Consider the following 206,708-nt stretch of genomic DNA (forward strand, 5'->3'; position numbering starts at 1 on the left):
GAGGTGGCTGGGAGGGTTTCCAGGCCCCCTGCCCTACCCTCAGAAAATGGGTGGTGGGGTGGACTTACCTGGCCCAGCCCTGCCTCCCTCAGTCAACCCAGCCCTTGGGTCCTCTGTGTCAGTGGTGTCCGGTCTTTTTTTTTTTTTTTTCTGGCTAAAATATTTTGCAAAGGACCAGGTAATTGGGAAGGGGAGGGGGCATTGCCCCCATCTCATCAGAGACAGGTGGTGTGAATCTTCAACAGCAATTAAAGAGGAAATGATTTTGTCTAGGGGGTGAGCTGGTGGTCTGTTCTTGAAGAACTGGGTCAGGGAATGGCCTTGGGCAAGGTGGGGAACTGGAGGTGGGAGAGGGCCACCCCTAGAGGGTGCTTCCTGCTGTGGCTGGTGGCAGGGTATCCTCAGTCTCTAAGGGCACCGAGGTGGTAGGTCAGACACTCCATCATGTACAAGAGTTCTGGGTTCATGTAGAAGAAGGAGACAGGCAGGTCAGAGCAACAGTGGGGATCCAGGGAGCAGAGAAGTGACTCCCAAGATGACCCCAGTTCTGGAAAGGAGTTTAGAGGAGAGGAAGGGAGTGGGGGCTGCTTGGAGAAGTGAGAGGATGGGGTAGTTTTGGTTAAGAGCAGGAATTTTGGAGTTAGATCTAATTTTGAAACTAGGCCCTCCACGTCGTAGCCAGGTTGCCTTGGTTAGGTTACCTGAGTGGTATGTGTTGGTTGGGCACCTGGTAAGGGTTCGAGGGCCAGCCCATGGGAGACTGTCCCAGGCTAGCCTGCTCACCTTGAGCAGCTGGTACTGGAAGTAGAGCTTATTACAGTAGGGTCCTTCTCTTGGCCAAGAGGGAAGAGGTACAAGATCTCCCAACTGGAGAGTCCCTGATGTCCATGAAATCCATGCCCAGTTGATGCAGACTTTTGCTCACTTCCACACCATCCACAGGACCAGGGAGGCCATAGCATCCTATGGCCAGTGCTGCCTCCAACAGCTGCAGCACTTGCTTAGCATGTAGCCAATTCTGCTGTTCGTTCTTCATGTGCAGCCAAAGTGTTTGCCCTGGGAAAGGGCTGGGTGGGGTGGTATTGGGCCAGCAGCCAACACAGGCTTGGCACAGCCACCCACGTGTTGTCATCACCTTGATGGACCAGTCAGTGGCCCATTGTCTTCCAGTAGAGTTGGTGCCGGCTCTCAGCCCCATGACGGACATTCAGCTGCAGGTGAGCCACCAAGCTAATTAGATGTGGTTACAGCAATGGGCCCAGGTCCCATCCACACGGAGGCCCTGGTTCTGCAGCTTCTTGGGCTGGGTGATCACCCGGCACAGTAGCCTAATCAAGGACAGCTGTAGTCAGCATGCTCGGTTGAAAAGATGGATTCAGAGGTGCAGTGCATCGAAAATGCAGATGCAGTTGTGTGATTTGGGAAGGCAAAGGGAGAGGAAGAGAGGCAAGTGGCAAAGAAGACTCAACTAGAAGACCTGGCCATTTTCCTTGCAGCTCAAAGACCCTGGATTCCCCCACTTCATCTCCTTTCCTTCTTGGCGGCAAAAGCTTACTCCCTCAGAAGCTCAGCAGTGAGAGAGAGTATGGGAAGGGGACAGGGACCCTGGAGAGAATGGAATTACTGCAGGCATCATAGGCCAGGGGTAAGTTTCTTTCATATCCAGCCAGTGAAAGGTAGGGTGTCAGCAAATCCCAACACTGAGTAACCCTCAGGATTCTTTCTTCATGGGCTGCGTCTTTGGTTTGGTTGGAGATGTAAAGGGTGGTAGTGGATGGGTGACAACATCATGCCCTCCAGGTGATGTCAGAATAGGACTCTAGAAGGGAACTCCCTGTGGGGCTGAAGGAGAGCTGATACCCATACCACCATCCCAACTTGCCTTGGGTGTCCTTACCTCGATTCTTACTACCATCTGCCCTCCCCATTCCCACCCCATCTGGTTGCCGTCTGGGGCACAGCTGGGGCAGACCAACCTCCTCCATGGGATTTTCACCAACAGCCAAAGGAAAGTAGAAGAATTTATTATCAGAAGTACAAAATGATTAAACCTAATGAGGATCCTAGAACTCTGTTTTCGGATAAAACTCCACCTGCATCAAATCAGTAACCCTCCTGCCCCTGCTTTTCCCTACCTCACATTCTGAAAGATTCTATTGTGACTTCTGATCAACTTTTGGGATTCCTTCTAAGGCTCTTGCCTCCATCCAGTCTCTTCTGCACTTACTGTGGATCAGAGACTGGGCTAAAAGCATGACACATACTCTCTCATTCAATCCTCAAAACCACCCTACAAGGCCGGTATAATTATCCATAATTTACCCTTGAGGAAACAGCACTTGAAAAGTGAGATATCTTGTTCAACGCTCCACTGATTGTAAGCGGGGTGAGGATTTGAACCCAGCATGCTGACTACAGCTGCCCTTGAGGCTGTGTCTCTGATTTTGCACAAGTGAAGCATCCTTCTCTTCAAGATACACAAATGGATCTGGGGAAGCAGGGTTTTATACATCTACCCATTACATTTCTAAGTAAAACAATTTAAGCGTAACATGCGCAATAAGCACACAGCAAGAAGAGGGTCAGTCTCATACAACCTCCTTCAACAATAACGAATCTCACTTTCCATTTTTGGAGACCTGGGAGTTCATGCCATCTAGCTATTGTCTTACCTTGTGAGTCAGTGGAGTCTTCAGCAGAAAGGCTGTACACCTCAGCGATGGAGAGAAAGGCGAGGTTGGGTGAATCCACATCTGCACTTGACAATGAGGAAGAGGTGGCGACATCTCCCCAGGCCCACCTACCCTTGGCATACTAGGAAACTAGCCGGTGTGGGCAGCAGCCCTTTCTCTGGGCATGGCCAAAGGCAGAGGTCTTTTCTGGGAGATGTGGAGTGGTGTGGCCAGGTGGGGATGGGCTGTGGCTGGCAAACAGGATCTGCAGCATGCAACGGGGAGAGTTCAGCAGAAGGGGAAGCCCCGTGGGGGGCTAACACTAGTGTGCATTTGGCTTTCGGGAAGTAAAGAGGGCGGGGGGCGGGGGGAAGAGAAGGAACAGAAATGGACAGATGGGAAAAGGAGGGAATGACAGGACCGTAGGTGTTTCAGTCCTTGCCAGGCCACTGGGCTGGCCTGCTTATCTGCCCTGGCCGCCTCTGTAGTCCAGGCCCCCACTGACACCACCTGGGAGGAGTGGAGCACGGAACAGGAAGAGACCATGTGCTCCGCCCTGAAGAGAGCACCAAGCCTCTTCCCTCCTTGAGCCCCCACCCCACCTATCCAGCCCAGCCCCCCACAAAAGAAAAAGAAGATTGATGGAGTAATGGTCCAGTTCTTTATTTAGAAACCTGATTGTTCAAGAACATGATGGGCGGGTCTGTACCCCACCCTTTTCACTGGATTGTATCAGAGGCGGTGGGCAACTTTTTCCCATATCTCAGCAACAGAGGAAGGTGCCTCAGCTGAGATTGTAGGGAACAGTGTGGAAAGGGAAAGGAGCAGGAAATCCCAAGCCAATCCAAGGGAAGGGGGTAGGTGACTCCCAACAGCAGCAGGGGCAGGGTCGGGCCTGACTCTTAGGCCTGCTACACAGCGCAGGCTTCATGCTCCTCCTGCTCTACTCTACTCAAAAGATCTCGGGGGGGCGGGGGGGGGGGGCGGGGACAGGGACCAACAAGTTAGGGGACATAGCAGGGAGGGGCTGTGGGGAGAAGCCTGGGAGAGCAACACTCACAGGCCTGGGGAGGTCTTCAGGGACGCTCTCAGCAGTAGCAGCAGCACTCACCCCATGGCCCCTCCACACCCTGGCTGGGGGCCCAGAAGTCCACAGCTCAGCTCTACCCTGCTGCTTTGCCTTCAGGGTCCCGGGGGTGGGAGATGGTGGGGAGGCAGTGGGGCCAGTTGAGGAAGACTCTGGGCTCCTTGGCGAACCGATGGTAGTAGTGGTCTCAGAAGTCGAACTCATCCAGGTCCCCGGTGCCCTCCCCGCCTCCAGAGCCCCACACCCTGCGGTAATTGCTCTCCAGCTCTTTCTGTCGCTGCCGTTCCTTCTGTGCCTCTTCGGCTCCCTGCACCTGGTAAGGGAGGGGAAACAGGGTGAGCTGCAGGATCCAGAACTAGCAGCACGGGGAAGGCAGGGATGGGGCACACACACTTCTCACAGGGCTCTTGCCCAGGGCCCCACGCCCAGGGGCCAGGACCACCAGCCTGTCTTACAGATGAGGAAACTGAAGCTCAGACAGTGGCAAGCCTGGGATGTGCCTGTGTCACTCAACCATGCTCTCCACACCACAGCGCACTAGGGGAGGGGGCAGGCTGGAGGTCCAGGACTTGGAGGTAGGATGCCTCTCACCAAGATATTGAAGAAAATCTCCTTAAGGTTTTTCGTGTCCTCATCAGTCAGCCAGCGTGAATCCTCCTCAGTCCCTTCAGCCCCTGGTCGGACAATTTTGATCTCAATTTTCCCTGGAAAGAAGCATGATGGGCAGTGAGAGGAGAGGAGTGGGGAGCTTCGGTGCAGGTCCTCTGCCCCCCCAGGGCCCCAGCCGCCAGGTTTCCAGTCCACCTTGACCCAGCCCCTCTGTTTCCAGCAGCAAACCCTTCCAACAGCTCTTAATCCAGCCCCGCCCCCAGGGCCCACCTTCGGCTGTGAGTCCCTCCCTCTCCAGCAGCTCTTTCACCAGCCCCTCGATTTGTTTCAGCTGTGGGTTTTCCCGTTTCATCTCGAGGACTGTCAGATCCTGATTGGGGCCTCCGTGACGGAGCTTGGTGACCCGGACCCGGACTCTGTGCTCAGGATCCTCCTCTTAGAGGGGGAGACACACAGGGAGACACAAAGCAGAGCCGTGACTCCAGGGTTAGGGGCTACTGTGGTCACTTCTCCCTAAGCCACCAATTGGTTTTGGCAGTTATTCCACCTCAAACATGTATATGAGCCAGGGCCCAGAATAAATCAGTCCCCCACCCCATTCCAGCCTGTAAGCTCCCCCCACCACTTGCAGCTCCCTTCTTCCATCCTGCTCCTCACCAATAGGAAAACTTTCCCTGCAGCATCCCTGCCAGTTCCTTCTCAAAATTTTGCTCCAGAAAACTTTTGTTTTCTGAAGCAAAAATCAGGCCACTATTTTTTTTTTCAGGCCACTTTTAAACAAAAAAAGTTTTGTTTAAAGAAGCAAGGCACGCTCTCTCTCTGGGGAGTTTGGCCATGCCTTTCCCTGCCTCATCTCCTTCCTCCCAGATGCATTTCTCCTGCCTTCCCCTTTCCTAAGCTCCAAGCATCCTTCTTTTGCTTCTGTAACTTGTTTCCTGAGCTCATGCAGCCCAGCTGGCTCATTTCTGCTACCTCTAAACTTCCTATTACACTTTCTTTTATAATTTCAACAACAAAAAAGCAGCAGCAGGTTGGAAAGCTGTGGGTTAGCACTCCCCATGTTGGTGCTCAAATTGTTTATAGAGAAAGTAGGATGGAAGGTTTGAAACTCAAACTGATCTCCACAGCCATAGAACCCCATGGAATGGACACAAGGGGGGTGCAAGAAGAAGGGATAACTTCAAGTCTGCCCAGGCAATTGGCTTACGAGCAGCTGGCTGCTTATTCACAGCCTGCCCGCTGGGGTCTCTCCTGGTGCAAAGTCCTGTTGAAAGGCTTCCTCCCGCACAGATGTGTGGCCTTCAGCACGCGGCGCACTGTCGCTCAGTTAAGATCTACTGATCACCCACCACGTGTCAGTGAAAGTGCTAAGCTCTGTGCATATGGAAGCCGGTCAGAGAGAAGACAGACATGCTCTAGATAGAAGCTGCTTTCCAAAGGGATGGAGGTGGTGGGAAGAAGGCGAGAATGAGAACAGCGTTTCAGAAGCAGGGAAGAGAGTGAGCACCCTCAGGAGGGAAAGAACGTGTCGCCTTCCTGCACACACCAGCTGAGGGATCAAGACAAGCGACTTGGCTTCCCGATGACAGCTCTCACCTGCTGGTCGGAGGGAGGGGGGAGGCTTTCTGGGGACGACCTTCCTTTTCCTGTGCTTCTTCAGCAGCTCTGGACTCTGCTTTCCCTCCAGCCTTCTGATGAGCTTGTTGAGAGTGGATGTGAGGGCCAGCATAGCCCGATCCCGCTCTGACTCCTTCTTCAGCCCATCCGGGTCCAGCTCCTTCTCTGTCTGAGTGCCCAGGGAGAGTGGAGAGTCAAAGGGCAGTCAAGGGCAGTGGTCCATGCTCCACAGGAGAGTCGTGTCTAAGACTCACCCCTCTCTCCGATCCCCCTTCCCCACTGTCCCCACTTTTAATGAAATAAACAGCGATCATTTCAGAGAGCCCGGCCCCAGGCCCCCAGCTGAGCTAGGTGCTAACCTTTGTTCTCTTTCAGCCTGCAGCCTGTCTTGCCCACAGGAGCAGACACTGCAGAAGCAAACGAGGAGGAGCTGTGCTCACCTCCTGGATAATGTTCTCCAACTCCCGCTCCATGCCAGCCTTCACCTCTGAGCGGAGCCGCTCTCGGTCCGAAGGGAGCAGTATCCCTTCCAGTTCCTTCTCAAATTCTCCGAGTAACTGCCTTTCATCATCATTTTCATCTTCATCCTCCTCGTCCTCCTCTTCTTCCACCTCATTCTGATGTTCTGTGTCACCCTTTTCCTTCGCCTCTGGTTCCCTTTGGGGGACTTCTGCAGCATCTTCTTCAGGCTGCTCTTGGCCTGCATTTGGCTTCCCCTGGGGATCGAAAGAAAAAGGTAGGTGGTTGGGTGGGGTTTCAGTAGAGACCCATGGTGGGGGACAGAGAGTGGCTGGGGTGTGGCAGGGGGACTGGAGAGGAGTAAAGGCAGGGACTGAGTCTCTGTGGCCCAGCTCGGGCTGAGGTCAGGGTGGTTCTCCGAAGGCTCCCGCCAGGGAGGCAGGTCCCACCCCTCCCGTTAGCAGGGCCCATACCTTTTTTGCTCCACCTTTCAGCTCCTCTATCAATCGAATCAAGTCCGCAGGACTCCGGATGACTTTGACCTGCACGTTGTTCTGAAAATCTGCGATGGAAAAATAGCAATGAACCCGTTGTGTTCTAAATTCTATTTTGACCTCGTAAGGAGAGAGTTGAGACCAAGGAAGGACGTGGTCCCGATCTCCAGGAGCTATCTGGTCAGAGAGACGGGGCCAACGTAGCCCTGGCCTAAGGTGGCCTCACTGGTGAGAGAGAGAAGGATGCTGACAAGTTGCTAAGGCCCCCGCTCTTTCGCGTACTGAGGCCCTTCTGGCAATCCCCCGGCTTTTAGGACTCCAGAAGACATTTTGGGGCCAAGTGCTCCTCTTCCCCGGACCCTGTTCTCCATTTAGTTTACTCAGTTTCAGACATTCTACTAGGAGCCACAGATTCGTTCCCATTCAATCTCACAACAGCCCGCTGAAGTGGGAGTGGTTACCCACTGAGGGGTGAGGAACCTGGGGTGAAGTAAAATCACCCAAGGTTACAAAGTCAGGAAGTAGTAGAACCACTGCGCCTGCTCCCTCCATAGAAGAGAACTATGGTCTACAAAGAGGACATTCCAGTAAAAAGGAATTCCCTGCTGGCCTGGCTGCCCAACTTCCCTCAGTGTTTACCTTCACCCTTACCCCATCCCTGCCCACCAGGAAATACATTCAAACCGTAAAAGAGACATGGAGGTTTCCTCACCACTGGGAGAGCCTGGAGCTGGATCTGCTGGCTCAATGTTTGGTTCCCGCTCCTGATGAGAAGAGTCAGAGTCAAATATGCAAACCTACTTAGACTCTTTTTAAAAAATATATATTTTTATTGATTTCAGAGAGGAAGGGAGAGGGAAAGAGAGATAGAAACATCAACGATGAGACAGAATCATTGGCTGGCTGCCTCTTGCACAACCCCACAATGGGGAGCGAGCCCACAACCTGGGCATATGCCCTGACTGGGAATTTAACCATGACCTCCTGGTTCATAGGTCGAGCCAACCACTGAGCCCCGCCAGCCGGGCTGTTTATGCTGGTAAGGCAATGGTTCTGGGTTATATCCTTGCATCCCTGGACAGATGCAGGTCATCGCATAATGACCTCAGCTTGAGAAGCCCTCCATCCCAAAGCCCAGGTTCAACCTCATCAGAGAAATGGCTAGGAGGCTGTCTCTCACCTCAGCCTGTGCCTCCTCCCCTCCTTGGACTTGGTCCTCTGGCTCATGAATCATCTTCCAAAAATCTGATTCCTTACTGTCATCCTTGGTTGGGCTTGCAGCTGGGATAGAGAGAACAGGGAGGAATCAGAAAGTAGGGGAGAAATGGAAGGGAACAAATAGGAGGACCAAGGGAGAAGGGTCCATAATACTTTTTCATCCCACACTGAAAAGTCAGTCCAGGGCAACAAGACTGGGGAGGGAAGAAACGGAGACAAATTTCATGGGACAGGTGAAGCAAGGTCCTACCCGCTTTCTTTGTGGGCACCACCCCAGGTTTGGCCTCACTCCACATTTGAGGGTCCAGGTCTTGAAGCTCCTCTATCATTTTCTCTCCATACTGCTTTGAGTCTCCTGAGAAACAGCATGTGGGCAGGACAGGGACACATTCCTCTGGGCTCTGTGTGCTTTACCTTCTGCTTATCCCTCCCCGTGTCTCTCCTTCCTTTCTTAGTCACTCACCAGCCTGCCTCTGAATGTAGGCCATGTACTCCTCCGGCTGCAGGGCAGGGTGACAGAGAATGGCTTGGGGAGCAGCACTGGGTGGGGGCCGGAGGAGAGGGTGGGGGCAGAGGCGAGGAGTCCGAATGGTCAGCACGTAGGAGCAGGACAAGGGCTCATCCACACGATCAATATAGTCCCCAGAAATACCAGCCCCCTCATCACAGAGGAACTGTCAGGACAGAGAAGGCAAATAAATAGGAATTACTACCAATAATCTCCTTTATTTCTTGGGAATTTGTATCCAGAATTGCTATAATATATTACCTCACATGTCCAATTTCCAACAAAAAATTATGGGATATGCAAAGAAAGAGACGTAGAGTTAAGGCAGATGTCTGAAAAGCATAAGGCTTGTCTGGAGAGAATGCCGCCAATCACTACCATCTACCATATGGAAAAGGCTTTGTGGCTCTGGCCTGTTTGGCTCAGTGGATAGAGCGTCCGACTGCAGACTGAAGGGTCCCGGGTTTGATGCTGGTCAGGGGCACATGCCTGGGTTGCAGGCTCAATCCCCAGTAGGGGGCATGCAGGAGGCAGCCGATCAATGATTCTCACTCATCACTGATATTCTGTCTCTCTCTCCCTCTCCCTCCCTCTGTGAAACCAATAGAAATATATTAAAAAATAAAAGTAAATAAAAAGTAATAAACAGCATTGGCTGGTGTGGCTCGGTTAGTGAATCATCCCATGGACCCTGAAGTTGCAGGCTCAATCCCCAGTAGGGGGCGTGCAGGAGGTAGCCGATCTATGTTTCTCTCTCCCTTCTTCTCTCTCTAAAAAATCAATAAAGCCCTAGCCGGTTTGGCTCAGTGGATAGAGCGTAAGCCTGTGGACTAAAGGGTCCCAGGTTTGATTCCAGCCAGGGGCACATGCCCGGGTTGTGGGCTTGATCCACTGGGGGATGTGCAGGAGGCAGCCAATCAATGATTCTCTCTCATCATTGATGTTTCTATCTCTCTAGCTCTCTCCCTTCCTCTCTGAAATCAATAAAAATGTATTAAAAAAAAATCAATGAAGTCCTGGCTGGGTAGCTCAGTTGGTTAGAGCATCATCCCAATACACCAAGGTTGTGGGTTTGATCTCTCAGCAGGGCACATACAAGAGTCAACCAATGAATGCATAAATAAATGGAACAACAAACCAATGTTTTTTCTCTCTCTCTCATCAATAAATAAAAAATCAATAAAAATATAAATATATAGTCATATATATATATATATATTTTTAAATATATTTTATTGATTTTTCACAGAGAAGAAGGGAGAGGGATAGAGAGTCAGAAACATCAATGAGAGAGAGAAACATCAATCAGCTGCCTCCTGCACGCCCCCCAGTGAGGATGTGCCCGCAACCAAGGTAAATGCCCTTGACCGGAATCGAACCTGGGACCCTTGAGTCCACAGGCCAATGCTCTATCCACTGAGCCAAACCGGTTCGGCTATATTTTTTTTTTAAAGTAAGAAACAGCAATGCTCCTCAAACTCTTCCAAAAAATAGAAGAGAAGGGAATACTTCCTGACTCATTCTATAAGTCCAATATAACCCTGATACCATATCCAGACAAAGATATCATAAGAAAAGGAAACCACAGTATAAAATCTTTTATGGATACAGACCTCCCACAAATCCTCAAGTAATACTAGTTAACTGAATTCATCAACATGTAAAAAGGATTACACACCATGACCAAGAAGGATTTATTCCAGGGGTAAAAGGTTGGTATAACATAAAAAAATCAATGTAATTAAAACTCCCTATCAATAGAATAAAGGACAAAAACCACATGTTCATCTCATTGGACATAGAAAAAGCATTTGACAAAATTCAATACCTCTTCATGACCAAAACAACAAACTAGAAATAGAAGGGGACTTCATTAACCTGATAAAAGGCATCTATTAAAAATCCACAGCTAACATTATACTTTATGGTGAAAACTGAATAGTTTCCCCCTAAGATCAGGAAGAAGACAAGGATGTCTGCTTGTGTCACTTGTATTCAAGGTTGTACTGAAGCTTCTGACCAGAGCAATTAGACAATAAAATGAAATGCAAGGCAACTAGGTTAGGAGAAAAAATGGCCTTTATTTACAGACTAGAGGCCCAGTGCATGGATTCGTGCACCAGTGGAGTCCCTCGGCTTGGCCTGCAGGGATCGGGCCGAAACCGGCTCTCCGACATCCCCCGAGGGGTCCTGGATTGCGAGAGGGTGGTTCTCAGGTGACGCACCCTGGAATCAGGCTCCCTCCTCTCTGGTTCCAGATACATTACCCGAGAACTGCACCTGCCAAGTCACTGCAGTTTGGCAGCTTCTGCATTGAGTGTCTGCCCCCTGGTGGTCAGTGCAGGTCATAGCTACTGGTTGGAGTGGCTGCCCCCTGGTGGTCATTGCTCATCATAGCTACCAGTTGGATGGTCGCTTAGGCTTTTATATATATAGACTAGTGGCCCGGTGCATGAAATTTGTGCGGGTGTGTGTGTGTGTGTGTGTGTGTGTGTGTGTATGTGTCCCTCAGCCCTGCCTGCACCCTCTCCAATCTGGGACCCTTCAGGGGATGTCCAATTGCTGGTTTAGGCCCAATCCCACAGGGCCTAAACCAGCAGTCGGACACTCCTCTCGCAATCCGGGACTGCTGGCTCCTAACCGCTCACCTGCCTGCCTGCCCGATTGCCCCTAACCACTCTGCCTGTCGGCCTGCTCGCCCCCAACTGCCCCCCCACCAGCCTTCTTTCCCCAACTGCCCCCCCCCCCAGCCTGCTCTCCCCCAACTGCCCTCCCCTGCCGGCCTCATGGCCCCCAACTGCCCTCCTCGGCCAGCCTGATGGCCCCCAACTGCCCTCCCTGACCCGGAAGGTCTCCCAGTCTAATTAGCATATTACCCTTTTATTAGTATAGATGACCTGATCTTGTATACATATAATCCAAAGAAATTCACTAAAAAAACTATTAGAACTGATAAACGAGTTCCATAAGGTTGCAGGATACAGGAATCAATTATACCGTATTTCTATATACCTGCAATGCACAATCCCAAAAAATAAAATTAAAAAAATAATTCCACTTGCATAGCATCAAAAGAATAAAATAATTGGGAATAAATGTAGCAAAATAAAGTATAAACTTATATTCTGAAAACTATAAAACATTGCTGAAAGAAATTAAAGACTTAAATAAATGGAAAGACATCCAAGTTGCCCTGACCGGTTTGGCTAAGTGGATAGAGCGTTGGCTTGCGGGCTGAAGGGTCCCGGGTTCGATTCCGGTCAAGGGCATGTACCTGGGTTGCGGGCACATTCCCGGTGGGGACTATGCAGGAGGCAGCTGATCGATGTTTCTGGCTCTCTATCCCTCTCCCTTCCTCTCTGTAAAAAGGTCAATAAAATCTATTTAAAAAAAAAAAAAAAAGACATCCAAGTTCATAAATTACAAGACTTAATATATATATTTTTAATATGAAGGTTCTTTTTAAAAAAATATATTTTATTGATTTTTTTACAGAGAGGAAGGGAGAGGGATAGAGAGCTAGAAACATCGATGAGAGAGAAACATCGATCAGCTGCCTCCTGCACACCCCCTAGTAGGGATGTGCCCTCAACCAAGGTACATGCCCTTGACCGGAATTGAATCTGGAACCTCAGTCCGTAGGCCAATGCTCTATCCACTGAGCCAGACCGGTTAGGGTACAAGACTTAATATTGTTAAGATGGCAATACTCCTACACTGGCAGGGTAGCTCAGTTGGTTATGGTGTCATCTAAATACACCAAGGTTTCAGGTTTGATCCCTGGTCAGGGCATATACAAGAATCAACCAATGAATGAATAAATAAGTGGAACAAATCAATGTTTCTCCCTAAAAATTTTTTTTAAAAGGATGACAATACTCCCCAAATTGATCTTTAGAGTCAATGCAATCTCCAGTTGCCTTGTTTGCAGAAATTAACAAACTGATCCTAAAACTCATATGAAAATTCAAGGGACTCTAATCTAAATAGTCAAAACAATCTTGAAAAAGAACAAAACTGGAAGATTCACACTTAACTTGCTATAAATCTACAATAATCAAGACAGTTTGGTGCTTAAATAAGTATAGATATATAGACCAATGAAATAGAATTGAGAGTCCAGAAATTAACCTTTACTTTTATCATCATTTTATTTGCAACAAGGTTATCAAGATAATTCAGTGGGAATAAGTCTTTTCAACAAATGATCAACAACTGTATATCTACATATAAAAGAATGAAGGTGGCCCTAGCTGGTTTGACTCAGTGGATAGAGTGTTGGCCTGCGGACTGAAGGGTCTCCAGTTCGATTCCAGTCAAGGGCACATGCCCATGTTGTGGGCTTGATCCCCAGTGGGGGTTGTGCAGGAGGCAATCAATGATTCTCTCTCACCATTGGTGTTTCTATCTCTTTCTCCCTCTCCCTTCCTCTCTGAAATCAATAAAAAATATATATATATTAAAAAGAAAAAAGCTTAAAAAAAAAAAGCATAAAGATGGACTCCTAACTCATACTATATGTATAAAAATTAACTCCAGCCCAGCTGGCATGGCTCAGTGATTGAGCACCGACCTATGAAGCAGGAGGTCATGGTTCAATTCCCGGTCAGGGCACATGCCCAGGTTGTGGGCTCAAACTCTAGTGTGGAGTGTGCAGGAGGCAACCAATCAATGATTCTCTCTCATCACTGATGTTTCTATCTCTCTCTCCCTCTCCCTTCTGCTCTGAAATCAATGAAAAATTTATTTTAAAAAAATCAAACTGTGACCTCCTGGCTCATAGGTTGATACTCAACCACTGAACCACACCAGTCGGGAAATAAAAGTATTTAGCCCTAGCCAGTTTGGCTCAGTGAATAGAGCATCAACCTTCGGACTGAAGGGTCCTGAGTTCGATTCCAGTCCAGGGCACATGCCCAGTAGGGGGCATGCAGGAAGTAGCTGATCAATGATTCTCTCTAATCATCGATGTTTCTGTCTCTCCCTCTCCCTTCTCTCTGAAATCAATAAAAAATATATTTTAAAGAAAAAGAGGACTAAAAAGTTCATCTGACACCAGTCAGACAGATACATCAAAGTTAAGAGTAACTGATGAAAACCCGAGGCACTGACAACAGGGTGTGCAGAAGATTCAAGGGCCAGACCTTGATGCTCAGCATTGGCTATGGGAGCAACAAGAAAACAAAGCAGCCCTCGCTGCTTTGGCTCAGAGGACAGAGCAACCTCGGCCTGCGGACTGAAGGGTCCCAGGTTTGATGCCGGTCCAGGGCACATGTCCTGGTTGTGGGCTCAATTCCCAGTAGGGGTTGTGCAGGAGGCAGCCAGTCAATGATTATTTCTCATCACTGATGTTTCTCTCTCTCCCTCTCTCCCTTCATCTCTGAAATCAATAGAAATATATATGTGTGTGTGTGTGTGTGTGTGTGTGTGCATATATATAAAAGAAAAGAAAGCACATGCTGCCCAGTGACTTTCATAAGTTCCTGGTCCACAGCATCAAGGAGCTTGAAGTGCTACAAACCTCACTGTGCTGAGATTGCTCACAGTGTCTCCTCAAAGATCCGCAAAGCTATTGTGGAAAGAGCAGCCCAGCTGGCCATCAGAGCACCAATCCCAATGCCAGGCTGTGCAGCGAAAAAAATGAATAGACAGATTGTGTGTGCACTGTTTTTGTGTTAATAAAACCATAAAATTCTGCAAAAAAAAAAAAGAAGAAGAAGAAGAAGAAGAGAGAAGTACAAATTGGCAATCACAAAATAGTCCTGGGGATGTAAAGTACAGCATAGGGAATACCATCAATAATATTGTAATAACTTTGTATGGTGTCAGGTGTGTACTAGACTTATATCAGAAGGATCACTTCGTAAGTTATAAACCACTACGCTGTTAAAAAAAAAAAAAGCGCCCCCATCTTAAAACAAAAAATAACAAAGTAGCACCCTCCCCAAATCCACAGCCCCTCTCACTAGCACTCACCTTTCCCTCTTCTTCATAGCCAGACTTCATCACTTTTCTCAACACCTCATCTTCACCACCCACTGTAACTGCTCTAACAGAGATCACAATGACCTCTGTCATTAAATCCAACCAAAGGACTGGTCGGGATAATAAAGAGTAGAGGAGTTAGAAGTTTTTATCTGGTTCTCATGCCTACCATCTGAATTTTTTATTTCTATGTGCATCCTTTGATTTTTATTGAAATAACTAGAGGCCCGGTGCACGAAATTCGTGCACGGGTGGGGTCCCTAGGCCTGGCCAGCGATCAGGGCCTATTGGGGCCATCTCGTCCAGTCCCGATTGGGGCTGGGTCAGCCACCAGCTGGGGCCTGCCAGCTGTCCACCAGTACCTGCTAGCTGCCGCTGCCAGCTGCCGGACAGGGCCTGCCAGACAGGGGGAGGGACTACAGGAGATTTGCCGGCTGGGGGAGGGACCTGGGGAGGTTGGCTGTGGGAGCACACTGACCACCAGGGGAAGCTCTTGTGTTGAGCATTTGCCCCCTGATGGTCAGTGCGCGTCATAGTGACTGGTCGACCACCTGTTCTGGTCATTCCAGTCATTTGGTGGTAATGGCCGCTTAGACTTTTATATATATAGATAACTCCCATGATCATGTACAGTTTTTAATTCTCCTTTTCCTTGAAGGTTCAGATGCAGCCAACAACATGGACCAGTCTCTAGTTGAGATATGTCCTTCCTGGGTTCCATGTCACGATAGTCTTCTCTCTGGCCCTTTCTCCTTGGCTAAGCTCCTTTCTGCCCTTGATTTCAACAACAGCTCCCTCAAAGTTCTGTCCCACTTTTCTCACTATATATTGTTTCTTTGGGGGGATTGTATTCATACTATGACTCCAATCATAACCAATACGTTAACGACTCTCAGTCCTCCGTGTTCAACTCAGATCCCTCTCCTGAGCCCCAGGCCCACAGATCCAACAGCTTCCTCAGACATCTCTAACCTGGGTACCTGCAGGCACTAAAATCATCCTGTTCAAAACCGAAATCATTTTCCTTCACCAAACCTACTCCTCTTCCCACTATAGCTGTCTCAGTAACTATCCTACTTGTTGCTAGGCAGTTTCAGGTGCTGAGGATACATCAGAAAATAAGATAGGCATTATCCCTGCCTTCCTGGAGCTTATTCTAGTGTGGGTAGATAGAGAGATTAAACTCAAACAAAGAAGATAATTTCATGCTTTGAAGAATATAAAACTCTATAGGTGTTTATCAGGATGGGAGTAAAGGGGTGCACACGTGTTTGCTCATGTGTGTGTTTGTGTGCCTACGTCAGGTCTCCCTGTGGAGGTGTCACAGGAATATATAATCTGAATGAGAGGATGGCCCCAGCCATTCAAAAATCTGTGGAAAAATAGTTCCATGTGATAGCAATAATGAGATCTGCTGGTTCAAAGGCCAGAAAAAGGGCCAGTGGGACAGAAACACAATGAGTATTTTTACCTCCAGGCCATACCTCATCCCTGAACTTCAGAATACCAGAGCCAACTACCAACTGGATATCACCACTAGGATGTCTAATAGGCAACCTGGCCTTCATATGCCCAACACCAACCTAGCTTCCTCCTCCAAACCTGTTCCTTCACACTTTTCTAAATGACAATTCCATTCTCCCAGCTGCTCAAGCTAAAAACCCTGGAGTCATACTTGACTCCACCCCACATCCAATCTATCAATAAAACTTATTGGCTCTACCTTCAAAATACATTCAGAATCCAACTGCTTTCAGCCACCTCCACTGCTACCACATTGATCTGAGGTGAAATATTTGGAACGTACCCTTTAAACAAGGCACAATCATCAAAGGTTTTCCAGTTTGGGCAGAGAAGTGACAGATGCCTATAGTGGTGTGCTGGGGGCAGCTCACACCAGCTCACAAGAGCCACTGGGAGATTTTCAGGAATGTTGCAAGATAGTTGACATCATAGTGATAGCATGAATTGAGCCATGGTGGGAATATTTATACTAAGGATATTGGCAAACATTATAAATCAGGGCTCCCCTCTTCACCCCTTTACCCTACACCCTGGTAACTGGCTGTTCAACATTTACTAGCACACAACTGCATGTGAAACTCTGTATTACAGAAAGATAATTCTTGTGTCATGTGGCTCTCCACAGATGTGTTTGTGAATTACACATTAGAATCACCTAAAAAACTTTTCCCACCATACATCTGCCTGCCTGCCTGAACTCACTAAGGACCACTAGATCAGCAACACTTATTTAGAGGCTATTGGTAGTTATGCGGGTGAGAGATGAAGGTACCAAGCACAGGAAAGAAGAGGAGAGTTGAGATAAATCTAGAATAGAATGAATGGGCTTTGGTATTTACTCTGAGAACTAAATTCCTTTTTTTCACATCACTCCTCAGTTTGTAATCACAGACTCATTCCTGTGATTTTTTAAAAATTGATTTCAGATAAAAGAAGGGAGAGAGAGAGTGAGATAAGAAATATCAATGATGAGAGAGAATCATTGCTCGGCTGCCTCCGGCATACCCCCTCCTGGGGATTGAGCATGTGCCCCCACCAGAGACCGGGAATCGAACCGTGACCCCCTGGTTCATGGATCAATGCTCAACCACTAAGCCACACGGGCAGGACTCTGAATCCTTTAACATCTGTCTTCCTTTCCAGACTATGCATTCCATGAGGTCAGGGGCTGCATGTTTGCCCACAATGTATCCCCAGAGCAGAGCCCAACGCCTACGCCAGCACGACCTCATGGAAGAGTCATTAAATGAAGAAAGGACAGAGAAGGAGAAAGGAGAGTCAATAACGACACTCAAGTTTCTAGCTTAGGTGACAGAAAGGAGAAACATGCACAAAAGAGCAAGTGTGTTTGGGGTCTTAGAGGGGAGGATTTGGGAAATGCTGACTAGAAGTGCTTCTGAATCTCCAGGCAGTGACATCCAGCTGATAGCTGGAAATATGAGTCTTAAACTTAGGCTTTAGGGCCTGGGAAGGACCCTCTGGACTATAAAATGCAACCTTGAATTCTTCATTGACAAGTCAATCTAGAATCTGAATTGTCACTGAGGAAGTATCAACTTCCTTCTTTCAAGACTCACCCGAACTTCAGCCTCCCGGGGCCGCCCGTTGAGGTCGCACTTGGACCCATTGCTATAGGTCTGGCTGTGGTAGCGTTTCAGGCGATGCTGCTTGGAGGCCTGGGGGTGACATCAGGCAGGAAAGAGAGGATGTGAGAAGGAGAGAAAGGAGGAAGAATGGCCACCAAGCTCTAAGAAACATGTCAGCCAATCCTGACCCTCCCGTTCTTGTCAGGGCTTTTAGTCTGCAGCCAGCAACCCTTTCTCTCCCAGTCCCACACTCCTGCCACCTTGGCTGTTTCATCATCCCAGTCGAAGGCTGATTGGTAGTAGCCCAGATAGAGGACTTCACCTTTGATCTCTGAATCTGCAAGAGAAAGAGAAACCACAGTGAATCACAGTTATTCCTTTCTAAAAGGACTAGCAGAGGAGGGGCCTGGGGAGGCAGGTCACCTTCCATGATGGGTTGCTGAGGGCTTAGGGAAAATGTAGGTGTGAGTCACCTTCCATGTGGTACTGTTGGATGTGGCGTCCATAACAGAATTCATACGTCCACCAGTCCTTGGTCTGACAATGAAAAACCAAAACAAAACACCAATCATGGAGATGGAGTGCAGATGTCTCTTCTTAGAACCAGAATCACTCCTGGCTCCAGGACACATAACCTCTCCACCACTTCTCATCTCCCTCTGCTTCCACACTCAATTCGCCAGATTCTCAGAGCGGAAGGAGGGCTGCTTTACTCTGTGACTCAAAGAGATACCTCTAGCCGAAACCGGTTTGGCTCAGTGGATAGAGCGTCGGCCTGTGGACTGAAAGGTCCCAGGTTCGATTCCGGTCAAGGGCATGTACCTGGGTTGCGGGCACATCCCCAGTAGGAGATGTGCAAGAGGCAGCTAATCGATGTTTCTCTCTCATCGATGTTTCTAACTCTCTATCTCTCTCCCTTCCTCTCTGTAAAAAATCAATAAAATATATTTAAAAAAAAAAAAAAAAAGAGATACCTCTAAAATCTGTCTTCACCCTGGCCGCTGTGGCTTCGTTGGTTGGGCATCGTTCAGTGCATAGAAAGGCTACCAGTTCGAGTCAGGCTCAGGGCACATTCCCAGTAGGGGGCATTCAGGAGACAGCCAATTGAAGTTTTCCTCTCACATCCCCAATATTTCTCTCTCTCTCTCTCTCTCTAAAAAGAAAAAAATCTTTTAAAAAGAGTCGATTTTCCCCTGTGAGCTTGCTACACCTCCCCTTTAAAAGGTTTTTAAAACCTTTTTTGCTATACATAAAGGTAAGAAATCATGGTATTCTTGAAGCATTCAGACCAGGGAAACATAAAATGTCAACTGAACTTCTACAGCACGTCTTTTGCTATTCTAGTCACTGGGGATACAGTTATGAACAAGATAAAGTCTCTGACCTTATGGACTTACATTCTAATGCTCGGACTCAAACCAAAAGTAAATAAACTGATGATTCAGTTAATAAGATGATTTCAGATCATGAAAAGTGGCATAAGGAAAATAAAATAGGACAGTGGGGCAGAGTGACAAGGAGAGCGAGTGACTTTACCAGGAAGGCTTCTCTGGGGGAGTGCTCCTCTTACCGGGCACTGACCCGCTTTAGGCACCTCAATCTTGGCTTAACCCTTATTCTGAGATCTACCCTAACCGAGCTCCTCTATATTCAGCATCAGTGGTGGCAAGGTTCTTTACTTCTTTCCTGTCTGTACAACAGGTCAACTCCTTCAAATTGCCTTCTTTAAAAAAATATTTTTATTGATTTCAGAGAGGAAGGGAGAGAGATAGAAACATCAATGATAAGAGAGAATCATTGGTTGGCTGCCTCCTGCACACCCCACACTGAGGATGGAGCCCACAACCCGGGCATGTGCCCTGACCGGGGAAAAGAACTGTGATCTCCTGGTTCATAGGTCGATGCTCAACCATTGAGCCACGCCAGCCGGGCTCCAATGGCCTTCTTAACTCTGACAGGTCCTCCCCATCCCACCTTACTCACTGACATTCTGGTTCTCAGGCAGACCGCTAGTTCCCAAGCCCTCCCTCCGTCCACCCCAGTGCCCGTTACCTTCAGCAGGCAAGGAGCATCTTTCATTGGGCTCAACAATTCAGGGATCCCAGGTCCCTGGTAAGCAGGTGTCTCCTCCTCCCTTTCACGCTGGAAGTGAATGGCTCCAGCTGGCAGGCGACATTCATAGCGCTGCTTGTACTTAGAGGAAACAATCACCACGTCCGAAGCTTGGCTCTAGGGTAGAAGTGGGGGACGGACAGTCGGGGGACAGGGCGGCAAAGAGAGGCTGGGGTCAGGAAGAACAATGAGAGCCCTCTTCGCATCCTGGGGACAAGCCCAGTCAACACTGCATGAGCCGCAAGCCTCCAGATGTGCTTGCGGCGCGAGGGGAGAGGGGACTCCCACTTCTCCAGGGGGCGGAGGGTGAGGTGTTTCGAAGAGGAACTGGGACCGAAGCTGACAGCGGGAAGCCCCGCCCTCCCAACCCCGGCTCCCAGGGAATGGGTCTCAGCCGTCGATTCTCAGGAAACATCGTAAACCTCTCACCTACTCCTCCCGATTCTCCTTAGGCTGCGCCGCGGACTCCACAGCAGCCTTTCTTCCTCTACTTTTCCCCCTGCCCCTTGCCCGGGACCCTCGGCGCTCTACGCCTCCTCACCTGGCCTCCCAACACGGGCAACGGCAGGATCTCGATCCCATAACGCATCTCACTCAGCTCCTCCAGGTTCAGGCTCCCGACACCGCCCGTCAGGCTTGCGGGGAACAGTAACCCCAAAAGCAGCAGCCCCAACAGCCTGGACAGCCGCGGTTCTGCCGCCATCTTTCGCTCCTCTTCTAATCCAGAACTCCTTCCGCCCTAAACCTGGCAGCGGCCTCACACGTCTATTAACACCCCAAAGTCTCATTGGCTAGATGTTCTGTCCCTCTCACGTTCCCTCGTCCCATTTGTAAGCGCGGCCCCAAAGCCCAAGGGGAGGTGGATCCCGACGACTAGCAAAACCACTCTCTACGCGTGATTGGTCCGAGACGTCAACCAATCATCGACGAGATCAGACTCCCTCCCACCCTCTCCCAGTGGCGGAGAGGCGTGGTCTCTGCCCCCGGTGCTGGTTAAAGTAGTTTTAGTCTGTCCTCGCACAGCTGTCGCTTGCATCTCTTAGTACTTTTTTAGTCGTTTCTTGAATTTTATCCGACCCTCGCCAAGAGGAGGATAGACGCCAATGGGTGGGTGCACGCAACGCCCCTGAAAGATAATCCTTTTTGCAAAACAAACTATTACATAAAAACATTTCTCTTTTCATATATACATACAACTTTAAGGCCAACTGGTAACTGTGTCAAAACCTATCTAGACGATTCTGGTCTGTATAATATGTTGTCCTCCAATAAAATTATAAAATTATAAACAGTGGGGGCTTCCGTTAAAGACGGAAGGTGTGTGTGTGTGTACGCGCACGCACCAGGCCATATAAAAACAAAGAGGGGGGAAGGAGACAGCAGCAGTAACATTTTTAGAAGCTAAAAAGGAAATGAAGGATGGTAACTGGTTTAGCAAAACTGAGAAATAGATTCCTAACCAAAGGTAAACAAGAGCATGATTATACCTTTGAAAAACTCTGAGGAATCTCACCAGCCCAGAAGAGAAATCCCAAAGATACTCTCATCAGGGTTCTCTTAATGAAATAGATGAAGGAATCTCACCATTAAGCCCTTGTCCTACATGCCCAGCCATCCTCACACAGTCTTTCCAAAAAGCTTTTTAATGTCCTTACTCTTAAATAGAAGCAGACAGCCACGGATCATTAGATATTTGAGGAAAGTCTTCTTATTTTGTTTTAATCTTTTGTTGTTGTTGTTAATCCTCACCCGAGGATATTTTTCCTTTTTTTTTTTTTATTGCCTAAAGTATTACAAAGAGTATTACATATGTCTCCTTTTTTTCCCCCCTTGACATTCCCCCGGCCTCCCCTACCCCCCAGTGTCTTGTGTCCATTGGTTATGCTTATATGCATGCATACACGTCCTTCGGTTGATCTCTTACCACCCCGCCCCCCTCCTTTTTTTTTTTTTTTTTTTTAAGAGAGAGTGGAGGAGAGAGGGGGAGACAGAGAAATACCAATTGCCTGCATGAGTCCCAACCATGCCGCTGACCAGAATCAAACTCGGGACCTTTTAGTCTACAGGCCAATGCTCTGTTCACAGAGCCAAGCTGGCTAGGGCAGGAAAGTCTTTAGTATAACTACTTGTGGACGAAAGGGGCCACATGCTGACCTGACAAGCTCAGGGGAGGCCTGCATGGCAGTCTTGCAAACTCAGAGACCTAAAGTAACCACAAAGGATGGTCTGAAATTAAACTTTAACTAAAAGCAGTTATGGTGGGCAGTTGCGTCCTAGGCCAGTATCTTCACTGACAAGGTCAACTTTACCTTAACTGAACCTAACTGTCTTTTTGCATCTATGATAACATACCCTTGAAATGTCTGGGTAACTTGTGACTTCCCTTTATCTGGAGCCTCTGGGGTACAACTAAATGTGCTGGGTCCCAGGACAGGTACCACAAATTCCTTCATCATCATGTTAATTGTTCCTGCACCCACCTAAGTGTGTGTCCATCATTTTACTTTTTATCCAATCCCAGGGGTTTCCCTGCTTTGCTTATCCCTCCTCCTTAATCTGTCACCAATGAATTTCATGTAACCCACCTATGTCCCTCGTTTGATTGCAATGTATAAATACAGATGTAACCCCACCATTCTCCGGAGCATTATCTCAATTCGTTGAGGTTCTGCTTCCCAACATATGTCGACAGTTTGGCTCAAATAAACTCACAAAAATTCTTTATAGGTTTCAATGGTTTTTTTTACGTTAACGTACTTTAGGAGAAAATTTAAAAAAAATTAGAGGATCTCTCCAGAAGGTCAAACATCTAAATAATGAGAGTTTCAGAAAGAGAAAAGAGACTAAGAGGGAAGAATAATTAAATAAATTATTTAAAAGTAGTCCCCTGAGCCCTAGATGATTTGGCTAAATGGACAGAGCTTCTGCCAGTGGACTAAAGGGTCCCGGGTTCAAGTCCCGTCAAGGGCACAGCCCTTGGTTGCAAGCTAAATCCCTGGCCCTGGTTGGGGCGAATGCAGGAGGCAACCAATGGATGTGTCTGTCTCACATCAATGTTTCTCTCTGTCTCTCCCCCTCCCTTCTATTTCCACTCTCTCTAAAAATCAATGGAAGCCCTAGCCGGTTTGGCTCAATGGAGAGAGCATTGGCCTGAGGACTGAAAAGTCCCAGGTTTCGATTCTGGTCAAGGGCACATGCCTGGGCTGGAGGCTTGATCCCCAGTAGGGGGCGTGCAGGAGGCAGCCAATCTGATTCTCTATCATCATTGATTTTTCTATCTTTATCTCCCTCTCCCTTCCTCTCTGAAATCAATAAAAATATATTTTTATTTTTTTAATTAAATCTTTATTGTTCAGGCTATTACGGTTGTTCCTCTTTTTCCCCCCATAGCTCCCCTCCACCCGGTTCCCACCCCACCCTCTGCCCTTACCCCTCCCCCCAATGTCCTCATCCATAAATGTACGATTTTTGTCCAGTCTCTTCCCTCACCCCCCACAACCTTCCTCCCCACCCCGAGAATAGTCAGTCCACTTCCTTTCTATGCCCCTGATTCTATTATAATCACCAGTTCATTCTGTTCATCAGGTTATTTATTGATGGCCTTGATTTTTAGATTCACTTGTTGATAGATGTGTATTTGTTGTTCATAATTTGTATCTTTACCTTTTTCTTCTTCTTCCTCTTCTTAAAGGATACCTTTCAGCATTTCATAGAATACTGGTTTGGTGGTGATGAACTCCTTTAGCTTTTTCTTATCTGTGAAGCTCTTTATCTGACCTTCAATTCTGAATGATAGCTTTGCTGGGTAAAGTAATCTTGGTTGTAGGTTCTTGGCATTCATCACTTTGAATATTTCTTGCTCCTCCCTTCTGGCCTGCATAGTTTCTGTTGAGAAATCAGCTGACAGTCCTATGGGTACTCCCTTGTAGGTAACTAGCTGTTTTTCTCTTGCTGCTTTTAAGATTCTCTCTTTGTCTTTTGCTCTTGGCATTTTAATGATGATGTGTCTTGGTGTGGTCCTCTTTGGATTCCTTTTGTTTGGGGTTCTCTGTGCTTCCTGGACTTGTAAGTGCTGGCAACTGAGGATGCTGCTGTCTTTTTCAGTCGGGAGGGAGTCTCAAGCTCCAGAATGCTCTGAACTCCAGTTCCAGGCGAGTCTCTAGTCCTAGTTCACCAGGTAGGGGAAGTTTTCTGTCATTATTTCTTCAAATAGGTTTTCAATATCTTGCTCTCTCTCTTCTTCTGGCACCCCCATAATTCGGATGTTGGTATGCTTGAAGTTGTCCCAGAGGCTCCTTATACTACCTTCATATTTTTGGATTCTTTTTTTTTTGTTTGTTTTTCCGGTTGGGTGTTTTTTGCTTCTTCGTATTTAAAATCTTTAACTTGATTCTTGCGATCCTCTAGTCTGCTGTTGGAACTCTGTATAATATTCTTTATTTCAGTCAGTGTATGCTTAATTTCTAGTTGGTCCTTTTTCATATCCTCGAGGGTCTCACTAGATTTCTTGAGGGTCTCACTAAATTTATTGGCGGTCTCACTAGACTTATTGAGGGTCTTACCAAATTTATAGGCGGTTTCTAGAAAATTCTTGAAAAACCTTATAAGTGTGGTTTTGAACTCTATATCCAGTAGTTTGCTTTCCTCCATTTCTGTCATTTGTGACCTGTTTCTTTGTCTCCGCATTTTGGCTGCTTCCCTGTGTTGATAGAGTGGCTTTCTGTGCTAGGTGTCCTGTAGGGCCCAGTGGCTCAGCCTCCCCAATTACCTGAGGTGGACACTCTTGGTGCACCCCCTTGTGGGCTTTGTGCACAGTCTTCTTGTAGTTATGCCTTGATTGTTGTAGGTATCACTGGGATGAATTGACCTTCAGGCCAATTGGCTTTGAGAATCAGCTGTGTCTACAGTGGGAGAACTTCTGTGCTGGAGAAACCCTTCTGGGGCAAGACTTGCTTCAGTGGGGCTTTGGTGCTCACTGAGTCTTCCCCCTGAGTGTGTCCCTTATGGATCTGAGGAGTTGTAATCTGGATGGTCCCACTCTGACCACTGGGTACACTGGCTCTTGGATCTCTAAGGAGGTGCTAATTTAGCCTCTTCCTGAGGCTACCCAGCAGGAGCTATGGAGAGATCTGAAGATTCCCATTCTTTGTTTGGGGTTTGGAGGTGCCCAGATGAGGCCCAGCTGTGAAGCAATACAAGCTGCTGTGGGGCCTTGGGTCTTCTTTTGGAAGTTCTGGATCTCTCTGACCCAGCTGCAGTTTGTTAGGTAATTTTCAGATTGCAAAGTGCCAGGCCTTTCATATGCAAAAGCCTCTGCACACAGCTTGGGTGGGGCGGGGTCTCAGGGGATCAACAGGGTGGAGCAAACAGCAATGCCTGATCCTTAGCCCTGCCCTAAGAGGCCCCGAGTCCTAGTGTCCCGGTAATCGCTGCAAGCACCTCTGAGAGAAAGCTGCCCTGGAGTTCCGACCCATGCCAGACAGTCCAGTTTCTCCCCGTATGAGTCTGGGTCCCCAGAGACTCGCCTGGAACTGGAGTTCAGAGCATTCTGGAGCTTGAGACTCCCTCCCGACTGAAAAAGACAGCAGCATCCTCAGTTGCCAGCCCTTTCACATGCGCCTCCGTACCTCTGCACTTTAGTTCCAAACCGCACCTCCTCTGAGTCTCAGTGTGCTTTTCTCTTTCCTTCTAGTTGTAGAATTTCCACTCAGCCAGCCTTCCTGTGGTTCTGGATGATGTCCGTTTTTCTTTTAGTTGTATTTTTAAGTAGTTGTGCGAGGCAGCAATTTCCTGTGTTTACCTATGCCACCATCTTGGTTTCTCCTAAAAATATATTTTTAGAAAATCAATGAACAAATATCCTAGGGTGAGGATGAACAAAAAATAAAATAAAATAAAATAAATAAAAGTATTCCCCTGAAATGAAGAACTGAGCCTCTTAATTAAAAGGGCATAGTAAGTATCCAGCAAAACAAATCACGGCCACACCAAGACACATCATTATAGACTAGTATCAGAATACTGGGCACAGAAACAATTCCAAAAGTTTCCAGAAAGAAAGAAAAAAGTCACACAATGGTCAAAAATTCATCAACACTGCAAGGTAGAAGACAATGAAGAAATTCCTTCAAAATTTAGAAATAATTTGGAAATTATTTCCAACCTAAAATTCCACACTTGGCCAAAATGGTTTAATTTTAAGTTCAGAATAAAGATAATTTCAGATATGGAAGGTCTTAAAATATTGATACTGCAGGCATTGTTTTTTAGAAAGATAGGATAGGTTTTATTACACTAAAACAAATCAGTAAGTCAGTAAACAGAAAGGTATTGCCCCGGCCAGTGTTGCCCTGAACAGTGGTTAGGGCGTTGGCCCTATGATGGAAGGGTCCCAGGTTCAATTCCCGACCCTGGTCTCACATTGATGTTTCTCTCTCTCTTTCTCTCTCTCTCCCCTCCCTTTCTCCCTTTTACTCCCTCTGAAAATCAATGGAAAAAATACCCTTGAGTGAGGATTAACAACAATGAGAGAGAGAGAGAGAGAGAGAGAGAGAGAGAGAGAGAGAGCCTGGCAGGCATGGCTCAGTGGTTGAGTGTTGACCTATGAACCAAGAGGTCACAGTTCAATTCCTGGTCGGGGAACATGCCTGGGTTGCAGGAGAGGACATGCATGAAGCAGAAGATGAATGATTCTCAGCATTGATGTTTCTATCTCTCTCTCTCTCCCTCTCCCTCTCCCTCTCCCTTCCTGTCTGAAATCAATGCTGTTTGTAAAAGAGAAAGAAAGGCATGGAATCCAAGAAACAGAAGATCCAGCACAAAAGAGAAACAAGGAATCCCAAGAGCAATGGTGAAAGGAGATTCCAAGTTGTAGGGCATGACTAGAGATCAAGATTAAAGCAGATCAGCCTGGTCAGTGTGGCTCAGTGGTTGAGCTTCTACCCGGATGTAGGAGGTCATGGGCTCGATCCCCAGTGGGGATCATACAGGAAGCAGCCAGTCGATGTTTCTCTATCATGGATGTGTTTATCTCTCTGTCCCTCTCCCTTCCTCTCTCTCTAAAAGTCAATAAAAACATATTTTTGGAGAGAGATTAAGAAAAAAATTACATACCAACGACATACTTCACAGGTCTAGAACGAACTCTCCAAAAATTCATCTGGAATAAAAAAAAGACCCCGAATAGCTGCAGCAATCCTGAGAAAGAACAAAGTAGGTGGGATCTCAATACCAGATATCAAGATGTATTACAAAGCCACTGTTCTCAAAACTGCCTGGTACTGGCACAAGAACAGACATATAGATCAATGGAATAGAATACAGAGCCCAGAAATCGGCCCGAACCAATATGCTCAATTAATATTTGACAAAGGAGGCAAGAACATACAATGGAGCCAAGATAGTCTCTTCAATAAATGGTGTTGGGAAAATTGGACAGATATATGCAAGAAAATGAAACTAGACCACCAACTTACACCATACACAAAAATAAACTCAAAATGGATAAAGGACTTAAATATACGACGGGAAACCATAAAAATTCTAGAAGAATTCAAAGGCAACAAAATCTCAGACATATGCCGAAGCAATTTCTTCACTGATACAGCTCCTAGGGCACTTGAAACTAAAGAGAAAATGAACAAATGGGACTACATCAAAATAAAAAGCTTCTGCACAGCAAAAGAAACCATCAACAAAACAACAAGAAAACCCACTGCGTGGGAAAACATATTTGCCAATGTCATATCTGATAAGGGCCTAATCTCCAACATTTATAGGGAACTCATACAACTTAATAAAAGGAAGATAAACAATCCAATAAAAAAAATGGGCAAAGGACCTACATAGACACCTATCAAAAGAGGACATTCAGAAAGCCAAAAGACATATGAAAACATGCTCAAAGTCACTAATCATCCGAGAGATGCAAATCAAAACAACAATGAGGTACCATCTCACACCTGTCAGAATGGCTGTCATCAACAAATCAACAAACGACAAGTGCTGGAGAGGATGTGGAGAAAAAGGAACACTCGTGCACTGCTGGTGGGAATGCAGACTGGTGCAGCCACTATGGAAGACAGTATGGAGTTTCCTCAAAAAACTAAAAATGGAACTCCCATTTGACCCTGTGATCCCACTTCTAGGAATATATCCCAAGAAACCAGAAATACCAATCAGAAAGGATAAATGCACCCATATGTTCATAGCAGCACAATTCACCATAGCTAAGATCTGGAAACAGCCTAAGTGCCCATCAGTAAATGAGTGTATTAGAAAACTGTGGTCCATCTACACAATGGAATACTATGCTGCTGTAAAAAAGAAGGAACTCTTACCATTTGCAACAGCATGGATGGAGCTGGAGAGCATTATGCTAAGTGAAATAAGCCAGTCAGTGAAGGAAAAATACCACATGATCTCACTCATTCATGGATAATAAAGGCCATTATAAACTTTTGAACAATAATAGATACAGAGGCAGAGCTGCCTCAAACAGATTGTCAAACTGCAGTGGGAAGGCCGGGGAGGGTTGGGGGGCAGGAGGGAGGGGGGTAAGAGATCAACCGAAGGACTTATATGCATGCATATAAGCATAACCAATGGACATAAGGCACTGGGGGGTAGGGGAGGCCAGGGGATTGTCAAGGGCGGGGGGGAAAAAAAGGACACATATGTAATACCCTTTGTAATACTTTAAGCAATAAAAAATAAAAATAAATAAAAAAAAGAAAAAGAAAAAAAAGAAAGAAAAAATTACAATAGTTCAGATGATTTGGGAGTTCTTTCTTTTTTTTTTATAGCAAAGGTGGAAGTTTATTGAGAAACAAGCACAGACTTTGACGTGGTAGGGGGAAAGAGTCCCACATCACAGACTCCCACGTGCGGAGGAGCAAAGAGTCCCCGGGAGTTATTTCTTCAAGAAATAAAATTGAGAGAATACCTAATGCATTTGAACTTATTGGGAAGAGATTTGTATCATCAGAGGAGAGTTTGGGGCTATATTAATGATAAGTATCTACAAAGCTAAGGGGCTGGAGGAGAAGACTAATTCCAATGAAAGGAAAAAGTTGTGCTGGAAAAACTTAAAAGGATGGTAAAACTAACAAGACGGGGAAGAATTAATAGGCCTAAATCTAAATGAAGTAAAAAACCTAGAGAGGTGTTTGAAACATCGCCATCCCATTTGTTTGGAGGCCCTTCAAAGACCTGCAGAATTGAGCTTTGTTGTGTTTTTGTTTGTTTGTTTTGCTTTCCAAAGAAAGGGATGGAAGGCCCACTCAAGACGGTGAGTATGAAAGAAATCCTCCCTGTAGTGAAGCTGCCCCAGCTTTCCATCCCAGGAAATGGCAAGGAAGCTTGGCTTGGTGCCAAATGGAACAGGGGAATTTGGGACCACAAGTAATTTTTAAAGAAATTTTCAGCCTGGCTGGCGTGGCTCAGTAGAGTGCGGACTTATGGATCAGGAGGTCATGGTTGGATTCCAGTCAGAGCATGTGCCTGGGTTGTAGGCTCAATCCCCAGTAGGGGGCGTTGCAGAAGGCAGCTAATTAATGATTCTCAGCATTGATGTTTCTATCTCTCTTGTCCTCTCCCTTCCTCTCTGAAATATATATATATATATATATATAGTAAATAAATTTGCAGTCCAATTTCACACCATTTGGTTGGTTAAAAAAATTCAAGCAGTAAATGTAGATTTAAATGGTTCCAAGGAAGAGACTATAATGTCCCAGGCACTTGGCAGAAGCAAACACAAATCCATTCTGGAAAAATGTCCCTTCATCCTAGGCACCAAAGAGTTCCTAAAAATCACTTTCCAGGAAAGTTAGTAGCTCATAGTAAAAATGATGGAACACACAAAAAGGTAAGATACTATGAATGAAAACCAGAAGAAACAATAGTAGAGACTGAACCTCAAAGACTTCAGATATTGTTAATTATCTGGCACATTTAAAATAATTATGCTTCCTATACTTAAATGAAACAGAAATTTGAAAATATATCAGAAAACTATAAAATATGACCTAACATTTAAAATAGAGGTTCTAAAAATGGAAAATACGAAGTTTTCAATTAAAAACAGAATGGATAACCCAGTCAGTTTGGCTCAGTGGATAGACCTGCAAACTGAATGTTGGGTTCTGGGGTACATATCTTGGTTGCAGGCTCCTCCCCTGTCCGGGCCCTGGTTGGGGCGAGTGCAGGAGGCAACCAGTTGATGTATTTCTCTCACATTTATATTTCTCTCTGTCTTTCCCTCTCTCTTCCACTGTCTCTAAAAATCAATGGAAAATGTCCTTGGGTGAGGATTAAACACACACACACACACACACACACACACACACACACACACACACACACACAAACCCTGAATGGATAAACTAAATAGTTTAAGAAGCAATTAGTCTTCATATTAGAATTCCAGTTAGTAAGTACAGAAGGAATTATATACTGTCATCATTCTACAATCCTAATGAAATAATTGATCTAGGCAATAGTCATCAATGACTTTCAAAAGCATTAGTTAAGAAGCTTATAGGTAAATCAAGCTGACACCATGTACATACAGTGATAAAACATCATGTAAAGATGAACAACGAGACATTATGTGTTTCTTGATGGGATACAATAGGCCATACAGAACATTATCTATGAAGGATTCTTGCCAAAATTACAAGACTTTATTTTATTTTATATGCTTTTATTGATGAGAGAGAGATAGGAAGAGAGAGAGAAAGAAACATCAATGAGAAATAGCAATCGACTGCCTCCTGCACTCCCCCTACTGGGGACTGAGCCTGCAAATGGGGCATGTACCCTAATGGGGAATCCAAAGGATGCTCAATCAACTGAGTGAGCCACACTGGCCAGGGCAAAATACAGGACTTTAAATATAACTACCAGTTTACAGGAAATATGAGAAACAGACAAACAGCATATCTTTAAAGCATCCAGAGTAGGGCTATATGGTGTGATTCTGATGTAATCAGGAATAAAATGGGCTTAAAGCCCCAGTTTCTTCAACAAACACATTACAAGAAAAAACGGGGATGAGAACTTTTAAAGATGAAAAGAAATCTAAGAAACACATCATCCAAATGCAATGTATAGGTCTTGTTTGGATCCTGACTTTTATAGTAAACCCAGAAATTCCACTTCTGGGTATATAGTTGAAGAAACCCAAAACCACTATTTAAAAAAGATCTATTCAGCCCTATATTCACTGCAGAATTATAGAAGGTAATAGACAAGATATGGAGGCAACCCACATGGCCATCAATAGACGAGGGGATAACAAAGTGGTGGAACGTATAGACAATGGAATATTACTTGTCATGAAGAGAATGAAGTCTTACTATTTGCTTACTAGGATGGACCTACCTAAATGGTATTATGCTAACTGAAGTAAGTCAGGCAGAGAAAGAGAAATACCATATGATTTCACTTAAATGTGGAATCTAAAGAACAAAATAAAGGAACAAACAAAATAGAGTCATAGATGCAGAAAACACACTGACAGTTGATAGAGGGAAGGGGTTTGGGGGGCTGGGTAAAATAAAGGTGAAGGGATCAAGAAATATGAATCCGGGAAAACCCAAGATGGCGGCATAGGTAAACACTGGAGTTAGCTGCCTCGAACAACCACTTCACAAATACAAGTAAAAGACGGAACGGACATCATCCAGAACCACGGGAAAGCTGGCTGAGGGGAAATTCTTCAACTAGAAGGAAAGAGAACAGCATATGAGACTCAGAGGAGGCGCAGTGCAGAAAATACAAAGGTGCGGAGGTACGCGCGGAGCGGGCTGGTAGCTGAGGGCGCGGTTGTCCGTTTCAATCCGGAGGGAGTCTCAGATTCTGAGCTCCAGTTCTGGGCGAGTCTCTAGGGACCCAGACTCAAACAGGAGAAGTGGGGCTGTCTGTCATCGGTCGGAACGCGAGGGCAGCTTTCTCTCCGAGGTTTGCAGCGGTTGCTGGGACTCTGAGAGGCAGAGCCTCTGGGAACAGGACTGAGAGCAGCCATAACTGCTCGCTCCACCCGCCCTGTTTGATCATCCCGTGCGACCCGCCCAGCCCAAGCCCTGCGCAGAGCCATTTGCCGGATAGCCTCAGGCAAACTCTAGATTAGCACCTCCCTAGAGGACAGAAGTTTTCCCACTGCAGACACAGCTGATTCTCACAGCCAGTTGGCCTGGAGGTCAAATCCCCCTAGTATTAACTACAACAATCAAGGCTTAACTACAACAAGACTGCGCACAAAGACCACTAGGGGGTGCACCAAGAAAGCATAAAAAATGCGGAGACAAAGAAACAGGACAAAACTGTCAATGGAGGATATTCAGTTCAGAACCACACTTTTAAGGTCTCTCAAGAACTGTCTAGAAGCTGCCGATAAAGTTACTGAGATCCTCAAGAAATCTAATGAGACCCTCGATGTTATGATAAAGAACCAACTAGAAATTAAGCATACACGGACTGAAATAATGAATATTATACAGACTCCCAACAGCAGACCAGAGGAGCGCAAGAATCAAGGCAAAGATTTGAAATGCGAAGAAGCAAAAAACACCCAACCAGAAAAGCAAAATGAAAAAGAATCTGAAAATACGAAGATAGTGTAAGGAGCCTCTGGGACAACTTCAAGCATACCAACATCAGAATTATAGGGGTGCCAGAAGATGAGAGAGAGCAAGATATTGAAAACCTATTTGAAGAAATAATGACAGAGAACTTCCCCTACCTGGTGAAAGAAATAGACTTACAAGTCCAGGAAGCGCAGAGAACCCCAAACAAAAGGAATCCAAAGAGGACCACACCAAGACACATCATCATTAAAATGCCAAGAGCAAAAGACAAAGAGAGAATCTTAAAAACAGCAAGAGAAAGAAACTCAGTTACCTACAAGGGAATACCCATAGGACTGTCAGCTGATTTCTCAACAGAAACTTTGCAGGCCAGAAGGGAGTGGCAAGAAATATTCAAAGTGATGAATGCCAAGAACCTACAACCAAGATTACTTTATTCAGCAAAGCTATCATTCAGAATTGAAGGTCAGATAAAGAGCTTCACAGATAAGGAAAAGCTAAAGGAGTTCATCACCACCAAACCAGTATTCTATGAAATGCTGAAAGGTATCCTTTAAGAAGAGGAAGAAGAAGAAAAAGGTAAAGATACAAATTATGAACAACAAACATGCATCTATCAACAAGTGAATCTAAGAATCAAGTGAATAAATAATCTGGTGATCATAATAGAATCAGGGACATAGAAAGGGAATGGACTGACTATTCTTGGGGGGGAAAGGGGTGTGGGAGATGCGGGAAGAGACTGGACAAAAATCGTGCACCTATGGATGAGGACAGTGGGTGGGGAGTGAGGGCGGAGGGTGTGGCGGGAACTGGGAGGAGGGGAGTTATGGGGAGAAAAAGAGGAACAAATGTAATAATCTGAACAATAAAGATTTAATTTAAAAAAAAAGAAAAGAAAAGAATCAAGTGAATAAATAATCTGATGAACAGAATGTACTGGTGATTATAATAGAATCAGGGACATAGAAAGGTAATGGACTCACTATTCTTGTTGGGGAAAGGGGTGTGGGAGATGCAGGAAGAGACTGGACAAAAATTGTGCACCTAGGGATGAGGACAGTGGGGGGGGTAAGGGCAGAGGGTGGGGTAGGAACTGGGTGGAGGGGATCTATGGGAGGGAAAAAAAAGAGGAACAAATATAATAATCTGAAAATAAAGATTTACTAAAATAAAAAAAAAGAAATATGAATCGGTAGTCACAAAATAGTTACAGGGATGTAAAGTGTAGCATATATGTGGAATATAGTCAATAATATAATAACTATGTATGGTGCCAGGTGGGTACTTGGGGCATCACTTTGTAATTTATATAATTATCTAACCATGCTATGCACCTGAAACTGATATAAAACTGCCATAAAATAATATTGAATGTCAACTGTAATTGAAAAATAAAATAAAAACTTTTTTGAGTCAATTAAAAAATTTGGATCCTGGCTGGATATTATATGAGATTGCTTTATTACCAAAGGGAAACTGGATTACTGTTATAAAGGGGACAGGGGGGACTAGGTCTAAATGTAGTCACTGGAGCTCTTACCACCATCTGATTTACTACATATTTGTTTATGGTCGCCATCAAACTGTAAGATCCGTGAGGGTAGAGGACTGTGTCAATCGAATTCATTGCTCTATCCCTGGCTGCTATAGTTTAGTAGTTGCTTAATAAATATTTGCTCAGTGAAGAAAAAGATATCATTGTTAATTTTGCTAATTGTAAAAGTGGTATTGTTATGTTACGTTATGTTAAAATTTCTAGATGTCAAGATAGTACAGTTTGCCCTGGTGGGTGTGGCTCAGTTGGTTGGGCCTTGTCCTGTGCACGGAAAGGTCGCCAATTCGATTCCAGTCAGGGCACATGCCTGGGTTTCAGGCTTGATCCCCTAGTAGGGGACATGCAGGAGGCAGTTGATCAATGTTTTGCTCTCACATAGAAGTTTTTCTCTCTCCTTCCCTCCCCTTTCATCTTTCTAAAAAAAAAAAAAAAAAAAAAAAAAAAATCAATTAAAAAACAACAACACCCAGCCTATCTTTAAAGCATCCAGAGTAAGGTTATATGGTATATGCATTGTCAGAACTCAATACACCTACAACATATAAGGCCTGTGCATTTCACTGCATGTCAATTTTACCACAATAAAAATAAAACTAAATTAAAAGCAGACATAGAAACAAGTTGCTTTCAAAGAATGAAGTGGAGAATAGGTAAAAATTCTACATGATCATTGACAATAAAAAATAACCCATGAAAGGGCGAGGAGTACGCCCTCCACCTTGCCCCAGGGTAAGGGCTATGCCCTTCATCTTAACTTGGCCATGTGCTCAGCAAGCTTCTTCCCGGAAGATAGTCAAGGGAAGTGCACGCCATCACTATGACCACATCCTGTGTACTCACGCCTGGCCAATCAGCAGGGCCCACAGTCCTTTCTCCTCCCCTTACCCCAAACCCCGATAAAACCTCTCTCCACACAGAGTTCTCTCTCTCTCGGCCACTGGAGCTTACCGTTGCATCGGTGAGTGTGGCAGGGGAGCCAAACCTAGGTTTGAAATGAATGACTCTTTGCTTTTGCATCGGACTCGCTGGCTCCCTGTGGGTTCTTGGGAATCATGAAATCTGGGCACAACATTTGGGGCCTCGTCCGGGATTCCCAAGACCATCGAGGGACCCCCGATCCGAAGAGTCTGACTGACCGCGGTATGTGTGTGTCGTTGTATGTTCTGTTCAGTGTGAGCTCCTTTCTGGAATCTGTAATTGCCTGAGGGGTCTAGGCGGACGCGCCGTGAACGACCACAGGCAGGGGAGAGTTGGAAGACGTTCCGCTCCCCAGGAGGGATGGATATGCCCCTCACCCCAGGAGGGATGGATATGCCCCTCACGAGGGATGGATATGCCCCTCGCGGATTTGAGACGAGGCAGGTCGCTCCTGCCGGTTTGGCGTAAGGCCAACGTCTAGTTGCTTCCATGGAGTTGGAAGCCTGTATTTTCGGGCCCTGTTTAGTGTTCTGTGTTTGTACTGGATGGATGTTATGGGATGGACTCAGACTGCTCCTTTGGGTATTGTGATTGATCATTTCAAGGAGATTGGGGGAGGCTGTAGAGCTCCCTCAGGAGTTGGGAAGTTGTTAGGAATTGAATGGATTGTTTAAAGTCTGGATGAATGTCTGGTGAAAGTGTGTGAGTGTGGAGGGAGGGGGACTGCCCTCCCCCCTCCTTTGTGTGGCGGTTGGGCGGCCGCCTGAGTGAAGGTCTGTGGAAACAGGTCACCCCCTCCCCAAGTAAATGCGTCTGGGACTTCTGTGCACGTGTTAGGAGAAAAGCTGGCTTAAAACTAATGTGCTCACCGTCCGTTTTTGGATAGGGTTTTGGGCTAGCGTATTTAATTTGTTACCTAAGATTTTAAAAAGTTCTGCAATATAATGTTGGCCATCTATCTTTTAGGGGTTTTGGTTTGCTCTTCCCTTGTTTATTGTGTGAATGAGGAAATCATCCTTTCTGTCAGAGAACAGTTTAGACCGCCACAATGTTGAGCTGCCTGACTTGGCAGCCGCCATGTTGGCCGCCTGGCATGCCGTGCCCCTGGGGGCCGCCATCTTGGAACAGCAGGCCCCTCCCTCTGACTTAGTCAATCACAAAAGGAATGTCTGCTCACTGAGGCAGGATGGGATTTCAGGGGTGGAGTTTTAAGGCGGAGTTTTACTAAGGAAATGCAGATGGGGCAGAAAGTGTGCCTGCCTCCCAGATTTATTTAATTCTAAATTAGCAATCACGGTCTTAATATAATTTTAGTGGTATGATAGACCAATGTTTTGAGCAGTTGGCTTTATAAGGGCCGACAATAGAGCTTGTATTTAAATGCATCCAGGATTTCTGTGCACATGTAAAGGAAAAGGCCAGTTTAAAAACGAGTGCGCATAGTTTTGAGCTGAACTTGACCTTTTGCTGTGTACAGAATAAAAACCCGAGACTGTTTTGGCCTTAATAGTTATGGGTTTGCTTCTTGAATTCCCCAGCAGGAAAATTGTGATGCCAGGATAGCAGTAATCCAATTTCTAAAGTAAAGTACAATTATTTCAGGTAGAAACTGTGGTTTAAAAGTTCTAGCTACCTGGAAAGCATGGCCTTGGTATGATAGGAGGAAAAAGAAATATTAAATAAATGGTAAACCAGTGAACTGGGACTTGTCACTGATGGTGGATTGTGAAAAGGGCTGGACGTGGCCTAACTTCTCCTTCCTTGGTACCCCTGAAACGTCTGAGGGTACTTCTGGCCTTGGTTTTTCAATGTGTTAAATCTGTCGATTTTGTTGTTTCGCCGAAATCCTCTTGAAGGACATTGAATGGTTCTTTCCTTCCTCTTTAACTTTTGGGGGATTGTGTGAATGGATTACTGATGTAGATTATCAAGAATCTCTAAGGTACTTGTCCTGTATCTGGAGGAATGGCTTCTAGATGGTATTCACCATCTCTGGGACTTCCGGAGGGAAGTCAAAGCTCGGACTGGCTAAGGGTTCGGATCTGGCCTATCTTTTAAAAAGGTAGAAAAGAAGCATTCCTAGGCAGTTTTCTACTGCCTCTGTTCAGGGACTTGTTCTGTATCTCGACACAACTGAAACTGATTTGTTGGTATTTTGTGGTATAAATGTGGCATGCACCTCGAAGTTCTTAATGGGGAATGTATCTAGTTATTGTGTCTATTTAGTCTTGATTTCCTTGTTCAATATGAGTACCGTTTCTATCTGGATGAGACATAGGTCAAAAGTCCTATCCTGGGATGTGGGAAAGGGAGGCCTCCACATCTGTTCCTGTCTGCTCACTGAAAGGGTGTAAGTTGGATGTTTATTTGATGTTTGTAGTCTACTTGGGTATAATTATTTGTTCATGTAAGTGTGGAAGTCTGTGGGAAAAAAAAGGCACATGCTTGCCCCAAGAGCGCTTGCTCTCTGTCAGAGGTGGAATCTGCCCACCTAACTAGTAAACATCTCTATCTGTTTGTTTGCTGGGAACTTTGATTTGCTATGTGATATTCGGTGCTGGGTTGGGATTTTGGAATTCTGGGGTAGATTTAAAAAGTATTTGTGGCTTTTCTAGTCTGATTGGGACATTTAAGGGTGGGGCTCACAGTTCCTCAGGGCAGAGATTTCATGGGCCCTTCCCCCTGCCTGTGCTGAATTAAATAATACAGGCCAGTGTCATTTGGCTTGCTGGTTAAAGGAAGACAATGGGCCTTAGAATCTGTAAAGGTGAGTGGGAATGAAGCTGGTCAAATGTACTGAAAGGGTTTGGTACCTGTTGCTGCTGTAACTGATAAACAGGGTTACCTAGAAGCCATCAGGACTTTGAAGTTCTCCAAGAGAGGAGGAATCTGTCTGACTCAGAGACTGGCGAGGACTGGGTGGCTTTTCTTTAACAATCTCTTTCCTTGAGAGGGCTCCAGAGGGCGCACGAGGACATTTGGCCGCGCCTCCGCGCCATCTATGAGACCAGCCCAACCCCAACTCCTCATCAGCACAGACCAGGAGATTGGGTCTACGTCAGAAGGCACCACCGGGAGACCCTAGGGCCACGTTGGAAGGGTCCCTACATTGTGGTGCTGACGACCCCCACCGCTCTCAAGGTAGACGGCCTCGCGACCTGGGTCCATCCGGAAAGACTTCATCACCAAATGGAGCATCGATCGAGATCAACGCAACCCGCTCAAGCTCAAGCTATGGCGTGCTCGACCTGCCTGATGCCGGTAACATGACTCACGATCACTCCTGTCACCAGGAGCCCCCACAATACTGTGTAATACATTTAGATAATGCCGGCATCTTCATGGACATGGCTCCAAAGAGACAAGGACAATTTATAGGATATTAACCTTTGATTCTTTTGCAGGTTTGAATGTATGTTGGCTGTCCTGGAAGGGAGCTGTGTGGGGTGACCCCCAAAAGTAAAGGGTGCCTAGCTGCCAAGAGGGCAGGGGCCCAACTGGACAGGGAAGGGTGCCCATCAGGTTTTGGTCTCTTTTGAGAGACAGCTAACAGTTGGCAGCCTGTAATACTGTCTTGCAGGCCTGAGTCACCATGCCATGTCAGGGGTAGTAAAGCTGGAAAAAGCCTGTTTAGAATAGAAGGTCTGAGGCATGGTTATGCATAGAAAGAAGGTTTTATGCCAACAGTTACTGTTTTGTTTTAAATCCATGAAAAGGAATTAGCAAGGAAAGTCAGAAAATCTTAGAGTAGATCAGTATGTTTTTCTCCTTATGTAATTCCTCCGAAATCTGGCAATGCTAAATAAGTACGTTTCTTTGCATAGATTCAGTAAGACTGGTTCCTAATAGTGGTTTTATTAACGGAAAACTTTGACTGGAGTATCATGTTTCAAAGAGCCCTATCTGAGCTCTAAAGACTTGAAGCCAGTAAAAATGCCACGAAGAAAGCCTGGTATCCTGCTTGGGAGCCCTGAAGATGGCTGGCGCTGGAGCGTCAGGCTGATGCCCTACCATCACTGGCGGTTGGTAAGAGTAGAAGGGGAGCAGTAAAGATGCCTGTGCATCCCTGCAGAACCCCACACACTCTGGGCCACAACAAGTAGGAGGGCTACTGAGATGGTCCTTAAAGCCTGGAGCATGGGCTCAGGTGGAGTTGCTACAGGTGAGGGATTCACCTAACTCAGCAGATACTGCAGGCAGGCTTGATGGCAGCTGGATGGCTTGGCTTCCTGGCCCTACAGGGCACATTAAGATTCAACCATGAAATTCCAGCAAAGGTAGTCAGTTACCATTCTTGTTGTGTGTATGCAAACATCAGGACAGTAGATAAATTAATCTTGATTTGGCTTTTTGATAGCCATGGAGGAATTTTAAGAAGAAAAATCCTGTTTCAATAGAAGTTGTTAAATCTAAAATGGTTTCTTTCCCTTCCACCGGGCCATTTGTTAAGCTTATAGGGATAGTTCAGTTGATAGTTCTGTGTGCCCAGTATGGGCCTCTAGCAATGGTGGAATAGAAATGCAGTCCGTCTCATGATTGAGCCGGAAGTTCCAAGACAAGGGGGGAATGAAAGGGCGAGGAGTACGCCCTCCACCTTGCCCCAGGGTAAGGGCTATGCCCTTCATCTTAACTTGGCCATGTGCTCAGCAAGCTTCTTCCCGGAAGATAGTCAAGGGAAGTGCACGCCATCACTATGACCACATCCTGTGTACTCACGCCTGGCCAATCAGCAGGGCCCACAGTCCTTTCTCCTCCCCTTACCCCAAACCCCGATAAAACCTCTCTCCACACAGAGTTCTCTCTCTCTCTCGGCCACTGGAGCTTACCGTTGCATCGGTGAGTGTGGCAGGGGAGCCAAACCTAGGTTTGAAATGAATGACTCTTTGCTTTTGCATCGGACTCGCTGGCTCCCTGTGGGTTCTTGGGAATCATGAAATCTGGGCACAGCACCCACACAATACTAAGTTAGTGTCTTCTAAAATGTAACTATTAAGACAGAATTAAGACACACCAAAACAATAATATATACATTGGGAGGCTGATGAATAAAGTTAAATTTTCTAGTTTTCTTGTATTGTTTGTAAGGAGAGTGTGCTGATTATCTAACTATGTTTGCAGACTGAGGGGGTCCATTGCCCTGAGCCCATCAAAGTCCAATAAGATACGAATAGGAGCTTGCAGCCAAGAAAATAAGGATTTATTAAAGAGATGGCAACACACCCAGAGTCACAGGTAGCTAGCTCATGCTCTAAGACTGGCTCTCCGATGGCTTCCAGGGGATGGATTACATAGGTGCCGGGGTCCAACCCCAGCAGGTCCAGGGGTCCCCAAAGGTGTGGATGGAGTCGGCGAAGAAGGAATGACACGGAGACGGAGTTCAGTTGATCAGCAGCCTAGCCAGGATCTCCAGCCAAGTTCTGGTCTGGATCTCCAGAGAGGTTCTGCTGTTTATTGTCTTGTTACATCCGCATTTATACCAGTTGATTTTAATCCTGTCAAGTTCTATTACAAAGGTTAGGGCGTTTCTTATCTCCATTCCAGGGAGTAAAGATTATGTAGCTTAAACATGATTGTTTGTAGTTAAAGTGATTAACTACCCGCCTGGCACTTAGTTAAGGAGTTTCATCCCCTCCCTAACTTCAGGGAAAAATTCCTACCTGGGGAAACAACCTTTCTAGGAGAGGCATCCCCTCCCTGACTTCAGGGAAAAATTCCTACCTGGGGAAACAACCTTTCTTGGAGAGGTGACCTTGGTTAAAACACACAGCGCTAAGGGGAGCAAACATATTAAGAACAGTATGCTATATACGCCAGGTCCCTTGAAACATATGCTGTGCAGATGTTTCTTTCCTGCAGCAACTGTGTCAAGCAGCAAGGATGGACCGGCTTCCGGCACATAGGGAAAAATATCATTAATCATGATGACTAATAAGGTTAGGGTGGTGGTCTCTACTGATTGGTTGGTGCCAGGATGCTAATTGATTATTACATTTGGTCCTGATGTCAGCCATGGAGTTGCTCTGTCCAACTTCACAAGGAATTGTTCTGTAGGAGTGTTCCGCTTTCCTGGGTCTGGAGCAAAATCACAACTGAGGCCAAAATATTATGTTTAGTTTGATTAAAAACTCTGTCTCAATAGTCAATGGACCCAGGACCTTGTTTCTAAGACCCCTGGATGCTAACCAGAATCTCATTGTCCCAAGGGCTCAATGATTAAGCAAGGGAGAAAGAGGTGGATGAGTCAGTGTGCTAGGTGAGGTTAGTATGAGTCAAAGGGAAAAAATAAAAGGCCAGATTTAAAAAAAAATAAGATTTCTCTGCAGTTACAACTATGTCTTTCAGTTTCAAATCCATGCTTCTTGTATACTGCTGTGATGCCGGGGCTGGCATTCTGAAAACTAAATTTCATTTTTTTCTATTAAATAGATTTTATTTTATTTTTTATGGTAGTTTTAGATCCACAGAAAAAAATTGAGCATAAAGTACAGAGTTCCCATACAACCCCTGTTCTCACACACGCACAGTCCCCCACTACCATCAATAACCCACACCAGAGTGGTGCCTTGATTACAATGACACGTTATTATCATCCAAAGTCCACAGTGTACACTAGGGTTCACTCTTGGTGTTGTGCATTCTATGAATCCTGATAAATCTATAATGACATGTATTTACTATTAATAGTATCACTGCCTTAAATATCTCTGTGATCTGAGCATCCCTCCTCCCCCCAACTCCAGGCAAACACTAATTTTAAAAATCATTTCCACAGTTTTGCCTTTTCCACAGTGTCATATAGTTGGAATCATGCAGTATGTAGCCTTTTTCAGATTGGCTTCTTTCATTTAGTAAAATGCATTTAAATTTCCACCATGTCTTTTTATGGCTTGCTATCTCATTCCTTTTTATGACTTGATAATATTGCCTGGATGTATCAGTTTACTTATCCATCCACCTACTGAAGGACATATTGGTTACTTCAGAGATGTTGGTAATTATGAATGAAGCGCCTATAAATACCCACATGCAGGTTTATCTGTGCAAAGAAATTTTTAGTTCACTTGAGTAAATACAAAAAAGTGCAATTGCTGGAGTGTATGGTAAGAGTATGTTTAGTTTTGTATTAATCTATCAAACTGTCTTCCAACATGAATGTACAATTTTGCTTTCCCACCAGCAGTGAATGAGAACTCCTGTTGTTCCACACTGGCGTTTGGTGTGGCCAGTGTTCTGGATTTTGTCCATTCTAATGGCTGCATAGCAGTATCTCATTGCTTTAATTTGCAATTCCTTAAGTATATATGATGTGCAGCATCTTTTCACATGCTTATTTTCCACCTATATATCTTCTTTGGTGAGGTGTCTGTTCAGGTCTTTTTCCAAATTTTAAATCAAGTTGTTTGTTTTCTTATTGTTGAAGTAAGGAATTATATATGTACTAGAGGCCTGGTGCAGAAAAATTTGTGCACTCGGGGGGGTTCCCTCAGCCCGACCTATGCCCTCTTGCAGTGTGGGACCCCTCGGAAGATGTCCACCTGCTGGCTTAGGCCCGCTCCCTGGGGGGTCGGGACCAAGCTGGCAGTCAGACATCCCTCTGGCAGCCCAACAGCCCTTGGGGGATGTCCACTTACCAGCAGGGAGCAGACCTAAGCTGCAGTCGGACATCCTTAGTGCTGCTGAGGAGGCGGGAGAGGCTCCCACCACCGCCGCTGTGCTGGCAGCCATCAGCCTGGCTTTTGGCTGAGCAGAGCTCCCCCTGTGGGAGCTCCCTGACCACCAGGGGACAGCTCCTGCATTGAGCATCTGCCCCCTGGTGGTCAGTGTGTGTCATAGTGACCAGTCATTCCCAGTCGTTCTGCTGTTAGGGTCAATTTGCATATTACCCTTTTATTATATAGGATAGAGGCCTGGTGCACGGGTGGGGGCCAGCTGGTTTGCCCTGAAGGGCGGGGGTCCCCACTGGGGTGCCTGGCCAGCCTGGGTGAAGGGCTGATGGCTGTTTGCAGGCTGGTCAAGCCCCCCTCCCAGTGGGGACCCTCACCCAATGGAGGTTTGGCCAGCCTGGGTGAGGGGCTGATGGCTGTTTTCAGGCTTGCCACAGCCCCTTTAGGGTGGGAGGTCCCCACTGGGGTGCCTGGCCAGTCTGGGTGAGGGGCTGAGGGCCGTTTTCAGGCTGGCCAAGCCCCCGGCAACAGAAGCTCCCAGCCTCTCCTTTTTTTCTTTTTATTCTGGAATGTATTTACGTTCTATAATTGAAACTTTGTAGCTTTGAGTGGAGCTCAGAGCTGGCCAGGGTGGGGCGGGAAGCTTGGCTTCCATCACCAGGTGCAACTGAAGCCTCCTGCTCGCTCCAGCTCCGTGGCCACAGCTGGCTGAAAGCAGGTATCTGGGGTTTATTTAGCTTCTATAATTGAAACTTTGTTGCCTTCAGTGGAGCTTAGAGCCAGTCGCAGCAGGCGGGAAGCTTGGCTTCCTCCATCACTGGGGCAACCAAGCCTCCTGCGAGCTCCAGCTCCATGGCTGCCGGCCGCCATCTTGGTTGGGTTAATTTGCATATAGTCACTCTGATTGGCTAGTGGGCATGGCTTAAAGCGCAGCAAAGGTACAGTCAATTTGCGTGTTTGTCTTTTATTAGTGTACTAGAGGCCTGTTGCATGAAGAGATTCGTGCAATAGGCCTTCCCTTCCCTTGGCTGCTGGCACCAGTTTTCCTCCTGCACCTGGGACCCAAGCCTTTGCTCTGGCTGGGCTCTGGCCAGAACTGCCCCGGAGCTGTCAGGCTTCGCTGCTTGGCAGGCCCTGGGGCCGTGACAACTCGCTGCTCTGCCTGGCGCCAGGGCTGTGTGGCCTCGCTGCTCTGCCGATCCCAGGGCCATGAGGCCTCCCTGGTCTTCCTGGTGCTGGGGCTGTGAGGCCTCACTGCTATGCCCACGGTGGGCCGTGAGGCCTCGCTGCTCAGCCTACCCCGGGGCCGTGACAATTCACTGCTCCGCCTGGCGCCAGGGTGTGAGGCCTCACTGCTCCAGCCCCAGGGGTCAGATTTCACTCCACTGCTTGGAACCTAGTATGCAAATTAACCACCAACAAAGATGGAGGTTAATTTGCATATCATGCCGATTAGCCAATGGGAGGCATAGCGAAGGTATGGTCAATTACCATGTTTGTCTATTATTAGGTAATATTGATTTTTCACAGAGAGGAAGGGAGAGGGATAGAGAGTTAGAAATATCGATGGGAGAGAAACATCAATCTGCTGCCTCCTGCACACCCCTACTGGGGATGTGCCCACAATCAAGGTATATGCCCTTGACCGGAATCGAACCTGGGAATCTTCAGTCTGCAGGCCCACGCTCTATCCACTGAGCCAAACCAGTTAGGGCTTTATATATTTTGAAAAACATTCTTTTATCAGATGGCTTTTGCAAATTTTTCTCTCAGTGTGTGGCTTATATGCTCATTCTCTTGACAGTGTCTTGCACATAACAGAGGTTTTTTGTTTTGTTTTGTTTTGTTTTAATATATTTTATTGATTTTTTACAGAGAGGAAGGGAGAGAGACAGAGAGCTAGAAACATCGATGAGAGAGACATCGATCAGCCGCCTCCTGCACATCTCCCACCGGGGATGTGCCCGCAACCCAGGTACATGCCCTTGACCAGAATTGAACCTGGGACCTTTCAGTCCGCAATCCGATGCTCTATCCTCTGAGCCAAACCGGTTTCGGCATAACAGAGGTTTTTAAAAATATATATATTTTTTTATTGATTCCAGAGAGGAAGGGAGAAGCAGAAATAGAAACACCAGTGATGGGAGAGAATCGTCAATCAGCTGTCCCCACCCCTCCACGACCCCCACTGGGAACCAAGCTCAAAACCCAGGCCCATATGCCCTAGCTGGTTTGGCTCAGTGGATAGAGCATTGGCCTGTGGACTGAAGGGTCCCGGGTTCGATTCCTGGCAAGGGCACATGCCAGTAGGGGGTGTGCAGGAGGCAGCTGATCAATGATTCTCTCTCATCATTGATGTTTCCTATCTCTCCCTCTCCTTTCCTCTCTGAAATCAATAAAAATATGTTTAAAGAAAAAAAACCCAGGCTCACGCCCAACAACGGAGCCACACTTGCCAGGCACAGAAGTTTTTAATTTTAATGAAATCCAGCTTATTCATTATTTCTTCCATGGCTGGTGTCTTTGGTGTATCTAGATAGGTATTACCATGCCCGAAGTGTCATCTTTCACCAATAGCACTACTTTATTTATTGACTGATTTATTGTTTAAAGTATTACATATGTCGCCCTGACTGGTTTGGCTCAGTGGATAGAGCGTCGGCCTGCGGACTGAAGGGTCCCAGGTTCGATTCAGGTCAAGGGCAATTAAAAAAAAAAGTACAATAGCCAAAACCGGTTTGGCTCAGTGGATGGAGCGTCGGCCTGCGGACTGAGGGGTCCCGGGTTCGATTCCGGTCGAGGGCATGTACCTGGGTTGCAGGCACATCCCCAGTGGGAGATGTGCAGGGGGCAGCTGATCGATGTTTCTCTCCCATCGATGTTTCTAACTCTCTATCTCTCTCCCTTCCTCTGTGTAAAAAAATCAATAAAATATATTTAAAAAAAAAAAAGTACAATAAAGTATTACATATGTCTCCTTTTCCCCCTATTGACCTCGCACCACCACTCCCACCCCCCAGGACAAGCCCCCACCACCCCAGTGTTGGTGTCCATTGGTTATGGTAATATGCATGCATACAAGTCCTTTGGTTGATCTGCACTATTGTTTTTAAATCCTCACCTGAGGATATGCCTTTCATTGATGAGAGGGGGGGGGGTAGGGGGAGGAAGAGGGAAAGGAGAGGGAGAGAGAGAGAGAGAGAGAAACATCGATGTGAAAGAGAAACATCGATTGGTTGCCTTGATCCCAGGCAAAGGATGGGACCTGCAACCTGGGTATGTGCCCTGAGCAGGAATCAAATATGCAATACTGGTACATTGGTAGAACCCTGTAACCAACCTAACTACCCGGCCAGGGCACGAGGCAGTTTTATTTATTTGCAGCAAGTAAAGGAGGCAGGGGATTAAAATCCAAAACTCTTGTCTCCCCAAAGGGAGGCTTAGCCATTGCTTACATACCCTATTTGGTCAATTACACATGGCTTTCTTATTTTGCAGTTGGCTACACTTATCAGGTTGAGTTTCTGTCAAGCTCATCCTGTTTACAGTTGGTCTTCAAAATACTGTACTGCATTTTAACATTTAGCAAGAATAACATTTAGTAATAACATTTAGGACTTCCAGACCTTGAGACTCTGGTCGTATCTTACAGTCGCAGTACTCACAATAGCCAAAAGGTGGAAACAGCCCACATGTCAATCAGTGGATGAATGGATAAACAAAATGTGGTATATGTACTAGTATGTAATGCACTATTCAGCCACAAAAAGAATGAAGCACTTATACATGCTAAACAAGGATGAATCTAGAAAACACTATACTAAGCGGTGGTGGGAAAAGATGTAAGTCATCTATCTTATGATTCATTTTGAAATACTCAGAATAGGTTAATCTATAGAGACAGGAAGTGCATTGTTGGGTGCCACGGCTGGGGGAAAGGAAGAATAATGAGTAACTGCTTAATGAGTACAAGGTTTCCTTTGGGGTGATGAGAATGTTTGGGGGAAAATGTTTTAGAACTTAGTAGGGGGTGGTATTTGCACAACATTGTGAATGTACTAAAAGCCACTGAATTTTACATTTTTAAAAGGCTAATTTTATATTATGTGATTTTCATCTTAATTAAAAATAAAAATGAGGAAGTTCTTTTCTTTTTTTTAAATATATTTTATTGATTTTTTTACAGAGAGGGATAGATAGTTAGAAACATCGATGAGAGAGAAACATCAATCAGCTGCCTCCTGCACACTCCCCACTGGGGACGTGCCCGCAACCAAGGTACATGCCCTTGACCGGAATGGAACCTGGGACCCTTGAGTCCGCAGGCTGATGCTCTATCCACTGAGCCAAACTGGCTAGGGCAAGGAAGTTCTTTATATAGTCATTTGGAAAGAGATCATAGATATATACTTGTGTATGCACTAAAATAATCTCTGCAAGATTACAAAAGAAGAAAAGAATGGTTACTTGTCGTATGTGGGACAGTGGGTTTTAAGAAGACTTTTCTCTGTATACCTTTTTAAAAGTTCTATATTTGATCTATATGTATGTAACACCTATTCAAAAAATGAAGTACAAAATTGTTCCAGTCTGAAAAAGAACCGTATAAATTTATAAAGAAAAAGAACAAAAACATAAAGTAAATAATGATGTTAATGAAATAGTAAATAGACAATAGAGAGGATAAACAAAACCAATAATGGTTCTTGAACTAATAAAATAGACAAACCTCTGGTAAGACAGACCAACAAAAAGATAAAAGTCATTATTTAGAATGAAGAAAGGGATATATTTACAAAAAAATAGTCAGTATTTAAAAATAAGAAAACACCACAAATAACTTTATGTTAATACATTTGAAAACTTAGACAACTGAATAATGGCCTATGAAATTATAATCTCTTGAAACTTCATGATGTAGTAAACCTAAAAGGTCATATAATCATTAAATAAATTAAATCAGTAGTAAGAGCCATCCTCACAATAGGCAATTTTACAGAATTCTATCAAATCTCTGAAGAACAGATTAATCTCTATCTTAGCACACTATGCAGAACACAGAAAAAGAGGTAAGCTCCTCAAGGCATTTTATGAAGTTAAATAATTTGATACCAAAACAAAAAAAGAATAATATAAAAAAATAAAAATTATGGACCAATGTCATGTATGAAAGTAACTGCAGCCCTGGACAGTTTTCTCCGTGGTTAGAGCATTGGCCCATGCACTAAAGGGTTGAGGGTTCGATTCCCAGTCAAGTGCAAGTACCTCAGTTGCAGGTTCCCCAGCCCTGGTAGGGACACGTGCAGGAGGCCACCAATCGATGTGTGTGTCTCTCTCTCCCTCTCCTTCCTCCCTTCCAGTTGCTCTAGAAATCAATGGGAAAAATATCCTCTGGTAAGGATTTTTTTAAAAAAAAAGAAATAAAATAACTGTAAAAATAAATGAACTAATATTTTGTATATGCACTAAAATAATCTCTGCAAGATACAAATAAGAAAGCAATGGTTATTTGTCATAGGTGGATAGGAATGGGCTCATGAGGGACAGTGGCCTGCCAACAACATAGTCTATTTTTAGTCTGTCACCTCTTGTACATACTCCCTCCAACCCCCAGCTGCCTCTCCTCTCCCAGCTCATATCCTCCTAGCTGCTTACTCAACTATAAAAATATTAGGATACTAAATATAGCAATGTATTAAAAAATACCTGTGGCCATGGATTATCACATAAATAAATATATTTTTTAAAAACTATATGAAATGATAAAAAAAAGAAACTTAGAAAATGAATTAATTTAATTCACCATATTTAAAAAATTAAACATTGGGGGAAGGAATAGAGAGTTATTTAATAATTGTAGAGTTTCGGTTTTGCAAAGTGAAAAAGTTCTGGAGATCCATTGCACAATGAAAATATACTTAACACTACTGAGCTAATACATGTAAAAATGGTTAAGGCAATTTAAGCGGTAAAACAATTTAATTTAACTTAAAATTTAAAAATAATTACACACCTGTGATCATCTCAGTAGGTACAAAGAAAACCTCCCCACTTCCTCTTCTGTTGCATCATTTCCGCTCCAAGCTGGAGGAAGTTCTTTTATCAGCGGTGGTTGGGCTGATCGCTACCTGGAGATAGCTCTGCGCCCCAGTTCTCATTGTGCTTGTACGAATGAATGCGGGCAAGAGAAAACAAATGCAACAGTGCAGCAAACGCAGGCGAGAGCTTTTTGTAGTGAAGAAATACACTCAGATAGAACCTGAGCGGGTCACCCCGCCGGCTGAAACCAAACCAAATGCCCAGGCATTTGGAAGTTCAGAGGATTTATACCCCTAGGCTGGAATACCCCTAGGCAAGGAGCCAGTCACCCCACCCCTCCCTCATGTCTCAAAAAAAAAAAAAAAAAAAAAAAAAATCTTCACATTGTAAAGCTCCAGGTTAGACCACTTCCTGGAGGGCTCCAAATCTTCCCTCCTGATGAAGGGGCTTGCCAACATCATTGTCTATTTTTAGTCTGTCACCCTCCCACACGCTCCCTCCAGGCCCCAGCAGCCTCTCCCAGCTCATCTCTGCCTTCCACCCACATACTGTTGTCACGTACCCCGCGAATCACACAAGGACGCCTCAAGAAGTCGAATTAAGGAATTTATTGCAAATCCGGGACCACGAGGGGGCATTTTGCTCTCCAAATCTCGCAGTCCCCTCCCCAGCCCCAACACCAGATTTAATAGGCAAAGATCACAAAGGTATTGATTACATCCCAGGGTTTGGAATGAGGAAACCGGTTTGCAAAAAACCAGTTTACAGAAGCAGAATTAAGCATGTTAGTTAAATTACAGTTTTGGGTCTCCGGATCACTGAGTTGACAGAAACACATTATCTAGAACCCTCAGGTCTTGGGACCACTGAGTTGACAGGAACACATTAACTATAGCCATTGAGGCAATTTAGGATAATTGTGCTGTCCTGGTCTCCAGGTACAGAGGAATGTGCTTTCTAAAACCAGTATGGCCACAACCAATGAGGTATTCACATTACCATCAATAAGGTATTCAATCGAATGGGATGATTTATATAATTCAGAAAATCAAGATAACATTTCTATTATTTTAACAAAGCAAATAAGTACAGAAGCCAAACAGCAGGGTTAGAGTTAAACTATCGTTTCTACCTGAGATGATTGCTACCATACTTCAACACTGCAATTGTGTAACGCCATGGGTGTGGTCATTTGGAAAACATCGGTTCACTGAGTTATGCAGATCTTCCAAATGTTCATACATCTCATTTCCCAACGTAAATGAAAGGGCGAGGACTACGCCCTCCACCTTGCCCCAGGATAAGGGCTACACCCTCCACCTTGCCCCAGGGTAAGGGCTATGCTCTCCATCTTAACTTGGCCATGTGCTCAGCAAGCTTCTTCCCAGAAGATAGTCAAGGGAAGTGCACGCCATCACTATGACCACATCCTGTGTAATGAGACACCGACTCGCGCCTGGCCAATCGGCAGGGCCCACAGTCCTTTCTCCTCCCCTTACCCCAAACCCCTATAAAAGCTCTCTCCACACAGAGTTTTCTCTCTCTCTCGGCCACTGGAGCTTACCGTTGCATCGGTGAGTGTGGCAGGGGAGCCAAACCTAGGTTTGAAATGAATGACTCTTTGCTTTTGCATCGGACTCGCTGGCTCCCTGTGGGTTCTTGGGAATCATGAAATCTGGGCACAACAGTAAACAAGTCGTATTCATTAACAGCACCACCAATCTAATCAGGAAAGTCTGTAATATCAGGAAACTGTCAAGCTCAGGTGGCAGGTACAGTTTTCCAAAATTCTAGTGTTGGCTTGAAAGCTCCCATTTTAACACTGGAAATAAATACTGTCCATGCGTTTTCCTTGAAGTAACAGACTAACTTTATTCATTTTTGTAAAAATGCCTAACAGCCCTGGCCTGTGTCACTCAGTTGGTGAGGCATCATCCCACGTACTGAAAGGTTGCCAGTTTGATTCCAAGTCAGGGCAAATGCCGACGTTGTGGGCTCCATCCCCAGTAGGCGGCGTGCAGGAGGCAGCAGATCAATGTTTCTCTCACATGGATGTTTCTCTCCCTCCCTCTTCTTTCCTCTCTCTCTAAAAATCAATAAAAATGTTTTTTTAAATGCCTACCAAATACCCAAATCTGAATTTCAAAAAATATGGTGCAGTGCATCATGCTTTGAGGTTAAAATGGTGTTCCATTAAAAAAATGTAAAAAAAAAAGGCTAGTCCAGCCGGCATGGCTCAGTGGTTGAGCTTTGACCTATGAACCAGGAGGTCATGGTTCGATTCCAGTCAGGACACATGCCTGGCTTGCAGGCTCAGTCCCCAGTGGGAGCGTGGAGGAGGCAGCTGATCAATGACTCTCTCATCATTAATGTTTCAATCTCTCTCTCTCTCCTTGCCTCTCTGAAATCAATTAAAAAAATAAAAAAAGACTAGCTCATGTTGCATCTAAATAATGCGTATGCCTTTCTTCCGATGGCCATGCTTTGGTATGCAGTGGAGTGCTTTGTTTGCCCTTCCCTTTTCGTCACACAGAATTTTAAAAATATATACAGTTTAGGGTTCAGAATGAACAAAATTAATAGTTTTTACTGTTTTATCAGGCACATTCTTACGTGAAACTGGTATTATTTATTGCAGTGTCAAGCAGGAAAGAAAACAACGCCTAATTCAGTTGGTGCCACCATCTTGATTCCTGCTAAGGGACCAGCTTTAAAGGAACAAGTAATGTTTTATTTCTTAAATCAAATGATAGGTACCCAAGGGTTCATTTTATAATTTTTATTTAAGCTATAGTTTGTGTGTGTGTGTTTCTTTACATATATTTCTTTAAAATAAAAATGAATATGGCAAAAGTACCAAGAAAATATCAGTAATATAATATTAGCACAAAAAAGTGAAAATGTCCAGTGAAAATGAACAGCAATCAAAACAGCTAACACTCCTTGTGCCAGGTTCTTTTGAAACAGGACCCAGTGGGTCCGAGGCTGCCTGTCACTACTTGAGCCAAATTAAGCAGAGACAGGGTTGAATCACATGAGTGTTTATTCCAATAATGCCGGCAGTATGGGGAGAGCAGTCGGACACCCTGGAAATTCTGCTCTGGTGCCCCTCACCAGCTGGCTGGTTATATACACATGAGGGAGAAGATAGCTATGTGCAGCTGCGAGCTACAGTGTAACAGGGAAAGGGGAGGGGAGGGTCCTGGTCCGGCCTTCAGGAGCTCAAAGTCCTGTAACAAGGTGGCTAATCTTCTATGATGTTACAAACAGCTCAGCCCGTTCCTGGGACCAGCGAATGGTCAGCATTCCTGAGGCAAACTCCCAGAGGGGGTCAGGGTCCAGGCACAGCAACCAAATCAAAGTGTGTCCTGTTCTTGGTCTGTTCTCAAAATGTATTTCTTTTCTGAGAGAAGGACCCATCGAGGCATCTTATCTTTTTACAGCCTTGTTTCATCCTCCAGTGTCCCAGGGTCTGTAAGAAAACTACTTATCTATAGTTAGGAAGGTGAATAAATATTAGACAGCTGTGGCATTATTCTTCTTACCTGCCCTTCACCACTGTCCCTTTTAGAAGAATTTTAGTTATGGTACTGCCACATGATGCAATACTAGGCAGTTTCAAAAATGATAATACAGTACTTGGAAGGAATTCAAATTGATATAACCTTTCAGGAGGACAATTGGCACTAACTATCCAAATTTAATTTGTCATAATTCTTTCATTTAAAAATTCAATTGCTAGGAATTTATCCTAGGAATATGGTGATAAGTGTAATTTATCAATATAGGATGATAAGATATATAAAGTCAGAGTAATGTGATATATTCTATCACTGAATTATTTGTTGTGATATGTTGGAAAGAGGAAAAAGGAGCAATTTGTATGTAAACATGTTACCTTAAACTTATAAAAATATATACAGTTAAGGATTGAGATTTAACAAGTCTGCTAGGCTACTACACTCAAAGCCAAGCCAAGCTAGTAACGATGGAGACAATAAGATGGAATAAACATTTTTAAGAGTCACTTAAAAGAGAGCCGGTTGGCCGTTAGGGAAGTGGGATCTGCACATCTTGGCCGCAGTTCTCAGAGATGCTCTTAAGTTGCTAAACTGATTGCTAAATTCAGCTCAAGGCCCAGCCATAAGCATCCTGGAGCCATTAACATCCGAGAACAACAGCTGCTGCCAGGAAGCATATTGTCACCCAATGGTCCGAGGTACCAATTTAACACCAACAGGCATCCCCAATTTGGGGTATGGTGAAGACTGTGAACAAAGTATTGCCTTGATGCATCAGTTGGGAGCAAACAGTGGCTAAAAGCCAGGAAAGATTTGTCCAAATCCTGGTAATAAGGTAGTAGAGGGCTTTTGTCAGCTCTCATTGTTCCTTAATTGGTTCATTATGGATTGTTTATTACCTCCTTGAATGAGAATAAATGTGTGTATGGGCAAGCAACAAGTGGTTCACAGTTTTTTTGGTTGCCTCTTCAGACTGACACTTTTGAACTGGCTCTTTTTTTCTAAATAGTTTTTTAAAAATATGTTTTTATTGATTTCAGGAAGAGGAAGGGAGAGGAAGAGAGAAATAGAAACATCAATGATGAGAGAGAATCATTGGTTGGCTACCTCCTGCACGCCCCCTACTGGGGATCAAGCCTGCAACCTGGGCACGTGCCCTGACTGGAATCAAATCTTGACCTCCTGATTCATGAGTCAATACTTAACCACTAAGCAACACCGGCTGGGCTGAACTGGTTTTTTGTTGTAACCAAAGCCAAAAATCGAAATTAAAGAACACTCTCAGGCATAATAATTGGCATTTGATTTAAATAGGACAAATGTACTCACAAAAGTTCACCAGGGATGTTTATCACAGCAATGTGTGTAAAGAAAACAAGGTACCAATCAATCAGGACTGTTTAAATAACTTATGATATATCCAGAAAATATCTCTCTATAAAAGCCTAAGCGACCATTATACCGTTCAACCAGTCGCTATGATGCACACTGACCACCAGGGGGCAGACGCTCAATGCACAGGCATGGAAACACGGAACAGACTGATGAACCTCAGAGGGGATGGGGGAGGGGGAACGGTGGGAAGAGATTAACCAAGGATCTTACATGCATACTAGAGGCCTGGTGCACGGGCTTGTGCACCTGTGGGGTCCCTTGGTCTGGCCTTCGGGGATCGGGCTGAGTCCGTGCACTGGGCCTCCGACATCCCCCGAGGGGTCCTGGATTATGAGAGGGTGCAGGCCAGGCTGAGGGACCCCACCGGTGCACAAGTCCATGCACCAGGCCTCTAGTAATAAATAGCATGAAGTCAAAATTTTAAAACGAGACATATTGTTATGTGGTTTTATAAATAGACCTTCAGGATATGTGTAATGTGGGGGGAAAAAGCAGTGTGTGGTTCAGTTAGTACAATATAATCCCTTTTCTGTTTAAAAAGCTTATAAGTAGACAAATTTTATAGGGTCACTTCCCATCAAAAAGATTGCATGAACTCAAGAGAAAATACCCTCTTCACTCTGAACAGAAAAAATAATAGATAATAGATGCCAAATATATATTAAAAAGACAACCATTGAGAAAACAAAATAAGCCTCTCCTTGAAATATGATGGCCAGGAGCTGAAACCGCAGGGGCAATTGTCATGTTGCATGCCAGGTGATGTAACTCTAACTGGGGTCTAGCCATTAAGAGCTGCTTGCCTGGCTAGCCAGCCCTCTAGGCTCCCATGCTGAACTGGACTACATATGCAGCTCGCTGGACAGGATCACCAAATCGCCCCTGGACCAGATCTCTGTATGTTCAGTGTAAACTGTTTCTGGACTGGGAGACAGTCACCAAACCACTCAGCATGGAAGGATGCAGAGGTTAGAAAGGGAAACCTACAACTCCAAAGTGGACTGGCATATTAACACCCATGACAACCTTTTCCTATTGTATCTGCTCTAGGCAGGGGCTGGAGTGCTAAAAACTGTATTTTCCCAAGTCCCTTACAGCTAGTGTTCCTTTGTCAATTAAATGCACGCCAGAGAAACCTGAATAGAGATAGGCCTTAAATTGAGAGGGGCGGGGGGATGGGAGTGGGGGGCGGAGGGGGACTCCCAGTGGAAGGTGTCAGTGAATTGTGGTAGCGGGGGCAGGGACTGCAGTTAACAGCTTCCTGTGCTTGTTGGTTGTTGCCTGATTGGCTGATACCAGCAGACTTGTGTAATTCTGGAGGCTGGGAGCTCTTCCTAAAAGTTCTACCTAAAGCAGTGTTCCCAGTTGAGTTTCTATTGGCATCTAGGGGAGTGACCGAACTCAAAGCGTTCACCACTTGGAGTGCTTTAATGAAAAATGAGACCCGGTTGTTGCAAGGTAGCTTTATTTACTTGCAGCAAGTGAAGGAGACAGGGGATTCACATCCAAAGCTCTGCCTCCCCAAAGGGAGGCTTAGCCATTGCTTATATATACTATGTGGTCAATTACATGTTGATTTCCTTCTTTGCAGTTGACTACACTCATCAAGTTGGGTTCCTGTCAAGCTTGTCCTGTATACCAGGGGTGGGGAGCTTCCAGGCCCCGAGGGCCATATAAGGCCCACGATATCATTTGGTCTGGCATTAGGGGTGAGTTAATTAAATGTTTGATCAAATATAGCAGGTTAAGTTTTAAATTGATAATTATTTATAGCCTGAAAATCCTATATAATAAAACCCTAATATGCAAATTGACCGAAAGGTGGAACTACTGGTTGCTATGATATGCACTGACCACCATGAGGCAGACACTCAACACAAGAGCTGCCCCCTGGTGGTCAGTGTGCTCCCACAGGGGGAGCGCCGATTAGCCAGAAGACGGGCTCATGGCTGGCGAGTGCAGTGGCGGTGGTGGGAGCCTCTCCTGCCTCTGCTGCAGCTCTAAGGACCCTTCAGGGGATGTCCGCTGAGAGGTCCCAGACTGTGAGAGGGCACAGGCTGGGCTGAGGGACTCTTCCCCCCTCCCCCCCCCCCCAGTGCACGAATGTCGTGCACCGGGCCTCTAGTGATATTATAAATATCCAAATGACCCGTGGGAGAAAAAAGGCTCCCCACCCCTGCTGTATACAGTTGGTCTGAAACATATTGTACTATATTGTTTTTTGCCATCATTAAGAAATTTACCTTTTTAAAAAATATTTTTTTTTTATTGATTTCAGAGAGGAAGGGAGAGGATAGAGAGATAGAAACATCATTGATGAGAGAGAGAATCATTGATCAACTGCCTCCTGCTCACCCACCACTGGGGATTGAGCCCCCAACCTGAGACATGTGCCCTGACCAGGAATCAAACTGTGATCTCCTGGTTCATAGGTCAACGCTCCACCTCTGAGCCAAGGTTCATTGGTTGGGCAAGAAATTTATTTCTTAAAAAAATCCAAATGCTGGCATTGCCCAGAAAAATTTAACAGGTTTACTTAGTTATCTATTATTTATTGATTTTTGAGAGAGAGGGAGAGAAACATCAATTTGTTGTTCCACTTATTTATGCATTCATTGGTTGATTCTTGTGTGTGCCCTGATCAGGGATCGAACCCTGGGGTACTGGGACAACGCTCTAACCAAATGATCTATCCAGCAAGTGCCAACAGGTTTATTTATAATTGTTATAAAGTTGAACTGCTGAAACTTGTTCACTGAAACATTTTTACTTGTATTAATGCTTTATGTCCCACATTTATATATATATATATATATATATATATATATATATATATATATATATATATTATTGATTTTTTACAGAGAGGAAGGGAGAAGGAGAGGGATAGAGAGTTAGAAACATTGATGAGAGAGAAACATCGATTCAGCTGCCTCCTGCACACCTCCTACTGGGGATGTGCCCACAACCAAGGTACATGCCCTTGACCGGAATCGAACCTGGGACCCTTCAGTCCGCAGGCTGACACTCTATCCACTAAGCCTAACCGGTTAGGGCTCCCACATTTATATTTTAAAAATTCATACACAAAAGGAAATGGAAACATTTCCAATACCCGATTTCTGTAAAAAAATATAATGTTCAGAACTACCAATAATAGAAAAGATCTTTTTTTTTTTTTTTTTTGAGAATGAGATAGTGCCTGGGGACTCAAGACTGTAATATCAACTCTTCCCTGGGTCTCCAGACAGCTGGCCTGCTCAGCAGATTTTGGACTTGTCAGCCAAAGTTTATTTTTCACAATTCTGGAGGCTGAAAGTCCAAGATCAAGGTTCCGGAAGATTTGGTATCTAGTGAGGGCCTGCTTCTTGGTTTGTTGATAGCTATCTTTTTATGGTCCATTCATGGTCGCAAAAGGATGAAGCAGCACTAACCGGTTTGGCTCAGTGGATAGAGCATCGGCCTGCAGACTGAAAGGTCCCAGGTTTGATTAGGTCAAGGGCATGTACCTTAGTAGTGGACACATCCCCAGTAGGAGTGTGCAGGAGGCAGCTGATCGATGTTTCTCTCTCATTGATGTTTCTAACTCTCTATCCCTCTCCCTTCCTCTCTGTAAAAAAATAAATAAAATATATATTTTTAATAAAAGGATGAAGCAAGCCCTAGAGGTGAAGTTATTGCAGAACTGCTGTGAATGAGCCATGGGAGAACTCACATCAACAATGATATGAAAGGGACTGTACTTCTGCTTCCTCCACCACGTGAAGTAATTCACAAGGCTGGACCAGATCCAAGATGTGGTGAAATAGGTCCCACTTGTTTTTTTTTTTAATCCTCACCCAAGTGTATGTTTTCATTAATTTTTAGAGAGAGAGGAAGGGAGAGAGAAAGAGAGAGAGAAACATTGATGTGAGAGAAACATCAGTTGCCAACTGGGGATCAAACCCATAACCTTTTGGTGTATGCTCCAACCAGCTGAGCCGCCAGCCAAGGCTAGGTTTCACTTCTTGATGGAAGGAACTGCAAGTAATATATAGCCATATTTAATCTATTAAAATGGAAAACATAAAAGAAACCTAAAAATATATTGTAACAAAAGTAATATGTATAAAACGTTTAATGCAGTATCTATATTTTCAACAAATACCTTTTGCTGTTTTTAGTATTATAATTGTTTTTTGAGGACACCTCAACAACAATTATTGATGAATTCATTGATTGTAATTGGGTTATATAATACACAGTTTGTATTCTTTCTTCTCTAGATAGTGGCTCTGATGGGTGTGTTTCAAATTCTGCTTCAAAGTTTAAAGTAATTTAATTTTGGGCTACCACTAGTTGCCCCCACCTCTATACTCCTTTTTATTTTCTCTAATAGCATATATCACCACCTAACAAAAAGATGTATTTCATTTATTTTACCTCACTGCTAGAATACAATCTTCAGGAGAGAAGTAACTTTATTTGCTTTCTTTCCTTCTGCAACTCCAGGAACTGGAAACTGATATGTAACAGGTGTTCAATATATATTTTTGGGTGACCAGATGCATCAATGAATGACTCCACCTGTGGCAAAACCCATACACATTAACAAAGAGTAGCACAAGCAATTGAGCATGAACCACATTGTTTTTCTTATATAGCTAAATTAGCAAGATTTGTTTAAAATCTTGCACCTTTTTAAATGTATATACTAGAGGCCCAGTGCAAGAATTCGTGCACCAGTGGGGTCCCTTGGCCTGGCCTATGGGATCGGGCTGAAACTGGCTCTCTGACATTCCCCAAGGGGTCCTGGATTGTGAGAGGGCGCAGGCCAGGCCGAGGGATCCCACCGGTGCACAACCGGGGCTAGGAGGGACGTGGGAGGTTGGCCAGCTGGAGAGGGACCATGGGAGGGCTCCAGGGCATGTCCGGACCATCTTTCTCAGTTCTGATTGGCCAGACCCCAGGAACAACCTCACCTACTGGTTGGGGCATCTTCCCCCCATGGTCAGTGCACATCATAGCGAGCGGTTGTGGCCTTAGCATATCATTAGCATACTACACTTTGATTGGTTGAACGGTCAACCAGATAACTGGACACTTAGCGTATTAGGCTTTTATGATATAGGATATTATATAGGATTTTTTTTTTTTTCTGAAACATGTTTCAAAGAGAGCTCCCCTACCACCACCACCAACCCCCACCTTGCAAAGAAAAAAATAATATCTACTGGGCAATTCATCATTTCTTTCTGTATATTTTAAACATTCTTGAAATAAGTTGAAATGAATTGTAATCTCAGATGTGTTTTTTAAAAATAGTAGATTTACTGGTAGCTCTTGGCTCAATGTCAAAGAACATACATAATGTTCAAGAACTCCACCAACCCTAATATACTCTCTGAAGTCCCCCTCTATAACTGTGGAAATGTTTGCATACTTGTTTAAAGAGTTAGATTTAGAATAACTTAATTGTTGAAAGCATCTATGAATTATGCTATCTCATTATAAAGGGCTATGTTCCTGTATTGCAGTTAATATGGAAAACAGAGTGCATTACTTTTCTTGAAATCCAAAGTGTGAACCTGTGGGGCTTCACAATGACATAATGAAGTTACTGGGCAGTAAGATTATATTTCTTAATTATTTTATTTTCAATGAAAAATACTAATGCAACTAAAATTCCTACGAAAGGAAATAAAATGCCTTTTGTAAATATGTCTCTCTTCTCCGCGTTCAGCACGGCAAGAGAGCGGTCCAGTTCCTGAGTAGGGGCGGTTGGGGATTGAGAAAATGAAAGAGACAGACACAGAGATGGAAGGAAAAAGCTGGGGCCGGGTGGGAACACTGTCTTCTTTTTTTAATTTTATTGTTTTATTGCTTAAAGTATTACAAAGAGTATTACATATGTCTCCTTTTTTTCCCGCCCTTGACAATCCCCTGGCCTCTCCTACCCCTCAGTGTCTTATGTCCATTGGTTATGCTTATATACATGCATACAAGTCCTTCGGTTGATCTCGTACCATCCCCCTCCAGCCCCGAAACCCTTCCCGGCCTTCCCTCTGTACTTTGATAGTTTGTTCGAGGCTGCTCTGCCTCTGTATCTATTTTTGTTCATAAGTTTATAATGGTCTTTATTATCCATAAATGAGTGAGATCATGTGGTATTTTTCCTTCATTGACTGGCTTATTTCACTTAGCATAATGCTCTCCAGTTCCATCCATGCTGTTGCAAATGGTAAGAATTCCTTCTTTTTTACAGCAGCATAGTATTCCATAGTGTAGATGGACCACAGTTTTCTAATCCACTCATCTACTGATGGGCACTTAGGCTGTTTCCAGATCTTAGCTGTGGTGAATTGTGCTGCTATGAAAATAGGGGTGCATATATCCTTTCTGATTGGTGTTTCTGTTTTCTTGGAATATATTCCTAGAAGTGGAATCAGGGGGTAATATGGGAGTCCCATTTTTAGTTTTTTGAGGAAACTCCATACTGTCTTCCACAGTGGCTGCACCAGTCTGCATTCCCACCAGCAGTACACGAGTGTTCCTTTTTCTCCACATCCTCTCCAGCACTTGTCATTTGTGGATTTGTTGATGATAGCCATTCTGACAGGTGTGAAATGGCACCTCATTGTTGTTTTGATTTGCATCTCTCGGATGATTAGTGACTTTGAGCATGTTTTCATATGTCTCTTGGCTTTCTGAATGTCCTCTTTTGAAAAGTGTCTATTTAGGTCCTTTGCCCATTTTTTTTTATTGGATTGTTTATCTTCCTTTTGTTAAGTTGTATGAGTTCCCTATAAATGTTGGAGATTAAACCCTTATCGGTGATAACATTGGCAAATATGTTTTCCCCTGCAGTGGGCTTTCTTGTTGTTTTATTGATGGTTTCTTTTGCTGTGCAGAAGCTTTTTATTTTGATGTAGTCCCATTTGTTTATTTTCTCTTTAGTTTCCAATGCCCTAGGAGCTCTATCAGTGAAGAAATTGCTTTGGCATATGTCTGAGATTTTGTTGCCTTTGGATTCTTCTAGTATTTTTATGTTTTCCCGTCGTACATTTAAGTCCTTTATCCATTTTGAGTTTATTTTTGTGTATGGTGTAAGTTGGTGGTCTAGTTTCATATTTTGCATGTATCTGTCCAATTTTCCCAACACCATTTATTGAAGAGACTATCTTGACTCCATTGTATGTTCTTGCCTCCTTTGTCAAATATTAATTGAGCATATTGGTTCGGGCTGATTTCTGGGCTCTGTATTCTATTCCATTGATCTATATGCCTGTTCTTGTGCCAGTACCAGGCAGTTTTGAGAACAGTGGCTTTGTAATACAGCTTGATATCTGGTATTGAGATCCCACCTACTTTGTTCTTTCTCAGGATCACTGCTGCTATTCGGGGTCTTTTTTTATTCCAGATGAATTTTTGGAGAGTTTGTTCTAGGTCTGTGAAATATGCCATTGGTATTTTAATGGGAAGTGCGTTGAATTTATAGATTGCTTTGGGTAGTATGGACATTTTAAGGATGTTGATTCTACCAATCCAAGAACATGGTATGTTCTTCCATCTGTTTATGTCTTCCTCTATCTCTTTTTTCAACATCCTGTAGTTTTCTGAGTAGAGGTCTTTTACCTCATTAGTTAAGTTTATTCCTAGGTAGCTTAATTTTTTTGGTGCGATGGTAAATGGGATTGTTTTTTTAGTCTCTCTTCCTGTAAGTTCACTATTGGTGTATAGAAATGCCATAGATTTCTTGGCGTTAATTTTGTATTCTGCTACACTGCCAAATTCATGTGTTAAGTCTAATAGTTTTTTTGTTGGAGTCTAGGGTTTTTTATGTATAATATCATGTCATCTGCAAATAAGGACAGTTTTACTTCTTTTCCAATTTGGATGCCTTTTATTTCTCCTTCTTGTCTAATTGCAATGGCTAATACTTCCAGTACTATGTCGAATGAATGGGAGTGGTGAGAGTGGGCATCCCTGTCTTGTTCCTGTTCTTAGGGGAAATGGTGTTAGTTTTTGTCCATTGAGTATGATGTTGGCTGTGGTTTTGTCATATATGGCTTTTATTATGTTGAGGTATGATCCTTCTATTCCCACCTTGCTGAGAGTTTTTATCAAAAATGGGTGTTGGATTTTGCTGGGGTCCCACCCCAGCAGGTCCAGGGGTCCCCAAAGGTGTGGACGGAGTCGGCAAAGAAGGAATGACACGGAGACAGCGTTCAGTTGGTCAGCAGCCTAGCCAGGATCTCTAGCCAGGATCTCCAGCCAAGTTCTGTTCAGGATCTCCAGCGAAGTTCTGGTTTGGATCTCCAGCCAGGTTCTGTGTCCATGTTCTCTTGCTAGGTTCTCCAGCTAGGTTCTCCAGGTTCTCCAGCCAGGTTCTGTCCAGGTTCTCCAGCCAGGTTCAGTCACCAGGTTCTAGTCAGGTTCTCTTGCCATGCTCTATCCAGATTCTGTAGCCAGGTTCTGTCTCTAGGATCTTCAGCCAGGTTCTCTCTCTAGGTTCTGTCTCTAGGTTCTGTGTCTAGGTTCTGTGTCTAGATTCTGTGTCTAGGCTCTGTCTAGGTTCTGTGTGTCCTGTTGTCTTGTTACATCTGTATTTATACCAGTTGATTCCAATCCTATCAATCTCTATTCCAAAGGTTAGGGCGTTTCTTATCTCCATTCCAGGGAGTAAAGATTATGTAGCTTAAACATGATTGTTCGTAGTTAAAGTGATTAATTACCTGCCTGGCACCTAGTTAAGGGGTTTTATTCCCTCCCTAACTTCAGGGGAAAATCCCTACCTGGGGAAACAACTTTTCTCAGAGAGGTGACCTTGGTTAAAACACATAGTGCCAAGAAGGTGAGCAAACATATTAAGAACAGTATGCCATATATGCCAGGTCCCTTGAAACAGCAAGGATGGACTGGGTCCCGGCAGGATTTTGTCAAATGCTTTTTCTGCATCAATTGATATGACTATGTGGTTTTTTTCTTTCAATATGTTATATGATGTATCACGTTTATTGATTTGCGGATATTGTACCATCCTTGCATCCCTGGGATAAATCCTACTTGGTCATGGTGTATGATCTTTCTGATGTACTGCTGGATCCGATTTGCTAAGATTTTGTTGAGGATTTTGGCATCTATGTTGATGAGGGATATTGGCCTGTAATTCTCTTTCATTCTGTTGTCTTTACCTGGTTTTGGTATTAGGGTGATGCTGGCTTCATAGAATGAGCTTGGAAGTGTTCCTTCCTCTTGAATTTTTTGTAGTAGCCTGTGGAGGATAGGTTTTAGTTCTTCCTTGAATGTTTGGTAAAACTCCCCTGTGAAGCCGTCTGGTCCTGGGCGTTTGTTTGCTGGAAGCTTTTTGATGACTGCTTCAATTTCTTCCATAGTTATTGGCCTATTGAGATTTTTAGATTCTTCCTGATTGAGTTTTGGAATGTTGTATTGTTCTAGGAATATGTCCATTTCCTCCAGGTTGTCTAGTTTGTTGGAGTAGAGTTGTCCATAGTATTTTTTAACAATCATTTGTTTTTCTGTGGGGTCTGTTGTTATTTCGCCTCTATCATTTCTGATTTTGTTTATTTGGGTCCTCTCTCTTTGCTTCTTGGTGAGCCTAGCTAGAGGTTCATCAATCTTGTTTATCCTTTCAAAGAACCAGCTCTTGGTTTCATTGATTTTATGTATTGTTTTTTTTGGTCTCTATGTCATTTCTGCTCTAATCTTTATTATCTCCTTCCTTCTGCTCACTCTGGGCTTTTCTTTTTGCTCTCTAATTCTTTGAGATGTAGAGTTAGATGATTTACTACCATTTTTTCTTGTTTTTTGAGATAGGCCTGTAGAGCTATAAACTTCCCTCTCAGGACTGCTTTCATTGTGTCCCATAGGTTTTGGATTGTTGTGTTTTCATTGTCATTAGTTTCCAGGATGTTTCGAATTTCTTCTTTGATCTCATTGGTAACCCAATCAATATTTAATAACATGCTATTCAGCTTCCAAGTGTTTGAGTATTTGGGGTTGTTTTTATTGTAGTTTATTTCTAATATTATGCCATTGTGGTCTGAGAAGATGCTTGGTATGATTTCAATCTTCTTGAATTTGGGGAGACTTTTTTGTGACCCAATATGTGGTCTATTTTTGAAAATGTCCCATGAGCACTTGAGAAGAACGTATATTCTGTGGCTTTGGGGTGAAAGGTTCTGAAGATGTCAATTAAGTCCATCTGATCTAGTGAGTCATTTAGGATTGCTGTTTCTTTGCCAATTTTTTGTCTAGAGGATTTATCCAGTGATGTCAGTGGTGTATTAAAGTCCCCTACTATGATTGTATTGTTGTCAATCTCCCCCTTGATATCTTCCAGGAGTTTTTTTATGTATTTGGGTGCTCCTGCATTGGGTGCATATATGTTTATTAGGGTTATATCCTCTTGTTGTATTGATCCCTTTAGTATTATGAAGTGGCCTTCCTTATCTCTTGTTATGGCCTTCACTTTGAGGTCTATTTTGTCTGATATAAGTATTGCTACCCCAGCTTTTTTTTCATTTCCATTTGCCTGAAAGATATTTCACTTTCAGTCTGAGTCCCTTCACTTTCAGTCTGAGTCCCTTATTCTGAGGTGGGTCTCTTGTAGACAGCAGATATATGGGTCATGTTTTTTTTTTATCTATTCAGCCACTTGATGTCTTTTGATTGGAGCATTTAGTCCATTTACGTTTAAAGTTATTGAAAGGTACTTGTTTGTAGCCATTTCTATTTTTTGTGCCTGTTTTCTTTCTAGGCTTTTTATTTCTTCTTTTTACACCAGTCCCTTTAGCATTTCTTGCATTGCTGGCTTGGTGGTGATAAACTCCCTTAGCCTTTTTTTGTCTGTGAAGCTTCTTATTTCCCCTTCAATTTTGAATGATAGCCTTGCTGGATAGAGTATTCTTGGATTCAGTCCTTTGCTTTGCATCACTTTGTAAATTTCCATCCATTCTTTTCTGGCCTGATGTGTTTCTGTTGAGAGAAATCATTTGATAATCTAATGGGAGATCCCTTGTATGTAACTTTCCGTCTCTCTCTTGCAGCCTTTAAGATTCTCTTTGTCCAGCCGAAACCGGTTTGGCTCAGCGGATAGAGCGTCGGCCTGCGGACTGAGGGGTCCCAGGTTCAATTCCGGTCAAGGGCATGTACCTGGGCTGCGGGCACATCCCCAGTGGGAGATGTGCAGAAGGCGGCTGATCGATGTTTCTTTCCCATCGGTGTTTCTAACTCCCTATCTCTCTCCCTTCCTCTCTGTAAAAAAAATCAATAAAATATATTTTTTAAAAAGATTCTCTTTGTCCTGAACATTTGCCATGGTAATTATGATGTGTCTTGGTGTGGGTCTTTTCGGGTTCACCTTGTTTGGGACTCTCTGTGCTTGTGTGACTTTTTTCTTCCCCACCTCAGGGAAGTTTTCTGATATTATTTCTTCAAATAGGTTTTCTAACCCTTGTTCCTCTTTCTGTTGTTCTGGCACCCCTATTATTCGTATGTTGTTTTGTTTCATGTTGTCCCATAGCTCCCTTAGGCTCTCCTCCTGTTTTTTAATTTTTTTCTCCAATTGCAGTTCAGTTTGGGTGTGTTTTGTTTCCCTGTCTTCTAATTCACTAATTTTGTCCTCCGCTTCTCCTAGTCTACTGTTGAAACTTTCAATGGTGTTTTTTATTGCAGCTATATCACTCTTCATTTCTTCTTGGTTCTTACATAAGTTATTGATTTTTTCATCCATTTCTTTTTGATTCTTACATAAGTTGTTGATTTTTTCCTCCATCTGGTTTATGCATTCTAGGACCCTTAAGCTGAATTCTTTTTCTGTCATGTTGCATGCCTCTGTTTCACTTAGCTGCTTTTCTGGCGAGTCCTCCTTTTCTTTCCTTTGGGGGTTTCTTTGTCTACCTATGTTTGATCTCACCGACATATCTAGATGCTGAGTCGTTCAGGGGCTGCTCCTTGGGTGGCAGTGGCTCCTCGGGCTGTGGTTGCTCCTCGGGCCTTTGTGGTAGCAGCTGCTCCTCAGTTGGCAGCAGCTCCTCTGGTGGGTGCTGTTCACAGCTTTGGTGGCTTCTCTGGCTGGTGGGTGGAGGCTTCACACACAGCTGTTGTTCCTCAGACAGAGGGTGTGCTGATCATGAGGCTGCTGTTCCTTGGATGGGGGCAGGCTACACATGCAGCTGCTACTCCTTGAACTGGGGCGGACTGCTCACATGGCTGCTGAGGAACACTGTCTTCTGATGGAGAGACAGGGACAGGGACCCAGAGCCAATACAGCAAAAAACCAGGAAGTTTTACTGAAAGTCAAGACAGAGGAGATTATGTGCATTCTTGGGTGGGCCCGAGTCGTATTCATTCCTGGTGCTTGGCTGGATTTAAATACAAAACCCACCCCCTGGCACCTGGGCTGAAGGTCAAGCTGACAACACTCCTGCCTCTGGCAAAGCATGTTTCCAGGATGTGGCTTTGCCAAAGCCACTGGATTCAGCTGACAATAATTAAAGAAATGCCCATGTGCCTTCCCAGGCCCTCTCTACAGACTTTTAGCACAGATTATATAATTTCATGCTAAATATATAATTTCATCATAAATATTGTATAAACACTCTTCCTTCTAACCTCTATTTTATGAAGTTAGCTGATATAAGTGAAGATAATTTATCTCAACACAAAAATTAAACTTTTTTCAAAAAAAGTAAAGAACACAAAAGCCCTGAGCAGTGTAGCTCAGTTAGTTGGAGCATCACCCAGTACAATGAAAAGTTGCAGGCTTGTTTCCATCAGGGCCCATACCAGGGATGTGTGTTTGATCCCTGGTCCCCATCAGGGCTCAAGAAGTAGGCAACTGATGGATATCTCTCTCACATCTATGTTCTCCTCTCTCTCTCTCTCTCTCTCTCTCTCTCTCTCTTCCTCTCTATCTAAAAATCAATAAACATGTCCTCAGATGAGGATTAAAAAACAAAAAGAAGAACAGAAAAAAAGAATGAAATGTTTTCCATCACAGTGAATTCCTAAGCACTTTCTTCATGTATGAGGAGTGCTAGCTAGGTGTCTTTTGGCATAATTGTTACAAGTTTGGTATGGATACCACAGAGGTTGGTGTCTTCAAAAACCAGACAGGCCTCACTTGCCTCCTTCAAGGTGCCAATAACTGCACTCTGAAAGCATAGATCTGATTTGAAGTCCTGAGCTACTTCTCGCACCAGACCCTGGAAGGGAATTTTGTGAGTCAGAAGTTCAGTGGACTCCTAATAATGTCTCATTTCACTGAGTTCCATTGTAGCAGGCCTGTAGCAATGAGGTTTCTTCACCCCTCCAGCAGAGGGAACACTCTTTTGCAAGCGGCTTTTGCAGCCAGTTGCTTCCTTGGTGCTTTACCACCGTCAATTTACAGGTAGTTTGCTTTGTATGAGTTGTGGTACAGAGACCTCCTTACTTACCCGCCCCCTTCTCCTTCTACTAGAGCTGTAGGTGGTGCTGGCATTAGAGAGCTAGATGGCAGCTTGGGCACACATCCTCATTGAGACGCCGGGTTTGGAGTTCCAAAAGGGAAGCAGTGGGGAGGGTATTGCAGGAGGAGGTGTGACAGGTGAACACCCAGCCTGCTGGGGTTCAGGTTGCAGCGGGGTATGCTATCTATATATATAAAAGCCTAATATGCAAAGTGTCCCCTCGGGAGTTCGACTAACTGGGAGTTTGATCACTCGCTTTGACGTGCGCTGACCACCAGGGGGCAGTGCGGAACATAGGAAGGCTCTGGTCAGTGGCCAGCAGCCATTAGGGACCCTACCCGTGCATGAATTTCGTGCACTGGGCCTCTAGTATTTTAATATTTAGCAAGGATAGCATATAGTAAGAATGGCCTAGACCAGGGGTGGGCAAACTTTTTGACTCGAGGGCCACAATGGGTTCTTAAACTGGACCAGAGGGCCGGAACAAAAGCATGGATGGAGTGTTTGTGTGAACTAATATAAATTCAAAGTAAACATCATTACATAAAAGGGTACGGTCTTTTTTTTCAATAGTTTTATTCATTTCAAACGGGCCGGATCTGGCCCACGGGCCGTAGTTTGCCCATGGCTGGCCTAGACCTTGAGACCCTTATCCTACCTAACAATTCCTCCCTTAGATTTTTTTAAAGGTTTTAAAAATTTTTATTATTGATTTTACAGAGAAGAAGGGAGGGGGGCGAGAGAGAAACATTGATGTGAGAAATATCGATCAGGTTGCCTACCACATGTGCCCCAACTGATGATCAAACCTGCAACCTGGGTATGTGCCCTAACCGGGAATTGAACCCCCCCACCTTTTGGTGTAAGGGTGACAACAATCCAAACAACTGAGTCAAACCAGCCAACCCCCAGCCCCCGCCCGCTGCTCCCCCTGCCAGATTTTTTTATTCCTCATTCTTGAGGGAATAGGGACAAGTCATACTTCTGTGACTGCTACCTGCTGAACATGACAGAGTACATCTTTGAGCTGGAGGAGTGAAATTCTCTGGCTGCCTGTTTTATGAATGTCCCCTAGGTTCTGGGATTCCTGAGAACAGAAGTGCATAAGGACAGCACCATTCAACAGGAGACATGTGCCAGAAGAGGTGAGGCAGAAGCAGGGGAAAATCAAGGAGATTGGGATCCTGCCACTCAGAAACTCTCACCCTGTTGGGTCAGAGTGGTAGCCTACCTCAGGACAAAGATGCCAACAAGGGAGAGAAGGGGGAAGGTGCTGTTGTATTTAAATCTTTTCCCATATGATCCAGGACACTTACTGAGCGGCCAGATGTACCTAGGACTTGGAAGGACAGGTAGGATCTGGGCAGGAAGTGGCCATGCCAAAAGGGTGAGCCTAGTGGGGGAAGCACAGTAATCCCAGGGGGAAAGGGATGCCAGATATGACAGTTCTATACAACAGCCGGTCGGTGACCCATGGTTCCTCAAGCACAGTGATGTTTGCCATGGGGCTAAGTAGAGTTTCACTTCCCTGGCAGGGAGAGCAGATGGGGAGGAAGTCCTGACATGGCCCTCTGCTCCTGCTCTCTTGGGACAAGGCACCACAGAAAAGCCACTCGTGGTGGCAGGGAGAACACACTTACTTGCAACCTCTTTGCCCCCAAACCCACTGCCCATTACGTACTGAGACAAGCCTTAAGATGAGCAGATCACCAGAGGTCTATGTAACCCACAGTTTCCACCCTTCACAGACTGTGGCTCCTCCACCATCTGTGCCCATTTTGGAAACAGGAACTCAAGACTGAAAGTGAAGACTGAAACAACTGCAGGCTCCGGTTATTCAAATCAGGATGAAACAGGAGGTCAAAGTAAGAATGTCAGCGATGCCACAGGGGCTGCTCACACAAGGCACCGCTTTGCCTCGCCTCTTCTCTTGGGTCGCTGATACCCACACTTAGCAGTGGTACCTCCTACTGCCCTTATACATCCTGGCGCCTCTCAGCCCTCTAACTTCCGGCTCCCCAGGACTTTGCCTAGAGAAGATGGGCTGAGAAGGCTTCCCCCATATCTCAAACAGGGGGGACTGAGAGAGACAAAGGACAGGCCGACCCTGACTGGTTTCACAGCTTGACTCACACGCCACAATTCAGACCCAGCCGCTAAAAGGAAGGTTCTGGGTGGGGTGGCCTCCCTGCACTCGTCTCCCTTCCAACTCAGCATTCTGTTCCTAAATGTCAATGGCTGCCTGTGGCTGTGACAGAGCGCTGGGCTGCTCCACCCTGCTGCTCCCACAGCTGGGGAAGCACCCAGGTCAGCCCATTCCACTGCCAGTCAGAAGACCCCCCCAAAACCAGAGGGCCTGTGCCCAGGCTGAGTGGGGGCCACTCCCCAAGGAGGGGACACAGCTTAGAAGCACCTCATCTTGCCTATGGATAAAGAGAGCAATCTTTCTCACTTTGACCTGCCCCACTCCCAGAGGAGAGGAGGGGAGCTAATGAGCTGCTACTCAGAAGTTGAGCTCCTTGATTAGGCTCTGACACAAGAAAATGCATGACTGCACCTGCTCAGAGTCAGTGATCTCAAAACCATCCTTGCAGATATATGCTCTTTATGAATGGACAGGGTACAAGTAAATCACTTTTTTAAAAATAACAAATGAGTCATACCTTTTAAAAAATTGATTTCAGACAGGAAGTGAGAGGGAGAGAGAGAGAAAAAACATCAATGATGAGAGAGAATCATTGATCGGTTGTTTCCTGCATGCCCCCTACTAGGGTTTGAGCCCGAAACCCAGGCATGTGCCCTGACCAGGAATCAAACCGTGACCTCCTGCTTCACAGGTTGATGCTCAACTGCTGAGCCACACCAGTCGAGCACTATATTTCTTAATTTATATGAGCACTTTAATTTCTTTAAGTCAAATAAACAGGGCTCTTTTTATCCAATTCTGAAGGATGTACCCCAAAGGCCTCCATTCAGGGATCAAATGTGAGTTTCCCATAGCCAGCACATTTACATATAAGACAAATAAGGCAAACACAAATGTCCACACAAAGAACAAAATCCACCTTCTGCAGGACAGACAGACAACCAGACCAGAGACTGTTACTCAAGGATGTCATGCATTCATTGCCCCACAGGTGTTCCTCAACCCTCCAGAGTTAGACCTAATTCAGGCCCTGAGTCTTGCCCAACCAACCAGAAACCAAACACACACCAGAACTGAAACTATCTTTCCAACAACCCTATACCCAAAACGGGAAAAGAAACACTCATTAAAGTGGCCACTGGGGCCAACGCGTCGAGTGAAACAGGTCCACTTGCTGTGGAGGCAGGCCAGACAGCGGAGTCTCCCACGGAACAGATCCTTGGTCCAGTGGAGACGCAGGTGAGGAGTGCTGCTGCAGTCTTCTTGACAAGCATCCCCACCAGCCAAGAAGGAGTTCTTTTAAGAGAGGGCCATCCAAAAAGAAAGAAAGAAAAAAAAAGAGTCCCATCTGAGTTACCAAACTTGTGACCAAACTCAAGAGCTTTGCTGCTTGGGGTGCTCTATTCAAAAAACAAGAACCAGCCGTAACAGGTTTGGCTCAGTGGATAGAGCGTCAGCCTGCGTACTGAAAGGTCCCAGGTTTGATTCCGGTCAAGGGCATGTACCTTGGTTGCGGGCACATTCCCAGTGGGGGGTGTGCAGGAGGCAGCTGATCAATGTTTCTAACTCTCTATCCCTTTCCCTTCCTCTCTGTAAAAAAATCAATAAAGTATATTTAAAAACAAACAAACAAAAAACAAGAACTAGTTGTTGCAAGGTAGTTCTTATTTACTTGCAGCAAGTAAAAAAGACAGGATGCATAGCCAAAGCTCTGCCTCTGGGAAGGGAGGCTTAGCCATTGCTTATATACACTATTTGTCCAATTTCATGTAGATTTCATTTCTGCAGTTCCCTACACTTATCAGAGTGGTTCCTGTGAAACTTATACTGTTGCAGTTGGTCTGAAAAATATTTTGCAACATTTTAACATTTAGCAAGAATAGTATTTCGTAAGGATGGCCCAGACAAACGATTTTCAACAATTCCGCAAATTTTTTTTTAAACATGCAATACTTGAGGCACTGACCTCTTTTCCTTTAGATTGTCAAATGTTTAAAATGACAACTGCCAACACAATGACAGCCGTCTGGTGTAAATGCATCAAAATTATACCTACTTTTTGTCAGCAAAAAATATACTTTTTGGTGTGCTGTAGAATTTTAGTAATTAGTTTATGTGTGACATGAGATTTTTTTTTTTTAAAAGGTTGAAAATGCCCAGCCTGCGTGGCTCAGTGGTTGAGCATTAACCTTTGAACTAGGAGGTCAAGGTTGGATTCCTTGGCTGGATCCCTAGTGGAGGGGGGGTCGGGTGTGCAGGAGGCAGCCAATCAGTGTTTCTCTTTCATCATTGATATTTTTATCTCTTTCCCTCTCCCTTCCTCTCTGAAATCAATAAAACAATATTTTTTAAAATGGTTGAAAATTGCTGGCCCAGACCCTTGAGACCCTTGTCCTGTTTAACAGAAGGGCAAGTCTTTCTTACATAGGTCTGTTCTATTCATTGTAGGACATTTAGCCCATCAATTGTCAGTAGCTTTGTCAGTCATTGTGACCAGTGCTATGGAAGGTACTATCACCCATGCAAAAACCAACGCCCCAGCCACACTGGAAGCTACCTAAGACCCAGCAATCACCCCCTAGCGTGGTTTCTGTCATCTACAATGAACCCTAACCAAGAAACACACACACACACACACACACACACACACACACACACACACACACACGACTCTCACAAAAGACAAACTAGCGAAGGAAGATGTCAAAGCTCAGGATGAAAATTAACACCAATCAACGATGAGAAAGAGGCTCCTAACGAATAGGGCAGAGAATAGGGTTTGGTGCCGACGTCGAGATGCCCCCAACCGTTCAGAGGTAGGTTGGGGTGGGGGGTGTAGGGAGAAGGACCTCTGGGCGCCGGCTTCGGGCCCCCGCAATGTGCTCGGCTCCCACCAGAAGGCGCCCGCATTCCCCGCGCGTCGCCGAAGCCTGCGCCGCAACGAGCCTGAAGCGGAGCCGCGCGGCGCCCTGATCTGAAGCGCCGGGCGGCGGCCCGAGCCCTCCCGAGCCAGGGAGACAGGGGAGCCCTGGCTTTGTTCCCTGGCGCTGGTATCTCCACTCCGTGTGGCGGTTTCTCAAGGCCGTCCGCCACCCTGGCAGGAAACGCCCAGAACCACCCCGGCACCGTAATCTACAAAGCCCAGGGAGTCGGAGGCGGGAGGGCTCTGGCGCGCGGGGGAGGCAGGAGGATCCTCCACGCGCTCAGGCTCACGCCCGGCTCTCCCATCTGGCCGCCGCCAGCCTCATGAGGACCCCGCGGCCGGGGCTGAGAGCCTGGCGCCGCCCGGAGCGAAATCTTGCCGCGGCCTGAGAGCGTTAGACAGGTTAGTGCCCTGGCCGGGTGCGGGCCGAGCTGAAGGTGGGAGGAGGCGCACGCGCGCGTCCACTCGGTGCCCCCGAGGCCACTCGCCAGGTCACCTCCGCCGGGGGCACCCCGTAGCGCGGGCGTGATTCTGCATTTTTCATGACAGGCAAGGTGTGGAGCCGCTCTTTGTAGCACACCCGGGGCCAGGTGACCGAAGAGTGGGGGGATGCGCGGGCTCGGGGTGGGGGTGGGGGAGCCGACGAGCTTGGGGGCCTCCGCTGCCCTAAGAAAGCGGGTCTCTTCTGCTTATGCGCGGCCGCGTGGAAACCTCCGCATCCAAAGGTCCCTCGCATCAGGATGCTGGGCCTCGGGTGTTAGAGGAGACGGAGATGCGGGAGAGGCGAGAAGAAGGCTGGGGGACACAAGGCCGGGGGAGTGAGGGGAGTGGGTAGGGAGTGACGATTCGCCGTACAAATCCTAGCGCGCAAAATGTGGACAGCGCCCCGGGAAGCAGGGCGGGGGTATCAGGGTCTGTCCACGCCTTTCCGCCCCACCTTCCTCACCCCCCATCCCCCACCCCCTACTGCCCACCCAGGATGCGGCTGGGCCGCAGGGCCCTCTGTGTGCTTGCTCTGCTGCTCGTCGGCGCCTCGCTGGGGCTCCTGTACGCTAGGACCCGGGATACCTCGGACCTGCGGATACCTCTTTCGCTGTGGGCGCCCCTGCAGGGTCCCCCCAGGCCAGAGCTGCCAGACCTCGCCCCTGAGCCCCGCTATGCCCACATCCCCGTCAGGATCAAGGAGCAAGTGGTGGGGTGAGTGCCAGGAGTGGTGGCCACAGTGCGTCACTCACTTTGGAGGGGGGGGGGGGCGCGCTTTTGTTTCCTCCACCGCTGAGCTCTCATGCCTGGGTTTCCCCAGCTGGTTGGCTGGTCGTGGGGGTGAGGTGGGAGGTGGAGGGGGCTATTGAGTCTTGGCCTGGGGGGAAATCTGCCCTTCCTGAACCCTGTCACAGTGGTGGGGAAGGGTGGGTGTGCAGTCAGGGGGTGGCCCTGAAACTCTTTATGATGTCCACATAAAGGACTCCCCGATGGGGTCCTGAGCGATGGGGTCCTGAGCGGTGGGTGGAAAACTCTGCCATCTTAGCAGTTTGGCGCTGTTCGGCACCTCTGTGAAATCCTGATTTAGGAGTAGTTCATCCTATTTAGGGTCCCCCCCGCCCCCCCAGGGACTATTTGGAGAGCAGTGTTTAGGGGGACAGATATTGGCTGGGCAGGGTTGAAGGGCGCTGTGAAAATGTTTTGCGGTGTGAATGGAGCTGTATGGCTGGGCTCTGATGACCCTCCCCCCTGCTCCAGGCTGCTGTCTGGTAACAACTGCAGTTGTGAGTCCAGCACTGGGAGCCTTCACCTCCCCTTCCAGAGGCAGGTCCAAGCCACTGACTTCACCAAGGCCTTTGACCCTGAGGAGCTGAAGGCTGCCTCTGCCTCCAGGGAACAGGAGTTCCAGGCCTTCCTTTCAAGGTACCAGCATGAAAGGAAAGCATGACTATGCTGGTAGAGAGCAGTAGGCGGCCTGGGGGTGGGTGGGACAGGAGGAAAAGCCCCTCTCCTCCTGACTCTCCCTCTGTCCTCCCCCTCCTCCACGGACAGGAGCCAGTCTGCTGCTGACCAACTGCTCATTGCCCCTGCCAACTGCCCCCTACAATACCCCGTGCAGGGTGTGGAGGTACAGCCCCTCAGGAGCATCTTGGTGCCAGGTGGGGAGAAAGGTCCTAGGGGATGACCTAGGCCACCGTGGGAGTGGCAGGGCCTGAGCCTGGGTGGGGAAGGATGAGGGAAGATTGGAATGCGGGGCGGGCGCAGGTCTTCTGATGAAAGAGGGACTTGAGGTCGGTAGGGGGTTCATGAGGTGGGAGGTGGGACAGAAGGGACTCTTGGTGGTCAGGAATTGCAGAAGACTATAACTAGAGAAGTCTGGAGAAAAGAATCTATGGTAAAGCAGGCCATAGAAGGGCTACTGCTTTGATGTGAAGGAGTTAAACAATTACTCTAGGCTACTTCGGCCATTGTGCCCCGCTGCCTCAACAAGAGGAAGGGGTAAGAGTTCTGTGTTGTGAAAAAGGGAAGAGATAGTGAGCAAAGCTGTCTGTGATTCTCATCTCCCCCCTTCCTCCCAGGGCTGAGCCTGCAGGCTGCTTCTGGTCAGGAGGTATACCAGGTGAGAAGAAACAGGAGCGTGGGGAGGCCAAATGGGCAGGGCCCTAGCTGGTTTGGCTCAGTGGATAGAGCGTCAGTCTGCAGACTGAAGGGTCCCGGGTTCGATTCCGGTCAAGAGCACATGCTTGGTTTGCGGGCTCTATCCCCAGTAGGGGGCGTGCAGGAGGTAGCCAATCAATGATTCTCATCATTGATGTTTCTATCTTTCTCTCCCTCTCCCTTCCTCTCTGAAATCAATAAAAAAAATACATATTTTTTTAAAAGGATGCTGGGAGGGAAACAGGGCTGCCAAAGGAGGGATGGAGGAATCAGGGCGGCAAGAGGTAGGTCTGGGGGCTAACGCTGCGCTGTCCAATACTTGCTCCCAGGTGAACCTGACTGCCTCCTTGGGCACATGGGACGTGGCAGGGGAAGTGACTGGAGTGACTCTCACAGGGGAGGGGCAGCCAAACCTCACCCTCACCAGCTCAGGACTGGACCAACTCAATCGGCAGCTGCAACTGGTCACTTACAGCAGCCGAAGCTACCAGGCAAACACAGCAGACACAGGTGCGAGGCGCTGGGTGGAGGTAGGGGCAGTCTGGGTGAACAGAGAGAACCCAGAAAGGCTGGGTCAGGCAAATGGCAGAGGGTGTGGGAGATACTCGGGCAATGGCCAGAGCTGCCCAGCCACACAATGGGCATTTCAGCTAGGCCAGCAAGGCCAGGGAGGGAGAGAAGAGGCCTTTGTTCATCTGGGGCCAGAGCAGGCCAGAGGGAAATCTGAGCTTTGGGTGTGTCCCCTCCTCAGGCCAACCATGGGGGCCCCAGGAAGTGACCTGCCCCAGGAGCCAGAAGACTCCAGCTCTATTCCCAGCCCACCACTTACTACAGGGCAAAGGGCTTTATCTCCCAAAGCTCCCACTTCAAGCAAAAGGCACCTACCAGCCAAGGCTCGCTACACCAAACCTGCTCCCATTGAGGACCTCTGCCCTTGCCGTTCCCTCTGCCTAGAATGCTCTTCCCCCAGATGTGTGCATGGCTGGCTCCTTCTTGTCATCTGGATCTCAGCTCAAATGTCTCCTCTTCACTATCACATTACTTGCCTTATTTTCTATTCAATATTTACCAGTATCTGAACTTTTCTTATTTACTTAACCTGAAACCAGGCTAACTAGGTTTCTCTCCCAGCTTGGTTGCTTAAATCGTTGTCTAAATGTGGCAGATTATTTAATTTCTCTGTGCCTTCTTTTTCTGTAGTAGGAATCTACTTCCTATCGTGAGGATTAAATGAGTCCATATTTAAATTACCACTTAAGGTCATTTACAAAGTGCCTGGCCCATAGTAAATGCTCAGCGAAGGTTAGCTTTAAATTAAATGTTTTCTCATCTTTCTCCCATCCATTAGAATGTAAGTCCCATGGGGGTAGGAACATTGCGTTCTTGTCCACCAGGGCTGAGAAAGGTGATACACAGAATAAGCACTTAAATATTTATTTACTAAAAATAGAATGCTGTTCCACATTTCGTGCCCTTTCTTCCCAGTCCGGTTCTCCACCGAGGGACATGAAGTGGCCTTCACCATTCACATAAGACATCTCCCCAACCCTCGGCTGTACCCACCTGGGTCTCCACCACAGGGAGGTGAGGCTTGTGCATGCAGGGACATGGGTGCAGCCCCGGTGGGGAACGAGTTGGGAGAGGGCTGCCTGGGAGAAGATGGATGTCTTTTTGCTCCTCACTATCCACTCTCCTTGTCTGCACCTAACTCTGCCCCTCACTCCCAGCCCAGTACAACATTAGCGCGCTGGTCACCATTGCCACCAAGACCTTCCTTCGCTATAATCGGCTGCGGGCACTCATCGCCAGCATCCGCCGCTTCTACCCGACGGTCACAGTGATCATCGCCGACGACAGCGACAAGCCGGAGATCATTAGCGGCCCCCACGTCGAGCACTATCTCATGCCTTTTGGCAAGGTGCGCAGCGGGCCGGACGGAACCCTGCGCCCCGGGGCACCGGGAGGGGGCGCGCGCGCTCAGTCTCCAGAGTAGTGAGTGGTTCCCGGGATTATTGGCCTCAAAACCACTGGGATGGATGTCTGTTAACCCCGAGGCTTCCTGGACTGGAAGCTCTGTGAACGCAGAAATCGTGTCATCTGTGTCTATCTTATTGGCGCTGCATTCGTGGAATGGTGCTCAGCCCCTAGTGGGTGCGTGATAAATAGTTGAACGAATGAACTTAGGAATTAAATGCATTCCAAGACTGCCGCCCCCAACACTGACTCAGGACCTCTGATAATGGGAAACTATTTTTTTTACCTAGCTCCCCGCCATTCACAAGAACTCGAAGTTTGGAGAGGGGTGCAGGCTGTTTAGAGTGATCAAGAGTGAAAAGGAAAGGTGGCCAAGGGGTCTGTCCTAACCACGGCCTCGCCAACCACACATACCCTTCCCAGGGCTGGTTCGCAGGCCGGAACCTGGCCGTGTCGCAAGTGACCACCAAGTACGTACTGTGGGTGGACGACGATTTTATCTTCACGGCTCGGACGCAGCTGGAGAGGCTTGTGGACGTGCTGGAACGGACGCCGTTGGACCTGGTAGGGGAGGGGCCGCAGGATGTGGGGTGGAGACAGAGGGCTTCCAGGGGCTTAAGACCACGGGGAGAGCAGCCAGCCTTTGGGACAAGAGAGGATGAAGAAGCGGAGCCTGGGCTATATCTAGGTCCCGACGGGGTAGAATCGAAAAGGACGGGGCAGGGGAACCGCGGGGGACGAGAGGCGGGGTGGGGTGACGGGGAGGAGGCGGAGGGAGCACAGACCTACCCTTTCCAGTCCTCGCCCCTCCTGGAGCCATCCTCCCATTCACCGCAGGTCGGGGGCGCTGTGCGCGAGATCTCGGGCTTCGCCACCACCTACCGGCAGCTGTTGAGCGTGGAGCCGGGCGCGCCAGGCCGCGGGAACTGCCTCCGGCAAAAGCGTGGCTTTCACCACGAGCTCATCGGCTTCCCGGGCTGCGTGGTCACCGACGGCGTGGTCAACTTCTTCCTGGCACGCACCGACAAAGTGCGAGAGGTCGGCTTCGACCCGCGTCTCAACCGTGTGGCGCACCTGGGTGAGTGGCGCCCTCTTCTGGCAGGGTCTCCCCTTGCGAGGCGAGGTTCCTTGCGGCAAGGCGCCAAGGGCACCCCCGCGGAGCCCGTGGCTGCCATCCAGCCCCCCTAGAGCAGTTCTTCGAAGTTTTACCAGGAGAAAGAGCTTCTACCTCCTGGCCTGCACACCACATTAACCTTCGCACCCAACGCGGCTGCTGGGTCCACCTTGAACTTCCCTACCACTGTCACTGCCACCTCTACCCGACTCCCTGGCCCTGAGAAATGGAGTGTGTGCATGCGCACCCTCCATACCCCAAATCCCACTTCTCTCTGAGGGCTGGCCTTCTGCACTCTCAAGACGCTTCATTGTGTACTCCCCCCCACCCCCACCTCCAGAATTCTTCCTGGATGGACTTGGTTCCCTTCGGGTGGGCTCCTGCTCAGACGTCGTTGTGGATCACGCATCCAAATTGAAGCTGCCTTGGACATCAAGGGATCCTGGGACAGAGACTTACGCCCGGTACCGTTACCCAGGATCACTGGACGGAAGTCACATGGCCAGACACCGCCTGCTCTTCTTCAAACACCAACTGCAGTGCATGACTGCGGAGTGATGGCCACTCAGGGCCTTTCAACGGACAGGCTGGGCCTGCCTTCTTGTCCCTACCAGAAATTTCTAGCAAACCCCACTCACTACCCAGTGACCACTCCACTGACTGTCCCCAATCCCCTTCAGAACCTGATCCCAAATAGGGGCTAGTCCTGGTGACACTCCTCCTTTCTGTGAGTGCCCAGGGGTGTGGTGGAGCCATAACTCGTCCCACAGCCAGTGCCAAGTCCTCCCTCCACCCCTCTCATGGAGGTGGGAAGTCACTGTCCAAGTGCCAAAGAGCCCAAAGGACTCTAAGAACCTAAAGTGGAAACACTCATCTCCTGGTGACTGAGTGGGTGGGGAAGGCCCCAACATGTATCCCCAGGACTGCGCCGCCTCCCCCATCTCTGGATCCAGGACTGTGCACCGGCTGCAGCCGCACCCCCACCCCCATGGAGAGACCTGGTGACTGGAGCTGGGGTGAGGGCCAGTGAACACACAGGTGAAAGCATTTTTAGTTGTGTCTCTGCAATGCTGTGGGCATGGAGGAAGGGGCCCCAGGGGCCGCTGTGCAGACACCCAGACTCGCTTCATGAATCCCAGAGGCTCTCGGCTTTATTTTATTAGTTACATCAAGTCAGGGGGCTCGAGGGCCACGGCCCTCACACACACATTGCTGGGCCTTCCATACTCCACGTGACCCGGTCAGACCCAGACTGTGCAAGTCTTCGGACCAGTGAGCTCCTGAAAAAGGGAGGGCACGGGTCAGGAATAGGTTAGGTGCCCCGCCCTTCCTCATCCAGGACTTGGCAGTCTGAGGGGCACACCAACCCCTCTGGGACCTTAAGTTACTCAGTTCTTCACCCATAGCTGAGCCCATTCTCTCTGGCTTAGTCTTTTTTTAATTCTCAACCCAAAATACGTTTATTGATTAGAGAAAGAGAGAGAGAGGAGGGGAAAGAGATAGAGAGACACTGATGTGAGAGAGAAACATCCATCAGATGCCTCCTCTATGCGCCCTGACTAGGGACTGGACCCACAACATAGGTATGTGCTCTGAACAGAAATCAAACCCGAAAATTTATTATTATTATTATCAGTGTTATTATTGTTGTTATTATTGATATATAGGAAGACGTTCCAACCAACTGAGCCATTCGGCCAGGGTTCCCTGGCTTAGTCTTGATAAATTAACTAATCATTTCATCCCCATCCCTTCCTTCATCTTCCTCCTCAGCGCCCTTCTTAACTCCCTCTGCCTGGATCTTCAGCCACTGACTCGCACCTCCCTGGCTACAGCCCAGCACCTCCTGGCTTCCACCCCTGTGGCTAGTGTCCCCTCACCAGTCTCTCCAGGGCATGAGCAGCTGCATCCTGGACACTCACAAACAGCTGCTCTGGGGTCACTCTGTCCAGGAGTCCTGCCTGGGTCAGTGTCCTGAGCACTGAGGCTGTGTGGAGAGGGGGCCAGGCTCTCAGGTTCTAAGTCCACGCTGTGTCCCCTTCTCTCCCCCAAGTGTCCGGCCATCCCCCCGTCTCCAGTTCCCTCCATGCTCCACACCTCTCACCATTACACTGAGCCAGGAGAAGGTGGATCCCAGCATCTTGGCATCTGCTGGCCAGCTGCAGAGGTGGGGCAGGGGGTTACACCCTACATCAGAGGGTGTGCCTGGGAGGATAAGGGGAGTTTCTCCTCAACCTCCCTCGCCCTCACCTGTACCACTTCTCTGGCCCCAGCAGCATCTGCGAAGGCGACACCACTGCAGTCTAGGACCACCACTCTGACAGGCTCAGCAACTAGGATGGGAGAAGGCAGGGTCCCCAGAGGCTCCCAGGGATTATTCCCAAACCTTCCTCCTGTCATCCCATCTCACCGGCATCAGGTGGGCCATCTACCTTTGGAGTCTCCTGTGATAGAAAAGAGCGGTCACCACTTGTGAGGCACAAGCATGACCGTGCACACCTTGAGCACAAGGATCCCCCTCAGAAACTCACGTGCCTCCCACTCACAGAGAAGCCACACTCCCTTTGACCAAGCCCCTCACCTTGCCTCTGCCAAGCCCCAGGTGCCACTCTAAGTTATGGCGAAACTGCCCACGGGTTCCAAAGTAGAGAGGTGTTGGGTAGCTCAGGATGCAGAGCCCTGGGACCTGGAGGAGCTAAGGGGTCAGAGGGTCAGAGGGTCAGAGGGTCAGAGGGTCAGAGAAACATCCGGGTCTAATCACCCCTTCCCTCTTTGGCTGTAGCCCACCCACCTTGTGGCTCTCTTGGAGTGGCCTGTAGAGCTCCGTCCCCTCAGCTAGTCCAAGTGCCACACACTGCACCCTAGGCAGGAAACGGGTCAGATTCCCAGCCTGGCCTGGCTGAAAAGTCACCCCAAGCACTCTGTTCTCTCCCCTCCCTTCATCTTGACACCCCTCATTTCTACTCCCACCTCTGGGTACGGCAGACCACAGTCATCATGGAGAAGACCACACCTACGGCCAGGCCCAGGTCCACGCTCAGGGTCACCACAGACACCCATGTGACCATCCACACGGCCTGCAGGACAGAGATGGAAGGGAAATGCCAGGCCATCGCTGCTAAGGAAAAGGGTCCAGGGGCAGTGGCTGCCAGGGCAAGTGATGGGGAGGGATGGCTCAAGAGAAGGCAGGAAGAAAGACAGAAGGGAGGGATAGGACTGACCCAACGATGGATACACACCAAACATACTGACCCCAGACCTTGCACCACCTGGGGAGTTAAAAATATTCAGGTCTGAAGGGGTTCAAACCCCACCCCTCACCTTGTCTCGGAGGACAGGGATTAGGAGGTATGCATGTTGGGGGGGGGGGGGTTTACAGAATTTAGGACTAGGACAATTAGCTTTGATTCAGGGCAGAGGCTGGGGGTGCTGGGAAAGCGGGAGAGGGCAATGCTGCTGTTTCTCACAAAGTCCATGCGGCTGATGCGCCATAGTTGTGGAAGTTCCTGCATCTGGAAGAACATCTGGCGCATGCTGGAGATGTTGATGCAGGCCAGGACAGCCTTGGAGCAGAGGAAAGGAACTAACCACCCCAATACTCTGGGATATAGCCACCCGCCCAGGTCCCCCCACACACTGCCTCTGCTCCTTACCTTAGGCAGGTAGTAGAAGAAGGGTCCCAGCCACAGCAGCACTGACAGGACAACCATGCAGGAGAAGAGGCCTGCCAGCTGCAGGGAAGGGTCAATGGAAGCAAAAAAGGAAGGGAACCTCACCCACCCTCATGTGAGAGGTGGTCTCCTCATCTTCCTCCAAAGTCTCTGTCCTCCCAAGTCCCTTTCCACACAGATATTCCTCACTCTTCAAGAGCTTTTTTTTTTTTTTTTAAATATATTTTATTGATCTTCCACAGAGAGGAAGGGAGAGAGACAGAGAGCTAGAAACATCGATGAGAGAGGAACATCGATCAGCTGCCTCCTGCACATCTCCCACTGGGGATGTGCCCGCAACCCAGGTACATGCCCTTGACCAGAATCGAACCTGGGACCCCTCAGTCCGCAGGCCGACGCTCCATCCACTGAGCCAAACCGGTTTCGGCAAGAGCTTCTTGATATTCTGCCATTCACACCTACCCTTCCCTTTCCGCCCAATTAAATGCCTCATTCGCTAGTCTCCCTTAGATGTAGTTCAACCTCTCTATTTTTGTAACCCACCTCCATCTTAAAAGCCACTGTGGGATTACCCTAAAAGCAGGCTAACCACATGCTTAGGGCACCAACGGAGTAGCAGAAACCAAAAATATAAAAATATTAGGGGAGACTTTGATATGTGATATTTCTTTTTAACTGAAAATGTCCTTATGGGAAAAAAATTAGAATTTTGTCTCAAATTTATTTTACAGTTTAGTTATGTTTTTACTTTGAACTACATATGGGGCACCATAAGCTTGTTAAGTGCTTACAGTAAAGGTCTTAATGGAACTTAGTGTCTTCTTTCTCTCCGACCTAGATAATCCCATCCCCTCCTTCACCCTCCCTCACAGAGTCCCAGCCTCCTTTCTACAGCTGCCACCTGTTTCTCCACCACCTGGACCGGACGTCCCCCTTCCCCACCCCACCCTTTCTCCTCACTCAAGGGCACACTCTTACCTGGGTGTTTCCACCAGCATCCACTAGTAGGCTGGTGGTGGCCAATGTGGCCGAGTTGGGAAAGCAAGAGAACAGCGAGGAGATGAGGTTGGAGGCACCATGAGCCAAGAGTTCCTGGGGTGAAGAGTGAGATGAAGAGAGAGACAAAGGCATGGGGAGGTAACATTAGGGGGCTGTCTCCTGAATGAGGCTGGAGTCCTCAGTGGGAGTCACACCTGGTTGGAGTCAATCGCGTAGCTATACTTGTCTGCATAGATGGAGGCCAGGGAGGCGGACACCGCAAAAGCAACCAGCGCGATGGGCAGTGAGTCACCCAGAATCCTAGGCAGCTCAGCCAGGTTGGGGAGGAGCGGCTCGGGAAATCTGGAGAGAGAGGGATCCAAGGTAAGGATGGGCTGGGTATAACAAGGAGTATAGGGAAGACAGAGACAAAAAGGGTGGAGCAGGACAAAAGGGGATGTTGTGGGTGAGAGGAGAAAGCTGGTGTTCCTTCATTCTCTCTTACCCTCCAGGCAGCAGCCCCACTATCTGGACGTTGTATCTCGTGTCCAGGGAAGAGGTGAAGCAGAGCACAGAGGCCAGGAGCACCTGGGGAAGAGCATATATTAGGGCATGGGAGGAAATGGGTGTCCCGTCCCCCCCCCCCCCCCCCGTCCCCCCACCGCAGAGGCTACAAGGGCTCAACAGGAGAAAGGATCAAAATGCAGGATTAGGTGGTTGCCGGAGCCTAGCAACTGGGGGAGCTTGGATGTGTTTGAGATGGCTGCCCGACAACTAATTTCGAGTGAAGGAGAGTGGGGATGAAAAGAGGAACGATACCTATCAGGGGCTATGCGGAGAGAGGTGGGTGGTAGGAAAAGGCGGGCGGGGCGGGGGGGAGGCGCCTATGAGAGAGGCAGGTGGGTATTAGGAGGCAAAACCGAGCCATTCTAAGTAGGGAAGTTTGGCTCTGTCTGCGGATACGTAGGGTATCTTTGGAGACGTTGAACATTTATTTACTTGGAAAGAGAAACGTAGGTAGGTTGGGAAGGGAAAGGGAGTTACAGGGAAGGACCCGGCCAGGAGAGAGATGGGAGTGGAGGCGCTCTGCCGAGCGACGCCGCACGGGAGCGCTGTTCGGAGGAAGAAGGCGCAGGAAGAGTTGCAGCGGGAACTCCGCGAGAGGAGAGGGGACGTGCGGTGGGGGATTCCGGAGGGTCAGCGTGTTCTGGGAAGCAGCCTAGCAAAGGGCTTGTGTAAGCAGGACCTCCCGGCTGCGGCCCCCCTGCGTTCCGCTAGGGGGCGGCAGCGGCCAGCTCCTAAGGATGGGCAGGGTTTGTGAGGCGCAGGGGGCCGGTACCCAAGAGCCATCCTCACCATGACGATCTCCCCTGGGATCGGGGTGGGGAGCCTGTCTCGGAATCTCACGTTCAGTTCCTTGACCGGCACGAGCAGCGCCAGGCTGAGTGCGGAGATGGTCAGTTCGGCCGGACTGCTCTGGGGCAGTGCGGTCAGCACAGCGGCCAGCGTCTGCGGACGGGCGGGGAGCAGAGGGCCCCGAGCTAGGGGCGACTGTCCCCGGCGGACCCACCAGACCCAGGCAAGGCTCTCCCGGCTCCCATCTGGGCTCCCGCCTCCACGGCGACCCTCATTCAGCTTCTGGGTCTAACCTTTCCTCCGCCCCGCCTCGTTACACACATCTCTCCATCCACTCGTCCTTCCTGCCTTCCTTTTCCGGTGGCCCTCCGCCGGGACCGCTGGAACCTCTTTCCTGTTGCCCACCCACCCCCGCCCACCTTGAAGAGAGCGAAGCAGCCGATCTGGCGCGGGAGGCGCAACCCCAAAAGGCTCGGCAGTTGGGACACAAGCACATGCAGCGCGGCCCCGCTGGTCAGCGCTTTAACCACGGGCTCGGACAGGAAGGTGGACAGGACGCCGAGCTGCAGCGCGAACATCCCCAGCTGTGGGAGGAAGATGCCCAGTCACAGCGGGAACGCAGCGCGCCCGTTTCCTGGCGCACCTGCCCCACCCTTTCCCCTGGCTCGGTTTCCCCAGGCCCTCAGCGTGGGCCCCCGCCCCCCCAGGGTCTTCCCTCACCATCAACGCCCCGCTCCCAAAGGCCAAGGCCGCAGCTGCCCCAACCCGCTGAGCGTCCAACTGCTCCTTCTCGATTGCGCTCAGGTTCCCCCCGAGCGGCTCGGGCACTAGCCGCTCCACGGCGGAGCCGGTCATGAGGCTGAGCACGGCGAACGTTCCTAGGGCCGGAGGACACCCGCAGAAATGACCAGTTGTGCCGCGGGGGGCGCTGCGCCAGCCCAGGCGCTGCGTTTTCGGCCCGGGCGGCGGGGGGTGGGACCTCGCTCCCTCCGAGCAGCGCTCGGGTGAAGACCGCGAGGCCAAGCCGGTGCAGAAGCCGGGAACCAGGGAGGTTAGGAGAGGGCAACAACCGCAAAAGCCGTCCCGACTGCACCGCCACCCCCTCCTGCAATCGCCGGGGACTGTGTGCCCCTTGCGGTGACTGCACATCTCTTCTGCCCTCTTCCGAACCCCAGAGAAGTTAACCCAATTTCACGAGGACGAAAAAGTCTGAGTAAACTCCCACCCCGTTGCACCCCCAACAAGCATTGCCTAGGTCAGAGGTCATGGCAGGGGAACGGTGGTGAGTTGGGGGATGAGAGGTAGGGAGCTTACAAGAACCGAAGCCTCAAACCCCTGTCCATTTTCACCCCGCAGAGGTCACCGGGTCACTCACCTGTGGACAGGTGTCTTCCAGTACCCAACAAGGTGTAGATGAGGATGGGAAAGAAAGACGTGTAGAGGCCAAACACAGGGGGCACGGAGGTCAAGAGGGCAAAAGCCATGCCTGGGGGGGAGGGGGTGGAAGGAAAGACCTTCGATGGGGCGGAGGGATGGAGGGCGCCCAGCTTCAGGATGCTGCCCCCTCTCCCCTCTTAGAGGCTGGCAAGGGGACGCTAAGCCTTGCCACAAGAGGGAGCTGAGGGGTTAACGGGCCTGGGGGGAAGTCGCTGGGTGGACAAGGTCACAGATCCAGAACCCCGGCGGAGACCTGGGGGGCAGGCCTTGTGCTCCTCTCTTCTCTCCAGTTCCCTGAGCCGGAACGGGTCTAAGACTTCTCGAAGGATTGCGCAGATGAGGGCAGCTGGGGGTGGGGCTCTGATGGAGCTCCACAGTCCTTACCCAGAACTTGTCTCCGAACCCCCAACCCCACGAACCCACCACCTCGCTCCCGAGTTGTTCCCACCCCCTGGGTCTCCCCGGCCCTCTGACAGGTTGGTGTTGGGGCCGCTCACCCTGGGGCACGTGCACGATGCCCACGGTCACTCCAGCCACCGCATCCCCGAGCAGCCAGGCCCTCCAGCGGTACTGAGGCAGCCAGCGCAGCGGGGGCAGCCGCGCCAGCAGCAGGCGCCACGCCCCCGGCCCGGAACAGGCGCAGGCCCGCCGCCTCCACAGTCGGCACAGCCCGGACCAGCGGGACTCGGCGAGTAGATCCTGCGCCTGCTCCGCGCCCCCGAAGAGCTGCTGGAACCGCGCCTGGGTGAGAGGTTCCCTGAGCTTGGCGCCCAGTGGGAACTTAAGGTCGGAGGCCTCTCCTGGGCTTGAGCAGGTCCTGGCGCCCAGTAGCCCACTCATTTTGCCCTTGGCCACCTCCAGCTCCGCCCAGTCTTAAATACCCCTCCACCGGCTAGCCTGGGTCCCGCCTCCCTGAAGCAGGGCCCAATCCGGCCCTGGGGGCGCCCTTCTACCAGCCCAAGAGCTGCAGCTTGGGGAGGGGGCGTCTCTCTGTTAGGCGTTTTCTCAGGTGTCCTTGGCCCAGTCGCAAGCCCTGGAGTCTGCTATGGGAGAGGGCTGTGCAAAGGTTTAGGGACCTGGGAGAGAAGCCAAACAACTAACCCCCACTATCTACCACATCTAAGCCTTTGCACTCTCCACCTCTTCACTGAGTTCCCTTGGAATCGATACTTTGGGCCAAGACAGAAGCTGGCTCCCCTAGGTTCATTCCTAGAGCCGCTGCACTCCCCGCCAGAGCAAGAAAGTGCAGCGGTTCCGACCCCAGCTTCTCCTTTCCCCAGACCCAAAGCCTCTTGGGCTCAGGTGGTCCCCAAGAAAGTGTAAGGAGGTCTCCTGGCCTCTTCAGTTCCACAAACAACTGAGATGGGAAGCAGATATATGTGTTAGACGGGATGACAGAGAACCACCACTCCACATCTTTGACAGGACAGCCTGAGCCTAAATCCCCAGTTCAGGACCCCAGGAAGAATACTGAACTGATAGGAAATCTTTTTAAAAATATATATATTTTATTGATTTTTTACAGAGAGGAAGGGAGAGGGATAAAGAGCTAGAAACATGAATGAGAGAGAAGCATCGACCAGCTGCCTCCCGCACCCCCCCCACTGGGGATGTGCCTGCAACCAAGGTACATGCCCTTGACTGGAATCGAACCCGGGACCCTTCAGTCCCCAGGCTGATGCTCTATCCAGTGAGCCAAACTGGCTAGGGCCTGATAGGAAATTTTTATTTTATTTCTTAGAAGCCAAAAAACCTGAAACACCATATATTACATACAAGTGCAAGTCACAAAGTAGGCACTCAAACGCACATTTGTGGTTATATTAGGCACAAAAGTCCCCCACCCACCCACCCACCTCATGTACCCCACTGATCCCTAACAAGATACAGAGGTTCTGAGCTCTAGAATCCTATCTGCCCCATCCCCTCCTCCACTCACAAGAATCCTTAGCACCCCTCCCCATCACCCTCTGGTCCCCAGTCCCTGACCCCAAAGTCCTAGGGGTGGGGAACAGTGAGGGTGGGTCTCCCTTCTTCAATTCCTTCTATTGTTCCCCTGAAGTCTTATCTGGGCTGTACGTCCTGTCTCCCCCTTGAGGCCCCTCCCCCCATTGTCAGCCAGAGGGACCTCAGCCCCACAGGGAGGCTCCAGCTCCTCCTCACCACCCCCACCCTAGCAGTCCATTGTCTGCTGAGGAAGCCCAAGTACACGTGACCAGGCCCAGGGGACAAAGGGACAGTGGCACACCAATGACCAAGGACCCAGGACAGGGAATCTGGACATGGATCTCTGCACGTTTAGCTTTCTCTGTCCCCGGAGCTGTTCCAGAAGTTGGGAGGGGTGAAGACCCCTTTGGCCTCTACAATCTTGGGTCTATGGCTTGAAGAGAAATCCATTCCTGTTCAGTGTGGATATGCCTTATGACTTCCCAGACAGCAAAAATAAGAAGACCCAGAGACTGAAGGGGCCGTGGTCTCCAGCATCCTCTCCACCTTCCCATTCTACCTCAGCTGAACATGGAGGCCTCAGAAGGAAAGGTACATTGGCATTTGGTACTTTAGCGTCTGGCTTTTGGGGGAGTAGTGGGAAATCAGATTACATTGGGCTTTCCATTGGGGTCTAGATCAGAGGCCAAATGAGAGAGAAAGAAGGGCTGGGTAAAGTGGAGGATTCATCAAGGATCTAGAGTTTCCAGTGGCCCCAAGGCCTGGACTGAGAGATAGCAACGTCCTTTATCTTACAGCCTGTGCCCTTCTCCTTTCACCAGACCCCTGCTCAAACTGATTTGAGAGGTGAGCTGATCTCTTCCATACCACTTCACCCCACTTGCCCTTACCAAAGCCTCCCCTTCCCTCTGCCAAGACAGTAGCCTCCATGATATAACAAAACCTTTATTCTCAGAAAACAGAAAAAACAAAATCAAAACCAATATTTTCTATTTGGCCCTTGCCCTAGCCCTCCCACCCACCCACATATCCTTCTTTTGTGGGGGACCTGTGATGCATGCATAGGGGTGGGAGCTGAAGGAACCTGTGTTCCCAGGACAGAAAGAAGTCTTTTTGAGTTTAGGTACCCTCCTCCAAGCTGACACCACTCCCGGCCTTGCCCACCTCCAGACACACCCAGAGGGAGGAATTCTGGAGCAGTGCCAGAAGGATTGCCCTGAAGTTCCTTGGGGAAGAGAGTAGCTGAGTCAGCACCACCCCTATGGTCTTTACCAGTTACAGCTCATCTTCATCCAACTTGGCAAGTCTGGCCTGGCAGGGAGGGGTGTTTGAAATTGGTGGAGCTGAAGGAGAGTCACGAGGAATCTGGGGGATGTCACTGAGGGCCTGAAGAAAGACTCAAATTGGAGGATCAAAAAAGTTCAGGAATCCACCCTGACTCCTCTTTTTTCAGTGTAAGCCCCTAGTGAAGCCACCTTTTGCCAGACATCTTAGATTACCTGAGACCATCAATTAAAGTGGAGGGAGGAGGGTAAAAGATGGGAAATAGAAAGGAGTAGACAGAAGGAAGGTGGTGGAAGAGGAATGATATTGGGGAGAAGGATTTGGGGATCCTGGAACAAGAGAGGCCCTCCCCATTCTACCCCTATTGCCAGGAAACATCATTCTTCATACCTGTGTGTCCAGGGGCAGGGGGCCTCTGGCCACCTCCCCTTTGGGTAACAGCAGCAGGGAAGGAAGAGAGCCATTGATGGGCCTGTGTGTGCTGACCTGGGCCCGGTCTCCAGGCCGCATTTTCCCAGGGCTTCCCACTCCAAGCCCTCCTGGCCGCCCCAGGCTGTTGGTCTGGCTCTCCCGTCTCTGGTATTCAATGGGTGATTGCAATGCTGGGGCAAAGAGAAGAACAGAAGGAAGGTTACAGCAGAGACAGGTCCTCTCCCTCAGCATTCTGCTCAGGCTATCCTCCCATTTTGCTCTCCCTCCAAAGGTGTCATCCATGTAAATTGACCTTTAGAGGATTCTGAGTTACCAATTTTTTTATTTTTTATTTTTTATTTTTTTAAAATATTTTATTGATTTTTTGCAGAGAGGAAGGGAGAGGGATAGAGAGTTAGAAACATTGATGAGAGAGAAACATCAATTCAGCTGCCTCCTGCACACCCCCTACTGGGGATGTGCCTGGAGCCAAGGTACATGCCCTTGACCAGAATCGAACCTGGGACCCTTCAGTCCACAGGCCGAAGCTCTATCCACTGAGCAAAACCGGTTAGGGCACCAATTTTTTTAAATATACTAGAGGCCCGGTGTACAAAATTTGTGCAGGTGGGGGGGAAGGGTGTCTCTCAGCCCAGCTTGCACCCTCTCCAATCTGGAATCCCTCGAGGGATGTCCAACTGCCGGTTTAGGCCAATCCCAGTGGAATCCAGGACTTCTGGCTCCTAACTGCTCGCCTGCCTGCCTGATTGCCCCTAACCACTCCCCTGCCGGCCTAATCAACACCTAACTGCTCCCCTGCTGGCCCAATTTCCCCTAACTGCCCTCCCCTGCTGGCCCGGTCCCCCCTAACTGCCCTCCCTTGTCAGCCTGATCGCCCACAATTGCCCTCCTCTCTGGCCATCTTGTGGTGGCCATCTTGTGTCCACATGGGGGTGGCCATCTTGTGTGTTGGAGTGACGGTCAATTTGCATATTACTCTTTTATTATATAGTATTTTTATTGATTTCAGAGAGGAAGGGAGAGGGAGAGAGAAACATCAATGATGAGAGAGAATCACTGATGGGCTGCCTCCTGCACACCCCCAACTGGGGATTGAGCCCACAACCCCGGCATGTGCCCTTGACCGGAATCGAACCTGGGATCCTTCAGTCCTCAGGCCGACACTCTATCTACTGAGCCAAACCAGCTAGGGCTGAGTTACCAATTCCTGAGCTATTAGTGGAAAGTGGGAATAGGGGACAAAGTGAAGCCAGGGTCAGAGGGCAGGGATGGGAGATTGGGCAGTGAGGGATTCAGAAGGGACCATGTGGAGGAGAGAGGGTGAGAACTCACCATTGAGAAAGTCCCGCTGGCTTTCCAGGATCTGAGCCACTTGCTTGATCCAGGCCTGACTAACTGCAGGGTCTGCAGTCTGCAGGACATAGCGCTGGATCCCACCCTCTGGCCCTCTGGAGGTCAGAGCAAAGCGGCATGGGTCACCTTGGAGGTTCCCCTCCAGTCCAAGGCAGCTCACCTGGATTGGCAAATAGGAGATAGTGCCCCCAAATTCTTCAGGCCCTCTCTGGCTCCTGCCTCCTCCAACAAATCCAAGAGCCAGGCATCCTCTCAGAGGCCTCCCCCTCTCCCAGTCAAACCCGTCCCTTATAGCCCCCTCCCCACCTTGATGCTGCTCTTGTACACATATCCAGGCTGTGTTCCACCTCGCACTCCTCCTCCCAAGGCCTCACTGAAGATGACGATTTGCTCAAAGAGGAAGACACGCCGCTCTCGACCCCGGGAGGAAAGAAGCCCCCCAGCCTCAGGCTCTGTGACCCAGAATGTGTCCTGGCCCAAGAGCTTCCCCTGAGCAGTCAGTTTGCCCTAGAACCAAAGGACAGTGGTCTTCCAGAAAAAAACAAGAAGAAAAAAGAGGGAACTTCTGCTCCTCCCTCCTTCCCCTGACACTCCCAACCAACCATAGGGTAGCACCAGGAGAGGACAATTCCCCATAGGACTTCCTGAATCTCAAACTGAGACAGAAGAGCACTGGTCCTCAGGGTTCCTGCTCCATCCCCATACCTCAAATCCCCGCAATCTCCCCAGGGTCATCATGTCATTACAGCGCTTGGGCACGAAGCACATGACTTCCACCGCTCGCTGGGATGCAAGTGAAGAGAGAAGCACTGTCATTGGGAAGGAGCCATGTTTTGACCCCCGCCAGCCTCCCCTAAAAACCAGACAGCTCTATACCACCCAAGGAGCTGGGGGGATCCTGGAGACTAAGAAGATAAAGGTTTGTGTGATGTGTCCTGGAAGACCTAGAAGTCCTCACCTCCAGCTCTTCAGTATCCATCCCAGCTCTACTATAATACTTGAGAAAATCCTAAGACACAGAAAAGAATGTTCAGGGAGGTCATGAGGACATTCTCAGAAGCTCTCACAACCTCTCCCAGGACACAGGTGAAGGCCTCTAGGAAGTCTGGGGAAGCCTTAGGAACCCTGAGGAGATGAAGGAAGGAAGAGCTGTCCCAGCCAGCTGGAAGGTGGTCCTGACCTTGAGCAGCAGCTGGTATTTCATGATCCTCTGCACTGGTTTGATGAGAAGATCATTGAGCTGCAAGCGGTGCCCTAGCTGCTGCCGGAGCTCCTGGACACAGGGATACACAGTGGTTATGCAGCCTGGAAAGCCTGCTCATGATGATTCTGTCCCTCTTTTCCCAAGGCACCTCAGCCACTGACCTCAAAGTAGCTGTCCCCAAATTCTGACACCACATGCTCTGATTTGGGTTTATTCTGACAGTATACCACATACATATGCAGCCGGCGCTCCTAGGAGGTGTGAAGTTTAAGCAAGAGCAGGATGAGTGAAAAGGAAGAGCACTTCCGCAGTCCCATCCACTCGCAAGCCCCCCCCCCCCCCACCTCCTCCCCACACCACCCTCTCAAGCCTCACGTGTTTGATGAATAGCTGAGCCAGCCAATCAGGATCCTTCAAACACCGCTGTAGTTCCCCCAGGAGATAGCTAGCGGGGTTGCCAGGGAAAAGATAGGTCAAATATCCCCACCCCTGCAATTTAGGGCTGTCTGCCCTAGTAATGTTCCCCTTGAAGCCTCTCCAAACCCTCCTCAGGCAACAATAGCTCCTGGGCCGTGGATGGGACGCTGAGGCAACCAGACATATGCCCCCCACCCCACCCTTGCTTTTAGGGCTCCACCACTCACTCTCGATGCCACTCGTAGATTTGCTGGATGTTCCCAAACACAATCCTGTCACGGCCTCGAAGATTCTCTGGGACCCCCTGAGCAGCCATGGTGGCCATGTAACCCTATGGGAAGTTTGGGGTGGGAACATAGGTATGTGGGGCCAGTCCTGGTGGGAACGCTACCTCCGTAATAAGTGCAGGATGTAGGGGGATTGGGAAGGTGGGACAAAGGAGCATCAAGGCATCTTTTATTCTTGTTTCCTTTTTCTTCTATTTTTTAAAAATAATTTTTATTTCTTTTTTTTTAATTTTTAATTGAATTTATTGGGGTGACATTGGTTAATAAAATTATGTAGGTTTAGGTATATAATTCTAAAAGACATCATCTGTAATATAATTTTTATTTCTTAAAGTATTACAAAGAGTATTACATATGTCTCCTCCCCCCCCCCCCTTGACACTCTCCCGGCCTCCCCTACCCCCCAGTGTCTTGTGTCCATTGGTTATTCTTATATGCATGCATATAAGTCCTTCAGTTGATCTCTTAACACCCCCCAAACCCACCCCAGGCTTCCCACTGTAGTTTGACAGTCTATTCAATGCTGCTCTGCCTCTGCATCTACCCCTGTTCATCAGTCTATACTGGTCCCCATTATTCGTTTCAACCTCACCAGGGCCGTCCCAACCTCACCAGGCCATCCCGACCTCACCAGGGCCGTTTCGACCTCACCGGGGCTGTCCCAACCTTATCAGGGCCGTTTTTTTCTATTTTTTTTTAATATATTTTATTAATTTTTCACAGAGAGGAAGGGAGAGAGATAGAAAGTTAGAAACATCGATCAGCTGCCTCCCGCACATCTCCCACTGGGGATGTGCCCGCAACCTGGGTATATGCCCTTGACCGGAACCGAACCCGGGACCTTTCAGTCCGCAGGCCGATGCTCTATCCACTGAGCCAAACCGGTTTCAGCCTATTTTTAAAAAAATATATTTTTATTTAGTTCAGAGAGGAAGGGAGAGGGAGAGAGAGAGACAGAAATGTCAATGATGAGAATCATCGATCAGCTGCCTCCTGTACGCCCCATACTGGGGATGGAGCCCACAACCTCGGGCATATGCCCTGACCAGGAATCGAACGATGACCTCCTGGTTCATAGGCCGACACTCAACCCCTAAGCTATGCCAGCCTTTGCAAGGCATCTGTTATAATTAGCCCTGGGCAGAGGAAAAGGGCTGGGTCAGGGCTGGGAAGGGAAAAGGGAGTTACCTCCACAATCTGCCCTAAGTCCTCCACATACATTTTCTCTGTCTCTACCAGTTCACCGAGGACATACCTGGGAAGAAAGGAGTGCACATCCTTGGTTTAGACACTTTCTCCCTCCTGGACTAGAAGCCCTTTCATTTCCACAGCCAACCCCAGAGGAAATTCCAATTCTCAAATCTAAAATGTGAGGGATAGTCCTCTGGGCATTGTAGAGTGGCAGAGAGGACGGGAGAGTGTGGGGACACTTACATACTCCTTTCCAGAGCCTTCTTTTTCTGTTCCTCCTCACTCTCAGGGGCTTGGGACAAACTCTCCTCCTCAGGTAGCTGAAAGAAAAGAACATCCTAGGGCAGCGGTTCTCAACCTGTGGGTCGCGACCCCTTTGGCGGTTGAACGACCCTTTCACAGGGGTCGCCTAAGACCATCCTGCATATCAGATATTTACATTACGATTCATAACAGTAGCAACATTACAGTTATGAAGTAGCAATGAAAATAATTTTATGGTTGGGTCACTACATGAGGGACTGTATTTAAAGGGCCAGAAGGTTGAGAACCACTGTCCTAGAGGAAGCAAATGGATGCCTCTTGGGTGAGGGGAGACACCCAGACCCATTTCATCATCATACCTTCGTCTCACCTCCGGGGCCCTCCAACAGTGTGGTCAGCAGGGTCAATTCTGGAAGTTCCTCTCCTGTGGCTAGAGCTGGTTCCAGCATCCAGTTCTAGGGGCCAAGGTCAAGTGCCGGAGGTCAGGGACAGTAGCTGTGTCTCCCCATTTACCAATAGCCCCCAACTTGTCTTCTCTCCCAGTGTCCTACATGGATGTCCTACATGCTTCTGTGGTGTTCCCTGCTCACCTCATATGGTCCAGCCTGGCCACCATCTACTTCAGTTTCCACACTAAGACAATGTTTGGAGTGATCCAACCATCTTCTCAAGCCACTGCTGGGCCCTGGTGGGCCGGGGGAACAGGGTTCAGAGCTGAAGCCAGAGGTGGGGCCAGAGGGAACAGCCAGACCCGAGGCAGCTGAAGCCGAGATACTCCCCTCACTGTCAGCAATGGAGTAGGATTCTAAGGGGGTGGGGAGAAAGAAAAGGGTTGATAGATATTGCTCTAGCTCCAGACTCAGGATCCCTAGGAAGCTCTGAGTCTCCTCTCTATAATGCTCATCCCTTCTTCCCAGGGCTCACTCTATTACCATCCTCATTTGAGTTAGCCAGGATAGAAAATTTCACCAGGGCACCCTTGGAAGGACAGTAAATGCCTGGCTCCCCAGGCCTGGAACCCCCCAGTAACACGTGGAGGTTCCCCGATAGCCTGAGCATGGCACAGATATGGGGGTGGGGGCAGCCATCTGGACAGACACTGGAAGCTGGGGGTGGCCATCTGCTCTCCTACAGCCCTCCCCCTTCCAGTGGGTACAAACCATTCTCTGAGAAGGGGGGTATGAAGAGCTAAGAGCACATCTGCCACCCCCAATCCCCTCCTCCACCAATTTCAGTAATCACTATCATCAAAAAAGGCATCTGTAGCCCACCTCCCCAACAGGCGCAGACCCAATGGAAGGGGCAAGTGAGGAAAGCTTATCGGGGTTATTTTTGGCCTGGGCTCAGGGACAGAGGAGCTGCGATTTTTAAGAAAGCCCCTGGTCGATCCTCTCATTCCTCATCCCTCCATCCCTCTGTCCCTCCTCAGAGCTGAAGTAGAATCTTAGCAAAAGGATTTGAGGGAAGATGCGGTTCTAGGCCAGAGGGGATGATAGAGGGTTTTCCTCAGACCTGGCTGACTACGGGAAAGCCCTGCCCCTTCCCCAATTTCCTTAACTACTTAGAAATTTGGAGGCAGAAGGGATCTTAGAGATCATCTAGTAAGTATTTCCTGGAAAATACAGGTACCGTCTCCAGCTTCTAAACCCCTAGGGCCAGGAGGAACATAAGTCCTGACCCCTCAGCCCACCCCCATTCAACGCTCAGCACTGGAGACCTCACACTCACCACGTCCCCCCCGGGCGATGCAGCAGCCGCATTTTGCCAGCACTTTTCGGATCACATTGGGACAGGCACAGCGACCCCCCTTGTGCCCCTCCCGCATGGCGCCCGGGCCCCCCCGTCCCCCCCACCCGGGCCGGCCATGCAGGGGGAATCACGGGGGGCGGGGCGGGGCGGGGACGCAGCAGGGCGCACACCCCCCCTCCCTCCTACCCCCGCTCCCGGCTGGGGCAGGGGGGGAGGGAGGGAACCGGGAGGGGGCGTCCAGGGGGAGGCGGAAGTCTAGTCTGCAGGAGGGCTGGGGGCTCCGCAGCGAGGGCGGTGCGAGCCGGACTGCGGGGCTGGGCGGGGAGGGTTTCCGGAGCCCTGTCGGTGCGGGGCCCAGGGTCCAGATGTCCAGCGAGAGGGAGGGATGGTGGGGGAGGTGGGGCCGGGATGCGGCAGCCGCTTCAGCTCCGTCTCCGGCCACTCGGGTTGGGGATGGTTCTAGGCCCGGGCAGGGAAGGGGAGGGGGGGGCGACTCCCCGAGTCACTGGCGCTGCGCGGGTCCCGGCCGAGCGGCGAGACGAATAACAGGCCCAGCCGCTGTGCCGCCGCGGGGAGGGGCCTCTGCGCCCAGCTCCGCCCTCTCCCTCGCGTTCCCCCTTTAGCCCGTGTCGCGTTCCCGCCCCAATCCCCCCTCCCCCAGGCACCACCACGTTCCCACTCCACGTCCCCAGCGCCTCTGCCCCTCCTCCGCATCCTGGGCTCCCTAGCCCGGGGGTTCCCCTCCTTCCTGCGTCTCCGGCTCTGACTGCAGAGCCCTGGGGTGGGGGTAAGCCCGTGGGGGGTCTGCACGGATCGCCCCTCCGCCTCTGCGGTGGAGAAAGCCCGATGGAGGCGGCCTGGGCCTGGGCGAAGATGGCCTGGGGTTGGGCTGTCCCTAGCCGGACAGAGGTGGACCAGGCCCCCCCTCCACCCGGTGGGGGTGGGTGAATGGGGGGCTCCTTGTGGGGAACACAGCCCAGGTGCCGCCCTCTCACCCGACCCTTCTTTCCTCCTGGCCCGGGACTCCAGCCGAAGCTAATCACCAATTAAGGCGAAGTCCTGGAGCCTGGGCTGGCGAGGGGCCAGGGGTGGGGCGCGGGGACACTCCGCCCGCGGGGGCGCGGGCCGGCTGAGTGGGGGACACACAGCAGGCTAGAGGGCGAGAAGAAGCGCGGAGGTCTCAGCGATGAAATGGGTCTCATGCGAATTAGATGCGAACCTTTATGCTAATAAGGGCAGCATTTTTTCTTCACTTGCCACTTTGCGCAGGATGGCAAACTGTGCCCCACCCCACCGCCAGCTTCTTACCGGGCAGCGGAGACCAAGCGGGGACCTCAGGTTCGCGCTCCCCTCTCTGACCCCCCTCCGTACAGGCAGACTCTGGCTCGGTCCCTTCCGGCCCGAGGGGGCTTCTCTTCGGAGGCTGCGGGGACAGAAGGATCGTAAGGAGCCCGCCCTTCGCGCCCGGCCTTCACCTTCCCCTTCCCCTTCTCCCTGCTGTCAAAACCCACATTGTTATGAAAGGGTCGCCAGGGCCGGGGTGGAGGGAACGGTTCACCCAGAGCATGGCTATGGCCCTCTTAATGGAACTCTTGGATTCCTGCGGGTGCCCCGCAAAATTTGTTTTTGCGAGTAAATTGAGTTGTGGGGTGCAGCCGTCCTGAAACCCCCTAAAGACCGCCGAACCCCACCACATTCGCCCTTTCTTACCCCCTCCTGCCCGGGTAGGGCGCATGCGCGCAGCATGCCCCCCATGACCCCCAGTATCCGGTCAGTGCGGCCAGGGGCGGGGCGGTCCGGGGGCTTCATGCTGGACCCCTACCCAGCTCCAAGTTTCAGGCCGAGGGGTACGGAAGCTGGGGGGCTCGGAGGCCTGCGTGCGTCCGGGGAGTTGCTGCTGACGAATCCGCCCCCTGCCCGGCTCCGCCCCCACTCCCACCCCAGCCAAACTTTTCAAAAGGGATAGGGTTGTTCCTTCCTACAACCATGGTGCATCAACAACCCCCTCTAATACTGATTCCAAGTCGAAGCGTGACCAGGGGCTTCGCAGTGTTATTGTGGGTCGCGCTAGGTACATGCCGTTTCCCCAGGCCCTGTGCAGGCAGAGCCCCCGGAGGCCCACAGGGATTTCCTCATCCACCCCCATCCCCTTCTCAGCAGGTCCCGCTCCCCACCCCACCCCCACCAGCCCACAGAACAGAACGGGTGTGGCATAGAGTTGCATATTTTACTTTATTTTTATTAAATTAAAAGCTACAGTTTGGCGGCAGTTCCAGAACAGGGTAAGGAGGCTCCTTATAGGGGGCAGAGAAGAGCAGGAGACAGACTGACAAACAGAGACACAGGAAAGGACAAGGTTAAGGTAGATGGGGAACTGGTTAAGAAGAACATACAGGGCCGCTCCATGGGGGCTCCCAGCAGCTGATGCCCCCTCCCCTGCACCGAAGTTCAGCAGTGGAACGGTATGGGATGGGAGTGGGCGTTCAAGACCCCTCCCCTCCCCTCCCCACCCAGGTCCTCACTGGAGCACAGAAAGACCAGAAAAAGCCAAGGGCAATGGAAGGGGCAGGAAGACTGGGAGTATGTACACCAGAGGGAGCAGAGCCTGAGAGACAGCCTCTGCCAGAGGGGAGCAGCTCACACTGCACTGAAGCACTTGGCCTGTGGGGACAGAGGAAGGGATTGCCCCATCCCTCTCTGAACTCCTCCCCAGTTCAGACAGGTCCCCTACTGTGTGGTATGGGGGAGCAGAGGGAGAGAGGAGAACAGAGGCTTCTGTTGGGTCCTAGTGGAGGACAAAGGCAGGGGCCTTGGCAAAGGGATGTCCTTCAATCATCTGTGATACCCTTGGCTCTCAGCTCCTCTTGCACCCGGGTCAAGTAGGTGGGATCTGGGTACCCAAACCTGAAAGCAAAGAAAAATGAGGGTCAGGGTTAGCTGTTCAGCTTTATCCCCATGCTCACACTCCTTCTGGGTGCCCCATTGTGGGCCCTCTGCTCCCTCCCCTAATGTAATCCAAATCCAAGATAAATTAGCCCAATTCTGCTTATTTTTGCAGGTTAAACTGGGCATATCAGGACCAGGTTAAATGTAGGAGAAACTGGGATGGAAGAGATGGTTGAATAATTTGGGGCTGGCCCACTCCAATTAGGAGGCTCCCAGAGAGGGAATTGTTGTTCTCTCAGTGGAAACAGACAAAGGGGAGGAGCCAAGTAAAGGGAAATGAAGAAGTGTCCCACAGCTGGGGTCCCCCTGTGCAGCTGGTCTTGTGGTGGATGTCGTTCCAGGTGATGACATTCGGTCTCCCTGTGGTCATTGACGTGCCAATAGTGAAGGTGAGACGCTGGTCAAACGCCTTTCGGAACAGGGTCAGCACCTTGTTACCCTCAGGGCAGTCCGGGAGGTAGGCCACCCGAGTGGTGCCAGGATACCGAACTCCTGGGTTTGGGTGTTCAGCCTGGGAGGAGGGGGAAGCAAAGTGGGCAGTGAGTAGCTGGACATCTTAAGACCATGACTCCAATGGAGGTTCATCCTGGCCAGCCTTTTGTCTGTGCACACCCAGCTAAGGCTGACAGGGCAGCGACAGGCTGACAGCCTTTCAGGCAAAGAGAGACTCTAGGGCAGTGATGGCGAACCTTCTGAGCTCGGCGTGTCAGCATTTTGAAAAACCCTAACTTAACTCTGGTGCCGTGTCACACATACAAATTTTTTGATATTTGCAACCATAGTAAAACAAAGACTTATATTTTTGATATTTATTTTATACATCTGAATGCCATTTAACAAAGAAAAATCAACCAAAAAAATGAGTTTGCGTGTCACCTCTGACACGCATGTCATAGGTTCGCCATCACTGCTCTAGGGTCTGGGCAGCAGGGGCCTATTCCTGGACAAAGTCCTTATTGTTAAGAGGCTCTTTCTCCTGGTCTCAATCCTTCAAGTCTCAATTCAGCAACAAATGGAGTACCAGAAGCGATGGAAGGTAACTGGTCCTTACTCTTTGGATAACTCAGCAGAAATGTGAAGACAGGCTAATTTATCTTATAGCCTTCCCTTCCCTACCTGAAAACACTCCCAATGCTTTTTCCACTATCTAACCTATTCCATTTTTCTATTCTTCTTCAGAGCTTCCTCATCCCTCTGCAAAGCAGAACTGGAAATTACTCTTTGTCAAGCAGGAAGTCACCTGTAGGCTCTTGACCACTCCTATTTTAACCTGCTGTCATCAAGGTTTTCCTCTCCCATAAGTCTGGAATGGAGTAACACTCCCAGCTCCGGGAAAAAGGTTAGATCCCTTCCTGCTGTGCCTGCCTGCACCTGAACCATCATCTTTACAGAATTGGAAATAGTATTTAATTCCTTTCTCTGATACCTGATTTTCATGTGTGCCATGGAGTTGTGGGGATGGAAAAGCTGGGCCTCATGGGACCTCCTAGCTCCAGGGCATTGAGTGGGAAGGCATATAGCAAAAGGCACACAGTGGAAACAACAAAACTGTATCACATCTCAAAACACACTCACCCTCGCCTAGCTTTCCTAGATCAGAGAAGGAGCTGGGGGAGGGAGGGAAACAAAGGGTAAAGGCAGGTGGTAGTCTCCTTACCCCCTGGACACCGGGCGGGAAGACATACTGGATGACGATGGTGCCATACTTCTCATAACTGGGCAGTAGGAGTGTGGCATCCTTAGAGACCAGCATCCGTCCATTCTGGGGCTGGTTGCCTACCAGCTGCCCATAGAAGCGGCCACACATGGGGCAGGCCTTTTTCACCTGCAGGGCCCGGGTGATGCAGCCTTCACAGAAAGAGTGCCGACACTTCTCCAATGTCTTGGCGTTCTGTATCTCCCCCAGACAGATGGGACAGGTACTCTCCTGCTCTTCTGCTTCCTCCCGAAGGCGAGGAGGAAGAGGAGGGGGCAGGGGAGGAGGAGGAGGAGGAGGAAGCCCCCGTGCCCCTGGGGGCAAGAGTGGGGCTGCTCGGAGAGGGGGGGGGCCCGGGCGGTGCAGCTCAGGATGTTCCCCACCACCGCCCAAAGCCAGGCAGCCCATAAGCTCCCCCTGCCTCTGAGCTTTCTTCAGCTCTTTCTCTGCCTCTTTTAGCAGCCCCTTAAGAGCCTTCCTGGCCAGGTAGAGCCCATTGGGAGGGGCGGGGGAAGGGCCCTGTGGGGAAAGCTGGAGAACATAGATGTCAGAAGTCTCGCCATCTATGAGGATGGACACACGATGCTCTTCCCGAAGCCGGGCCAGCCGGGCTGGTGTCTCCTTGCTTAAGAAGTCCCACACAGGCTTGGAGACCGTGACTTTGGTCTTGCAGGTGCCTCCACAGGCTGCCATTCTGGAGAGGACGAACGACACTGCCCCCAGGGTGAAAGGGACTCAGGGTGGGGGGGTCCCCCATTTGACAAACATCAGTGCCTCCTACTTCAGGGTCCTTTCCAACCTTGTATTATCTCTGCTTTCTCAAAGTCCAGCACCCAACGAACTCCTCCCCCAAGTTCATTTTCTGTCTCCTCTTCTCTTTCAAATCCCCAGCACCCACTGAAGAGCAAGAAAGTTTCTATAACATTATTATTCTCATCTAAACCAAGCATCGGTCTTGGTTCTCTTTCCACTCCTCCCAAGATCATAGAAACAATCTGCCCCTCCCCACTCTGAGTGAAAACTGGCTTTTGTAAAAGGGAGAGAGAATTTTGACCCTCCTTTTTGCTCACTTTGATCCTGAAGACCTTAGAAATGGCATGCAGGCTCTTTCTCTGTCCCTGGTCCCTACTTGTAGGCGGTGTGACCTGGTGGGTGGACAGGAAGAGGAGGGAAAGTGAGAAGCCCCTTGCCCCATTCCCACATGCCCAACCCAACAGCCCACATAACAAAGATGGGAACCTGGATGTAAACTACTGGGAATGGGATTGCTTGGCACATAGAATGGAGGAAACCAATTTAAAGGTGAAAGTTGAGGTTCCCTTGGGAGGCAGATACCTTGAAAGCCCATGGACCACAATAGCGGCAGGAATCCCTCTATTTCCACACTCAGCTGACCAGGACTGGGGAGGAGGGGGAGAGTAAAAGGTTATGATGACAAATGTTACCATCTTCCTCAGTCAGCCCAGAAACAAAAGAAAAACTCCTCTATTTCCTCTCCTTCTCCATGGACTTCCATCCCCAGCCTCTCCCCAAGTTGCTGAGAAGGAATTTTAACATGCTAACTTTCCTTTTTTCTTCCCCAGCTCTGAGGCTCTCAAGAAAGCCCAGGGAACAGAAAAGAGAAGTCAGGAGGGGAAAGCCCACACAGATGGAGGTTTTCCTTGCCACCTCCCTCAGATCACATGGATGAGGTATTCCCTATGTTCCCCATCTCCCCGCTGGCTCCACATTTCCAAGCAATCCAGCCGCCCTTGCTGGGGAGCCTTCCTTGAGAGCCACCCCAGTGTCTTCTACAGGAATCTGTCGGGAATGCAACTAAGTGGCAGCAGCCCCTGCAATCAAGTTCCCACTATCGCCTTTTAAACCAGCACGCCAAGTGCAAGTCTGCCAGCCACTGGTCTGTATTTGGGGGGGGGGGGGGGTGTCACGCAGGGGCTCCACTGGAGGAGTGTGATGTGCCCCCAGTCTTGCCATGCTCAGCTTCAGAGCTGTCCCTACACCACCTCCCAATGCAGCTCAAACAGAAAGAGGGGCCACTGGTGTGACCTCAATTCCTTGACTGGTCCCAAGGGGAGCAGCTCTCCATCTGTGCCACCATCCTAGTTCCTCCAAGGCCAGAAGGGAACAGCTCCCTCAGCTCACGCTGTCTACCCAGGCGCCCCCCCCCCCCCCCCCCATCAGAGGGAACCCAGGACCTAGGCGATCTGGCTCCAAGTCCTGCTGGCACAGGACAGGGAGGCGGGGCCGCCGGCAGCGCGGGTCCCGGTGCCTCCGGGGCAGCCCGGGCCGGGCGGCCGGTCCCTCCCTGCGGGCCGCACTGGGGGCGGGGCGCCGCGAAGGACAGGTCCCCGGGGGCGCCCCGGAGGCTGCGCCCCCTCCCCCGCGACCTCCCGCCAGACGCGACCCGGAACCAGCTCCCCGCGTCCCCGCTCGCGGAGCCCCTCCAGTGGGTGTGGGTGCTCGTCTGCCCGACCGCGGCCCCCAGAACCCCCAAATGGAGGCCAAGGCTGGAGGATGACAGGAGGAACTCCGGGCGTGAGGGGGTCCCCGGCGCCGCGCGCGGGACAGGAGGCGGAGGAGGGGGCGCAGGGGCCGCGGGAGAGCGCGCGGGGGGCGAGCGGGGCCCGGGGGGCGCGCGGTGGGTGTGGGGGCGCCGGGCTCACCTACCTCCCGTCAGCGCCGCCATTGCCGGTCACATGACTGAGGCTGTTGCTGGGATGACGGCCTGGGCCTTAGCAACAAGGGGGGGCACCGCGAAGGTGGAGGGGGCTGTGCAGGGGTGCGAGCCGAGGGGAAGGGCGGGGACGGCACCCCTCCCCGGCGGCCGTCACCGTCTCCTCTGACCCCCGCCTCCCTCGAGCCCCTGCCCTTCGCCCCCAAAACAAAAATGGAGGCTCCGTCCCGGGCTGGGGGGGGGGGGGGCGGCGTGGCGGAGCGGGGGTCGGAGGTTACATCCCCCGGAGCCGCCCCCTCCTTCCGCCCCTGCGGCCGCCGGGGTGCGGGCCGTGGCGGGTGGGCGAGGGGTGCGGGGCTAGGGGGACGGGGAGCCGGCAGGTTGGGGTCCTACGCCGGAGGGCCTTTGAGGAGGAGTCACCGTGACGAGCACAGCGCTGGAGCTGAAATAACCGTAAACCCCGGATAACCGCTCGCCACCCCTCGTCCCGGCCTTTCCTAGGTCGCCGCCGGGCCCCCTGCCAGGCGGGGTCGGCGCCCCTGAGGGTTCTCTCCGGAGACACTGAGGCTGGCGCAGAACGGGAAGCCATCACGTTTGTTAAAACGCATTGGGGTGGGGGTGGGGGGCTCAAGTCTATGGTTCAAGTAGTTAAAAACTCTCAAAGGAAAAGAAAGCTCTGCTGTTTGGTTCCCACATCAGAGCCATCTCCGCCCCGGTCCAACGCCAGCTGCTTCCCTGGGGCCGCATCGGGCCAGGCTTTCCCACCGGCCAGACCTCCTCCCCGGAGGTGCGGTCTCCGGCCTGGCTACGGCTCCGTCCACCACCCCCTCCCTTCACGCCCCTTCTGGGCGGAGGGCTGGTCACTTTCTTCTTCACTTTCCCAGGACCCTGCTGTACTATTTCTGCCCTCCAGGCAGAGGACATCTTTCCCAAGAAGCCTGGGGGAAAACGGAGTTCCTTCTTTTAGCTCGTGGGCGGAGAGGCACCTTGACAGAGATAGGGGGTGTGACCAAGCCCAGAATCCGGGGGCACCCGGGTCACTTCTGTTCTTCCTAGCTCCTATAGCTTAACTTCCATAAAGTTGGAGAATGCACAATACAACTTAAAAAACTTGTTTTATTTATTGATTTTTAGAGGAAGAGAGAGAGAAACATGGATTTGTTGTTCCACTTATTTATGCATTATTAGTTGATTCTTGTATGTGCCCTGACCAGGATCGAATCTCAATCTTGGTGTACTGGGACGATGCTCTAACCAACTGAACTACCCAGCCAGGGCCACAATCCTCACAACCTCTTAAGTTCACAGCCATCTAAGTAGAAACCTACATCCTTACTTAGGGGCCCAACACCTTAAAGATCAGAATTCGTCATCTGGTCCCTGCAATCCTCAGCACAGGCTTCTTCAGAAAAGTAAAAAAGAAAAAAAAAGAGGCATTTCTGTGAAGGGATTTAGATTCCATAATTTAATTTCTATATAGTGACAGCCATGGGAGTAAATACATAAGATCTTTTGTATTAGTTAATAAAAAAGATGAAAATCAGAAGCAACAAATGGAAGACCATACTGCTCATGATACATCAGCTACATGGTCAGAAAACCCATTCCTAAAGAACAGCAGTTGCTGGTGCCATGGAGTCTTATTGCATTCACCAGGGGAACGGTAGGCTCTGGGCAGGAAGGTATCGCAAGTCCCAATCCTTAACTGGGACTCCTCTTGTTACTTCCTTTGGAGCCAAAGATGGAGGGAGAAGGGGGATTTTTTTGTTGTTTTTACTTTTATTCTTTTATTTTAGAGAAAGGGAAAGGGACAAAGAAACTATGATCAGTTGCCTTCCATATGCATCCTGACCAGGGATTGAACCCACAACCTGGGTATGTACCCTCACTGGGAATCAAACCCACAACCTTGTGGTGTATGGGATGACGCTTCAACCCACGGAGCCACATCAACCAGGGCAGGAATTCTTCTTTACGATCTCATGACTTCTTGAGACAGATCAGTTCAGCCAGATACAGAGCAAAGAATCTTTGCATCCCCACAGGCCAGTTGCTGGTATCCATCTTTATATTTTTTAAAAATGTAGAAGCCTCAAGGGGTATGGAGGATAGCAAGAAGAATGGCTGCCTTTGCCCCAAATGCATTGGAGGGTGGGGAGGACACTATCTGGGCTCATCAGGATCCTCTATATTCTGAGAATATCATGCATCCACACCACTATCTTTGGAGGGGGCTAGGTGATCGAGTTACAGCTCTGATTTCTCTATAGGAATAGAGAGTGAAGATGACTGGGAGACACAGTAGCAATAAGGTGGGGTAGAAGAGGACAGAATAACAAATCAACTGGAAAAGGGGTTTGAGAAGGAGTGGGGGGAGGAAGTATGCTAGGCACACACCTCCAGTGGGTAGAGGAGGTTCCTATACTTGAGACCTCCATTCTCTTGAAATGTCCAGGGTTGACCCAGGTAGAGACATTACCTTCTCCTGGGAATAAAACCTCAGGGATGGGGGGCATGAAGAAAAGAAATTTAACGTGGGGAATGAACCTTAGGCCCTTGGCCTATCATCCCAGCCTACAAAACTGTCACTCCTCCACTGAAGGGTTCCAGAGCCAGAAGAGGTGTGTGGTCTTGAGGAGGAGCAGAGCAGTCAACTCCTTCACCTAGCCTTGAACACTGTGGCCATCCATCTCTGGGCTCCTGTGTCCAGAAGTACAGAGGTGAGGACAGAAGTGGGGTGAGGGAAGATTGGAGAGAGTAGTCCATCCTTGACAGAGACTTTCTCCAGTTTTATGCATAATCAATCACAAGAGTCCTCTTAGTTCCCACCTCCATGAGGTGCCAGCCTGCTGACCACTCTCCACCCGACCTGTGTGTGTAAGATTAGCCATATCTCATCATGTGTGCATGCCTGCACCCACATCTGTAGTATCTTGAAAGTCTTTCATCTCAGGGCCTACCAGGAAGCAGGTATGCCCCAGTGAGTTCTATAAAGTTATCAGCAAAATTCAGTCACTTAGTGTTCATCCCACAGAACAAAGTGCATCCAGAGTAGTTGCTTGAGCCAGTTCCATCTGTCCAGTCAGGTCCTGAAGACAGCAAACAACCCCCTCCCGCCAGATTCTTCTACTTTTATAGAAACAACAGAACATTTTACAAAAATCAAGGCACTTGGGAGAGAATCAACAGTAACACTCTAATGAAGCAAGCAGACATGTTGAAGGGGAGAAAGAGAGGGAAGAAAACTGGACAAAGGGGAGAAAAGATGATGTACTTCTGAGGGCCAGGAAGAGCCTACTCAATAAGATGGAGTTATTTGGAAGGAAGGAGCCTGTAGCCTGAATTTAGCAGAGGAAGAGAAGTAGTGACCAGAATCCACAATTCCCCCAAGGCTCTCAGAACCCCACCACCTTGAACATAAAGTAGCAGTGACCACGAAATCTCTTAGGCAAAGATGTTGGTAATAAAATCCAGGAATCGCTTAGCATACTGCTCAGGATGGACGGTAGAGATCTCTGCCCCAGCCTACGAGAAGAGGTATGGAACATGGTGTCAGGCCATCCCGCCACTCATCCTCTATTCCACTCCCCACCCTTTCCATACCCAACACTTCATCCTTTTGTCAACCCACTGCTCTGGCACAAGAGACTCTCTCTTCCCAAGGAATAGTCAAGATAGGAAAGGAAAGGCCTCCGGGAGCCCTCACCCCATGCTTGACAGTTTTGGCTGCATGAGCTGCTTTCTTCTTGGCATCATACTGCGTCAGGATGTCAATGAGGCCCATGAAATACACCTCCTTCTGGGGGGCCCCTGGAGAGAGTAACCAACAATGAAGAGCAAGTATAGCCCCAATTCCCTTTCCCCAGGAACCAGTCAGGTCTTTGAAAAGCTAACCAGCCTCTCCATCCAGCACCCCAGTCTCTGTCCTACAAGGACTACCCTCCCCACCCTTAAAATTTCCAGGATCTCTCTTACCTTCAGCACTCCGGATGGCGTAGACATCAATGAAGGATTCAAACTCTCCAGGGCCCAGGGGCCGATGAGAAAGCATGTAGCTGCCAATACCCTCAGGGGAGGTGCCATAGGAGCCCACCAGAGCAGGAGGTCCAGTCAGGCCACAGTCCCCATCCCCCTCTGACTCCACCTCCCGCACAGGCCCCTCCTCCTCTGGTTCAGAGCCACGAATTATGTCATGTATGCCCAACAGAAGGCTGTAGTCCATGATCTTCAGCTGCACTAGGAACTGAGACCCCAATGACAAATCAGATACCCTGAAACTCCCTCCCCAATCCCAGGTACGACCCTTATACCTCCCACAACCCCTGAATTTCTGGGGCCCTCCTGGGAAAGGAAGTGTAAAAATTGAGGGTTGGTAGTATACCATTGGCCTTTAGTACCTAAATGTCCCGGTGTCTAAAATCATCCTTTTAGTTCATTCCAGCCACCCCTTCCATGCATCACTTCTAGGGGGTTTTCATGTCTCATACCCAACTCCCTAAATACAGAGAATCCAAAGAATAAAGGGAAGGGGGGGAGTTCCCTCATACTCTGAATGGAGAGACAACTACCCTGAGGGGAGCAAAAAAAGAAAACAAAGCCATTCCCAGAGCACCCCAATCATCACCTCCACATCTCTCTTTAGCTTCTCTAGAAAGATTTTCTTCTCCTCTTCACCAATATAAACTTTCTGGTTCTTGTTGAGAAAGTCCATATCCTTAAGGGTAGGCAATTCCTTAACCTGAGAATAGGTAAAGGGATATTTTGGGAATATATATCTCTTCCCCAAAGGTCTCAGAAAACCCTGCTCTACCCAGGGCTCTGTCTCTAACTCAGTGATCACGACATTAGGATGCTGACTTAGAGTCTGTTCTCACCTGCAATGTTTTTCCCAGACTCAGTCACTCCAGTTGTACCCCAAATCACATCCTACTACTTTCTCTTTATGGTTTTCATTTAAGGCCCTCCAACGACTTTTCTTTCTTCTTCTTAAGGAAAAATAGCTGCTTGAATAGGAGAGCCCAGAGTGGGAGGTGGAGGTTAAGCATTTTGCTCTTCAAGTCTGATATCCTCACCCATCCCCAAATCTTGCACAGGGAATAACCAATGACAAAGCAGCCATTCCAACTTTCCATTCCACACAATCCAGGGATTGGGACAAGTTTACATCTCTCTTCTTTTCATCGGTTTAAGATGAGAATCAATAGCTGGTAATCCCTTCCTCTTTATCCTAAGAGCCCTTTCACCTGCCTTCTCCCAGCCCTCACCCTAAAATTAGTATTACCTTTTCTTTATCGCTGGCTTCCCGGGACACTAAGGAGCCCTGTGGAGAGACCCAAAGACCAAGTTAGCAGAAGTGGCTAAAAGAACAGTCAAGATCCAGCTCCTAAGAAGAGTATTCAAACCCATAGCATTCTTTCCTTTAAAATAAATCATCTAGAAGCCTCCCTGGCCCTCCCCACTCTCAGGCCACCAGGAGCCTCCCCCTCCACCCTATCTATACTCTCTGTACCTTGAGGTCATACTTCCTGTGCACAGGAAGACGGTGGCTAAACATGTTGCGCATCACAAGCATGTAGCTGTCTTCATTGTCCACGCTAACTCGGTACATCCCCAGGAACTGGGGCAGCAGCGTGTTACCATGGCACTTCACAATGTACTGGGTAGAAGAGAGGAAGAAATGGGAAAAGATTGAGCAGCAGGTATACAATCAGTTTAGGGATGGGCATTCAAACACTATCATTCCAGACAGAGCAGAAAACTTCAAATAGAGAGGTTACAAGGTCAAAAGTGGTGGGAGCTTTCTAAAGATGCCCCTGGTCATCTGTGAAGTTTCTGAATACTCATCTCCTCAGGTTAGTCATTTGCATAACTAGACATTATACAAATTATTAACTTTAAAGTACCTTCAATTTTAAAGTACCTTCTCTTATTTCATATTTATCATTCTTTCAGATGGGGAATGTGGGTGTTACCCTTATATTAGACCTTCTTTATATGCAAATGGTCAAAGAATTAGAAATTACATCTGTTTATCAACAAATTGATTTTATCCAAATCAATGTTTCTTGGTGGGCTAGATTCCCCTAGTAAAAATGTTTGCTTGATGGCCTATCATTTGGATTCTTAAAAAATTATTCCTCTTTCACCCTGGCTGGTGTGCTCAATTGATTTGAGTGTAATCCCATGCACCAAAGGATTGCAGGTTCACCTCCTGGTCAGGGCACATACCCAAGTTGCGGGTTTGATCCTCAGTCAGGGCACATACGGGAGGCAACTGATTGATGTTTCTCTCTTACATCAATTTTGTCTCTCTCTTCCCCCTTCTCCTTCCCCTCTTCCTAAAATCAATTTTAAAATATTATTCCTCTCCTATATATTTTTTTATTGATTTCAGAGAGGAACAGGGAGAGGGAGGGAGGGAGAGAGAGAGAGAGAAACATCAATGAAGAGAAAGAATCATTGATTGGCTGCCTCCTGCATCCCCCACACTGGGGATCGAGCCCGCAACCCGGGCACATGCTCTGATTGGGAATCGAACAATAACCTCCTGGTTCATAGGTCAATGCTCAACCATTGAGCCACACCGGTCAGGCAAAAATTATTCCTCTTTCAATGCTTCTCTCTCTCAGTATTACTACCTATTTCTCTTCATAGCCAACCTCTCAGAGAAGTAGTCAGTAATCAATCCACTTCCTATCTCTCATTCATACCTCAAACCAGTGAAGTCAGATGTATACCCTCATTTCTCCTCTGAAATCACTCTACTCCTCCTTCTTCCAAATACCTGTTGCCAAATTCAATGAATATCTAGTAACTATCTTGTATCAACTGAATGGCACTTTATACTACTGACCAGTCTCTCCTTAAAACTCTTCACCCTCAGTTCCTATTAGACTACTCTTCTGATTCCCCTTCTCTCTGTCCTCAAATCCTGTATGAAATGAAGTGGGGCATAATGACAAGTGTTCATTGATCCTTAGTCTTCTTTAAAGGATCTTTTCTCTAGTTGCTCCTTAAGGTTCTGTCCTCAACTTTCTTTTCATTTCACTCCACACTTCATTTCAATAATCTTATCTATACTCATGGCTTTAATTACCACCTCTTCACCTATAACTCTCAAATCTAGACTTCTACTCTAATCCTCTTTCTTGGACTCCATTTCCCAAACACTTAATGGACAGTGATATCTGGATCAACTGCAGAAACCCCGAACTCAACATGTCTAAATCAGAACTGTCTTCCTCCAAAAACCTGTTTCTTTTTTCTGCTTCCAAGTGTTAGTGAATGAGCTTCCTGTCCCCCCTAACGGGGAATTCAGAGGTGCTTTTGCCTTAATTCCCACAACTCTACCTTTCCATCTCCATTGCCATTGTTCCTCCAGGCCCTTGTCATGTCTCATCTAGACAATTATAATTACATCCTAACTGGTATCTCCATTCCTAATAGTCCTCCCTCCAATTCATTCTCTAAAATGCTGTCACATGGATATTTCTAAGTAACATACATATCACTCTCCTGCAAACCACCTTCAAGATCAAGTCCAAACTCTGTTGTCTATAAAACCCTTCACAATCTGGGTTCTGCCTAACTATTTTTCCACAATACCATATCCCAACCACATTGAATTTCTTGCAGTTCCGTAACCCTAAACTCTCTCATGCTTCTGTGCCTTTACAAGTGCTGTTTTCCTTTGCCTATCACATTGCCCAATGGTTAGTCCCTACCAGTCTTTCAAGAATCAACTACTGTGATACCCCCTCTAAAAAAAAAAAAAGTCTCGAGATGGCCCCTGTGAGGCTGAGACAGCCCCTGAGAGGTTGAAACGGCCCCTGAGGTTGAAACGGCCCCTGTGAGGTTGAGACGGCCCTGTGAGGCTGAGACGGCCCCTGTGAGGTTGAAATGGCCCCTGTGAGGCTGAGACGGCCCCTGAGAGGTTGAAACGGCCCCTGTGAGGTTGAAATGGCCCCTGCGAGGCTTCACCAGCCCCTGCGAGGCTGAGATGGCCCCTGCGAGGCTGAGACGGCCCCTGCGAGGCTGCACCAGCCCCTGCGAGGCTGTACCGGCCCCTGGGAAGCCGAGAAAGATACCACATGATCTCACCCATTTATGGATAATAAAGACCATTATAAACTGAAAAAAAAATTTAAAAAAATTTAAAAAAAGTCTCTTTGAGCCTCCCAAGTATATTTCCTTCTGCCAGTGAGCTGGGATGCTCTTCCTCTGCACCTCCCAGAGCATTCTGTACCTACCTCTACTATTGTACACATTTTGCTGCATGCTAATGCTAACTTACTGGACTCTGCCAATAGATTAAGAGATCCTCAAAGGCCATGACCATTTCATTCACCTCTTTCTCCACAGCCCAACACAGGGTCTAGCAATGAAAAACATTCAATATTTGTTGGATAAAACAAATTTTCCTTTTAGAGTTTTTCATTTATTCCTTGTTCATTGGTTTTAGTGAGATTTTTTTTCTTCATTAGAAAGACATTCAGGCAGTGTGTTTTTTCTTTCATTATTATTATCTTTTTATTTTTAATAAAAAAATGTTTAATCATCAACCAAGGATGTTTTTCTTGCTTTTTATTATTGATTGATTGATTGATTCATTTATTCATTTTTTACAGAGAGGAAGGGAGAGAGATAGAGAGTTAGAAACATCAATCAGCTGCCTCCTACACACCCGCTACTGGGGATGTGCCTGAAACCAAGGTACATGCCCTTGACTGGAATCGAACCTGGGACCCTTCAGTCCGTAGGCCGATGTTCTATCCACTGAGCCAAACCAGTCAGGGCTTATTGCTTTTGAGAGAGAGAGTAAAGGAGAGAGAGAAACATCGATGGGCCACCTCCCATATACTTCCCGACCAGGGATCGAACCCACAACCCTTTGGTGCACAGGACAACACTCCAACTGACTGAGTCACTGGGCTGGGGCCAGGCAGTGTTGTTATCACCAAAATATTCCACAAACTCCACATGCCAGGTTAAGCTAATCAGCCACAATAGCTCCCTAATCCTTTTAAGGACTGGATATGATCATGGCTTCTACTTTCCAGTTTATCCCAATTGTGTACTTATCCTGGTTTTCTCCCCAAACTGCATTTATTCCAGATAGTATATTTGGTGCTAAAACTTCACCCAATTATGTCTATAGTTTAGACTTTGATATACACGTGCACTTTATGTATCAATCCATAGTGGTTTTAGATCGTAAGTACCAAATGAGAAGGAACATGGTCTAAATTCTTCTATTTAAACAAACACAAATAGCTAACACAATAGCTTCTATTGTGTTCTATTTAAACAAACACAAACACAATAGCTTCCCCAGTTGTTACAGAGGCTCTTTTTTTTTTAATTTTAAGTTTTTAAAAAACATATAAAAAAATAAAAATAAAAGAAACCCACACCTGAAACTTATATGTTCATGTTGACCAATGTCACCCCAATCAATTTAATAAATTAAAAAAATTTTTTTTTTCAATTACAGAAACAAAAAAACATGGTGTCGAGTACTTCTTGGGGAGCAGAATAGGTTGTAAAGGAGGAAAAGGGATAGGAAGTTTCCCTGTGTGCTCTGGCAGCTAAGCTATGATTAAAGAGAGGAGGGAAAAAATAAGGCCTCACCTGGTGGTAGTTGGAGAGGTTGCTATGCATGTCAGCGATGTCCTCACTGGATACTTCTTTGATGACCAGAGTCCGATCATAGGAGATAAGGAAGCGACCATCACTGCCTTCACTTTCACTTGGGGGACTTCGGGTAAGAGATACCTGTTAGAGACACACAATAAGCCAGAGACTCTTTTCTTCCCCTTTTATATGGAGATGCAAGTCATAGGATAATGCTCAACTAAATATGTCTGAAAGTAGATAAAACCCTGGCATAACAGGTTGAGCAGGGTTTCTTAATCTGGTGTCTATATAGGGACTAAAAGTGGTGCAAAAAACTTTTTTTTAATCCTCAGCTGAGGACATGCTTTTTTGGGGGGGAGAGAGAGGGAGAGGGAGAGAGATAGAAAGAAACATCAATGTGAGAGTGAAATATCAATCAGTTGCCCACTGCATGCACCCGAACCAGGGATCAAACTTGCAACCTGGGTACGTGCCCTAACCAGGAATCAAACCCTCAACCTTTTGGTATACAGGATGACACTCCAACCAACTGAGCCACACCAGCCAGGGCCAAAAAAAATTTGTTGTTGTTAATCCTCACCTAAGGATATTTTTTCATTGACTTTTTAAAAAAATATGTATTTTATTGATTTTTTACAGAGAGGAAGGGAGAGGGATAGAGAGTTAGAAACATCGATGAGAGAGAAACATCAATCAGCTGCCTCTTGCATACCCCCGACTGGGGATGTGCCCAAAACCAAGGTACATGCCCTTGGCCGAATCAAACCTGGGACCCTTGAGTCCGCAGGCCGACGCTCTATCCACTGAGCCAAACCAGTCAGGGCTCCATTGATTTTTTTAGAGAGAGTGGAAGGGAAGGAGAAAGAGAAAGAAACATCAATGTTAGGGAGACACATTGATTGCTTGCCTCATAGGCCCTGCGTGGGGCCGGGAACCGAGCCTGCAAATGAGGCACTGTGCCCTTGACCAGAATCAAACCTGAGACCCTTCAATTCTTCAGTCCGAGGGCTCTATCTACTGAGCCAAACCAACCAGGGCTGAAATTTTTAATGTATCTACATTTCCCCCCCTCAAGGTTCATAGTTTCAGCAGATTTTTAAAGATGTCTGTGACAACAAGGTAAAGAATCATACTTGCTAAGGCTCTCATTTCTCCAAACATGGCTGTCACAAGGCTTCCCCAGTTGTTAAGGAGAAAGGACCAACCTCAGCCCATAATAAACTCTCACCAAGTAATCCTGGTCATCAATGCCAAATCGATCACGGAGGTTCCTGAAGACCTGGGGACAATACTCCTTGAACTTGAAGTGACTGGGCAGATTTTCCCTGAAAAGGGGGTTTTCAAGGTTAAAAAAAATCCAAAGTAACAATATTACCTTACATTTATGGAGGGCTTGACAGTTTACAAAGCACCTTCCCATATATTACTTTATTTGATTCTCATAAAACCCTTGTGAGGTCCTTTAAAGGTATATTATCCCTATTTGATAGAAGGGGAGGCTATGGTTCAGGATAGTTGGGCGACCTGCTTAAGTCACCTGACTAGTAAATGACTTAAGTAGAATTAGGTTCTACTGCCCATCCAAACAGCAGCATTTCCCAAATCTCCACTAAGTAAGAGACATCCTAAAACTGGCAATACATGCCACTTTTTAGAATGGCATCTTCTGATACTAGGAGGGTTTAAAGAGATTTTTTTTTTCAGGGAGTCCCTATCAGAAACTAATGGTAATGGCATCCAAATGAATTTACTCTATGGAATTGCTAGGCAGGAGACGAGATAAACTAGTACATACATATAAGGGTGTAGGGGACACTGAAAATTATTTTCATGGTTTCTTTGCACAATACTGAATTTGTGCACTGGGAAGGAGGTTAGACAATACAACTTGTAAGTTGCCTTCTAAATCTAAAACCTTCAACCCATTAAATCTTAATTCTTAAATTATTTATTCTTTTCTACAAAGACTGATGTGAGAAGGGTGGGAATTCCCACATACCTGTGGAAAAGGTGATTGTTAACCTTGATCTTGGAGCTGGCCTTAAAGTCATCTGGCAGCAGCATCACAGGGGGAGGCACCTGGCTGAGCTCATTGATCTGATAAGCCAAAACAAGAATGGGGAGTGAGTGAGTAGGGGTGTAGAGAACTACTCATACACTGTGTCTGGGCAAGAATCAGAAAAGGGCAACTGAGCAAGTGTCAGAAAAGGGCAACTCAAACCTCATTCTTTTAAAAAACACGGCTCATGCATTCATTTGACCGAGGTGAGAGAGACTGTCTCTGAGCTCTTCTGCTGCCCAACAAGGACTGCAGGGAGCAACCCTCACACAGAGCCCCTCACACTCCCACCCCCGAGGAACTTCATGCTCACAACAGTCATTTTATATCAGGCAAACCCTGTAAGCAACTCAGGACTATTTTTAAAGCTTGAGAAATTCTAGAGAGAAAAAAATTTATCCTCAGCAGACCCAAGACAAACAGTTCCATGCTCCATTAAAAACAAAATAAAAGGCATTTTTAAAAGTACACAAGAGAGTTAATGGGACTCTGAGGGGTCAACAGCAGCAAGAACAAAGATGTCCATAGCCTTCAGGAGGCATCGCCTTACAAAGAGGACCAGTCCTTCCAGACCACTCTGACCCAGTTCTCTGCAGGAGGTCCCACCTGCCTAGGTGTAAAGTAAAAGAAGAGCAGCTGATTTAAGAGGGAAAGTCAAGCCAACCCACAACCAAAGGATGGATACATCACATGCTTCCTCAGCCTCCAGAATCGGCAGTCTGCTGATTCAGGGTGGAAAGGGGGTTCCTGAGAAGATGTGCCTTCTCCCCAGTGTTGCCACGGAGTCTTTCACCCACTTGTAACAGTGCACTTATCATGTGCCTAATCGCTAGTTTATGTAAATTCCCCGTCTAGATTGTGAGCTCTTCCAGCACTAGGACCAGTGCGAGGTGCCTGCATCTCTGAGCTGCCTAGCTAGCAAAATGTCTGGCACACGGTGGTCTCCCGGTGTTTATTAAATGAATAAAGGGGATGCCTTGCCTATCCTTACTTGAGCATCTGACAGAGGTTATGAAGTGCAGTCTAATCTAAATCCCATACACTGCCGTGAAACCCAAATCCTTTTATCCTTGGTAGAAAATGACAGATCACAGTCCTGCAGGGGGGAAAAAAAGCCACTTGAGATTCCCAGCCTAAAATTCAGCTATCGTACTTCATGTCCCCTCTGCCATCGGCTGTAATAACACAGGCTGAGTCATCGCTAAGACATATGTTCAAAGAATTTCTCCATCCCAAACACTTGAAGTAAATGTGCACTGGCTGAAAGGTAGCATGTTGAGACTAAAGTATATAGACCTAGAGAAGCTGAGGCAGGTCTCATGTGTAATTCCCTTAATTCTTAGTAAAAGAAAACCCTTCTTGTTAAGCTTCCCAAAGGGATGGATGAGTCACCTGGAAGGTACATATGAGAGGTGGCCCCACCTCCATCAGCCTTGCCCATACCAAGTGCCTTACACTGATAAGACATTACCACCCAGGCAGCTGGGAGCAGTCCACCCAGCCATGAATGCAAAAGGGAGCTGACCCCAGACAATATTTTAAGCCACAAACTAAGAATGTGACAAACTGTATTCTTCCTCAACCCCTTCCACCTCCACAGCCCTGCCATACTGTAACAATTCAAGGAAGCTGATATATAAAATACTGCCTGTCACACGCAAGGTCACTGCATCCCTCCCACTCCAGGTCTAAGGGAAGGGTGCCACGGCTATGATTCCTTCCCCTGAGGCATCCTCAGCAAAGGAGAAGCACTGGCCGCGCTGGCCTCCTCCCGGGTCCCAGGCACACCCTCTACAGCAGTTTCTAAAGTTCACCACCACGGTGTCCCCATGACCAGAGCTTCTCAGCCCGCTCTTTAGTCCAAGAGGACCCCCACTTACACCAAACACCATCACCCCAGCCAACAGTGGGAATGCAGTTCAGACCACAGGCTGAGTGAGCGCAACCACGAGGCTCAGGGAGGGGTAGCTTCTCTGAAATGCTGTACCTCGGAAGGGAAAGGAAAGGACAGCAGGATTAGAAGGTCCGGGAAGCCTGGAGCTTCCCGCAAAGCCAAGGTTCCAAAGTCAAGGACGCCAGCTGGAAAGTAAGGTGGAAAGGGAAGTGAACGATTCCCCCCCCCCCCCCCCCCCCCCCCCCCGGCCAATCCGGCTCCCCTCCCGGATCCAGCTCCCCTCCCTGCTCCCCTTCCACACCCTCTCGCGGAGACCTCGCCACCAGCCCAGGAGACCACGCCCCCTAAAGTCCTTCCGGCTGGAGCCGGGGCCGGCCGGTCTCCGCAGCCCGGGGCTGTGGCCGGACCCGGCAGGGAGGCCGGGAGCTGGAGTCCGGGCGGGGAAGGCGGAACTAGCGTGGATGAGTAAAGGGTGGCGAGGGAGACAAGTCTGCGGAGAAGGAAAAAGTCTAGAGTGAGAAGATACGGCTGGAGGCTGGTGAGCAGGGAACAGGGCAGCCCGGCGGGGAAAGTGGCAGCTCGAGGGGCACCGGAGACGGGAGCCCGGAGTCAGGGGCGCCCCGAGGCGTAGGAGCTTGAGGGGTTCGGACGGGGCTACCGGGGGCCGGGGCCGGGTCTCACCGAGTGGGCTACGCCCCACAGGAACACGCCCACCAGCGGGTCAGCCGCCCGGAACACCTTCACCTTCTGCTGCACGAAATGCTTCTTCTTGGTTTTGGAGGCGAAGCCGAAACCCTGGCCGGGGGCCGCTGTACTCGCCGGTACGGTGGCCGGCGGGGCCGAGGAGGACGCCATGGCCTCCCGCGTACCCGACCCAGGGGAACCCGGAGCCCGCCGCGATCGGGCTCCCGACCCCGGAAGCGGTGCTCACCTGAGCCGCCGTCACGTGACCGGAGGCGGGCGCGCGGGGCGGGGCGGGGCGGGGCTGGCTCCGCCCCCTGGCCCCGCGGGGGCCCCAGGCGCTGCGGTGGGTGGGCTCACCTGGCGCTGGGGCGGCGCGCGGAGGCCGTGTCCCCGGAGGCCGCGCGCGGCCCGCGGGCCCCTGGCAGGTCATCGAGGCCGCGGGGGTGCGGCCTGGGCCGCCTGTTCACTCCAGTCGGGAGCTTCTTTGCTGCAAAGTCGCCGCCTACTGGTTTTGCCCAGTTTCTAGGAGTCACCTCCCGGCTGAGGGTAACCCCGAAGCATTTAACGAAATAGAACCCTGAAATGATTTTAAGGTATTAAACGTGCCTGGTTTTAGAAGGGTCGCTCCGCCTCGTTCTGGAGGGTGCCTGGAGTGCTGCCCAAGTCTAGGCACGAGATGGTGAACTAAAACAGTAGCTGTTATGATGGAAGGAAGGGATGGCATCTGAAGGTCTAGTTTGATGTCCATTTGGAAAATTCTTAGTGATATGGGGGTTTGAGGGAAAGGGAGACAGAGAGAATGAATCCCAGGCTTCTGGCTGAGGTGACGAGAGATGGTGGCCACATGAAAAGGTGAAGTTTAGGCAAAAAGAGTTCAATTTGGAACATGGCCCACAGTTCAGCAGAATGGTCCGTGCTGGGGATACAGAGTTTATTGTTGTGGAATATGTGGGCATGGATGAGATCTCTCAGAGAGGGCAAGGAAAGAACCAAGGGCTGGACCTCGGCGTAAACCAGTACTTAAGAAGCCTGAGTTGGACCCATGCACCAGGAAGTCACCGGTTCAGTTCCCGGTCAGGGCACTTGCCCGGGTTTCAGGCTCCATGGCAGGGGTGGGAGGGGGTGGGGGGGTGAGGGGTGCAGGTGTTTCTATCTTTCCCTCTCCCTTCCTCTCCAAAAATTAAAAACAAACTAATATATATTTTAAAAGTTTTTTTTTTTTTTTTAAAAGAGAGAGACTTCTGGGAAAAGGCTGAGAAGGGGTGGCCAGAGAAGTAAAGGAGCCAGGAGAGCGAGCAGGGGCACAGAAGCCAAGAGAGTGGCGTGTCAAGGACTGAGTGAAGAGCACTGTCAAATGTTGCAGAGAGGTGAAGCAAGACAAGGATGGAGAAGTAAGTGCCAACTGTACTTGGTAACTAGTGACCTTTGGGGCAGTTGCACCAGAACAAGAGCCAGATCAAGGTGGTTTGAAGAATGAGTGGGAGGGGAGGAAGTGGGGGCAGAAGCCTGGGACTATTTTTTGAAATTTGGTTGTAAGAAAACAAGTAGGGAGTCTCTTACAGAGAACCACACAGTAAAGAGAGGGACTTTTAAGGGAGACCTTAGAACAGCGGTTCTCAACCTGTGGGTCGCGACCCCTTTGGCAGTCGAACGACCCTTTCACAGGGGTCGCCTAAGACCATCCTGCATATCAGATATTTACGTGACGATTCATAACAGTAGCAACATTACAGTTATGAAGTAGCAACGAAAATAATTTTATGTTTGGGTCACAACATGAGGAACTGTATTTAAAGGGCCAGAAGGTTGAGAACCACTGCCTTAGAAGGAGAAGGGAAGCCCTGGCTGGTAGAGCTCAGTTGGTTGGGCGTTGTCCCATGCACCAAAAGGTTGCTCCTTGAATTCCCTGTCAGGGCACATGCCTGGGTTCTGGGCTTGATCCCCAGTAGGGGGCATGCAGGAGGCAGCTGATGGATGCTCTCACATTGATATTTCTCTCTTCTCCCATCCTCTCTCTCTAAAAATCAATAAAAATATTTTGAAATAAAAACACAAAAAAAGAAAAACAAGAAGGGAAGAAATAATTGAGACAGAAGTTAACAAAGATGCAAATTGCCCAAGTCTGCATCACTTTTAGTTATCCTATTCTATATAATAAAAGCCTAATATGCTAAATGTCTGTTCGTTCAACCAGTCAGTATGACGTGCACTGACCACCAGAGGGCAGATGCTCTGACCGGTAGGTTAGCTTGCTGCTGGGGTCTGGGCAATCGGGACTGGGCAAGAGGGCCCGGACATGCCCTGGAGCCCTCCTGTGTTCCCTCCTGGGCCAGCCAATCTCCCACTGTCCCCCCCTGGCTGGCCCCCCTCCTCCCATTGCCCCTATTGGGACTGGGCGAGACAGGCCGGACACGCCCTGGTCCCTCCCTAGTGGGGCCCTCAGCCTGGCCTGTGCCCTCTCGCAATCCAGGACCCCTCGGGGGATGTTGGAGAGCCATTCGCCCGATCCCCGCAGGCCAGGCTGAGGGACTCCACAGGTGCACGAATCTGTGCACTGGGCCTCTAGTTTTATATATTAAGCTCTGAGTGTCTCAAGAATGAAAGATCTAGAAAGAACTTGCTTTAACCTAGAGAAGGGAGATTTATCACTTGTCAGAAGGGAGAGAGAAAGGAAAGGATCTGTGCAGATATATGTAAGTAAGAAGGTGTGTCTATGAGGGGGGGATGAAGAAGTTCATGTTCAATAACCTTAATTTTCCCCTTTTTTTAAAAAAATTTTTTTATTGATTTTTTAGAGAGGAGAGATAGAAACATCAAAGAGAAACATCAGCATAAATTGGCTGCCTTTTGCACACCCCCTACTGGGGATCTAGCCTGCAACCAGGGCATGTGCCCTGACCAGGAATCAAATCATGACCTCCTGGTTCATGGGTGGATGCTCAACCACTGAGCCACACCGGCCAAGCTAAAATTTCCCTTTAAGGCAGACAGAGTTGTTGCTAGTGAGAGGAAGGTGAGAAGGGGTCTTGAGGAGTAAGGGTTTAGACTAGTTGCCCTGGGGGTAGGAGAGGAAACTGTAAGGATAACGGAAGGGAGGTTAAGCAGCATGGAAGGTCCAGTTAGGTTTGCAGGCTGTTCGTTTTTAGCTGCCCCAGTGTTCTGATTGTGCAATTGTCTCCATTCATTTCAGCAGCTTTGAGGCATGAGTAGAGAAGACAGGTAAGGGCATGCTCTAAAATGGGGGTAAGGAGGGTGATTGTGGTAGATGGTCATGGGACAAAGAACTGAGCTGTTTGCAAAGGCAGGATAGAGACACACTGGAAAGGAACAGAATTGATGCTGGGACTGAGGAGATGGTCTGGGGTGGAAATGAGAACAGGATATAATTTTTTTTGTTAAAAATTACCAACAACTACCTGGCCAGTGTGGCTCAGTTGGTTGAGCATCGTCCCCTAGTCCCCTATACCAGGAGGTTGTTGGTTCGATTCCTGGTCAGAGCAAATCGATCCCCAGTATGGGGCTGTAGGAGGCAGCTGATCAGTGATGTTTCTCTCTCATTGATGTTTCTATCTCTTTCCCTCTCCCTCTCCCTTCCTCTCTCTGAAGTAAAAAAAAAAAAAAAAATTAAAAAATAACCAACAACCTAGAAAGATGACAATAGCGGAATGGTTGAATAAATTATAGGATAAATAGCGCTGGCCAATTTATGGTGGTTAGAGCACCAGCCCTAGCACCGAAGGGTCACAGGTTTGACTCCCAGACAAGGGCACATACCTGAGTTGCAGGTTCAATCCCCAGCCCTGGTCAGGGCATGTGTTGGAGGCAACCAATTGATGTGTCTTTCACATCTATGTTTTTCTCTCACTCTCTCCCCACCTTTCACTTTCTCTAAAAACCAATGAAAAAAATATCCTCAGGTGAGGATTGACAACAACAAAAAATTATAGGGTAAATATATGAAATTATCTATACTAATAATAGAGGAATATGCAAATTGTCCAGGACACCGTCACAGTATCAGTAACAACCAAACATCAGGCTGTGTGGGGTGACCAGGCCGCAGGGGGGTTAGTGAGGGACAACCAGATGACTAAACAGCAGGCTGTGTGGGGCGACCAGGCCAGTGGGGGGGCAGTTGGGGGCGATCAGGCTGGCAGGGGAGGGCAGTTGGGAGTGATCAGGCTGACAGGGGAGCAGTTAGGCGTCAATCAGGCTGGCGGGCGGGGGCGGGGGGCAGTTAGGGGCAATCAGGCAGGCAGGCAGGCAGGCAAGTGGTTAGGAGCCAGCAGTCCCAGTTTGTGAGAGGGATGTCCGATGTCCAACTGCTGATCGAACATCCCCCAAGGGGTCCCAGATTGGAGAGGGTGCAGGCTGGGCTGAGGGACACGCGCCGCCCCCCCCCCCCGCTGTGCACAAATTTCATGCACTAGGCTATCTGTGTCTCTCTCTCTCTCTCTCTCTCTCTCTCTCTCTCTCTCTCTCTCTCTATATATATATATATATATATATATATATATGAAGGTAAATCTATGTATATTGGCATGAAACAATTCCCAGGATATATTGTCAAGTGGGGGAAAAACACTCTGTGTGTAAATATATAGAAAAACATCTGGAAGGATATATACCACACTATCAAACGCCATAATATGCAAGGAAAGGAGAGACGGGAGGGAAAAGATTTACACCACCATACAGCCATCATTGAATTTATTTTATTTTAAAGGTATCTATGTACATCAAATAAATACACACTGGGGTTTGTGCATTTTGGTTTGTCTTCCACACTGGCATGCAACATTTGGCAGATGTGAGTGGGCAGGCCAGGGGCCCCTTGTGGTAACCCTGGCTCTCTGAAAGGGATGCAGTGAGTGTCGGGGGGAGGAGGAAGATGTAGAGTGAACCTTCTGGTGAAGGCTTTGTGTGTGTGTTGTTTCTGATTAATGTAAGTGAATTATATTTCTCTTACATCTTGCAAAAGAGAAGCCTGCTTCCTCTGTCACCTCCCTCTGTATCTGCCCTACACCTTCACATTTTCTTATGTGTTTTAAAAGAATCATTTGGTGGCAAGATTATATAAAACCCACTGGATTCTTAAATGCCCTCCCGGCAAATATTAGCACAAGTCACAGGTGCACAGGTATCTTCTTCCTCCCCAATTGGGTCTCGCAGAGAGGATAGCTCATCCACCCACCTTTTCCCTCTTTGCTGTGAGTTGCAAGCTTAGGACAGGGAAGTCAGATTGAACTCCATTCCTCAGAGCAGTGGTTTTCAAACTACTCTACAGAACTCCCAACGTTTCTTAGGACTGTTCAAGGACTCCTCAATGAGTGAAGCATTTACTACCAAACAAAGAAAATGCAAACTGCCCAGGTCTGTATCACTTTTAGTCATTTTTTATAGTAGGGTTCTATATAAGACTTCTTATGAAAAATGTTTGAATATCACTGCTTTGGATTTATTCCACTTCCCTCTGGCATTTCTCTCCTCCCCACTGCATTTCTCCTTAATTGCTAAAAGGGAGAAAGGTCCTCTTTCCTTGAAGGAGCCCTGGGCTAACACAGCCTGTACTTACTGACTTGCACTCACAATGAGCTTTCTTTCCTGACTTAGAAGCTAGGGGATGGTTGCCCTGCTGCTGGCGGATCCTGTTCTTCCATCCTCGATAAGACTGGATATCTGGGCATCAGACTTCCTTAATTTGGACTGGCTTGTGACCTCCATTCTCCATCCCTGCAGTTACCTGGAAAACCACCTTAGCACCATGTAGAAGGAAAAGACGTCTGAAACCAAAACAATAGTCCTATCCATTACATGGGGGTTGAGGGGCTTGGGGGAAGACACCCAGTTCCAGCCCTGGGGTTCCTCCACCTCTGGAAAATCTGACCTGCCCCTTTTTTAAAGTGCACTTACCAGATGGGGATATTATAGAAGGAACTCTTTGTTAAAAAAAAAAAAAAAAGTTTAAGTGTATATTGGGGAAAAGGCAGGCTCCAGCTTGAAAGAAAGGCATCGCAAGGTAGACATTTTGCCAATGAACTGGAAGCCCCAAACCAAAAGCTGGAGATGGGAAGAAATGCATCCCAATATGGGGCAGAGAAAGGAACCCAGCTCATCACCATGGCAAAAATACTCAGGAATTTCCCAGCCTGCTCACCCTCAACCCAAAGAAGCACTCATTTGACTATGCTTGCCTGCAAATATCATTGTGGACAGATGACCAACTATTTGACTGTCAGAAGCGTCTGCCTCCTCAACCTTTCAAAATATTTCAAAGCACTGTAGGTTCTGGTCAGGAACTCTGGGATCCAGAATATTAAAAGTTTTGAGGAAAAAGGGAAGCGGTCCCTTGAGCAATCTCTGTTCTTAATCATCCAGGAGAGAACAGGAAGAGGGAGGCAAAAGGCAGACCTCAAAGGGCAGAGGTGCGTACCTGGAATCCCTCGATTCGGGTGAAGGGTGTATGAAGAAAATTCTACATATAATTTAGTAGTCCTCTCACCTTACACCCCCCCCCCCCCATGCTATATGTGAAAGAGGAGGGAGGAAGAAGAGTCTATTTCTGTATCTTTTTATGATGTTAAGACATTCTTCTGCTTAAGGCTCTGTGTGTGTGTGTGTGTGTGTGTGTGTGTGTGTGAAGGGTCGCAGCCCTCTACCTCCCGTTTTACCTTTTATCATCTCCATGACTAACACCATACAGTGTGAGAGAAAGAAGAGACATTTGCCCTCCTCCCTATTCCCCCAAATGAGGAGGGTATACTATGTTTAGAAATTGCTAAATACATCATTAAATACTTAGAGAGTAAGACAGAAGAGAGACATAGTAGCAGCCTTAGATATATAGATACAGAGTACAAAGAGATACAGAGTAAGAGAAGACATCAAACATAGTATAGTCGAACAACAAGGGTTGGGGAGGGAGTTAGCATCAGAGACCACAGGTTTGCAGCATGCTGAGAGAAGAGGCCTCAGTCCCTCTTAGAAACTGGGGAGAAAGAGAAAGAGGTTGTGAGCAACCACCTGCAGCCCAGCCACCGAATAGGGACAGGGTGACATCTGTACAGACTTTGCTTTACAGTTCTGTCCCTTTAATACCAACAACCGGACACTGTCCTCCCAACCCTCTTCCTCCACCCCCGATTTTCCTAACTCCTCCTTCCCCATTCCTACTTCTTTGCTTCTCATGCCTTTCTGCCTACATGTGCCGGGCCTACTGTCTTGGAAAACCCCTGGTGACGGCTCGGTTTGGATGCAGCCCAGTAGGAGACTGGCTGTGCTCTCTCATTTCCAGTCTCCAAGGACCCAAAGTGGACCAGAAAACAGGATCACAGTACCCAGTTCTGGGCCCTAAAGCAATCGTGGCCAGGAGCTTGGTGACACACAAGAACCAGGAAGGTGCCTGTGCTGCTACAGGAGGGGACCTGGGGCCTGAGGTGGAGAAGGGAGCGGGGCTTGGATCGGGGGACACAGCTGTTTTCCACCTCCACTGAGCAAGATGAGAGAGGAGTGCTAACAGTCCTCTAACAAAAAATTAGACTCTTGGGGTATTTCCTAGAACTCATTGGTAACATACAGATATAAGAATAGGACACAGGTGCAGGAATAAATCAAACATCTCCTTTACTGGAGATGTCTTAGAAAATACCTATCCACCCAAAATTATTTTAAGGTGGAAGCAGAGGGAGGGTGGAAATGATCTCCCAAGGTCTTCTAGGTATCTACCCCAGTTCCTGGACCTGTGTGTGGCTCTGAATCCACCCCCTCACTTCTTATGACGTGTGGCAGTGACCCCTAGTGGCAGAAAGGCAGTCCCCTGGTTACTCCTCTGGCCAAAAGGAAAGTATACCAGTGAGGGGGAAGGGAGATGAGTGTTCAGAGGACTTGGAGCAGCACAGATGTGGCCCCTACAAGGGAAAGGCAGGAGTTGGGGACAACTATGTAGTAACAGTTTTGAGATTATTAAAAAAGTGGAAGAAACAAGAGGTGAGGGCAAGAAAGCAGGCAACCTGCGGCTGGCCAGAGGGAGAGGCCTGAGCTACCTGAAAGTGCAGGTACGCAGCAGTCTGTGTGGGAGATTAGCTGGCTGCTGTCTCTTGGTGGAGAGGGAAGATCTTGGCCTGGTCCTCAGCCTCATAGCCGCATGGCAGGTCACTCCTGGAAGAAGAGACCCAGCATCCTCAGCACTGTCAGCTCCGTATATGAAAGCGTTCCTGTCACCGTGCTCTCACAGCATTCCTGTGAGGCAGTGCAGGGCGGGACTATTCTGGTTTTACAGGGATACAGGGAAAAGCAAGGCCAGAGAGATGGGACTGACTTGCTCAAGTCACAACGTTCCCAGAGGTAAGAGAGAAACCAGGGCATCAAGTGTCCGTGGCATTTTCCACCAACGCCCGTCACTGGGATGGGGAGAAGCCTCAGATGGGATTGGAGGAGGGGGCAGTGTTCTGCACCGAGGCAGCGGGGGGACTGGATCTCCTGGACAACACAGTGATGACAAGAAAGATTCTCATTTCCTCCTCCTTCCCCAGAAGGCTCCAGGGAACTTCTAACTAGGGCATGAGGGACATTTAATAATTTCTTCTGGTCCCACCCAGAGAACCCAAGAGCAGTGGGGACGGGTGTACCTGTTGTCGTTGATATCTGTGGCATTTCCTGAAGAGATCATCATTGACAACACAGGATTAGAAGAAGAAAAAGGAGATTGGGCATTAGAAACAGTCTCCCCAACCCTCTCTCCTAACTCCTTAGCAAGAAAGGTAACACTCTTTGGAGCCTAGCTGCATCGGGGTCTGTGGCGCTATATCTACAGCTGCCCCTGCTGCATCCTTATGCTGAGAAGAAGCCTCCCGGGTCCCTCCTGCAGGAGAGGAGAAGGGGAGAGGAAGGTCAGGGCGGGGACAGATACTGTAATGGGGGGAATCCAAGCCCCTGAAGGGATGGGCAGGGTGCCAGCTGTAGGGACAGGGTCACTTACACTTTTCAACTTGCCCTGGGGACCCTAAAGGCTGGTGACCCGTCTTTCTCACTCACCGTTGTCCATGCTAGCCTTCTGGTAGGAAGCCAAGGTGCCTCCAGAAGACATGGCCCCATTGCTGGCACAGGAGTTTGCAAAACTGGATGGAGCAGAGCAGAGAGATGCAGCCTCTGGCACATACACACCGCAACCCCCCCCCCCCCCGCCCCGTCACTATGCCAAGGACACGTCCACATCCTCAGGGATGGAGCCATACACCCCGCCACTCCCCCGAGAATAGAAAACAAACATGGTCGATGGCTGGGAAGGCAGATGCCCACCTTCTAAGGATTAATGAGAAAGAATTAATGAAGCTACTTAGGAGAAGAATCACGTCTCCCCCAATGAGTGACCAAACCTTATGCCTTATAGGATCTTGGGTTGGGGTTCCAGCTTACACCCTTGGTCACTCACTACGTATCTGAGGTGGAGCTGGGTGCAGGCTGCAGGTACAAATTCTGGTAGTTCTGGAACAGGCTGTTGGTATAACTGATGCACTCGGGGCTGCGGGTGCCGTAGGGGTTGGTGGGTGAGGATGCTGGGTAGTGGCCAGGCCGGACGGGTTTGGCTATAATAAAGGAAAGTTGGAGTTGAACTGAGTTGCTTGTAAGATAATTTACTTTTATATTTTGGGGGGTATGTCTGGGGGTGGGCAGGTAGAGTAAAAACCAATGATGTAGTTGCTTGACACTTAGGAATTTCCCCAGATGGTAACCCCACCTTACCTATTGCCATCCACTCCTCACTCACCAATCTGGGCAGAATGGCCTCTCTTGCCCGAGCTCTTGTACCGAACGGCCTCCTTAATGCGGTCTACCTCCTGCTGGTACCGGCGCTTGTCCTTCATGGCGCCCTCCTTGGCCTCCTTCAGTGCACCCTCCAGGGCCTTAACTCTCTCAGCCGTAGCCCTAAGTCGTTTTTCCAATTTAGGAAGCTCACAACGCAAATCTGCATTGTCACGTACCAGCTGGGTGAGCCCAAGGGAAGAGGCAGAAAGAAAGGCAAGTGACCCAAGACAGAGCCAGCCATGGAGTGTGGGGCAGGTGGGGAGAGAGAATAAAGAAAAATCGAGTCAGAGGAGATGGAGACCACGTTGTTTTCCCAAAAGCCTCATTCCCTTTACCTAACTTGCTGTTTTAGCCAGTTCTTTCCTTCTCCCTGAGCAAACGATGGTCAGGCATTATGAAACGTCACATTGTTTTCTGGGCAGCAAAACGTGCCAACTCCACTGTAGCCCAGAACTCCTGTGATAGGGCCTGTTCCAGTCTCCTCCTGGCCTAGAGATGGCCCCCTCCCCCATATCTTCCAGCTTGTGCCAAACCAACAGCCCCAGGGCAACCATGGGGATGAGGCACCCCCTCGCCCAGGATGGCTTTATGGGCATGCACAGGGTGGGGCAGCGGGAGCACAGTAGCAGTGTGCCGGGTGGATATGGCATTGAGTGCAGGTGCGGTACAGAGCAGAGCAGGAGCAGAAGCCGGAATACAGGAGCCCCACTTCCCCTTCGCCCCCCCACATACACACAGTGCTCCATAAGAAGGAAAGAAAATGTTTGAGACTCACAAACATTTGTGCTCATTACCTTCACAGTCAAGGATTTCCTGAGCTGTCCCTCCCCCATTTAAATTAAGCTACAGGGAGCAACCACCTTGAAGCCAGAAAAGATGTCCTGACCTTTTTACAGGGCCTCACACATGACCAGGGGCACTGTAGTTGGCCACAGAGCCGGCCTTGGAAGAGAGCAGGGGAATCAGTGTGACTGGCAATGCTGGGAGAAAGGACAGAGGTAGAAATACTTCTGCACCCCTTTAATTTTGGACAGTTTACAGATTACAGTGTTTTGCTGGGGCAATAGCTTAGTTCAATTAGTAACAGGTTGTAGCCTTCGCCATTTAAGCTCCGATTAGTGAAGACGTTTCTACATCTCATTTTCCTTTTTAGCCTTGTGCCCGCTGAGGTAGGAAATTTTGAGGAGTCCTCTCTCCTATGAGTGAGTAGCCTTTGGGATTTGGAGCAGAGGCGCGGGCTTCACTGGGGAGGGGGTCGGGGGGGGGGGCAGCCTGTGGTTTCCTGACGTAGCCACAGCATGGATGAGCATGGAGGACACGCTGAGTGACATAAGCCAGTCTCCAAAGGACAGATACTGTGTGACTCCACGTCTACGAGTGGTCAAAATCATAGAGACAGGAAGGAGAATGGCAGGTGCCAGGGGCTGGGGGAGCAGGGAAGGAGGAGTTATTGTTAGTGGACACAGAGTTTCAGTTCTACATGATGAACAGAGTTCTGGAGAAAAAATGATTAAAGTCGTAAATTTTGTTATGTGCATTTTACAGTAAAAATATTTGGTGGGAAAAGCAATATAATGTGCATCTTGATGGAGAAGGAAAATGAACACGCAGAAATTAAAAAGTATGGCAGAACTGATAAATGTTTCTTCCCTGTCTTTCAACTTTCCTATAATATTATATATTTTTTTAATAAGCAAAGGGAAAGAGATGGCAGCAAAGTCCTCTGCAAAGCTCAAATAAAACAAACCCTGCAGACTACCACTGGGCCTCAGTTCTGTGGTTTTTGCCATTATTTCTTTTTAAATGTACTGAGTGTCTACTATATGTGCTGGACAGTGTACTGGGAGGAAAAGAAGTTTAAGGTCCAGTTTAGTGAGAATATGAGCTTAAATGGAATTTTAAAGTGGATTTGAAAAGAAGGGAGTAAAATTGAGGTAAGGGTTTATTTTATGAATCAGTTAAAAGAGCCAGCTGACTGCTGCACCTGTCTTCAAGGCCCAGCTATTTGGCTCTGTCTGCACTGAACATTTCCGGTCCTGACCCCTTTGGACTGCCCACCTACCTCCCCACCCCATACCTTTGACACCCAGTCATCCACTTAAGGAACCGCAGCAGCAAGGAGGGCGACAGAGAGGCAGTGACTTAATACACAGGGCCGACTGGGCCTGGATGGGCCATCTAGAGCAGCGGTTGCCAACTGGTGGTCCGCGACTCACTTAGTGGTCCATGAGGTCCGAAAGGTTGGCGACCGCTGATCTAGAGGACATCATTGAATTTCCCTGCATGCCTGCCCCAGGCCTGGGCCGATGGAGTTCTCTCCGTCTCTCCCTGTGAGAAAGCCCAACTTCCCTGGCGGCTTCGTGTCTCGCTGCTTTCTATCTCTGGCTAAAATCTGACCAGCATCCCTTGTGTATAGTTACAGCCCATGCCTCCGAAACCTCTATCCATTTCAACCTTTCACTCCAACAACATAGGCCTGGGGATTCCACTGGAGCAAAGGCAGGTTGGGAGCTTTGAGGAGGGAAAACAGGCATGGAAGAAAGAAAGAGGTGAAAGCGGAATCAAATCTGGTATAAAGAAGGCATTAGTGGGGAAGGTAAGGAAAACATGCCAGTAGAGTTTCCTAAATCCAAGGGGCCTCCGAGGATTTGGTATCCCAGGCACCTGGCCTCAAGAGTTCTCTTCACTCCTTCCACCCACTCTTACCTGTTTGTGAACCTTTGTAAGCTGTTCCAGGTTGTTCTCAAGAAAGGAAATCTTCTGCTTTTGGGAGTGAATCCCCCCACTGTCCTCGGGCTCCATCTCTGCACTCTGATTAAAGACAGAGGGAAAGACGTGGCTGTCCTGAAGCCAAACAGGTCCCACCCAGACCAGGCCAGGCCGGCCCACAGGAGACCAAAGGGCCGGAGGACCTGAGAACAGGCGGAGAAGACGGGGGCTAGGAAGAGCCCGAGCGAGGATGGCACTCACTTTCTTGACTCGAGTCGTGACGTCTTGAACGAACAGCTTGCGAAGGTTGTGGAGGGTCTGGAGTTCACGGGCCTGGAAAGAATGATGAAAGACTGGGGTAGCCAAATACCAGGCCAACATTTTACTCTGAAATTACTGGGCCCTTCAGTCTATCCAGTCAGGTGAGTCACTCATCCTTTAGGAAAAGAGGGTCCTAATTATGCCACAGACTGACTTTGCAGCGGGCAGGAGGAATGGGGAATAGGAAGAATCGGGGGAAGAGACGAAGCCCTCCACCCCGCTAACTCAGCACAGACGGGAACCACTCACAACGGTCTCCTCCAGGCCCTTGAGGTCCTGCTTGGACTGCTCATGTCGCTCGTACAGAAATCTGGGGGAGGAGGAAAACAGAAGATTCTCTCAGGATTCTCCTCCCGCCTCCATTCCTTTTACATTTATTTTTATTACCTATTATACAAGTTACCCATGTCCACTGTGCAGAAATTAGAAAAGGTGGAAAAAAGAAAAGATAAGCAAGACGAGTTTCATAAAAAGCTCATGATTCTACGACTTACAGATCAAACCACCATTAACATGCTGGTGTCCTTCTGGCCAGACTCATTTTTCTATTCATGTACAGCCCATAAATATTTTACGGGACCACTAACATACTGTTTTGTAACCTGCTTTTTACACTTAACATCACAAACATCTTTCCCTGTCAGCTAATATTCAATAGAGGTCCCTTCTGAAAGTCTCCTTTTTTCCCCCTTCCCTACCCCATCAAATTACTCTTTGGAGGCATTTGCTTCCTGTGGTCACCATATTCACATCTACATGCACCCTGCCTCTGCTGAGTCAGTCAGCCTCTGTGGCTGCTGGGCTGCAGGCGCCCCGGCACTCACGTCAGCTCCTGGAGTTTGGTGCTCTTCTCCTGTTCTTCGTTCTTCAGCTTCTCGTAGTCGGCCTGAAGCTTCTCCAGCTCTAACTGGAGCTTCTGGTTCAGGCTGTGGAGGGCAAGAGGTATGGCGACAACCAAAGGATGTGAATAACGGAGAAAGGGAAGACCAGCTCCTCAAGCATTTTCCCTCTTGAACGAGTGAGTCCAGTTAGATTTGATGCATCTCCCTTCAGATGTAGGCAGGCTCAGGCCACTGTTTCCATGACAGAGTAAGGAACCCTGAGCTATTTAGTCAGAAGAGCCTCAAGGATTGGGAGGAGGCCTTACTCCTGTGCCTCCTAGAGTTGGGCTGCAAAGTCGTGTCATTGTTGGGGGAGTGACACATGGAAGTTAAAGAACAGGATCTGAGGGAGCACTTGAGTGGGCACAGCTGGGCAGGAGGACCAGGCAGAGACCAGAGCCGCCCTCGGGAACTCTTACTCTTTGAGCTCATCAATGGTCTTTTGCTTCTCGTTGATCTCGTCCCGGAGCCGGGCCAGCTGCCGGTAATGGGCCTCCCGGTGACTCTCCATTTGCAACTCCAGGGCCTTCTACAAACAACACCACCCCAAGCTCAAAGCCAGGTTCCCCAACACCAGCTCAGTGAAGGCCAGCACAGCCCTGCCAGGCCTGCCATCCCCCCACCTTCCCTACTCACCTTCACTTCGTCTGCATCCTGTGTGTCCGGCTCCTTGTCCTTCAAGGCCACTTCATGCACAGTTTCTAAAAGAGGGAAAGACGGCTCACACCGCACCTACCTCCACCAGGACGAACTTCATATTGTGACCAGACCTCAAGGCAGGGCAGGGCACATCTACCCAGAATGGGCCCACAGGGATGTTCTTCTGGGTTAGGACAGCCCAGTTGGATACAGCAGGGACAGAGACAATGGAGTGTTATGGTTCGTGTACAGTAAGCTACATGCAAACACTTGCTAAGTAGCATGTGAGTTGGTCTCATGCTTTCGGGGAGTGTGCCCTTGGGTGGTTTCTTTCGATGTTTGTCACTTTCAACTCCCTGCCCCCTCTGGGATCTCCTATCCCAGGATGGATGGGTTGGAGGTTTAAGAAGGCCTCACCTTGGGCCTGGAGCTTGGCCAGCTCATCACTCAGGGAGTCATAGGACTCTTCCAGGTGCCGCTTCTTTAGCTCCACGCTCTGCATGTATTCCGTAAGCGAGCGGATCTTGGCCTCGTGCTGGTGGGGGAAGGGTTGGCGAGAGGAAGAGGATGGATGGAGCAAAGGTCACCACTCTGGGCAGCACAGACCTCTGTAAACTCCAGCTCTCTTCCCAGGCCCTCTGCTCCTGCTTTGCCTTCCATGAGGATGCAAAGTCAGGGTCCATGCTTCTAGAGATCATTTCTTTAGACCCCATCAGCTTAGAGGCCAGTATCCCTGCTGCGCCTTCACTTCTCTGGCCCAGACCCTCCCCTGCTACCCCAGCTCTTCTGTCCTTGACTTCAGTTGGCCCTAGGCACCTGACATAAAGGTAGGTGCTAGGAGTTTTATCTCATAACCACAGACTCACACTCTTTCTCCCACGGCACCCAAAGGCTCTCAACCTCTGCCACTCACCTGGGAGATGAGGAGCTGGCAGGATGAGAGCTCCCGCCCAGTCACCTCCATCTTGCGATGGCATTCAACCTGGAGGTTCTCCAGCTGCCGGCACCGCTTGACCACAGACTTGACCTCCGATTTGATTTTGCTGATGTAGAGTCGGGCCACGGTGAACTCCTCCTCAATGGCCCCACTGATCTCCACCGGCTGAAGGGGGCAAGGGAGGGAAGAGGTGCTCTGCTGCAGGAAACCTTTATCCATTCCCTTCCACTTTGCTTCTCCCCGCACACACACATGCACAGGGACTCAGGCGGGACAGGTGTTTTCCGAACAACTTTTAGCAGCTCTCTGTCACCTGGCATGTCACGCTAAACCCCTCTCCCTGCATTCAAAGATCCAATCCCAACAGTCCCCCGCTCCCATCTTATAAAGCAACATGATTTTCTTTTTCAGTCAAACAGTTCTGCTTGATCACCCACATGGGTCATTGTCCTTGCCACAGATTTGCATATATCATTTCTCACTCTGTGCCCCCATCTCTAACTCCTGCTATAACCACATCGCCATTGCTGCTTCTTCCTTTTCTTTTTTTTTTTTTTTTAATATATTTTATTGATTTTTCACAGAGAGGATGGGAAAGGGATAGAGAGTTAGAAACATCAATGAGGGAGAAACATCGATCAGCTGCCTCCTGCACACTCCCCACTGGGGATGTGCCCGCAACGAAGGTACATGCCCTTGACCGGAATCGAACCTGGGACCCTTCAGTCCGCAGGCCAACGCTCTATCCACTGAGCCAAACTAGCCAGGGCTAGAGAGACTTTTAATAAGAGTTGATTTGAGCCAAACTGACCACATAAGCCAGAGAACGGTCTCACATGCTGTTCCATTGCTTCTTTACTTAGCACCCTTTAGAAGGTATATTTTCAGCTGAGTCTATGCAAGCCTCTACTTGTTTTCCTGGGTCTAGTTTGAGGGCGTGTTTCCTGGCTCTGTGGCCCGCCTCTCTCAGTGTCCCTGACAGCCCGGATTCTCCCGTCTCGCATCTCCCACCAATGCCCAGAACAGAAAAGACCTGAACAAAACTGCCGCCTCTTTCTCCACTCACCAGCTTAATCTCCCCGTTGCCCACGATGACACTGAACTCACTCAGGTCCTTCATCAGCCCATTCAGCACCTCAGCGATTCGTTTCCGCTGGTGTCCACTGACTTCCTGTAGCCGCTGCAACTCAGACTCCAGGGACAGCATGGTGGCCTGGGGACAGCCCCTCCGTCATCCCATCGCCATCTTCCTGTTACCCTCCCCAGCCCAGGCAGAGGCCTCTCCCTTCATGCATGACCCTGATGGCCTCTGTGTAGAGAACACAGACCCTGCAGAAGGGCCTGGAGGAGGGAGGGGCAGGGGGACAAAGCGCAGGGAGCAGCTGTGGGAGGGTCTCACCACACTGAACATCAGTGCAAAGTGCAAACAGTGCAGCCCCGGAGGGAAGCAATAGTCCCTTTGGATGTAGAGGATGTCCTGAGGCCAGGGAGCTCCTGGGCCCCAGTCGGCCACTCACCACCTTCTGAGACAGCTCATCCACCAGAAGCTGGTTCTGCTGGCTCTTTTCCTCCACCTCCTGGGACTTCTGGTCGTAGTTGACAGCCAGCTCCTCCAGGGCCTGCAGCACTTCCTTCACCTCATCCTTCGCAGCGTCATTCTCTGACTGCAGGTGGCTCAGCTCCCGCTGGACCTTCTCATTGTCTCCTCGAGTGGACACCAGCAGCTTCGAGGGAGAGGGAGGCATGTGAGGGAGTCTGCTGCCAGTGACCGCTTCTGTGACCCCTGCTCTAGGGAAGCTGAGCCCCCGCCCAGGCACAGCTCTAGGAGAGAGGCAAGGCCCAAAGTAAGAGTCCAGAGGAAGTGGGCTCTAGGCTTCTTAGGAATAGGGCAACAGAATGAAGAAGCACTGAGATGCCATAATTTGAGCTTTAAGCCAAGCCCCAATTAAGTCCCCAGACCTCCATAGTTTTAGGGGTGACTAAACCCTAGCAGAATGCCCCTTCTCCCATCTGATTGTAAGGTCCTTTCTATGCCTTCCAGGGACGAACACAACCCCCCTCTCCTCTCACGTCTTCCCTCCTCCCCATTACCTCTTCCTGGTCCAGCATTTGCTGCTTGAGCTTCTCGATCAGCTGGCTCTGCTGGTTGATCTCGTCGTCCTGTTGGAGCAAGGCGGACAGATGGAGTAAAGGGATGGACCTCTGGGGTTGAGGGAGAGACAGGATGTGAATACAATCCAGATTGTTTAGGTTTTGAGTTTGAAAAACACACAAAACACCATATCCTACAAAGATGTCTGAATTCCCTCAATTTCTTTCCTCAACTCCTGCCCTCACTTTAAATTCCTTTTTTCCTGGGAGTTGGTATAATCTTGACAGTACATAACAAAAGCTTTAAAATATTCCTATCTTTTAACCTAGAAATCCCCTTTATCACTACATTCTATCCAAATCACTCAAAAGCAAAGTCTAATGCAAAGTTAATTATTATAATAGCAAAAGCAAACAATACCAAAGAAAAGTAGAAGCCCTGTAGTAAGTGAATGGTTAAATACATTCTAATACACAGACCGTTAGGCAGCCATTTTAAAATACTTTTATGAACAACTGTTAACAAAGTAGGAAATTGCTCCTGATAGAATACTGAATGAAAAAATCGAATGCAGTTACATACACAGCATATCTCAATTACATGGTATATGCACAGAAAAAGGCAAAATATTAATAGTGCTATTTCTGAATGGTGAGATGGTGGATGATTTTACTTTCCTTCTATGTATTTGTGTTTATCTCCCACATTTTCAATAATGAGCATTTACCCCTCTTAAAATCATATAGAGCAGTATAAGCTAATTTTTTTTTTTTTTTGGTTAATCCTCATCCAAGCATATTTTTCCATTGATTTTTAGAGAAAGTGGAAGGGAGAGGGAAAGACAGAGAGAAACATCGATGTGAGAGAGAGACATCAATTAGTTGCCTTCTGCACGCATCCTGACCAGGGCTGGAGGAACCAGCAACCAAGGTACGTGCCCTTGACCGGAATCAAACCCGGGACCCTGCAGTCCATGGACCGACATTCTATCAACCTAGCTAAACCACCTAGGACATAATTTGTTAATCCCTCACCTCTCCTTCCACTGGGCTCATCTCTTGCCCTGCCCGATTGTCCTCACCTTGTCGTCCAGCTGCTTGTAGAGGCGGCGGATCTCCTCCTCGTATTTCTGCCGCTCCTCAGGCGCGATGCGCACCACGATGGAGGAGTTGTCGTTCACAGGGGTCTCCTCACAGATCTCTGCTCCCAGAACTGCATCCTCACCAGCCAGACGCTCTGTCTCAGGCACATTCTCTCCTGGCAAAGGGGCAGAACAACACGAGGGGTGGGAGAAGGGGAAGCTGCATCCACCAGTCCTTCTCCCTCACTGCTCAGCACCAAGACCTGCAGGCCTCCATCGCTCTTGCTAAGTGGACCTTTTCCAGGGTCGGGGGACATGGTAGTCAGGCTCTCTCCCTTTACCTGATGGCCGCCCCACTGCACCTCCCCATGAACACAGCCTCCTTGGAGATTGGCCTGCCCTGAAGCGCCACCCCAGACAGGGCTCTCTGGCTCCCTAAGCCCCTCCTCCTCCCACCACCTCCCTGCCCACAGAACTCCTCTCTAACCATTGCGCCAACGGCTCAGCTCAGCCTCCAGTTTTGCAATCGTCTCCTTCTGAGCCTTTGTCTTCTCCTTCTCCTTCTCATATTTCTTCTTCCACTGCTCAGCAGTCAACTCCAGATTCACTGAGGCAGTGTTCTTAATGGTTTTTGCCCTGGGTGAGGAGAGGGGGTCAAGGTGAGGAGGTCTCCCTTACGGCTTGCCTGATGCTGGAGAGCGAGAGCGGTGGGGGCTGGGCAGGGGGCTGGGGACCCTGCCACTGACCGCTGCCCAAACATCAGGGTGGACTTGGTCTCCGCATCGTTGTAGCTGGACGGTGAGCAGCAGATGAACATAGTTGTCCGGCAGTTTCCTCCCAGAGAGTCCTGGAGAATCCGTGTCATTTTGCTGTCGCGATATGGAACGTAGCTTTTCTGGGGGAGGAGGGAGATGTGAATGAGAAAAATAAATTTAACAGGGGAATCAGAAAGCAGAGTGGAGGACCGGGGATCGGGCTGTCCATGAATAGGGGCATGGTCAAGGGCAGCGTTAGGGGAAGGTGGGAGATGAGGGGGAGCTTGAGGGTGAGGAGACCTCAGGACACTCACAGTGCCCTCGGCCAGAGCAGAGATCACGTTCCCCAGAGCCGACAGGGACTTGTTGATATTCTTTGCCTCGTCCAGCACGGCTCCCTCTGCTCCAGTCTTGCTGACCTATCAGGGCATTAAGGGGCAGGTGTGTCACGAGCCACTGCAAAGGGAGAGGGCTCTCGCCACCTCCCTTTATAGGGGGGCTCAGCCCAAAGAGGGGAGAGGACATGGAAAAAGGACAGAGAACAGAGAAGGCCCTTCCTCGATTCCTCTAAATTCTTTTGCCAAAGACCACCCCCTCCCACCTACATATTATACATATTATATGATCCCACTTATGTGAAATGTCCCGAAAAGGCAAACCCATCAAGAAGAAAGTAGGTTATCCCTATGAAGAACTGAGGGTGATCGGCATAGTCAAGAAATGTGTGCCCACCTCATCTTAATTTTCCCTATTTGCTAAACAAATTTTAGATTGTCTGCCGCTCTGTACACCCCAAAGTCTAGGAGCATTAAGATGTGTCAGTCATAAAACCTAAGACATCAGATCTGAATACCAGCACCTATTAATTTTGGCATTTTCAAGTAAGAATGTACATTTGCTGGATATTGGTAACTCTTGAAAAAAGTCTTCAAGTTCTAGTTTTTTGTAGGGGGCATTCCTTAACATCTCATGTAGACTACTGAAACTTAGTCTGAAGCACAACTGGGCTAAAGTTGGTTTTAGGACCATGTCCCTGACCACATGGAAACTCGGCTCTAAGCCCATACATTAAGAAAGTTACACACTTTATTCCAAACAAATATTGGTTTGTGTGGTAGCTTTAGAGCCTTACTCAGTTGAGATTCTCAGTTAAACATTAAGTCTGTTGTAACTTTGATAAGTATTTCCGCTTTTGTTATTTAGTAGTGGTATATTTGTGTGTGTGTGTGTGTGTGAAATGTCAAATCCTGTGACCATTTAAAAAATAAAATACATTGTAATTTAAAGTGGGGGAAAAAAAAGAAGAAAGTAGATTAGTAGTTGCCAGGGGACTGGGGAGGGGATTGTTAATGGGTGATGAAAATGTTCTGGTCCTAGCTGGTTTGGCTCAGTGGATAGAGCGTTGGCCTGCAGACTGAAGGGTCCCAGGTTCAATTCCGGTCAAGGGCACATGCCTGGGTTGCAGGCTCAATCCCCAGTAGGGGATGTGCAGGAGGCAGCCAATGAATGATTCTCCCTCATCATTAATGTTTCTATCTCTCTCTCCCTCTCCCTTCTTCTCTAAAATCGATTAAAAAATATTTTTTTTAAAAAGAGAAAATGTTCTGGAATGAGGGGTGATGCTTGCACAACCTTGCAAACATCCTAAAAACCACTCAATTACACACTTTTAAATGGTGAACTTTATGGACTATGAATTATGTCTCAATTTTTTAAAGTTAGTTTGATTTTAAGAAAAGGACACCTCCCCGCAAGGCTTCCTTCCCTCCCCTCCTGACCCCCACAAGACCCTAACCTTCTCACTGCCAGCCAGGTCCACCAGGTACAGCTTCCCACTGAGCTTCTGCTCGGTCTCCATGTTCTCCTGCTTGATGTTGATAAGGAAGATGCTGTGGCTGCGAGAGCTGTGCTCATTCATGTCTGCAGGAGGAAGGGAGACACAGTCCTGGTACCAAGCCCTGTGGACGGAAGCCCTCGGCCGGGCGTCGCCTGACCACTACCCCTACCAGCCAAGAGAGAGGGTCCCACCACTACATTTCCCAGGCAGCAGGGTCGCACAAAAAGGTCCCTCTTTGCCCGGCCAGTGTTGCTCAGTGGTTGCGCGTCGACCTATGAACCAGGAGGTCATGGTTCGATTCCTGGTCAGGGGACATGCTCGATCCCCAGTGTGGGGTGTGCAGAAGGCAGCCAATTGATGATTCTCTCCCATCACTGATGTTTCTATCTCTCTCTCCCTCTCCCTTCTCTGAAGTTAATTATATATATATATATAAAAGGGTCCCTTTTTCTCTGGAGGACACTTTTCCCTTGCTCTCTCACGAGTCCCTCAATCCCCACAGGCACAGAGGGGAGGCAGACCCCAGAGTCAAAAGCCCCTTATATCCCCACTCACTGGTGACAGCCACATGACGATTCGATTTCCCCTCATCAATCACATCTAAGATCTCCTCTGGGCTGGACACAAAGCGTTCAGTACAACCCTGCAGGGGGCAAATGGATAATAACCCATAAACTTTGATCTGCAGATTAAATGACCTGCCCTTTGACAAAATGACCTTTCTAGATAATGTCCTTTCCGAGCCCCAGGCCCTCCCTGGGCCCTGGGCACACCTCAGCCCTCCAGGAGACCCACCCTCCAACTTCTGGGTCACTGGTCTATCCTCCTTCCATATCCACCCCCATTTGGGATACTTTGGCCCCACTGGGTGCCCCACCCCACTCTCACCTTGACAAACGGCACCCGGTTCTTGTCCTCATGCACAGACAGATTTGTCTTAGTCACTGAATCAAGACAATACAGGTGAGCAAGGCCAGCACTTCCACTGCGCCCCCCGCCCCCCGCAGCCTGGAGTCCACTCAGATGGTGGTTTCTTCTATGTGCAAAAGGGAAGAAGACTCCCTGTGAAACCTAAACTCCCTGCACAAACTGAAGACTCGGCTTCTCCTCCTCCAGGATTCTAGCCCCAGGGGTCCAGCTCGTCTCAGACTATTTATATGCAGGTCTGGGCATCTGAGCTCATCCTTGGACCCTTTTCGTTTTTGGAAATCTTGGTGAGGGGAGTCAAGGGACACAGGTATGGATGTGTGTGCCTTGTGTGCCCTCTGCATCTTGGCAAACAGTGCCTAACCCCAAGAGCATGTGGATCTTTCTTTTCCTTGCCCTTCTCACACCCCCGGCCATCCATTGGGGTTAAACACCACTCACCATCCAGAAGGTCACGAATTTTGTCCAGGTAAATCTCAAAGTAAGAAACCTGGTTAGGGAGAAAGGAGGAGTATGAAGTGAAGAGGGCCTCTCTTAAGTATGAAGTGTCAGAGCGCAGGTAGTTTTAATTTGCAGGTAATTTAAATGTGACCTGCTGCAACAATAGTAGTGGGAAGAAAAGAGCAGAAGAAATTATCTTAGGGGAGAGGAACTGAGGGAACCAGAAGAGAGAGTAAGTTGGAGTGCCCAGGATCTCAGTGAGCTCATACTAGATCTTCCCCTCCCAGTCCCCATCTGAAGATGCCCAGAGGTCATGCCCTGATCACCTTGATGTGGAACTCAAGGTTCTCATCCATGGAGTAGATGTGGTTGAAGATATCGCGGGCAATTCGAGGAATGATTCCCATCAGCTGGGGGTCGTGCAGCTTTCCCTGGGGAGTAAGGGCATGCTAGAATAAGGCTGGAGCTCAGGAAGAATGAGACGACGCAGAGGTATGCAGGTGAACACGAAGGTCATAGTCGAGAGGAAGCGTCCTAAGTGAGGAGATGGTCACTGCCCGTCTACCTTTGTGTGGAAGGGGACAGAACTGAATAGCCCTTTGAACTTTCATTGTTGCTGCTTTTCTAGATCAAAAAAAGGAAACTGGAGTAGTGGGAAGGAGGGTAAGCTGCAACAGGCTGAAGGGATTGCGTTAAACGTGCACTAGATCACTGCTCCTCAGTTCATCCTCTGGACTCAGCTACCTCTGGACCAGGCAGCCCTTGAGTCCTAGCCCTTCCCGCACTGAGATTTCTTTGTCTCCTATTATCACCCCATTTCTCACCCTCCATGGAAATCAGACCCTCACCTCCATAGTATGTGTTTTCCCTGAGGATGTCTGTCCATAAGCAAATATGGTACCATTGTAGCCAGCAAGGACATCTGGAAAAGACGGCAGAGAAAGAGGACTGACTGGTGGAGAGAAGTGGGATAGGGAATGGGGAGCCTAAACACATACATTCAAAAATACATCCATTACCTTTGACAATCTGCATGGCACATGCATGATAAACTTGCTCCTGGGTCGTGTTTGGGGGGAACACGCGGTCGAAGACATAGGGCTTCCCCTGGAGCGGAAATAAAAGATGGCAGACTTGAGCAGGCAGTGTGTGAGGGAGAGGAAATACTGAGACCTCACCCATCAGCCCGAGGAGGCACTCGTCCTTCAACCATCCATATGCATGGACGACCATGGCGATGAGGGAAACGAGAGGAAAACAAAATTTAGTATCGACGCCAAGAGTTGTGTCCATTGGTAGAGGGTGCCATTGAGGAGTGCCACTCTGTGAGATTGTGTGAGGGGGCCTCAGTCTGGGTGTCATGACGAAGCGCCCCACTACTTTGGACCCCCTGCCCTGGGAAACCAAATGGGAAAAGACAACAGGGCATAGGCCTTGAAGAGTGCCGACAATTCATTAACATTAAAAATCTACCCAAATTAAAAAATATCTTCCTCAATAGATCCATATGTCCTGATATGCAAAGACTTTAAAAAAGTGTTAAGTGAAAGATACAAAGTATATATGGAGAGAGAGGGAGAGAGAGAGAGAGAGAGAGAGAGAGAGAGAGAGAGAGAGAGAGGGTTCCCTATTGAAATATACATATATTGAGCTGCTAAGATGTTATGGAAACATTAACACAGCTCCCTTAGGATTGTATGAAATCATAAATATGGGTCTACCTTTAAGGAATTAGCTTTAAGTAAGGAGAAATTATGAAGCAAGTCACTCAGACCTTCAGGTACTTTGCTTAACACACTGTATGCGGGAAACGTATTTACACGTTTTACGTTGACTGGCAGTAGAGCGCGGGACATGTATTTTATAGACGCGGGATACGTTTTTTATAGACTAGCGGTAGAATGCGGGTAACGTATAAATATGTAAACTAAAGTTATCGTAATTTTACTGAACATTGCCATTTGCGCAAAAAATTAGCAAAAATGGCCTGCGCCACCTGTTAGTGCGCAATAAAAACTACCCGCAAACAATGTGTTAATTCAGGTAACATGTTATAAATCATGGTGCTGATAAGAATGCTAAAGGTACAAAATATTGCCCTAGCCAGTTTGGCTTACAGTGTATAGAGTGTTGGCCCGCAGACTGAAGGGTCCTGGGTTCAATTCTGATCAAGACACATACCTTGGTTACAGGTTCCCTGGCCCTAGTCGGAGTGCATGCAGGAGGCAACCAATCGATGTATCTCTCTCACATTGATGTTTCTCTCTGTCTCTCCCTCTCCCTTCCACTCTCTAAACATCAATGGAAAAATATCCTTGGGTTGGGATTAACCAAAAAAAAAAAAAAAGATACAAAATATTCACAACCCAAGGAGACAAACAAATAATATATTTGATAGCTAATAATTTTAAAGGGAAATTTTCTGGTAACATTAAATGAGACTATGTTTGTTCTCCATCATGTGACAATTTTCTCAGTCATGCCCAGCCGGCGTAACTCAGTGGTTGATGTCAACCTATGAACCAGGAGGTCACAGTTCGATTCCGAGTCAGGGCACATGCCTGGATTGTGGGACATGCAGAAGGCAGCCAATCAATGATTCTTTCTCATCAATGGTTTTCTACCTCTCTCTTCCTCTCTGAAATCAATAAAAATATATTTAATTTTTTTTTCTCAGTCTTGTTTTCCTGCCATGCAGTACAAAGCGATTATGACTTAATTGTCAAATTGTTTTACTATAGAGCCCATCTTCACTTAACTGAATTATAAAGCTCTAAGTCTATGGACACCAGAGTTTGGGGGACATGTTTTAATAAAACTTTGCTAGAGCTGGAATGTGCATCAATATACATAGAATTTTTTTTCTAGAAGGAATTACACAAAAGTATGACCAGTGTTCTTTGGGGAGAGAAAATGAAAGAGAGAAGGCTTTCATTTTTCATTTTTTATCCTGGATTGCTGACATCTTTAAACCATGTTTAATATTATATATTTTTTATTAATGTCAAAGAGGGCGAAACAATAGTGCATTATTTGGTTTCCTTCTTGTTACTTCTGTACACAAAAGAAAACTAATAAATATTATTTTTAATATTAAAAATATTTATTTTTCGCCAAAACCAGTTTGGCTCAGTGGATAGAGCGTCGGCCTGTGGACTGGAGGGTCCCGGGTTCGATTCCAGTCAAGGGCATGTACCAGGGTTGCGGGCACATCCCCAGTAGGAGATGTGCAGGAGGCAGCTGATCGATGTTTCTCTCATTGATGTTTTCAGCTCTCTATCTCTCTCCCTTCCCCTCTGTAAAAAAATCAATAAAATATATTTTTAAAAAAATATTTATTTTTCATAATTAAAAATGAAAACAAAAAATATTTAAAAGATTTGAAAAATATGGCTTATAATAAAATTCTACCTGAAATATTTATCTGGTCTCTCTGTGGTGAAAGCCTAGTAAGCCCCAAAGCAGAATCCACCAAGAGGAAGAAGTTGGGGAGGCGGTCTCTACGATAAGGGAAAACTGTAAGCCGATAGAGCCGTTCTGGAGGACAATGCTATTAAAGATTTAAATGTCCATCCTGTGTGTACTCTGTAGCAACAATTGCACTGCTAGGAATTCATTTTACAACCCTTGCTTAAGCACTGAAAGATGTTCATTGAAGAGATGTGTATTAAAGAAAAACTAGAAACAATTTAAACATCCATCAAAATGTTGGTTATGAGACCTCTATATTCTACCCCCATTAAAATAAGCCAGATTGGAAAAAATAATAGTAAGCCAGGTTGGTTCACATATATTATATATCAAAGATCGGTTAAGTGAAAAAATAAAAACAATGTATATAATGTGATTACATTTTTCAAAAGGAGTATGGATAGAATGACCTCAGGAAAAAGATATGGAAGACTATATACAGAACTGTTAGTGGTGGCTATACTGGAGAACAGAATGGCAGGAGCATGCTTAACTCCATTTTTTCTGTGGTATCTAAATGTTTTACAATGACAACATATCACTTTTATTTTATTCTTTTATTCTTTTTTTATTATTGATTTTAGAGAGAGGAAGAGAAAGAGAAACATTGATGGGCTGCCTCCTACACACGCCCTGACTGGGGATTGAACCTGCAACCTGGCTATGTGCCCTGCTTGGGAATCAAACCTGCCACCTTTTGGTGTATGGGACAATGCTCCAACTGAGTCACACCGGCCAGAGTCAACATACTGCTTTTAAATTAAAAAAATAAAATATAGATGATGTTATAAAATATGTAATGATATGGCAAGGTATAATAAGCAAAAAATATGGTTTTTAAAATAGTATCAGTGTAAAAAAGTATGTAAAGAATGATTCTATTTGTTTTTAAGAAGAATATTTTTTATACTTTGCATAGAAAAAAAACATGTTAATAGTGATTATCCTTGCAGAGTGAGGTTTTAGGAGTTTTTTTGTTATTTTGGATTTAGATTTTAATTTTTTCTAGAATAAAAAACCCATAATTTTAAATAATAAAAATTTAAGTTTTTAAAACAACGACATTGGAGAACCAAGATGGCGGCATAGGTTAACGCCGGAGTTTGCTGCTTTGAACAACTACTTCAAAAGTGAAACCAAAAAACGGAAGGGACATCACCCAGAACCACAGGAACGCTGGCTGAGTGGAAGTCCTACAACTAGGAGGAAAGAGAAAGGCATACGGACACTCAGAGGAGGCGCAGTGCTGAAGTCAAATTCTGAGGTGCGGAGGGCGCAGAGCGGGCTGGCGGCGGAGGGCGCGGTTGGCGTTTTCAATCGGGAGGGAGTCGCAGAATCTGAACTCCAGATACAGGCGAGTCTTTAGGGACCCAGACTCAAACGGGAGAAGCGGGACTGTCTGGCTTTGGTCAGAGCGAGTGCAGCTTTCTCTCCGAGGTTTGCAGTGGGTGCTGGGACTCAGAGAGGCAGAGCCCCTGGGGACAGGACTGAGAGCCGCCATAACTGCTCTCTCCGGCCCACCCTGTTGATCCTGTGTGACCCGCCCCGCCCAAGCCCTGCACACAGGCATTTGCGGGATAGCCTCAGGCAAACGCTAGATTAGCACCTCCCTAGAGGACAGAAGTTCTCTCACTGCTGACACAGCTGATTCTCATAGCCACTTGGCCTGGAGGTCAAACCCTCCCTGGTATTAGCTACAACAATCAAGGTTTAACTATAAGACTGCGCACAAAGACCACTAGGGGGTGCACCAAGGAAGCATAACAAAATGCGGAGACAAAGAAACAGGACAAAATTGTCAATGGAAGATATAGAGTTCAGAACCACACTTTTAAGGTCTCTCAAGAACTGTTTAGAAGCCGCCGATAAACTTAATGAGATCTACAAGAAAACTAATAAGACCCTCGATCTTATATTGGGGAACCAACTAGAAATTAAGCATACACGGACTGAAATAACGAATATTATACAGACTCCCGACAGCAGACCAGAGGAGCGCAAGAATCAAGTCAATGATTTGAAATGCGAGGAAGCAAAAAACACCCAACTGGAAAAGCAAAATGAACAAAGAATCCAAAAATGCGAGGATAGTGTAAGGAGCCTCTGGGACAGCTTCAAGCGTACCAACATCAGAATTATAGGGGTGCCAGAAGATGAGAGAGAGCAAGATATTGAAAACCTATTTGAAGAAATAATGACAGAAAACTTCCCCCACCTGGTGAAAGAAATGGACTTACAGGTCCAAGAAGCGCGGAGAACCCCAAACAAAAGGAATCCAAAGAGGACCACACCAAGACACATCATCATTAAAATGCCAAGAGCAAAAGATAAAGAGAAAATCTTAAAAACAGCAAGAGAAAGAAACTCAGTTACCTACAAGGGAATACCCATACGACTGTCAGCTGATTTCTCAACAGAAACTTTGCAGGCCAGAAGGGAGTGGCAAGAAATATTCAAAGTGATGAATACCAAGAACCTACAACCAAGATTACTTTATCCAGCAAAGCTATCATTCAGAATTGAAGGTCAGATAAAGAGCTTCACGGATAAGGAAAAGCTAAAGGAGTTCATCACCACCAAACCAGGATTATATGAAATGCTGAAAGGTATCCTTTAAGAAGAGGAAGAGGAAGAAAAAGGTAAAGATACAAATTATGAACAACAAATATGCATCTATCAACAAGTGAATCTAAGAATCAAGTGAATAAATAATCTGATGAACAGAATGAACTGGTGATTATAATAGAATCAGGGACATAGAAAGGGAATGGACTGACTATTCCTGGGGGGGGAAGGGGTGTGGGAGATGCGGGAAGAGACTGGACAAAAATCGTGCACCTATGGATGAGGACAGTGGGTGGGGAGTGAGGGCGGAGGGTGGGGCGGGAACTGGGAGGAGGGGAGTTATGGGGGGAAAAAAAAAGAGGAACAAATGTAATAATCTGAACAATAAAGATTTAATTAAAAAAAAAAAAAAAAAAAAAAAAAAATTTAAAAAAAAAAAACGACATTACTATTCTTACTGAAGAACTCTCATAAATTAGAAACAAAAACAAAAACTAAACATAAAAAAAATGAGCAAGAGCTAGCTATTAACAACAGAAGAAAAAATACAAGTGTTCAACAATACAGATGTTCAACATTTTCAAAAAAAAGGAAACTATAACAGGAACATCACTTTTCACCTATCAAATTGGAAAACAAAAACTTGATTGTAATACCCAGTATAGATGAAGGTTCAAGGAAGTATAATTTCCTTGAAATGAGCACCTCATTATTTTCTGGTACAACTTTTATGGGTGCAATTCAGAAATACATAATCAAAACTTTGAATTGTATGTAGCCATTGACCCAGATATATTTGTAGCAAATATTTACTTACAAGAGTGTTTATTGTCACACTGCTTATAATAACCAGAAATTGAAAACAACTCAAATAGTAACATTTAGGGGACTGGTTTACATAAGAAATTGATTGAATTATGGCATGTACATACATTTTATTCCTTGTTGCTATGTAAAACGATGTCATCATAGATCAATAAATCTCAAAAATGTGTTGAGTGAAGGAACTCAAACACAAAGAGCACATACGATATTATTCCCTTTGTATGAAATTCAATAATGGACAAAACTTATCAATAGTGATAGAAGTCAACATAGCAGTTGCCTGGGGTGATAGTGACAGGACGGGGGCACGAGGGAACTTTTCAGGCGTGACAGAAATGCTCTAGATCTCAATCTGGGTAATGGTTACATGAGTGTCAAAATATGTTATAAAATTCATCCAGCTGTTTGCATAAGACATGTGTACTCAGTGTATAGAACTTATACCTCAGTAAGTGCTATCATGAAATATAACATCATAAAATAATGTTATAATGGCTCTTAAAATATGAATTGATGCATAACCTAATTGTTAGTAAGAGAAACGCATATTAAGATTATGAAATACCATTTTAACCTATCAAAGTGGCCAACACAAAATAGTTTGATGATACACTGCATTGGTGAGGGCATATATAAATTGGGGCCAGCTCTATGAAAGGCAATTTGGAACTAGCTCTTAAATTTTTAAATGCATACACCTTATGACCTCCAGTTCTAAAAATTTATTCTACAAAAATACTGTACATATGCAAGTCATAGATACAAGGTCATCTAACTGTTTGTAATAGCAAATACTAGGACAACTCATAATTTATTTAACCAGGTTCCTGTTGATGGGCCTGGTTAAATAAATTATGGCCTATCCCAGTGATGGCCAACCCATGACACGTGTGTCAGAGGTGACACACGAACTCATTTTTTTGGTTGATTTTTCTTTGTTAAATGGCATTTAAATATATAAAATCAATATCAAAAATATAAGTCTTTGTTTTACTATGGTTGCAAATATTAAAAAATTTCTATATGTGACACGGCACCAGAGTTAAGTTAGGGTTTTTCAAAATGCTGACACGCCAAGCTCAAAAGGTTCTCCATCACTGGCATTTCCCTACAACAAATTATACAGTTGTTAAAAAGTTGTTTAAAAGAATGAGATAGATCTGTATGTGCTGATATAAAAGAATCTCTCTGACTCGTTGTTAAGAAAAAAAATCAAAGAACAGTATGTATAGTATGCAACCCTTTGTGTTTATGTGTATGTGTATATGTATTTGCTTGTAAATATATAGTATGCTTTTAGAAGGATCCACAAGAAACTGGTAATAAAGTTGCCTTCTGAAAGAGGTGTTGGGTGGGTAGGAGAGAGATAGGAAGGTTTTCATTGTATACCTTCTTATATTATTTGAATTTTGTCACATGTGCATGTAAGACATTGAAAAATTAAACATTTCAAAAAATAAAATTATGTAAAATATTTTATGATAAAATAGCCTTGATATTTTGTTAGTGAAAAAATAGGTTATAAGACAATATTTAGGTTATGATACACTAATTAAAATATATGTATATATGCAGAAAAAACATTAAAAACAAATATATAAAATTGTTAACAGTGTTTTTGGGGAGGGGGCTGGGGAACTTTTGACTGATGTTTAGTCTCTTCTATGTGCTTTTGTTTGTTTTTGACTTTGTCAACAATCAAAATATATTCATGTGTAATTAGATTATGTTTAATATTATTAAAGGAAAGTCTACCTTGATTCTTTCTTTAAGGTGTGAGTGAGTTTATGGGTTATTCATAGGACTTTTGTGAATTTTCTATCCTTTTTATCTGTACAGTTCATCACACTTCATTACAAATAATAAAATCCTTAATACATAGAATAAAGTCATAGTGTTACAATAAACAAATTTAAAGTGGCATTGATGCCTCTCCTCCTCAGTGGTAATATATTTCGTTTTTTATTATTTAATTGAACCTAGATGCCTGAATTGTAATATAGCTCAGCGTTTCTTCCATTCATTAGCCAAGAAACAGAAATAAACAAGCCATGTTTATTTCAGACCAGTGACTCTCACCTCTTCTCCACCAATGATGTCTGCATGCCTCTTGAAGCCATGCATGCCGCCAAAGGGCTTAAATATAATTCTCAAGCCCCCCCGCCCCCGCATTCTCATATTCTAACACTCCCAGTTAAAGGATCCCAAAGGGTGCTGCAGGAGCATTAAAACGGAGGGCGCTCTCCAAGTGCTGAAGGCGTTTATTGCCCGAGGAACCCCTTTCCCTCAGCATAGGCTAGGAAGAAGGAAGAGACCAGAGAGGGAGGAAGGGTGGCATTCTTAGTATTGTGAGGATAAAATGTACCCAAGAGCTAGAAATGGTGCACTCTGTAATCTCATGAGCAGGGAAAGCCACGGACTATCATTTCAGGGTTCTGGGAAGGCCTGTTACCATTTCCCTTAAATTCCAAGTCTAGCTTTTCATTTCTTTATCATAAATTTTTTATTTCTGTCAAAGTGTAAATTTCTTTTATTTTCTATTGATTGCACACAGGATAAATTCATTTTGTCACTGGTCTAGTTATTTATGAGAATATTTTATTCATTGGCTTTCTGCATTTTCTGCCTTTAGACTACTCATCTCACCATTATTTATATCTTAAAGTAACTGACACCCAATTACTTTGAGTCAGACTGTAGTATGTTGTGGGGGGTTTCTCCAGAATTTGGGGAATTATGTGTTAGCAAAAGCCATTTTTTAAAAATATATATATTTTTATTGATTTCAGAGAAGAAGGGAGAGGGAGAGAGAAATAGAAACATCGATGATGAGAGAGAATCATTGATCAGCTGCCTCCTGCATACCCCCTATTGGGGATTGAGCCCACAACTCAGGTATGTGCACTGACTGGAAATTGAATCGTGACCTCCTAGTTCATAGGCCAACGTTCAACCACTGAGGCACACAGGCCGAGCTGGCAAAAGCCATTTCTGATGCCCCCTCCCAGGCCTCTGCCGAGACCACTCTGAAGCCTGGACTACCACATAGATCGAGAGTTTCTGGAACACAGGGGTTCCTTCTAAATTCCATCAAATACAAGCCTTGCCCCATAGGATGGTCTTCATAAATATTCATTAAAATGATATTGAGCCCTAATCGGTTTGGCTCAGTGGACAGAGCGTCAGCCTGAGGACTCAAGGGTCCCAGGTTCGATTCCGGTCAAGGGCATGTACCTTGGTTGCGGGCACATCCCCAGTGGGGAGTGTGCAGGAGGCAGCTGATCAATGTTTCTCTCTCATTGATGTTTCTAGCTCTCTATCCCTCTCCCTTCCTCTCTGTAAAAAATCAATAAAATATATTTAAAAAATGATATCGATAGAGGAAGAGTAATAAAATACTATGGACCTGGATGTTTGGAGAAACAACCAGTAAGAGGGGAAAATGTTAACCACTTCCTAATTGTGTCATAGGCTAGCTTGTGGGGAGATGACATATAAAAATAATACTAATAACATCTAACTCTTATCAGGAGTTTATTATTATGTACCTGTCACTGTGCTAAGCAGTTTATATGCATTATCTCACTTAATGCTCACAGCAATCCTAGGAGGTAATACTATTTTTATTCCATTTTATAGATGCACAAACTGAAGTTCAGAAAAGTAGGTAGCTTGCCCACAATCACACAGCTGAGAAATGGCAGAGCCCAGTTTCAAACTCAAATAATCTGATTCCAGACTCACATTGCCAAAGGGATCTAAGAACTGAAGGACTAACACTGTGTCAGATCCTTATCATGGCTTTTCCTTCCCCTTCTCCATATATCTCCACCCCCAATTTGGATATTTCTCCTAATGTTTCCAGACAGAACTAAAGCTTTGTCACTCTGTTTTTCCAACCTCAACCTAATTTTCAGAATTATGCAATTCTCCCACCCATCCTCTCGGTGGAGCCTCCCTCACCGTCTCTCCCTAGGTAATCCAAGACCCCAGAAGTTGGTACAATGTGAGAGACGGGAAGACTTGAGAAATTAGAAACACTCAGGGAGACCCTGCTCCTTGGAGGAGCGCCCCTGAGACCCACACTCTCTCCCACAGACAGCAGCCGAAGCACTCCCCACAGCCTTCTTGGGAGAGCCTCTCTTCAGTCTCGAAGCCCAGGACTTTCCCTTGTCCTTGATCCCCACTCCAAGCCCCCTTGCTGTCTCCTTGCCCATTTGTGTCTCCCAGCACCTGTCAGTAGTTTTCCATTATGTGTATTGACTAAAACTAATGGGAAAGCCAGCCTACAATCAGGGTCCAAAGATGACCAACCTTTCAACCCTCAGTAAAACGCTTAATGGAGGCTGAACTTCCCAGCACCAGGCCTGATTTCCATGGTGACACCCCTGGGGATTGTTGCCATGGTAATGCTGGAGAGACATGGGCCACAGAGAACATTATCTCCCCTCTCCATTTTCCTTTATGAGGCTCACCCCAAAGCTAAGGGGAGACCTGCCTGCTCCCCATCTTCAAATAACAAAGGAATCCCCAGCCACCCCAAACAATAATGTCTGTTCTAATAATCCTGCAGGTCCCAACCTATCTTTTCCAAATGAGGTACTTGATGGTTCTGGGGTTTTTCCTCCTTAAGAACCTACTTAACTAGCTGAGAAAGGTAGAAGGTAACGGATACTTGAAAGAAGGAGGGAAGAAAGGAAGGGTGGAGGGAAGGAGGGAAGGAAGGAGGGAGGGAAGGAAGGAAGGAAGGAGGGAAGGAAGGAGGGAGGGAAGGAAGGAGAGAGGGAAGGAAGGAAGGAGGGAGGGAAGGAAGGAGGGAGGGAAGGAAGAAAGGAAGGAGGGAAGGAAGGAGGGAGGGAGGGAAAAAGAAGAGTGAGAGAAAGAAAGTGTGAGTGTGTGTGTGTGTGTGTGTGTGAGTTCTTTATTGTCACCCTTCCCACATCTGGTATAAATGTAGCTGCACAGAAAAGCAGGCCCTGGGACACTGACCACCAAGACCAAAAAAGAGACACTTAAATGGTTCTGGTGAATAAGTCACATTGGATTCTGAGTGACATACAGATCAAAACAAGGTCCACAGCACACACAGTGACCCAGACACCCTTCCACCATGACTCAGGCCATGAACTTTGGCTCAGCCCTGTGCCCCAGGTTCCTGGGACTAGGCAGGGGCCTGAGGGAGGGATGAGACCCACAGAGCTGCCCCTCCAGCTTATTCTTCTACCCACTGCCACACAGAAAAAAAAGCCCACGAAAATGAGAGAGTCTGAAGCCCAGAGCCAGCCGCCGCGCTGCAGAGGCAGAGCTGAGAGCCGTCAGATAAAGGAGCAGGGGCTGGGTGTGGACTGACCACTGTCTCCCACTGTCACTCTTCCCTCATCCTCCCAGACATCTTGAAGCAGTTCCCTTCATTTATTCCTCAGTGTCTCACACCCTGGGCCCCAGGAAAGGGGGTAGGATATTTCCTTCCCTTGTTGAGGTCCTCAAGGGTCTCCTCGACAATTACTTCTCCCTCAGCATCCTGAGTGACAAATGAATAGTAAGGCTCCAAGGATGCTGCCTGAGACAAAATGGCCCCCCACAAGCCTTTATCTAGGAGTGAGAGAGTGACAGGAAGGGCGAAGGCAAGGGAAGATACAGTGAGACAAAGGTACAGCCCTGCATATATCAGGCAAAACAGACAGGAAGGACCTGCTATGTAGCTAAGCTAGAATCTGAACTGGCAGGCCCCCCCCCCCCCCCCGCCCGGGCCTCTCCTCATCTCTCTTCCTTCCCCACCTTCCACTGTGTCTCTCCCGTTTAGCTGCGTGAATTGGACAGATCCACACCACAATTCCTTCTCCCAATTTCACCCTATGCCCCATGCTCACCAAGCCAAGATGAACAGCCCAGAGAGTCTAGAGGAGTTGGTTTAGACTTACCTGAAAAAAATCTACGATAAAGGAAGCGAGCCTTAAGAGGAGAAGCCTTTTGTAGATTTGCTCCCCCAAAACCAACTCCCTCCTGTTTCTCAGATTTTATATCTCAGAGGGACCTGAGGCTCCAACTCTCATAGCTAATGCCTGCTGTCCAGACTGTTCAGAGAGGAGTCCCCCAAGGTTGATCCACTGGCCTGTGAGGCCTAAGGACCCTGAGACAGAGACGGGGGGCCCGCTCAGTGTGGCAAACAGTCCCATTCATAAGCACACACACCTGGCACCCACCCATCTGAGTTCACCGTGCAGGTGAGAGAGCTCGGTGTGGTGCCAGCCTGGGGCCCTTGGGGACAGAACACGTCAGCCGCTCTCTTCCTAAGGCCTGTTTACTCTAAGTCCCATTCTCACTGATTCAGAAGGCCCAGGCTCCCGCCCCTTCTTGCTTTCATTTCTTTAACAACATGCCTTGTGCCAAGCACTATGGATCAAAGATACAGAAGAAGTGCTCTTGACCTTGAGGACTGTCCTCATATGTGCCCCTCCCTTCTCAAAGGGGCTAGTTCCCTGGCCCAGCACCCCTCAAGCCCTACTGGACTCCACCCCAATCCTTTCAGCCCTTAGCCTGGCAACCCCTACCAACCTAGGAAAGGAGGGGTGGGTGAGGAGTTCCCTAGAAATTCCCTTTGGACCATTACAGATGAAGGACCAGAATAGAAATCTGTGGAGGCAATATGACATAGAGGGAAAGACATGAGCTTTGGAGCCACAGATTTAGGTTCACATCCATGAAGTCACAGTGTGACCTTGAGAAAGTCATTCCACTTCTTTGGGCCTCAATTTCCTCATCTGTAAAATGGAAATATTGACACCAACTTCAGACTGTTGTTTTGAGGATTGAATATTACACATAGAGTAACAACCACACGGCAGATATTAGCCCTCCTTCGTACGATTTCCTCAACGGGTAGGGGCTGTCATGATGAAGTAGAGGTGGCTTGCTACTTTTTATTGGGTCAACAGAAAGGATGAATAAGCAAATACTTGTTAGGATCTCAGGGTCTGCTTATTTTTATTTGTTAGGGAGAAGGAGGGGGTTTGAAATCCTCTTCCTACTGTACCTGGGAGGGAAACGCAGACATTTCCTTAGGATCCAGGAGGCTTCCCCAAAACTAGGTGTGGCATCATTGCATGTCTTTCTCAGAAAACGCTTCATCAGACCTGTGCCCTCCCTCCAAGTCCAGGCTGCAAGTACTGTGGGGAATGATGGAGGACTGGGTCCCAGAGCCCATCCTCTTTTGTATCTCCGCAGAGACCCTGGACTGTCCCCCTCGGACCTAGTCCATCCACTAGTCTTCCCTTCCCTCCCTTCCTGGGAGCTGGGGGTAGAGATATGAGCCAATAACAAAGGGAAGACGCGCTTTCTCTAGGGGTGAGGGGAAACATTAGAAAAACACAGGACTGGTGGTCAGGGGTGGGGACCCTGCAGGGGGCAGCAAAGGGGAAGGGGGCGACCTGGTGGCGGGGAAAGAGCCCCCTCCCACTGCAGAGACTTGGCAGCGGGCCTGCCAGGCCACACCCAGCCATCCTGGTGCAGGGGAGAGGAGGGGCTTCGGCGAAGATGATGGAGGATGAAGAGCGGAGAGGGGGCACCGAGGGAGAGGCAGGGACTAAGGCTCGGCGAGGGGTAGGATTCAACCACCTGCCCCCTCCCCGAAATGCCCTCCTACAGAGGCACTCACCCCAATAACGACGCTGTCGTCCCCTTGGAAAATGGGGATGAACTTGTCTCCCCGCAGAATCTCGGCCTGGTTCAGGGGCCGAAATCGGCAGAGCACCTTGATGCTGCATTCGTTGTTGGTCTCCGTCATGGTGGTCGCCGGCTGGGGCTGCTGCACTCCCTGGGCGGCAGAGGAGGTGCGTGCTCCGAGGGAGGGAGCTCAGCGGAGGCCGAGGTGGAGGGCAGGTGCTTGGCCTCTGGGGCCGAGAAAGGTCTGGGGGTGCCCGGGTGCAGGCTGGGGAGCAGGGCCGGGGCGCACTTCCTCTCTCCTGCGGCAGCGGGATGCGGGCGACCTGGGCGTCTGGTCCTCTCCGGGCGCTCTGCCTCTCCGCCCCTCGCGCTGCAGCGCCGCTCTGCGGGCCTGGGCGGGGCGGCGACCGAGGAGCGGGGCGGGGCTTCCCTCGCCGCGGGGCGTGGGGGCCGCTCCGCGTCCATCACCCACCGTGGCACCTTTCCTCCCCTTTGCCTCCTCTTCTCACCCCTAACTCTCGAAGATAACCTTGTCCTCACCCCTTCCCTGCCCAAGTGACACACTGCATCCCACATCCCTAACCTGTCAGTCCCTCCCCCAGACTCCACCCTCTGAAAGGAATAAGGGGTCTGGGGAAGGCCTGTCCAGCCCCTTCCAGTCCCCTTTACTCCAGGGCACCCTCCACCCCGTCACAATCCTCTCTCCAAATTGGGAGCACACTTCTTATTCCCTCTCCACACACCCCAGCCCACTCAACCTTCAAGGGCAGTGGCCTATACCCCATGGAGATGGCTGTACAGGTACCATTTTTTTCAGAGAAGAGTATCAGGAGAAGTTTGGCTATTCCCTTCCCGTCTACATACAGGGGTGCAGTCTGCTATGTCCCCAACATACATTCCTTTTTGTTGTTGTTTTGTAATATATTTTTATTGATTTCAGAGAGGAAGGGAGAGGGAGAGGGCGAGATAGAAACATCAATGATAAGAATCATTGATTGGCTGCCTCTTGCACGCCCCCTACTGGGGATCTAGCCTACAACCCCCGCATGTGCCCTGGCCATAATCAAACCCAGGACCCTTCAGTCCGCAGGCCGACGCTCTATCCATTGAACCAAACTGGCTAGGCCTTTGTTGTTGTTAATCCTCACCCAAGGATATCTTTCCATTGATTTTCTTAAGCGTGGAAAGGAGGGGAAGATACAGAGAGAGGAACATCGATGTGTCACATGAATTGATTGCCTCCCTCACGTGCCCCGACCAGGGCCAGGGATCCAGCCCTAAACCGAGCCCAGCAACTGAGGTAAGAGGTACCTGTCCTTGACCAGAATCCAACACAGGACCCTTCAGCTGAAGCTCTATCCACTGAGCCAAACCGGCTATGTCCCCACATCCATTCCAGGTCCTCAGTTTGAAGGAAAACAAGCTCCCATTCTGGGCTATCAGAATTCAAGAGCAGATAAAATTTTCATTTTTGCCTCATAGGTTGGGCCTGGAATGATGAAAGTGGGTAGCAGTAACTTTTGCAAGAGAACGGGAGTCAGAAAGCAGTGAAGGAGGGGTAGTGATGGGGTGGGCAAGGCCAGAGGGACTTTAAGAGAGGACTTCTGGGGTAGACTTCTGAATTTGGGTTTCAGGCAGGTTTAGACACCGATTTGAGTGTGTTTCCTGTCCCAGTTACTATTGGACAGAGTCCTAACATCTCAGGCCTTTCTTCTTTTGTTTCTCCCCCTTCCCTCTCTGTTTCTCCCACTTCTCTGGCCAAAAAAAGAAAAAAGAAAGAAAGAAAAGCCAAGCCTAGAGATTACTTGTCCTTCCTGCCCTTAGGTCAGACTTCTGCTGCAGCCCCTGGGCAGAACTATCTAGAAGCTGGCCAAATTGATTTTTCTCCACATCACAGGCCTCCGCTAGCCAACAGAGTTAGACTGCAGGAATTGAGGCTCTAGGCCAAGGGGAGGAGCAGGATGATGGAAGAAGGGAGGAGGGGATAGAGGTTCTGCCAACAATTGTCTAAGGTCACTTAGACACTATGAGGCAAGGGGAGAGAATGATGGCCTGGCCAGACAAGACCTAAGCATTCAGAATTCAACTGGGAGGGTTTCCAAAATTGGACCTATACCTCTAACCCACCTTGAATTTTAAGGAAACTGAAGGGGAAGGGTTCAGGATAACAAACTGCAAAGGAAGGCAAAGGACTATGAAGAAAGAGGGATAGAGGCTTGGTGAGGAGCCAAGGGAGGATGCACAGAATGACAATGAGTTCTAAACTCAGGAAAATAAGCATCTCTCTAGTCACTTGGTCTGTCACTATTTCTAAGTTTTGCAACAGCCTGAAAGCTTAGGGTACATCCTGGGAAACAGCCCAACCTCAGGCCTCCAGGGGCTCCAGCATGGCATCCTTAAGTAAAGGAGTTTCAAAATGCTAGTCCATGGAGGGTCATTGGTCAGAGACAAAGGTTTATGGGTAAGCCCTCCCCACCCCTCCGCAAAAGTTAAACACACACGCAGTGTGATTTTTCATAAAGCAGAATTTATTCTGAGAGTATGTCCTTCTTACTTTCCTGCTAAGGGATGATGGCAATAGTAAATAGATGGTTTTTTCCTTTAATGTACTTGGCAAAATGAAAGGAAGCAATGCTATGCTTATCTCGCAAAACTTTGTTGTTCTTATTTTAATTTCCTTTTTTTAAATTTTGTTTTAATTTTCTTGAACTGTCAAATTCAAAGCTCTGAAACCAGTGAAGTGGCTAAGAGCACAGAGGGTGTTCAGACATAGAGCCATCACTTACCTATGAACTTGGATAGGATGGCTAGATTTGAAGAAAAAAATAGGATAATCAACCCAGCCAGCATGCCTCAGTGGTTGAGCAACAAACTAAGAACCAGGAGGTCACAGTTCCATTCCTGGTCAGGACACATGCTGGGGTTGGGGGTCGATCCCCAGTGTGGGGCATGCAGGAGACAGCCGATCAGTGGTTCTCTCTCATCTTTGGTGTTTCTATCTCTCTTCCTCCCTGAAATCAATAAAAATATATTTCAAACAAGCAAACAAACAAACAAAAAGTATAACCAGTTAAATTTTAATTTCAAATAAAAAATAACATTTATTGTGCTATTATGTCCCAAATATGGTATGGGACACACTTATGGGTCCAACCGGGGTGTGGCTCAGTGGTTGAGCTTTGACCTATGAACAAGGAGGTTGCAGTTTGATTCTCAGTCAGGGCACATGCCAGGGTTGCAGGGTCCATCCCCAGTGGGGCTGTGCAGGAGGCAGCGGTTCAATGATTCTCTCTCATTATTGATGTTTCTCTCTCTCCCTCTCCTTTCCTCTCTGAAATCAATAAAAACATTTTTTAAAAGCCTATTTATTGCTTATTTCAAATTTAACGAGGCTTCCTGTATCTTATGACAGTCCTAAATTGTGAAGGTGACTTACCTTTTTCATTCCCAACAAGACTGAGCCTTTATTAAAGTTTATTTGTTATCCTTGTTTTTGGAGTCCTGGCTGTGTCACAACATGCCTAGTTGTGTTATTTTTATGTAATCATTTGATTTCTGGGGAGTCCAAACTTGTTTATCTGAAGAACGGGAATTAGAAAAGCTCTTTCACAGGCTTGATGTAAAAACTAAAGAAAATAGGTCGGATGAAATAAAAAGCACTTTACTGTCATCGCCCGCCAAAGCCCCAGTGGGCCAAGACTACATATCCCATAATCCCAGTCGGCGCCCCCCGCCATTACCTCATTCCCTGCCCTCGTTCTCGCCAGTCCCGGCCTCTACACGGGTGTGGTAGCGGGCTGTTCTCGCGACTTTTGCTCTGTCCTCCTGTGCTTCAGCTGTCGCGAGACTTCCTACTCCTCCGCCTCCTCCGCCACTCCCTCTGCCGCCGCCTAGCTCGGGACCCGGACCCAGCCTCTCCCCCACCCGAACTCCGGCCCCGGCTTCGCCGAGGCCCCGGTCCCCCAAACCCGCCTCGCCGCCGCCATGGCGGACCCTAAATACGCCGACCTTCCCGGCATTGTGAGTACAGGGCCGGCCTCGGCTCCCTAGAACCGCGCCCCCGACCTCCTGAAGACCCCCAACAGGCACCAACCTGTGACCCCTCCCGTCTGCAGCCCCTGCACCACCCCCAGGGCTCCCGCCGCTTGCTCCGGACGAGCCGCAGCACCTTCCGGCCTCCTCTGATCCGACTGGGCCAGGCCTAGGTCGGCCTACCGGGCCCCTCTTCCGGCCGCCGCCGGGTTCTCGGCCCAGAAATCGTCTCCGGGCCCAAATCACTGGGCCCGAGTGTTTCTACCTCCCATGTCAACACCAGTGACTCCCCACATCTTCCCATGAGCCTCCCATCCCCACCCAGACACACACATCCGGCCACTTAGTGATGGCCTTCATCCTGCCAGAACCCTTGTGCTGGATGGAGAACTCTGTCCCCCGGGGAGTGCCCTGGCACCCCACCCCGCCCCGCACGTGCGGGCATGGACCCCCCTTTGTGCTGGACTGCCTGCATTCCCGGGTTGGGGGCTGGGTCACAGGACCTTGGGTACTAAGGTCCTGAGTCACTCTCAACCCTTGTGCCAGGGTAGTGTGTACAGGACCTAACGCGAGGACAGCCCTTTTCCTACTGATGACATAAGGATTGCTAAGGACCCATGCCCTTTCAGATTAGGGTAACGTCTTGGTCATCACTTATACTCAGCATTTACCATCAAGTCCCAACTGTCCCCACTGTCATCCCTATCCCTCTAAGACATGGGAACTGCAGTTAACTGGGCAGGTGGAAGCGAAGGGACAGGATTCTGGCATCACAGCCTGCCTTCTCTGTTAACTTGTTCCAATGGAATAGGGTCAGGGGTGTTGGTGGGTGCTGTGTAATGAAGTCAGGTGGTCACTGCTTCTACCCGCAGGCCAGGAACGAGCCAGATGTTTATGAAACCAGCGACCTACCTGAGGATGACCAAGCAGAGTTCGATGCGGTAAGACTATGTGCTGCCTCAGGACTCCTCTGGACTCTGACCTCTCCCCCAGGCAGGCCCTTTCTCTTTTCTGGGGAGCCATGGCGATAAGCGGGTATGCCAACCCAGCCTGGGTGGTGTGTTGGTTGCAAGGCCTTGGCGGGCTTGCCGCTGCCAGTGAGCAATACCAGGAAGGAGAGTCAGGTCAGTGGAATTCCAACGAACAAGATCTGATCCTTGGCCTTTGAAATAAAATTGAAATATCCCAAAACATTTAGGTTTGGGGCGAGTGACTCCTAAGTCCCCTGCACGCTATTCCATGGTAATGAATCATGAAGCTTGAGTTTTTATAAACTGCTTAAGGTTAGGTCTAGGCCTTCTAGTTCATAAAATATTTCACTCAATATGTGTTCATTAGTATCCTACCGAGAGCTAGACTTTGAAGTATTGAGGAATACCCTTTTATATGACTGTCGGGCAAAGAGTAAGAAAATTATTTGGAGACTGAAGAAAGATAAGGGACCTGGTCAGAGCAAAACAAATTTGAGGAAGAACAGACATTTTTTATATCAGTAAAGGAGAGGCCCTGATAGCACTTTCAAGTCCAAGAACTCAGGAGGAAGGAATTATCTGTGGACACATTTTAATGAGGGGAACCACTTAGCATTGTTTATTGAATTTATTTATTAGGTGTTTAATCTTTATTTTTGGTGCAATGCAAGGAAGAAATGCACTTGCTCTCAAGAGTCACCCAGACTAATGGGGGAAGTTAGGATACATAGAGGAAACAGAAGAAAAAAACAAAATTGAGTGAATGGAAATCAACATAGTGAAAATTCTGTATGTAAGTGCAAAGGGGAACAGAGATTTGTTACCGTGTCTTACAGGATGTGTTTTAGGTTCTGTTATTTCCAAAGAGAGCTGGGCTAGGGTCATGTGGATGGTGTGAGATCTCAATAAAGTTGTGACCAAGAGTCAGCGGGAACAGGCTCAGTGTGTGTGTCTGTAAGTCCTGTGGCTATGCCTGTGGGGCTGTTAGTTCTAGAGAATGCTGGTTGCTGGCTTATAATGTATGGCTTGGCGTACTCACTTATTCCTTATTTGATTTCCCCTATGTGGAAGTGGTTCCTGCTTTGTGGGGAACACCTTCCCTGTCCCCTCTCTCAGTGTTTTGTTCCTTGTGGCTTCTGTACTTGCTGGCATGTTAGTCTGTCCCCCAAGCCTGAGTATCTGGAGATAATGTAGATGTTGTCATTGCTCAGGCACCTACGTATGCACCTGTCTCTCCAAGAGGTATCCTATTAGGAAGCTGTCTCTGACCTCACAGGGCAAGAGTGTGTATGCTGAGGGCTTCACTCTACTGTCACAGTTCAGATACTGCTCAACTCCGGCCTAGGCCACTACCTGTAAAACATCAAGCCTTTATGGTGAGATAATGAATGGAACTTTGTCCCTTTGTCACTGACTTTGATACAAACAGGTAGCCCCTTTCCAAACCAAAAAACACATTGTAATTTTCCTTCTGAAGGTAATGGGATATCTCTTAATAAAAAGATGAGACCCATTCCAGGCATGGAAGAACCTGAATGTGGAGCCCTGATTGGCTGTTTCTCCCTGCTGAGCCTGAACAGTATATTTTAGTAAAATCTAATGGGGAGAGAGGGTACCATAAGTATTCTTTTCTTGTGGCACATTGCTTAGGATGCGGTATAGAAGTGTATAAGATCTGGATGGTGAATATTCCATCCTTTAAGGCCCAGCTAAATAAATACCTCTCACTAGGGAGGAGTGAGAAGGATGGGGAGACCTTTACTATAGGAGCCTGGGGGGTGGTTACTGAGATGTTTCCTGATGTCAGCTAATGTCTTTGGCCTCTGAATTTCCCAGTGGGCCTTAGGAGGGCAGCTTTCGGGAAGTCAGCTGAGTAATGGTTCTGCCACTGCTCTTAATACTGACGTAAATGTGCAACTTGAGGAGCGGTGGGTGGTACTTAGATAATCCAGAACCTCGTGTCCATGAGACTTGGATTCTCACCAGTGGCCTACCTCCTCACCTACCCTCCTAAGACCTAGCACAGGTGACAGTGCATATTATCACTATTGTGACTGAACCATGAGGTTTTCCGGAACCTTCTTAACCCCTGGCAACAGCATGCTCTGCCTTAGTCTCCAGATTATTTTCTCCCCCCGCCCTAGATTATTTTTAACTTTAATTTTATTGGTTTTTAAAATAGGTTATATATGCTCATAGAACGAAAGTTTCTCTTCCCACCACTGTCTGCCCATTAAGTTCCCTTCCTTGGAGACAACCAATATGACCAGTTTCAAATGGAACCTTTTCGGCGTCTCAGATTTTTATTGGAAGGAATAGTCAGCCCTAGCTGGTTTGGCTCAGTGAATAGAGTTTCTGCCTGTGGACTGAAGGGTCCTGGTTCGATTTTGGCTTGATCCCCAGTAGGGGGCGTGCAGGAGGCAACCGATCAATGATTCTTTCTCATTGATGTTTCTCTCTCTTCCTCTCTGAAATTAATAAAAATAAAAAGGAATAGTCAGAGAGGGTTGACCCTCCCTGTCTTTTAACCTCCTTTCTCTGTTTGCTCCTCTGTAGAAGAAATGGGGCTGCCTAACGAAATAATGTCCTGTAATATTCCTTAAAGATTGTAATTGCTGGTTTAACTTAAACATAAAAGTTTTACAATTCCCATAATGGGGAGATAGGAGAAGAAAGTAGTAGAAGGTTTTTTTTGTTTTTAATATATTTTTATTTATTTCAGAGAGGAAGGGAGAGGGAGAGAGAGATAGAAACATCAGTGATGAGAATCAGTAATCAGCTGCCTCCTGCACGCCCCCTACTGGGTATCGAGCCCGCAACCTAGGCGTGTGCCCTTGACTGGAATCTAATCCAGGACCCTTCCTCAAGCTAACGCTCTATCCACTGAGCCAAACTAGCCAGGGCAGTAGTAGAAGGGTTTTTTTTGTTTGTTTTTTTAAATATATTTTTATTGATTTCAGAGAGGAAGGGAGAGGAAGAGAGACATAGAAACATCAGTGATGACAGAGCATCATTGATCGGCTGCCTCCTGCACACCCTCCACTGGGGATAGAGCCCACAACCCAGGCATATGGCCTGACAGGGAACCAAACCTGTGACCTCCTGGCTCCTAGGTCGATGCGCAACTGAGCTGTGCCGGCCAAGCCATGGGTTTTAATTTTGGTAAAGATGATCCTGAATTTCCTACTATCCCTTTAAAAATGATTTTAGCAGGAAGTATTCTCAAATGAATGGGCCAGAAAACTGTATAGGCTAGCCCCATCTTCCTCAATTTGGGAGGATCTCCTCTCTGGATTTCAGACACTCCTGGGTTTATTGGGGTGATGGGCTTGTTTGGAAACTTTTCTTAAAATGTCTTGTCCAGAAAGCTAATTCCCATTTGGAATTCCATCTCTTCTGGGCCCATAGCCTGCCTTGGGTTTGTGGGGCATTCTGCTCATGATTTTTGAACTGCTGGAACAAGGGGAGTATATATTTTTATTGATTTCAGAGAGGAAGGAAGAGGGAGAGAGAGAGAGAGAAACATGAATGACGAGAGAGACTCATCAATCGGCTGCCTCCTGCACGCCCTCCACTGGGGATCAGGCCCGCAACCCAGGCATGTGCCCTGACCAGGAATCAAACCGTGACCTCTTTTGTTCATAAGTTGATGCTCAACCACTGAGCCATGCCAGCCAGCCAAGGGGAGTAAATTTAGAAAACCTCACTGGAAGTAGGATTTGGTTTCTCCCTTTATGCCATAACTATTCTCAACGCCATGTGAAAGGGGGGAAAAGTGGCCTGCCAAAGTTTGGTGGGGCCCTGGCAGAGGCTTCAGTTTTCCAAAGGGTAGGTACTGCTGGACACTGCACCAGGTTGAAATGACAAATGGTAGGTTCTCTTCCTTACAGTTTGGGGTATCATAGAGTATGCTTGATTGTGTTCATTAACTGTTGGCGCACTTGAACTTACCTGAGTTTTTCCTGATGCTTCCCCCATCCTCCCTCCTCACCACCTTGCCTGGACACTAGTTTGCACAAGTAAGACCATTCGATGCTTCTTCTCTGCATGTTTTTTTCATCTGCCATCTCGCATGCAATGCTCTGCCACTGTGCTATTGTTATAGCTAATTTAAATTCTAATGAGTCCCTAGCTGGATCACTAAGGGGCCTGCTGGCCGTATGTTTAAAGATCAGAAATCAAGGATTAGAAGCACAATGATGATCCATGAATCATTGTCTCTTCCTCTTGGAAGTCTGCAGAATAAAACTGTCCAATGGAGGATGGGATAGAAACATGGAGGCTAGGAATGCTTGGGCACATAAGGCATTCAGGAGCTAGAGTTAGAAGGGGGTTGCCTTTCTCAGACTGAAATGGAGTTAAGAGAAAAGGAATGACTAAACTATTCCAAACAGGGATGAAAAACAAGGGGAACAGCCACAGTCCTCACTTCTTAGCTGTGTGTGGATTATGCCTGGAAAACTCAATTTAATATTCTAAGCTGAGCCTTTACAGAAAGATAAATTGGATAGGCAAAAGGGGTATTATATGCTAATTTTAAGGTAATAACTTTGTTTATTTGTGCTTTCATGAGTCTTTCTGTTTCTGTTCCCCTCCTTTAGAAATGGATGGTTGCTCAGCACTATGTTGGTCCATCCTGGACAGTTTTATTCTTCTGTACTATCCATGCTCCTTGTCTTCATGGTTCCAAAGTCCCTCTGGCTGCAGTGTTGGCATAGAGCCTGAACAGGCCTCTCCCCCCTATCTGATCTAGAACCTCAGGTTTTGCCTCTAGGCACAGCCATTTAGCCAAACAGCCCTGGGGAGTCTGGGAGTTCATTAGTGAGAGGGACTGGGAATCATCTACCAGATAAGCTAGTACCTGGTATCAGGGCACTTAGAATTTTCAAGTCAAGGTGGCTGGGTGTAGTAGGTTTCCATGGTGACTGTTACTATTCCAGGTTACAGGAATTATGCTTAAAATCTCATCATTCTCCATAGGACAGATCGGGAAGTGGCATATATTGTTTGCAAACTAATAATGCCATTTTCCTTTTCTTTGATTTTTCTGTCCTCCTGATTCTGATTGTTCTTCATGATTTGAACTTGATTTATGGCCCATTGTCCTCTATTTCTCCTTGAGTTTCTCCCAAACTGATTTTAGCTTTGTGGGGCAAGTAAGAGAAATGTGTAGTGTGTGTGCCTCCCCTTGTTTTGTATGCATGCAAATGTGAGCGCATACACCCACTCTGTAGAGACATCCCAGCCTAGACCACAGGACCCAGGTTCACCTCTACCCTGAGCTGAGGGAGGAGTCTGCTAGGGTGGACCCTGGCATCAGGCGATGGAGAGGTTGAGGTTCAGGTATATTTAGCGGAAATCTCTGAGGCAGGAAGCATTTGACCCTCCACACTTCTATCTACCCGTCAGTAGAGCTCCTGGAGAGGCAGGGTGTACAGCTGAATTCCCCTTCCTGGTAGTTCTTTACCAGTCTTGCCTGGAAATGAGATTCTTATCTGTGTGGCCTGGACTAAAATAAGGCCTCTTTTAAATACTCCCACCTTTCCCCTTTGTCTACCCTCCAACCCCTGTGAATCTTGTGAGTAGAGGGTTGAAGAAACCTGTTCTGCATATGGGCTGGTAGCTGTGAATCTTGGTGTCCTCTGCACTCTTTGTGCTAGCACATCACGGCAGAATTGCTCTGGATCCCTCCGAGCTGCAGGGTGAGCTACCCATCACTCAAGAAGTAATCAAACACGGAATACACGAGGGACCAGGATCTGCCCTGTGTCGTTTAGCAGCAGAGAAGGAGAATGGGGCTTCAATCAGGTGCTTCGTATTTCCCTAAACTCACCATCTGTACCTGACATATTTTATTCTGCTAAACCTAAAATTATAACAGACCACCCAAATGAGCACTCTCATTGTGACTGACTCAGTCATCCAAATGTCTGATTCTTCTACACTAGAGAAACCAGGGGACAGGAAGACTTAAGCCATGAACTCCCCCCTTGAGAATTATGGACCCTCAATCAGTGCAGGTCCTCAGAATCTCCATAGCCTCTGCTTCACATTGCCATTTCTACAGCTTCCCCTCCACCTCAGCCTTCTTTCCCCCCACTTCCCTGTTCCATGCCACTAGCTTGCAGCATCTAACTACTAGTTCTCAGATGATCCTGAATTGCTGCTGTTACTGGCAAAGCTTCATGACATCCTCACCACCAGAGAGGAAAGGGACCCAAGCTCTTCTTTCTTCTGGGGGTATGTGACAACCCGAGCTGAAATTTCTTGGTCCCCAAATTTTGCTAGGCTCCCCTGGGCCCTGTGGTGCAGTGTGTTTGAAGACTGTCATGTAGTGCATGTGACAATTTGCTAATAACAATTTTGTCTTTTTTTTTCCCCTCCCTCACCCCCATTTCCCCACTCCCTTTCCTTTTAACTCTTGATTTTCTCACCTCTGGGGAAACCACAAGGAGCTGGTAAGAAGCCTGACCTTTCATCTGCTTTTTAGTGGGGTGTGCTGTGATGGGCAGTTGTTTTTCTGTCCTTTTGTCTCTACCAAATCTTTCATCTATTCAGCCCCACCCCAGCGACAACCTTTTCCCACCTCACAAGTCACTGTAATAACATTGCCCCTAACTCATGCCCCCAGATCTCTGAGACACTGTGGAGTAGGTGCCACTGGAGGACTGAAGTGTTCTGCCCACCTGTCTCCAGGGCCACACCCTCAGAGGGCTCCTCAGGGTTGCCAGTGTCAGGCCGCCCTCCTGACCCAGCATATGCTTCTGTGTCAGGAACAGTGAGGTGAAAGCATTATCCATCCCTCTTACTGTCCAGAACCTCTGAAACTCATAGTTCTGTGTATTTGCCTTTCTTACTCCACCCCTTCCCTATTTTTAGGAAAGTAAATAAGAAAGTAGGTTCTCATCTGCACAGTGCCTGTCCCATAATAAAGGTTTAACACAATGGAGCTATAATTTCTTCCTTTGGTCTGTAGACTATATCTCCCATTCCTCTTTTTAAGAGAAATTTTTTTTTAATGGGTTTCTACTTCATTGGCCTTGATTAGGGCACTCACAAAGAGGAGTGGCATATTACTGAGTGTCAACTTTCGGAGAAGATGGTTGTCTTTCCTGAGCACGAGTCCTTCTCAGACACTTACAGACGCTAGAGACCACACAGTTATTTGGCTGGTGGGTACTCAGGCCTTAACATTTCAGAGAAGATTAAAGAGATGATTATTTAGGACTCAGTTGTCTTTTTTCCCCTAGGCCCTTGCATATGGGACATTGAACCCTGTTGTTTTCCCTTAATCTTTAGCTCTTATCCATCTGCCCAGCACTTTCCTGAAGAAGAGGGAAAGATCATAGTTGATCAGTTCTCCTTACCCCCTTTCCTCCCTTATTTTTAAAGCTGCCACTCACACTGATTCCTTCTTTACTAGCAGACCTGAGATGAAGGATGGAGCTTTAGTCTGCTGCTTTTTCTCCATCAGTGTCTCTTTATCACCATCATCCCCCCACCCCTCAATACCCACAGGCAGAGATTCTTGTTCCTGGCTGCATATTAGAAATATTAGAATCACCTGAGTAGCTTTTAAACCAACCTACTACACTGGCCCTACCCCTGGAACAATAAATCAGAATCTACAGAGGTGAGCCCAGGCCTCTTTTTCTTTCTAATGTTTTAAAAACTTGGTTTGAGAGAGAGAGAGATTGTTGTTCTACTTATTTATGCAATCATTGGTTGTTTCTTGTATATGCCCTGACCAGGGATCCAACCCTAAACCTTGGATCAAACCTTCAACCTTGGTGTATCAGGATGATGCTCTAGGCCAGGGCCTAATATTTTCTAAGTGATTCTGTTGTGCAGCCAGGGTTGAGAACCATTATTCCAGCTAAAGGACAGAAGACTTACTTTGTCTTCCTTCTGTAGAAGGTGGAGGTAGCATCTCCAAAAGAAAAGGACTCCTGAATGTCCCCCTCCCCGACCCCCGCCCTCAGTAATGTAGTGAGCACTGTCAGACTGCTGACAATTGAAGGACAGACATGCAGTATGAATGCCCAGTCTTGGTGTAGTTATTGGAATTTGAACAGCCAGTAGATACCCAGTAAGGAGGGAACCTCTCTGCCTCAATTTCTAGAGTAAAATCTCATTTCCTTTCTTTACCATGTCCCCCACTTATGGGGTAGCTTCAGCGCTTAAGAGCCAGCAGAGCGGTCAGGGAGGGCTGGAGCTGGGGCTTCTCTTAGAATAGATGCTGGGTTATCTCCATTTCAGGACTTGTCTATGGCCCTTGCCCATAGGTATTCTTGGCAAGCAGATACTGCTTCTGCTTGTTGCTTCTAAGATGTCCCTTAAAAAATAATACAGTGTGTTCTTGCCTGTCTCTCTTCCCCTGAATTCCCTGACTTCATGGCAGCTTAGAAACAGAACTTCTGGTCAGGCTCTTTGCCAGCCAACCTTCTTTTTCTATCAAAGAGCTGATGTCTTCCCTTCAGCAGCACATTCAAGTCCTAATATTCACTCTTTGAGTTGGTAGCTTGATTGTCTGTTATTCCACCTCTTTTCCTCCAGCAAGAAGGGAAATTAGCTTGAAAGTGGACTTCCTCAGCAGCAAGGAAATTTACTTTTGGTAAAAAGTAAAGGTTAAAAGGTCAGGTTCATTTCTTACCCTGAATGCATGGTATGTGCCAAATAACTGGGAGGGCCCAGTTGGCTGGGGCGGGGGAGTGGGGAGGCTATGCTTCCTCTGTTCCCAGTTGAATCAGGGTGTTAATGTTTATACAACTGAGACTACAATTTACCAGGAAGCTTCCGTTTCCTAGGTCGGGCCTGGGTCGGCAGCTTGGAAAGTAGGAGCCAGTCTACTTATATATAGGGGATTTTTATGGGGAAGTTCTAGAGTGTGAATGAGACTGCCCAGCGCCTGAACTACCTATTCCTGCAGGAGGAACTGACGAGCACAAGTGTAGAGCACATCATTGTCAATCCTAATGCTGCCTATGACAAGTTCAAAGACAAGAGAGTGGGGACAAAGGGACTTGGTGAGACTGGGCTGTAAATTGGCTGGGGGGAAATCTGTCCTCAGGCCTTAGTGCCTTTTGCTTTGGGAAAGGGTCCCTCATAGAGATCCCTGGGGGAAGCCTTCATTGTCACCTGAGACCTTGACTGCCTTGGGCTTAGATCAGGCCCTTAATTTCATCTTCTTTTGTTGACAGATTTCTCAGATCGTATTGGAAAAACCAAGAGGACAGGATACGAATCCGGAGAATATGAGATGGTTTGTTGTGTGTGTGTGTTGATGGGAAAGGTACAGTGATCCTCTCTAGCAGGAGATCAAGGGATGCTGTCAGATTCTGAGTTTCTCTTTGGTTGGGGGTCCCCAACCAGAGGGGATGGGGAAAGAGGAACCCAGTAGGATGCATCTGAGGATGCTTTATTCCTCTGCTGTTTGCTCTGGAGAGTCTCCAGGCCTCCAGCTATCTCAGTTCAATAGGGTGTAGTAGATTCTGAGTTGGATGTAACACCCTCACAATTCAAGCCCAGGGTTTGGATAAATTCCTGAGGTTCCCTGTACTGGGGGGTATAACATCACCTTTTGTGCTTGCTCTCTAGCTTGGAGAGGGTCTGGGAGTGAAGGAGACACCCCAGCAAAAGTACCAGCGACTATTGCATGAGGTCCAAGAGCTGACAACTGAAGTTGAAAAAATCAAGGTAACTATAAACTATCTTCTCCCCTCTCTGCTGTGACTTGTAGAACAGAGGAGGACCTCCCAGCAGGAGGAGAACGAGTCCCTGTGCTCCTGGATCCACACGAATCTCTATTCAGTGCTATAGGTGACTTCCAGCCACAGCTAGATCTGACCCTTTTTTTTTTTCCTTAGTTCACTCTTGCCACCCTTCTACTTTTCATACCAGACAACAGTGAAGGAATCAGCCACTGAGGAGAAGCTGACCCCCGTGGTGTTGGCTAAACAGCTGGCAGCCCTGAAGCAGCAGCTGGTTGCTTCCCACCTGGAGAAGCTGCTGGGACCAGATGCAGCGATCAACCTTACTGACCCTGATGGAGCTCTGGCTAAGTGGGTGCTCTACTTGGTTGAGAAATCATTGCTAATTGGGGTGTAGAGGGACTCAGCCAGGTAGTGACAGGGCTATTAAGGGAAGAGATGGCCTAGCGGTTCCTTAATGCTGACTACTCTGAGGTAGAATGAGAAAGAGTGGCTGGGCTGGCCTGCATCCTTCAAGTCATGATATTATTACTTGGTCTTCTGACCTAGGCGCCTACTACTACAGCTGGAGGCAACAAAGAACAGCAAAGGGCCTGGTTCAGGGGGAAAAACCACAAGTGGGACCCTCCCAGATAGCAGCCTTGTCACTTACGAACTACATTCGCGGCCTGAGCAAGACAAGTTCTCTCAAGCTGCCAAAGTAAGTATGTATGTACTGCGGATTGGGGGCCCAAGAGGGAGGCAGGGGAGATGTGGCCCTAGAGACTTTCCTGCCTTCCTCCAAGGGATCAGTTCTGGGGAGAGGGTGCTTCTGATCTTTTTAAAAATATATATATATTTTTGATTTCAGAGAGGAAGGGAGAGGAAGAGATAGAAATGAGAATTGATTGGCTGCTTCCTGTACGCCCTCTAGTGGGGATTGAGCCCACAACCCGGGCATGTGCCCTTGACGGGAATCTAACATAGAAGCCTTAAGTCCACAGGTCGATGCTCCATCCACTGAGCCAAACCAGCTAGGGCGCTTCTCATCTTTTTCTTTTTTTAAAAATATTTTTTTATTGATTTCAGAGAGGAAGGGAGAGGGAGAGAGAGATAGAAACATCAATGATGAGAGAGAGTCATTGATTGGCTGCCTCCTGCACGCCCCCCACTGGGGATCAAGCCCCACAACCCAGACATGTGCCCTTGACTGGAATCGAACCCGGGACCTTTCAGTCCACAGGCTGACACTATCCACTGAGCCAAACCAGCTAGGGCGCTTCTGATGATCTTTTTTTTTTTTTTTTAAATATATTTTATTGAATTTTTACAGAGAGGAAGGGAGAGAGATAGTTAGAAACGTCGATGAGAGAGAAACATCGATCAGCTGCCTCCTGCACATCTCCTACTGGGGAAGTGCCCGCAACCCAGGTACATGCCCTTGACCGGAATCGAACCTGGGACCCTTCAGTCCGCAGGCCGACGCTCTATCTACTGAGCCAAACCGGTTTTGGCTCTGATGATCTTTTTTTTAAAAATATATTTTATTGATTTTTTACAGAGCAGAAGGGAGAAGGAGAGGGATAGAGAGTTAGAAACATCGAGAGAGAAACATCGATTCAGCTGCTTCCTGCACACTCCTTACTGGGGATGTGCCCACAACCAAGGTACATGCCCTTGACCGGAATCGAACCCAGGACCCTTCAGTCCGCAGGCCGACGCTCTATCCACTGAGCCAAACCGGTCAGGGCTTGGCTCTGATGATCTTGATGTCTCATTCTTCGTGTTCCCCTCACCCATCTACTTTCAGTTGAGATTTTAAGATTATGACTAGGGATATGTTCCTTGGAAAGGCATCCATTGGTAGAGGGAAGAGCAGAGGGGAGTTGCAAGCAGACAAGCAGAGAATAGCAGGATCTTACCTTCCACTGCAGCAGCAGGGAGGTGATGGCAAATCTCACCTCCTTTCTCCCCCTAGGTTGCTGAACTTGAGAAGCGCCTGACAGAGCTGGAAGCAACTGTACGCTGTAATCAGGATGCTCAGGTCAGGTGCTCTCCTATTCTTAGTCTTATCCTCACATTCTATACCCTCAGCCTGAGGTCCACAGCATTCCACAGAATCCTGGGAGGAGTCAGGAAAGGGTGTCAGTACTGGGATCAGCCAGTGGGCTCCTGCTAGAACAGGAAGGATGGGGAAAGTGGTAATCATATGGAGAGAGTAGAATCACTGATTTCTTCCCTCCTCTTCCCCACCAGAATCCTCTTTCTGCAGGTCTGCAGGGAGCCTGCCTAACAGTGAGTGTGAAAAAGAACTGGAGTGTTTGGGGTACGAGGGGATATTGGGATCGGGTTGCTTGGAGAATGATTTTGAGGTCTACATCTATATATTAATTACTCTCAGTGGAATATGGGGTAGCCTCTTCCTAGTCTGATCTTTTCCTTTTTATGAAACTTGTCCCAACCCCTTCCCCCAGGAGACTGTAGAATTGTTGCAGGCAAAGGTGAGCGCCCTGGACCTTGCAGTTTTAGACCAAGTGGAGGCTCGGCTACAGGTATTAAGTGGAGGACAAAGTGGATTACAGATCGCTTGGGACTTGGGAAGCCCTGGATGCACTTACCCATCAGCCTTAAAATCTGTGTTTGCAGAGTGTCCTGGGAAAGGTGAATGAGATTGCCAAGCATAAAGCTTCTGTAGAGGATGCAGATACACAAAGCAAGGTCGGGAAGACATCTTTCCCCATCTCTCCACCCTTTCCTGCTTCCTTATGTTCTCCGAGTCATCCTGGTGGTAATGAGAGCACTGAATCCTCAGGTCCCTGTCTTTATAAACCCGTGCCAACTGAGAAAGGGTAGTGCTTTGCTCTGTCCCCACCTAGTTGACCTCACCCCACCCTAGTAAAGTCAGTGTGTACTTCACTGACAAGTAGGCCAACTCCTCTGGGCCCTGTCCTGTCCCTCCAGGTACACCAGCTATATGAAACCATACAGCGCTGGAGCCCCATCGCCTCCACCCTTCCTGAGCTGGTGCAGAGACTTGTCACCATCAAGCAGCTGCATGAGCAAGGTGGGAGGGGTGTCCAGAGGAATTGGAAAGTAGGCAAATTCTATTCCCTTTCCTCTTGTCTTGCATTCTAACCTCCCCCATACCTTTCTTTTGTAGCCATGCAGTTTGGTCAGCTCCTGACACACTTGGACACTACACAGCAGATGATCGCTAGTTCTCTCAAGGACAACACCACCCTCTTGACCCAGGTCTGCCCCTTTATTGGTTTGTTGCCTCCCTTCTTCAGACACACAGACCAGGTTCTCCAGCTGAGTGTCTTCTGAGTATCTCAGAGTGCTTTCTGCCTTAGCCCCTTTGGTGGCATCGTTTGTAGCAGGACCTTGGTTTGAGTCTTCACACTGTTTTTCAGTGGTTGTAGAAACTTAGCCTATGAACTTCAGTCTTGCCCTCTGGAAAATTATACTTATTTCAGAGTTATGTGGACGAGGTTAAATAACCTGGGTGAATTGTTAGTTCAATAAACATCAGCTTTTCCTCTGAAACCTACCCTTTCCCTCTGTAGTCTCAGCTTAGCTTTACCCTCTCTGGGTCCTCATCCAGGTTCTCCTGAGCATAGTACATTGGGAGGAATGTGGGCTTTCACGTCAGGAGCTAGGCTCCAACCTGGTTTTGCCACTTCATTTCTGACTCTGAGCAGTGAGTTTCACCTTCTTCCCTCATTCTTTTAGCAGTGTCCAGCACATAATGAGGCCTTGGTTTCTGTTGAGACACAGTTTTCAGTGCTGGGGGGAGGAGGAACATTAAAGTTGAGAGACCAGCATCACAGGACCATCAAAATAAGTGAAAAAATTTACTTGGTATAATGTTCTTCCTCTGGAGCAATTTTCTAACTTTAATCAGTGAACCCCTATTTCAACAAAATCTTACTTGGCCCGCTTAAGAATCCTGCCTGCTTGGCAGACCCTGACCTAGGTCCATGGTACTCCAAGAGTAGTTTGAAAACTACTGCTATAACCTCCCTGCTCTGAGGCCCGTAAGCTGTGTTTCCATTTAATTTTGTCCTAAGAATTTTAGGTCCTCAGCTAGGTAAGCACCTGGAATTGACAAAGAATAAAACATCTCTATCACTTTCTAGGTACAGACAACCATGCGTGAAAACCTGTCCACAGTTGAGGGGAATTTTGCCAACATTGATGAACGGATGAAGAAACTGGGAAAGTGAGCCGCTTTGGGAGATGGAGAACAGGGGTAATACCTACCCCTTTGAACTATGTTAACAGGATACATAGTTTTCCCTTAATTGTAACTCTTGCATCCCATCCCATTTGACACTGGGCACAAATGGTTCTTCTTGCATGTGGGGCTTATACCCCTCCTCTGATGACTAGAGGGGTAGCTGGGGATATTAGATGGTGGTCTCCCCTCAGGCCCTGGGCCCAGCCACATGCCAGGTCATGTCCAATATTGCTTTGTCCTGTGTGGGAAGGATTGGGTCTTGTCCTGCAGCAGTTTCTGTGGCTGATTGTAACACTGTACAACTGTTTCTGACCATTAAATGCTGTTGTACTCTGTGTGGCCTCTGCTGTGTTTCCTGGGGAAGAGGCAGCACTGAGACATTCATAGCATAATAGGCAGGCTAAGCTACTATCTACTACAGGAGAAGGAGTTAAATTGTAACCCATTCATACCAAAGAACTAAGGAAAAAATGAGTACAGAGTCAGAGCCAGAGTTTCAAAATATTCTCATCTGTTAAATTAAGAGTATCTCCCATAGAAAAGCAGTGGAGGCCCCACAGGGCAAGTACAAAACAGAATTAAAACTCCCAAGGGTCTTGTCTTTACAAAAGAAAAGGCAGGAGGCAGCCCCTGGACAGCTGGTCATGCTGGCCGCTCCGGTTGGACCACGTTGCATAATCCTCAGTCGCATCATCACAACGTCTCTGAGCATTTTGATGGGGGGAGGGGAGAAGGGGCAGTGTAGTGTGTATGGGGGGAGAGTCCCAGAGGGCTCTCTTTATCCCCTTACCCCTTTTTTCTATCCCAGAAGATGGAAGCTGGCTACACCTTGAAATGAGGCTATGTGTTTCAAACCTGGGGACAGGGGTAGAGAGGATCTGTGCTTTGAGCAACCTGAGCCAGAGACAGGGGTGTTGGAGCGGTGAGGGGAGGATGCATGATGCTTATTGCTTTGTACCTTTCACTGGGAAGGAGGATAGCAGCCAACAGTAGCTCACAGGTTTGTAAACTGAGCCTGTTGGCTTCAAGAAGGGAGGCAATGAAGTCGAATTAAATATAAAAGAGTCATTTGTGCAAAAATAACTTAAACAAATAAAAGACCTGGGGAAGGGGGTATTCCCCTTAGCCTGGTGGGAGCGGGCCATATACCCCCTCCCCCCCAAGGCCTTTTCAGTGACATGGCTTTGGGGGGAGGGGCAGAGCTTCCCTACCCCCTGCAATGGCTCAGGATGGGATTGTAGGGGAAGGGCTTGCATTTGTGCTCTGAGTGGGGAGTAGTGCCCCCACCCACTGTCCACAGGTGCAGGTGGCTGGCAGGGGCTCCCAAGGCTCAGCACTCAGCTTTCCCCAGTCAGGGTCAGATCCAGCTCCAGGTATGGCTGCTATGGGGCCAGTTTCCTCCTCTTGTTTTTGGCAGGACGGCCAGGGCGGGCCCGGGGAGGCAGAGGGACAGCCGCCTATACAAGAGGGGAAGTCGAAAGAAGTGATCAAACAGTTAGGTATCAATAAGTCTTTTATTTTCTCCCCACTCCCTTTAACCATTTTTTCCTCCTGCCCATCCCTATACATACCCTCCCACCCACCCACTGGTACACACTTACTCGGGTTGTGGGGTTGGGGTCCAAGGTAACAACATCCTGGCGGGAGATATTGCTGTTCCGGGTAGGGCTGCAATAAGGGGCACAGATGATCAGGAACACCTCCCCAAGCACCAGATGAATTTCAGAGTTTGGGTGGGAAACTTTCTACATTTGGATAGTAAAGGCATAGTATCCTTATTCATATTCAAATAAGTATTTGCCCTTTTGAAAACCAAGCTACTTCTTTTAATCATTTCTACAAACCCAGCAAGAAGTGAGAAAAGGGCAAGATTGTGGTGGGCCCAATACTCACTTGTATTTTCTCCTCCGGCCTCGACGAGATTTTCTGACTACCCCTGGAGGCACCTGAGAAAAGATGGACTGTGTGTGTAGGGAAAGTTAAGAAAAGGCAGCATGGCTACAGCCATTCCTGAGCCCTTCAGCCAGACCTCCATCACTGCACTCACCTTAAGGTCCTCAGAATGGGGCCCAGGAGGGGATGGATCCTTGGGCTCAGCACCCCCTTCAGCCAGTTCCCCATTATGCTGCCAATGGTGGGTCCTTTTGGGGGACCGTTCCATTTGTCCATTGAAGCCTCCACGTGTCCCCCACTTGAGGGCTAATCGGCCAGGTTCCCGCCGGCTGCCAGGCTTTCGACCCCGGCCTGGCCTGGCCTCACCATTAATGCCCCTATGTCCCCCTCCTCCCCTCCGGCCCCGTTTCCCTGACCCCCTCCCAGTGAGCAGCTCAGGGACTGGGGGGTCGGGAGAACTGTGGGGTGGGGCTAAGGCACTGAGGGGAGGCCGAGCAGGCTCTGGTTCTAGGGCTGAGGTGGGGCTCTCAGGGGGCAGATGGGGGGCTTCTGGCTGCTCTGGAGGGATCTACAGGCAAAAAAATAAAATCTCAGTCAGTCTGCTTTGTAACTCAGAATGCTCATATCTCCAGTTTGGGGAAAAACTCATGACAAACATACCCCTAAACCCTCACCTGGAGACTTTGTAGCAGGCAGGCTAAGGGACTAGAAGCCTCTGAGAGGGGTGGAGGAGCTCCCCCCCCAGGGAGGAGCTGCAACCCCAATTGGCCAGAGAGAAGAGAGCCAGGAGGCTGCAACAGGCTGGGGAGGGCTCCAGGGCTGCTGGTCAGCGAAGACAGATCACCTGTTGAATTATAAAGTCAGGGGTCTCCCTAGGCAAACCAATTAAGTTGAACAAATCCTATTATTCTCTTAGGCTTTACCCAGTGGTCAAAGACTCTTCCCCAGTTCATCCACCTGCACCTCCCAATTTTTACTGCCTTTTTTCTTCTCTTCCATACCAGAGTCTGCCCTCAGACTTACCCAGCAGGCTGGCACTCAGCAGAGGGCTAAGGAGTTGGGGGGGTCTCCCTGAGTTGGAGGGGGCCTTGCCCAGAGAGGAGGCTCCCAGGTCAGTAGTTGCCGTGGTGACACTGGAGGTAGGTGGTCCAGGTTGGGGGGCACTCAGGACACAGGGCTAAGGAGAAAGAATGCTTATAATACATACATATGTAAAGTAGTCCATACATTTATAGTACTTTCACATATACAATCTGAAGCCTCACGTGAAGTAGGCCACACTTATTAAATACAGACCCAGTTCTTACAGCTATCCTACCCTTAGCCAAGCACTAAGCCTTCCCCAAAGGCCCTGAGGAAGAGCTCAGCAGAAACCGGAAAGCCTTTGATTCCCAGCTCCCATCTCTGATTCTACCTCTTGTTCTGTCCCACCCCCTATCCTCACCTGAGGGGACGTCCCAGAGGGGGGATCCAGGCTGGCAGCCAGCAGCGCAGAATTTAAAGCTATGAGGGTAGGGGGGGCTGAAAGTGGGGGAAACAGTAGTGGGGGCAGGTCTCCTAAACCTGAAAATGTCTCCCCACTTGGACCTCCAGCTCCCTCTGCAGATCCCTCCCCATCCCCAGCTGTGGGGCCCAGGGCCAACAGAGGCAGGAAAGAGGCTAGGAGGTTGCTAGGAGGTGCAGAAGGGGGTGAAAGGAGGTCTGAAGGGGGTGGTGGAAGCAGGGAAGCCACCAAAAGTGAAGGCCCTTCAGGCTCGCCTGGGGCTAGGGGAGGGCCAGGTCCCCCTGGTGGGGGTAGCAGGGGCTCAGGGGGCGGTTGTCCCCCTCCCCCAGCCAGCATGCCAAATAAACTGTGGCTGAGTAATGGAGAAGGTGGAGGCTGCCCCAGACTCAGAGGGAGAGGCAAGGCTCCTAGCATCCCTGGGAAGCCAGCTCCACTCAGTGCCAGGCCCTGCTCAGGGCTGGGGAAAGGGAAAGCCTCCCCACCAGCCAGGGGAGGCAGAGGGCAGGTGGTGCTCGCCCCCATCCCCAGTCCGTCAGATGGGCTTTGAAGTACAGGGCTGGGAACTAGGGGGGCTTTGGAGGCAGCTGGTGGGGCAGGGGCACCTGCAAAGGAAAAGAAAAATTCAGCTCAAGGGAGACACTTTATCCCCATGTCCAAAGAGCCCAACCTCCCGGTCCCCAACCCAGAAAACTGCCAAAGAGTTCTAAACTCTCCCCTAGATGCCTTGGCTGCCTTTTTCCACCCCAGCGGCAAGGGCTCTACCACACTCATTCAGTTACATACCTGGCACACTGCTGAGGCTGCCACTGGAGGTCCCAGGCAGGGAGGAAAGGAGGGGGTGCCTAGGCTGGGGAGGGCTCCCTGAGGAGAGGGTTGGGGGAGGAGGAAGGTGTGCATCTGACCCCAAAAGGTTAAAGCTTCCATCAGAGTGGGAAGAGCCAGGGGTGGGGAGTCCCAGAAGGGACAGCACAGAAGGGAGAATAGGTTGGGATGGCTCAGGGAGAGAAAAGGATTGGGGCACAGGAGCAGGGGCACGAGGACGGCTCCGTCTAGGGGCTTGAGGGCCTCCCCCTTCTAGCAATCGCAATACAGTTGGGGGTCTGCGGGGACGGCGCTGAGTGGGACGGGGTGATGATGAGTGGGAAGCTGAGGGTGGTGGGGCACAGGGCCTTTGGCCCTGTAAAGTGCTGGGAGGGGGGTGGGGGGGACGCTGTGCCTTGGCCGCTGCAGAGAGTAGGCTGCTAGCAAGGAAGGGGGGTGCCCCAGGGCCTTCCACGATGGGGGTCCCTCCCTGGGGTCCCAGGACCAGGGGCAGGTGCATAGTGGCTGAAGACACTGGTGGTTGAGTGGAAGGACCAGGGGGACCGCGGGGAGCAGGGAGATTATTGCTTGGGGGCAAAGGAGGGGGTGTTAAGGCATCACTACAGTGGAAGAGAGGAGGATCTGAAGGTGGCGAGGAGGAGGCATGAGGAGTTGGAAGAGAGCCCAAGTCAGGGGGCACCAGGCTGGATCGGAGGGGTGCTCCCCAGTTGTATGAGGGAGCATTGAGGCTAATGGCAGTTGGAGGAGGTGGAGCTGGAGAGGGAGCATTGCCCCTTGGGAGGAAACAGGGACTGCTGCTGCCTCCAGAGGGGACTGGATCAGGAAGCCTTGGTGGGAAGAGCCCCCCAGGGCCTGCTAGAGGGGGGAAGGCCTGTGGAACTGAGGATGGTTCTGGGGGAAGGGAGCCAGGACCCCCATTAAGTGGAGTTGTAGGAGGGACTCTACAGGGAGGGCGGGTAGAGGGGGGCCCTGGGGACACAGTGTGGAACATTTGGGGGCTCGCTCCCTCTCCTGCAATAAATGAGAAATGATGGGTTAGCTTCAAAAATTCCCAACTTCCCTGTGCCCTCCTTTCACCAAGCTGCCCTCCACTCCACGCTTCTTGATCCCTCCCATAAAACTTCCCATCATTCCTCTTCCAGGCCCTTTAAGTTGTCCTCAGTTTTCTTCTATAAAGTAGAGAAGACTCACCAGGAGAAGAGTGTGAGCAGGTGGTCTCCATGCTGCGGTACAAGGTTGCCATGGCAACGGCTTTCCTTCGATGGTTGCACAGCTTGGTCATGTCTTCCTCAGATGCTGGCCCCACTCCAGCCCCACCCGGGGTCACCGGGGCCAAAGGGTCAAAGTTGAAAACCTGTGAGGTAAAAGGCATGGACAGGGACCCTGAGGGGATGGGATCTGTGACAAAGGCTACCATGGGCAGTGATTTGCATTAAGTCTCTAGGTTTATCCCTGTACTCTCTGGCAGGGACCCCTCATCACTCTGACCTTGGGGACATTGAGTGGACACTCCAGACCGCACTTGCAGGTCCCATCGCTGAGGAGGTAGCTCCGGGTTTGCTCCAAGGAAGACAGCTCGGTGCCACTTGGGCTGGGAGAGGAAGGGTCAGAGAGGATGGGGTTAGTTGACACTGAATTAGGAGACACTCCTAAATGACAGTTCCTTAGTCAAATACCTTCCTAGGAAGGGCAGAGGGTAAGGAATATGGGAAGAGACAGAGAGGGAGAGTAGATTCAAAGAGACAGCAAAAAGGGTGAGGAAGGAAGGAGGAACAGGAGAGCAACAGGGTACCAGAGATCTGAGCTTTGAGAGGTAGGGTGGGAGACAAATCAGGCAACTGAAGGGCCTGGGGATACAATTCAGGGAACTCTGAGAATCTATACCTGATATAGAGCACAGCACCCTCACGAACACAGCGCTGCCAGCCGATGGGGACAGATGTGGCCACAGGGCCCCCAGGTCTGTCTGCTCCACTGCTCTCATTGCCCCCATTCATTGTGTGTAATCAGCTCCCACGTGCCTGATAACAGACATCCATGGGCATTAGGAGGATTAAACTGGGCTGGGTACCTGAGGGAGTACTCCATGAAGACAAAGGTTGTAGGGAGACCCTAGAGAGCTGGGTGGTTGAATGAGGGGGAACCCTTTGCCATCCCACCCACCATGGTTACCTGAACATCTCTGCAAACATTGTGGGGTCCAGTCTAAAGCCGGGGCCGCCAGCTTAGCCCACACCTGCAAGACAGGAGAGAGAAGGGACTGTCAGGAATCTGCCCAACTCAAGAGAGCACAACAGTTCAAGATACTCGCAAGGAAAAGATCCTTAATGAAGTAAGTGCCCATAAAAATCTCAGGGATCTGCTGGTGAGTCCACAATCCACCTTTTTCATATGCAGTCCCTAGGTCAAAGCCTCAACTCCCAGGGACCAAGGAATCACAGCCTAGACATATAAAGAGCAGGGTCCTTTTGTCCGGTCAGAGACAGAAGACTTCATCCAGGAGTGTGGGCAAATTCCCCTAATGCCAGGCCAGTAGGAGGTTTCCCACCCCCCAGGGAGATCATATAAAAAGTACAGATTGCCCCACAGGTCACCAGACCATTGCCCAACTGCTTGTTCGGGTGGTACCAATAGAACTCGCCCCCACCATTGCTGATCTGGTTCATTTGGGTCTTAAGAAAGGTTGGAATCACAGCTCTGTCTTCTCCCGGAATCCTGAGAAGCTCCTGATTTCCTTCCAAACCTAAGGCAAGGGATTCAGCACCTCCTACCCACAGACTTCAAATCAGCTCCAACAGGGACTCTTCTCTAATATGTGGGGCCGCCCCTCAAGTCTCTCCCCAACCTCACCATCGCTCCTACCCCACACGGGTGGCTTCAAAACTTTCCCTCTCATAACAAGGCGCCCTGTCACCCAGCCTGCTTCCCTTCGCTTGGGGAGGAGGGGAAGGCGCACGAAGTAGGAAGGAACTTGGGGAGAAGGCGGGCGGAGGGTGGGCAAAGCACTGAGGGGAGGGAGGTGAAGAAGGCAAAAGTCAAGCAGTTAAGAGAAACGGTGGGGGCAGGTGAGGGCGGGGGAGTGAGGATGGGGCCAGGGAAAGGGGCCGAGAGGACGCAGAGGGGGCAGAGGGTAGGGACTGGAGGGGAGGGGAGGGGGAGGGGCGGAATGGGGGGGCCGGGCCCTGCACTCACCGCGGCCCATGGTTCGGCCGGCCCCGCCCTGCGCAGTTGCGGCCCAGAGGGTGAGTGGGAGGGAGTGGGAGGAGGGTCGGTGGAGCCCGAGCCTCCGGTACGGCCCCAGCCGGTCCTAGCAGGAAGCGCCGCCGCCGCCGCCGCCGCGGATCACCGAGCGGCCTCCCGCGCATGCGCCATGGGGGCCAGGGGCAGCCCTGGGGATTCCGTTCCCAGAAGGCACCGCGCAGGCTGCTGCCGCCGCCGTCGCTGCCGCCGCCACCGCCGCAGCCGCCGCCGCCGCCGCTGCCCGGACGGGAGAGGGGCGGGGCCGGGCCCCCGCCCAGCGGACAACGACGAGCCAACAGGAGGGGCCGCAGTGCGCATGCGGGAGCGCGCCTCCCCCTCCCCCACCACCCCCCATTAATCCCCAAGAGAACAAACACCCCCCGCGGCCCCCCCGCGGAAGGATCTGAGCCTCTTCCCAGACCACTGGTGGCCAATCCCAGTCTTCCCCGGGGAGGGGCCCTCTCCAAACCCACAATCTGTTGTGGGGGGAGTCAGATGCCCGGTCCGGGAGGGGCCAGACCTCAAAGATGAAAGTCGCGACTTGCCCTGCCCCGCCCCAAAGGCTTCCCGAGTAATGTGCTGGGTGGGACTTGACCCACCTCCCCAGGTCAGCATGTCACAACACGACCTCGGCCTGTCAAGTCACATGACCTCTGCCTGTCACTGACAATCTGGTCATGTCTTTGAACCAGGAGAGGGCATCTGGTCCAACCCACTCCTAGCCCCGTTTACAGAGGGGAAATGGAGAAATGGAGCAACAGAGCAGGCCTGACCAAAGACCTGTCACTGTCAGCTCACACCGGCCTTCTGACAGTTCCTACTTAGACAAACGCGCCGTCCCGGTGGAAGTATGACAGGTTGTGCAACAGGCCACCACATGGCCTCTGCTTTCTACCTAATGGCACAAGAAAAATATTTCTCATTTTGCATGGTGCCTTTCACTTTTTTTCAAGTTGCCTCCAAGTTCAGAGTTGTCTTATTTTACCTTTACAACTTTTTTTTTTTTTTTTTTTCAAACAAGAAGGGTGAGGCATAGAGATACTAGGTGGCTGGCCTGGGATCCCTGGGCAAGTGGGGGGCAGGTGAAGCTAGAATCTGACCTCTCCTGACAATCTAGTCCAAGGCAGTTGTGCGCTAAGTGCATTTAATAAATATCCCGGGCAACAAGACTCAACTGTAGCCCAAACGCCTAGGAGGCAGGAGGCCCATGCCCAGCTCCTCACATTAGGGAGTCACAGGACTTACTGTCTGGATCAGTGAAAAGGGCGGGTCTTGGTCTTTGGTGAAGGGCCCCAGAGCGTCATGAGGGGAGATGAGTGAGGAAACGGAATCCGACCCATCGGGGAAAGAACATGAATTCTGGCATGTGGAGAACTCATTAGAAACTTTATCAAGACAAAAGTTCAGGGTACTCCTCTGAAAGGACCTGAAAATGACTTCTAAGGGGATTCAAGTACCTCAGCTCCTTTTTTGGGTGGTTAGGGGCTAAAAGATCAGACCCCTTTAAGAAGACTCGAGATGTAGACAATCCTGGCAGACGGATGCAAACTTTCAAAGGAAGGGGGTTTAAAAGGCTTTGTGCCCATTATTAGCTGGGAGGGGAGCCGAGGAAAATGGGAGCCCTTTATGGAGAAGGTAAAACGGGGGCTAATGCCAGGTGGGCGGACCGAGAACTCCTACGACGAGCAACAGCGAGGTTTCACTCGTCAGTCTAGGGGCAGCTACGGTTGCTAGCCGTTGGGGCCGTAGGGTGCTGAGAGCTGGCGCCCCGCCTCTCTCCTCTCTCCCCCTCCCGCACCTCCCACCGCCCTCGTAGTCCCCTGCGCGTGCGCGCACAGACGGGTTGCCAAACATTGCATCATTCCCGCCCCCCTTTCCTCCCCTCCCCCTTCGAGCTCTCCCCCTCCGCGCGCGCGCATGACTCACTCACCTCCCCGGTGGAGCCTCGTGACCCACAGCCACTTCCGGGTCCAACAAGACCTGGACCCCCAAGCAGGAGGCGCGATGGGGGCGGGGCCGCGGAGCTCCTGAGTGGCGGATGTAAGGGATGAGGCGGGGCCCAAACTGGCGTGCCGCTTTCTGATTGGTAGCCTTCTGGGTCCGCCCCTGAGAGGAGGGCAAGGTCCAGTTAAAAGATCACTGCTTGGGGAGACCGAGGTCAGAGACTAGAGTCTGAGACACCGTGCATATCATGTTGAAGATGAGCGGGTGGCAGCGACAGAGCCAAAATCAGAGCCGGTATCTGAGGCGAGAGGTGAGTACTGACCGTCCATCTACCTTTTACTCTTGCATCTTTGCGACGTTGCCCCCTCAAAGTCGGGGCATCCCCTCTTCAGGATGTGTCATCACCCCCTCCATAATGAAGTTAGTGACGGTCCGAAGGCGAGATGGGGAGAATCCTTTATTCGGGAGAGGTGTTACAGCCCCTGCTTCCTTCGCGACAGCATCACCCACCCCTGCCCGGAGCGAAGGGGCCCGGCTGCCCTCAGGAGTTACTCTGTTCTCTGCAGTGGCTGACCTCAGGCCTCCGCTTTAGGCCAGTCTGGTGGGAGGCGGAGCAGCAAGACACACCCCCACGTCGAGAAGCCTGTTGGACCGTAGCTTAGGCCGCTGCCTTGGCTTGGCCACCAAGCAGCCCCACCCCTAGTCCCGTGTCGGAGGCAGCATCTCAGTGCCAGCATGGCCACGTTGGTAGTGGGGCTCCGGAACCTTACACGGGACAGCCATTCCGCACCTTCAGGAAACTGACACAGCCTGGGAGGAAGGATGCCCATGGCCAGGGAGAGCAGATAGGTTTTTTACTTTCCCCCAGAGGTCCCTGGGCCTCCTGCACAAGAGAGCATCCTGTATCTCTTAAGTGTGGGAAGTCATTTGGGGTCTCCCAGTGTATGGTCCTTCTCCTGAGCGTGGTCCCTGCTTCTTTCTCCCTGTCCTGTCTCCAACTAATCTCTGTGTAACCATTGCATCAGGCCAGTCCCCTGTTTGGCTCTACAGCCCTCTGGCCTGGGGCTCCACTGCTGATGAAAGCCACCTTCCAGGCTCTGGAAGGCAAGGAGGGTTCCCCAGGGAGGACAGTCCTGAAGACAAACACTCTGGGCGATATTGCATCTACAGTCCCCAGAGATAGGCAGCTGCTGCTCTACTTCTGGCTTCATCCTCCCTTCCCTGTGAGAGATTGGGGAGAATTTACCCATTCATTCCTAACCAGCACCTCCTATGTGCAGTTTGGGGCCCAGGAAACATCCATGAATAAGAGAAAAAAATTCTGCTCTCAGAGCTTACAGTTCAGTGGGAAAAGGCATACAGTAAACAGATAAGTGCCATAGAAAAAACTAATGAATTTAAGAGTAGAAAATGCTTTGGGTGAGGGTTAATTTTACATTGGGTGATCAGGGATTCCCTCACTGAAATGACCATTAAATTAAAAACCTGAAAGAGGTGCGGCAGTAAGCCATGCAGGTATGCGGGAGAGCTTTCCAGAAGGGACAGCAAGAACAGAGGTCCTGAGGTGGGAACACGCACAGTATCTTTAGAGACCAGAAGGCCAGTTGGCTGCTCTAGAGTGAGAAGAGGGAGAGTGGTCAACGAGAAATCCAGGGCAGAGAAGGAGCCGACTGTGTGGGTTCTTCTAAGCCATTTTATGCGGGAAATTGGAAGTCATTGGTGATTTTGAACAGAGGAGTGACACGACCTGATTTTAAGTTTTAAAAGGCCCACTCTGGTTGCTGTGTTGTGAATAGACTCAGGGAAGGGTGGTAAGAGCAGAAACTGGGAAACCTGCCGTCATCCCAGAGAGATAGTAACTTGATAGTAACAATGGAATTGGAGAAGAATTTAGATTCTGGGTTTGTGAAGAATGAGTTAAGAAATTTTGCTGGTGGTTTGGATTGGATTGTGAGGTGTAACAGGAGAGGGATCAATGAAGATACCAATGTTCAATGAAGATACAAAGCTACTAGAGTTGCCATTTACCAAGATAGGGAAGGGGAAGAGGAAGATTAGCAGGAGTTTGTTTTAGACATATTAAGTCTGAGATGCCTATTAGACATCCAAAAGGAGACAGCACGTAAGCAGTTAGATAACAGAGTTAGAGGTCTATACTGGGACTGTAAAATTTGGAGGATGTCAGCGTGGGAATGGAATTAGGAAAATTTGTTTTGTTCCCTTCCCTGAAGTATAGTCCTTACTTACCCTGGCAGGTTTGAAGGCTGCCTTGAGTTTAGAGAAAGCTGAGATGGTAGGGCTTTCCTATTATGCAATCAGGACTACAAATGTCAGCAACTAAAAATAAAGGAAATTAGGCTCTCCTCCGTCCTTGGAAATGGGTACCGGGACTGTTAACTATCCATACTCTGTAAGACAGGAAGTAAGAACGGGTCAATAGGATGCTGGAGATAAAAGTAAAAGAACCTGGCTCTCCCCCTTCCAAAAGTGGTTAACATATTTATCTTTGATTCCCCACAGTGTTCAAGAAGGAAGTGTATCTTCATACATCACCACACCTGAAAGCAGGTAAACCTAACCAACCCTTTCCCAAAACCAACTCCTAAGAGTTGCTATTTAGCCTTCCTTTATTGGGACCCTGAGAAGTGAAACGCTTAGAGAAGAGAGGAGGGTTTGCATCTGAGCACTTTTGCTGTCAGACCACATCCATCCACCTGGCCTGTCCCTAACAAGGTGACCAAATCACTATTCATAGAAGCATGTCCTAATCAAAAGATGGCTCTGAGTAAGCAGTCAGCCCCAACCAAGATAATGGGTTTGTCTTACCACACCTCAATCCCCATCAAAGCTAAACTAACCCGCCTTGACCGGTTTGGCTCAGTGGATAGAGCGTCGGCCTGTGGACTGAAGGGTCCCAGTTCGATTCCGGTCAAGGGCATGTACCTTGGTTGCAGGCACATCCCCAGTGGAGGGTGTGCAGGAGGCAGGTCATCAATGTTTCTCTCTCATCGATGTTTCTACCTCTCTGTCCCTCTCCCTTCCCCTGTGTAAAAAAATCAATAAAATATATTTAAAAAAAAATTTAGACTGACCCATGGAACTCCCCACCCAGGAAAAAGGAGCACAACTGATGTGGTAATTGCCCCTGGAAACTACCAATGGAGTTTCTCAGGGCGGCTAACTTTTTTGTTGTTGTTAATCTTCACTCGAGGATATTTTTCCATTGATTTTTAGAGAGAGTGAAAGGGAGAGGGGAGAGACAGAAACATTGATGTGAGAGAGACACATCGATTGGTTGCCTCCTGCACACACTCAACCAGGGCCAAGGAACCTGCAACCAAGCTATGTGCTCTTGACCGGAATCAAACTCGAGATCCTTCAGTCCTCGGGCGGATGCTCTATCCACTGAGCCAAACCAGCTAGGGCGGGCAGATAACTTTTACTACAATCCCATAAGAATGTATATCCAGGCACTTACTTCTTCAAGTGCTGGGCAAAAGCAAGGAGGGATTATTAGTATAGACCAGGGGTTGGTAAATTTTAAAGGGCCAGATAGTAAATGTTTTAGATATAGAGGGCCACACAATTTGTCACAACTATTCATCTCCACTGTTGTAGCATAAAAGTAGCCATAAAAAATATGTAAATCAATAGATGTGTCCGTGTTCCAGTAAAACTTTACTGCAGAAACAGGCAGCAGGCCAGTTTGCCAAACTGTGGTATAAACTGTTTGACTGCTTTGTGGTGCTCATTCCCCGCCCCCCCCCCCCCCCATCCTTCCCTCCCTTCCCCACTATCCCAAGTATATCGTTTTTCAGAGCCTGATCCAGCTGCAGCAATGGCAGCCGAGTCTTTGCCTTTCTCCTTCGGGACACTGTCCAGCTGGGAACTGGAAGCCTGGTATGAGGACCTGCAGGAGGTGCTGTCCTCAGATGAAAATGGGCGTGCCTATGTCTCACCCCCTGGAAATGAGGAGGTGAGAATGCTACACATAAAGCTGGGGGTAGGGGTGGGTGTGTGTGCTGATTTTCCCATTTCAACTAATGGCGCCTGCCTTTCCTCATTCCTTTGAAGGAAGAATCAAAATCCTTCACCACTCTTGACCCGGCCTCTCTGGCTTGGCTGACTGAGGAGCCAGGACCAGCAGAGGTCACAAGCACCTTCCAGAGCCCTCGCTCTCCAAATTCCAGTCAGAGCTCCCTGGCTCAGGAGGAAGAGGAGGAAGACCAAGGAATACCCAGGAAACGGAAACGGAGTGGTCAGTCCCCGGCCCGGGCTGGAAAGCAACGCATGAAGGATAAGGAACAAGAGAATGAAAGGAAAGTGGCACAGCTAGCTGAAGAGAATGAACGGCTCAAGCAGGAAATCGAGCGTCTGACCAGAGAAGTGGAGGTGACTCGCCGAGCTCTAATTGACCGAATGGTCAATCTGCATCAAGCATGAACACTTGGGACCATCACTTCCCCCTTGAGCCAGTACCATCTTTTCCCAGAGGTGGCTACTAACCACCTTCTTATGAGTGTCAATGATGTGACCCTTAACCCCATACCTACAGTAGAGGGAAAGCTCTGAGTAGACAAGAAGAAAGGGTCTCAGCATGTATATAGAGATTGCATATTTATTTATTACTGTCCATATCCATTAAAGTGACTCTATAAGTCAAGTTCTCACTTTCACTTTTTCTTCTTGCCTTTAGGGGTTTCAAGAGGTTTCCCCTCAGCTAGAGCCAACTGCTTCTTCAGATCCAAGAGTTTAGCCACTTCTGCAGCAACCTGGTTCTTGTCTGCCTTTTGTGCTTTCAGTTCACGGACAATGTTGCCCTAAGAGAAGAGGGAGGAGGTGGGGGAATAACAATAGTGAGACCAGTAAGGACCTATGTAGGATTTAAGTTTTGTGGTCTCCCACATAGGATTCAAACTTCATACCTGTTTTGTCACTTCATCCATCAGCATTTGTATCTGCTGCGGTCCAGCTGTCTCTATAACTGCTGGCTTGGGGGACACTTTTGCCTAGAGAATAATAAGAGAGTTATCACCTGCTGCCATAAATATCCCCTGACCTCAAGTTTTATACAACATCTTGGGGAAAGTGATTACCTTTAACACCAGGGACTCTTCTAGCTAAGACAGGAAAGAAAAACTTTAAGTGAGGAAGTAGCAGGGCCAAAAGGTGGAAAGAGTGATGAGTGAGGACTACTTATGGACACTTAGGAGATGGCGCTGTGGCTGTTGCTGGGTGAGAGCACAGTCTAGCTTTCTCACCTGGCCCCCACCGAAGCGCTGCCTCAAATTTTCAATCTGGTCATTTTCCAATTTTTGGAACAAGGGACTGACCTATAAAAAAAAGAATTCCAGAATCATTCACTGATTAGGTATAACTCTATCAGACTATACAGAGGGCCTCTCTAACCCCAATCACCAACATTCAGGGACTCTAAATGCTTTACAAGAAGCTTGAGTGTATCGCCAATTTCAGTAAAGAATCCAGGAAAAGTCCTAGCAGTCACTATGAAAAAACAAAGTATTAATAGGGTCCAAGATTAAATGATGCTAGGTTGATGCAAAAGTTTAAAGGTGGACTTACTTTATCATCTTGTGTCAAAGGGGAAATGGCTACCCTGTATTCTCACAGCTCACTGATTGTTAGCCTTATGGAGACCAAGTGACCATGGTGCTACTTCAAGCATCTACTGTATATCAGTTTCATGTACCATGTACTGGGTTCTGGCATGAAGGACGATGAGAAAATATGGGCTACAGATAACACTGGGCTTGGGAGCCAATACCAAGAATTTTATATCAGAAACAAGCCTAAGTGCAAAATGGGGAGGGGTGTCGAAGAGCTTCAGAGAATAGCTGTGAAAGCCCCATGCCCAAAGTAAGTTCTCTGACCCTCCCCAAAGGCTGCATGGCACATGCAGGAATTTTATTAGTAAAAGAGACAATGGCTCTTCCGATCCTCAGAGACTTACTGTGCCAATCTGGTGTCCTGCTGGTAAGGTGCACAGGAAGTCTGTGGGCAGGATGCTGCAGGCTGCAGGTGGGAGCTGCAGCTGGGCCGAAATCATAGAGCTAACCATAGGCATGTAAGGCTGGAGCATGGTGGATAGCAAAGCAGCTATATTCACTGCCAAGCCTGTCACTGTCCCTGCCCGCTGCCTAGATAAACAGAGTCATTAGTCAGGACTTCTAAGAGGACACAGCCTACCACATACTTTATCCCTGTAGCCAACCCTACCTCCTTACCTACCTGTCAGCCTCGCTGCCTTTAATCCGCTTCCAGGGTTCATTCACCTGAATGTATTGGTTGCCGTAACGAGAGATGGTAAGGATACTGCGTAAGGCATCCCGGATCCTGGGAAGGGGGGAGGCAGGCCAAGGTATAAGGTCCTGGAAAGACCAGTATGGGCTTCTCAACATGCCAGCAGACCACTCAGATGAGACGGGTGTAGGTTACTTACCGAACCTTCTCTAGAAGCTGGTGATAGTGCTGGAGCTCCAGGGAGACATGGGCCAGCAGGCGCTGATCATCAGAGGTAAGCACCATCTTGGGCACATAACCCCCAAAAAACTTAGACACAAACATCCCAGCTCTTGATAGGAGTAAGGGAAGGAGAGGGGGGAGAAAAAAAGAGTAATTTCCCAGTCTTCTTAGAGAAATTTGACCCGGTTTTCTTAATTCTACATTCTTTCAGAACTGATACTTCCTGGCTCCTTCAAGCTGGAAGGCAAAGCTTAACAAAGTAATTCCTTATCCTCTCCCCTAAGAATACAACTGCACATAACAGACATTTCACATTCATTATCCCTTGTTTAAAGAACCCTGATAAACTTAAGCAACTGTTCGTTTTATTTTTAAAAATCAACACTCAGAATAATCAAGTTTAAATATATGTAAATTGCTACTGTTAAAATGTGATTAATGATCAAACCTGAAAGGGTAGGTAGCCATTGAGGATATTTCTTTAGATTTCAGAATAGCTGACATAGGGCCAAAAATGAAATTGAGCTCATGCAACAAAAACTCCAGAGTTCAGCAGAAGTTTCCTACCCCTACACTAAAATAAACCCTTTCCTCAGTTAAACTTTTCAAATGCATGCAACTTTTTTTTTTTTTTTTGCAAAAACACATTTCCAATTCTACAAAGAACATTAATAAGAAACAATTTAGAAAACTTTGTGACCAACTTTGCTAAATCACATTTCTATCACCAACTTCCCCAAGCATACATAAGCTATTATGTTCTAGGAATATCAAATCCCAATTGATAGGAATCCACTTTCCACATCATCCTCCCATCCCTCCCAGCTTCCTGCCCATTCACCAGGCATCTCTTCATTCCCCTCTCGCCCACTTCATGGAGCAGAGTTAGCACCAGCCCAGCTCATCTACTGACTGACCCCTCACCAAGTCCTACCTATTGATGAAGTTTCCCAGGTTGTTAAGCAGCTCAGAATTATTCTTCAGTAACATATCTGTCCAGGAGAAGGCACTGTCCTGGCCCTCAGGCCGAATGTACAGCAGGTAGAAGCGCCAGATGTCAGCAGGAATCCCTGTGTCCTTGGCCATGTCCCCAAACACTCCCACACCCCGACTCTTAGAGAACTTCCCATCCTCATAATTCAGATATTCTGGATTGAGAAAGAGAATGAATGAGAACCATCTGCTCGAATCACTTTCTCCCCTTTCTGACCTACTGACTCTCCTTTGAACTCAACTATGGGTGTCCAGCAACACTTCTTGAGTAGCTGCCTGAATCCTGCCTCTCCATTTGGGCCTTCCCCCCGCTTTGCTTCTATTCATTACGAAGTTTTAGCTTTTGACTCTTGCTTTCTTCAGTTCTTGTTTCCTTCTAGGTTGAGTTCACATGTTCAAATTATTTCCTATCTCAACTCCTAACTCAAGACCCAGCACCTTTCCAAAACCTTCCAAGTATTGCCTCAGCTCTCATTCCCTAGGAATATTCCTAGTCCAGTCTTCCAGGGTACCTGTAGCAATGAGATGGCTGACCAAGGTGTAGTTGTCCTCAGCTCCTAGGGCTGAACAAGGAAAGACTAAGCCGTGGAAGGGAACATTGTCTTTGGCCATGAACTGGTAGAGGTTCACCTACAGAACATAGTTGGAAAACAGAGCTCCTGAGACCTTCTTCAAAGACCTCAGAAAGAGCAAATACCCAATCCTAACCCCCTCCACGCACATACACGCATGCACCCTCCTCATAGACAGGCTAACCAAGAACTGCTTACTTGCTCTGGGTTCTTCCACCATTTCTCCCATTGGTCTGTGTAGTTGGCGGTGATGGATATGTATCCAAATGTGGCATCAAACCAGACATAGAATACCTGGAGAGAGACATGGTAGGATAAAAAAACACTGGGAATACACTTGATATAATACAATAATATAATTTTATTGACCTAAGTAACCCCGAAAAATTCAATTTTTTTAAAAATTGGGAAACCCAGTTAAACAAGACATAGTCAAAACAGTGTACTATGTTAGCCCAGGATCTCAAGGCTGAATAATAAGAGATATCCGTAAAGCATGGGATTCTTACCTTGTCCTCAAAACCTTCTAAGGGTACAGGGGTTCCCCATTTGAGGTCTCGGGTTATGCAGCGTGGCTTGAGGCCGTCCCGAAGCCAAGAACGAATGATGAACCGGGCATTGGGTGTCCAGTCACTGCCAGGCACAGTCTTCCCCAACCACTCCTCAAGTCGGTCTTCCAGCTGAGAAGGCAGAGACAGAAGGCTGACTTAGAAATGCCTCATACACAGTTTGCTTAAGGGTAAATACGTACAACCCTTTGGACTAGTCTGGTGATGTATTAAAATTAAAAGACTCATGACTTTGACATAGAAATTCCATTTCTAGAAATTTTTTCAATGGAAATATTCACACAAGAGTGTATAGATGTGTACATAAAGGCGTGCACTGTTCATCATAGCAAAAAATTAAAACTAAAGAAATATGGTGCATCGCCGAAACCGGTTTGGCTCAGTGGATAGAGCGTCAGCCTGCGGACTGAAAGGTCCCAGGTTTGATTCCGGTCAAGGGCATGTACCTGGGTTGCGGGCACATCCCCCGTGGGAGATGTGCAGGAGGCAGCTGATCGATGTTCCTCTCTCATCGATGTTTCTGACTATCTCTCTCCCTTCCTCTCTGTAAAAAATGAATAAAATATATTTAAAAAAAAAAAAAAGAAATATGGTGCATCAATACAATAAAATACTCATGAGGCCATTAAAAAGAGTAAGGTAGACCTATATGTAACTGATATGTTTAGATCTCCAAGATTCATTACTAATTAAGCTAACTGCAAAACAATATATAGTATAATTCTATTACTATAAAAATAAATATCAGCCGGCTTGGCTCAGTGGATAGAGCGTCACCCTGCAGACTGAAGGGTCCCAGTTTCAATTCTGGCCAAGGGCACATGCCTGGGTTGCGGGCTTGATCCCCAGTAGGGGGCATGCAGGAGGCAGCCGATCAATGATTCTCTCATCATTGATGTTCTATCTCTCTCTCCTTTTCCTTCCTCTCTGAAATCAATAAAAGAAATAAAAAAATAAATATCAACACACAGACTAACATAAGCCCAGAAATTTAAATATTTTTTTATTGATTTTAGAGAGAGAACGGAAGAGAGAGATGGAAACATTAATAAGAGAGACACATCAACCAACTGCTTCCTGCATGCTCCCTACTGGAGATCGAGCCTGCAACCTAGGCACGTGCCCTGACCGGAAATCAAACTGGTGACCTCTTGGTGCATGGGTAGATGCTCAAACACTGAGCCACATAGGCTGGGCAAGCCCAGAAAAAATTTTTTTTTTTTTACTCCTCACTGGAGGGTATTTTTCCATTGATTTTCAGTAAGAGTGACAGAGAGAAGGAAAGACAGAAAGAGACATCGATGTGAGAGAAACACATTGATTGGTTGCCTCCTGCACACGCCCTGGGCCTGGGCCAGAGAGGAGCCTGCAACCGAGGTACATGCCCTTGACAGGAATCAAACCCAGGACCCTTCAGTCCGCAGGCTGAAGCTCTATCCACTGAGCCAAATTGGCTAGGGCCAGAAAATTTTTGAAGAAAAATATGTATCAGTACTTTATTTTCAGATGGGATTATGGGGAACATTCACATTTATACCATATATTTCTAGCTGAAATTTTTTAAAAAAGCTTTTATCACTTTTGTAAGCAGAAAAACAAAAGTAAACTTTTTTAATGGATGGTTTATGTGATTTATCCAATCAAATACCACAATTTCCAAAGCCTGACAATATACTCTATTGGCAAGGCTATGAGGAAACAGCACACTCACAGATTGCTGATGGGAATGCAAAAATGCAACAACACCTATTGAAGAAAATTTGACAATAAACTACATATACATTTACCATTGACACAGCAAGTGATCACTTTTAAGGAAATTATCCTGAAGATATAATGCAAAAAAAATTTGCTTGCTGTATTTGGTCGAACATTTATCTACTGCAACATCACTTGCAATTGCAAAATACAGTAAGTCCTCACTTAACACCAATAGGTTCTACAGCTTTAAGTGAAATGACATATAACAAAACCAATTTTTACCACAAGCTAATTGATAAAAACAAGAGTTAAGTTCCTACAGCATCTAATCAACATTAGAACAAAACAATATTATTCAAGGACCTGCTGTACTGGAAACTACCTAAATGGAGAACACAGAAAACTGGTTATATAAACTATGGAACCTACACAAATGTAGTTGTTTGTAGCTGTTTAAACAAACAACAACTGCTCTAGCCAGTATGGCTCAGTGGCTAATGTGTCAGCATGCAGACCGAAGTGTCCCAGGTTTGATTCCTCAAGGGCATGTACCTCAGTTGCAGGCTCAATCCCCAGCTCTGGTCAGGGCGCATGCAGGAGGCAACCAGTCTATGTGTCTCTCTCATATCAATGTTTCTCTCTGTCTCTCCCCCTCCCTTCCACTCTCTCTAAAAATCAATGAAAAAAATATCCTCAGATGAGGATTAACAAAAAAAAACAACCACCATCAAATAATGATGATCACTATGAAGTGATATGGAATGATTTCCAGAACATCCTATTAGGTCAGGGGTGATGAATCTTTTTTCTGCCAAGGACCATTGGATATTTATAAAATTATTTGTGGGCCATATAAAATTATCAACTTAAAATTAGCCTGCTATATTTGGTCAAACATTTAATTAACTCACCCCTAATACTTTGGCAGGGCCAGACTAAATGATTTCTCGGGTCTTATACAGCCTGCAGGCCGGATGTTCCCCACCCCTGTCATAAAACATAAAGAAAGGCTGGGGAACTGTTTCAGATGAAAGGAAACTAAAGAGATATAAAAAACTAAATGCAGTCCAGCTGGTGTGGCTCACTGGTTGGGCATCGACTTATGAACCAGGAGGTCACGGTTTGATTCCCAGTCAGGGGGCACATGACTGGGTTGCAAGCTAGATCCCCAGTAGAGGGCATTCAGGAGGCAGCCAATCAATAATTCTCTCTCATCATTGACGTTTCTATTTCTCTCTCCCTCTCCCTTCCGCTCTAAAATCAATAAAAACATATTTTTTTTTTAATATATTTTATTGATTTTTTACAGAGAGGAAGGGAGCGAGACAGAGAGCTAGAAACATCGATGAGAGAGAAACATCGATCAGCTGCCTCCTGCACATCTCCCACTGGGGACGTGCCCGCAACCCAGGTACATGCCCTTGACCGGAATCGAACCTGGGACCTTTCAGTCCGCAGGCTGACGCTCTATCCACTGAGCCAAACCGGTTTCGGCAAAAAAAAAAACAACATATTTTTTAACAAAAGAAGTATTTAAGAGTAAAGAGGCCCTAACCGGTTTGGCTCAGTGGATAGAGCATCGGCCTGCAGACTGAAGGGTCCCAGGTTTGATTCCAGTCAAGGGCATGTACCTTGGTTGCGGGCACATCCCCAGTAGGGGGTGTGCAGGAGGCAGCTGATCGATGTTTCTCTCTCATCGATGTTTCTAACTCTCTATCCCTCTCCCTTCCTCTCTGTAAAAAATCAATAAAATATATTTAAAAAAAAAAAAAAAAAAAAGAGTAAAGAGGACCTATATGTACAGTTCATTCACATGCATACAATATTCCTGAATAGACACAAAGGAAAATGACAGCAGTGAAACACCTCTGCAAGCAGGCCTGGGGTTTAGTGGGTGGGCCTGGGCCTTCACTTTGGGCCCATTCACTTGTTATGTATTTTTATGATGTATAACTTTAAAATAGAAATTAAAAACATTTAAGAGTAATTTGGTATAGATTTGTGGCTGAGGCTGAGGGGGCAGAAACGGCCATGCAGACCAAGTTGAGGGAAAGGCCCACTTACCTTGGGCAAGTCCAGAAACAGGTGCCGCGAGGATCTCACCACAGGGCACGATCGGCAGACTTTACACTGAGGCTTCTGTGAAGGAAAATTCAAGAGAAAGTGTGACCCAAGATGAGAGTCAGGATCAGGCCGGCAGGTCATGGGGAGCTGTCCAGGCAAGTGGAGAGGCACAGAGGGATGAGCTCCCCAGTGTGCCATCTAACTTAGCTTCACGTTCACACCCAGCCAACTCATCAACTAGTTGGGCCTTCTGTGAACTTGGGAGGCTCAGGTCCACGCAGCATAACATGTGTTACTCAGAGTTTCATGTCTCTGTCCTATCACGCCAGAGAACAAAAAAAGCCTTCTCAGAGCACTACACTATATGCAGCTGTGTAAGGAGAGGCAGGAATGATGGAAGAGAAGACACACAGCTCCTCTCCTAAGGAAGTTACAATCAAGTTAGGGAGAGAGGGCTTGTATGGGAAACAAGTGCAGACCCATACAAAGCCAAATGTCAAGAAATACTTATTCTCATGGTACAAGTTGACTATACAAACCCAGAAGGGTGATGACTAAAGGAGTAAACAGTTAGGTGGGGCTAATCAGTGAACTAAGTTTTGATCTAAATTTTTGGAGGTGAGAAACTATAATTCTCTCAGGACCTCTCTCCTGAACTCCACAAGCCTCTCTCAAACTGTCTACCTAACCTCTCCTTGGGTGTCTAGAAGGCAGCTCAATTTGTTACTGTTGTTAATCCTCACCTGAGGATACTTCCATTGATTTTTAGAGAGAGTGGAAGGGAGAGAGGGGGAGAGAGAGAAACATCAATATGAGACACATTGATCGGTAGCCTCCCGCATGCACCCCAACTGGGGCCAGTATCAAACCTGCAAACCCAGGTATGTGCCCTTGACCAGGAATCAAATCCATGATCCTTCAGTGCTCAGGCCGATGCTCTAACCAGACCAACCAGGGCAAGGAATCTCAAATTTAACAACCCAAATAGATTCCACCAGAAAGCCTGTTTTTCTTTTTTTTCTTCTTTTTTTAAAAATATATTTTATTGATTTTTCACAGAGAGAAAGGGAGAGGGATAGAGAGTTAGAAACATCGATGAGAGAGGAACATCGATCAGCTGCCTCCTGCACACCTCCTACTGGGGATGTGCCCACAGCCAAGGTACATGCCCTTGGCCGGAATCAAACCTGGGACCTTTCAGTCCGCAGGCCGACGCTCTATCCACTGAGCCAAACCGGTTGGGCCAGAAAGCCTGTTTTTCATCTAATCACACCCATGTTCATAGCAGCTCAAGCCAAAAACTTAAAAGTCATCATTTCCTTGACTTTCCCATCACCCAGAATTCCAGTCTATCCAATTGTACAGTCTGCCTCCACAATGTATCTCAAGGTTCTCCCCATCCCCATTTCTACTATTAACCTCGTCCGAGTCAACATCATCCCATTTTGGAGCTACCACTCTAGTCTCCAAACTTTCATGCTTCCCTCCCATCCATTTTCCACAGAGCAGCTTGCCATTCAACTCCCACAATGGCTTACTAGGCCCTGGTAATCTGACCTCGTCTCAATCCACCCTCTCTCCTTCACTATGCTACAGTTATACTGGCCTTTTTAATTCTGCCTTTTAAGCCTTTGCATTTCCATGCCCCTTTGCTTGTAACGCTCTGAACCTCACTCTCATAGCCTGGCTTGCTCCCTCTCATTCTTCAGTTAAACTCTGTTTAAATGTTACCTCCTTTGAGATGCCTTCCCTAATCACCTACCTCCCCCCAGAAGTCACTCTCTATCATATCTCCCTGGCAGTTTATTCCATAATTACATACTTGTCTTTAGTTTCCTCCCCACACTAAATAATCTGTCTTGTTCACTGCCACATCCTGAGCACCTAGAACTGTGACTGCCCTATTATAAGAACTCAAAAAAACCTGCTGAATGAATGAATAGCCCGGTTGGCATGGCTCAGTGGTTGAGCGTCGACCTATAAGCCAGGAGGTCAGGGTTCAATTCCTGGTCAGGGCACATGCCTGGGTTGCAGGCTCGATCCCGGGTGTGGGGCATGCAGGAGGCAGCCAATCAATGATTCTCTCTCATCACTGATGTTTCTTTCTCCCTTCTCCCTTCCTCTCTGAAATCAATAATAACAAAAACAGCCCTAACCGGTTTGGATCAGTGGATAGAGCGTCGGCCTCCGGACTGAAAGGTCCCAGGTTCAATTCCGGCCAAGGGCATGTACCTTGGTTGCGTGCACATCCCCAGTAGGAGGTGTGCAGGAGGCAGCTGATAGATGTTTCTCTCCCATCGATGTTTCTGGCTCTCTATCCCTCTCCCTTCCTCTCTGTGAAAAATCAATAAAATATATTTAAAAAAATAAAATAAAATAATAATAATAATAAAAAGAATGACTAAAGTAACAAATGAGTAAACATGGAGTATAAGAGACAGCATTTATAGAATGTGGTCTGAAACAGAAGCAAAAGTAGAGAAATATAAATTCAATTCCCTAGCACAAATGCTAAGCACATAGTAAATGTTCATTTAGTAAGTAATTATCTAACGAGCTGAATGATGAGTTGCTGAGATGGAGTAGAAAGAACCACTGGTCAAAGGTCTTGAATGCTAAAACAAAAATCCTGAGTGGGACAAGATTGGGAGTCCCTTAATGGAGACTGCTGCCCTGGCCACATGACTCAGCTGGTTAGAGCATCATCCTGATATGCCAAGGTTTGATCCCCAGTCAGGGCACATACAAGAATCAACCAATGAATGCATAAATAAGTGGAAAAACAAATCAATGTTTCTCTCTCTCCCCCCTCCCCATTCCCTTCTCTTTCTAAAATCAATTAATTAATTTAAAAAGAAGAAGAAGAAGAAAAAGAATAGAGACTGTCTCCTTCTGGGCTCCTAGGAGACCTTCCACTCACCTTGAGCTCTACGGCATTGATGAGCTTGCCACACTTGTCACACTGGTCACCCCGGGCCTCCTCATAGCCACAGAAGGGACACACACCCTCCACAAAGCGGTCAGCCAGGAAGCGGGCACAACGCTCACACCGCAGTTGCTCCACAGTATCTTGCAGCACAAAACCTCGGTTCCACAATCGTTGAAAGATGTCCTGTGTGATTCTGGTGAGGTGAGCAAGGGACAGGGGAGGGACAGGTCAGAGAAGTCAGAAGAAGGGGTGCAACCCTCCCTCCTGCTACTCTACCTAGGACCCAAATTCATTTAGTCCAAATGCCAAAGAAATCAGGCAGAAGATCCTTCAAGGCAAAGGCCATCTAGTCATCTTCAGGGAGTTGGACTAGATGACCCCAGACCCCTTACACATATTCTTCAACTCCTCATACAGTCTCTTCCCTTGACATTTTAAAATTTGTCAAATACAGGCTTTGTTTTGTATTCTTCATTAACAAAAATCTCCAAAAGAATAGAACTATGTCCTAAAAATTAAATCAGTCCAACTATTAAACCACACAGCACTATTAGCTGACAGCCTGTCTACCATGTAGAGGTTTTATAAGGATGAATTACCAGGCAAAAGAAGGAAGAGTATATTTGCTATAAACACCCACAGGAGTGGGAAGGAATGTGCTCAGACTCTGTGGCAGCCAGGGAAGGGAAGGGAAGTGGTAGAGGAAAGGCATACTTTCTACAAGCCTCCATCCTGCCTCTTACCTCCCTCACTTGCTCCTCAGAACCTGACCACAATGAATCTCCTTAATAATGCTTGGAATACATTTCAGGGCAATATTCATGTCCTAAATTTAGGGGGATTGCTTAGACAACCATCTCAGTTCCTCTGTCTCCAGGATATCCTCATGGTCCCCAGCCCCAGCCTTCACCCTCCATTTCTGCCTGATTAGAGGAAACTTACTCCGTCTGTTGTGAAGTGGTGGTGCGACCAAAAATATCAAAGGAGATATTAAACCAGCGGTAAATGTCAGCATGGATGACGTGGTACTTGTCACAGATCTCCTGGGGGGTGAGACCCTCCTCCATAGCCTTGGTCTCTGTCGCTGTACCGTACTCATCGGTCCCACACAGATAGAGGGTGTTCCACTGGCGGAGGCGGGAGTACCTGGAAGAGAATATGAGGATCAGCCGCTCCCCATGTCCCCTGGACCCCCTCAGCCTCCACCCTTGGGGCATCCTATTCCTTGGGACCCACGGCTCCCTCAGGTCTTCCCTGCAGCAGTTGGCTCCACCTGGCAAAGACATCAGCACTGAGCACGCAACCAATGATGTTTCCAAGATGGGGAACATTGTTGACATAAGGAAGGGCGCTGGTGATGAGCACATTCCTTTCCCCAGCCACAGGCAACCTGGTGGGGAAGGAGGAAGAGAACAGTTCATGGAAGAGGCGCAAGGGTCAAGAGCAGGGGTCCTCAAACTACGGCCCGCGGGCCACATGCAAATACAAATATTGTATTTGTTCCCGCTTTGTTTTTTTACTTCAAAATAAGATATGCGCCGTGTGCATAGGAATTTGTTCATAGTATTTTTTTAAACTATAGTCCGGCCCTCCAACGGTCTGAGGGACAGTGAACTGGCCCCGTTTAAAAAGTTTGAGGACCCTGGTCAAGAGGGACCAAAACTGCACCAGATACCCAGACACAGATCTAGCCTACATCAGACGATCATGTATATCAGAAGTCTTCCTTCAAATGAACACACAGGACTAAACTCCCCCAAAAGCCCTGCGATCCCCTACAATAGCAAGGACGGTGCCCCGCCCACAGTGAGCAAGCCTCGTGTACTGCTCCTACACAGCCGTGTTCCAACACTCGACTCTTCTGACTGCTTCTCCTCCATTAGCTCACCCTCAGGCTCCAGCTTCCCAGGTACTGACAAAACTCTCCTGAGGCTCTGTCCCGTCACCATCACTCACTACTCCCAACTCCAAAGCCTACCAAGAATTTTCCCGGTGCCGACCGCTTTCCTTCTTCCCAGATGCTGTGTTAATATTACCTCTCGTCTCTACCTGAAATCCTTACAACCCACCACCCCCGGCTCCTCTCCCTAACCCACGTTGGTCCCTTCCTCGCGACCTGACTCGAGCCAGCATTCATAACCACCCTCTCCTCTCCACTTCTCCAGGATCATTCCTAGTCACATCACTCAAGCTGCTGTCTGAAGCCATTCAATCCACTATCCTTTTTAGGGTTCATCCTTGACAGCTCAGCTGTGCACATCATGTATCCATCCCCCTTCTCAGCACTGACACTTCATCAGGGACTTTTTGTCTTTCTGACCATTCTCAGTCTATAATCGCTGGACACTGAAATCCAGTTTTGAAATCAGTTCCTTCAGGGAAGCCTTCCTTCACTAATGACTGGCCTTCCATCCAGTCATCCCTGGGTCCCAAGACGCTAGGCACTTAGTAGCACACTATTGTCTTTTGTGTTACCCTGTAACTTGGTGGCAGATAGGAAGGTATGTATGGGGTTCTACTCTCTAGGGCAGCGGTTCTCAACCTGTGGGTCGCAACTGCTTTGGCGGTCGAACGACCCTTTCACAGGGGTCAGCTAAGACCATCCTGCGTATCAGATATTTACATTACGATTCATAACAGTAGTAACATTACAGTTATGAAGTAGCAACGAAAATAGTTTTATAGTTGGGTCACAACATGAGGAACTGCATTTAAAGGGCCAGAAGGTTGAGAACCACTGCTCTAGGGGGTTACAGGCTATTACATATCTGCAACTGGAATCAGTGCAATGAGAGGTACAAAGTATCAAAGGAGCTCCAAGGAAGGCAAGCATACACTCCAGCCTAAGATTAAGAGACTTCTCAGCCTGGCCGGTGTGGCTCAATGGTTGACTGTCAACCCATGAACTAGGAGATCACGGCTTAATTCCCAGTGAGGGCACATGCTCAGGTTGCGAGATCAATCCCTGGTAGGAGGTGTGCGGGAGGCAGCCAATCAATTCCCTCTCATCATTGATATTTCTCTCTCTCCCTCTTCCTGAAATCAATAAAAATATATTTTTTAAAAAGAGAGAGAGAGAGAGACTTCACAGAGGCAGAATACTTGAGTTGGGCCTCAGGAATGGGTAGGAATTTGCCTGATCAAAGCATTAGGGATGTCTTTCAATCAGAAGGAAAGGCACAGAAGACAGTTTGGTTTGGCTATAGGGTCTGTCTTTTTTTAAAAAAATTCTCACCCAAGGAGTGAGGATATTTTTGCCATTGCTTTCTAGAGAGTAGAAGGGGGGAGAGAAAAAGAAAGAGAGAAACATCAATGTAAGAGACACATCGGTTGGTTGCCTCCCGCACACATCCTGACTGGGATGGGGACTGGACCTGCAACCTAGGTATGTGCCCTTGATGAGGAATCGAACTGGAGACCCTCTGGTGAGCAGGCAGATGCTCTAACTACTGAGCCATACAGGCCAGGGCGGTAATAGGGTCTTTAATACCAATTGTCTCCTTCTCTACATATGCATTTAAACGTGTTAGCCTGTATAAACATCTAAGAAAGTCTATCTCCTATTCTTTATTACCTGCAAAGGGCTTAGTACTAAACTGTCCATAGTAGGTACTGAAGAACTACTCAAAATGAGCAAATGAACAATGGAAGGGCTTTCTTCATCAATTTATTCAAGTTTTTTGTTGTTTTTTTATTAGTTAAGGTATTACAAATGTAATTTATTCAAGTTTTATCAGTATCTACTGGAAACTGGGACACATAATCATACAGAGAGAGCCTCTACCTTCAATAAGCTGACAAATAGAGGACATAGTCATGAAAAGAGATAATTACAATATATTTGGACAATGGGAGTTTCCCCGAAAATAAAGCACTCAAGCTCTGTAGAGAAGGAAATGGTAAAATTAGGCTCTCAAAGAATGAGTGTAGGCCCGTTAGGTAGGATACAGACATTCCAGGGAGAAGGAATAGCATGTGCATTGATACCAAGGTGAGTACAGTATGATGTCGGCCTTCCTTCCTCTCAAAACGCATCTTGACCTATCTGCCCATTGACTGTCTAGCCTTCAGCCACTGGCCTTTTAGCAATTCCTTAAAAAGAGCCAAACTCTCTTGCTTCTAAGGCCATCTTGCACGTTTCCGCTTCCTAAGACACCCTTCCCCATAGCCTTATCCTTGCCTAATTCCTATTCATCTTGCAAGTCTCAGATCAAATGTCAATTTTTCAGAGAGGCCTATAGGTTAATCTCCTGTGATATTTATTCTCCTGGCATCCTGTTCTTTCCCTTCATAGGACTTATTAAAATGAGTGATTATACATTTGTATGAGTTTTTAAAATACCTATCTACTTTTCTAGACTCAAAGTTCCATGAGAGCAGAAGTCTTATCTGTTTTGCTCACTCCTGTAGATCCAGCACATAGGGCCTAGCAAGGAGTAGACACTCAAATCTTTATCGGATGACAAGTTTGAGACTACAAATATTTCATTTTGATGGAAAGAGCTGTGTGTGTGCGTGTATATTATCTCAGTGTAGTAGAACAGTGACAAAATATGAAGCCTCAGGCAGGGGCCAGATCTTGAATGGTCTTGTGAACTACACAAGGAACCATCTGTAGAATTCAAAAAAGGAGGGTGAGATAATACATGCAGTTTTAAGTACTCATTCTGGTGACAGTGTGAAGTATGGGGTGGCAGGGAAAGAGAATGTGAGAGATGGTGAGGCCTGATGTAAGGCAGCAGCTGTGAGAAGAGAGAGAAGGGATTGATTCAAGGGCTACTTAGGAGTTAGAATCAATGACTTGGTGATGGAATAAGTGATACAGGAGGAGGGGATGAGAAAAGAGTACAGATAACACCAAAATTTCTGGCTTAGATTTTTAAGTGTGTGTGGGGGGGTGCCAACCGCTAAAGTACATGAGTAAAGGAGAGAAGCTGACAGGGAAGATAACTGGTTTGCTTTTGCACATGCTGAGTTTGCAATGCGTGTGGAGGTGGAGGATTCAGTCTGACAAATATGTTGAGCTCAGAGTAGAGATCTGGACCGGGAAAAACAGATTTAGGTGGTATCTGTAGGTAAAGAATAACTGAAACACGGGTGCAGGTGGGACTGATGGAGTGTCCAAAATTATAAACCAAGAGAGAATAACACTTTTAAAAAAAGATAGTGTCAACAATAAAAAAATAAAAAGAGAGATAGGGATCTGAGAATAAAAAGGAAAGGATGGAAAATTAAAGATGTCAGCAGCAGAGGGGACCTGGCAGGCAGGTGTTGATTTTATCAACAACTTCCACTTAAGAAACCAAGCCCACTCATCTGTGCCTACTCACACTGGTTTCTGCTTTGGCCGAAGGGGAGGCAAGCTGCCCAGGCCCTTCTCCCAAGCAGTTACAGCCATGGCGATCTCCTCCTCAGACAGCGTGGCCAGCTCCTCCTCCTATGAAGAGTGGACAGAATCCCTCACCAGGTGAGGAGGGTCCATGGAATAAAGAAACTCTCCCAACAACAGTAAAAGGTAGTGCCCATGCTCCAAGTCCCTCTCCAAACCACCCCACCCTTTAGGCACCAAGGCTCTCTGGGGACCCCTCTGTTCTTTCTCAAACCTCAGGCTCATTGCTGACAGCCCTCCCTTCAAGGAAGCTGGGCTGGAGCTGCTTTTGGAGGTAGGGCCGGAGGGCCAGGATACCCTGCTTCTTCAACACAGTCTCTGCAGCTCGCTGGCATGGCTCCTGAGAACTCAGTGTCTGGAACCAGCTGTGCAGGGCACCCAGCTCTTCTGCGGATTTGGGAGAAAAGAGGGAATCAACAAGACCAGGAAAGGCTGGATGAGTGGGCCTCTTTCCCATCTTCGTGAAATTTCCCCAGTTGCTTTCCCATTCCCTTTACCATCTTTCTGCTATAGCTTCCATGTCAAGTTACACCTCATAGTGGGTACCTACATACAATATATGGCCCATTCTGTAACCCCTACACCAAGCTTCTGTGGTTGGGGCTGGGAATAAGGTGATATGCTCAGTGCTCACCAGGGAGGTAGGCTGGGTCTTGGAGCAATGGATACAGGGCTCCCCACAAAACAATGTCAGCTACAGATTCTGTCTCCTTTGTTGGGGAAAGAAAAGAAAAAGGTACACAGGTGAGATATTCAATTTCTTCTCAAAAGTAGTAAAAATATCTAACATTTCCTAAGCACTTACTACATGTCGAGCACTATGTTAAGCATTTAAAATTATCTCAATCCTCACAACAACCCAATGAGGTGGGTACCAATATTACCCATTTCAAAGATGGGGAAAAAAATTAGCAAGTTTAATTTTTTTCAAGGTTACACTGCTGGAAGGTGGCAGTGTTGGGGTTTGAACACTCTGACTACTGTCTTCCTCCTTCATTCTTTTACCACACAGCTTCCCCAATCCCCACCTCAAGGCCCAACTTACCCCAGCCAGGAAAGGACAGCTCCGACGACTCAAGCTGTGGTCAATGTGAGTCAGGGCTCTCCGGATGGGGCCAAGAACATCTTCCCCCTTCTTGCCTTGGACCACTAAATAGTACAGGGCAGCAGACAAAGCCGGCTAAAATGTGGGGGGACAAAGGTCAGGACGGCCATGCAGGGCAATGGGCCTGCCTGCCATCCCCCATGTCTCAGTACCACCTGCAGCTCTGTTGCTTCCCATTCCAGCCACTGGTTGGTGAGGTCATCTTGCTCTGAGCCAGATAACAGAAAGAAGTATCTGCCAGAGAAAGAGCAACAGAAGGTGGAATTAGAGGGGCCCACTCTCACCCCTCAGTGAAACAGTGGTTGTGTATAAGGTCACACAGAGGACAGTAAGCTCTGATGTGATTTAGTCACCTCCCTGCATCAAGTACCAATACTGACCTGCAGATTGCATTCGTGGAGAAGAGGTAGTTGCCACTATCCAGCTGCAAGACAGGGATCTTAGGCCGGGTCAAGAATGGGACCACACACTCTGATGTGAGAGAGAAAAATGCGTGAAAAACAGGGGGAAAAAACAAACACAAAAAAGCAAAATTCTTTGTCAACTTAGGACAACTTCACATTGTTTAGGGGAAAAGATGGGCAGTCTCAATCCAGAGCTTCTAAGACGGGACCACTGAAAGGGGGTGGGTCCAGAATGCGCTGGGGAGACCAGCAGGTGTTCAGCAGAGACCGCCAGCTGGAAACAGCAGATGGGTACTGCAGAGAGGAGGTGGTGGTGCTGGGATAGCGCACAGCCAAGAACTGGAACAATTATTACTGGGATTATCTGAGAACGACCCGAGATAACAGTAGGAAAACAAAATGATCAGAACTGGGAAGACTGGCAACAGAACTGCTTAGGAGTCACCCCAACAGCTGGCTGGGAACGACAACAGGTAAACCAAAAGGAGCGCATATGTGAGTGTGTCTGTGTGGAGAGGAGCGCAGGGTTTCCTAGGAACAAAGAGGTGTCTGGGGGGGTTTAATGCGAGTGACTCTTGTGTGTGTCCGCGGGAGGGAAGGAAGAGGGGATGGAGTGACGAAGGATAATGGGGCAGGAGGTGGACGGGAATGAGTGGTAGGGGTTGGGATTGGGGAAGGAGACTGCGGACCGGGAGTCGGGCGTGCTTCGGACCGCCCCCCTCACCCACCAGCACCAGCCCGACTACCTTCGGGGCCCACGGTGCTGACAAGCAGCTGCGCCCGGCCCTGCGCCCTCCCAGCCGCGGCCAACACAGGCAGCGTCCCCGGGGCGCCCTCGCTCACGAACAGTCTCATTTCGCCGCGGATTCCACGCTGATGCAAGCGGAACCGGCCTCTCGCTGTGGGCGGAGAGATCAGCCAGAGGCACGCCGGGAAATGGAGTTCTGAATTAGGGCGTTCCCGCGCACCGCCGGGGGAAGTAGACTATTTCTCCCGTCATGCAACACGAGGAAGCCGGAAAGAGGATCATCGAGAGGGCGGGACCGCGGTGCCTTGCCGAGAGCCGCACGCTCTGGGTGGCCGCGTTTTCGCCTAGGGGCGGGCGCTCTTAAATCCTCTAACGCGGCGAGGGCGGGGAAGGAAACCGCCTATCCTTTGGTTGCCCTCTTTTGACAGCGTCTATTCACCATGACCGACTCTCCAAGTTCATCACAATTAGGGTTGAGAGTTACGGTAAACTGACTTAAGTGATACGATGGAAATTAATGTGGACATCCTATTAATAAAAAAAGAACTGAGCTATTAAGTATTGATTTAATATCAGTCTGCAGCTCACATAGAGCTAGACAATCTCATTAAAGTGACTGGGAGGGAGCATGTGTTGGGGAAAGGTCAGAGGGAGGGGAAGTAAGAAGGCTAAGAGTTTGGCAATAAGTGTGTATTATACAAGGAAGCACATGAAGTGATTGAGAAAGGAATCATGCCCCGTTGGTGTGGCTCAGTGGTTGAGCGTCAGCCAATGAACCAGGAGGTTACGGTTAGATTCCCGGTCAGGGCACATACCTGGGTTGCGGGCTCAACCCGGATTTGGGGGCCTGGGATCGTGCAGGAGGCAGCCCAAGTGTGATTCTCTCTCATCATTAATGTTTTTATCTCTCTCCCTTCCCTTCCGCAATCAATAAAAATATTTTTTAAAATTAAAATAAAAAAATTTAAAGCCCTAGCTGGTTTGGCTCAGTGGATAGAGTGGCGGACTGAATCAGAGTCTGGGGTTCGATTCCAGCCAAGGGCACATGCCTGGGCTGCGGGCTCCATCCCCAGTAGGAGGTGTGCAGGAGGCCGCCCATCAATGATTCTCATCATTGATGTTTCCATCTCTCCCTCTCCCTTCCTCTCTGAAATCAATAAAAATATATATTTTAAAAAGAATAATTAATAATAGTACTTATGAACTAGGCACTGTTCTAAGCACTTCACATATATTAATTTCATCCTCAAAAATTCTCTAGTAGTTTTGGGCCTTTTGAAGCTAGGTCATAAGAAGCTAGACAGCTTCTGCCCATGCTTCTTTTTGTTTGTTTCATTTCGTTTTGTTTTTAACCCTCACCCGAGAATATTTTTCCATTGGTTTTTATTTTTATTTATTTATTTATTTTTGTTAAATATATATTTTTATTGATTTCAGGGAGGAAGGAAGAGGGAAAGACAGAAAAATACCCATTGGTTGCCTCCTGCACGCGCCCCCCTCCCCCCC

General features: G+C 48.0%; 11 protein-coding genes and 2 long non-coding RNA genes across 38 annotated transcripts; 5 read left to right on the forward strand and 8 right to left on the reverse strand.

Moving 5' to 3' along the window:
* Positions 1 to 3,310: 3,310 nt before the first annotated feature.
* Positions 3,311 to 20,609, reverse strand: OS9 (OS9 endoplasmic reticulum lectin). Of its 3 annotated transcripts, XM_036298350.1 has the most exons (15): positions 20,413 to 20,609; positions 19,812 to 19,988; positions 18,233 to 18,296; positions 18,020 to 18,096; positions 17,751 to 17,849; positions 8,620 to 8,830; positions 8,407 to 8,511; positions 8,119 to 8,219; positions 7,651 to 7,702; positions 6,918 to 7,006; positions 6,426 to 6,701; positions 5,965 to 6,154; positions 4,639 to 4,803; positions 4,351 to 4,463; positions 3,311 to 4,072 (listed from the first exon to the last, which is right to left on the reverse strand). In XM_036298350.1, exons 1-15 carry the CDS (start codon positions 20,572 to 20,574, stop codon positions 3,947 to 3,949), a joined length of 2,007 nt encoding a protein of 668 aa, XP_036154243.1. In that variant the 5' UTR covers positions 20,575 to 20,609; the 3' UTR covers positions 3,311 to 3,946. The 3 variants fall into 3 exon arrangements, with proteins under 3 accessions (XP_036154243.1, XP_036154244.1, XP_036154245.1); XM_036298351.1 differs by lacking the exon at positions 8,407 to 8,511; XM_036298352.1 differs by lacking the exon at positions 4,639 to 4,803.
* Positions 20,610 to 71,860: 51,251 nt separating this feature from the next.
* B4GALNT1 (beta-1,4-N-acetyl-galactosaminyltransferase 1) lies at positions 71,861 to 79,445 on the forward strand. 2 transcript variants are annotated; one of them, XM_036300375.1, is made up of 11 exons: positions 71,861 to 72,478; positions 73,055 to 73,273; positions 73,817 to 73,981; positions 74,111 to 74,217; positions 74,638 to 74,678; positions 75,046 to 75,226; positions 76,202 to 76,300; positions 76,444 to 76,634; positions 77,114 to 77,254; positions 77,528 to 77,768; positions 78,145 to 79,445. In XM_036300375.1, the coding sequence occupies exons 2-11, from the start codon at positions 73,056 to 73,058 to the stop codon at positions 78,360 to 78,362; spliced, it is 1,602 nt and encodes a 533-aa protein (XP_036156268.1). In that variant the 5' UTR covers positions 71,861 to 72,478; position 73,055; the 3' UTR covers positions 78,363 to 79,445. The 2 variants fall into 2 exon arrangements, with proteins under 2 accessions (XP_036156268.1, XP_036156269.1); XM_036300376.1 differs by lacking the exon at positions 71,861 to 72,478 and adding an exon at positions 72,539 to 72,666.
* LOC118651333 (solute carrier family 26 member 10-like) lies at positions 78,946 to 86,111 on the reverse strand. Of its 4 annotated transcripts, XM_036300373.1 has the most exons (18): positions 85,744 to 86,110; positions 85,185 to 85,295; positions 84,530 to 84,687; positions 84,229 to 84,393; positions 83,810 to 83,962; positions 82,959 to 83,041; positions 82,669 to 82,816; positions 82,454 to 82,567; positions 81,458 to 81,535; positions 81,272 to 81,367; positions 80,775 to 80,881; positions 80,596 to 80,665; positions 80,386 to 80,499; positions 80,215 to 80,248; positions 80,055 to 80,137; positions 79,909 to 79,963; positions 79,685 to 79,791; positions 78,949 to 79,084 (listed from the first exon to the last, which is right to left on the reverse strand). In XM_036300373.1, the coding sequence occupies exons 1-18, from the start codon at positions 86,084 to 86,086 to the stop codon at positions 79,046 to 79,048; spliced, it is 2,058 nt and encodes a 685-aa protein (XP_036156266.1). In that variant the 5' UTR covers positions 86,087 to 86,110; the 3' UTR covers positions 78,949 to 79,045. The 4 variants fall into 4 exon arrangements, with proteins under 4 accessions (XP_036156267.1, XP_036156266.1, XP_036156264.1 ...); XM_036300371.1 differs by having other exon boundaries at positions 80,775 to 81,073; positions 81,272 to 81,535; positions 85,744 to 86,111; XM_036300372.1 differs by having other exon boundaries at positions 78,978 to 79,084; positions 79,727 to 79,791; positions 80,775 to 81,073; positions 81,272 to 81,535; positions 85,744 to 86,111.
* A 1,374-nt stretch (positions 86,112 to 87,485) lies between these two features.
* LOC118651427 lies at positions 87,486 to 102,163 on the forward strand. Its single transcript, XR_004966234.1, has 3 exons — positions 87,486 to 87,784; positions 99,500 to 99,659; positions 101,600 to 102,163. It is a non-coding gene; the product is annotated as an uncharacterized LOC118651427 (long non-coding RNA).
* Positions 88,221 to 97,255, reverse strand: ARHGEF25 (Rho guanine nucleotide exchange factor 25). 2 transcript variants are annotated; one of them, XM_036300590.1, is made up of 16 exons: positions 97,085 to 97,255; positions 96,683 to 96,797; positions 94,216 to 94,430; positions 93,985 to 94,080; positions 93,605 to 93,681; positions 93,359 to 93,425; positions 92,111 to 92,214; positions 91,842 to 91,911; positions 91,628 to 91,717; positions 91,443 to 91,535; positions 91,221 to 91,271; positions 90,968 to 91,045; positions 90,569 to 90,769; positions 90,242 to 90,422; positions 88,868 to 89,079; positions 88,221 to 88,579 (listed from the first exon to the last, which is right to left on the reverse strand). In XM_036300590.1, exons 1-16 carry the CDS (start codon positions 97,181 to 97,183, stop codon positions 88,469 to 88,471), a joined length of 1,860 nt encoding a protein of 619 aa, XP_036156483.1. In that variant the 5' UTR covers positions 97,184 to 97,255; the 3' UTR covers positions 88,221 to 88,468. The 2 variants fall into 2 exon arrangements, with proteins under 2 accessions (XP_036156483.1, XP_036156485.1); XM_036300592.1 differs by lacking the exons at positions 96,683 to 96,797; positions 97,085 to 97,255 and adding an exon at positions 95,354 to 95,464.
* Positions 97,588 to 102,898, reverse strand: DTX3 (deltex E3 ubiquitin ligase 3). Of its 2 annotated transcripts, none has more exons than XM_036300593.1 (6): positions 102,684 to 102,898; positions 101,352 to 101,416; positions 101,087 to 101,161; positions 99,978 to 100,710; positions 98,614 to 98,831; positions 97,588 to 98,278 (listed from the first exon to the last, which is right to left on the reverse strand). In XM_036300593.1, the coding sequence occupies exons 3-6, from the start codon at positions 101,113 to 101,115 to the stop codon at positions 98,203 to 98,205; spliced, it is 1,056 nt and encodes a 351-aa protein (XP_036156486.1). In that variant the 5' UTR covers positions 101,116 to 101,161; positions 101,352 to 101,416; positions 102,684 to 102,898; the 3' UTR covers positions 97,588 to 98,202. The 2 variants fall into 2 exon arrangements, with proteins under 2 accessions (XP_036156486.1, XP_036156487.1); XM_036300594.1 differs by having other exon boundaries at positions 99,978 to 100,729.
* Positions 102,899 to 104,130: 1,232 nt separating this feature from the next.
* Positions 104,131 to 117,221, reverse strand: PIP4K2C (phosphatidylinositol-5-phosphate 4-kinase type 2 gamma). Of its 3 annotated transcripts, none has more exons than XM_036297710.1 (10): positions 116,961 to 117,221; positions 114,326 to 114,423; positions 113,555 to 113,651; positions 112,321 to 112,464; positions 108,200 to 108,346; positions 107,972 to 108,010; positions 107,315 to 107,428; positions 106,666 to 106,933; positions 106,397 to 106,500; positions 104,131 to 106,215 (listed from the first exon to the last, which is right to left on the reverse strand). In XM_036297710.1, exons 1-10 carry the CDS (start codon positions 117,132 to 117,134, stop codon positions 106,135 to 106,137), a joined length of 1,266 nt encoding a protein of 421 aa, XP_036153603.1. In that variant the 5' UTR covers positions 117,135 to 117,221; the 3' UTR covers positions 104,131 to 106,134. The 3 variants fall into 3 exon arrangements, with proteins under 3 accessions (XP_036153603.1, XP_036153605.1, XP_036153604.1); XM_036297712.1 differs by lacking the exon at positions 116,961 to 117,221 and adding an exon at positions 116,373 to 116,491; XM_036297711.1 differs by lacking the exon at positions 116,961 to 117,221 and adding an exon at positions 116,266 to 116,376.
* LOC118650013 lies at positions 116,617 to 122,959 on the forward strand. Of its 3 annotated transcripts, none has more exons than XR_004965828.1 (4): positions 116,617 to 116,817; positions 118,195 to 118,354; positions 120,154 to 120,182; positions 122,270 to 122,959. It is a non-coding gene; the product is annotated as an uncharacterized LOC118650013 (long non-coding RNA). The 3 variants fall into 3 exon arrangements; XR_004965829.1 differs by having other exon boundaries at positions 120,157 to 120,182; XR_004965830.1 differs by lacking the exon at positions 120,154 to 120,182.
* Positions 122,342 to 154,296, reverse strand: KIF5A (kinesin family member 5A). Its single transcript, XM_036297709.1, has 29 exons — positions 153,903 to 154,296; positions 140,407 to 140,494; positions 140,236 to 140,309; positions 139,714 to 139,818; positions 139,388 to 139,436; positions 138,908 to 138,963; positions 138,575 to 138,662; positions 137,978 to 138,102; positions 136,497 to 136,601; positions 136,174 to 136,322; positions 135,915 to 136,063; positions 135,428 to 135,603; positions 134,346 to 134,414; positions 133,772 to 133,978; positions 133,321 to 133,467; positions 132,231 to 132,419; positions 131,735 to 131,852; positions 131,315 to 131,379; positions 131,098 to 131,207; positions 130,622 to 130,723; positions 130,047 to 130,107; positions 129,738 to 129,809; positions 129,474 to 129,578; positions 126,730 to 126,946; positions 126,394 to 126,547; positions 125,997 to 126,079; positions 125,591 to 125,618; positions 125,006 to 125,120; positions 122,342 to 123,951 (listed from the first exon to the last, which is right to left on the reverse strand). Exons 1-28 carry the CDS (start codon positions 154,029 to 154,031, stop codon positions 125,042 to 125,044), a joined length of 3,099 nt encoding a protein of 1,032 aa, XP_036153602.1. The 5' UTR covers positions 154,032 to 154,296; the 3' UTR covers positions 122,342 to 123,951; positions 125,006 to 125,041.
* Positions 154,297 to 157,758: 3,462 nt separating this feature from the next.
* DCTN2 (dynactin subunit 2) lies at positions 157,759 to 173,177 on the forward strand. 7 transcript variants are annotated; one of them, XM_036296906.1, is made up of 16 exons: positions 157,763 to 157,930; positions 158,815 to 158,883; positions 162,924 to 162,932; positions 165,366 to 165,371; positions 167,843 to 167,939; positions 168,114 to 168,175; positions 168,511 to 168,609; positions 168,814 to 168,974; positions 169,173 to 169,323; positions 170,581 to 170,646; positions 170,859 to 170,897; positions 171,077 to 171,154; positions 171,249 to 171,320; positions 171,564 to 171,666; positions 171,763 to 171,854; positions 172,742 to 173,177. In XM_036296906.1, the coding sequence occupies exons 1-16, from the start codon at positions 157,895 to 157,897 to the stop codon at positions 172,826 to 172,828; spliced, it is 1,227 nt and encodes a 408-aa protein (XP_036152799.1). In that variant the 5' UTR covers positions 157,763 to 157,894; the 3' UTR covers positions 172,829 to 173,177. The 7 variants fall into 7 exon arrangements, 6 of the variants coding, with proteins under 6 accessions (XP_036152802.1, XP_036152803.1, XP_036152799.1 ...); XR_004965705.1 differs by lacking the exon at positions 172,742 to 173,177 and having other exon boundaries at positions 157,759 to 157,930; positions 171,249 to 171,390; XM_036296907.1 differs by lacking the exon at positions 162,924 to 162,932.
* A 154-nt stretch (positions 173,178 to 173,331) lies between these two features.
* On the reverse strand, positions 173,332 to 182,308 carry MBD6 (methyl-CpG binding domain protein 6). Of its 5 annotated transcripts, none has more exons than XM_036296898.1 (13): positions 182,232 to 182,308; positions 179,234 to 179,297; positions 178,946 to 179,082; positions 178,550 to 178,652; positions 178,253 to 178,415; positions 177,023 to 178,072; positions 176,180 to 176,841; positions 175,759 to 175,912; positions 175,410 to 175,579; positions 174,890 to 175,303; positions 174,736 to 174,803; positions 174,444 to 174,510; positions 173,332 to 174,299 (listed from the first exon to the last, which is right to left on the reverse strand). In XM_036296898.1, exons 3-13 carry the CDS (start codon positions 179,056 to 179,058, stop codon positions 174,225 to 174,227), a joined length of 3,039 nt encoding a protein of 1,012 aa, XP_036152791.1. In that variant the 5' UTR covers positions 179,059 to 179,082; positions 179,234 to 179,297; positions 182,232 to 182,308; the 3' UTR covers positions 173,332 to 174,224. The 5 variants fall into 5 exon arrangements, with proteins under 5 accessions (XP_036152791.1, XP_036152790.1, XP_036152792.1 ...); XM_036296897.1 differs by lacking the exon at positions 182,232 to 182,308 and adding an exon at positions 180,254 to 180,542; XM_036296899.1 differs by lacking the exon at positions 182,232 to 182,308 and adding an exon at positions 180,254 to 180,541 and having other exon boundaries at positions 174,736 to 174,788.
* Positions 182,309 to 182,416: 108 nt separating this feature from the next.
* DDIT3 (DNA damage inducible transcript 3) lies at positions 182,417 to 186,908 on the forward strand. Of its 2 annotated transcripts, none has more exons than XM_036296913.1 (4): positions 182,417 to 182,555; positions 184,766 to 184,813; positions 186,049 to 186,221; positions 186,320 to 186,908. In XM_036296913.1, the coding sequence occupies exons 3-4, from the start codon at positions 186,084 to 186,086 to the stop codon at positions 186,686 to 186,688; spliced, it is 507 nt and encodes a 168-aa protein (XP_036152806.1). In that variant the 5' UTR covers positions 182,417 to 182,555; positions 184,766 to 184,813; positions 186,049 to 186,083; the 3' UTR covers positions 186,689 to 186,908. The 2 variants fall into 2 exon arrangements, with proteins under 2 accessions (XP_036152806.1, XP_036152805.1); XM_036296912.1 differs by having other exon boundaries at positions 186,064 to 186,221.
* On the reverse strand, positions 184,515 to 205,309 carry MARS1 (methionyl-tRNA synthetase 1). Of its 3 annotated transcripts, XM_036296904.1 has the most exons (23): positions 205,201 to 205,309; positions 204,431 to 204,521; positions 204,206 to 204,284; positions 203,991 to 204,125; positions 203,580 to 203,655; positions 203,160 to 203,332; positions 202,887 to 202,993; positions 198,830 to 198,946; positions 198,499 to 198,702; positions 197,548 to 197,749; positions 194,628 to 194,702; positions 190,803 to 190,973; positions 190,492 to 190,587; positions 190,234 to 190,351; positions 189,663 to 189,876; positions 188,706 to 188,837; positions 188,495 to 188,599; positions 188,217 to 188,403; positions 187,507 to 187,578; positions 187,342 to 187,365; positions 187,171 to 187,254; positions 186,917 to 187,065; positions 184,515 to 184,653 (listed from the first exon to the last, which is right to left on the reverse strand). In XM_036296904.1, exons 1-22 carry the CDS (start codon positions 205,307 to 205,309, stop codon positions 186,919 to 186,921), a joined length of 2,718 nt encoding a protein of 905 aa, XP_036152797.1. In that variant the 3' UTR covers positions 184,515 to 184,653; positions 186,917 to 186,918. The 3 variants fall into 3 exon arrangements, with proteins under 3 accessions (XP_036152797.1, XP_036152796.1, XP_036152798.1); XM_036296903.1 differs by lacking the exon at positions 184,515 to 184,653 and having other exon boundaries at positions 186,846 to 187,065; XM_036296905.1 differs by lacking the exons at positions 184,515 to 184,653; positions 187,342 to 187,365 and having other exon boundaries at positions 186,919 to 187,065.
* Between the last annotated feature and the right edge of the window lie 1,399 nt (positions 205,310 to 206,708).

The sequence above is a fragment of the Myotis myotis genome, unplaced genomic scaffold (assembly GCF_014108235.1).
Source record: "Myotis myotis isolate mMyoMyo1 unplaced genomic scaffold, mMyoMyo1.p scaffold_m19_p_3, whole genome shotgun sequence".
In the NCBI taxonomy this organism is placed as follows: domain Eukaryota; kingdom Metazoa; phylum Chordata; class Mammalia; order Chiroptera; family Vespertilionidae; genus Myotis; species Myotis myotis.

Excerpts from the sequence above, each read along its gene's own strand:
- OS9 (XM_036298350.1), bottom strand. The coding sequence starts at position 20,574 with ATGGCGGCAGAACCGCGGCTGTCCAGGCTGTTGGGGCTGCTGCTTTTG. Across the intron at positions 8,512-8,619 it reads CTACATTCAGAGGCAGGCTG|GAGACTCAAAGCAGTATGGA; the intron begins GTGAGTGACTAA and ends GCTGTTTCTCAG. Across the intron at positions 7,007-7,650 it reads AGCTCCAGGCTCTCCCAGTG|ATTTTCAGAACAACGTGCAG; the intron begins GTGAGGAAACCT and ends TTTCCATCGCAG.
- B4GALNT1 (XM_036300375.1), top strand. The coding sequence starts at position 73,056 with ATGCGGCTGGGCCGCAGGGCCCTCTGTGTGCTTGCTCTGCTGCTCGTC. Across the intron at positions 73,274-73,816 it reads ATCAAGGAGCAAGTGGTGGG|GCTGCTGTCTGGTAACAACT; the intron begins GTGAGTGCCAGG and ends CCCCTGCTCCAG. Across the intron at positions 76,635-77,113 it reads ATCTCATGCCTTTTGGCAAG|GGCTGGTTCGCAGGCCGGAA; the intron begins GTGCGCAGCGGG and ends TACCCTTCCCAG.
- LOC118651333 (XM_036300371.1), bottom strand. The coding sequence starts at position 86,086 with ATGAGTGGGCTACTGGGCGCCAGGACCTGCTCAAGCCCAGGAGAGGCC. Across the intron at positions 82,568-82,668 it reads ACGCGATTGACTCCAACCAG|GAACTCTTGGCTCATGGTGC; the intron begins GTGTGACTCCCA and ends TCTTCACCCCAG. Across the intron at positions 80,666-80,774 it reads GTGGTCTGCCGTACCCAGAG|GGTGCAGTGTGTGGCACTTG; the intron begins GTGGGAGTAGAA and ends TTTCCTGCCTAG.
- ARHGEF25 (XM_036300590.1), bottom strand. The coding sequence starts at position 97,183 with ATGAAGCCCCCGGACCGCCCCGCCCCTGGCCGCACTGACCGGATACTG. Across the intron at positions 91,718-91,841 it reads CTCAGCTATTCATCAAACAC|GAGCGCCGGCTGCATATGTA; the intron begins GTGAGGCTTGAG and ends CACACCTCCTAG. Across the intron at positions 91,046-91,220 it reads TGGATACTGAAGAGCTGGAG|CGAGCGGTGGAAGTCATGTG; the intron begins GTGAGGACTTCT and ends CTTGCATCCCAG.
- DTX3 (XM_036300593.1), bottom strand. The coding sequence starts at position 101,115 with ATGCCATTTCTAAGGTCTTCAGGATCAAA. Across the intron at positions 100,711-101,086 it reads CTAAGGTCTTCAGGATCAAA|AATGGCAGCCTGTGGAGGCA; the intron begins GTGAGCAAAAAG and ends CGTCCTCTCCAG. Across the intron at positions 98,832-99,977 it reads TCCCGCCCGGTGTCCAGGGG|GCTGAACACCCAAACCCAGG; the intron begins GTAAGGAGACTA and ends CCCTCCTCCCAG.
- PIP4K2C (XM_036297710.1), bottom strand. The coding sequence starts at position 117,134 with ATGGCGTCCTCCTCGGCCCCGCCGGCCACCGTACCGGCGAGTACAGCG. Across the intron at positions 114,424-116,960 it reads TGTGGGGCGTAGCCCACTCG|ATCAATGAGCTCAGCCAGGT; the intron begins GTGAGACCCGGC and ends TTGGCTTATCAG. Across the intron at positions 107,429-107,971 it reads AAGCCAGCGATAAAGAAAAG|GTTAAGGAATTGCCTACCCT; the intron begins GTAATACTAATT and ends ACCTATTCTCAG.
- KIF5A (XM_036297709.1), bottom strand. The coding sequence starts at position 154,031 with ATGACGGAGACCAACAACGAATGCAGCATCAAGGTGCTCTGCCGATTT. Across the intron at positions 140,495-153,902 it reads ACGACAGCGTCGTTATTGGG|GGGAAGCCCTATGTCTTCGA; the intron begins GTGAGTGCCTCT and ends TTTCCGCTCCAG. Across the intron at positions 132,420-133,320 it reads GCAACGGGGAGATTAAGCTG|CCGGTGGAGATCAGTGGGGC; the intron begins GTGAGTGGAGAA and ends TGCCCCCTTCAG.
- DCTN2 (XM_036296906.1), top strand. The coding sequence starts at position 157,895 with ATGGCGGACCCTAAATACGCCGACCTTCCCGGCATT. Across the intron at positions 169,324-170,580 it reads AGTTCTCTCAAGCTGCCAAA|GTTGCTGAACTTGAGAAGCG; the intron begins GTAAGTATGTAT and ends TTCTCCCCCTAG. Across the intron at positions 170,898-171,076 it reads TGCAGGGAGCCTGCCTAACA|GAGACTGTAGAATTGTTGCA; the intron begins GTGAGTGTGAAA and ends CCCTTCCCCCAG.
- MBD6 (XM_036296898.1), bottom strand. The coding sequence starts at position 179,058 with ATGAATGGGGGCAATGAGAGCAGTGGAGCAGACAGACCTGGGGGCCCT. Across the intron at positions 176,842-177,022 it reads CAGCCTCAGCAGTGTGCCAG|GTGCCCCTGCCCCACCAGCT; the intron begins GTATGTAACTGA and ends TTTCCTTTGCAG. Across the intron at positions 175,913-176,179 it reads CCTCTGGGACGTCCCCTCAG|CCCTGTGTCCTGAGTGCCCC; the intron begins GTGAGGATAGGG and ends CTTTCTCCTTAG.
- DDIT3 (XM_036296913.1), top strand. The coding sequence starts at position 186,084 with ATGGCAGCCGAGTCTTTGCCTTTCTCCTTCGGGACACTGTCCAGCTGG. Across the intron at positions 186,222-186,319 it reads CACCCCCTGGAAATGAGGAG|GAAGAATCAAAATCCTTCAC; the intron begins GTGAGAATGCTA and ends ATTCCTTTGAAG.
- MARS1 (XM_036296904.1), bottom strand. The coding sequence starts at position 205,309 with ATGAGACTGTTCGTGAGCGAGGGCGCCCCGGGGACGCTGCCTGTGTTG. Across the intron at positions 189,877-190,233 it reads CAGCCATCTCATTGCTACAG|AATATCTGAATTATGAGGAT; the intron begins GTACCCTGGAAG and ends TTCTCAATCCAG. Across the intron at positions 187,579-188,216 it reads CAGGACACCAGATTGGCACA|GTCAGTCCCTTGTTCCAAAA; the intron begins GTAAGTCTCTGA and ends TTTTTTTTATAG.